This window comes from Hyperoodon ampullatus, assembly GCF_949752795.1.
Source record: "Hyperoodon ampullatus genome assembly, chromosome: 11".
Taxonomy (NCBI): Eukaryota; Metazoa; Chordata; class Mammalia; order Artiodactyla; family Ziphiidae; genus Hyperoodon; species Hyperoodon ampullatus.
In genome coordinates, this window is record NC_136924.1 from 49972442 (window position 1) to 50260799 (window position 288358).

The 288358-nt window shown below is 36.4% G+C and overlaps 1 protein-coding gene across 1 annotated transcript; it reads right to left on the reverse strand.

The window, feature by feature from the left end:
- Positions 1–19662: 19662 nt before the first annotated feature.
- ADAMTS20 (ADAM metallopeptidase with thrombospondin type 1 motif 20) lies at positions 19663–207602 on the reverse strand (the record flags this gene model as incomplete). The annotated part of the gene is made up of 39 exons (XM_079715292.1): positions 207506–207602; positions 206564–206925; positions 190083–190245; positions 156460–156719; positions 142344–142427; positions 141697–141821; positions 140327–140367; positions 129007–129112; positions 127016–127162; positions 124585–124726; positions 122890–122994; positions 115705–115850; positions 114325–114506; positions 114091–114227; positions 111909–112026; positions 109247–109342; positions 106339–106505; positions 106054–106183; positions 101222–101348; positions 99466–99676; positions 99166–99330; positions 98501–98665; positions 97400–97519; positions 96553–96660; positions 95335–95499; positions 94949–95239; positions 93948–94109; positions 92488–92664; positions 66995–67162; positions 59226–59399; positions 58978–59148; positions 51636–51836; positions 50798–50927; positions 50492–50586; positions 50310–50404; positions 49628–49761; positions 44067–44158; positions 22160–22264; positions 19663–19752 (listed from the first exon to the last, which is right to left on the reverse strand). Exons 1-39 carry the CDS (start codon positions 207594–207596, stop codon positions 19663–19665), a joined length of 5748 nt encoding a protein of 1915 aa, XP_079571418.1. The 5' UTR covers positions 207597–207602.
- Between the last annotated feature and the right edge of the window lie 80756 nt (positions 207603–288358).

Sequence of the window (288358 nt, forward strand, 5' to 3'; positions counted from 1 at the left end):
ATTTGCTGATAGACATGCAGATGTATCTCCCACATCTTCAAGGAAGGCCTGGTGCCCTGCTCCAGGGAGCGTTACAAGCAGACTGCCTCCATTGTCAGCTCCCTCAGGGTCTGCCTCAACTGCAGGGGAGCACTACACCCCAAGTCTCCCTGCTTTGTCTAGTGCTGCATGCATTTGGGGATTGAGCAAGTTGTAAAGGCCTGGCCATTTCAACACAACGTAAGACAACTCCTGTTCCTCTGACCCATTCTCCTCCCTTTGGGTCTTTGCTTTTTCCTAAGGAATGGCCTAGGATGGAAGCCTGACAGACCTCTGTCACCTCAACCCTGACTGAGATCTAGCTCTGCTCTTCAGAGTTTCCAAACATCCTTCTAAATCTGTCAAATGTCTTGAGGGGGAGGCCTGTGGAATTCTTGGAGGCTGGTCTCTGTTTCCTCAGCCCTACAACACTAGGATACATTCATTCTGCCTTTAAGGCCTTTAGGACTAGCTCCTGGCCTTCTAAACAGAGCAGAATTTAGCAAATATTCTTTGGGGAAAAAAAAGAAAAAAACAGTGAATTTGAGTCATCTCAATTTTCTAACTTGTCACACCAGACCTCTAAGCCAACAGCTTTGCTGATCTCTATTTTCCCCAGCGGGGGCTCTCTCTGCTTGGGAAACCCCAAAGTTCGCCTGTGGCCATGCTCAGAATCAGCAAAATCTCCAAGCAGAAACAAAGAAAACAGCTAGAGATCTTCCGCTCAGCTCAGGAAGCTTCCTCTTCTTTGGGATTTCAGTTGTTCTAATAATCCTTACTTAGCTGTTCTGATGCCTTTAAAAATAGGGTTTAAAAAAATTATCTAGCTTTTCTAGTTGTTACAGTAGGGACATTGGTTTGCCATAGCATCCCACTAAAGTGGAAGACTCAGTGATCTCTTAAACCTTCTTTTAGTCTTCTCCTTCTTTGTGCATTCAGCTGACACATCCCATTGATTCCATTTCTGCAGTTTGCTTGGATCTTCTGTCTTTTTCTTTCCATGGCCACCACTTTAGTTTGGTTACTCCAGGGTGATTCCAACGTCCCTAGTCTCTCCTGCACATCCCACTAGACTTCTCTGTAGACTAAACATTGTTAGGCACAACTCTAATGATACTAATTTCCAGCTAGAATTTTTCCATGGCTTTTTGCAACAATTGAATGTCAAATTTTTGTCCCAAGTTATTTCTTATTTTATGATTCCTATTGCTTATGCTTCATGCAAACCAGACTATTTAGTGCTCCATTAACATACCCCGAAAATCAGCACTACTTGCCCTTTGTCCAAGTTATACTTAGTCATTTTCCCTTTAAATATCTGCTTTAGAAATCCTACCCGTGATTCGAGTTACCATTTAAATGCTGCCTCTTTCATGAAAACTTCTTTTATGCTCCAACAAGATCTCATGAGTTGCCTCCTCTACATCTTCCTGTTATGTAGATTTAACTTGTCTTTTGGTGCTTCCTAAATTCTGTCCAACATTATATTGATTTGGGTATCACCACGGCTAAAATGTAAAATTTCAAAGTCAAGGACCTATTTGTACTATCTGGTAAAATATACACTTATTAAGCACATTTTGCTCAACAAAGAATAATAAAATAAACATTGGTAAATGAACAAAAGAGTGAGTCACAGAAATGATCAAAAATAAGCTGATGACAAATTGTATACAGATTTTCTAGTGTAGGGACCTCTTCTCTCCCTTTTTCACCTTGTTTTTCACCATATTTCTGCAATATTCATTGGGGGGGGCTGGATATTCAGATTACCTGTAAGGATTGCTTGGACCAAAGTCAACCTCCTCCTTGCCTTTTCTTTGTTAGCCTCAAAGTCATTGTACAGAGAGAGAGAATTTGGAGCAAGTACAAAATATTCCACATAGCAGCATAAAATGTTTATCTTAATTTACAGTCAATCTTAAAGTATAAAAATTCAGTATTTGTCCACAAAGTGCTTTCAGCACCTCAGAAGGGTAACATAACCCAAATCCAAAGTGCCATTGTGTTGTTATCTTCAGTTTCTCATGTTATGAGGTCATTCTTATTACTCATGTAGTTGGATACTTTACATTTCTTACAAATGCTTCCCAGAAACAGCCCCACCTTAAATAAAACTGTTCAAACTGAAGACCCTTAGTTTTAAAGTATAAATAAGTAAATGATGAAACTTGGTAAAATGATCTTTTAAACCTCATTTGAAACAAAAGAGCATCAATGAGAAACTTTATAAATGATGCAGAGAAACATTTATTTCTGTGTCAGCTAAACTCCTTTCTCTGTCGCCTGCAAAGGATCAACTGTCATGTTCTATAAAGCTCTGTGAGTCATATGAGTTTCCAACAAGCACTTATCATTGGCTGTCATCGACTGATGTGGACTTGAAGTTGGGGAAAACAAGCACAAAGGTCTCAAGCTTGAAATATTAATAATATATTTGAAAGAGATTATAGAAGGAGGTGTTTCTCCCATCATTGAATAATCTGATATAAGCTATTTTGGTTGTATCTACATAAGAAAAAATAAAACTATTTAAATCAGTAAATCTGATTTTTAAAATGGGCAAATTGATAGCTAATTGAAGCTGTGTAGTCTGTACTTAATACATGTAAATTATGTAAATAAAACAATATATATGTTGTGATATGCATACTTTTAAATCCAGCACTCTTTATCTCTATACTCCAGGATTAAATAGAAAATCAGCTGAGGATAAACAGCAAGGTCAAGGGTATGGACTCTGAAACCAGACTGCTTAGGTTCAAATCCCAGCTCAACAATTAATTATGTAGCCTTAAGCAAGTTAATTAAAATCAAGTTTCCCATAGATTGCTTACCTTGATAGGAGTGTTGGTTACTGGGGGTAAAAATTTGTCAAACCCCATTTAACTGAACACTTAAAAATCTATGGATTTTATTTTATATAAATTACATCTCAATTAAAAGGGAACAAAATTGTTTAAAAAGCATTTCTATAAGAAGGGAAAAAAATCACTCTGCTTATCACATATGTTTGTCATATGGATTAAATAAGACTGCATATAAAATGCTGTAGAAACCATAACTATTATCATTTGAATAAGTGATCAAAATTTTGCAAGGTAAATATTGCTGCATTTTTTTTGTTTTGAACTAGTCAGGGAACAGTCTAGAAATGTGTACTAACTTGCCAAAAATTTGAAGCAGAGCCTTAAATCTTGGTCTGCTGAAGGCCCGAGTTTTCTCCACTCTAAGAGAAAATTACAGTGTGGACTTTTTAAAGGAAGTTTAGCTGGATTGAATGAAGAGTTAAGTGTAGATTCTGTTTTTTTCTTGTAGTTTAACCATGGGAAAAGAGCTCAAAGTTTCAAATGTTTTAGTTTAAAATATTCTGTTCACAGATGTATATGTATAACTGATTCACTTTGTTATAAAGCAAAAACTAATACACCATTGTGAAGCAATTATACTACAATAAAGTTGTAAAAAAAAATTCTGTTCACAGAAAATTTTAGTTTGAAAGTTTACAATTGTGAATCTTATAATAGGGTATAATAGGGAGGGATAGTAACATTATGGAAGATGGGAACTTCATTCTTCCTTTCTGCTACCTGTTAAGGGAATATTTCGTTGTTTCAAATATGTTTAGAACTGGTACTTTTCAGACTGACAGCCTAATGGATGATACTACCAAACAGATAAAGAGACTCTATCTCTTCCTCAGGCATGTGGAGAAATATACATAAACATATGAAATTGGTTTCAAACTTGTTGGTTATATGGTTTGAATACAAAGAAAACCACCATGAACTATATGGTGGCTTTCCAAATGACACACTGTAGGTTTCATCTAAAATTATTTATAATTCCTATATAAAATATTTCTATAAAAAGTGTTTCCAAATTTCTGCTAAAGCACAGGTGAAGTTAGCTCCACTTTTTAACTCATCACCTCTTGCCATATGATGAATATAATCTTAAGAATTAAGTAACATTTTCAATAATAAACCATCAAATTTGATTCTATATAAGTATTGTGAATTCATTCATAACTTATGATTCGTTCTACTTTTTGAAATTCTAACATTTTATAGAAATTATGTAAAAGGTTTGACTGTTTTTGGGGAAACGTCATTTAAAATACTTTTTATAGAGCTGCATCTTAATATAAAAAATCATTATGCTTCCTTTATTCATTCATTAAAATACTACTAGCAATCACATTCAGAAAGAAAAAAACCTGCACTGTGATTGGTATACAAAAGCATCCGCAAAGAACTTTCAGTTTAGTGAGGGGAAACAGAATTTACACTGAAGTGACTATCATAAAAATCAATATTTAAGGACACCATTTAACCCAAGAGCAGTGGGAGCAAAGCAAGAAAGATATTTCTGAAAAGTCAACTTATTCTGAATAGAGAAAGTTCAGATTTGACAATCTTATCTTTGATACAATAAGGATATGGTAGATTTAACAGAGGGTGACCCGGAGAGAGGAACTAAAATAAGCAGAGACACAAGAATACAGGAGCAGAAACCCAAGGGTAGAAAAATAAACAAGAATATGAATAGCAATTGGTTTAACTACACAGTTCAGGTAGTAGAGAAATGGGAGATAAGTATCTGAAAGGATGGTTGGAGCCAGATTTTGAAGGTCTGAGAATGCTAAGATAAAGAGTTTGGACTTTTATTCTCTAGCCTCTGAAATCCTGGTTTTAGCATTGTTCTAAGCAGTGATTCTCAAAGTGTTGTCTAGGGAACCCTGGGGAGCCTCCATGAGGTTTTAGAGTCCATGAGGTCAAAACTATCTTCATAATAATACTAAGATGTTAATATCATTCTCATTGCCTCACAGGCTTACTGTGGAGTTTCCCATGATGTGTTACATCACAAAAGATTAAATGCAGAAGCAGATGTAAGAATCCAGGTGTCTTCTCTTAAGCCAGCTGTTAAAGAGGTTTATAAAACATAAACCCATGCCATTTTTCTCAATAACAGTGCTTTGTTTTGGAGAATATAGTTATTTTTTATAAGACTATATAACTTACATTAACATGTAATGGCTTATTAAACTTATTTTATAATAAATTAATAAATATTTTTAAAGTTCTCAGTTTTATTTCTGATCTATAAATATATAGTATCAGTAGATATAACTCATCTAAATAAAAACTCTTTGGAGTCTTCACCAATTTTTAAGAGTTTAAAGAGGTCCTGAAACAAAAGGTTTGAGAACCATTGCTGTAACTGTAACTTGGACTTGATACAGATTTTATCATGGCCTCTAGAGGACACATTCAACCATGTCGTAAATGTGGGGATATCTGATTCAGTCACCAAAATAGAAGGACATGATTTTTAAAAATTTTGAATAGCCCAGTAAATCCAAGAATATCATTTCAACATGTAATCAATGTAAAACTTGTTGAGATATCATGAATTCAAAAGAACATCATTTGAAATTCCACCATCAATTCTTCTTGAGACTTCACTGAAGCTCTTCTATCAGAGGTGCCATATCCAGATGCAGCTTCGTTGGCTCGGGCCAGGGTGTCCCGAGGTCTCCCTGCTTCAAATCACCTGGGCAACAGGCTTATAAGGAAGATTCCTGGCTCTTACCCAGAACTTCCAATCATCTTTTGTGGAAGATCCCATCTGCATTCAATCAAGAGTCCCATATTGTTCTTAGGAGCACTGCCATTTAAAATTCTTGTTTTAGGATATTTATGGTGTACTTAACAAGTTTACAAAGAAGCATCAAAATATGGTGGTTAAAACTCACATGGAGTCAGACATTTCACTCAGCTGGAATTTCAGTCGCCACTGACATAGGTTTTTTTCCACTAGAAGCTATCTTGTTTTAGGGAAAAAATTGAGAAACGCTGACATTTACAGAACTTGTCCAGAGAAAAAGAATTACTCATGGGTCCCTAGTGAAACTTAAATTCATCAGACACCACTCTGACCTCATGGAAGAGTAAAATGTGGATTAAACCTGAGCTTCTGAGACTTTAAGATACAAGAGAATCATCAAAGATTGCAAAGCTTAAAATATTTATTATCTGATCATTTACAGAAAAAATTTGCTGTCTCCTGCTCCAAATCAGTGCTTTTTAAACTTTAACAAATTAATCTTTCAGGGATCTTGTTAAAATGCAGATTTAGATTTGGTGGATCTGCAGACAAGATTCTTATTTCTAATCAGCTCCCAGGAGATGCTGCTGGCCCACTGGCCACCTCAGAGCAGGTCTGAAATGCAGGACCTCAGGCCCCAACCTGCAGTCCCACTGAATTGGAAACTGCATTTCACCAGGATCTATGGGTGACCCTCATGCCCATTAATAATTACACCAGAAGAACTGAAGTAGATTACAAAAAAAGTGTGATCTTTGACTTCAGACAAAGCAGAACTGGAATCCCTCTCTCTCATTAGGCATGGGGATGTCTGCATGCAACTCAAGCTCTCCAAATCTCCTTTTTTTCATCTCTAAAGTGAGGACAAGAATACTTTGTTCACCCACTTCATAACTGTTATGAAAACAAATATGATGATGGAAACAATTTATAAATAACACTAACACATATTGAAGGTTTACTATGTGCAAGCCATTATGGCAAATAATTTATAAATAAAAAGACTGAGGTTCAGAGAGGCAAAACAACTTGTTGGGAATCACATTGCCAACTAGAGAAGAGTCAAACTGGTACACAGTCCTGGCCAGTAGTTACCTGCTCCTGCAGTTTTTATGACCATATAATTGTGCCACCTTGAGGGTCTTTCAGTCCTATTCAAATGCCTGTGTTGGTGGCTTCTATTATTTTTTGCAATCATATTCCAAAATACATCTTCATGCATAAATGAAAGAAATCTACAGTCTGGGCCAATAGGGTAAATGCTGCGAACAATAGTGTACACACTTGACCTTGCCAAAAAGTCAAAAAGCAATGAAGTAAATCAAAATAGTCTTAACCCATGTCCTACATTAGAGCAACTTTGTTTAATTAAGGTCAAGCTTCCAAAAATCCAGGAATGGTCAACTCTCATGATGACTAAATCACATATTGAAGGAGATAGCAGTGTACACTGCTCAATTATATAGTTTCCTGGTCTTTGAAATCACCTCTGAGTATTGCTCTCAGGACAGCTTTGGCAGCAAAGCCTCCATCTGCTTATAATTTCCCTTGTATTTTCTTGGCTTTTTCAGTCCTTGCTGTTTTGCCCAGCAGGAAGTCAAATTGGGTGAATCGTTTTCACCAGGCAGTCCCCATCTCTGCAACTCACTTTCATTTTCTCTTCCTGCCCTAAGTAGAGGGTCACAGCTGTCTTTGAAAGAGCACTTTATAAAAGATGCAACAGCATCCTCTACTGACTGTGGCTTATTATGTCAAAGAAGAAACAACTCACTTTAGTGTGATTTGGATCATTCTTTAGTGCATTTATCAGTGCTTTTTATTTTCTTATTTTAGGCTGTTTTGGAATGAAAATAAAACCTTGATGTTTAAACTAATTTTTAAAACCACTTTATTGAGGTGTATGACTGACATAGAAAAAGCTGTACACATTTAATGTATGCAACTTGTTGAGTTTGGAAATAAGAATACGTCAGTGAAATCATCACCCCGATCTATGCCATAAACATACCCATCAGATCCAAAAGTTTCCTTCTGCTCTCTTTATTATTATTATTATTTGTGATAAGAATGTTTAACATACGATCTGCCCTCTTGAACCATCATACACTGTTGGTGGGAATGTAAATTTGTGTAGCCACTGTGGAAAACAGTATGGAGATTTCTCAAAAAACTGAAAATAGAACTACCACCTGACCCAGCAATTTCACTCCTGGGTATATGTCTGAAAACAACAAAAACACTAATTTAAAAAGATACATGCACCCCAATGTTCATAGCACCATTATTTACAATTGCCGAGATATGGAAGGAAACTAAGTGCCAATCTACTGGTGAATGGATAAAGAAGCTGTGGTATATATATACTATTTAGCCATAAAAAAGAATGAAATTTTGCCATTTGCAGCAATATAGATGGACTTGGAGGGCATTATGCTAAGTGAAATAAGTCAGAGAAAGACAAAAACTGTATGATATCACTTATATGCAGAATCTAAAAAAAATACATGTTAGTGAATATAACAACAAACAAGCAGACTCACAGATATAGAGAGCAAACTAGTGGTTACCAGTAAGCAGGGGAGAGGGGCAATATAGCAGTTAGGGGAGTGGGAAGTAAAACTATTGGGTGTAAGATAGGCTCATTGATGTATGCACAATACAGGAACTATAGCTAACATTTTGTAATAACTGTAAATGGAAAGTAACCTGTAAAAACTGAATAAAAAATTTTAAAGTAAAAAGCCTCTCCACTATCCCTGAGACCCTAGGTTTCCAAAGAAGTACCCACCCCCATCTCTCAACACATATAACATGTTTGTATACTTTAAAACTAGTTCACAAAAGTATTATACATGATCCCATGGGTCATGAGAAAAGTGGTAATTACAGCTAACATTTAAAAAACTTATTGGAGAGAGGATTCTGGGAAAATGGCAGAGTAGGAATGATCAAGAATCTGTTTCCCCACCTAGAAAAAAATTGTACTGGCAGAACCATTTTGGATCTCTGGCATCTACTGAAGCTTTGTAACTTCCAGGGGAAGGCTTGGACAGTAAATTGTGATGAATTTTAGTCAATTTCACCTTTTAGTTCCCCAGTCCCAAGGCAGAGAGTCACGGATATGTTTCTGCAACAGCTTGCACTCAGCTTGAGGAATCCAGGGTGGGAAATAAGGACCTGTCCTGAAAATTTGGGGATCTATGTTCTGTTCACTGAGAGCTGCCTCTGATCATGACAATACAGACATGGAAGCAGGCAGTCATTGTTAAACACATTCCCACATACACACCCACCATTGCAAGCCCCTCACCCTCAGACTGAAGCAACTTCCAGGATAGTTAAAGGGCCAGATCTTTTTCCCTCCTTTACTTTTCTCCTTTTAGAAGCCAGACATTAAAGACAAAGACATACAAGAGCAATTGCTTTCGAATTTATAAAGTCACTGGGCATGGTTAGGGAAAGGCACAGGCTCAAGAATGATCTGAGAAGACTTTAAACTTATACCCAGGTTTATCATTGACACAGAGACACCCTATAACAGTCAAAACCAAGAGAGAAACAACAAAAAGCAAACCCTGTGAAAAGGGAAGAATCTGATTACCAGAATTTCCACATAATTAAATTTAAATGTCTCATTTTCAACAAAAAGTCACAAAACACACCAAAAAACACAGGAAGGTATGAACGATTCATTGGGGAAAAATAAACCAACAAAACTGCCCCTGAAAAAGACTAGATGGCAGATCTACTAGATAAAGACTTTAGAACAACTGTCTGAAAGATGCTCAAAGAACTAAAGGAAGACAAAGTTAAGAAAATGATGTATGTATGACAAAATGGAAATATCAATAAAGACAGAGAAAACCTGAAAAGAAAATTTTAAAAAAGTTCTAAAGTTGAAAATACAACAATTGAAAAGTAAAATACATGAGGGAAATTCAAAGGCAGATTTGAGTAGGCAAAATAACCCATGAACTTGAAGACAGGACAATTGAAATTATCAAGTCTGAGAAACAGAAGGAAAAATGCTTGAAAAAATGTGAACGCTCTGTTCACATCTAAGGGACCTGTGGCACACCATCAAGCAGACAACCATATGAACTGTGAGAGTCCCAGAAGAAGAAGAGAGAAAGGGACAGTGAAGTTATCTGAAGAAACAATGGCCAGAAACTTCCCAAATCTGATGAGAGACATGAACAAAAGTATACAATAAGCTCAATGAACTCCAAGTAAGATGAACTAAAAGAGACCCACACTGATACACATTATAATCAAACTGTCCAACGCCAAAAACGAGGAAAGAATATTGAAAACAGCAAGAGAGAATCAATTCATCACATTCAAGTGATCCTTGATAAGATTTTCGACAGATTTGTCATCAGAAACTTTGAAGTTCAGAAGGCAGAGGGTTAATATATTCAAAGTGTTAAGAGGAAAAAAAAAAAAGCTGTTAGCCAAGAATCCTATACCTGGCAAACTGTCTCTCTAAAGTGAGACAGATTTAGACATTTCCAGATAAACAAAAGATAAGGGAGTTTGTTACCACTAGACCTGCCCTGCAAAAAAAATGCTATGAGTAGCCCTGAAGATTGAAATGAAAGAACACCAGCTAGTAACTTAGCTATAAGAAGAAATAAAGATGTCAATAAAGATAAATAAATGATTCATTATAAAAGCTTGTATTACTGTAGAATTAGTTTGTAACTAACTCCACTTTTTGTTTTCTACATGATTTAAGATTAATGCATTATGAAAATCAATTACTGGTTTATGTTTTAGGTCACACAAGGTATAAGTTGTACTTCTGTGACATCAATAACTGAAAGACATGGGAAGGAGCTGTAAAGGAACAGAGTGTTTGAACTTTATTGAAGTTAAGTTAGTATAAATTCAAATTAGAGTGTTGAAACTTTAGAATATTAAATGTAATCCCCATGGTAACCACAAAGAAAATAGTTATAGAATATCAAAAAAAGGAAATAAGAAGGGAATTAAAACATTTTATTTAAAAAATTGACTAAACACAAAAGAAGACAGGAATTCAGGAAATAAGGGACACAAAAAGCACCATAAGGCACATAGAAAACAAATAGCAAATAACAGAAGTAAGTACTTATCAGTAATTACTCTGTACATGAATTAAACTCTCCAATCAAAAGATAGAGATTGGAAGAATAGATAAAATACATGATATGCTGTCATGTCAACTATATGCTGTCTATAAGAGACTCACTTTAGTCTGAAGACACAAATAGGTTGAAAGTAAAGGATGGAAAATAATATTTCATGCAAATACTAAACAAAAGACAGCAGGAAAAGCTATACTAATAGACAAAATAGACTTTAAATAAAAAAAGTATAAGAGACAAAGAAAAACTTTATATATTAATGAGTTTCAATACATCAAAAATATAATAATTAGAAACATTGATGCATCTAATAACAATCAATATATATGAAGCATAAATGGGCAAAATTGAAGGGAGAAATAATTTCCACAATAATAGTTGGACACTGCAATGCTCTACTCTCAATAGCAGATAGAACAATCAGAGAGAAGTAAGGAAATAGAGGACTTATTATACAATAAACTGACTAAATCTAACAGACATATACAGAACACTCTATCTAACAACAGCAGAACACACAATCTTCTCAACTTCACATGGGACATCTTCCAGCAAGGACCATATGTTAGGCCACAAATTAAGTCTACATAGGTTTAATAAGATAGATGTCATACAGAATATCTTTTATGACCACAACAAGATGAAGTTAGAAATCAAATTAGAACTAAAACTGGAAAATGCATAAATTCGTGGAAATTAGACAACACACTCTTAAACAAAAAAATGTATCAAAGAAGAAATCACAAGGGAAATTAGAAAATACTTAGAGATGAATTAAAATGAAGACACAATATATCAAAACTTATGGGACATAGCAAAAGCAATTCTAAGGAGGAAATTTATAAACACATTAGAAAAGAAGAAATATTGCAAATCAACAACCTAACTTTGCAACTTAAAGAACTAGAAAAAGAAGAACCAACTAAAAATAAAACTAGCAGAAGGAAGAAAATAATAAGGACTAGAGCAGAGATAAATGAAATAAATAACAGAAAAACAATAGAGAAAAATCAATAAAATCAAAAGTTGATTCTTTGAAAATATGAATGAAATTGAAAACTTTTAGTTGGATTGACTAAGAAAAAGAGAGTAGAATCAAATAACTAAAATCAGAAATGAAAGTGGAGGCACTACAACCAATAATAAATGCAGACAATAAAAAGGATTATAAAAGAGTAATATGAACAACTGTGTGGATCAAACTTGGATAACTTAGATGAAACGGACAAATCTGAGAAACACAAAACTTAACAAGACTGAGTCACAAAGATGTGGAAAACCTGATTGACTGATAACCAGTTAGGAGATTGAATCAGTAATCAAAAACATTCCAACAAATAAAATCCCTGAACCTAATGCCTTCACTTGTGAATTCCAACAGACATTTAAAGAAGAACTAACAAACACCAATCTTTCTCAAACTTCAAAAAAATATTTGAAGAGGAGGGAACACTTCCTAACTTCTAACTCCTCATTCTCTAAGGCCAGCATTCTTCTGACACCAAAGCCAAAGACACTACAAGAAAAGAAAACTATAGACAAATACACTTATGAACATTGATGCAAACTATGCACCAGGAAAAAATATTTGCAAATAAAGGACTAATATCCAGAATAAAACTCAAAAACAACAAAAACAAATAACCTAATTAACAAACGGGTAAAGGACTTGAATAGATATTTCTCCAAAGAAGATATATGAATGGCTAATAAGCAAATGAAAAAACTGCCAAAATTACTAACCATTAGGAAAATGCAAATCAAAACCACAATGAGATAGCACCCCACACCCATTAGTATGGCTACTATCAAAAACATTAAAAATAACCACTGTTGAAGAAGATATGGAGAAATTGGAAATTTGTAAATATTGGAAATTTGTACTGTTCATGGAAAACAGTATGAAACAATATGAAACAATATGATGGGTCCTCAAAAAAATAAACACAGAACTACCATATTATCAGCAATTCCACTTCTGGGTACACACCAAAAGAATTGAAAACAGGGTCTCAAAGACCCATGTTGATAGCAGCATTATTCACAATAACTAAAACATGATAGTAACCCAATGTCCATTGACAGCTGAATGGATAAACAATATATGGTATATACAATGGAATATCATTAGCCTTAAAAAGGGAAGGAAATTCTGACGCATGCTGCAACATGGATGAACCTTAAATAGGGAGTTATTGTTTAATGGGTACAATGTTTCAGTTTTGCAAGATGAAAAGAGTTCTGGAGATGAATGGTGGCAATGGTTGCACAAAATATGAATGCACTGAGTATCACTAAACTGTGTATTTTTTTAATGGTTAAGGTGGTAAATATTGTGTTATGGATATTTTACCACGATAAAAAAATTTTAAGCAAAAAACATTTAACCCAATTTAAGAGCCTGACCTCAAACCAAAATTTTACAGATTAATATTTTCAGCTACAAAGTGAGAAAGATACTATAAACAGCTCAGATTTATAGTTGCAACCATGATGTTCAGGAAGATCTAGTGATTTTCCCAAGGTCACAGAGCTTACATAAGCAGCAGAACTGGAGTGTAGACCCTCAGAACCTGCCGTCTACTCACTATAGTGCTTTCGAGGCTATTTTCTGTATTTAAAATGAGGGAATGTAGCTAATTTGGCACCTTCTACCATTCAAAGAATATTCACAAACATAAACTCATTTACTCTCACAATTTTTATGTTAGGAGGGCAAGCAATGCAATTTTTCTTCTATCCATTTTACAATTTACAATACTGAGGTTGAGATTATGTGTTTTGTTATGACACCGGAAAGATACAAAATGGCACAGTACATTAAAAACTCAGGTCTTCTTAACTATGAAACACTGTGAACAGAATTTATCTTTGCTTTGTTTCATAAACTGAACATCTTCTGTGTAGTAAAAGTGAAAGAGTAGTGATCTACCCCCTTCTAGGACTGTGTTCTTTACTCATTAAATATCAAATAGTTTTATTTATATAACAAACGTGGTAAAATGTTAAAAATTAGTGAATCCAGCTAAAGGACATATGATAGCTATTTGTACCATTCTTGCAGGTTTTTGTAAGTTTTAATTCTGTAAATTTTTATAGATGAAGTTTAAAAATATGAAGGTATAGTCAGATAAACGCAAACTGAATAAACTGCCAGCTAAGGCACCAGACACAATTTACACACATAAACTTTTAGAGTTGAAAAGTACCTTGGAAATTATTTATTTTAAATCCCTTATTTTACAGCTGAGGAAACAAACCTAAAGTTTAATGTTAATGCTATTTGTTAATATTAGAGCCTGGTCTAGAAATCTGAGGTGTCCCCGAACCCTTGCTCTCATCCTGAGTTTCCTCTTTTTGTAGCATAAAGTTTCTCCAAAAAAATTATTGCATTAAATACAGCTTCTTTGCCTCCTGGAAGCCAAAGAAGATTCTATATTGTTAAGAATATTCTCAGATTGAAGTAGTGAAAAGAACACAGGTATGTTTGTATGACAGAGATACAGATATGGATCTGATAAGGATATAGGTAACAGTGTTCAACTGGGTTAAAGAGAACTCAAAGACAGTTCACCTACTCCATTGCAAGCAGTTGCTTCTCAAGCTTTTCAGAAAATTGCAGAGGAAAATTAATTTGATATTTTTTCTTTATCACACTGCGAAATAGTTAAGAGCGGCCAGCAGATGCCACTGTTGTCAGTTGTAAATAATTTTTCACATTTCAAATAAAGGAGATGAGTCATTACAGAAGGAAATAGGATAAGTGTACCAAAAATAATCATGTTATCTTAAAAAAATGTAACAAAAGTAATGCATAATTGGATCTTATCATTTACCTTTAAGCAAAACATTTAATTAGACACTTGGCAGCTAAAAGATATGAGCTAAACTGTTAGAAAAAAATTAACAAGGAAAACTGTAAGTCTTCTATGTCGAAAAGAATAATCATGTTTAAAAACTAGAAGTTGATGCAATCACCAATGTTGACTAATAGCTATATTTAATAGCCAAGATATAGCCTACCTGATGAGTGACATCAAGGAAGAGTAAAATAAAACATCAATTCTATTCTTTTTTGTTACTATTGAGACATTATAAAAATAGTTTTGTATTTCTCAAGCCTACACTCAATGGTGAATAAGCTATTACTACAAAATTGACTGTTAATTATGTTACTCTCTTATATTTCCATCAATGTTCGTAGTGTTAAGTATTTTTAAAATAATTTAAAAGATATAAATTAAAGCAGACCTACATGACCTATTCCATGAGAAAAAATATGATGGCTATTGTTTACTTCTAGGCTGGCTTCCCAAATTCCACAGTGGAACATGATTGATCACTCCTGGAATCCCTGTATCTTCCTGAGCATATTTTTGGGATGACTCTTCACTTTTTTAAAAACATCAATCCCACCAAAAATCTGTAAATTATAGTTCAAATAAATTTTTTCATATATTTTCATGTGGATTTGAATTGCTGCATATTTTAATTAATTGACAAGAAAATATTAAATCTATGCTGTAGTCAACACTGATAGTTGCTGTGAGGGATTTAGAAGAGAATAAACATAGTTTCTGTTCTTAAGCAAAGAATACAGTAGAATACAAAGAAAGGTTTTGTGTCTGGACAATGTGTAAAATGTGTAAAATAGTGAGGTTTCATGAGATCATTGTAAAGATTAAATTAGATAAGGATGTAAAGTATCCATATCTAATTTAATCTCTCAATATCAGGCACAAAATAGTGGCTAAGCCAGTGTCAGTTTTCACTAAAATAACTGTCTTGGAGAGCAGATAGAGTGAGTGTTCAAAACTCTAATCAAATACTAAGAATAAATAATAAGTGATGTAAGAAAGGAATGGAATACTTGAGAAATTAAAAATAAAGTGTTCCTGGCAGAATGGTCCACAAAAATCTTGATGGAGGAGGTCATATTGAGCTAATACTTGAGAGAAATGTAAGCATTTAAAGTGCAAAATAATGTGAAATAATCTTATGTAAGGTAGAGAAAGTGTGGGATAAGATAGGTTAATCCCTGGGGCAAACATTAAAAAAATAAAACAAAGAAGCCAACATAAAAAGAGAATATAAAATTGAATACAAAAATAAACAACTCAAAAGAAGGCAGAAAAGGAGGAACAATGGAAGAAAGAATGTATGAGACAAATAAAAGACAAATAACAAGAAGGTAGACTTAAATCCAACCATATCAATAATTGCATTAATTGTAAATGGTCTTAAATTCTTCAAGAAAAAACCAGATTGTCGAACTGGATTGAAAAATGAAAAAACACAGAACAATTCTATACTATTTATAAAAGAAAATTTAAAGATATATGTTGGTTAAAAATAAAGGATGGCAAAAGATATATCATGTAAACACTAATTAAAAGAAAGTTGAGATAGTTTTTTTTAATACCAATGTAAACTTTAAGGCAATAAGTATCACTAGATATATAGGAACATTTCATAAAGAGGGTCAATTCATTGAAAAGACATAACACTCATAAACATGAATGTATCTAATAACAGAGTTTCTAAATTCATGAAAAAATCCAGCAGAATTAAAAGGAGAAATAGACAAGTTCAGAATTGTAGTTGAAGAATTTAACATTTGTAAGACTAATAGATATTAATATTAACATCCTATTAATATAATACAGTAATTTAATCAATAAGTGATCATTTTCAGTAATATAGTTTTTAAAAATTAACTCTACAATTAGAAAAATATCTCAATATATAATATAATATATAATAATAACTGACACTACAGTTATTATTATATATTAATACTGTACAGTTATAACACTACTATAATAACTGACACTACAATTAGAAAAACTGTATCTCTCAATAATTGATACTGCAATTAGAAAAAAGATACAGAAAATATTTGAATAATATGAAAAACTAACTTGACATAATTTACTTACATAAAACCTATACAAAATTACTGCAGAATACACATTATTTTCAAGTGCACATAAATATGTACCATGATAGACAATAATTTCAGCTATTGTCATAATATTTCATGGAACTCTCCCTCTCCCTTGCCAAACGCTATTCAGACATCAAAAGGAAAAAACTCAAAATATATAATTGTGCTTGGCAATTAGGAATTCATTTGTGATTTTAGCAAAAGTAGTATCGATGAAATATTGAGGGCTGGAAACCACGTTATAATGGACCAACGCTTGAATGAAAGGTAAAGATGAAGAGATCATGAGGATAGTTGTTTCTCTTAGGAAGTTTGACAGTGAAAGGAAGAGAGAGTGAATAGGGGAGGCAGAGGAGGACATATTTTTGTTTTAAAACAAAAGAGAGGTGAACACTATTTTTGGATGAAAAAAAGGAGCCAGTAGAGAGAGAAAGGAAAAGGAGAGAGAATAATCTGTGGAGAAAGGTCCTGGGTAATTCAGAGTGGGAGGAAATCAAGAGCAGAGATGGGCAGATTGGCCTTTGATATGATCAGGGAAATCTTTTCCCCTTAAGGAGTAGGAAAAATAGATAAAATAGATGTAGAGAGTGCTTCACTTTAAATGATAAACAAGTATAGAAAATTACTATACACTGCATAGTAATATTTGTAACTAAGGTACAGTGCAAAAAGCATGCTTTGTGATAAGAGATTCTCAAATGTTTTAAATCACATTCACATAAAACTTCTTGACTCCCTTATATGTTTGTTTCTTTCCTTTTTTTTTAATTGGGGTTGGAGTTTAGAGGGTGGGGAAAGGTAGGAAAGGTGGAGGACAGGAGAGGTAAAGTGAACAAAAAATAAATAAGCAATTCTCAGAAAAAGGAACCTAATAGCAAAAAATATATGAAAGGATCTTCATCCAACCTAGTAATTAAATAAATATAAATTCAAACAATGAAATACTATGCTCTGCCCCATAAGATCAGAAAAAAATTTCACATGTCACTGAGGATGTGGATACTCTAAAATTTTTACACCCTTCCAGTGGTAATTTAAATTGATTTAACCCCTTTAGAAAGTAGTAATTTGGCAATTTCTAGGGAAGTTTAAGATGGATGGATGAAACATATTATTGTTCAAAAGGATCTACTCCCTCCCTTGGGAGAGGATTGTGAGCCCTCACTCATTTTCATATGTCTGGTCATCCTGCAGTGTAGAGGTAGTATGTTTCCCTGCCCCACTGACTAGGATTTGGTCATGTGATTTAATTTGACCAATTGAATATGAGTATACATGGGTACCCCTTCTATGAACAGAAGTTTTTGAAGTCTGCAAATTTTTGTCAGCCTCCTGCCCATTATTTCCATGAGAAGGGTATACACTGGACAGGAGCTGTTTCCATCCCAGCTGCAACAATTTGAATAAAATCTTTTTAGAATTTCTGAAGTGATTTTAGAGTTATAGACATTTTGGTGAAGAATTCTTTTTTTTTAACCTGTAAGGAAAATGAAAACAAAGTCCTAATGTATCACACAAATATGTTTATTACTTAAATGTTTATAAATTATAAGATTTTACTTATGAATAAAAACACTTCTAGAAAATGTTACACATTTTGCAATAATGTTTGTAACTGGTTTCAGGCACATAGTGCAAAATACTTCTTTTCTGATACAGAGATCCCTAAATGTTTATCTAACCACATTGGCACAAAATTGCTTTAGTACCTTATATGGTACAATATACCCCTAATAAATCTTTGAAAAAGAAAAACTTTGTGGGTAAAACTAGTACACTACTATTTACTGGCAAAAATCTATTAGTAGATTCAGTTTTCTTGGTTTATAAAGTAGGTTGCCATAGAAAAATATTATTTGTCTATGAGTCTTTTAAAATCACATTATTATATAATACACAAATTATTCACCTGAAAAAAAATCTCTTAATACCTGAGAATTTGTCCATGAATAATTTTTATACTATCTTTTATGTTCTGGCTTTGAGATACCTCAGATATGAAATAACTTGAGCATCTCTAATAAAAATTTTGCAAATGTAAACATAATTTTATGTTTACCAAAATAGGATCTTCAACATATCAATAATTCTTACTTTTCTACTTGATTAATAAAATACAGTACTTAACTGTGAGAAAATTAATTTTTTAAGAGTAGACATATACATATATAAGATCTATAAAGACATGATAGAATATACACATTATAAAAACAATGTATTGCTCTTATAAGTACAATCAAATTAGAGGTAGGTGTTTTAAGTCAAATTCTACTATATCATATCTTCTTCTGTATTATTCCCAGAAAATTTCATATTTAATATTTAACCAAAGCATATATTTTAAATACAAAATTATAACATAATTTAGGATGATTTTTTTCAAGCACCATAATGCACAATTAAAACTTAAAGGAAACATAAAAGAAGGTATCTAAGCTGTATCAGTAGAAAGTATAATGGCTATGTACTTTTTTGATGTGACTATTGATTTGCTATTCACCTGACAGATTCAATATGTCTATGGCAGTTTTAAATAAGTTCATTTTCCTAATTTTTACTTGCTCCATTTTAACAAGTAGAATAATCATTCATTGTACAGTAGGATACCAGAGCAGAGATTTACATGTGTGTTTATAGGCATAAGGTAATTGTGGTCCAGTCCAAGCTGTTAACAGCAATATTATCTTGTTATAATTCAAGCATCCCTGTATACCCTACCATAAATGACTATATCCTTTTAAGGATCCAGATTAGAATCACATATCGTTCAGTTTATTTTGAAGGCCTTGAAAAATTAAGCAGTGATGTGACTCCCTGATGAGCGCCCTGAAAAAAAGGCACAGACATTTTAGACGTGGAAATCTCAGGAAGGGAAGGGTAAAGAAACAAGCACCAGCTATTTGCAGGTTCCAGAGAATGTCTCCTCCTTGGGACACACTTCCCACTTCTGAATGTTCATATTACTTGAATTGGGAGACCAGTAGTCATGTGAGGAATACACTTTCCACAGAACCCTCCACATCTGCCGTAGACTTTGGTTCCATCCTGAAAATAGGAAGAGGCAGAGATACAGGAGAATCTGTTACAAGCTAGTATCTGCATGCACAGGGCAGAAAAAGCAAATGCTTTGAATCATGTGGTTGAAATAATTAGCCAAGGTTTCATACAACAATTACACTTGAGGTCAAAGGTCATGCCATTTCAGGATTAGTTGAAATTTGTGGTCATGGGAATTAGATAATGTGAGATTCATATTATCTACTTAATGATTATAAACCACACTCTAATTTAGACAATTCATCTCAACCCACTTATTTTTCAACAAGATATCTATTTGCTTCAGTGAGTTTATTAAAACCTCTCCCAATCTGTTATTCAGCATTGCCATGATTTTATATAAGATTCTCACAGACTAAAAAAAAGAAAGATATTATGCAAACTTGACCTTAACTGAATCCAAGCCATATTAACCTCAATTATCTCCTGGAGGCATTAGAAACACAGCCTGAAGAAAATATTTAGAAGGTGATAAAATGGGGGGGTGGGGAATAAAACTAGACTGAAAGCAGGAATTATAATTAGTCAAGGACTAAAAAGGGAGATTCTTCTTTTTTTTTAGGAAAGCAGAGCTGCTCACTGAGGAATGGGTAGGCAGAGGCTGGTGAAGAAGGTGGTCAGGACATGCTAGATTTTCTTTCCAAACTGTCTTCCATCTTTAGGTCCAAAAGTCAAAAGGCATTTTGATAGGATAAAGCAAAAATAGCTTGAACTCCTGTAGTTTCTAGAAAAGGTAAGTTTTGCTTTGTTTTTTTAATCTAAGGAGGGAGGGTAGAGAAGGAAACTTTGGGTTCCTGGAACTTTTGAAGATGAAGAATATTTTGAGACCGGGGGCCTTTGAAGTTGCCTCTCTTTTCAGAAGCTTTCTAAACTCTAGAGAGCCTGAGTAAACAGAGAAAGGAATGGCAGTAAAAATTCCAATTTATATACATTCCTGTTTGCAAACGGATCGTATAAGTAAACCCCTAATCTTGCTTAAATTTAATGGAAAATGAAAATATGTGTGCATTTCCATAAGTACATTTGGGTTTCACAATTCTCATTTTCACACCAGGCAACAGATCTCAGGAAATACCTTCATGTGCAAAATTTTTGATTGAGGGAGAAACTCTCAATTAAATAAACAAATAAATAATCTTTAGAATAGAACTTAAATAGAAGCAAAAGGAATGATTGTACTAAATATTCATTTTTACTGCTGCCCTCAGCCAGATCTCATTTAACCAAAAGATACCTAAAAGCTGGATAAAGTCAGAATATCTCATTGCACTCTCTAAATTTTCTACTTGCTCAGAATATACTTTAACTAGGTAATTAATTTATTTCCATTCTTCTACCAAAAGGGATTAGACCAAAATTTGCCAAATAAATATTTAGAAATAGTCATTTTTAAAAAGTCTACTGCTTGCCCATATGATAGAAATAATAAAAATTTAAATACTTTAATTATAAATTGAAACACAATTTCATAATATTCAGAAATATAATGTTTTAGTCTCTGATTATTAGAAAATTGAATTTCATTTATAAGTAGTATTCATATAAATAGGAGTGTAACAGAAGTCACTTTTATCAAAAGAAAGAAAAATGATAAAACCTTAGAGTGGGCAGGGGGTTGGTGATGGTGTTGATTTATGTGCAATATAGGTGAGGACATTTATAATGTAGATCCTGATTTACTATAGATAGAATCATGCTATCTAAGACGTGGGAACTCCAAGTACTAGGAGCCATCTCATAAAGAGTATGTGCTAGTACACCATACCAGCATCAAAGTTAAATGGATTCTACTTTAGATAATACATGTGCTATAGGTAAAAACCAAATACCAATGTTCTCTAGATAAAGGTAGACAGAGGAAAATATGCATACAACCATAAAAAATATTCCTAATTCCTGAAGAACCTATATAGGATATTTGTTAAATGACAAATGGCTCCAACCTCAGCTCCATTACTAAATCAAAGTAGTGAGGTAAATGAACCAAAAAGTTACCTCTCACTTTGAAATATTAAAACCTACAAACCTTTAATAATTAGAGTATAGCTAAAAGCACTACCTCTTTTTGAAGCACCTGCATTTCAAGCCATCAACCCCAAACTTGAGCTACTTCAATCTATATGCTCTGGCATTTGATTTCATGTTCAGATATCTATAGGCTAAACATGAATGTGTATGTATATAAAACCTACATAAGCACATGAATAAAAATGAACCCAATTTCATAATTTTGTACATTAATGTTATATTTCATTATATGTAATATAACCCATCATATGCAATAATGCATTAGTCATTAACTTCATATAGCTCTAAATTTAAAGTAGAGGACCTTTAATGCTAGTTCACAGCACAGAAGTATTTCAGACAGGTTTTTTGGTCCAGCAGGACTTACTTGTGATCTGTGAATGATGACAGAGGCATAACTGCCCTGAGCAAGCCACTTTGCTGTACTGGATATCTTCATCCCAGTTCCAGCCAAATTAATGCTGAATTGTCCCTGGATTGAAAACAAAACAAAATAAAAATAGATAGAATTCATAAAATATTTAAGCATCCACTTGGCTGGAAACACCTGAATTGGAATTATATAAGAAAGGACTCGAATTGGTTTTCAAGATTCTTTCTTTAGAAAATGAAAGAATATTGATACAACCTTACACTAAAGAAAATGAACAGGCTAAAGACTTTTTAAATTGATTACAAATAAGTCTTCTCAATTACAAGAGACAACTGAAATAATACCAGATAATGTTATTTGTTCAAAAGTAATTCTGTCCAACACTAGGTCTCTAGGGTTGACAGCTAGAGCTTATGCTCCTGGAGCAACAGCAAGTCCAGTCAGAATAGGTGTTCGCAGGGATTGATACCAACCAGACTTTAACATTTCTCCAGTTTCAATTTTTGACCCCTCGTCGCTAATTTCCCTAAGTTACATCTGTTTAATGTATTTCCTAGAATCTTCTGTTACTGTGCCCTTACCTTTTGTGTTAAGAATGTTACTTTTTAACCTACCACACAAAACTACTGAATGTGATATTATTTCCCCAGCTATCATGTGCTTTTAAGTATCCAGAAGTGTTACGTGGACGTCTGATGACACATGATTTACACACATGGTATGTGAGCCCCCTAGTGGCTTTATGATCTAATTATTTTCAAGACACAAGAACAAGTTTCATGTCAAAATATTCCAGACTATCTCTGCTAAAAATTAAACTTTAGGACTTCCCTGGTGGTGCAGTGGTTGAGAATCTGCCTGCCAATGCAGGGGACACGGGTTCAATCCCTGGTCCGGGAAGATCCCACATGCCGCAGAGCAACTAAGCCTGTGCGCCACAACTACTGAGCCCGCATGCCTAGAGCCCGTGCACTGCAGCAAGAGAAGCCACCACAATGAGAAGCCTGTATGCAGCAACGAAGACCCAACACAGCCAAAAATAAATAAATAAATTTATTTAAAAAAAAAAAACTTTAAATATCTGTTAATTAAGAAAGTGCCTGACTAAAATTGGTAAAATTTGTGGCACATGTATATGATCTTGCAGTACAGAATTATACACTGAAAAGCTGAAGTACTTAATGAATGCTAATTAAGCCTACTGCCAATGTTTAATATACATACAGATTTAGAGCGATATTAGGACAATCTTAGATCACATCACAATATCCTATGGCCTAAGACTCAGGAATCTTGAGCAGGACAGTGATAAAACATCAAAGATTATGTTATGTCAATGAAAATATTATCTTGTCATGAAAGCAAAGGCTAAATAGATTTCAAATATATTTATAATATGAATTATTACAACTGCTAAAAAATTATATATCAGTTTAGTTTATTAAGTTAGATTTCTTAGGAATCTTATATACTTCTTATTTAAAATCAAAATAGAGATTCAAATACATTTATAATACAATGATAATATATGGATAATTTTCCCCAAAACAGAAATAATTTGTTTTAGATAAATTTCAAAGAAAATTTATTGTTATATACATCATTTGGTTATGAAATTTAAAATATGACCTGTATGTTTGCTTCATTGCTGTATTCCTAGAGTCCAAAAGAAGGCCTAGGCACTCAGTAAGTGTTTTAAAATGGATGAATTAAGTGCAACATTATAAATATTAAATTTTAACATTGTAAAAGTTAATACACAAATACACAGCTAAATCCTTCATGCTCGTGATAATGAATGACACTAAAGCTAGACACATCAGAATTTTATATTAGTAAATATTTGAATGAGAAGAAGTAATTCTAAGGATATAGTCTACTGGTTAATACTTAGTCATCTGATACAGGTTTTGCACTGAATACCTTCATTCCACCTTAACTCATAAATAGGCTTCTCACCAAATAAAAGAAATGGAACTATATTCTGTGGTGTAGGTTTCCTGTGACTAGCCACTTACTGAGTGCCCCAGTTGGGGGAATGCAATGTTTTCACAACCTAATAGTCTACACTTCCATTTATTCTTTACCTCCCTGCTCAAGGTTGCTTGGAAGCATTTAGCTGGAAAGGAAAGACAAAAGTCCAACTGACTACAGTACTGAGAGACTTAGGTGGTCATTAACACAATGAGTTGGGTCTAGAAATATCTGCTGCTTCATTTCTCCAGACTAATTTTCATGAGTTTTGCTTACATCTTTAGTCCTTGTTCAAAGGGTACATAATACAATCTCAAAGAAATGGCAAAACAATTCAACTGAAATCTGGGATGATATTGACAGAGTTAAAAATACACTTCACTCATTTGTTTGAAATTAACTGAGTGGCAGACTTGGTATGAAGCACTACTGCAATACAGAGAGAGGTCTTGCTCCAGGTTTGAAAAGTGAAGCACAGATTGGTGGTTGCCAGAGGTAGGAGTTGGAGGGGGAAATAGGTGAGGGCGTTACAAGATAAATAAATCCTGGGGATTAATGTGCAATATGGTAACTATAGTTAAGTATACTGTATTGTATATTTGAAAGTTGCTAAGAGAGTATATCTTAAAAGTTCTCATCACAAGAAAGAAAAAATTGTAACTATGTGAGGTGATGGATGTTAACTAAAACCATTGTGGTTATAATTTTTCAATATATACATAGTCAAATAATTATGTTTTACACCTTAAACTAATACAATGATTAATGACAATTATATTTTAATAAAATGGAGGAAACTAAATCTGACATACACATAAATAAATGTGATGCAATGTAGAGAATTATAGGTGCCATAAGAAAGATACAGGTACATTCCTATGGAACTTTAGAAGTAATAAATGATTGAATAATTGTATTAATTACTTATTTCAATTCCATTACTTTATTTAAGATTAAAATTTAAACCTCCTTAAACCTAATATTTAACTTGAAAAATTAGTTCAACATAGTATCAACTAAAAAATATGGTTTTTTGAAGTAGTGTGAAGTTTATCTCCTCTTGTACTCTTGACATTTTTTAGGAGAGGCCATCATAAGAAGTAAAATTATAACAGCCAAATCACAAGTGGAAGGTAAGGTGATTCAAAAGACCTAAGAATTCAACAAATTGGAATGTCTGCCCTTGAGCATTTAGCTGCATCAAAAGAAAAAGTAGTTATGGATACAAGACAGAGGGAAAGCACAGAAATAGATGAAAGTTTTAATGTTCCACTTCTTTGATTGACTGGTTGGTTCATATGTGCCCATTATATCATTAGGTTTTACAATTTTAAAGTTTGTTCCACATATTTTATTATAATAGGATCTATAGATCTAATGCAATTCCAATAAGAGAACTGATTCTAAAATTTATATTGAAAGACAAAGAAATTAAAATAATTAAAACAAGTTTGAAAAAAATAAATTTGAAGGACCCACACTACCTTGTTTTAACACTTATTATAATAAAGCTATCATAACCAAGACAGTGCTGTGCTGGTGAAGAGAGAGACATGTAGATCAATGGAACAGAAGACAGAGTCAGAAATAGACCCACATAAATATGTGATATATATATATATATATATATATATATATATATATATATATATATATTTTGGCCTCACCACGTGGCATATGGGATCTTAGTTCCCCGACCAGGAATCGAAGCCATGCCCCTGAATTGGAAGTGTAGATTCTTAACCATTGGACCACCAGAAAAGTCCCCTCCAATTGATTTTTGACAAAGGCAGAAAAGCAATTTACGGAGAAAGCACTGTCTTTTCAACAAATGGTGTTAGGACAACTGGATGTCTATAGGCAAAACCCTTCTGACTTCATAAAAAATTAGTTCAAGATCAGTCATAAGTCTAGATGTAAAGCATAGAACTATAAAAAAAATTTTAAGAACACATAGAAGAAAATCTTTGTAAACTGGAGTAAGTCAAAGGCTCTTAAATATGACACTAAATGTACAACCCACAAAGGAAAAAAATGATAAATTTGACTTCATTAAAATTTAAAACTTCCACTCTGTGTAAGACAATTAAGAGAAAGAAAAGATAAGGTCCAGACCAGGAGAAAAAGACTTGGAAATGTTATATACAACAAAAGACTTGTATCCAGACTATGTAAAGAACCCTCAAAACTAAACAGTAAGGAACAATAAGGAAAAAACAACCTAATTTTAAAAATGAGCAAAAGACTTGGGCATACACTTCACCAAAGAGTATATACAGATGGCAAATAAGCATATGAAAGATACTTAACATTATTATCCATTAGTGGAATGTAAATTAAAACTACATTGAGCTACCACAGAAGATGGGTAAACAAACAAAAATTGACAATACTAAGTGCTGACAAGGAAGCTAATCAACTAGAAATTTAATCATTGCTGGTGGAAATAAAAAACGGTACAGCCACTATATCAAACAGTTTAGCAGTTTCCTATAAAGTTAAACATACACATATCATGTGACCCTACAATCTCACTCATAGGCATTTATCCCAGAGAAATGAAAATGTATGTTCACACAAAAACCTGTATGCAAATGTGCATCTCAGCTCTATTCATAATCTCCAAAAACTATAAACAACTCATTTTCTTCCAACAAATGACCAAACTGTAGGACAGCTGTATGACATCCATTTGATGGAATAATGCTCAATAATAAGGAAGAAAAAATTATTGACACATGCAAAAACACAGATGGACCTCAAAGGCATTATGTTGAGTGAAGGAAGTCAATCTCAAAAGGTTGCATATTGTGTGATTCCATTTATAACACATTTCTATGTCATCCCAGAAAATGCAAAACTAAAGCAACAGAAAAAAGATCAGTGTGTACCAGGAGTTAGGTGGGAGGGAGGAACTGACTCCATGGAGGAAGTGTGAGGGAGCTGTTCTCTATTCAGATTATGGTAAAAGTAACATGAATCTGTATGTATGTTAAAACTGTATACTAATAAAGGCAATTTTATTGTGGTTTTTTTTCAACTTAAGATGTGAATGAATATAACACCTATTTAAAGAAAAAAATTTCTAATTGACTTGCAAACAAAACCCAAGTACATGCTATATGTAAGAGACACACTTAAAGTGACTCATAAAGGCCAAAATTAAAAGCATGTGCAGGAGTATACCAGGAAAATGTACATAAAAAGAGAACAGGGGTAGCAAATCCTGATAATGTAGAGTAGAATTCAAGTATGAAATCAGGAAAACATGACAAAGAAGTGCTAAAACCCATAATCCACAATGAAGACATAATATGTGAGTATTATGAATCAAATAACACAGCAACTTTTTTTTTTTAACACAGCAACTTTTATGAAACAAAACTACAGGAGATGAAAGGAGACATATGTAGAAACATCCTAATAATAGGAAATTTTAATATACCACTTTTAATAACAAAATAGATCAAGCAGGCAAAAATAAGGAGAGAGATGATCTAAGCAATATAAATAAAAGGGTAGATCTTATGAATATATATCAAACTCTAAAGTCTGATAATAAAGAATACACATTCAAAATATTTTAAAACTGGCTCTGAATACTCAAAATGGATGCTGGCCATGATCTTCTGGCATTGGTTATTTCTCTTGCTCTCATGTAATCAATATTAATTACAAAACAGCTAAAGAGATACACATTGCATTTTTTTATGGCTCTGTGAAAAGTACCGAACATTTTACTTCACTTTTGAGGTATATATATATATACATATTCTAAAGTCACATCACACTCCTTAACTTCATCTTATATTACAATGTGGCAAAGTTTATTTTCCCTAGAGAGTGCCATATGTGTCCATTCTCTTTTTAGCATTCATGTCCTGGGGTGCCTGTCATATGCAAACACAAAAGATATGGTTTTGAGGAATCCCAAACAACAGAATAAGTTCTTTCTGTGACATCAAAAATCTGGAGAGTATTCATGCAAATCTTGTATAACTTAACACAGAATCTGGTTTATATATTTGACAGAATAGCTTCAAGAATACTGGACAGTTTGTATTTTTGGTAACAGTAACTTCAGGCACTTGAATACAGACTGAAAAAAATGGGCATACCTTTTTTTGACAGCACATACCTATGCCCAATAACATCTAATTTTGGAAATAGAGCTTTGCATTCCAGAAATGCCAACTAAGTGGGAGAGCCATCTCACCTTGACTAGCAGAGAGGAGCATTTTATTACTACACTGGGGCTACCTCTGACTTCCTCAAGGATCTTGTACAGGTTGTTGACACAGAGTGTCTCTTTCTCCAACTGTAAACTGGGGTTACCCAGTTTATAACTATGCAATTTTCTCGAGATATTGTAGGGAAAATTGGGGTTACATAAAAATTGGAGTAATGGAGTTAAAAATTACTGAAAATATCTGTTTTATCATTTAAAAACTTGATTGTGTTAAGATCTCTTATTCTGATTTCATGCTCATTGAGAAACATACTGTTTATAATAATTAGTTTTCTGTTAAGATATTTTCTATAAGGAAAGTTTACTAATGAGATAAAAGGAGGTTTGATCCCACTTGACAGTTAAATTACTTATTTGTATATCAGTCTCCTGTGAATTTTGTTGATGTCTCATTGACCAGATTTATTCAATTCAACATGTAATGAAAAGGACAAGATTCCCAGAATTTCATGACCTTTCTGAGGTAATAGTACCTTGTAGCACACTCTTCACATCTCTAGGTGGCATCCTCAATTCACTTTTTTCTAATCATATCAAGTATATGACCAGAAGGCATTGATTAGAAGGAATATGGATTGTTGGACAAAGTTGACCAGTCTTAACATGGGTTGGTCATTGGAGACTGAATAATCTCCATTTAAAAGGGTCAAATGGAAAAGTTATTTTAAATATCCATATGTGAAAGAAAAGATTGTTTAAAGTGCTAAAAGTTTTAGATTACACATCCTTGACCTTAGAACAAGTGTTCAAAGAGACACAGTGTAAGACTTCAGAAGGGGGAGTTCATCAGGAAAAGCACAGTCCTGGGAAGAGAACTAAATAAAAGATGTAGGTCAGAGAGTCACCATTTTGGAGGGAGACCAATCATCTGGTAGGCCAACATGAGTGAAGCAGGGAAGGAGAAGAATGGATATGAATAGAGCTAACCAGGCTCAAAGATTGAATGAGAACCTGAGATTCCTCTTCAAAGCTATGTACCTTAAAAAAATATAGCCAATAGAGGGAGAACATTTGGAATGGCTTTTGAGGAGACCTGTGGACTCTTTCTTCAGTGAAACAATAAAGAAAAATAGGAATAGAGGGGAACTTCCTTAACTTGATAAAGAACACTTACCAAAAATCTATAGCTAACATTACAGTTAATGGTGAAAGACTGAATGCTTTTGCCCTAAGATCAGAAGCAATTAAAGCATGTCCACTATCACCACTCTTCAAAATAATGCTAGAAGTTCTAGACATACGTACTAGTATGATTCCACCTATATAACATCTTTGAAAAGAAAAAAATTATGGAAATGAAGACTAGATTAGTGGTTGCTAGGGGATAAAGTGAGGCTGGTGGTGGGAGGGAAGTAGTTGTCATTATAAAAGCTTTTGTGGGGCTTCCCTGATGGCGCAGTGGTTAAGAATCCACCTGACAAGGCAGGGGATATGGGTTCTATCCCTGGTCTGGGAAGATCGCACATGCCATGGAGCAACTAAGCCCATGAGCCACAACTACTGAACCTGCACTCTAGAGCCTGAGAGCCACAACTACTAAGCCTGCATGCCACAATTACTGAAGCCTGCGTGCCTAGAGGCTGTGCTCCACAACAAGAGAAACCACCACAATAAGAAGCCCGTGCAATGCAATGAAGAGTAGCCCCCACTTGCTGCAACTAGAGAAACCCCACACACAGCAACAAAGACCCAATGCAACCAAAAATTAAATTAAATTAAATTTTAAAAAATAAAGTTCTTGTGGTGATAAAAATGTTTTGTATATTGATGTAGAGATGTCAACATCCTAGTTGTGATATTATACTATAATCATGCAAGATGTTACCATTTGGGGAAACTGGGTACATGGGATCTCTGTATTATTTCTTAGAACTACATGTCAGTCAACAGTTACCTCAAAATAAAATGTTTAATTTCAAATATAAAAAATATATAAAATACAAAATCATTTCAAGTCTCTTGAAATTGTCCTAAGGCTATACAAAAAAAAATGGAGAAACATTTATTCAGGAAAATCTATGAAATCTAGGTAAGAAGAGTAAGCATCTGTGACATCTGAACCATGACCTGTCCTCTCTTCCCCCACCTCAGCAAGATGATAGTTCTACTCTTTGTGGGTGCAACTACAAACGCAGGACTATATTTCCCCCAGCTCTCTGCTAGGGCTAAGCTTTCTCCTAGGGTGTGTGGGGGGCAGCGGGGGGTGGGGAACACCAGCACTCCTCATCTCACCCAGCTCTGTGTTGCTGAAGCTGTCTTAGAGGTAAGAATAGTGGAGAGTCTGAAGCTCCCTTCCACCACTCAGTCCCTATTCATAGATCAGAAGATCTGCCCCAGGCATGGCAGGTCAAGAACACAAGGTCTGAATCAGTCCCACTCAAAATCACTGGTAAGGCAGAAGTTCCATGTTGAGCAAGGCAAGCCAAGAAGACCAGAGGATGTTGCCATTACCCAGCATTCTGCTTATAGATGGGGGATGTTACTCTGCAAAGTGGGTTCTACCCACCTAATCCACAGAATTTGTGCAAAGGTTCTTCCTTGGGGGAAAATCAAGCTGTAAGAACAGAAAGTTCCATAGCTTTTCCTAAGGAGACTGAGTTTACTTGGGACCGAACATGGGGAAATTTAAGCCTAAAGTGCATATTGAAAATAAGATTTTAGTGGTGTGCAATTAAGAGGAGGATGGGGGTAACTGGATAAGAGCAACAAGCCAAATGGTAGGTCAAGGCTCAGTTTATCAGAGAAAACCAGGGAAAGAGACAGCCAAGAAGGGCTCCTCTTGAAGTCTGACCTGACCTCAAAGACTGACCTATAAGACTACCCTGGCCAAGGGGTCTGAGCTTAATTGGATCAGACCATGTAGTAATTTATACCTCCAGGATGTTATTGAAAGAACAGAATGATCATATACTAATTAGTGAAGGCTAAGAGCTGAGTGTGATATCAGTAGAGGCAGGCCATCTAGAAACTTCATCAAAGACAGGCCAACTAAAAACACTGTCATTCCAGGAGGATCGGGGTGACAGTGTACATGTCCAAGGCTGAGCCCTCTGAGGAGTGATATTAAAGGCTGCACACCACAGGAGAAATAGATGTCCCTGAAATAGCCCAGCCAAAGAGCTAAACAAATAAATAAGCAAGCAAACAACAAGTCCTAGAGGGAAGGGGAAACTTAGTATCCACATTTGTTAAAATATCTTATCTAAAATGCCCAGTTTTCAACAAAAAGTTGTGAAACATGCAAAGAAACTGGAAAGAATGACTCATATACAGGGGAAAAGGCAACAGAAACTGCCTTTGAGAGGTTTCAGGTGTCAGGCTAAGCAGATAAAGACTTCAAAGTACCTATTATAAATATGCCCAAAGAACTACAGAAAACTCTGTTTAAAACAGTAAAGGAAGGTATGATAATAATATCTCATCAAATAGAGACTGACAATAAAGAAATAAAAATTATATTTATAAAAAGAGCCAAAGGACAATTTCAGGAGTTGAAAAGTACAATAACCAAAATAATAAATTCACTAGAGCAGATCGATCAGTAAATTTGAGCTGGCAGAAGAATCAGCAAACTTGAAAAGATATCAATAGTGATGAAACAATCTGAAAAATAGAAAAAAGAATGAAGAAAAAATGAATAAAGCCTCAGAGAAATAAAGGGACGCCATTAAGTGCACCAACATATGCAGGATGGAAGTACCAAATAGAGGAGAGAATATATTTGAAGAAATAATGGCTGAAAACTGTCTAAATTTCATGAAATGCATTAATCTACACATCTAAGAAGCTCAATAGACTCCAAGTTGAGTAGACACAAAGAGATCTACATACAGATATGTCACAGTAAAGATGTTGAAAGTCAAAAAAAAAATAAAATCTGAAAGCATCAAGACAAAAATGACCACATACATGGGAATCCCAGTAAGATAAATAGCTGAGTTCTAGAAGCCAGAGGACAGTGGGATGGCATATTTAAAGTGCTGAAAAATAAAAACTGTAAAACAATAATTTTCTAGAAAATCAATCTTTCAAGAATGAATGCAGAATAAAGACATTCCCAGATAAAAAAAACTGAGAGGATTTTTTATTAGCAGACATACTAGCTATTATTAGACATACTAAAGGAAGTTTTTCAGGCTGAAGTCAAGTGACATCAGACAATACAAAACAACCAAAGTGTACTAGTAGAGGTAATTGTAGTAATTATAAAAGACACTATAATTACATATTTCTTTTTCTTTATTCTCTTGTTTAAAAAGCAATTGTATAAACCAATATGTATGTAATTATACTACTGACCAGTATAATATAGAAATGTAGTATATTTGATAATAATGCCACAAATAAAGCAGATGGAAGCAAAGCTGTTTTACAGTAATTAAATGACAGCAGCTGATAACTCAGAACCACAGGAAGAAATGAAGAGAACCAGAAATGCTAAATAAAAAGGATCACATAAAAAACTCAATGAAATATAAGTTTTCTCATTTCTTATCTCTAAAAGATATAAAATTATATAAAGTAACACTATAAAAATGTATTGTGGTTTGTTACACAGGTAGGTGTATGGATAACAAATATAACAACAAAAAAAGGAAGAGGAAAAAGTATATACAGGAGTAATGTTTCTATATGTCATAGAATTAGGTAGTATAATTCTGGAGAAAATTCTGGAGTAGAGTTAAGATGTACATTGTAAGCCCTAGAGCAACCATTAAGAAAGCAATTTAAAATATAGTGAGAAAATTATTAAGGAAATTAAAACGTTACACTAGAAAATGTTCACTGAATAAAAGAAGCAGTATAGAAGAGACAAAAACAGTATAAGACATATAAAAACAAAAAGTAAAATGGCAAAGATAAATCCAGGCATATCAGTTATAACATTAAGCAATCCAATCAAAAGGCAGAGATTCAACAAAGTACTCTCTGTAGGAGACACTTTTAGGATCCAAAAATATATATAGGTTAAAAGCAAATGGGATGAAAACATATATACCATGTCCTATAAGCAGCCTGAGTAGCCATTCTAATATCAGATAAATTAGACTTTAAAACAAAACAAAACAAAATGGTACTACAGATAAAGAAGAACATTTTATAATGATATAAGGGTCACTATATCAGGATATTATGACAATTACAAGCATACAGTCATGTACAACAAAATCACAAGGTAAATAAATCTAATACAAAGTAAATGAAACAAAAGGATTGAAGTGAGAAGCAGAAAATTCAACAATAATAGCTTCAAAGTTTCAGTAGATAGAATAACTAGGCAGAAGATCAACAAGGAAATGGAAGAGTTGAACAATACTTTCAACCAACAAGGCCTGACAGACATCTACAGAACACTTCACCCTACCACAACAGAACACACATTTTTTTCCAAGCACATATTGATCATTTTCCAGGATAGCCATATGCTATGTATAAAACAAGCCTCAATAAATTTTAAAAGATTGAATAATACAAAGTGTGTTTTCCAACCACAATGGAATGAAAGTAGAAATCAATAACAGAAGGAAATGTGGGAAATGCACAAATACATGGGACTTAAACACCACACTCCTAAATAACCAGTGAGTCAAATGAGACACCACAAGTGATAATAGAAAATACTTTAAGATGAATGAAAATGAAAGTACAACATACCAAAACTTCAGGAATGCTGCAAAAGAAGTGCTTAAAGGAAAATTTACAGCTGCAAATGCCTATATTAAAAGAGAAAAAAGATCTCATACCAGTGACTTAACCTTCCACCTAAAGCACTGAAGAAAAGGAGAACAAATTAAATCTAAAGCAAGCAGAAGGAAAGAAATGATAGTGAATAGAGTGGAAATTGATGAAAAAAAGAAGAGAAAAATAACAGAGAAAATCAATAAAATCAAAAGTTGGATTTTTTTTTTTTTTTTTTTTTTTTTTGTGGTATGCAGGCCTCTCACTGTTGTGGCCTCTCGCATTGTGGAGCACAGTCTCCAGACGTGCAGGCTCAGCAGCCATGGCTCACGGGCCCAGCCGCTCCATGGCACATAGGATCCTCCCAGACCAGGGCATGAACCCGTGTCCCCTGCATTGGCAGGCAGACTCTCAACCACTGCACCACCAGGGAAGCCCAAAAGTTGTATTTTTGAAAAGAACAAAATTGACAAACCAAGAAAAGAGAGAGGAGACTCAAAGTTCTGAAATCAAGAATCAAAGAGGGGACATGATTGTGAATCTCACAGGAATATAAAGGATTTTATGGAATATTACAAACAATTACATGCCAACCAATTAGATAACTTTGGTGAAATGGACAAATTCCTAAAAGCAAAAACAAAAAACATAAGCTTACCAAAACAGATTCAAGAAGAACTAGAAAATCTGAAAAGATCTACAGTAAGTAAAGAGACTGAATTAGTAAAAAAAAAACAACTTTCACAAAGAAAAGCCCAAGCTCAGGTGGCTTTGCTGGTGAATCTTACCAAATATTAATTTTTCACAAACTCTTCCAAAAAAGTAGAAGAGGAGGGACCACTTCCCAATTTATTCTATGGAGCCAGTACTTCACTGATACCAAAACCAGAAAAGGACATCACAAAAAAAGAAAATGATAGGCCAACATCTCTTCTGAATACAGATGAAAATCTAGCAACATATAAAAAGGATTAGACCTCATGACCAAGTGGGATTTCCCCAGGAATGCAAGATTGTTTCAACATACAAAAATCAATCAGTGGGCTTCCCTGGTGGCGCAGTGGTTGAGAGTCCGCCTGCTGATGCAGGGGACATGGGTTCGTGCCCCGGTCCAGGAAGATCCCACATGCCATGGAGCGGTTGGGTCCGTGAGCCATGGCTGCTGAGCCTGCACGTCCGGAGCCAGTGCTCTGCAATGGGAGAGGCCCGTGTACCACAAAAAAAAAAAAAAAAAAAAAAAAAAAAATCAAGCAGTGTGATACACCATATCACTACGGTAATGGACAAGAACCACAGGATCATTACAACAGATGCAGAAGGAGCATTTGACAAAATCCGACAGTCATGATAAAGCCACTTCAATTAGGAATAGAAGGGCACTTCCTCAATCTGATGAAAGGCATCTACAAAACTCATAGGTAACACACTCAATGATGAAGGACTGAATGCTTTCCCTCTGAAATCAAGAATAGGACAAGGATGTGGATTCTTGTCACTTCTATTCAACACTATCCTGGAAGTTTTAGCTAATGTAATGAGGCAAGGTAAAGAAATAAAAGGCATCCAGATTGCAAAGGAAGAAGTAAAATTATTTGTGTGTGACATTATTATGTATATAGGATATCCTGGGGAATCCAATAAAAAACTATTACAACTAATAAATGAATTCAGCAAGGTTGCAGAATACAAGATCAATTTACAAAAATATTGGCAAAAATTAGTGATTTATTGAGGTCTCGGATTTTTTTTGGGGGGGTTGTCTCTTTATTGGGCAACTCTCCTTGTCAAAAGTCTTCTTTATCTTGAGCTGGAATCTTCTGCCCTATTAATGTCTTCTTGAGTAACACATACTGATGTCTCCTCTTTCATGGAGCTCCTTACATATTTAATAGTAGTTATCATAACCTCCCACTATTTTCCTGGCTACCTTCTTCATTTTCCTAACATAATGAAATTTAAACCTTCCTTTTTTTCCTGATTGTCACCTTCTACTCCTAGATCGATTAAAAATTTATCTTTCCCAGGCAGAAATTTTTAAATAAGTATAATATTCCAGTGTCAAGTACAAATAAAACTTTTGTTCTCAATATTGTGTTTTGGTACCTTATGATTATACTGGGTCATTTAGAAATTACTACCTGGGGACTTGGGAACTAAGATGGTGGAGTAGAAGGATGTGCTCTCACTCCCTCTTACGAGAACACCAGGATCACAAAGAGCTGCTGGAAAATCATCAATAGGAGGACACTGAAACTCACCAAAAAAGATACCCCACATCCAAGGACAAAGGAGAAGCCACAGTGAGATGGTAGGAGGGGCGCAATCACAGTAAAATCAAGTCCCATAACTGATGGATGGATGACTCATAGACTGGAGAACACTTATACCACAGAAGTTCGCCCACTGGAGTGAAGGTTCTGAGCCCCATGTCAGGCTTCCCAACCTGGGGGTCCGGCAATGGGAAGAGGAATTCCTAGAGAATCAGACTTTGAAGGCTACTGGGATTTGATTGCAGGACTTTGACAGGACTGGGGAAAACAGAGACTCCACTCGTGGAGGGCACACACAAAGTGGTGTGTGCATCGGGACACAGGGGAAGGAGCAGTGACCCCAGGGAAGACTGAACCAGACCTACCTGCTAGTGTTGGAGGGACTCCTGAGGAGGTGAGGGATGGCTGTGGCTCACCGTGGGGACAAGGACACTGGCAGCGGAAGTTCTGGGAAGTACTCCTTGGTGTGAGCCCTCCCAGCATCTGCCATTAGCCACACCAAATAGCCCAGGTAGGCTCCATTGTTGGGTTGCCTCAGGCCAAACAACCAACAAGGAGGGAATGCAGCCCCACCCATCAGCAGTCAAGTGGATTAAACTTTTACTGAGCTCCACCCACCAGAGCAACAGTCAGCTCTACCCACCACCAGTCCCTCCCATCAGGAAACTTCCATAAGCCTCTTAGATAGCCTCATCCACCAGAGGGCAAAGAGCAGGAGCAAGAAGAACTACAATCCTGCAGCCTGTGGAACAAAAACCACATTCACAGAAAGATAGACAAGATGAAAAGGCAGAGGGCTATGTACCAGATGAAGGAACAAGATAAAACCCCAGAAAAACAACTAAATGAAGTGGAGATAGGCAACCTTCCAGAAGAATAATTCAAAATAATGACAGTGAAGATGATTCAGGACCTCGGAAAAGGAAAGGAGGCAAAGATCGAGACGATGAAAGAAATGTTTAACAAAGGCCTAGAAGAATTAAAGAACAAACAAACAGAGATGAGCAATACAATAACTGAAATGAAAACTACACTAGAAGGAATCAATAGCAGAATAACTGAGGCAGAAGAACGGATAAGTGACCTGGAAGACAGAATGGTGGACTTCACTGCTGTGGAACAGAATAAAGAAAAAAGAATGAAAAGAAATGAAGACGGCCTAAGAGACCTCTGGGACAACATTAAACGCAACAACATTCGCATTATAGGTGTCCCAGAAGGAGAAGAGAGAGAGAAAGGACCCGAGAAAATATTTGAAGACATTATAGTCAAAAAGTTCCTTAACATGGGAGAGGAAATATCCACCCAAGTCCAAGAAGTGCAGAGAGTCCCATACAGGATAAACCCAAGGAGAAACACACCGAGACACATAGTAATCAAATTGGCAAAAATTAAAGACAAAGAAAAATTATTAAAAGTAGCAAGGGAAAAATGAAAAATAACATACAAGGGAACTCCCATAAGGTTAACAGCTGATTTCTCAGCAGAAACTCTACAAGCCAGAAGGGAGTGGCATGATATACTTAAAGTGATGAAAGGGAAGAACCTAAAACTAAGATTACTCTACCCAGCAAGGATGTCATTCAGATTCGATGGAGAAATCAAAAGCTTTACAGACAAGCAAAAGACAAGAGAATTCAGCACCACCAAACCAGCTCTACAACAAATGCTAAAGGAACTTCTCTAAGTGGAAAACACAAGAGAAGAAAAGGACCTACGAAAACAAACCATAACAATTATGAAAATGGTAATAGGAACGTACATATTGATAATTACCCTAAATGTGAATGGATTAAATGCCCCAACCAAAAGACACAAGATTGCTGAATGGATACAAAAACAAGACCCATCTATATGCTGTCTACAAGAGACCCAGTTCAGACCTAGGGACACATTCAGACTGAAAGTGAGGGGATGGAAAAAGATATTCCATGCAAATGGAAATCAAAAGAAAGGTGGAGTAGCAATACTCATATCAGATAAAATAGACTTTAAAATACATAATGTTACAAGAGACAAGGAAGGACACTACACAATGATCAGAGGATCAATCCAAGAATAAGATATAACAATTATAAATATATATGCACCCAACATAGGAGCACCTCAATACATAAGGCAACTGCTAACAGCTATAAAAGAGGAAATAGACAGTAACAAAATAATAATGGGGGACTTTAAACCTCACTTACACCAATCGACAGATCATCCAAAATGAAAATAAATTAAGAAACAGAAGCTCTAAATGACACAATAGACCAGACAGATTTAATTGATATTTAAAGGACACTCCATCCAAAAAGAGCAGATTACACTTTCTTTTCAAGTGCACACAGAACATTCTCCAGGATAGATCACATCTTGGGTCACAAATCAAGCCTCAGCAAATTTAAGAAAATTGAAATCATATCAAGCATCTTTTCTGACCACTACGTTATGAGATTAGAAATGAATTACAGGGGAAAAGTGTAAAAAACACAAACATATGGAGGATAGACAATATGTTACTAAATAACTAAGAGATCACTGAAGAAACCAAAGAGGAAATCAAAAAATACGTACAGAGAAATGACAATGAAAACACGATGATCCAAAATCTATGGGATGCAGCAGAAGCTGTTTTAAGAGGGAAGTTTACAGCTATACAAGCCTACCTCAAGAAAAAAGAAAAATCTCAAATAAACAATCTACCCTTACACCTAAATGAACTAGAGAAAGAAGAACAAACAGAACCAAAACTAGTAGAAGGAAAGAAATCATAAAGATCAGAGAAGAAATAAATGAAATAGAAACAAACAATAGCAAAGATCAGTAAAACTAAAAGCTGGTTCTTTGAGAAGATAAACCAGCTTGATAAACCATTAACCAGACTCATCAAGAAAAAGAGGGAGAGGACTCAATAAAATTAGAAATGAAAAAGGAGAAGTTACAACAGACACTGCAGAAATACAAAGCATCCTAAGAGACTACTACACGCAACTCTATGCCAATAAAATGGACAACCTGGAAGAAATGGACAAATTCTTAGAAAGGTATAAGCTTCCAAGACTGAACCAGGAAGAAATAGAAAATATGAACAAACCAATCACAAGCAATGAAATTGACACTGTGATTAAAAATCTTCCAACAAACAAAAGTCCAGGACTAGATGGCTTCACAGGTGAATTCTATCAAAAATTTAGAGAACAGCTAAACACCCATTCTTCTCAAACTCTTCTAAAAAATTGTGGAGGAAGGAACACTCCCAAACACATTCTATGAGGCCACCATCACCCTGATACCAAAACCAGACAAAGATACTACAAAAAAAGAAAATTACAGACCAATATCACTGATGAATATAGATGCAAAAATCCTCAACAAAATACTAGCAAACAGAATCCAACAACACATTAAAAGGATCATACACCATGATCAAGTGGGATTTATCCCAGGGATGAAAGGATTCTTCAGTATATGCCAATCAATCAATGTGATACACCATATTAACAAATTGAAGAAGAAAAACCATATGATCTATCAATAGATGTAGAAAAAGGTTCTGAAAAAATTCAACACCCATTTATGATAAAAACTCTCCAGAAAGTGGGCATAGAGGGAACGTACCTCAACATAATAAAGGCCATATATGACAAGCTCACAGCAAATATCATTCTTAATGGTGAAAAACTGAAAGCATTTCCTCGAAGATCAGGAACAAGGCAAGGATGTCCACTTTCACCACTATTATTCAACATAGTTTTGGAAGTTCTAGCCACAGCAATCAGAGAAGAAAAATAAATAAAAGGAATACAAAGTGGAAAAGAAGAAGTAAAACTGTCACTGTTTGCAGATGACATGATACTATACATAGAGAATCCTAAAAATGTCACCAGAAAACTACTGAAGCTAATCAATGAATTTGGTAAAGTTGCAGGATACAAAATTAATGTACAGAAATCTCTTGCATTCCTATACACTAATGATGAAAAATTTGAAAGTGAAATTAAGGAAACAATCCCATTTACCATTGTGACAAAAAGAATAAAATACCTAGGAAGAAAACTACCTAGGGAGACTGAAGACCTGTATGCAGAAAACTATAAGGCACTGATGAAAGAAATTAAAGATGATACCAACAGATGGAGAGATATACCATGTTCTTGGATTGGAAGAATCAATATTGTGAAAATGACTGTACTACCCAAAGCAATCTACAGATTCAATGCAATCCCTATCAAATTACCAATGGCTTTTTTATGGAACTAGAAGAAAAAATCTTTAAATTTGTATGGAGATACAAAAGACTCCAAATAGCCATAGCAGTCTTGAGGGAAAAAAATGGAGCTGGAGGAAATAGACTCCCTGTCTCCAGACTATACTACAAAGCTACATCAATAAAGACAATATGGTACTGGCATAAAAACAAAAACATAGATCAATGGAACAAGATAGAAAGCCCAGAGGTAAACCCATGCACCTATGGTCAACTAATCTATGACAATGGAGGCAAGGATATACAACAGAAAAAAGACAGTCTCTTCAATAAGTGGAGCTGGGAAAACTGGACAGCTAGATGTAAAAGAATGAAATTAGAACACTCCCTAACACCATACACAAAAATAAACTCAAAATGGATTAGAGAGCTAAATGTAAGACTGGACACTCTAAAACTCTTAGAGCAAAACTTAGGAAGAACACTCTTTGACATAAATCACAGCAAGATCTTTTTTGGTCCACCTCCTAGAGTAATGGAAATAAAAAGAAAAATAAACAAATGGGACCTAGAGAAACTTCAAAGCTTTTGCACAACAAAGGAAACCATAAACAAGATGAAAAGACTACCCTCAGAATGGGAGAAAGTGTTTGTAAATGAATCCATGGACAAAGGATTAATCTCCAAAATATATAAACAGCTCATGAAGCTCAATATTAAAAAAACAAACAACCCAATACAAAAATGGGCAAAGACCTAAATAGACATTTCTCCAAAGAAGACATACAGATGGCCAAGAAGCACATGAAAAGCTGCTCAACATCACTAATTATTAGAGAAATGCAAATCAAAACTACAATGAGGTATCACCTCACACCAGTTAGATTGGGCATCATCAGAAAATCTACAAACAACAAATGCTGGAGACCGTGTGGAGAAAAGGGAACCCTCCTGCACTGTTGGTGGGAATGTAAATTGATAATTGATACAGCCACTATGGAGAACAGTATGGACGTTCCTTAAAAAAACTAAAAATAGAATTACCTTATGACCCAGCAATCCCACTACTGGGCATATACCCAGAGAAAACCATAATTCAAAAAGACACATGCACCCCAATGTTCATTGCAGTACTATTTACAATAGCCAGGTCATGGAAGCAACCTAAATGCCCATCCACAGACGAATGGATAAAGAAGATGTGGTACATATATACAATGGAATATTACTCAGCCATAAAAAGGAACGAAATTGGGTCATTTGTTGAAATGTGGATGGATCTAGAGACTGTCATACAGAGTGAAGTAAGTCAGAAGGAGAAAAATATCGTATATTAATGCATATATGTGGAACCTAGAAAAATGGTACAGATGAACCAGTTTACAGGGCAGAAATTGAGACACAGATGTAGAGAACAAACGTATGGACACCAAGGGGGGATAGCAGTGGGGTGGTGATGAATTGGGCGATTGGGATTGACATGTATACACTGATGTGTATAAAACTGATGACTAATAAGAACCTGCTGTATATAAAAAAATATATATATATATATATTATTCAAGTTATCCAATGACAGAATGACCCAGCTGATCGTATGACTGATTTGACCAATAACAGAGTGATGTGAGTAACAAAACAAACAAAGAAACAAACAAACAAAAAAAAAACAGTTGATTTGCTTGGTTTGCTTATGGCTTATGAATAAAGAACTAAAGTGCTACCTAAGTAACTAGATAGGTAGGTGGAGAAATAGATGGTTGGTAGATAGATCATTTCCCCCCAAAACATTAATGAGTGTATTATTTAGGATCTCTATCTTCAAAATTCCAATAAATCTCTTCTGCCTCCCCCCACACCCAACCCAACATATTCTTTTTTTAAATTTACATGTCTTATCTTCTCTCCTAGAGTAAAAGCTCATTGAGAGTTCAAACACTGAATAAATATTTACTGTTTAGTCAGTAAATACATCAGGCATTGAAGATGTACCTAGGAACCAGTTTCACCAGATGCTTACAGACTAGTGGAGTGAAATGACAAGTAAGCAGATGATTATAATAAGCTTATTATAGATATGATAGATATTGGATGGATAAATAGATGAGAAAGAATGAATGGACACATTTCCCCAATTTGGTAGTTTTAATTTTTAAATAAAGTCCAACCATGGGCTGAACAATCCGGAGGCATCTCCAATGCAGTGGCAGCTGGCAGAGAAGAAAGCAAAATATCAGGCAGGAACTAAAACCCCTTAATAGGATTTGCCCTGAAAACCTGGCATTTCATAAAGTAACAATGTAAAGGCATTCTACCCTCTGCTCAAGTGGAGCACAGACAATATGTTTCCAATGCATCATATGAACCATAATGTGTTTGTTGGTCTTTAGCCTTAATTTAATTGTAAAGAAATGTGGTATCACATTTTGTTCCATGAAGAGGAAAATAATCCATGTATTATGCCAGCCAATAAAAATAACTCAATATGAAAAAAAAAAAGAAAAAGAAAAACAAAATTACTACTTGGTCTACACTAGTTATATTGAACTCATGGTGGTCGAATAAAACATCTAGGTCTTTTTATATGACATTGCCAGGTCCTACTTGCATTTCTGGACCTAAGATTTATATACTTATTCTAGTTAACTTTTTTCATATTCATTTCAGCCTGTAGTTCTAGTGTCTTTTGAACTCCTTTAAATGTCCTTCTCTAATACAGAAAATGCCCTCTCTTTTTAGCATAAGCATACTTTCTATGTCATAGGATGAAAACTGTAAATGAGAAATTCTTAGAAGAGAGGGCTATGGCAAACCCTTTACCTAGTTCTCTTCAAAATGAAATCATTATTATAATTACTATATCCTGGGTAGGATTTTTCATTAATCTATAAATCTACCTAATAATGGTATATTCACCTAGCTTATGTCTCTGTATCTTATCATAAAAAATGTTATTCACACAGACTTTATAAAATCCTTTGTTAAAAAAATGAGATAGCAAATTTCTTCTAGGAAGCACACTTTGTACTGGAAAGCTCAAATATGACATAAAAGGGTGTGCAAAGAGAACTCTGTGAAAGAAAGGATAAAAACAAGAATAAAGACATGGAAATGTATTATTTCACAAGTCATAGAAAGTTATTCTGAGAATGTTACAGGCCCAGACAGCTAATATAACTTATGTTAGCAGGAGTGTATGAAAGTCACATGTTTGTGATCCATTCCTTTACCTTGTAACTTATGTCCATTCATTTCTATGGACTAAGTCGAAAGATTGAAAGATAAAGCATCATGGAAGGAGAAACAGGATCTAAACAATTTAAAATTCTTATTATTACACCCTTCAAACAAACCCGGTACTGGCAAAGTTACTTTTCCTCCAAAGTTTATCTATAACCTTTGAAATAAATTTCATGTCAGAAGTTTGCATTTTCTATTTACTTATGTTTCTTGCAGTATTTTGGTCAAGAAAGTGAATGAAGAGAAACAGTATCAACTTTACTCAGTGAGAAAAAATAATCAGTTATGAAATACCTGTGGGCATCTGGCAGCACTATAGCAATCTCCAGCTGTGGCAAATGGAACTGCGTTTCCAAATACTGTCTGGGCAAAAAGAAGGTCTGTAGCTAGAAAATAATAAATGAAACTCTTTAGCACTGAGACATTATATGTTTTCACATCTTCGTTGCAAAACATGCAGTCTTCATATTACATTCTTAAATACATTCATATAACTAATGCAAAATTTTAAGCAGAAATGTTGCACATTTGTAGAACATAATATAGATCAGGCTCTCAAATTTTTATTTAATATAAAAATGTTCACCTCATAAATTGCCCTAAAATATGACAGGGACATCTGTAACTAATCTATATGTTTTAAAAGCTAAATAAATTATCTATCATATTTTACATCATAGTGAATATCTAAAATAGATAAAGTGGCATCAAGGAGCAAAATTACAGAGGAAAAAAACATTATTTAAAGATAAATTGTGATAAAGCAACATAGACGTGCTTATAGAGAGTATGCATATCAATTCATTTAGAGAATTCAAAAACACGAAGGTAAAAAGTGTGCCATTTTCTTTGATTCTTTCTAATCTTACTTTTGCTTACGTTATTAGCAAAATTTCTTGACTGGCAACAATGCTGGGGATTCCATATAAACTATCAGAAAGAAAGAGTCATTGGTTCAAAAATAGGTTGGGAAGAACCCTAAAAGTTAGTTGTTCCAATCACTTATTTATACTTGAATCACTTAAATATCCCAACTAATGCTCATGCAGTCTGTGGCTCTCACCTCTGCTAATGTTGTTTCAAATATCTTTCAGGAGGACTGCAAGATCACTGTATGCCCTCATGATGACGCCAGTCCCCTAGAGGCAATCCCCAAAGGTAGCATTTCTGGAAATATTTATCATATCTCCAAGGGCAGCTTCCAAAGCCAGCAGGTCTTCCATGGTGTGCCAGAGTCAGCTTTTACCAAATCATGAGAACCAATTGCGTGTGTCTCTTCCCAACTCAATGCATAATGAGCTCATGTTGGTAGCTTAAAATTGGCCATGGTGGGAATATATGCCCCATGGAAACTGGCAAAACCTACAAATCAAACTTTTTTTTTCCTGATTGTTAAGAGCTGGTTGTTAAACATTTATCCACACACCACTGCGTATGCATGGTACTTAGGGTTAGGCTGGTCAAACTGACACAATTTTCAAACTAGCCTTTGCTACTGTATCCTCCATCATTCCCTGGATAACCCACAGATAGCTCTCGCTTAACATGTCAAAAATATCTTCATGGATACAATTTGTTCTCTCTCCAACTGAGCCTGTTCCCTCCCCTGCTTATACTTTTACCCCAAAGGTCCCCATAACTTAAAAGATAAATTCAGTTGTATAGTTTAGTACACGTTGTTCTTCATGATCTGCTTTCTGGGAACTTCTCTAATAAGCTGCTATCCCCCAACCTCCATTCAGTATATGCTTAGACAAAACTAGACTACTCCTTGTTCTCTAGTGGAACCAAAATGCTTCACCATTTCATGCTGTGTTCACGATGTCTCTTCCTGAAACTCCTTCTGCTCACTTTGGTTAATTCAAATTTGTCTTCAAGGTTTCCTTAAGATAGCTTCTTGAGGAAAGTTGACTTTTATTCAGCAAATATTTCTTTAGAACCTATTGTGTATTGGGCATTATTATAAGTACTGTAAGAGCACAGTAGTGGATGACATAGGGGCCAATGGAACCTGAGTGCTACCAGAGAGAAAAAGTAATAGAGTAGATACTATCATATGTTGTAGGTGATCATTGCTATAGAAAAAAATAAAAAAATAGAGCAGGAAAAGAATGAGAAGAAGGGGAGTTTAGGAGTGGAGAGGGTCCAGGATGAACTTATTGGGAAGGTGTATTTAAGAACAGACCAGGAAGAAACTGAGGGGTAAACCCAACAGACAATCATTCTAGGCAGATAGAACAGAAAGTGCAAAGGCCTTAAGGGGGGCTGGAGGGTCTGCTTGATGTATTCAAGAAACAGCAAAGGGACAAATGTGTCTGAACCAGATCGTGCAAGGGAGGAGTGTGGAGGGAAGGAGCAGAAAGGTAATGGAGGTGGGAAGGTCTTATTGAGTGTTATTGACCATCGGCAGGATTTTTAATTCTGTTATGAGTTAGATGGGAGATGTTTGGAGAGTTGTGAGCAGAGGTTGGGGTTATTAAAAAGATGAAATGAGATAATGTATAAGACAAGACATGGCTTATGCTTTAAGGGATCACTCTGGATCCTCTATTGAGAAGAGAATCTAGGTCAGGAGTTGGGGAAAAGGTGAAAAGGAACCTGAGTGCTACCAGAGTAAACAGGAATACCAGTCAGTAAGCATAAGAATCCAAGTGAAAAAAATGATAAGGACTTGGCCCACAGTGACAGCAAATGAGATAATGGCAAAGTGGGATTTTGCATGTGTCTTAGCTTAAGCTGCCCTAACAAACTATCACAGACTGTGGGGCCTAAACAAAAGAAGCACAGGTGCAAGCACGGTCAAGTTCTGGTGAGAGCCCCCCTTGCTGGCTTGGAGATTGTCTTCTTGCTGTGTCCTCACGTGGCAGAGAAAGAGAGTCCTGGTGTCTTTTCCTCTTTTTTTTATAAGGGCATTCATCTTAAAATTATGGCCACACCCTCATGAACTAATCTAGACCTAATTATCTCCCCAGGACCAAACACTGTCACACTGGGGATTAGCGTTTCATCATATGAATTATGCAGGACACAATACAGTGCATAGCAGCATGTATGTTAAAGATTCACCTGACAGAATTTGTTGATGTATGGCATGTAGGTGTGAGATAAAGGGAGGAGTTAAAGACATTGCTATGTTTTAGCAAGAGTAACTAGAAGTTGATAGTTGCCATTTACCGAAATGGTAAAAATTCGGGTAGAAGGACTGGTTCCTCTGTAGAGATGTGAATGGACCTAGAGTCTGTCATACAGAGTGAAGTAAGTCAGAAAGAGAAAAACAAATATCATATATTAACGCATATATGTAGAATCTAGAGAAAGGGTACAGATGAACCTATTTCCAGGGAGGAATAGAGATGCAGAATGAACATGTGGATGCAGTGGGGGAAGGGGAGGGTGGGACAAATTGTGGGATTAGGAATGACATATATGCACTACCATGTGTAAAATAGATAGCTAGTGGGAGCCTGCTCTAAAGCACAGGAAGCTCAGCTCAGTGCTCTGTGATGACTTAGATGGGTGGGATGGGGGGGTGGGAGGGAGGTCCAAGAGGGAGGGGATATATGTATACATATCGCTGATTCACTTCATTGTACAGCAGAAACTAACACAACATGGCAAAGCAATTATACTCCAATTAAAAAAAAAAGAAAGTTCAGTCTTGGATACATTGTCAGACGCATATTAGACATTCATGTGGATATGCGGAGTAGAGAGTTGAATCTTGGAATTCAGGGCAGCAGTCTGAATTAGAGATATACATTTGGGACTGTCATTTAATAGATGGTATTTGAAATCTATAAGTTGAAAGAGATCCTTAAGGGAATGACTGAGTCCTGAAGTTCTTCAATACTCAGTGTTGTATAAAATGAAGAGTAACTAGCCAAGTTGAGAAACAGTGAGAAAGACGGGAGAGTGACCAAGACAGGAGCCAAATGATGAGAGTGAGAAGTCCTGGAAACCAAAGACTCATGATGGATCAAGTGAAATGAAAATCAAGAATTTGTCACTGGAGTTAAAGAAATGGAAGAAGAATTGGTGATGTAAGAGAAAAAGGAAAGTTTGCTGAAATAATGGTCCTGAGTTGGTACAAAGCAAGGAGCTCAGAGCAAAATTAGAAGGGGTTGCCTCAGATGGCAGCAGAAATAGTTCATCCACAGTGACCAGGAGAGAAGGCAAAGTCTATAGGTCAAGGTTTAGGTCATCAGCAATGAGTGACTGGAGTGGAGGTATTAGAAAATTTAGAAGTTTGAAGCCAGAGGAGAAGCTGTGAGTCAGACATTGAGAAGAGTTGGGGAGGAATGGACCAGGGTCCGTGCAAGCTCAGGAGTCATGCATTTAAAGTAAGGTCAGTCAGGAGGGCTGTGTATTACTTGCCACATGCAAGATTCATGGTGCAAGTGCAGAGTAGGTGAAAGGTTTAATTTAATCAAGACTGGGGTTTTGGCACACAAGTATGAGGAAGGAAAAGAGAGAGCAAGTGGAAAATATATACATTTAACATTGTATCTTCAGAGCCCAGTCCAATGCCTGGCAAAATGGCAGGTTTCATAAATTAATGAAAGATAAAAGCTTACTAAATAGCAAATAAGTTCCCAAATGCCCATTATGTACTCAGCAATGCTGACACAACATATATTATTAAATAATAACCATTGTTTATAGAACACCTACTACTCGCAAGGCATTTACTAGATATGTTACAAGTATTATCTCTTAATCCTAACCAAAGAAAAAAAAAAAGAAAGAAAGCAGAAAAAAAGAAAGAAAAAAACCTGAGAGGCATCTTATTTTAGAGATGAGGGAATTAAGGCTTGAAGAGAGAGATGCCCAAGGTCACATGACTGGTAATTGGATGCAGAGAACTTACACCTAGCAATCTAACTCCAGAGTCTATGATCATAACCAAAGCATTATAACACTTCCCCACTGCAGTAATTGTGGGTGTTCAGTAAATTGTAGCCACTGACAATAATAGTTCACCATCATATGACTGATTTAGAGATTATGTATTCATGCATTCACTGTCTCAACAAACATTGTTTTGTTTCTTTTTGTGGTTTAGGTACTGTGCTAGGCACTGGTAATTCAATCGTGATTTAGAGTTTCTGGTTCTGAAATGAACTTTTTGCATTTTCATGTCACTATGTAATTTTCAGGAGGGCAGACTGCCTGATGCTCAGTGTATGTTAGGTTTCATAAAATATATTTACTTTAACTTGACTGTACTATAAATTACTTCCTAGAAAGGCAGCAGGTCCGTAATCTGGGATCTGTGAGTGGGACTTTATCCCCCTACAATGCCAGTTACTAACTGTATGAATTGGGCCAATCACTTAGTTCTATAAGTGCATCTTAATTTCATCACTTGCAACAATGTGATGAAATTTTGCCTTATCTAGTACAAGGTTGTTAAAAAGATCAAATGAGATAAAGTATAAGAAAATACTAGACAAACTGTCACCTGAAACTAATGTTAATTATTACTTTAAACCCTTGCAAAAAAGCTTATATAACTGCATTGAGGATATTAACTTCCTTATTTTTAATGTAATTGAGGATTTTAAGGTAGATGGTTATATCTTGGAAGGACAGGATCTTTACTATGACAGTATCCTTACTATCTTTACTAATGGCAGTGTCATTACCACTACATTTTTATTAAGGGTTCCCATGGTCCATATCATTGCACTGGAACTATGTAGCTAATAACTTTTTAAAAAGAATTCTAAGTAATTATTGTACAATGCTAGGCCCTTCTCTATACCCTAGCTACCACATATACCATATAGTATATTGTTAGACTTGCATTAGCAAACAGGTACTTTTCATTTTACAAATAGAGATTCAGCACTTACTTTTAATTTGCATGGAATTAAGATCAATTCTTATTTTGCTGAAAACAGTGTGTCCAGCAGCCAAGTAGTCATTTTTACACTCACAGTCTTGCCTCCTGCTTCCATTAAAAGGACATTCATATGGATTTTGCAGTCTGTAACAACATTAAAATATTTTAGTATTAGATACCATTATTAGACCATAATGCAGATAAATGGTAAGCTTTGGAAGTGGGAAGGTAAAAGACACACTCTTCAATATTTTAGGGTCAACAAGTTAAATGTGGAAGAAGTGAAAATCACTCAACAAGTTAAATGTCAAAGAAATACAAAATGATCAATGGGAAATTCAAGACCAGTTTGTGGAAAAATAATTCAGCTGTAGTTCTCCTAGCTGTTGTTACTGGAATTAAATTTATTTCTATGAAAATACACACAGGTCTTAAATCCTTCCCTCCTCTGTTGTCTCACTGCTCACCCATAGTATCCTTCTTAGTCAGTCCCTCTGTGAGTATATGTTAATGCCCGAATCTTTATTATTGAACAAGCATGGACAACATCTGGCTTAGGTCCTAATATGTCCACCTGTTTCTAAATTACTTGTCCCACTGGGAGCTATTCAAGTACCACTCTGAACTCTGGAACTTCTAATTCTCTTGAAGGACTATAAAAATGCACAGATAAGGCAAAACACAGCATATACCTAAAGCCATACACTTCAGAAAAGTTGTCTTCTTCACCTTTGACCAATGATATATATTCCTTGGGGTTCTGCAAGTGCATGCCAGCACAATAGATCTAAAGAGAAAATGCAAAGATCTAGAAAAGCTTTTTTCAAAGTCAACAGTCAATGTTAAAATCAAATAGGAACTGTCTTCATAATACCTTTATTATTCTTCCTTTAATGTTAAGGTAATAGTCACCATCATTGGTAATGTTGTTTTTCACTTGGATTTCTTTACAGCTGGTAAATGTTTTACCTTCAAGTACAAGTGAGTAAAACTTATCAATAATGAACAAATTACAGACACAACATGAATTTAACTCAATTACACCAGTATTGTTATACTCTGAAAAAAACAGACCTTTCATTTTGTGGAGTGTATGACTACTCTAAATATTTATTTTCAGATTTTAATTAAAACTTCTTAGGAACACTTAGGTTCTAGATTTTTGAAGTCTAGTACTTACAGTCATGGACATAACATTTCTTTTGAGCATCTGGTTTTAAACTCTTTAAACATAAGTCACTAGACCAACCATTGTCAGCTATGCATTCCACTCTTCTCTCCATTATCCCAACTCCACAAGTCACAGAGCACTGTGAACAGAGTAAAATTTGAAGGTAAATTATACAATGGATAATAAGGCCAGTAAATACATATCTCCTCCTTTCAAACTAGGTCCTTTTGGAACAAACTGATGATCAATAATGGCTAGAATTTCTGCAGACACAAAAATATGCTGGAGGCTAGAGAGTCACAGGTGGGGCTAATCCTTAAGAAACTGAACCTATTCTTTCTCAGTTACTGGTTGTTTCCATTTATTTTGTATAGTTAGCTCAGCAGTATATTGTAAATACTTGATAAATATTAATTAATGATGGTTATTCAGACTACTGAGTTTTTACTCATTGCTGTATTCTAAGTTTGCAAAGCAATATTTACTTGCTTTCTATCAATTAAATTGGAAATGGAATATGGTGCAAATAACCTGTATTACTCATACATTAGATTTATTTACTTTTTCACTTAACCAATAAATATTGCTTAAGCATCTATTCAAAATGCAAGCCACTGTGCCAGGTTCTCTGAGGAAAAGAAACAAGTATTAATTATGTTCCCTGCTTAAGGCAAGTTATAGAAAACATAGAAAAAGAGATGCTAACTGATAAATAACTGATAAAGTGATTGTTAGACAATAGGGGTATGAGACAACTCTGACATCTAGTTAGAAGTGCAGAATACTAGGCATTCCACAACTAGAAAGTCTCATTCAGAGGATTTTAAATTCATAATTATATACTGACCTTGCTCCATTTTCCAACTTTCCAAGTGGCCATATGCAAACAGGTTCTAAAATTACATTTGTAAACCTGAGGGGAAGGCAGCACAGGGCATTCTTGATAGTCTATAGGCCACAGCTCATGAAGCTTATATTTCTCAGTAGATCGGATCTCAATGCAATATGTAATCCTTTGTCGGTAACTAAATCCACAGTTACCTGCACACTGAAAAATACAATGTTACGAAGGGAGAAGAAGATGCCCTTAAACTTAACCAGGGTTAAGCACCACTATTTTCCAGGTGCTTAATATATACTATGTTATGGTATCCCCACAACAATCCTATTTATTAGCCTCATTTACAGATGGGTAAACAAAGGTTCAGAGGTATTAGGCAACTTTCGCAGAGTTGTACCAGGATGGAAAGGATCCAGATTCAGGATAGATTGTCTACTTGCAGTGCCTATGTTTTTTCTGTTTGTTCGTTTGTTTGTTTTCTGTTTTCTTGGTCACACTACAAAGAATAGCTTAACTGAATGAAAATTTATCTCCTTATAAGCAGAGCTTTGGAGAAACGAAACATATCATACCTGAAATAAAGGACATTTATTAGTCTTAATGTACTTGTAACTCTATATAAGTTTAGCATATATTTATCTCTATACATAAAATGTGATGTGTACTAGCATTTGACTAGAATAGGTAAGTGATTTAGATATAAGTTAACGATTCAGAGAAAAAAATGGGCAAATAGATTCCTGACTCCAACAAAAAGGAGTAACAAGGAATAGAGTTACCATCTGACCTAAAACAACAAAAACACCTGAAGAAAATATGTATTGATAAAACAGTGGCTCTTAAGATACTGGACATTAGGCAATAAAGGACAGTGATCCCTGGGAGACGGAAACAAACAAAGTGACCCTATAATTGCTCCAGCTTAATGTCTTGAGAGAGTTTACAGGTTTTGGAACAAGGAAAGGGATCCCAAGGGGACAGCAGAGTTCTGACCAGTGAAAACATGTGAGGACACCAACTGAGGCCAAGGGATGAACCGATTAAAAGACATATGGGGACATCCCTGGTGGTCCAGTGGGCAAGACTCCATGCTCCCATGCAGGGGGCCCAGGTTCGATCCCTGGTCGGGGAACTAGATCCCGCATGCATGCTACAACTAAAAGTCTGCATGCTGAAACTAAGAAGTCCGCATGCCACAACTAAGAAGTCTGCATGCCACAACTGAAAGGTCCCATATGCCGCAACTAAAGATCCGCATGCCACAACAAAGATATTGTGTGCCTCAAATAAGACCTGGTGCAACATAAATAAATAAATATTTTTAAATAAATAAATGACATATGAATCACTGTATCTGGCACTCACACAGGACCAAATATAGTGTCTGTTCCCTTCATTCAGACTGGAAAACCTTATATACATGCAGCAATAGGTAAAGTACTCAAAAGGGTCTTGCCACAGTAGAGTGGAATAGCTAACCCTAGAATAAACAATGCACTGGTCCCCCATAAAAAATCTTAAGAGCAAGACAAGAAAAGATCACACTTCTTACAGACAAAATAACTGCATTCTGGAACAAAGCTCAAAATATACGTATAGAAATAAAAACTATCCAGTAGCCAACAAAGTAAAATTCATAATGCCTGGCATGCAATAAAAAATTAACTGGCATGCAAAGAGGCAGGAAAATATAACCTATGATGAGGAGAAATATCCATCTATCAAAGCAGACCCCAAGGGGTGAGTGACATCGGTGAAAACAGCAGAGCAAGGACATCTGAAAATGTTCTCTTCTATAAAGGCAATTAGAAAACTGACAAAACTTGTGAAAATCAACTTTTTCAGAGCTCTGTAAATTAACCAAAGGCTTGCAGCAATCCAGGAAGAATTTATTAAAGAAATAAGGCTAATTCTCAGTAAGAACAGTGAGCTTTGTGTGTTTTAGTTTGCCCTGTTCCCATTCTCCCTCTTCAGCTCTATAGGAGGATTGAAAATCAATAGCCCTGCAAACATAGTGAAAAACAAAATCATGGAAGCCACCAGAGGGATTGGACATCTTTCTAAGCCTCATTTCCAGAGAACTGTCATTATTTGAAATGTTTGGTGGTTTTCTGAAAGACCTCACTTGCAAGTCTCTATTTGACTTTACCCAGTACTTGCCCAGTGCTAAAGGCCTTCTCCTTGGAGGCATTTTTGAACACAATTAAAGGCTATCGTTGAACTTGCAGCTTCCAGAGGAAGTGGATAACAGTCAGACAAGCAATGGGCTACCAAGAAAAGCTTAAAAGGAAAAGTTGGGAAAGGAGATGTCCACAGGGGCTTTAAAAACTCCAATAGAGTCATAGATAACTAGAAGGCCATGGACATACATAAGGTTGTGCACATGTCTAGAGCTGTGTGCAAGCTTAGGAAATATCTGAGAAGTACTTACACTCTCATTTCTGGCTGATGTCAAGGCTTTGCTCAAGCAGGAAGTTAAGGTTAAGGAAGAGTTGTCAACTGCCTCATCTAGTGTTGAAGATGCCCACACATGCACACAGAGGCTCTTGGCAAAGAGTGGAGATTACTGGTTCCAAGTATCTCAGGAAATCACTATCCAGTCATTAGTTGAAAACTAATCAGATAGAGACTTTAGTGACCACATGAGACAAAGAATACAGACTTTACAGTTAGTTCAGAAAAGTCACTGAACAAACAAACAAACAACAACAAACAGCAGTAACAACAAACTCTGGGAAGATGGGAGAACCTGTGAAGAAATCTGTGTATAGAAATCTATGTAGACCTATAACAAGTAAAGAGATTGAATTAATAAACAAAGAACTTCACACAAATAAAAACCCAGGACCAGAGCCTTCATTGGTGTATTCCCCCAAAAGTATAAAGAAGAATTAGCACCCTCCCCCTCCAAAACACTTCCAAAAGATAGAATGGAAAAGAACACTTCCTAATTTGTCACATGAGGCCAGTATTTCCCTCATACCAAAACTAGGCAGACATAACAAGGAACGAAAACTACAGACCAATATCTCTTGTGAATATAGATGTAAAAATCCTCAACAGAACACTAGCAAAACAATCCCAGAAACAAATAAAAAGGATCATACACTATGACAAAGTAAGATTTATCCCAGGAATGTAACACTGTTTCAACATGTGAAATCAATCAACGGAATACATCATACAAATAGACTCATAAAGACCACACGAGCATCTCAATAGATAGAAAAAAAGCATTTGACAAACTGACACATTTTCATTATACAAACACCAAGAAAACTAAGAATAGGAGGGTATGATAAAGAGAATCTACCAAAAAATCCATAGCTAACCTATTCAATTATGAAAATTGAAAGATTTCCTCTAAAGAGAAGGATATCTGTTTTTACCACTTCTACTCAAGATTGTTTTGGAGTTTCTAGCCAGGGAAACTAAGCAAGAAAACGAAGTAAAAGGCACTCAGATTTAAAGGAAGTAATAAAACTACCTGGATTTGCAAATGATATACTTCTGTATATAGAAAATGCTAAGTAATCCACACAAAACAAGAACTGTGCTCAATAAACGTGTTTAACATACAAAAATCAATTCTATAGCTACACATTATGAACGGAGAAGCAGAAAATGAAATTAAGAGTATAATTTCATTTTCAGGAGCATAAAAAATTAATAAAATTTTTAGGAACAAAATTCACCAAAAAAGTGTAAGATTTGTACAATGAAAACTATAAAGCATCCTTGAAAGAAATTAATAAGACCTAAATAAATGGAAAGACATGTCAATTCACGGATTGGAAGACACTTTTAAGATGGTAACATTCCCCAAACTGATCAAGATTCAATGTAATCTCTAACAAAATCCTAGCTGGAGTTTACACAGAATACGAAAAGTTGATCCTAAAATTTATATAGGAATGTAAGGGACACAGCATAAGCAAATAATCTTGAAAAGGAAAAGCAAAATTGGTTCTCTCACACTTCCTGATTTCAACACTTACTATAAAACTACCTTACTATAAAACCAAGACTATGTGGTAACGATATAAGGATAGGCACATAGATCAGGGAACTGAATTCAGAGTTCAAAATTAACTCTTCAGTAATAGATAATTCAATGAGGAAAGAACAGTTTTTTCCAAAAATTGTGTTGGAACATCTGGATAGCCACATGCAAAAGCATAAAGTTGGACCCCACTTCACATCATATACAAAAATTAATACAAAGTGGATTATAGACCTAAATGTATCAGCTAAAATTATAAAATTCTTAGAACAAGATATAAGTGTGAATCTTTGTAACCTTGGATAGGCAATAGTTTCTTAGAAATGATACCTAAAGTACAAGTGAACAGAAAAAATAAATTTGACCTCATCAAAATTAAATACATTGGTGCACAAAAGACACTATCAAGAAAGTGAAAATGCAAGAGAAAAAGTTACAACTGACACCACAGAAATACAAGGATCATAAAAGATTACTGCTGACAATTATATGCCAGCTAATTAGATAACCTAGAAGACATGGATAAATTTCTAGAAATGCACAAATTAGACAACCTAGAAGACATGGGTAAATTTCTAGAAATGTTCAATCTCCCAAGACTGAACCAGGAAGAAATAGAAAATATGAACAGACCAATCACATGCACTGAAATTGAAACGGTGATTTAAAAACCCCCAGCGAACAAAAGTCCAGGACCTGATGGCTTCACAGGCAAGTTCTATCAAAACTTTAGAGAAAAGTCAACACCTATCCTTCTCAAAATATTACAAAAAATTGCCAATGAAGGAACACTTCCAAATTCATTCTACAAGGCCAGCATTACCCTGATACCAAAACTAGACAAAGATATCACACACACACACACACACACACACACACACACTCAAATACAGGTCAATATCACTGATGAACATAGATGCAAAATCCTCAACAAAATTTTAGCAAACCAAATTCAAGCAGGATTTAGTCCAGGGATGCAAGGATGGTTCAATATCCACAAATCAATCAACATGATATACCACATTAAGAAAATGAAGGATAAAAATCATATGATTATTTCAATAGTACAGGGAACATACTTCAATATAATAAAGGTTATATATGACAAACCCACAGCTAACATCACACTCAGTGATGGCAAGTTGAAAGCTTTTCCTCTAAGCCTTCCTCTAAGATCAAGAACAATTCAAAGATCCCACTCTCACCATTTTTATTCAACATAGTTTTGGAAGTTCTAGCTACAGCAGTCAGACAAGAAAAAGAGATAAAAGACATTCAAATTGGAAAGGAAGAAGCAAAACTGTAACCAATTGCAGATTACATGATATTATATACAGAAAACCCTAAAGACTCCACCAAAAAACTATTGGAACTAATGAATGAATTCACTAAAGTTGTAGGATACAAAATCAATACACAGAAATCTGTTGCATTTCTATACACTAACAATAAACTATCAGAAAGAAAAATTTTAAAAACCATTCCATTTACAATTGCATCAAAAGGAATAAAATACCTAGGAATAAATTTAACCAAGGAGGTGAAAGACCTGTACTCTGCAAACTATAAGACATTGATGAAAGACTTGAAGATGACACAAGTAAATGGAAAGATACACCATGCTCATGGATTGGAAGAACTAATATTGTTAAAATGTCCACACTACCCAAAGCAGTCTATAGATATAATGCAATTCCTATCAAAATACCAGTGGCATTTTTCACAGAACTAGAACAAAGAATCCAAAAATTTGAATGGAACCACAAAAGGCCTGGAATAGCCAAAGCAATCTTAAGAAAAAAAAAAACAAACAAAAAACTCCCCAAAAAACCCCAAAGCTGGAGTTACCATGCTCTTGGATTTCAAACTGTATTATAAATCTATAGTAAACAAAACTGTATGATACTGGCACAAAAACAGACACATAGCTGAATGGTACAGAACAGAGATCCCAGAAATAAGCCCATGCTTATATTGTCAATTAATCTACAACACAAAGCTAGGAATATACAATGGGGAAAGACAGTCTCATTGGTAAATGGCACTCGGAAAACTTGACAGCTACATGCTAAAGAATAAAACTGGATGATTTCTTTACACCATATACAAAAATAAACTCAAAATGACTAAAGATTTAAGTGTAAGATCTGAAACCCTAAAACTCCTGGAAGAAAACATAGGTAATACGTTCTTTCACACCAATCTTAGCAGTATTTTCTTGTATACATCTCCTCAGGCAAGGGCAATAAAAGCGAAAACAAACAAATGGGACCACATCACAATAAAAACCTTCGTCACAGCAAAGGAAACTATCAAAAAAGTGAAAAGACAGCTTACTGAATGGGACAATATATTTGCAATGATATATTGGATAACGGGTTAATATCCAAAATATATAAAGAACTCACACAACTGAATATCAAAAAAAAAAAAAAACCAAACAATTTAGTTTAAAAATGGGCAGAAGATCTGAATAGATATTTTTCCAAGGAAGACATACAGATGGCCAACAGACACATGTAAAAATGCTCAACAGTACTAATCATCAAGGAATTTCAAATAAAAACTGTGATATCACCTCATACCTGTCAGAATGGCTATAATCAAAAAGACAACAAACAAACAAGTGCTGGCAAGGATATGGAGAAAACGGAACACTCCTACACTTCTAGTGGGCATATAAATTGGTACAGCCACTATGGAAAATATTATGGCATTTCCTCAAAAAATTGTGAATGGGAATTACCATATGATCCAGCAAAATTCCACTTCTGGATATTTTCCTGAAGAAAACAAAAACACTAACTCAAAAAGATATATACACCCCAATATTTATTGCAGCATTGATTACAACATTCAAGATATGGAAGCAACCTAAGTTTCCATAAATAGATGAATAAAGAAGCGATAGATAGATGATTGATAGATAGATAGATAGATGATAGATATAGGTATATAGATAGATAGATACATGGATGGTAGACAGAGACAGATATATGCTGTACCCCTTACACTTATACAGGGCTGTGCGTCAATTATATCTCAATAAAACCGGAAGAGAAAAAAATTTTAAAGCAACCAACTATGCAGGGACAGATGCCAAACTGTCCCTGGTAGTCGGTTTCAAAGTTATCACCACTTCAGAACTGCGCCAGAGTTTAACATACATGTCGCTATTACTCTATTTGCACCATCCAACTGCCAGAGATTTTATCCCTTAGATTGATATGCACACCATCATCTGCTCCCATGTTCAAATTTAGACCCAGTTTCAACTGGGTCAAATTTGAAACTCAGCTGTGTTTTCCAGGAGCGAAAATTTTCAACTTCCTTTCTTTGCCTTACCTGTGATGAGTCTCCCGTTACCACAATATACTTGCAGGAAGGGTTTCTGCACTTTCTGATTGCAAGAGGTCTGGTTGAAGGATCGCAGAAACTTTCATTCACTTGCGTGTTTTGTGCACCCACGCACTTCACTTGCCGATGTGTCTCTCTTTTCTTACATGACGTTGAACACTAGAAATACAATGACGAAATGAAGAACACATTCCTTCACTGAAGGGTTGTCTGGAAGTATACTTGACAATACTCACATCCAGCCACTCTCCCGCCACCCAATGGTACTGTATGCAGTCCTGACGCCAACATTGTCTCTGAAAATAAGGCCGCGTGGACTGATCACACTTTTCTTCCGCCACCCGACCAACGCCTCGCAGTCTGCAGTACACATCCCTTTGCTGAACTCCAGAGCCACAGGTCACAGAGCACTACGAAGAAGCCCAAACGATTGGAATAATTAACTAACAAATATCAAATTATGTAAAAATCGCAAAGTAGAGCAAAATTATACCATGCATTAGATAGAAAATACATGCAAGAAGTATTTTTAACATTGTCTGGTCTGGAGCACCTATACAAGTATACAAATAAATGTTCTTTATTTTGCAACACCTATTCAAGTCTTGTAGAAACTATGACCAGATACTCCATCTGAATTGATAGCTCTCTCTTCTGACTTAAACATACTTAATATCTATAAAATTTACCACAAAAACTATTCTACTACGACATTTCTTTTGAACATTATTTAAATATTGAAATTATGCTGTATTCATAATCTTCCTCAAAGCAACAATAATTTCCAAGTTTGGGTTCTATCCATCCTTATACCTGCCGTCCCTATTACAGCTTGGGGATCCAAACATTTGCTGATTTGTTGACTCGTGATTGTATTTCAGTGGAGAGGTGTTTTGGGAAACTGATCGTGTAAGCTTACAGTTTACTTAGACAACCTTGTCTTAGCCTCTCCTCTCACTTGTCTTATCTGTACAAAGAAGATTTTGTGTTATTTGTAAAATTTCACAGAACATGTCCCACACATTCATTCCTCGCAACAGCTCTACAAAGGAGGCACCAGGGCTGAGGGCCTGGGACTTAGCTAAGAGATGTTAAGTCATTTGCCTGAGCTGCTACGTGAAGTCAGTGGCGAAGCAGGTTTAAGCCCGCTTCTTTCTGACTGCAGCCTTTGAGCTCTCCCCGTGCTGCCTCCACGGGATGGAGAAGGACTTGGCAACTTCTCAGGGCTTTCTCAACTCCGCAAGGCCAAGCCATAAAACAGCAGAGCCTGACCACAACCAAGAGCTGGGATGCCAACATTAATAAAGTGGGGAAATGTCTAAGGGTATTTATTTAATTTGTGAGCTTGGTTTTTATACTCTTTGTTATTCCAGAAGGGATTGGAGGTCATATTGAGTGTTACATGGGGCCTCATGGCTGTTCGCAACTGTGACGGTGTAAGGGTAAAACTTCAGGTTTTTCATTAAGGTCTCTATTTCTGCAGGATTCACAGAGCCAGTAGTTGCTTTTTTCTCTAACAGTAAATATGTCCCTGCAGAATATGGTTTCACCATGAATTTTAAAACACTTAAAGCCCACAAAAGCTAAGAACTTAGTTCACCTGTTAGACTCAAGCTCCTCTTATAAACTCTTGCAACAATTTTACTCTAGTGGCACCTTTAAATTTAGTTTTCTGTCTTGTGTGTATAAGCGGCAACCACTGACTTAAAAGAGGATTTTTATATTTTTTTAACTTACAAAGAATATTATGCGTACCTACATCGCTTACTTATATTGACCCTCATTTCATGCTTTAGCAGTTGAATTTTGACAACTCATTGAATGTCTTCACAAAAAAGACATGGCTCCTTTGTATGGAGATAATAATAACTTAATGTGTATTTTGTGCAGGGCACAATATTAAGCAGACTAAGATGTCAGGATGTAGTTTAACTTATGTGAACCTCTGGTGAAAATGTTTAGTCTATAAAATAAGGCTCCTGCAAACATTTTCCAGTAATAATTTCACAAATATAAACCATATTCAGAAAACTTCCTATTTCTAAACCTGAAAAAAATTCCTGAAAACAAATTTCACAAAACACAATTTAGCAAGAAGTTCTTTCAGATAAATAGCGTTTTCTACAGTTCAATAATCCACAGTGGCTGACTGATTCTTTGACCACAGCATGCATTTAGAAGAGTCCACTGACACCATAGGGGGCTACTATAATGGACCTCACCCTCAAAGAAAAAAAAAAAAACTGGACTACTGCTTGGAAGAACACAAGTAACTTTTGTTTTTCAGCATATTTTAGAGATAAGAGTACAAAAGACTAAACTGATGTGATTTCAGATTTGAACAGAGGAGAGAATTCATTGCTTAAATGAAGTATTTCTTAGCCTCATGTCATCGATAACCCTAACTGCCAAGTCCAAGAGACACTTTTCAAGTCTTTTCTTAGTTAATCTCACTGACACCTTAAGCACCAGTGACCACATTCTGTTGAGCCTTTCTGGCCTCTGTGATTGAAATCCCCTCGGGTTCCAGGTACTCTCCTCTTGTAGTCCTTAACTGACTCTATTTTCTCTGCTTAGCCTTTAAATGTTAGCCTCTCCCAGGGTTCTCTTTATAACTTGTTTCTCTTTATACCCTCTGAGCTCTTTCTGAGCAACTTCTATGTCCCAATAATTTCTAAATCTGTTCTCTCCAACCTTGATCATAATTCTGAGCTCTCCATTTACATTTTCATGTATTTACAAGGAATTTTTCATGTATTGACAAGAATTTTCATGTATTTTCTACATAGATATGTCAAAGGCACATCAAATCCAACATTTCCAAAGCCTAACTTATCGCCTTTGCCCATCAGCTCCTCTTCCAGGCTGCAGATGCTGTGAAGATATGATAACTCACTCTTACGTCCAGCGAATTATTAGAATGACCTCCCAAGGTACAGCTGTAACTCCAGAGTAGTCACCCTTATTCAACAGCTTTATTGAACCACATTTTTATAAGCATGTTAAATTTTATCTTTCTTTAAAAATCCAAGTAACTCATATGAAGGCAATGAGAGTCTATCATTATGAGTATAACACAAATAATTGATTGGAAGGCACTAACTGACCGCCACTGCAAAATTTAACTCAGAGAGGAAAAATCAGCCAAATTTCCTATTCATGCGTACATGTACTACAACACTGCATAGACTGGTGCTTTAAAAACTTGACAGTGGAAGTGGAGAAGGTAAGTTTTAGCCAATCCACAGGTACTGTTTTAGCTACTGTAGAGCAGAGATGAAGAAATGTTAGAACATGCATTGCCAAAATGGGTTCATTAAGGCTAACTCACTCTGCTATTTAATAAACAATTATTTAAAATGGAATAGTGAAGTCCTTTTTTGATGCATTATTTATAATTTCTTGTTAATGGATTAAGGTTTTGATTTTATTATAGTCAGTTATTTGTAACTATAGTTTATTTCAAATGCATCAATACTGTAGCAGTAGTATTAGCAGTAGTACAGGATTTTGAGTTAGAAAAGACTCTAGGAATATCTAATTCCAATTCCTCTTCCATTCTGAAATCCATTTTACAGCAGTAGTGAATGAATGAATATCAAACGTACCCATACTTCCACAGCCTCAGTATGAGTAAGTTCACTGTATCCTGAAAGCAATCATTTCATTTTTGGGTGACTCTGCAGTTTTAGCAAATACTCTCCTATATTGAACTGAAATATTCTTCCGTAAACTTTACCCACTGTCTAGAACCTGTCCACCTTATGAACATAGAACAAATACATACTTACTTTCATGTGAGAAAGTATAAAGGTGTGAGGCCTGGAAAGGGAGCAGCTATTTTATGACCATTAGGGTTGATCAACAGAATCACAGAAATGGCCATCCAGCACCCTGCCATTGTGGAGCTACTGAATCAGACTTAAATCTAGTGACCTTCTGGTCTTGTTATGTAAAGAATAAATGACTGAGTTCGAGCCACTAATAATCAGTGCTTTTCCTACTTGCAACAGAACACAGTGGAACTGATACAGAATAGTTATAACAATTCGATTGTGCTTCTCCGGGGATTTGGTAATTTGTCAAGATTTTTCTTACAGTGTGGGTCTCAGAATAGGTACTGCTCCAAAAATCTGACCAGAATTTATTAGTGCAAAGTTTTGAACACTCTTCATGTATTAATGAGCCTAATATGTTTCTAGTGATTTAAGCAAATACACCATATTCAATACATGATCAATTAAACCCTCAGTTATTTTCCTAAGATATGTAAAATCCATATATATCTTAAATTTATGCAACAGACTTTTTATATATAAATAAGCCTGTAATGAACTCAACACAACATAGAAATTACGTTTCTGTTGAATGCATTGTTATATGTCATCCAGCGACATTCTGCAATTGTTGACTTCAGCTGCCTTGTAAGAGGGGAGATACATTGCTAAGGAAGTAAAAGACATTGCTAAGGAAGTATAAAGATGAGCTCATGTAAAATGATAACTATAAAATAATTATGACAGCAACTACAATAGGGAAGACTCAGACAAGTGTTCAAATGCTCACCCCCCGCCCCCATCACTTCCTGGTCTGTGACCTGCACAAGCTATTCAGTACTTAACCCCTATAAGCTGTTGTTTCCTCATCTGCATAATGAATAATACCTACAGTTGGGAAGAATACAGAAGTCTCTCAGCAGTGTCAGGAAGTGACTGTCCCTTGCTGCTTACTTCCTATTCCCATTTTTTTCACTTTTCTTCCAGAGATACAAATATTTTTGCCTTGAAAAGTTCCTCGACACATGCCTCAAACCAAAGAGTATTAGTCGTCTCAGCCCACTCAAAGATAGACCATCTTAAGTATCAAGAAAGATGATAAAGGAAGAGAGTTAACAGGCAGCATAGAAATTCAAAAACAGAATTGCTGGCACTAGCTAGAAAAGATTGAGAAGCATAGTTCACCCAGCCCCAGAACAAAAAGACATCCTCTCTGAGCTTGGCCTCAGCCTGTCTTCCTGGAAGAAAACTCACTTAACCTGGGTGTAAAGATGAAGAGGCTCTGCATTCTTGGTCAGGGGCTGTGGGGACTTAAGATTTACTATCTTTGTAGATTATAAAAGATATATATGTATACATCACAATTTTTTCAAATATGACTATATTTGAAATCAAATATTTAAATCAAATCTGATTTATATATGTATTTTGGAAATATAGAAAATATGGAATTACAGAAAAACAAAATCACTTAACCATGTCAGCATTTAGCAAATAGTTTCCAAAAATTTTTTTTTTCAGATTAGGTGTTTTGGGAAAGGGGGATACTAGCCGGTAGACTTGTGAGAATTTGGAATTCATATCACATTTGGTTCCAGCTCTGCTCTTAAAATACTACAAAGAAAATAATGGGTCCCTGAAAAGAGGGACCAAGTAAGTAGCTGCTATCACGAGGATCTAGACTCAATAGGGTTGCCTGAGATTCTTCAAGTATCTTTCTAAGCTGTCCGGCAGGTTTGCCATGATCAAGGGGAGGTGAGAATTCTGGATGATTTTTTTTTTCTGAATATAAAAACTACATTTGGATGGCACTGAACAAAGCATGAGACCATGAGGATGCTAACGCCCCATGCTAGCCTTAAAAACTTGAATTTACAAGTGAAGCTGGTATTCCCAAATAGGTAAAATTAGGTGAAAACAAAAACAAAAAGCCTGGTTCCAGAAATAAGAGGATGAGGCTTTTTTTCTTTTTAAATGATTCCAGTATTTATTTTGCCTCTAAACGTATACATCTGGACCCTAGGGACAAAGGACTCTATATAGCAATGTTTGTTCCTGTTTGGCTGCAGTCATTAAAATGCATTACTAAATCCTTTCATTAAAAAAAATGATATCAAATACCAAATGAAGAGTGTTAACTTCAAAACTCATTTGAGCACCTCTGTGGTCACAGTTTGCCAAATAAGTCTTTCCATTAGAGGTACAATGTAAAATAGTAATAAAATGAAATTATAGTGAGGGATTCTAGTAAAGCAATGTTACAATTTATGCAGTTGGAACAAAAGTAGCAACCAGTGATTATCTTGTAACTACCTCTGAAATTACACTTCTGTTGAATATATTATTATATGCAGCTCGCTGACAGCCTGCAATTGTTAACTTCATGTGGGTACTTTTAATAGAATAAATCAAAGCTAGGGACTTCACTAGTGGTCATTTGTTTCTGGCAGAGTTTTGGGGACTGTGTGGGTGTATGAAGCTAATTTCTATGACAAGGAAAACCAATTCAAAGAAAAAAAGCCGACTCTGTACAAAAGCATCTGTGTTTTTTATAGTCTTTACATATTCATATCTGTATCTTAGAAACCCCTGAAATACATTCCTTTAGTGAATCTTATATAATTTCAGAGTTGGTGGCAAGCCAAGGACAAGTTGTTAGCACCCATGATTGATTCACTGGTGTGGAGCTGGAGGTCAAGGGTCAGGAAGTGTCCCTCATGAATAGCAACCACAGCAGCTGCAGCAGCTGCAAGGCAGCAAAAGAATCCTGGGGATCAAAAGGGATGCTGGTGGCCAAAAAGCAGAGTGTCTCCCATTTCCACTCCCATCCGCCAGCGGCTCCTGTCTGCTGTCATTGAGAGAAGCTAGGGGATAACTAACTGAGGGGTCAAGGGAGACAGGATGGACCCAGTGTTTCTTTTTTGAACAACTTAGTAGGTAGTAGTGGCATTCACTAAATTAAACAGGTTAATGGGATATCTTTTAAATAATGGCCTCTGCTAAACCACAAAATTAATTTTATTTACTGTACCAAGATTCAGGGTAGAAGTGCTCAGATATATATTTTTTGTTTTGAGAAGAAAAACAGAGATATGTTTGCCCCTAGTTTTCAGTCAAAGATGAACCACAATTCTCAACACCCAAATACCTGACAGAGGCTAACTCTTCTACACAGAAACCTGAGATGCTCACTCAATTTGGGAGCTTTTTATTCAAAAATAATGATGTGCTCTGCTGAAAGCCTAGCCCCACTGAAATCAGGCCTCAGGAAATTATTCTAGTTAACATTTCTGGCTTCATTTATGGCTTTTTCCTCCTTAATATTTCCCAGGCTGATCTTTGCTGGACAACCACATTCAAATATATGGCTTTCCCAGTTTAGATCTGGAGCATACTTCCCTGAGTGTGCCAGAGCAAGTATCCATCACCCTTCTTTTATAAACTGAGTTTTCAGCCTTGGTCTCATCTCCGCATCACCTTCTTTTTTTTTTTTTTTTTTTTTTGTGCGGTACACGGGCCTCTCACTGCTGTGGCCTCTCCCGTTGCGGAGCCCAGGCTCCGGACGCGCAGGCTCAGTGGTCATGGCTCACGGGCCCAGCCACTCCGTGGCATATGGGACCTTCCCAGACCGGGGCACGAACCCATGTCCCCTGCATCGGCAGGCGGACTCCCAACCACTGCGCCACCAGGGAAGCCCCATCAGCTTCATTTTTGCTGAGTCTTTCAAAGTGTGTCCACTCTGGCCTTAGACCAGCTGGGCTCCCCAGTTCTGTCATGTCCCTGACTCTTAAACCATCTCCAATTATGATCCACCTGGAACTTACCAGTCCCTTTTCCAAGTTGCAAACTCAGCTCAAATCCAAGACTTTAGTGTGGAAACAAGGAAGTTACTAAACACCTCATCATGTATATTTTACTGTTAGGTCACCTGGAATAATATTATAATCATCAGTAGCCTCCCTAGTATTCAGTAACAGAATTTCTTGTAAAGTTTACAACCACAAAAAAAAAATAAAATAAAAAGACTAATTTGTTATTAAGCTACGAACTGAGCAAACATGTTAACACTGTACAATATTAATTCAGAGCATAGTGCAAAAAAATTGTGTAATAGAATAAAACACATTTAGTAGAGTAAAACTTTCAAGGTTATTGAAAGCATACAGAATGAATAAGATTTTCTTTGTAAATGCAAAAATACATATATAATCATAAAACATCTTACATACCTCCTTCCATCTTTTGGCTTTCCATGAAGGGCATCTGACAGATCTACAAGCTTTATGAGTTCGAGGTTTCTGTAGATGACTGCAATATTTTTCTTCTAATTTCCCACGGAATTGGTCAACGCAAATCACCTCACGGTACTTTAAACCTTTACCACAAGGAGCTGAGCACTGGAAAATACATATGAATGCACTTGATTCATTTTATCTTTACCAATTTAAGTCTATCTGCAAGAAGTGTAAAATGAAGCAATCAAAACATCATCACTTTGATATTTCATCAAGATATACTTTGATATTTCTAATGAGGGAATTTAAAATTTGCCAATCTGCTCTCGACCGTCACTGATACTGACATGGTAAGGTATCCATTTATTCTTCAAAAAAGTATTGATTGTCTACCATATACCAAGCACTCTTCTGGCACATAAATATTTTAGATCTTTTGAGGTTAAAGACTATCTGCAGCTAACTCCTGTTATCACACATATTTCAAAAAAACTTGCTTTCAATTTTGTATGGTCACCACCTATTCAATTTTTAACCCCATATGTCTTGCCACAGTGCAAACTGTGCTTTGGATGTCAAAAAGAAAACAAAACAAAAATCTCTCAATGTAGGAAACTATGAGAAAACAGAAAATTAATTTTTTTAAGTGCAGTTCAGTTCAGGTTTGTTTTTCACTTCCATCTGGCAACTGTATGTCCCCATCATCAACCCTCCAACATATTTAGTGAAAAACAAGCTACCTAAAATCTCTATAAGGATATATGTAAAACAATGATCGGACTTCATTTTTCAGTCAGTTGCCATTTCATGAGCAAGGCCAGTGCAGAGGACAGGAAGGACTTGGGCTCTGGCATTGAATACCAGCTCTGCCACTTACTATTTGGGTGACTTTAAGCATATTTCATCCCCTGGCCAAGCCTCGGTTTCTTCATTATAAAGTGGTGATGATAATGACACCAATATTAGTGGTTTATTATGAAGATTAACATGAGATAAAGAATATGAGAGATCTAATCCATTCCTTTTACACAGGGTACATCTTCGGTGAATATTAGCTTCCTCTTCTACCATTTTCCTTCATAGACTCTGAGGATGTTGACAATTTTCAGCATGATATATGTACCAGCGAAAAGTTAAGCAAAGAAGACACGGATTCCAGATAACTCCTCTCATTCCTCTGAGACAGCTGGTTACATATGGTTTCATTTAGAAACATATACTGAGTTCTGAGAACATTAGATAATATATTATGCATTTTATGTATATTATGAGTTCAAAGAGTGACTAATATAGAGTATTAGATGCTTAAAATCTTTTAAATTAAAAAAATGAATAGTTTGGGGATAATTTACCTTTATATGTTACCTGCAATAATATATCCCATTTGTGTAGGCAATTAATTTAATTTGGTGCCTTGATTATTAAGACATTACCATATCTGAGATGTTCTCTTCCTGTTAACACCTACAACTTTACATGCCACTTAGAGCACACTTTAATTCAGAGTGACTGGCTAACGGGTCTTGATAAATTGTATTACATGTACATTCTTTCCTGCTATTTTTTTTTATTTTTTATTTTTGTACTGAAATGTAGTTGACTTACAATACTGTGTTAGTTTCAGGTGTATAGCACAGTAATTCAGATATATATATAGATAGATATAGATACATATATACACACACATATATGTATGTATATATATTTTCTTTTTCATATTCTTTTCCCTTATAGGATATTACCAAATATTGAGTATAATTCCCTGTGCTATACAGTAGGTCCTGTTGGTTATCTATGTTATATAGAGTAGCATGTAAACGTTAATCGCAGCCTCCTAATTTATCCATCCCCCCACTTCCCCCTTTGGTAACCATAAATTTGTTTTCTATGTCTGTGAGTCTATTTCTTTTTGGAAATAAGTTCATTTGTATCTTTTTTTCAGATTCCACATATAAGCAATATCATATGATATTTGTCTTTGTCTGGCTTACTTCACTTAATAGGAAAATCTCTAGGTCCATTCATGTTGCTGCAGATGGCATTGTTTCATTCTGAATGTGCCCGATCTCATCTTTCCCACTACTGACCTTCCCTTTCAGATCTACCTTTATGCTCTACTCCTCTTGGCCTCTTCTCTTGGGCACTTCCCTGCCTGTTTCTTGACTACATTGTTTATTTTTCAAAAAGTATAACATAGTTTATACTAAAAACATCACATACTATTGAGTGCCAGGCATATATTATCTGGGAGTACACATACATGTTCACACATACAAGAATGTTTTTCTCCTTGGTTGTGTATTTTTTTCTAACTTTTAAACTGTGACTTTTTGAACAAAGGAGGATTTATTACTCTCCTTGATAGTCCCTTGTAAAAAGTAATCATTATTGTGCATACTCATGGTATGAGCCCAGTAGTACTTATGGAAGATGGAAAAATGTTTACTATTTTATTCACTCTATGAATATTATTGAGTTTCTGCCATATACAAACAGTAGCCTATAAATATAGATTCATTAACCATCTTTTGCCTTGACTTATCCTCAAAGTGCTTATAATCTAAATGACACCATCTATTAAATGAATAATGCCAAAGTACATCTTAAATAATATTAAATTCAATAAAGATCAGAATAAAAATACTACAAGACAGTAAAAACCATTAAGATAATACAATAAAAATATTATTGAATTAAGAAAATAGTGAAAAATAGTCATTTCTTTATGGGATATTTGGTAAGCACTCAGGGAGAGGTGATATTTAAACGCAGTCTTGAAGATGTAGGTTTGTTGATGGACAAAGACAGATGGTCTTGTATATTTGTTTGATGTGCCTTAGCCAATGCCCATGTGTCTCTGTTTTGCAAAATTCTCATAGTTCTTTTATCAGTGCCAAGAATCCAAGAATCATGCAGTAAACATGCAGCAAATTGAACAATGCATTTCCTCTATAAGCAGCATTTGTGAGTGGAATGTAAACTGGGACATTACAGTTCACTACCAAAGTGAGGACTGTTTCTCACAAAATGGAATAGCCTCTCCTCATCTAACTGGAAGTCACCTTTTATTCTTTCTCTTCTTTGTTATTCTAATCTGTAACCAAGACTAATGTTAAACATAATTTTAAACATATTGCTTCTTTATTTTTTTCAAGAACTGACAATGAATCTCTGTTGTCCTTAATACAATACGAAAACAAACCTCTTCCCTGCTTTCTTGATCCACCAAATTTCAGTCAACAACCCTTTCCAGCACAATATTCTGTTTCTTTTCAACACGCAACCTTTGCTCTACTTACGTATAACATAATTACTTTCTCTTTAGGGTGACATTTTCACTCACCACAGTGCCTGATTAATATTATTTCCTTTTACTTCGACTAATCACTTGCCCTGGTGCTTTCTAAATAGTACTTATCCTTAAAGCTCTAAGCCCACCCCATGTCTAAGGTGAATACATATCAATCTTTCATTTCTCTGAACTCTTCTGTCTCTGTTTTTGGCACTTCATCATTTTCTATTTTTGTCACATACTTTATCCAAACTTCTAGAGGTCAAGGACCTTTTAGATCACCCATGTCGCCCACAAAGTGGAAGGTACGATAAATATCAGCTGATTAATTGATGTTGATTCTTGGTGCAAGCGGTTATTTGTTTTTATTAAACTCTAAAATAATTTATTAAAACAGTTTACTTTTCCATGAAATATATTTATTGGATATTAAGCTCAAAGTCTTCTAGGAAAGATAGACAAAATGTATAAAATCAAAGAATTGCAAAGTAAATTATGCTTTCATTACACTTTTAAAGTAGCACTCTCTTTCCCCAAGATCTAAAAAGGAATAAGTACATTATTTTATCATGTCTGATGAATTCCATGTGGGCATTTAAGTAAAAGAGAACACATTATGCAAAGAATTATGTTTTGGTTGGAACGAAGCAGTCATAGAGTAAATAACTAGTGAAATGTTACCTTCCTTCTCTCAAACCACAATACATTCTGAGTTGTAACGTTTCCACAAAATAGCTTATTTGGTAGAAAAACCCAAACATGGTCATTCTTTGCTCTGGGACCCCAGTAATTCTTTTCATTTTTGTTTTTCTCTATTTTATATCCCTGATACCATCCTATTCCCTTGAGGTTTTATTAACTGTATAATTTTTTTTGAACTTTATTTTATTTTTTACACAGAAGGTTCTTATTAATCTGTTTTATACATATCAGTGTATACATGTCAATCCCAATCTCCCAATTCATCCCACCACCACCACCACCACCCCACCCCTCTTTCCCGCCTTGGTGTCCATATGTTTATTCTCTATATCTGTGTCTCTATTTCTGTCTTGCAAACTGGTTCATCTGTACCATTTTTTGATTAACTGTATAATTTATTTCCAGCATTCTCATCAAAATTTTTTTTCTTTAAAATCACCTCTGTCATCCTTAGTTGACAGTCTTACTAACTAACTCTTTCTGAGATTTTTCCATGAATACTAAGGAGCAATAGCTATAGGAAGTGGTGACATTAAATGTAAGTAATCTGAATTGACCATTCTTATAAATTAGGTGAAGACACGTGCCTATTTAAGGAAAACAGGGCATTCAAAGCAAATGTAGAATTTGCAAGCCCTAAAAATAAAATAGAATATCCAGAATTGTGCAGTTGACTGGCACATTCAGTCTCAAGATGGACAGTTGGAATTAATGAGTCCATTTTCACATGACTAACTTTGGAACAAGTCTATTCTTGTTTTTCAAATGAAGTTGTACATAATTACAGAATGATTACTTCTGATATTGGAAGTGTGGATAATTGCTTTGTTTGCATATAAATATACTATAGAAGAATGAATGAATTGACAATTTGTGAGAAACTTGTTGTTAATTTAATTCTAGAAACTTAAATTGCAAGACAAAATAAAATAAGGAAATGAAGTTTACCTAGCTCCAGTTCTAGGAAATGGAAAACCGTGGGGTTTGTGTGTGTGTATTAGACTTTCATAAACTGTAATGGTGATTGGGTCTCTATCCTCTCTGAAAGCAGTGGGAAATATACTGATATTGGGAGAATTAGTATGTACCCTAATTAACAATAAAATACACCTGAAAAGTAACTGTTACACTATACGTTTGTCATGTATAAAATGCCTTTTACTGACAACAAACTGGGTAACTGTATGTAAGTTCTTTAATCTCACTCAACTTCTATTTTTCATATGTAATATTAGCAAAAGAATGACTATTTCATATAAATGTCTGGGTAAAGGTAAGGAGAAAGGAATTTTTTAAACAAGAGAAGGGGTCAAACTTAAAAAACTCTAAAGAATTTATAATGCTATAGCAAAATATATTAAAATTAATAAAGAATAAAAAGAATCCTGCAAAACTTAATGTTAATTATATGAAGGACAACCTTGAAAATGTCTCCCATAATGTAAAAGCGAATGGGAAGATGACATAGAGAGAGAATATTGTTTCCTGGAAAACACTCTGCTAATTCCCAGCTCACGATATTTGCACATGCCATGTCCTCCAGTCCCAGCACCCTTCTTCCATTTCAATCCCTATATATTTTTCAGTGCTGAGTTTTAAATCTCATTCCCTCTGCAAAGCCTCCTTTGGCTGCTGGAGGATATCAGTCCAGGCTAGATTAGATGTGACTCTTACAGAGCTTTTATACCTCAATACCTGGTTACCTTTTCCCCTGTTTCTTTTCCCTGCTAGACTATAAATTCTTCTGGGAACAGACTTATTGCAGGAAATCATGAAAAGTAGAAAGAACCCCAGAATCACTTGTTCCTAATTTAATGTGTTATGAACCATTCTTCTTCTCAAAAGAAAAAATAATTCCATTGTACCATGAACCATAGTTCTCCTAAAATAATAATTATTTCACTGGTGCTACCTTAGCTGACTTTAGATGGTATGTTTTAAATTTAATGCTTAAATTACATAGTAATGGTCAGGCTCAATTTTAGCTATAAAGATCCCTTAGCTAGCTCTTTGAAAACCAGAGAAAAAAAGAAAAAACCCTAAAGTTTGGTCCACTGAAAAACAAGTGAAGTCAAAGTTAAGAGTAAGAATTAATTATTCATGGGATCTATTTGAATTAAGTTTGACTAGAAAAGTAGCTAGGCAAAAAAAAAGTAGCTAGACTAGAAATTTGGTTAGAAATGTCTATTTCACTTGCCACTGCATAGTGTCATCTATGGATGAAGGAGTATATTTTTGTTTCTATGTTCCTCACGTAAATTTTAGCTAAATAACTCTAAGAATAAGTACTAAAATTAACATTTGACATTTTATATTAGGAAATTATTATTAGAAACACTTAATATTAGAAAAGAGCTATAACATCAACTATAAGTTTTACATTAAATATTTTTAATGATTATCAAGATGAGCAACCAATCAGTGAAAGCACAGTTTTTTACAGAAAAACTTAGCAATTCACATAGATTCTCGATTTTTTATTTAAAATTTCCTAATTAATTCAATATTTTAGCCTAAATAATTTCCAATTCTCTAAATGGACTTCAATCAGTAAATTTGGCAATGACCCCATTGTTTAAAGTCAGCAGGGTCAGTTAGTCATTCAAGGTCAATTAGTCAGAACTAGAAGTGTCTTGTAACAATTAAACTACAGCTTCCTTAACATTCCTCTTCATTTGCTGATAAGGAAAATATTTAACATTAAACAAGTATTATCAAAATTTGATAATACTATTGTAAACATTTTATTCTATATTATGGTTTATCATGAACCATTTCAGGGATAGTTAAAAATAATGACATTTAGTTTTTCAGCTATCAGAAATAGCATAATTTGACTTAATTTTAGTTTTCCAATGTTGCTATTATGCAAAAAATGACTAACAAGAAAATACAAAACTGAATAAAAATAAGTGAGTTACTATTAATCAATTTCACCTTGCTTTTCAGAATCTTTGGAATTTTCTGGTTGTTTTTCGAAACATAATCGTTAAGTCATCAAACAATCTAATGAAGAAATGAATTTTTACTTTATTTCTAGATGTCACATTTTCTCTGTTTCCTGACAGCAAGGTCCACAGTCATCTGTTGAAAATGTGAAAGCTCATAACTGGATGGCTGGAAGTCATGTCTATCCTATTGCTTACTGTATAACAGGTATTAGCTAAGACAACCAAGGAAAATCTGCTACCAAGTGACAAAGGGGTTCACACAGTCTTTTTGTTTTAGGAGAGCTAAATGTGTACAATCATTACACATTACAAATCTAAGTCCAAATATACCTTCTCACTACAAACCAGAAATGCTTTCCATCAAGACAGGTGCAACTGAATAAGAAGCATCAATTTACAATGAATAAAATGGAGAGGTTTTGATTTAAACACAAACGTATCATAGTAGCTAAAACATAATCAGGTATTTGAAGTGTCTCTGTGGAAATAATTTAAGAGGATTAGTTGTGGTTTTCTTTGTCTTTATGGCAATTCCAAAAGTATCAATGAATTTCTCACTATAGGAACATGTATTATTTATCTTTGTTTTGAACTTTTCAAAACTAAACGATTGTATGCTTCTATAGTAAAGTTAAATTTTAAATTTTTCATGGAAAATTTTTGATCATAACTATTTTGCCAGAGAATTTTTTAAAACGATGTTTTGGTGATTATGTTAAATGTCTTTACAACACTCTTATGAAACAAAAAAATTGTCTATGAAATGACATATTACAAAGGGAAATGATAGAGTTTCAGGCCAAAACAGTCCAGAAATTAGATATTCTATGGAATAAAACACTATTGTGTGTATGCATCCATGGATATATATGTTTCATTTTTTCTTTCTGATTTTTAAGAAGCCTATTATAACATTCTCTAAATAAAATAAAGAGGCTAATCAAACAAACAGGCCACATCTAAACCCCAGGAACAGCATGCTTTTTTAAATTTCAGGAAGACAACGATAACTATTTATCTAAGAGAAAAGCCCCAGTATAGAAAAATATTAGCTATGAGTTTTATACAACTATTAATACTTTGTAATTAAGGGCATTCCTTACAATGGTGGAATACTATTTTAAATTGAGCTCCAAAATTATTAGAGAAGTAAAACATTGAAGTAGTTAGAGCAAAACAGCCAGAGTATAGTAGAGTAGGGTATCTCTCTGTTTAAAGAGAAGCAAAAAAATGACAAAAATATGCATATTAAGAGTAGAGTGTCAACTCTGTAAATACAGTACTGCCACTGTTCCTTTAATTCAATGCATATGTGCAGTAAGGAGTAAGATACTAAATCTTATCAACAGGGACCCCATTCATAGTATTTCCTGAAAGATTATACTTAGAGTTTTAAAGTTTAATGGAGTTTGAATATTTCCTTTTTAACCTGTTACAGACACCCTTTGACTATGAAGCTTTAATAATCCAAGACAGCATTTGGTTTTTAGAATATGTACTACTGAAATATTTCATTCAGTTGAATTGTATCTGATTATATTTAAAATCTGCAAATTTAGACATTTAAAAATTTTCAAGTCAGATTCATTTGCAAAGATGTTTGAGTCTCAACTTAAAGGACAAAGAAATATATGCTTAATAACAAACATATCCAGTAAACTTTCACTACATTTATATTATTGTAAATATTATAATATATTAATTTCTAATGTTCTAAAATTTTGGGGGGCAGTATATATGTATATATTTACATACACACACAAAATGGATTTCCAGTTCTAAGCTAATCAATGCAACACAATTATCTCATGTATAATTTATCTGGCTAATTCAATTGCAAGTAATATTTAAAGATGATTTACTATAATATAATTATGGCTATGGAAAAATTTTGTGATTGTTTTCACTTTCAAATATAAAACATGAAGCAAAATTACAATAACTCATGCAAGTACTTTATACAGAAAATTTCACTTATCGTATACTGTTTTCCACACATAAATATTAGAAAATTAGGATAAAAATCACCCCAGTATATGATAACTAAAATACTCAATTATTGGATTCATTTTCTTCAATAATAAGATTTGATAAACAATCCTTATAAACCTGCAAACATGAGTTACTGAACTGAGGTTTATTTTGCTAGAAGCAACAGTAAATGTAACTCTAATTCAAAATGTAAGCACTATTTGTAACAAATAAAATGACTCAGGAAAAACTGGCATTAGTTTAAAGCTTGTAGATTATTCTTTTAGCTTCCTGTCTGATAGTATAGTGTGTGTGCATTACAAAGTAGTAATGAACATTTCAGACTCCTCCGTAAAATCTCATCTAAAGAGTTCTTGTTCAGAGATTTTATTGACTCACTAACACAAATCTTAACAATTACATGGTATCAGGGAAAAAATTGTTACTGTCAATATGAGAATAATATAACTCTTGTCTAATTTTAACAATTCTTTAGGGGCCATTATTGTGCATTTACTTTTTCTTGATGTCTTTATACAAATCACAACAACTGGGACATTACTTTTGTTAGATGGTATGGCACGTTCCGTGATAAAAACCCACATTTTAACCCCTGGGAGCTGCATTCAGAACCATGAGCATCTGCTTTCCTGGATGGAACAAAGCAGAAAACTATTCAGTGTGGGTAGACCATAAAAAGGTAAAGAGATCAGAAAAATAACTAAAGCATACCTTTAAAAAAAATAGATTGGCTTTCAAGGCATTACTTACTATGGTAACATTTACAAAATTCTTAAAATCAAGTGCCAACAGAATAGCAGGATTTACCATTTCAAGTTTCTACGAATGTTTTCATGCTAGCTGTGGGAGTTAACAGAAGTAAAGCCAAGAAGTTTGCTTTCAAGTAGGGTTATAAAGATCTGAAAAGGAATATGCACAGAGAACTCTCAGATGAGAAATAAAAAATGAGCTCTATGAAGGCTTTGATAAGGGAAAAGTCAGAGTTGAAATTAAAGGAGTGATACCCACTGCACCTATTTATGTCTATTTATCATATGCAATAAAAGTTGTGAGGCAAAAATGTTTTCGGGATTAATTTTTCAGTGAACTTAAGCTAATTTTAAAATTATATTAATCAGATAAAGATTATTTATGTTAAAATTTAAGGCGGGGTTTTATAGTTTTTACTACTGGGGAGTGGAAGATAGAATAATAAAAAGGGCATGGGATTTGGAATCAGAGACCTACACTTGAACCTCAATTGTCAGCAGTTGAACAGCCTTGGGCTGGGTGCTTAACCTTACTAGTCCTCAGTTTTCTCATCATAAAGTGGCAATAATAACACCTACACCTCAGGGTAGTTGTGAGATTAAAGGGGATAATGGATGAAGGAACCTAAAACAGTGCTTGACACAATACTCTAAAGTCATATTAAACCTCTGTTCCCCTGTCTTTTTCTTCCTTTCCCAAATCCTCAGTAAATAAATTTAAAAAAAGGTAGTGAAAATACAATCCATAGTGTGGGTTTCTCTATTAAACACTTGAATGGAATAGGGGCATCGTTCAACACTCATACATTTGTAGCTCATTCAGTAGTGAGAGAAGGAGCGTAACCACCTCAAGGGAATTCAGGTAAGACCCTATCTTGTTCCCCCTGTAAAAAAATTCTGTTTACTAAGATGCCGAAAAACTCATCAGACATACTTCAAGTTATTTCAGAGTGGAGAGAAGGAAGAGAAAGTAGAATATGAGGTGAATAGACATATGGTCAAAAAAAAAAAAAAAAAACCAACAAAAACCTAACCAGTTTCAGTTAAAAATGATGGAGTGATCATATGTGTTCATTTCCCCCTCCCTCCTTGACTTTTTTTTCAACCCACAAAGTCAAAGCAAATAAAACAGACTGGAAGATGAAAAGAAGAGAAAAGATCAATGTGAAGCAAGACAACCTTGTACATGCAAGACCTCTGAGCCACTTAGCACCTGGATGCAACAAGAAGGGCTACATCTCCTCAACTCCTCTTTAGGCAGATGAGGGGTTTATTCTTTGGAGAAATTAATTTGTGGGAGTTCCAGAGCTGGGGATGCTTGAGGAAGAATAAGGGAATTCTACACATTGAACTCTTGACCCTTAGTCTCTCTGCCCAGAGTACTCTTGCTCACTGGCAGGGCGTTCAAGTGTTCTTCTCTGAGAAACTGGGTCTCCAAGAAAAAAGACCTTAAACTATTGACTTACAGGGAATAACATTAGTCACTAGATGCTATCCAAACGTAGTTTCATATCAATTCTCTAGTGCCTTACTCTTAAATATGAATGAGCTGCAGAAAATTATCAACTTTTGAAAAAAAATACTTCCATAGGAAAACCAGAAAACCACTCCCACCCTTACCGAAAGAAAGGGTCCAAAGGATAAGGAGACCATCAAGAGAGAATCTCCCCTCAAAATCACAGTAATTAATATGAGAGAATATGAGAGAGAGAGAGACTAGATGTTGTATGGGCAAAAGAATAGAATACTATGACTCCAAAGCAATTAGAATGCAAGAAAAGGCTTTGGATAATTAAATATGTAATAACATAAATAATTCAAGAGATGGTTTATACACTGACAAAGTTTCCCATCAAGTAAAACCAAATGACAGAGACAGAAAATAAGAGAATAAAAACAAGAGAATTAGAGGATCAATTCAAGAATTCTAATATTCAACTAGAAAGAGTTCAAGAAAGAAAAATGAAAATAGTTGCACTCTTAATCCAAGAAATAACAAAATTGATTTTCTCAGCACGCCTCCTTAATGAAAGGGCCTATAGAATGCCTAACAAACTGAATTTTAAACACACACAAACACTAAGTCACTTTATCATGCAATATCAGAACAACAGGGACAAGGATACCAAAAGCTTCAGTGGCATAGACATGAAGACAAAGGCACCTACAACAAATCAGGAGTCAGGATCACCAGACATCTCAGAATGCTAGAGGATAAGGTAATCCCTTAAAAATTCTGAAGGAAATTATTTTCAAGCCAGAATTCTAAAACCAGCCAAATTATCAATGAAATATGAGGATTGACCAAAGACATTTTCAGATTTGCACAAAAGGAAAAATGTATCTCCCATTTTTCATCTTTCCAGAAGATACAGGGAAAAGTGTTTTCATATACAAGAGTAAATTAAAAAAAAAAATGTGATGCAAGAAAAAGTCATCAACATCGAAACTGAGTGAAAAGACTTCACAGGATTAGAGAATGGTCAGCAAGGTTGTTTGTCCTGGCCAGATCAAAAGAGGATGAATGGGGGTCAGGGGGCTCTGGGAGGAGTCTAGGAAAGAGAAATATCTGAGCATTTAGAAAAAAACATTCATAGAGATTTTATACACCTGTTCAAGCACTTGAGAGAAAAAATAATAATTGGAACATTCAAAGAAAAACTAAGCAAATTTTTAAAGGAAGCAATTATTAACTCTAGGAAAATCAAAGAGTTGTGCAAGAAAGGAGCAATGCTTTAGGGACCTCCCTGGTGGCGCAGTGGTTAAGAATCCGCCTGCCAATGCAGGGGACACAGGTTCGAGCCCTGGTCCAGAAAGATCCCACATGCTGCAAAGCAAAGATCCCACATGCTGCAAAGCCCGTGCGCAACAACTACTGAGCCTGCGCGACTAGAGCCTGTGCTCCGCAGCAAGAGAAGCCACCGCAAGAAGCCCATGCACCACAATGAAGAGTAGCCCCCATTCACTGCAACTAGAGAAAGCCCGCGTGCAGCAACGAAGACCCAACGCAGCCAAAAAATAAATTAATTAATTAATTTTTCAAAAAGGAGCACAGTGCTTCAAAGTACACTACTTGGCTTCACACTGACGTAAGGAACACTAACTGTTGACTGAATCAAGATTTATTTTGAAGATAGGATTAGAAAATTAGCGGTCCATTTAGGAATTAAATAGTCAACCTCTATAAAAGGAAGTCAATAAGTAATTTGTTTTTTTTTTTTTTTTTTTGATGCATCAAGAAATAGCAGAGTAAGCCTGTTTGGAAATAAGGAAATACATATCAGAAGACATAGATAAAAGGATTTAAAGATTAATTCTGGGTTAGGAAAGACTGCAACAGGAGATAGCTTTTTTTCTTTATCAGCATTTTAGCACCACTTATTTTTTTAACTATGTACATGTGTTACATTAATAAGACTATATTCAAAACTGTAATCGATGATATTTAGTTCATTAATGGAGATCAATGTCAAACTGGGTGAGCTCTCTCTAGAGGTATGTGCTTGAGCTCTGGATCCACCTGGGTATGGAGGAGACTATTAATTACTTTATGAAGACATGAAATGCATGCTTCCCAATTTACTTGTGACATAAAGTTGGAAGGATTTATTTAAAAGTCAAATATGAGAATTTAAATAAAAACTATATGAATGCAAACTACTAGATAAAAAAATAGAAGTTCTATACTTTTACTTAAAAATATCTACTGTTAAGGAAAAATAAAATGATTAATAACAGTATCATATACTATACATATTAAGCTTATACTGATGTAAGATCAGTATAAAAAAAACTAGGTGACCACTAGGAAGTGAAATTTGATGCAATATTGATTATATTGGGCTCAGTGTTCATATTAAGGGTGGCAATATTCTTTTTACAGTTAGACCATTTTTGCTAATGAATGAAATTCTAGATGTGAGATTTTGAGAGAGAAGTAAAAAAAGGTGATTGCGATGATTAAAGAGTTGAACAAAATAAATATATTTAACCAGGAAAACAGAAAAATAGCTGCCTTCAAGTATTTGCCCTGTAGAGGAGGAATGTGATGTATTCTTACTTCAGGGTGCAGAATGAGAGTTACAGAGGAATATTCCATGTATATCAATTTTACCCCAAAATACAGAAGAACAATCATATAATTTTCCGAAAAAGAAGTGGATTATGCTGTGTTATGTATGGTCTCCAACTTTAGAAATGTTCATCAACCTAGAAACTGTGTATAATTCAGATGAAAAACAGTAAATAATGTATGCTTTGGGTAGAAGGATAAGAAAGAGGAAATTGAAAGTCTCTCCCAATTTTAAAGGTATAATACCCAAAAATGTAAGAAAACAGTATTTTTAAAACATTTCAAGAATCAAAATAATTTAACTTTTTAGATATATATTTATGGGTTTATTTTTAAAGTTGTATTATTTACTCAAATGAGAAAATGCAAATTTCTGCACACCTGAATTACGGGACATCCATTGGTAGGAGAATATGCCATCCTTTACTTCTTAAGAAATTTCAAATAAATCTTATAGTTTTATATTGCCTCATTTACTATGACATAGTTATCTGAATGAAATCATGAAGTTATTCCCAGACTTTTAAATTTTAGTTTCTGATAAAATAGCTTTCAAAAAAGAATCTGCTTTTTGGGGCTTCCCTGGTGGCGCAGTGTTTGGGAGTCCGCCTGCCGATGCAGGGGACGCGGGTTTGTGCCCCGGTCCCGGAGGATCCCACATGCCGCAGAGCAGCTGGGCCCGTGAGCCATGGCCGCTGAGCCTGCGCGTCCGGAGCCTGTGCGGGGGGCCGCGGCAGTGAGAGGCCCGCGTACCGCAAAAAAAAAAAAAAAAAAAAAAAAAAAAGAATCTGCTTTTTATTATCATAGCCACAGCTAAAATCTTTCCAACTAATTTCTCTTTTAAAAACTTCTCTAGAGTTTTCCTAAGCATTAAAATATATATACATGGAAACATTTTCCCAGTCGATAAGGAAGTGAGTTTTATGTACAAGTTTTCTCCATATTTTGACTTAAAAATAATTGTAAAAAATCCTCATAGTTTGAGAGTGACACAGGCACAAAAACTTGAAGACAATGTTTAATTTCATGAAATACAAAAAACGTCTCCAAAGCTCTCCTCAATATAAACTGTAATCTTAAATGGCCTATTTAATTATATCTAAATAAATACCATATCCTTGTTAACATAATAGAAATTTGGATATTAGGATGATTTTCATGTATAAATCATACATCAACAAAAATAACTAGACTTTCTACCAAAATATGCCCACACATTAAAGATGCTGAAATAAAAAATAAATGAGAATTCTAAACTTAATAAGGTCAGAAACCACATCTATAAATGTTTACTGAATAAATGAATGAATAAATGCTATGTAGAAAAAAATGAGCAAATACATACAAAAAAACATCACTTAAATATGCAGTTTATGTTATCTGAATGAGGTAGAGTTGAATGGCCCTTAATTCTACAAAAATTACACAGAAAAGAAAGCTTCATGTAATTTAGATCTCTTTCTCCAATATTTTTGTTGTTCTTTTACTGATTCTATGGGGTGCCTTGTGGATCAGCATAGATGAGAAGTGTCTCCTGGTTTCATCTAAAATTAAGATCTTGCCAACTTTAGCAATGAAATGCTGACTTGGAGACTGGAGCCCATATGAGCTCCTACTGTTCTTTTGAGCCTGGATGCTGAAGAAATGTCCACTGATGTGAGAGGAGCCAGGCCTGATTATCTTCCCTATTCCTAGATCTGAAAATGTTCCTAAGGCCCATGAATAAACAGTAAAAAAGCTTCCCTCAGATGGAAGGATGCAAACTCTGGTGGTAGAATATGGAGTCATTTTTTATTAGTGTGGCAGTAAAAAGTTCCTTTTATTCTTTCACTCTCCTATAAAGAATATATTCTCACAGAACACACATCACCATTTACATGGTACATTTTAATTCTCACACTATATTTAATGATATCCCAGAGTGATTCATCTTTAATCACACAAAGTGCTTTCTGGTTCTACCAATTGAATATTATTATATTTGCATTTGTTTATGATGGGTAAAGTCTACAATAAGAAAAAAAAACTTTTGTGAATATGTTTATATCCTAAAAAAATTACAGGCTAGAAATAAAAATGGTTCTACTTTGGGCAAGGCTTTTTCTGACAATTTTAATAATTTCACCAAAGTTCTCTTCCCCAGAAGTCTGACTGCTTGCCACAGTATTTTCAATTCTGTTTTTATTTATATTTTGGAACTAGGTTAGAGTCATATTTCCTGCTATTAATAAATATCACATTAAAAGAAACGTTTGTCTCAAAAATGATGATAGTCATCTCTTTAAATGTATTAATTTGTTGTTGCTTTAGTCTTTTTTTATCCAGCTGTAATATGTAATATCTTCTATCTCCTGATACATTCGTGTTTTTATCCTCCACACCTAGTACTATGCAACCATCGTTAACACACACTAACTGTTATGTAAATATCTACTGAATGAATAACTTGAGAAATCCATGAAAATTATAAATTTCAAAGTCTGATAATATCAAGTGTTGAGAAGGATGTGGAGCAACTGTAATTCCCATACAACACTTCAGAAAACTGTCTGTCAGTATTTACTAAACCAGAACCTAAGCATTAACCAAGATTCAACTCCTGTCTACCTACCCAACAGATGTGCATATACATGTTCACCAAAGACATGTGTGAGAGATGTTCATAACAGCATTATTTGTAAATCCCAAATTAAAAACAACTCCAATTGCTTGTCAACTGGAGAATATTCATATAAATTCATTAATTTAGTCACACAACAAATTTATTCATACAGTACTAGAATGTAATAAGAAACTACAATTACCTGCAACATGAATGAATCACACAAATGTCATATTGTGCCTCTCACAAACAAATTCTCTAAGTTCCATTTGTATAAAGTCCAAAGACAGGCAGACTTATCAGTGATATTTGATGTCAGAATACAGGTAGCTTTGGGGTGTATAGTGATTGCAAGGGGTATGTGAGGAAATTTCTGGGGTGCTGTTTTTGGTCTGGGTGCTGGCTACTCAGGTGTGTTCACTAAAATTCACTGAATTGTACCTTTATGATTGCAAGTATTGCTGAATGTCACATTTCTTAAAAGTTTGAAGAAGAAGCCAAACTCTAGTCCGAATTGATTTCTTTCTTACACTAGAGTATTTTTGCTTCAGTAGATCTTGTTTCAGATTGTTCAATGTGTTATACTTATCTACTGCATTTGGATTTCTAGCTTTTTGAGGAAAGAGGGTTAGTACTTATTATTGGATAAGTGATAATAAAAAGCAAAATACATTGAATTTTAAGTTTAAACAGGCCCTATGCTAATTACTTTACCCATTGTCCATTTAATACTAAAAAGTGTCCTCTTTCGGTAGGCACTATTATTATATTCTATGAAACAAAATCTTCAAAATGTTCAGTAACTTTCCAAAAGTCACTCAGTTAAATAATAGCAGTTTTAACTCAAGCGTAGGCATTCTAACACCACAACTCTTAATCACAAGATCTAGAATTTTCTTACTATTAAAAGTTTCAGTAGGCTTAGGAATAATGATATTGCTTCAAACTCTTTTGGTAAATGAAAATTTACATTTCTCTTGGTGAAGTCAAGATTATATTCTCTTACGTGAAACTAATACAAAGCCAAGTTATACACCATCAAATGGGCTGCTCAATCTGCAGTTTGTAATCATAGTAAATTCTTGACTCATTGCCCAAATTTTTTACTCTTCAAGCCCAAAATTAATTTATCTCAAAATTATCCAACATGACTTTTCTCAACTTTATTATCTTGACAATACAGTACTTGACAAGATGTTCTCTTATACATCTTTTCCTCCCATTTGCAAAAAATAGTCCCATGAATCTCTCCTCTACCAGCTTCTTCTACTCCACTACAACCTGAGTGTTGTGAGTAATCCATAAACACGTGATGAGTAACTGAACGGGCCCTAAATCATCATTCTAAACTTTTAGAAGAGTCCTCTCTTGGACTTCTCATCTCCAGTCTCTGATATTTTCAATGTGTTTATACTTTATGATGAGAATTGCCTATGAATCTTCCTAAAACACTGCTGTGTTCCCACTCCAAAAAATTCAATGTTTTTTAACAAACTTAAAGAATTTTTCCATTTTTAAATTCTCTTAAGCATGATACTTATTGGTCCTCCTTGCTATGGCCCAATTCATATTTCATATTTCTAACTTTATTCTTGCCCCTTGTCTCTCACAAACCAACCTACACTAGTCAAATAACTACTTTTTCTGGCCTCTGATTTTGCTCAGGGTGATCTCCAACCTGGTTCCTCCTTTCCCACTCAAATCCTATCTACACATCAAGGCTTATGCCTTCTTCATAAAGCCTTACGTTTCTCCAACTGGATGCACATTTTCTGACTTTCCATGACATCCATTTCTGCCTTGTGATTTGTGTATATATTTATTTTTTCCCTGGACTGTGAGTCCCTTGAGTACAGTATGTCATTCTTATTCATCTTTAGCTTTCTTAGCCCAGTGCCTGTTATAGATGGGCTCTTAATAATCTTGAATGGATTGATGGGGATTAATTTTGGGGAGCTCAGTGGCCACCATTCCCTTCATAGTTACCTCCAAAGTCTCTGAGTTTCCCTGGGTCACAACTGCAAAATGTCAAAAGTGCAGGGAGATTGAAAATAGCTCAGAGCGGTCTTAGAGGATCACCTTAGAGCTCAGTTACAACCGATAGAGAAGAATTTGTTAGGTGATCTACCAAAAACTTTGTAATACATCATTTAACTTTCACAAATATATGAATGTCATATAATGCATATTATATGATACCAGGGTTTTAGTGCAAAGGTCATATCACAATAGGACATGAGAGAGTACCTTCCTAGATATAGCCTACTAGATTTAGGTACATTGGTGAGTTTAAGTTTACCCAATCATGTGGGTAGGGGAGTACAACCAAGAAGCAGATGATGGTGTCTATGAAAACAAATTACATAATTCCAATCTTTACTGTGTAACATATAAGGTTTTAGAGATGTACTGAACTGTTAAGTCTCAAGTATATCTCAGAGGCAAGGTGATTCAATGGAGTACCAAAAACATTTTTTAATAGTCTCTGTTCACGTTTGTTTTCATCTAAAGTAAGAAAATAAGCTTTACTACATGGGGTTATATGTCAGCCTGATATGTAATGCATATTAGGTATCCTGGCAGGGAGATCATCACTTGTCACTCACTTTCAGTGTACCCACCACACTTCACACACACCCACTTAGGAAGATGAACAGATTACAGTACATGTATCAACTCATAACACTCTAATCAGATGAGTGCCATGACACACTGCTCCTGCTGGTTTTTCAGTTTTAAGCCACAGAGTTTTGCCAATTGTGTTCAAGTTACCAAATGGGATCATGAAGATGAATTACTAATTTTTCTATTATGAAAAGAGGCTTGTTCCAAATTTGCTGATTTTTTCTATGATAAGGATTAAAATGTTATACCTGTCACTTAAACAAATAGACTTATAATCTCTCCTTTAAGATAAAGGAGACATTTAAGATTGAATGAGAAGGCAACTGCTTTTGGAAAATCCTTCTAAGGAGAGAACATTTTGAAATGTTTGGAAGTGTTTCTAGTGTTATGGGACTTTGTTACCATAAGTATGCCAATGATAAAAATTCTCCAGTGTATTTTTAAAACTTTGGAGCAAGATTTTCTAATAAGTTTAAATTGCTTCCAAATCTTTCAGTTTCACTGTTTTAACAGTATTTGTTAAAATATAAAGATATAACCCCTTCCAGTACTTTTCAAGAAGCAAATGACAGAATGAAAAATGGAAATTTGTCAATTTTCAATAAAATTCTTTAAAATAACTGGTATGATCCAATGATTTAAAATCAATGACTAGTTTATAACAGGAACATCCAGTGATAAACTTTGCTATATGGAGGTATGCATTTAGCAAAGTAATTTTTTTCAGCTATGGAAGCTACTGAAATCGTATATTGGAATAAACCAGACTTTTGAATTGCTCTAACAGTACTGAAACAAGATTTTCAAACTAATGAAACATTCTACCACTTTTTAAACATGAGATGAGTACAATAATAGTTCACTGAGAGAAAAACTTTATTATCCATAAAATTAAAAATATATTTAATATTAAATATTCATCTTATCCTTTTAAATGTATATGTTCTATAAATCACATTTATATATTAGTTTATGCTTGCAATGTATAGATATATAAAAATATATAAGGGTATGTGATCAAAATATTTTACTGAGAAATGTACATATAATTAAAAATTAGAAATTAATTGTCTAGAAAATGTCAAATAGACCCTTTAAAGTGTTAATGTTTGACTCTGTTGTAATTATATAGGAACTAAAATCTGATTCTCAGTCTACCGAAAGTCGACACAAAATTATAACAAAAAATTAGGGATCTAATAAATGCACTAATATTAACATGCCTATATATCTCATACAGCACATAGATATTGTAGAATACTGTAACTGTTCTTCTAGAACATCTAAAAATCTATTTCCAGAAATTCTTAAACATTCTGAAGCATTATGCCTGGGAAAATAGAATTACAATGGAAACATGACCATCCATTTTCTTCATATAAAGAAAAATATAGCAGTATCACCATTTCACGTTGACATGTTTTTTAGAGTTATTTTAAACTCTACATTCTAACTTCACTCAACCAAACACACTTACAAGTATCCTTTTTTACATTCTCATCATTAGATTATCTCCTTAAATTTTTCCTAAGTCACACATTTCAAAACTGCGAGGTCTATTTGTATCTCCAAAATTATTTTCAAAGCATCATATCTAGGGCAAACTATCAATCAGTCTACATTCTCCCTTTCGGTGATTCATGAAATCTATGCACACACACAGACAAAGAAAAAGATGCTGCGATCAGGCAAAAGCTAACCTATTCGTCTAGCACAGAGACTTGGACGCCACTCATCTCTAGCCAGGTTATAATGGAATACCTCCTGCTAGTTAAGGCTTTCTAGAAGGATCTCTTGGAATAATTACTATGCTTTCAAATACAATCCTTATTACCAATTCTTGGATAATTATAATCTTTTGAGCCCCCAATATTATGAGTCTTCAATATTATAAATCACAAATTTGTTACTGAAATAAGATAGGAATCCCATTCTGCTTCTGATCATCTGTTTATCTGGTACATTCACTACTAAACTGCAAACTCCTTGTACACAGGGATTGTGCCTGATTTACCTCTAGTGACTAACACAACGCCGAACACGTAGGGGATGCTCATAATTTGGGGGAGAGTTGATGAATGTACCATAGAATGATATGGCAATATAATAAATGGAAACATTATTTCAACAGATTTCTATGATAAATTGGAAATCAAATAGATTTCCAGTCTGTTGTTATACTGGCGTGTGTCTTTTCCAAATTTACGAAAATAACCGATTACTATAAATTGTTTTACTGAACACTCCACTTTACAAAGAATTGACAGTTTCTTGAAACCATTTCCCCACACATTACCTTGTTCCCCTGGCTGATTCTGGTCTTAGGAGCAGTGGAGCCAGTAACAAGTTCCTTCCCGAGTTCATTCCACCTTGAGTGGGAGCTACAGTTTAAGAGGCTGCCCGACCCCTCTGCTCAGTCCCTCAGTGTTCTTTTGTTATACAAAACTGTTAAATTGACAAACTGCAGATTTACTAGGTGTGTACGGCTACCCCATGCTCATTTCTGAAAGCGCCTCTATTTGTCACATTCCATTGTATCATATTAGAAATTTAGTGCTCTCTCTCTATATATATACACATATATATATTTTTTAACATAATGCTACAGGAGGGTATTATTTTAAAAAGAGACCCTTGGGGAAAAGGACTAGCATCAAGAGGGTTCAAGTATCAAGCTTTCCTTTTTTAAAAATAATTTTCTCATTTTAGAGGAAAAAACAATCTTGAATGGGAAAAATACTCTCTTTACCTCTGTGTGATCATTATTAACCCCAGAACACAATGGAATACACATCATTTTCTTACCAAACATGCATTCATTTTATGTAGGGAATAAAAAAATATTCATTTTATGTAGGAATATTCTAGGAAAATAAGTCACTTAAATGAGGTTTAGGGGGAAATAAAGATAAGTTAATATAAATTTATTTAAAGAGCATTTGCTAGAATAGTTTATGTTACATGTAGTGTCCCTTACAATATAAAGGAAAAATAAAACTTTTACTCATCTTTTACAGACTACCCTGGGCATGAGCATATCTATTATTAATTTACTAAATAAATTTGCTTACATCACAAATTTTTATTCATTATTTATAATATATGAAAAGAATATTAAAATCTCTAGCATTTAAAAATTGATAGCCAATAATAAATCTTATTTTTAAATACCAATGTTAGTTTCTAATAGGATTATCTGAAAAATAGCAGTAGCTTATACGTATACTCAGTAAAATTATGAAAACATATACTATTCAACAATTAAATGTTTAATAAGAAAAATTAACAATTTGTTATTTAAGAAAAATACATCAAAAGAAAAGAGGCATTCATTACAATACAGGATCTGTTCAGTGACTTAAAACATGTTAGGTATTGATCCAAGGAATAAAAATATAACATACATGTGAATTATGCAAAGCACAAAGCCACAACACATCATTAATAAGCAAGGGTTAAAATACAATCATTTCACATTGACTAATCACAAAAATGCAGTCATTAAATTAACAGACATACATTAAGATTTATTTATTCCTTTCTTTAATCATGCTTATAAATTATTACAGCACAAGGTTTCCAACATGGAGAAAATTTAAATGTATACTTACAACATTTTTCCTAGTTACATTTTAATGATTTAGCACTTGGTATTTTAATTTTGCTTTAAAATGAAAAGTGTTTAAGATTTCATGTCATATATATATATATATATACACACACACGTATATATATACATACACATACATTTCTTAATTTTCTAACCTAGTAAATAGGATTTGAAATTAAAGTTATACATGAAAGAATATCAACCTGATATGTTAAGTAGAGATATTCTGAAATTTGGCTAATATGTAACAACACTGAAAGAGGTAAAGGGTTATATCTGGTTTTAACAACAAAACTTCAGATCACTTAAACCCTTTTAATATAAAAGGCTAATTTAAGGAATAAAATTCTTCATATAATAAGAAATCCAGGTGCTCTAATGATATATATTTACTTTATACCTATAAAAAGTTAATAAATAAAGTTTATAAAAATTCTGATATATACATCTACTGTGATTTTTAAATTTTTATCTTCAATTTATAAAAAAAATTATAGTTCTTTCCTAGTGCAAAGACTGAATTAGTCAATGAACTCCTTTGTGGAACAAACATGTATTAAACAATTGAAGACTTTTATATTTCTGTCTTACTATTTTTTAATTTGTGGTTATTGTTTTCTTGGTCATTTGTTTTTTGTGAGGTTGAAAAAAGTTACCTCTACACAGGGTCTTTAATGATCATTCAGGTTTTTCACTTATGACATCATTTACATACAAAGAAATAACATGACACAAATATATTGGAATGTAGTATTAGATATTATTCCAATACAAGAAACATTGTGTGATGTTGTACACCTTAAACTTATACAATATGACCATATATATCTCAATAAAGCTGGGGAAAAATTATGTGAATACTACAGTGAATATGTAGAGAAGATTGATAAACATTAAGATATTTAAAAATGTTAAACAAAGGATCAAAAACATCTAAAACTGACCCCAAATGAATATTTGCAATTCTAATATGCTATAACTTTAAGTACATTTTACATTAAATTTAAAAAGTTTTATAAGGTTATTAAATAGAACAGGAGTCAACAAGCTTTCCCCAGAAAGGACCAAATAGTAAATATTTCAGGCTTTGAGGGCCAGTCTCTATTGCAACTAATGAACTCTGCTTTGTAGTGCAAAAGCAGCCATAGATAATACATAAAAAATTGTGCATGACTGTGTTCCAATAAAACTTATTTACAAAAATAGGCAATGGGCCAGATTTCATAGTTTGCTGACCCCTGAAATAGAAAATCTGATTCAAAAGCACTTAATTTTAGGAACTTCAATATCTAGCACAAAGCAGGAGACATAAGTAAATGTCTAATGCTTCGTGAATTAATGAATTCATGAACGAGTGGGGAAAATAAAACCTTTGTGTCTGCTTTCCTAATTGAGGCAAAATTCCAAGAAGGCAATCTATGGATTAAGTCTTAGTAAGAACTAGGCTTGCAAATTAAACCAATAAAATGAAAGAAAATGTAACAGAGATATAGTAAGGAGAAAGTGAATTTCCAATCTAAAATGACTAACAAAAAATATCTTTAAAATGAGTTCCTACAGTATTTCACATCTCTCCAACTAAAGTGTAAACTCCATAGGGGTAAGAAATATGTCTTTATTATTACTGTAGCACAGTACCTAGGATATAGCAGATGGTCAGTGAACATTTTATTAAGTAAATATGTGAATGCTTTCCATAGCAAAATATGTTTTTTGTTAGTTCCTGAAAAGTAATGGCTCTCTACTTCTAATGCAGCAACTTAACTTTAAGATTCTCCTATAAAGTTAAAATGTTCTGTTGTTTTGTATCAGTCACACTGACTCTAAAGATGAATTTCAGCCTGAACTGGAACTTGACCTGTTCTTCAAATAGCATGAATTGAAACAGGTTTACATTTCATCATAAAGCTTTGACTTGGGTGAAGTAAAACAAGTGTACACATCAGGGTTGGATATAAAACCAGAGTTATAATTATTTTCCAAATAAAGAACTGTTTAACTTTATAAATTTAATTATAAATAGATTATAGACTCCAATCAGTTTTTCACCTGAGAAAAGTATACTTAGTTGTTCATGATTTAAAATATCAAAAGTGACCAAAATGCTAATTTCAATATATTTATATATTAATTATTCTTCAAAGCCTGGTATTTGAAAAATACTAGAGGAAATTAATCATTCATAAATATTTATGGATTTTGTCTATGGCTCAAAAAAAATAAAAAATTAAAACAGCTCAAAACACAGTAACTCCACACAGTGGAAGAAATGTACATTCTTATAAACTACTATATAAATCATACTTTTCCATGATGTATGTGACAAACTGTAAACAATTAATTTACTTTGTGTAAGTAAATTTCTCTATATTTTTTAATACAATATTTTCACATTTCCAAACAAAATACTAAGTTTAACAATGATAAAAACAAGAATGTTACTTGCTTTTAGATCAGTTATTGGACATTGACAGACAAAAGCCACAAACAGTTATATACTCAAACAAGACAGCCTTAACTCGCCATTGTTATAAGCACAATGTTAACATTATGTACAAATGTAAATAGTAAAACATTTCCAATTAATTTGTGGGCAAGCCAACGGTGTACTGGAGAAAGATACTTCCATTAGAATAGTGCTATGGTTCAAAATTCACTTATAAAAAAATAAATACATATAAAACTATTTTATATATATGTATATATTACAGTACTTGAAATTGAATGATTCTTCTTTCAAACTATCAAGCCAAGAGGGCCAATGGTCTGCTTTAAAAAAAAATCAGAAGATAAAATGTGTGCATCACAATTTATGAAGAGAGGAAATTAAAGTAAAAGGAACATAGAAAAACAAAACAAAACAGAAGGATAAAAATAAGAATACTATCGTACCGATTTCCATGGTCCCCGATGCCATGATACATCATCAGGGCAAGCATGCACATGACATTGTACCACACTAGGTGGCTTGTTTAAGATTTCACAGTTTTGCTCTCGTGACATTTGGCCATTGGGAAATAGACATATTACGAATCGTGATTTTATTCCTCCTCCACATGTTTGTGTACACTAAAAATAAGAAGAAAAATCAAAACTATGTGGCTTCAAAAAGAATATTATATTGCTTTATTCAATGTTGAGTACATAATCAGTATTGCTAGAGTTTAAAGTTATCCTTTCTTATAATCTTATAATTATAAGAAATATATAAGAATATATTTATATTTTTATATAAGAAATATAAGAATCCTTATAATTCTCAACATTCTTCCTGGGTAAAAAATAAATCAAAGTTTTAGTTCTATAATTTTTTTAAAAAAGACAAAATTTTGAGAATTGGTACTGTAATAGGTATTAACTACATAATGTATGGTATCCTATCAAAAGATGACTGTGTAGCCATGAAAGCTAATAAGGGAGATCAAAATTTATAAGCATAGAAAGATGTTCAGTATATATATATTACATGAAAACAGCAGATGGCAAAGTGGCATGTATAGTATGAACCTATTTCTGGAACCCACACAGAACAAAAGTCTGGTAGGAAATGTATCAAATGTTAAAAGTTCTTATCTTTTCACAATTTTTCATTTTATTTGAATTTTCACTATGAGATTTAACTCAGAAATGAAAAAGTTACTTTCATTTTGGAAAATAGTAAAAGTACATTTTAAAGAGGTACTTGCTATTTATTAGCACCTGGTCAGAGTGTATCTTTAAACAATGATTTCAAAACTCCTTATGGAGAGAAAATATGTACTAAAATCATTCAGCAAAAATATTTGACTAATTAAATTAGGCGGTTTGTTTTATTCATCCAAAGCCAATGTAAGTCTTTCTTCTTTCTCATGTATAATATAGGTGGAATTAGTATTCATTATAACCATTTTTTAAACTATCTTCATAATCCCAGTGCCTAAAAGAATGCCAGGACATGAAGAAAGTGCTCAATAATTGACAGCTCTCCATTTAAAAGATTCAGCAAATGAATGGTTCAGCCTTCATTTGATATGGATATAAGGATATAAACATGCCTATATATCACTCTAATTGTCTATCTTTATATCAGTCTAATTTTCTAAGAAATTAAAACAATAATATACTACTTTTAGAGAGGTTTTAGTAGGTCACAGACCTATTGGCTAGCACAAAGGATTCTGTTAAAAATCTGGAGTATATATTTCCTATCATGAATGAGTGATTTATATATTTTTACTGACTCAATTTAAAAAAAAAATTTTCTCTGTAGTACAGTGAAGTAAGATTATCCAACGGTAACAATATGAAGTGCTTAACTTTCAGTCTTGGGAGATGTCACAATCTCCACAAGTTTAGGAGGTAGTATGACTTACTTCTCCCCAGCTTCCGTAGCTCCACCGTGGACAAGGCCCCGAATCACACTGCTTTGACTCTGGGGGTTTGGAGGCTGCATTGCAGTAACTGGCACTTTGTCCATTTTCATCCTGGCAAACCACAGCTCTACGCTGAATACCTCCAGCACAACTGCTAGAGCACTGAAAAGGATGGAACACAGGAACACACAAACTGCAGATTCCATGGCACAAAATTACATCAAAAAAACCCCACATAAAAACAGTACTTTGACTCAAATTCAAGCTCTCCACGTTAAAACCCCCCTCATTGGAATCATAATTTGAATCGAGAATATCTGTCAAAAAACACTTGGGTTTTTTTTTTTAATACATAATGTGTTTTATTTAACACAACATAACCAACACTTGGGTTTTAACTAGGGGTTTCATTAGAATTTGTTGATGGAAAGGTGAAGTTTTAAAGCTTACAAAAGGAAATTCACCCTTGTCCTAAGTGTTAAGTAAAAAGGAATTAAAGTTTTCAGGTCTCATTAGGAAGGAAAAAAACCAAAAGATAATATTAAGTTACTAAATTTCACACTGTTTTCCTTTATTTGGTATCTTTACTCTCATATAAAATATGAACCACAGTTGTACCTTTTCTAGTAATCATGATTTTATTCCAGCTTACTGCACTGCTATCAGAGTAATTTCTGGGGTTTGGGGTTTTTTTTCTTCATAAACACTGGTAGTCTTAACACTTAAAAGATTTTCTTTTATTTTTACTATAATAAACTCTGGGATTGTTTTCAAGTGCATTCCTCTGTAATCACAATATCACATTACTGTATAATTCAATAAGAACTCTGGGGATTTGTAATCTGCATCAAAATTTGCTTAATCCTTTTAAGATTTAAACTACTGATCTTCAGAAAAATTTAGCATTAAAAGCATTTGATGTCATTACATACATATCTGTTAAAAGGCCATATAACATAACAAAATTACAGAATTAGTATAACTCAATAAAGAGGGCTTACTGATCCCCATGGTCCTGTTCTCCACTGGTTTCCTCTGATTGATGGATGGACCCCCTGATTTTGATTATCTTCTGGTTTGTGAGTTAATGGAAAATTCCTGCCTGGAAAATGGCTTGGCTGCTCAGAGGAACTCGGAAAGTGGCTGTATGTGGGAGGGCAGGCTGCCAGGTTACATTCTTGTTCTATCACAGGGCGGACTTCAGGGTCACAGTAATTCTCATTAATTGGCTGATGATAGTTGATGCATAAAACTTGTCGAGTTGTTTTTCCATGGCCACAGGAAGCTGAACACTGATCACAAATTCAGCCAATAAACTACATTATCTTAAATAGCAAGTATTATATTTAAATTTTTCATTTCATTTTTTTCACATAAAAATACTTACAGGTGACCAATTCCCTGTTTGCCACTCTCCACAAGGGCTAAAACAGACAGCTATTTCAGCTGGTCGGGGTAAGTGGGCACAATATGATTCATCTGCTATTCCATCGTGAGCATCACGACAGCTTACATAACGGGCTTGATTCCCTCTTCCACAAGACACAGAGCACTAAAAAAATTGAATAATACCAAGGAGTTATACAGGACATTTCCACATCCCTTACACTTGGCTGTTGCTCAAATTTCTAAGCCTCAAGTTTATTGAAAAAAGTTAAATTATAAATACTATCACCTGGCATCATTTCTGAGTCAAAGACAGGGCAGTGAATATCCCAATGAGTTTAGAAAATAAATTTCACAAATCAGATATTTGTGATAATGAAACAAAATACTCAGCTTCTAGGAATATTGATTAGTTGATTGCTAAAATTAAGAAAAAAAACAGAAAATATTTTATATAAGAGAATCTTAAGATATCATTTAAGATAACTTTTAAAGACCTAGGTAATAGAGTAGATAGGCTCTCATAATTAAAATATTCAGAGAATATGTGAAACTTAAAAATATATCTTTCATATATTTTCATATATCTTTCATATATTTAGTATATATTTTCATATATACTAAAGCAAGTATATACTCTGAAAAGATTAAAGCCTTCAGTTTAGAAAAACAACATGAATATGTGGTAGTTTAAATAAAGGCTGATAAAAAGCCTGTCACATCTGCTTCTCATAACAACCTGGGACATAAATATTATCATCCCCTGAACTGGTTTGCAAGGCAGAAATAGAGACACAGATGTAGAGAACAAACGTATGGACACCAAGGGGGTAAAGTGGGGGGGTGGTGGTGGGATGAATTGGGAGATTGGGATTGACATGTATACACTAATATGTATAAAATAGATAACTAATAAGAACCTGCTGTAAAAAATAATAAATAAAATAAAAGTTAAAAAAATAATCAATAAATATTATCATCCCCATTTGGTAGATCAGAAAATAGAGCTAGAAAACTTAAATTTCTTCCCAGAGACACAGAGCTCTTGAAAGGCAGAACAGGATTTAGTCATTAAATTATCTAATGCTAAAACTTATATTCATCAAAATACCTGAGAATGAATGCATACATTAATTTGGCAAATCTGTAGCAACTATTTTGTGGATGTCTGAAAGGCTCCATAGTAGAAACACTGTACCTCTTAAAGGAATTCACTTACTGGGGTCCAAGAACCATATCGCCATTGTGCTATCTTTCGCATGGGAAGGGCTGGTAATGAAGTGGCCCCAATTTTAGGGATAATTGGGCAAGGTGTAACAATACAGTCCTGTTCAAAAGAAAAATGGGTCTCACAAAACATCAATGAATTAATTAACATTCTGCTTTATACTAAATCCTATACTTCATTTCATCATCCACATATATAAGTAAAGAACATTTGCATACTAAACTACAAAGAAGCGATGTAAAGGTTTATATTTTTCAAAAGTACAAAATACTATCAAGGGCTAGAAGTGGATAGTATGACTCTGAAGGTTAAAGTTTGGATCATTCTGCCTGATGGTTGAAAAGAAAAGAGTAATAGTCCTTCAAAAATACCACTAAGCTGAAACCTCCTGAATGAGCACAGGATGCTCCCTTAGGCAGTACGACACGCTTTAGAGGTTCAGCCTTCTGCAGTTCAAAGGATAGAAATATAAGTTAAATGAGTGATCCAATGGCAGATAAAGAGTAAAAAAAAAAAGCATCAATAAAGCTGGCAAAACCAAGAACAATATACTTTCTGATGCCCACATACCTTTTGTAAAAAATATTTATTTATTTGGCTGCGACAGGTCTTAGTTGCAGCATGTGGGATCTAGTTTCCTAACCAGGGATCGAACCCAGGCCCCCTGCATTGGGAGCGTGGAGTCTTTGCCACTGGACCACCAGGGAAGCCCCCCACATACATTTTTAAGGCATAGAAGTTTAAGTGGAAAAAATACGTATGGAAATAATTTTAACATATCAATAATCCTCCTGTATCAAACATTTTTGTTTATAATCCATGAAGAGGTGTCCTTTACCTGCCTGTCACTTGGGCGACTAGCTCCATGGCACACTCTATCATCTAGCACTGCACTAAGTAGCTCATTGACACATTTCACAGCACGCATCTGGTACCCCTGTCCACACGTGGCTGTGCACTGAAAGAATATAAGCAGATACCAAACACCATTGTTCAAAAATTACATAAACTTAATTTTCTTCGTGAATAGACAGTTAAGAATATACTTTCAGTAGATATTTTTATTAGTCCTTTATACCAGATTCTAGACTTAAAATGAGCAAATTAAATCAACACACATCTTTATTCAAATTTATGGAGATACTAATAAAATAGTGAAGTTAAAATGGACAATTATTATATCTTTAAAAAGTTATCATGTAAAAATATCAATAGAAGCCTGATATTTTGGAGGCAGAGTCAATACAGTTTAGAGAAACTAAATACTTTTCAAAATCGACCTGGTGTATGCATGTCATTTAATACGCTAAGTAAATTTCAAAGAGATAAAGAAGGAAGAGCATAGGACAGAGTTAAAGGGCAGATGAGAGAAGGTTTCCCAGCAACTGTGGCAACCTGTGTAGGATAATAAACTGCCCACCCTCATCCAGCAGATTCCTAGCTGCCTGTTTGGCAAAACTTCCCAACAATGCCTACTCTAAATACAGTAAAGATAATAATTTAGACACTGAACATGAAAATGTCTATAGTTTAAATAAAACTGATGAAAGCATAAAATTTTTTATTGAAGTATAGTTGATTTACATTATGTTAGTTTCTGGTGTAAAGCAAAGTGATTCAGTTATTTATATATATATTCTTTTTCATATTATTTTCCATTACGGTTTATTACAGGATATTGAATATGGTTCCTCATGAAAGCATAAAATTTGTAGCATTTTGCTTAACAAAACTGAATTAAAAAGCAAAGTTAGAATATTTACCACAGCAACATTAGCAGTACTGACAAAATTGTGCAGGTAGGGATTTACATTTCAGGAATCTTTTTCCAAAAAAACACCCAAATTTAGATGCAGCCACTAAAGAGTGAATACACCACAATTTCTGTGTTATTCTGTAATGACGGATTAGAGCAGAAAAACCCTTATCATATACTCACAGAACCCCATGGTCCTACTTGCCAGGAAGCACATGCATGAAGCTCACATGGCCTCAGAGACTCAGGTTTGGTGCTTGGATCACAGAAGCCATCACTCAAGTGATCTTCATTCAGTTGACACCACACCTGCCTCTGCCTTGTTCCTTTTCCACATGTTACAAGACACTGTAAGAATTCAACTGACCATTATTTTCAGTATTAGTCAGCACATATACCTACAAAATATATAATGAATGATCAATCTGCATATTCAAATACAGTTGAAAGACCATTCCTAAGGACATTTTCCCTTCACTCCTCAGAAAAATCAGAGATATACATGGGGTAAAATCAGCCATCCCAAACTTCTGCTGCCCAAATCCCAGTGCAATGTCCATTTGTTCCAGAAACAAAGGTACAAAACTAACCTTAGAACAAGTGTATATCTCAGCCTACTGTGGACACTATGAAAGTGGTTATAGATTAAACACCAGTATGTCATTGTTGGCCAGATATTGTAAACAGTTAAAGAATGAACCACTTTTAAATGTTTCACTACCTTGATAAAGTTATTTACCACATGATAAAATAAGTTGAAACATTTTTTTTGAATTATATAGCCTTCGATTGCAAAGCTCTCCTACACAACGTTATAACAGTTCTAAGCCTCATGGGTTTAATGTTACCTCACTCCACTCACTAGTGGCCCAACTGGGACAGGAAAAATCATTGCAGTTCTCAGTTGTCACTCGGGGAAGTTCCTGGCATTCTCTGTCAGCAAGACGGTGGCCAAAGTTATTTATACAGTAAGATTCTCGAGACCTCTCCCCTCCTCCACAACTCCTGGAACACTGATTAAAAAAAGAAAAGTGGTGACAAATGGACACAAAATAAAAATGTTAACAAAACTCTAGAGTGAAAATATTTAATTAGAGGTGAAAAAAAAAAAAGAAGCAACTTTTCTTAAGCAATCTTTTTCTTTGTACCTGGGACCATTCTGAATAATGCCACCTTGTTAAGACACAGTCACCATGGCAGGGTTCTCGAGTCGGAGGTTTAAGCTGGTCACCACAGTAGTGGTCATCTACTGGAACAGTATGTCCTTTATGAATGGAATACTTCATACAGTGGACGTCCAGTGACTTATATCCTTGACCACAAAGGGATGAACATTCACTTTTGCCAATGATGTGCCACCTTCAAAAAATGATGTTATTACACTTAGGAGGTGTGCCAATGAACACAATTTAAAAAATGGATTCAGAGAAACTCACGCGTATCATTCATCTTTAAAATTTTGTTGCAATTAATGGACAAGCCACCTAAAAATATTTGATGTATCATTGATTTAGGGATGAAAATTTCTTAGACATCACAGAGCCCAAACTTTCATTTTATAGATGAGAAAATGAAGACCAGAGGTGCTGTATATTCAAATGGTATGAACAGCTGACTTGTCAGAAATCTTACTTTTTTCTAAATAAAATCTAACTTGCATTCCAAATACATAAACATAGAGTGTCTGGTTAAAGACGGAGGTAGGGAACTAGCTATACAGGCACTTGGAGGCAGCTTTGGAAGTCCTAGGAACCCCAAGCCTCCCGCTAGACCTTTGAAAACAACTAGTTGAGATCAAGATTGCTCAATTACGTAGTGGAAGATTTAAGACTAAAACTGAATATATTTGACTCATCATCAGGGAGTGCCTCCCTATGCAACCTTTATTTGACTGAGGATCAGGGAATATCTGGGAATATGACTACATCAATAACGATAAAGCCTTTACAGGTTGGTAAACTTGGTTTTTGTAAGGCATATCACATTTTCTCATTAACTCAAGTAATCTATTTTTAGACATGTTTCCAGGGAAAACATTTTTTTTCCACAAGTAAAATCTGCCAGTTTGAGCCACATTATCTCAATTACAGTCTAGCAATCTCTCAGACAATATGAGTGCACTAGTACAGCAGATAAGAGAACTCATGGAGTTCCTTTCCATCCCACCTGCATCTCAAGGGTTTCACTGTGCTTCACTCTACTGCAATGTAGAGGATGCACCTTGTACAGGCTGTTCTGTCATTAGCCTTTCGCTATAAGCCTTCAAAAATAACACCATAAATATATAAAAATGCTCATCCTTGCTGAGTGAAAGAGGTTCTGGCCATCCCTGAAAGTTGACTGTCACCTGCTACATGGGGGTTATTGCTCTTAGCTTTACTCTAAGACCCATCACAGATAACCAAATAACAAGAATTTTAGAAGAACAAACTTTCTGCCATGATCTAGGACCATGTTCCTAATGTTTAATGGACAAAATACTGATAAGATATAGAAATCAATTTATTGATTCCCTAATCCTCAAACTTTAAAAGTTTATTGGTTCATGAGTTCAATGGGAATTATAGGATTGTGCTACAAAATGTATTGTTTCAGATCTTTAAACCATAGGCTTTCAGATTAGACTTTTCCTGTATTTATGTTACAGACAAATTTGATTCGATTTCTTACACAAAATATTGAGGCCTCTATACTGGAATTCAGCAAATACTATGAATAAAAACTCAAACCAATTGCCGAGTTTCACAATAAGTTAGTGAGTCTAAAGTTTTTTAACCAAAGGGGCAAAGGATAGACATTAATTACATGTCCACCCTGTGAGAGGCACTGCACTAGATGTTTACATCTTACCTCACTTACTGATTTTAATCTGGTTACATTAAACATTATTTCTCTTTTACTTACCTTAGTTCACAGTCTGTATTGCACCTTTCAGTCACCAACAATGGAAGTGGTAAGCGGTCACATCTTTGATCAGACACTACCATATGATCACTCTTATGTACACAGGTAATTTTTCTTCTATGAAGACCTTGGCCAAAGCCAAATGAAAATTTAAAATTAAAGGAAAATTCACATAAGGAGATGTTGCATAATCATTTACTTCTGCTAATAGCCTGAAGGATTAAGCTAAGAAAGGAAAAAAAAAAAATTCCAACATAGCATACAAATAGGCTAGCATATTGATCTAGTCAGGAATGACTTTCTGCAATAAGCAAGTTGAATCCTGAAACCCTGAGGAGTTTGCTTGGTAGAGAGACATAAGGGAAGGTGGGACAGGTGTGGAGTAGAAAGAAATTTATTATAGCTGCATTGAAGGGTTGCTAGTAGAGAACTGAGTGGCCAGGGTCAGTGCTGATGGTACAGGATACAGGATACATAATACATGATACACTACACCCCTGTTCCCCATTATTTGCTTCCCTTTTCCCTGTAACAAAATTACACATCTCCACTTGCTACAGTGTTACTATAACTTCCTATAGGAGGAGCAGACTTCGCTGCCCATTGACATCAGGCTTATGCCAACCACCTGTAAGGGGATGTGACCTATTCCAGTTCCAAGCAGAAGCTCTAAAAGCCACTGTATACTTCTGCCAACTCTCTTTCCCTCCGTCTCTAAAACAGCCTTTCCCAGATGGGGCTGATCTTTCAGCCTAGAATCATGAATGAAAAAGGCAGCACGGACAGACTTTAGTTAATAATAATGGATCAATTGTAATAAATGTGCCACACAAATGCAAGATGATAATAATAGGGGAACTGGGGAGGGAGGGTATGGAAGAAGGGGGAATATGAAAATTTTCTGTACTTTCTGTTAACTTTTCTATAAACCTAAAACTGCTTTAAAGAAATAAAGTCTATTAATTTTTTTGAAAAATGACATGGATGCAGATACCAAGCTGGAGAAGAGTCAGAGCCAATTAGCAGCCAACACATAGTATGAGCGAGAAATAAACCTTTGCCGTTCTAAGTCATTGAGATTTGGCGGTTGTTTGTATGGGGCATAACCACAGCAAGAGCAAACCAAGAGAAGCCACAGGGGCCAGAGTAGACTGAACTTTGCACTTTCTGCAATGAGGAGACAGGAATAAGTTTAAGCCATCAGTGCCATGATCAAATTTCTGTTTTATCCAAGTTCAACTGTATACTTTCAGTTAGTTAAACCTGAACATGGGTGTTTATCTCTGCTCCTTCTTAAATACCATCTGAGATAACTATAAAGAATTTTGAAAAGGCAAAAACCTGAAGGAACAAAAAGAATAAAGAAGGAAACACAGTAGGCAAGAAAAGGAAATTCTGAATATGAAAAGAAGATGGAAATAACTATTTTAATAGAGCCAAGGAAGCTGAAATCTAAGGCTGTGGAGGAAGAAAGTAAGCAGCAAACCATTCATGCCACAGAACCCAAGCAAAGTCCAGGAATCAAAAACACCAGGTTCCTCTAAAGAGGTGAATGTGTGAGGGGTAGGCCTGAAAAAATGGAGAAGTGACCGAATACTATTTATGAAGATAGGTCAGACTCCTACCTTCTCGTCGAGAGCAGCACTGTCCAATAAAAACATAACGTGAACCACATGTAATTTTACATTGTCTTGTAGTGACATTAAGAAGTAAAAAGATAGAGGTATCCAAAATATCCAAATATCCAAATAGGATCATTTCCACCTGATAGCAATATAAACATTATTGATGATGTATTTTACATTCTTTTTTCTTACTAAGTCTATAGAATTCATTGTGCATTTCACACATACCACATTTCAATGGGCTAGCCACATGTGGCTAGTGGCTATCATATTGGACAGCAAAGCTCTAGAGAAGGTGAACTTGAGGGCACAGACACAGCAGCTGAGGGAAGTTAGGGAGTTGTACTAAAAAAGGAAGTTGTACTAAAAATAGGGGTATTCAGTAAAAGTCCCATACTGAATGATGAGACCCAGGCCCACTGGGCTCTCCCGCTATTTCCCTCTGGCTCCAAGCCAATTTTTATGGTTTCCCCTGTCCCCTAACTGACCATCAGAAGATGGGAGAATTCCTCACTTGGAAAACTCTTCAGCCCAAGAAAAAAAGGTCAAATGACAATGACATTTGGGGCTTCTCCCCAAGTGACACAAGAAAGGGCTCCTTAGAGATCCGATTACTCTATAATGAGGGTTGACTTATCTAACCCACACAGGACTTTCAGTTAGCATTTTAGTCTTAAATATGAACAAACAGCAAAGGATCCACAGACACTTTAGGAAAGTCACTCACACAAAAGAGACCAAAAGAAGCAGAAGCAAAATAGAACTAAGAGGAAATAGATATGTCAGGGAGCAGAAGAAACTTACAAGACTAAGATTAATACTCTCAAGGACATGGGTATTGCATCCATGAAATAAAAGCAAGCTGTTGAGAAGAAACATTAAGAAAACAATGTATGTTTGGGGAGGAAATTAGGAGATAAGAGATCAGTCCAGGAGGTTGGATATCCAGACAATACAAATTTTACAATGATAGAAGAGAAAATTTAACGTGAAGAAATTATCAAAGAAATCATGCACAAAACTTCTCAAGTCAAAGAATCTATGTTTCCTGATTGGAATGGATCCTAATTACCTAGGAAAATTGACTAGTAAAAAAGCCGCACCGACACACATTGTCCTGATATTCCACACCACCAGAATTAAGGTGGGGAGAAACAAAACTTCCACACCAGGAAGTGTCATATCCAAGCACAGGAAATCAGAAAATGAGCCAGAAAACAAGATTTTCAACATTCTAAAGGAAAATAGTCTAGTTTAGAATTTTATATGAGCCAAGCTATCAATCCAATGTGCGAATAGAATAATGCTATTTTCAGAGAGAAAAAAATTTCAAAAACCTGCCTCTCTTTCTCAGGAAAGTACTGACAGATATGTTCCCCACAATGGAGGAAATAAAAAGAGCAATTCATAGGATTTAGAACACAGGGAATCAAATACATAAAAAAGGGAAAGTGCATGATGACAGCCGTGTAACAGGCCTGAAAAGCAACACGGCCAAGTTAGAGCAGGAGAGAAGAGGGCCACAGGAGCAACAGATGAGGAAAAATAAAGGAAAATTGAAACTGATACATTGAATAATGTGCTTCAAATATTAAGACAAAATTTATAGCACTCACAAAAAGTTGGGGGACTGATCATTTTCAGTACACAGGGAAACAAAACTGAAGAAACTTCACTTTAAAGAAACCCAAAAGTTAAACACACACATCAAAGGAACTATAATCATAGTATACATTGTGGTAATTGATTTAATAGCTCCTTTCCTCCTGCACACAAGAGAGCTCTCCTGGTTCAGACTTCCAAACTATCTCAGAATGCCTCGACCAACCTTTCATTTGGATCTTGTTATTTTTTATTTGGTGTGTTCCCCACATTTTAGAATGTTCTTTCACTCAACTGTACTTAGATTTCTTCTAGCTCCCCATATCCACTGCCACAGACCAGCTTACCCAGTTATGCTGGAATGCTTGTCCCAGCTCCCAAAACCGAAATTCTCTTCTATAAAGCATAACCAGGGTCTTTCGTCAAAATGAATTCCTCCATCTTCTGTGTTACCAAAGCTTTGTTCCTACTTATAGTGTTGTCCCAGGCAGCCTGGCATCATCTACTTCAGTCTCCCTCCCCGGAGACACTGCTCAAACAGGAATGCCTGTTTCCACGCTATCATCCGGGCACCGCTGTCCTGACACCACAGGACCAAGTCTGTGCCTTTCTCTGAACGGGATAGCACAATTTCTTTGGCACCTTGAGGGCAGTTTGTTAAAATGTCCCGCATGTTTCCATCATCTGTGATCACTGCCTCTGGCCACCTACCTTCTCTCAGCTCTTTTCCATACTCTTCTGATCTGCCTCTCTTCTGACTCACTGCTCCCCTAATTGCAAAAACTTGTCTCTAGTCCCCATCGGAACTACCTTTCTATTCTACACAAACTTCCCTATATCTTCCCGTTTCACCTCCTCAAACTGCCCCCTCCATCTTTCCTGGGGTCTTCTCTGTGCATACCTGTAGCATTGCATTTACCATTTAAAACTAAGATGACCTACGCATGCCTCTGTTTCATCCATATGACTTTAAAGTGTTAATGCAAAATCAGGGTCCTAAACAAAGTAGCCTCTCAATAAACATTTACTGATGTGCACAAATGTAGCATCACACAGCTAGGTATTCGTAATTACAGATTGCCCAAAGACACCAGTCTCTTCATTTGCTTTACTACAAATTTCGCTGTTTTTCCATCTCCCTCTGTATTCCTTTCAGTTACCCATCCATCAGTACAAACACATTTACTTGTGGTCAGGGAAGGGAAATAAAAGAATGAGAGAACGTTGACACCCCAACACTAAAAGAGGGAGATGGGTGGCTGGGAAAGTGTGTTGAGGGGAAAGGACAAGAGGGAGGGTATTTCACTGGGAAACAGAATCCCAGTTAGAGAACCCTTCTGTGACGGCAAGAAAGAGAACGAGGACGTGATACGGAAGAAGCAGTGATGAAGAACGTTGAAAAGGGTAGAGATAAGGGAGGCTGTTAAGTATAAGAACCAAAGAATAAGTGGGGAGAAAAGCAGGAAGAGAAAAAAGACAGAAAACCTCTGTATGTCTGTGTGGTGTACATGCGTGGATTCCACAGGCAGCCAGACTCAAGAGCACCCCAAATTATACCAGCATGCAGAGCTGAACTTTTGTCTCTTTCATTTAATACCAGTGTACCTTGACACATTTTTGTACAGTCTTGCCATGGTCCATATGGGTCCCACGTGAACAGATCGCTCTTCTCTTCCATGGGGATATTGAAGGAATAACGTACATCAGGGTTGTACAGATTACCCACACATAAAACCTCAATAAAAATATAAAGGAGCACACCATTAATTCATAAAAGATATATTCTTAAAATAAATAATTTTTATGTTTAATAATAAATGCAAAGCACTTAAGCATCATACTTTACTAACATGATTAAAACTGTCTTATTAACAACTACTGAGAATTTACCTGCAAAAGAAGTTCTTCTTCCAGCCGATCAGTACTATTAATTCTTTCAATTGAGTTGTTTGAACCACTGTATTCAAAAATAGCTCCTTGTACGTTGATTTCCTTTTTGGACATACTTACAACAAAATTCCCATTCAAAAGAAAATTCCCTTGAGTGTCCGATAATGCTGTAAAAGGATAGTGCTCATGAAATAGCAAAACCAGTCAATAGTACAGAAACATTTTTAACTCTTACAATTCACATCCTTTTTTTGAAATTAGAGAATATAAACATAAATTAATATGGAGGAAATAAACTTAATTTTACTGTAAAGTGTTATCTACGCTGTAAGCAGGGAAACTTCAGCACATCAGCCAAAAACATGAAAATAAATTCACCCTATAATTTTTCTTTCTAAGAAGGTCATCTTCCACAAGGCGTGCAACTCTGGGAGAGACACACAAGAAGTGGGAAAACAGAAAGAAGTCACGCACGGGCCTGCAGACAGATCAGCTAAATCAATCCTGGTCATCCATGGTGAGGAAAGAAAGGGCAGCCAGACTGCTGCAGCATTCCGTTAATGCTTATCTTGGAAAAAATGTACAAAGCTTCAACACTCTAGGGTCAATGTTCTAAAAGGCCATGCCTCTCCACTCCTCTCTCTGTAAACATCTGGATCTTCTTCATGGTGAGGCACTCATCGCTGCTCACGCATACGTGAGTGACTGCTTTTCAGAATCCTCCTACTTCCATCTCTGTTCTTACCCCTTCTTATTCTCTCTTTTTCCCCAATGACAGGTATTAATATCAGCCTATCAAATATGTATCCGTATGTCTATCTATATACTAATATTTACATATGTATATAATAGAGTATGTAACAATATGTATTCACGATTTGTTACTTTTTAAATGCAAAACATACATGGTGCCCACAGTGATGTGGTAGTAAAAAGACCACAGAATTTGGTATTAGAACAACTGGTTTAAATTCAAGTTGTTCCAATTAATTACTATGTGATCTTGGATAAACTACTTGCTTCCTAAATGCATAACAGGAATAATAAAAATTCCTACCTCACAGGCTTTTAATTGGAATCAAATTTGGAAAGTGTTTGTAGAAGTGTATAAACTGTAAAAAAGCACTGTGCTTTTTTTTTTTAACTTTCAAGAGGATATATGATATTTTAAATTTTGCACTAATAAAAACTCCATATTAATAAAATACATTTTTGCTGCTTTACTTCTCAGTGGAATAACTGTTTTGGAAAACATTTGTTTGGTCTTCCAGGGAACCCCACCCAAAGCATACAAATTACCTATGATTAAACTTACTAAATACTACACACCTCAAAGCAACCATGAAGGGATTACTGCCAAAGACATTTGGTGTTTCTGTGTCTGTATGGACTATTGTGATTGTCTTTATACATTACACTGAATTCAATGAAGAACAAATAAAGTTCCACATTTATCCTATAAAATGAAAATCTGGACATTATCAGAAGTGGATAGGCCTATTTAAGGGACTACCAGTTACATTAAAACTAAGGGAAATAAACAAAACTTTACTGAGAAAAATTGTATACATTTCATTATTTTTAGTTATCAGAGCAAATTTCATAAATATAAATATTTTACAAGCCCTTTCTAATGACTTCACATGTTTATTTTGCTCACTCCAATTTAGATTTTGATATTTCCATTAGTAGTTCTTTTACAAAGTATAGTGATACTTTATTGGTGAACATTTCCAATTTTTAAACTTGGGCAGAACCAAATATCTATATTTGGATCCTAAGAGTGACATATTAAATTATCTACAATACGGTAGCATATATCTATGTATATGCAAAAGAAAAAGAATTGCAACTAAATGTAAAAAGTTAAAACATTTACCTTTGATTTTCTTTGGGAAATTTTTTGCATTTTTTATAGAGGTGAAATTGACATAACATAGAATTAACCATTTTAAACTGAAGAATTTGATAGTACTCAGTACATTCACAATGTTGTATAACCACCGCCTCTACTTAGTTCTAAAACTTTTTCATCATCCCAAAAGGAAAACCTGCATCCATTCAGCAGTTGTTCTCTTTACAATTGACTCTATAATGCCAAATATAATTCTTGAGATAAGTTGTTCATTATATATTCAGGTTCCAAGTTAGAAGAGTTGATTACTTGGGCCAATATTTCACATTTCATTAATGTGAAGCAGGTACTTTCTCATTATCAGCTTTGCATCACCAGTTTGGTGAATTACGAATTAGTCAATATTAAGGTACTTATCAGACACAAAGAAAAGGTTTGTAAAGCATCCTTTTCATCTCTGGGCCTAAGTGAAATTCTTTAAGCCTAAAAGCTAATTTCCAAAAATAAACAACAACTGAAATTTATACTCTAGAATTAGCTTAAGGACAATATACTATAACTATACTCATTAACATCTAAAAATATGAAACCATAGTTCTCTTTCTGCCTTTCTGTAACACAAGAGCTTTGTAAAAGTTGTATTTAAAGACTTTTGCTACATGGTAAAGACATTTAAGAGAATTCTTTAAAACATTTAACACCAAAGAGGTCTATAATTAACTTTAGATAAAGATAGAAGGATAGAGGATTTTATTCTAAATACACACACAACTTTAACTGAATATAACCTCTGGTTTTCTAAAACACCCTCGTGGGAAAAAAAGTTTAATTTACTTTCCAGAATTCAGTTAAGGATTTTTAAGATAGGATATGGTGTGTAGCTCAAAAAGAAATCACACATAGGGAGTCAGATGACTTAAGCTCAGTGTGAACTGAAATTGCATGTTTGTTCAAGGGGCTCTTCTTGCCTTCCAAGAATTTACAGCACCCACAGACCTCCGTGAAATTGCACAGGAACCACATACTGGCTGCTGTTTAACTAAAAATGTTTACCCAGGTAATTGTCATCTTCTGGTTTTCCAGAATAGCTGTGCTGAAGAATATCAATATTTGTTGCTCCTGGGGGAATCTTTACAACGACATTATAACCTGCAATAGAAGTTTACACATGTTAACTTTCACAAAAAGCAGAACGGCCAGGAGGAGGCTAGTACTGCTGAAAGAAAAATCTGAATAGCATAGCAGACTTAATTTCATTTTATCTTTGAAAGATGATATAGTGCTTATTCTTTTTGAATCAGTGCCTTATATAAACTACTAAGGATTAAGAAAAAGTGGTTGTCTAGAAATACACAGTCTGGGATTCTTAAAGTGCATTTCTTAATTTCTCTTACTTCTAAAATTCTGAATACAGAATAAGAATGAAACTAGTATTTTAGCTCCTGAACTATTTAGTACAGATATTCATTTTAAAATTTGACCAATACTTTTTTTTTCCCCCCCCTCCGGTACGCGGGCCTCTCACTGCTGTGGCCTCTCCCGTTGCGGAGCACAGGCTCCGGACGCACAGGTCCAGCGGCCATGGCTCACGGGCCCAGACGCTCCGCAGCATGTGGGATCCTCCCAGACCAGGGCACGAACCAATGTCCCCTGCATCGGCAGGCGGACTCCCAACCACTGCGCCACCAGGGAAGCCTTGACCAATACTTTTACATCTTATACTTCCTAATGGGGAAAAAAATTCTAAATGCTATTCACAAGTCCAGGAGATATAAAAATAGTCAGTCATTACTATATGTGTACACAGACTCAGTGAACAGCAAAATAATGAAAGTTAAAGGGAAACATTTTTCTTAAGCTTTTAGGTTCTAGTGTAAGCAAGAATCCCTATAGTTACCCCCCAAATTTTACATTATTTTGTAAAGTCTACTAACAAATTGTCAAGAGAAAAGTAAAAACTTTACTCAAGAGAAATGAAAATATTTCTGTTTTATGAGACCAAATTCAACAACACTGGAACTTCTCAAAAGATGAGGAAACCCTATATCAAATATACATTAAACAAGAAGCAATGTTTTTCCTGCACTAAAACCACTCATGTCACAGTTTTCCAAAGTCTCAGGTTTTAAGTCAACAATTAATTTTGCTCTAGTGATATTATTCTAAGTTTTTCCTTTCCCTTTTTAGGATTTTCCTCTTTTATTTAATACATAAACAAAAGGGGTTAAAATTTTTCATATGTACTGACTTGATAAATATAGAATGAACTTAAGAAAAGGAAGTTTTTAAAGAGCTTATGTTTGACACCTTGATATGAGATTACCTTGCATGTTTTTAGAGCAGCCTTATTTATTTATATCTCTTTAAGATAACACATTTAAACATAAAGTGATAAATGATCTGATGATTCTGTATACACTATATACATATTGGATGTAGGTTATAAGCCTACAAAAATAATTTTGACTCATGATTTTTTCACTATAAAATATCCCTACCAGCTCCACTACTTATGTCTTTGCTATTTTTTCAAGAAAACATTCCTAGGCATTGCAAATGTGACAAAATGAAGGCTACCACCAGGGGGCAGTAATGTGACAAACGCTATTCAGACCCTGCACATGAGTTTAAGATCTTTTTCCATTTGCAAACTGATTAAGTCATAGTACAATTTTGTCAAGGTTAAATATATGATCCTAATTTGGTGCATGTGGTTTTACACAGAAAAAAAAAAAAGCTTTTCAGTGAATACAGACCAGACTTTGATAAATGTGTGCCATTGATTACAAAAGGGGATCAAATATTTACAGCTCCCGTGAAATAATGAATCATAATAACTAGAAAAATAATGTCAAATTATCTAGTAACTCAGATTCATAAGCACGACCAGAGTATGAAATGTACTATGCTTTTCATATAGATAAAAATATAAATTGTGCTTTAAATTATACTGTTTTAATTGAAGCAATTCTTACTAACTTAAACAACTATGTTCAAAAATATGTGAATACAATTTAAAGCTGAACAATAAATCTGTAATAAAAAATACATTTTTATTTTGCAAGGAAAGTTTAAAAAGGCTGCTTTTTATTACCATAAAAAGAAAAAATGTTTTCTCAGAAAATTTAATGGAAAATGTCTGACATATTGTATTCTCATAATAATTTTGAAGAAAAATGAAACCGTGGCCAAATATCAATTATATCTGTAATCCAGATACTTCCTGAAAAATCAAACGTAACACTAATTCCAGATTAGCATTGAAGTTAATGGTTTCATCCTTTACCTTCAATCAGTTTCAATATATAATCAATATGAAACACAATATATAGGCCAGGTCACGCCTGAAAAAATGTGGTTCAAATGACTAAAAATAATTGAAAGCGAATTTCCTGGGAAAACTGTAAATAAATACAATACAAATTACAGGAAGAACAGTAAAAACATTTCTTAAACTGGGGGACTATTCACACACCATTTTCAAGATGCACTGCATTTACTCTAATAAATGCACCTAAAATTTTTTAAGGATCAGATTTGTCTTAAAGCAGGTAAATTCATTAATTCAATGATACGTCTGGTATAAGATTTAATTAATCATTATGAACTGAGGTACAGAATAGACAAAACAATAACAAGCCATTACTATTATTCCTTCATTATATACTCCATTATTATACCCAAAGAGAAAATTAGAAAGAACTGCACAGCTCACCATAATGGGCACTGTTGAAGGCGCCTGCCATTGTCCTGCATGAGGAGTTATCCCCACCACACACTCCACATCTGTCTCTCCTGGCCTTGGAGTTTAATACGTGATCACAGCCAGCTTGCTTCAAAATACAATAATTACAATGAACGTCATAAAAAGGACTAATGAAAAGCATGGTGCTTTATAAACAAAGTTCTTTTCAAAAATATGCTTTCAATTAATAGGAGATTCAATACAACAGGGTTTTTTCAGAATACTGATCTTGTTTGTACACCAGTATTTTCACACATCTGTTCACATGGTTGAAAACGCAGTGTTTTTTAAAGGGTCATCCACATACTTCCTGCATCAAAATCACATGGCGTGGGATTTAAAAAGACAGATTCCCAGATTTTCTGAATTAAAATCCTTGGAGGTAAAAACCTAGGAATCCAGATTGTAACAAACACTGACAGTGATTCCCACATCCGTCATTTGAAAATCACTCTTTAAAGACATGTAATTCAAAAGGGACAAAAAGTAACACATTACAATAACTCCAAAAAGATGTCTTTCATGATTCACTTTTTTCACTCATGACCTTAGAACTCTGGGAATTAAATGAGCATGTTTGAAAGAAACAATTTACTTCTTTAAATACCTAGCATAATAAACAGTGATTATGAAAAAGAATGAATAAATAAATAAAGGTGAAAGTATACATGGTTTGTTCTAGGGCTTTGAAAGAACAAGTGCAGCTCTTCTCCACACAGATGGTGTCCTCTGCATACATTGCAGTAACGTTTAGTTCTTTGGAATATTCCTTTAAATTTAGTGATCAGGAAAGTAAGAAAAATTCATAAGCCTCATGACTTTTTATTCACAAGGCAAATATTTCCAAAATGAAAATTTCATCTAGATATTTTCTGAAAGTAACATGCATCTTTATGCTCAGATACTTGTCATATTTTTTCATGGTATCTTACTTTCTGCTGTTAATTTAAATAAAACAAGTTTTTAAGGCCACCAAGTACCCTTTTTCTAGTATTTAATCTATTCCCAAAGTGTAATTTAAGTTTCTCTGAACATCTCATTAGCCCTTTGGGTGTAAGGCCTTTCTCACCTAGGTAACTGGTAATAGATGTTTGGTTATAGGGAGAAGAAATTGGTCCTACTAGGTTCCACTTAATGAAAGGAATGAGTTCACAAGATGACATTTGTATTCTTTAGACAGCATTCACTATCCTAGTTCTCAAACTCACCATCCATTTTTAAGAACATCATCTGCAATTTGCATGCTTTGATTCAGGGGTTCATCTGTTCTCACCTAGAATACTGCTAAATGGCCTATCCAACTCCAATTTCCTAAAAACCCAGTACATCCTGAAGATTCTGACATACAAATCGAATCACATCTCTTGCTTAACTCTAAATCCTTGTATTTCCAAGGACTTCAGGAAAAAATTTCATATAACAACCATCAGCTGGTAGCTACCTCCAACCGTGGCCCCTTACTTCTTCACCTTTCTAAACCTACTTACTCTGATAATTAGCTCCAGACTCACACCTTCCAAGAGCATTCCCCAAATCCTTTACCCACTTCCCCACAGAACAAGACACTCCTCCTACATCGTCCCCATGCCACCTTGCAGATGAGCCCATAGCACTGCATTCTAATTGTATGTGTGCCTATCTCCCCCACAAATCTGTGTCCACATTGGAGGTAGGTGCTCTGTTCCATTCTTTCATCTTGGTGACTAGAACGGAATGTGACATCTAGCAGGTATTCAGTAAAAGTTTGCTGAATGTATGTAAGAAGTAAGAGAATGGAGAGAGGGAGGGAGGATATCACTGCTTCTACCACTGAGGGGAAAAATGTCACCACAGAAGGGTCACGTTCGAAGTAGCAAAAGGACTCTACAACCCTTGGGTCCTAATACGTTCTATCTTTTTAGGAAGCTGACCTCATCTTTCATCTTGATTTTAAGTGCCATAGGCAAAACAAAATCAGCAAACTCATCTTACTGCTTCATGAGTCACTCCTAATGATGGAGAATGGCCTAGTAATAGGCAGCCCAGTAGCAACCAAGGATGCTGCACTGAATTCGCAAGAACGTATCTGAAGTCATAGAAGCAATATTTGGTTAGAGTTATAGAAGGAAAATAGTACTCTGAAAGTCATTTTAAATGTAGTAAGTTTACTTACCCGACACAGACCTTGAACACAGATGTCATTTGTTTCAGTTCCACAAGGAGTACCATCAGTAACCCTGTCCTTCAACTGGTAGAAGTTAGTGGTTCCAGCTACCCGACAATACAGTTTACAACGATCTTTCATGGCAACTGTAAGAAAAAGTCAAATTCTGGGTGTACGATAACACAGCTATGTGTTCCTATGTCTCAAAAATTTTTACATTAAAAAAAAATTCTAATTACTTACTCCCACTATACTTTGGAAGCCACCTCACATTAGGGGACAGACCATGGATGTTGAAATGTTTACCATCAAAATCAGAGCACTGCTTCTCACGAAAGTCCTGCTTGCCTTTTGGACATGAATCAGTGTTACATGATCGAAATTTCATCCTGCGGCCCACACAGTACTTTCCTCCGTTTCTTGGCCTAGTCAAATTCATTACATTGTAAAACACATCAGTACAAGATTATTTCTGCCATTTACTTCTAAAACTCTTCCATTCCTTTCCAGAATCTGGAAAACCACTGATGTCCCACTCACACTTTTCGTTTTTAACAGAAGTATGTAATATGGTTGTGAAGCAATTCTGTGGTTAATGAACTGTAGAAAATACATTTTAACATGGACACTGTGGTCTGGAGGGCAGAAATGATGTCTTATTCATGACTAGATTAACTAACAAGGAGCTAACTAATGATGGGGTTTTGTTTTAAAACCTCAAAAAAGGGTTTCTTCATTTTGGAGGTGGGGGGACACATAGAGTGAGCCAAAGGTGATCAGAAAGGAAGACGATAACATGTTAAATTTTAAAAGAAGTATGTATGCCTCTTTGTCGTGTATATCCTACTTATCACTCAGTTCAAAGAGTTTCATGGTATCAATCTATAGCCATCTATCTCTATATCAACTTATGCTGGAACCTAAAAACTCTTTTGTCAGTGTTTTTCTTTTAATATGAAGACTTTCAGCATAATTTAGCTTTTCAAAAATTCAAATAAACTAAGTCAGATTTTATTCAAAGTATGTCACATTTCTGCATTAAAAAGTCTTCATATATATAACATATAACAACAGAAACATTATTTTTAAATTTTTATGGAATCCCTAAGTTCTTTTAAATAGTTTGGTGAGCAGGACCTATGCCTCAGTTCTTATTCAAACTAAAGACACTGAAGCATCTATAACATGAAAAGAAGAGAGAAAATATGACATGACATATTATACCAAACAGTAAAAATATGGTAACAAAACTACATATTTTATCCAGGAAAGCCAAAACATAGTCGAAAGGGGCCAGGATCTTTCAATAGAAGCACAGTAAAAGTAAAACTGCCATTATATTACCATCATTATTGACAACTATTTCTCAAATTTACACCAAATCAAAAAAGAAAGAAAATGGCTTGGTCTTGATTCAAATTCTCAAGACTATTTTAATTTACTTTTTTGTTTAAGGTCTGAATCTACCAAGATATAAAGTAACATGGCTTAAAGTACTCCAGAAGTTTTCTGAATCTCAGAAACTTACAGACTGACCTCCAGTTTTAGAAGTGAATGAAATTGATGTTTACTTTCTGGTGCCTTGAGATAATCTTAATTTACAGTGACATAAAAAAGACATACTCGGGCCGATTACAGAGCCTGGTTGTGCTTTTGATTCCACCTCCACATGTTCTTGAACAAGAACTGTAAGGTCCCCACGGTCCCCAATCGCCATCTACAGGACGTGTGTCCATTTCTTTGTTTACACATAGCCCATGGTGGCAATGCTATAAAAATAAAACAAAAAGAAATGATTCACGCATTATCTAATTAGGACATTGTAGTAATAATAACTATAGCACAAAGATCAGTAGGAAAAAAGGCATACAATTTTAAGCAAAATGTTATCAATTCAGAAATGAGATTACACGTGACACCACTTTGTGAATATTTCCTGAGTATCTACTGAGTGACTGTAAAAAGATCGACAGAATGCAAAAATGAATAGGAAATTTACCTTGCCTGTGAGATCTAGAGTCTCATTGGAGAGGGAAGAACTACACATATAGGGAAAACTTAAACAGTATAATGAAAAAGATTTTTGAAAAATAAGCAAACAAATATTTGTTAATATGGTATTTGTCCATTCTTCTATTTTTTATGCAAAGATATCTATCACTCTCCCATGCCTTAAGCTAACTTTCTGCTCTATCTCATTCAAAGTCTCAAAGATCACTTCGTTCCTTGCTTTCATTAAGAAAGTAGAAATGTACAAAAGAATCTGCTCAAAATCTCCCACCAGCCCTTCTACCCACCCAAAAGCATCTGTACCCAGTACTCAACCTTCCTGCCAATTAGTATACATGAAAAATCCAAAGTCAATCCCTCCACTGTGCACCTTATCTCATCTCTTCTTGGTACTCCAAACACCACTCCAGCAATTCTCCCATCTCTCTTACATCATCACTGCTCCAGTCACTACTACATGAAAGCTAATCAAAACATGGTCCATGCACGGATGCCAGTCTTTGAACTAGTCACTGGCAGTAGGGAGAAGAGGTATACAGAAGTTGAGAGTAAAGTTAATAATTTTAAAATTAGCTTATATTTGTTCTATTTTTAACTGTGATAAAATATATATAAAAAAATTTACTCTCAACCATTTTCAAGTGTACAGTTCAGTGGGATAAAGAACATGCACATTGTTGCACAACCATCGCCATCTATAAACAGAACTCTTCTCCAAACTGAAACTCTGGACCCATTAAAAAGTAACTCCCCATCCTCCCCTCTTCCCAGTCCCTGGCAACCACCATTCTACTCTGTTTCTATGAATGGGACTGCTCTGTATATCTCACATAATTGAAATCACACAGTATTTGTCTTTCTAGGATGGGCTTATTTCACTTAGCATAATGTCCTCAAGGTTAATCCATGTTGTAGCATGTGTCAGAACTTCCTTCCTTTGAAGACTGAATAATACTGCATTGTAGGTATATATCACATTTTCGTTATCCATTCATCTGCTGATGGACACTTGTGTTGCTCCCATCTCTTGGCTATTGTGAATAATGCAACTCTGAATACAGGTGTGTGAATATCTCTCAGAGACCGTGTTTTCAATTCTTTTGGATATATACCCAGAAGTGTTTGTGTTGGGTCATCTATTTCTATTTTTAATCTTTTTGAAGAACCACAATTTTGTTCTCCACAGAGAAAAACTGGCTTACACTTTGAATGTCTTTTTTCATTCATTTTTATCATTTTGTGCAAGAGTATGTTTATAAATGACCAGAACTGTTTAAAAGAGAAGACTGGTCCTTTATGAGAGATAGTTTGAGAAGCACTCCACTCATGATCGTTAACTTCCAAACATACTCTTGTTTCTCCCACTTTAACAATAACGAACTTTTCTTAGATCTCGTTTTCTTCACCAGTTATTGACCTGTTTTTCCTTGAAAGAGTTGTCTACGTTTGTTGTCTAACTCTCTCTGTCTTTTCTCTCTCATCATTCCACCATCCATGAACGTGCTCATGTGAACATCACCAATGGCCTTCAGGACACCATGACGAACGACCAGTTCTCAGTCTCTGCCTTCATTGATTTATGTGACACAGTATGTGACAGAGGTGATCATTCTTCTTCTTTGAAACATTTTTTCTTCTCTTGGTTTCCAGGGCTTGGCACACTCTTGGTTTTCTTTTCTCTTTAATGATTTCTCTTTTGCAGTTTCTTTTGCTATTTCTTCTTCTTTTTGACCTCTTAATATCCCCAGACTCAGATTGTAGTCCTTTATTCTTCTTTATCGACAGTCATTCTCAGTCCAGATCTCTCTCCGGAACTCCAGACTCTATAGACAGCTGCTTCCTCATCTTGATTTGAATGTCTAATAGCCACTTCAACTATAGCGCACCAACACTGAACTCTTGCCTTGGCCCCTCAAAATCTGCTGAATTAGCTCAGTTGATCAGCTAAAAACCTAGTCATCGTACCTCTTCTTCCTCTAACATTCCATATCTAACACATTAGCAAATGCTCTAGTTCCTTCAAAACCATACACAAAGTTGACTTTTAATCATCACCTGGTTTGAGCCACCAGCATCTCTCATCTCCATTATTTCAACAGCTCCCTGAGTACATCTCCTCCGTTTCTACTCTTGGCCCTTACAGTTTAGCCTCAACAGTTGTCAGAATGGTCATAATCCTTTTTTAACTTAGTTTAAAAATTAAGTCAAATTAGGTGACTCCTCTGCTCAAATTCTTCAATTATCTCACTTTGAGTAATACAACATTCTCACAATGGCCTGCAAGTTCTTCCAGTAACTTCCCATACATCTCTCTCTCTCTCTCTCTTCACTCCACTCCAGCCAAAATGTCTTCCTTTCTCTTCCTTGAATACTCCAGCAGTACTCCAGAGTTTGGCCATTCCCTTTTCCTGGAGCTCACTCCCCTGGGATGTCCTCAAAGCTAACTCCCACATTTCCTTTAAAACAGCTCATTAGGCAACTTCCCATAAGATCGACCTTGACCACCATAGTTTAAAATGCAATCTGCCCTCTCCTACCATACAACTTCAATCTTTTTTCTGCTCTATTTCTCTCATTCATGGTACTATTATATTGTTCATAATACTCCAGTCTTCATTAGAATACAAGCTCCAGGGGGGACAAGGATCTTTTCTCTTTTGTTCACTGATGTATCCTGACTGCCTAGAATAGTATCTGGCATGTTTTTAGGTCCTTGATACATTTTTGTTGAATGAATTAATCCTATAACCAAGATTATTAGCAGAAGAAAATGCTTTGTGTCCTCCATTGGAACAAATCATTCAATATGAGAAAGCCATTATAAAAGTGAACAAAAACAAACTCTCAGAATAGAATATACTATGTGCATTTAAATTTTGTGGGCATCTTCCAGAAACATTTAAAGATTCCTTGCTTGTTCCTTATTTATTTATGTATTTCTAAGAGATCAAAGCATGAAAAAGAATGTTATACTATTCACCATGTAGTAAAATTAACTCATCATCAGATGGGTTCAGCATGTCTTCATGCAAATAGATTCACTACCAAAAGCATTTAACAGACATCTCACACATAAGATAGTCACAAGATAAAGGAACTAGAGAAGAGTGTTAAGGCCAAATTATAGGATATTTGTTTAAATTTTCCTTTAATAACAGGTCCATTTAATACTGAAAATGGCTAATGCATAGGGGCTCACTGTTTTTAATAGATTTTTTTAAAAAGGGAATTTATAACTATCATGATCCACATTTTATCCCAAATGCCACCTCTACCTTTAATCTACATGGGCTTTATAGTAGGTTTCAGTATCTCATCATATTTACCTGAATTCCAGCAAACCCATGCCCTCCATACCATATCACCGGGGGAATATTTAAGTGGCTAATAAGCAAATGAAAAGATGCTCAAAATTGATAATAATCAGGATAAGGCAAGTTAAAATCACAATGAAATTCTATTTTGCACCCATCTAGCATGGCTAAAATTTTGTTAAGGCTAACACTACCAAAAATTGGCAAGGAATGCAAAGCGACTCAAACTTTCATATTTACATTGCTTGGTAAGTCTAAAATGGTTCACATATTTTGGAAAATTGTTTGGTGCTTTCTTATGAAGTTAAACACACACCTACCCTATGACCCGGAAATTCTACTCTAGGTATTTACTCAAGAGAAATGCAAACATATGTCCACAAGAAGACTTATACAAGGATGCTCACAGCAGCTTTATTCATAAAAGCCAAAAACTGGTAATGACCCAAATATCCATCAACAGGAAAATGGTAAACAAATTATGGTGCAGCTGAATTACACTGCAACATAAAGGAATGAAGTACTGATGCACACAACAATTTGAATGAAACTCCAAAACATTATGTCGAGAAAAAGCAGTTTGACCCACTCGCTCCTTGCCAAGACAGAGTATACTGTATAGTTTCATTTACTTAAAATCAATAACACACAGGAGATGGGGAAAAGATGGTAGACCCTGAGCTCACCTCCTCCCATGGGCACACAAAAATTGCAACTATTTACAGAGCAACTATCAATGAGAATGACATGAAGACGAGCAGAAAAGATCTATAACTACAGATATAAAGAAGGAACCACAACGAGATGGGTAGGAGAGAACATAGTATAGTTAAGACCCACACCCCTGGGTAGGCAACCCACAATCGAGAGGATAATTACAATTGCAGAGGTTCTCCCCAAGCACTCAGAGGTTCAAAACCCACATCAGGCTCCTCGGACTGGGAGTCCTACACTGGGCAGACGAGCCCCACAATGTCTGGCTTTGAAGGCCAGCAAGGCTTACTTGCAGGAGAGCCAGAGGGCTGTAGGAAACAGAGACTCCACTCTTAAAAAGGCACACAAAAAAATCTCGTATGCTCCAAGACCCAGAGAAGAAGCAGGAATTTGAAAGAAGCCTGGGTCAGACCCACTTGCTGGTCTTGGAGAGCCTCCCAGAGAGGGAGAAAGCAACTGGGACTCACCCTGGAAACACAGACTCTGACAGAAGACATTTCAGGTAGCTCATCCTACCACAAGGACACTGGTACTGGCAAGCACCATTTTTAATCCTCCTGCTAGCTTATTAGCATCAGGACCTGGCCCCACTCACCAGCCTGCTGGCACCAGTCCTGGAATGCCCAGCCCCTAGATCCCCAGAGACTTGCAGCCAGCCATCAGACACCGCTCCACCCACCAGGGGGCAGGAATCAGCCCTGGTACCCCCTGGGCCCTGGCCCCTCCACCTGCTGGCCTACATGGACTCTGGGACGAATAGGGACCTGCAGCCGTGGTCCTGGACCAGATTCAGCACACCAGTGGACCAGCACTAGCCCTGGGACTTCCTGAGCCTTAGCCCACCTACCAGCAAACTCACCAGCTCTAGGACCCCCAGGCCCCACAGTTAGAGACCCCAGAACCCCGCTCCACCCACCATGGGCCACCACTAGCCCTGGGACCAGATTCACCCACTAATGGGCAGGTACCAGTGCCTGGACTCCCTGGACCCCACGGACACCATCCCTGGGAAGCACCATGGTTTCACAGCCAGCTGTCCTGGGATCCAGCCCCACCCACTAGTGAGCTAGCACCAGGACCCAGCCATACCCACAAGTGGCCAGCAGCCTCCGCACAAGGCAGAACCTGGCAACCAACAAGACCAAGATGACTGAAATCATATCAAGCATCTTTTCTGACCACAATCCTATGAGACCTGAAATCAACTAGAAGAAAAATATTGTAAAAGACACAAACATTTGGAGGCTAAACAACATGCTACAAAACAACCAATGGGTCACTGAAGAAATAAAAAATACCTAGAGACAAATGAAAATAAAAACACAACAATCCAAAATCTATGGAACGTAGCAAATGCAGTTCTAAGGGGAATGTTTGTAGTGACAAAAGCCTACCTCAGGAAACAAGAAAAATCTCAAGTAAACAACTTAACCTTATACCTAAAGGAACTAGGGTAAAAAGAACAAACAAAACTCAATGTTAGTAGAAGGAAAGAAATCATAAAGGCCAGAGAAGAAATTAATAAAATAGTTACAAAAAAATAATAGAAAAGATCAATGAAACTAAGAGCTGGTTCTTTGAAAAGATAAACAAAATTGATTTATTCAAACCCATCAAGAAAAAAAAGGGAAAGGGCTAAAATCAATAAAATCAGAAATGAAATAGGAGAAGTTACAACTGACACCACAGAAACACAAGGGATCCTAAGAAATTACTATAAATGATTATATGCCAATAAAATGGACAACCTAGAAGAAATGGACAAATTCCTAGAAATATACAATCTCTCAAGACTAAATCCCAGGAAGAAAAAGAAAATATAAAAACACCAGTTCATGAAGTTCACTAGTAATGAAATTGAATCAGTAATTTAAAAACTCCCAACTAATGAAAGTCGAGGGCCAGAGGGCTTCACAAGTGAATTCTACCAAACATTTAGAGAAGAGTTAACACTTATTCTTCTCACACTATTCCAAAAAATTACAGAGGAAGGAATGCTTCTGAATTCATTCTACAAGGCCAGCATCACACTGATACCAAAACCAGACAAAGATATCACAAAAAAAGAAAATTACAGACCAGTATCACTGATGAACATAGGTGCAAAAATCTTCAACAAAATATTAGCAAACCAAATTCAACAATACATTAAGAGGATCATACACCTTGATCAAGTGGGATTTATCCCAAGGATTCAATCGTTCAATATCTTCAAATCAATCAATGTAATATACCATATTTCATTATTTTGGTGAAACCTATCACTTGACATCATGTTGGCAGATTTAGATAAGTTAATGACTGATGCTAGAATGGCAGATGTAGTATGGTAGGCAGTTTATCTTGCAGTACAATGTATTTTAAACATTAACACCAATAAAGATCTGAAGAAGCCACTTAAAACTTTCAATTATACTTATCTGAATTTTTAGGATAAAATGTATACAATGGTAACATCCTTGAATTTGGGGGATTTGCTGTAATATCTATGGTTAGACTCATTTTTAATAGTAAGACTATAATATGCTTAGATAACTAAATATCCATGTTATTATGTAACTATAATATCCACCTGCTAGATCTTGAAAAAAAAGATAAAATTAAAATTCTAATTCACTTGACAACATACTACATCAAACAAATATGGCAAAAACATTAATTCAACTAGCAGAACAAAAGTTGACAGCGAAAAGGAAGAATGCTGAAACGCAGAGCAATCGCATCCTTGGATAATCTCTTGATACAAGACTCACCCTTCGAGAAAACCTACCATCCCAGGACCACAGTTTGTTCCATCTGCCAGTGGCATGTGTTGAGTGCGACAGCCCTTGTGAACTCCTTCTGCACTCGTGCACCAGAGACGCCTGCATTGTTTCTGCAGAGTAAGAAAAGGCAGGCAAGCAAGAGTGAAAATAACACTGTAAGCATGGAATCAATTCAGTATCATTCATTGGTTTATAAGTTGATCCTAGGTACTTCCTGGTTTCATGGTCAGAGCGGGAAATAATCAGTAAAAAAAATCTTTGCTATATCAGTCCTAGTCATCGATTTTCCTCTAAACACATAAAATGGCAATATTTCATTTTTAAAAACTTCTGGATTATCATCAAACACTGAACAATGGAAGAAATGTCTTGGAGTAGAAGTATTCAAAATTATGTGAGACATTTTTCACTCTTTGCAAGACATTTTTCTAAAGGACTTTTTCTTGTTAAATGTTATTCACAAGGAGTTTCCAAGAGTCCCTTTTGATCCAACAGTGGAATGTATGAATAATGTGCATAGAAATATTGTATAATGTTTACTGGTTTCCTATTTTGTGAATATAATGCATACTTTCAACTTTTGAACAAAGAGTTCTGAAGTTTTCACAAGATATGAAAATTCACAGAGGCTCACAGGAGTTATACCCAAGATAATCCCTTTCTGTTTCTGAATTTAAATTCAAAGTTCATTCAGTACCTAAGTCAGGTAGGAAAGAAATTTATCTTTTATAACAAAAAATTAAGGTAAATCTTTCCCCCTCCAAAGTAGATGTTTAAAAGCTTATAAAATTTGTGATTATAAATTTAAGATTTTAGGAATAATATTCACTGTACGGAACATGCTTTGTATGTCCCTGTGCTCACTGTTAAGTAACTTTCATTCATTCATTTATTCGTACATTCCTTCATTCATTCACACATTCATTTATTCATTCATTCAACATGCAGTAAGCATTTATTTTCTGGTGCCTATTATGTGGCAGACCCTGAACTGTACTCTGGGGATATTTAAATGAATAAATAAGGCTGGATTCCTGGTCCAATGATCCTCACAATCTAGTAGTATAGTAAGCAATTTGGCAAAGTTTTATACAGGAATGAAGAAAATGGAATGAGTATTCTGCTTGGAAAAGTAAGGCATGGATTCACCAAAGTAGCGACGTTTATTCAAACTAAATCCTAAATTTAATTTACCCTCAAAATAAGGTAAAATCTTGGTTATAGATTCAGTAAAAATGTTAACTCAGCTATTTCGGTGGAAATTTAAAGCATCTAACCTGTGAAAAATCCTCAAAATAAATTATAGAGTAATGGTTTAATGAAAACTAAACAAGACCCAAATTTCATTCCTTTGGATTCAAATCTGTTTAAATTAAAATGTAGTCTCTGAGATTCCTGGAGCCTTTAATACAATTCATTATCAAAACACTTATATTTTCTTCTCCCACCCACAAAACATCATTTGAAAGTAACTATTTGAATGCTTTTAATTTTCAGTAACCTCTCTGTGACTCTTGTTTTCTGACTGGGGATAGTTTTTTAAACCTTTTCCTGACAAACACTAAATTTTTCTAATACTTAAAATTTTTTAAGATATATTCAGCACACTGTCTGTCCAAGAGAATAAATGTACATTTCAAAATGTAGTCAAACTACAACTTTATGGTAGTTTTCAAACAAAAGGACATAATTTTTCTTACCAAATAGGGACACACTTGTGATCCAGGACCAAACATAAGTTCACATTGCTTGTTTACGTCATACACTGATCCAGGAAGTTGTGAAGACAGATCGTACATTCTTCCATTTGGTTTGTCAAGGAGGCATTCTCCATGACCAGTACTGTAACAATGACAGAAAACAAAGTACTGTGAATACATATGGATGCATTTCAGTATAATATTCTTTATCACATTTTCTATAGCTCTGCACTTTCAAAGAGACTATCAGTATTTTTTCATAATTTAAAAACCAACTCACATGAAAGTCAGTATGAACACCTCAGTTTATAAAGGACATTTTATGTGTTTGTTCTCATTTGATCCCCACAACTGCCTTAAAGGTAAACATTTTTTAAAAAGAATAACAAATAAACAAAAATTCATCACAATATCATGTTTGAAACATACATTCCTATTTTTATCACACTACACTTTTTGTCTGCTTTGCTATCCAATAGCAATGCCCTATATCTAATGTCCAAATTGTCAAAATGTAAAAAGTAAAGTTTTCAGATCATCTGAGAAAGTACATTGATAGCTCTAAGTGACAACAAAACAAAGGAATTTCCAAAAGTGTTATGTGGTCTCCATCTCAAAGGGGTTTTTTAGGAAAAGAATGTAAATCAGAGTCAATAATGTCAGCTTTGGGAGTTTGCATTTGGGTCTCATCACTTCCCAGAATGCATGGTATGAACAAGTTATTTAGTCTCCCTGAGCCTAAGTCTCCTCATCTGTAAATTGAGAGTGGTAGTGTCTACCTTGCAAATTGCTATTAAAGTATATGATATAACATCTTTAAGGAGTTAGAAAAGTGGTAGATAGTGGTGAAAATGTGTATTTGCTATTCCTAGTTTGTCACACGATAGATAGTCTGCAGAAAACTTTGTGAAAATGTTCAGCCATTCTAACTGGGTTAAAAGCAGCAATTTATTCAATTGAAATAATTAGAAGAAATATATTGGGGGGGATTTTTTATGGCTAGAGGGCATATTAAATTTTGTCCCCAAAATGAACATGTAATTTTTAAAATACCCATTGGCTAGAATCATATTACCCCCTTCCAAAAATAATCACACCCACTGGTTTTTTTTGTTTGTTTGCTTTTTTAAGTGGTACGCAGGCCTCTCACGTTGCGGAGCACAGGCTCCAGACGCGCAAGCTCAGCGGCCATGGCTCATGGGCCCAGCTGCTCTGCGGCATGTGGGATCTTCCCGGACCGGGGCACAAACCCGCTTCCCCTGCATCGGCAGGCAGACTCTCAACCACTGCGCCACCAGGGAAGCCCCCCACTTGTATTTTTAATCAATACCTCAGTCAGCAATTGAACAAAGCTATATGCAATCACGTATAGATCAGCAACTGTGTATTGTTCTTTCAAATCAGGTTCCCATACAAGGATAAATAATCACTGCTGATTATAATTAAGGGATATATTTATACACATATATTCCAAAACATGGTTTCATTTATTCCTGTAGTTCTCATAAAGGTAGGTAACTAAAACTGCACAAATTGGTGATTAGAATATGTAGTAGAAAAAAATCAAACAGTATTGTGTTTATAAGAGCTTGGCCTTGCCTTTTGAACAAGTTTCAGTAAGTAGGATAGAAACACCATTTGGATAAGAAGTTGGGAAGCAGAGAAACCTGGTAGGAGTTGAAGAGGCAAGGCAAGAACAATCTGGATCTGCCTCCTGTCTTCAGAGCTGGGAAGAGCCTCCAAAGAACAGGTAAACCTAGAGATTTCATATCCCTTCAGAGAACTATTTGTAATATTCATAGTTTGACTTTAGCTATTCTCTGCCCTTCAAGGGCACCTCAAACTTGAGCTAAACTCCTCTTAAACTATTACCTAGTAGCTTCTGAAAAAATTCAAACACACACAAGGAAGCTTTGATTCCCATTAAGTCTCCCCCTAAAAGAAGTTTTTCCCATAACAGAGAGCCCAAATTAAAAAAAAAAACATGGGGGGCTTCCCTGGTGGCGCAGTGGTTGAGAGTCCGCCTGCTGATGCAGGGGACACGGGTTCGTGCCCCGGTCCGGGAAGATCCCACATGCTGCAGAGCGGCTGGGCCCATGAGCCATGGCCGCTGAGCCTGCGCATCCGGAGCCTGTGCTCCACAACGGGAGAGGCCACAACAGTGAGAGGCCCATGTACCAAAAAAAAAGAAAAAAAAAAAAAAACATGACAGCTAGATCTGAACTGACCCCCCGCACACCAAAAATATTAGTTAAGAATGAAATATAAAATTCTTCTCTTGTTTTTAAACATCCATTTGTACAGTGAAAGTAAGCTTAAACAATAAAAAACTCAACAGAGATTGAACCACTCTAAAAGAACATACAAGTTTCAAATTTCATAATCTAATAAAAGTTCAATTATTTAACTAAAGTAACACAAAATCACTTACTCTAGGAATTCAGTGATATATTTCTGACTACATTTTGACCAGGTCCAAGGACTTGTGTGGTAATTTAAAGTTGGAGCCATTACATGATACTGATGTTTAATTCCAGTTTCCTTACATTTAAAACTATCATCGTGTGGAACATTAAATCTAAAAATAAAAATAAACACTTAAAAAAGAACATTAAAATATGTATACAACATTAGAAACAGATCTCTTATATTTAAAGTATAATCTAAAATGCAGATAAATCTGATTACATCAGGATTTGTACTCTTGATTTCTCCATAAAGTATTGTAATGCTAGGGTTACCTTCATGTTTAGAAGCACATGATGTCTAAGAAACAGTAGATTATAACTTTGATCAGTAGCACAGTCTGTTGATTTGGTATTTGAATTTAAACAATCAAAATATTTGGATTCTGGCTCACTTCATCACAATATAGACTTAGCATTAACATAAAAATAACTGTAGTTTCCAACACACATACCCAAGGAGATGTGTGTGGAAAGATCAGGTGAAGGCTCTACCACACTAAATTCCAGACCATTGACTATCGCTAGAGTATCAAAACAAAAGAACAAAAAAAAACACACTTCTTTAATTTTGTATCACTCTATATTTTCCGTCTATTTCATATGAAACAGCCTAAGTGCTCTTTCTGGTTTATAATCAATAAGTGATGATTTGATTGAACTGGAATAATAAAAATATTCCTAAAGGGCAACCAAATCTTCACAACAAGAGCAATGATATTAAATGATTAGCTGGTCAGCAACAAATCCTACACATTCTTTTGAGGACCCCAGTAAAAACTGACATTTAGAAGAAACCACTTGATTCAGATCCTTGCCTGTCGAAATTTGTACATAAATCAGTATTTTAATTAAACTACTTACCTATATTCTAAAGACACCTAAAGAGTTTCTCAGGAAGAAAATAAATGTCTAAAATGGTACCCTCTGCAAGAACACTCTTCTCCTAGTTAGCACTAGTAGTAACCAGAAATCAGTGCTTTCCAGATGTTGCAATGCATGATGTACCTCAGGCAGGTTCCTGATCTGCCCCCACTTCAACAAACAATATAAAAATCTGAGTGTGCATCTTGTGGATGGTCATGAGATATAACCATGCTAAAGGGAACTGAAGAGGCACTAGTTTAATAAAAATGATCTCCACTTGAAATTATTCCAGCTGAATACTCTAATGACGTTAAGCCATGACCAGGAAAAGAAAATGTAGTCAAGAGAGGCAACTCTAGCCTCAATTCCTTATTAGCAGATAACCAAGAAATCAAAGGAGTACTGGGGGTACATTTGGGATCATTTTTCAGGGGATGAGTTTCAGAGGGGTTTCTGATTTTCTCTGGGAGCCCCAAGAGTATCATGGGAAATCACGGCCTCCACATTCTTGGAGCATAAAACCCCAGTAGAATTTTTAATAATGCAGGAACAGATAGGAGAATCTCAAATTAAAAAAAAACAAAAAACAAAAAACAAAAAACTATGGAACTGGGAGGAAATTTTTAAAAAAAATCTTTTAGTAATTAAGAAATCCCCACAGGCCACATCTTCTGCTGGGGCTCTGAGCTATAAAAGCAAGAAAAGAATTGGTACTACAAATCTTTTGGGGAGTTCCCCAGAACCAGGGGCCCCTGCAGGCCCTCCCATAAGATGGTAGAGCACAGTACCTGGTCATGTATAGGATAACAAGGGATAGAGGCCAGAAGTGCTTGTCATGTAATCCAATACAGTAAATGAAATAAAAGAATTCCCAAGCTCTAGTTCTTTGCTTAGTCTGTTGATCTGTGCAGCCTGTCTGACCTAACATAGATCACAAAAGAGCCAGAGTTAGAATTTCAGGGGTGAAAATTACACTACTAATACTTTATAAAGATATAAAGGTGCTAATTACTCAATTGAAGATGGAATTTTAGACATTTTTGCAATGGTATATAGAAGGCACGTTACTGAGGTGACAGAAGGTACTTACACATGCCCAAGCTCGTGGGCTATGGTAAAGGCAGCACTGAGTCCATTTTCTTCACTAATAGAGCAGCTCCGTAAAGGATCACACAGGGTACCTAATTCTGCTAAACCTGAAAAATTTCACGTTTGTGTTTCAACAAAATGGGAAATACCAGAATCGTAAAGAAAGCATTAAAGCATTTATCATTGGCATTACTACTTAGAAATGAATGCAGTTGACTGTTAATATTGCATGAACGTTTTGTAAGGTGAAGAAAAAAGAACAGAATGATTTGTCTGTAGTTGAAATCTTTTTAGCAAATTCTTGGATTATTTTACTGAAGAAAATAATCCAAAATAAGGGATAGGCAAACAATTTTTTAAAAAACAGAAAAATGAAGAGAACATTTACTACAGGAAGAATGAAGTTTTAGGCCACGTTAGTGTGCATAATAGGAAAGGTAATAAATGTTTAAATTGGTAATAGCACTAATAAAGAAAATAGCACAGAACAATATAAATTATAAATTTTCTTTTATTTTTTAAAGTTTTGAAGCAGCATACAATTATTAAATTACCATATGATAATTAAATGAGTAAAAATATGTTAAATGCTTAGAATAGTGCCTGAATTTAATATGTGTTAAATAAAACATGATAATGATATAACCACTGGAAGCACTTGATTTTGTAACCACTTTAGCGATGGGAAATGTATCACATATCAAGATCTAGTCACTCATTTAAATAACAACGTGCAACTCTGCAACTCGAATTGTTGCTGAAAGAAGAAGACAGCATGAACTGGTTGGACACCAAAGACAGCAATAGTTACAATTGATATAGTCTTTTATTCTAGAAAAAGAAATTCAAAATAAATGTTCCTTATAATAGTCCTACTCCATCATCAACCAAGTTAGCATTTCATTTTACTGTTCAACATAATACAATGGTTTTTGCTATTGCTAGCCTTCAATATTTGCCTGCAAATTTATCTGCTCTCCTACAATGATTCCTTTCATTAAAAAAAGATGATCATATATAAAATAACCAGTTTCTTACTGTAAAGTTCTGCATTTAGAATTTTTTTTAATATAAAACAAATACTTATATTAGCTACTGTGTTTTAGCTCCCTCTTCCTATGTATTCTTTTAGTCATAAATGTCAGAATAAACTGAACACATTTCTTTCATGAATATGTTGGTGTTCCCTTGCCTTCATTAGTATTTTCAATTTGCCTAGTGGCTCAATTCCAGTGTATTCATTTTCAGGGCTGTGTATTTGGAACACAATATTGACTCCATTACCACCTAAACTTTATGTTACATGCTTAAAGATAGATATATTATAAACTGAACATTTTAGTCACATGACATATCTGTAAAAATATGCATTGCATATGACTAGAGACCATGATCAAATATCTCCATAGGCAAGACCAACAAAAATCAAAGTGAATGTATAACCTTATGGTACCAAGCAGCCGGCTGAGGGTTTGTGCCTAGATTCACTCATGTTGATTAAAGGTTCTCTAAAACTGGGCAGAGATAGAATAAAGTAGCACAGGCCCAAATCTGACACAGATTCCCCATGTTTGGAAGTGCAAGAAGCTACACAGAGTCACCAATCCATCATGTTAAAGAATAAAAACCATTTTTAACATACTTGATAAAACATGCTCAGAGACTAAGGCAACAGTATTTGCAAAAGGATAAATAAGCAGGAAACCTAGTAATTACTACCAACATCTTGTATTTGTCATTAAGAACTATCCTTAGGGTGTGTTCAGTTGAGGAGTTAAGAATAAAGGAGCAGCAGCTACTCAGGGGAGGATTTTTTGGGGTAATGGGAGAAGTATAAGAAAGCAAATCCAACTACAAGAAAATATTGAATCCTCTCCTATGTCATGTTCTGCAAGCTCCCAAAGAGAGGCACTTTTAGGACTCAGAACCCATTGCCTAAAATCCTGGCTGAGTCCCTGGGTGGAGAAAGACCCTGTAAAACATCCGTGTGGCTGACAGGAACTTGGTGCTCCAGCCTGGGGTCAGGGCTGAGCCTCTGATGCGGGAGAGCTGAGTTCAGGACATTGGACCACCAGAGATCTGCTGGGCCCATGTAATATCAATCAGTGAGAGCTCTCCCAGAGATCTCCGTCTCAACGCTAAGACCCAGCTCCACCCAACATCCAGCAAGCTCCAGTGATGGAGGCCCCATGCCAATCAACTAGCAAGACAGGAACACAACCCCACCCATTAGTAAAGAGGCTGCCTAAAATCATAATGAGTTCACAGACACCACAAAACACATCACCAGACATGGGCCTGCCCACCAGAAGGAAAACACCCAGCCCCACCCACCAGAACACAGGCACCAGTCCTCTCCACCAAGCCTACACAAGCCACTGAACCAACCTCACCCACTGGGGGCAGATACCAAAAAAACCAGGAACTACGAACTTGTAACCTGTGAAAAGGAGGCCCCAAACACAGTAAGTTAAACAAAATGAGAAGATAGAGAAATATGCAGCAGATGAAGGAGCAAGATAAAAACCCTCTAGACCAAACAAATGAAGAGGAAATAAGCAGTCTACCTGAAAAAGAATTCAGAGTAATGATAGTAAAGATGATCCAAATACTTGGAAATAGAATGGACAAAATAAAAGAAACATTTAACAAGGACCTAGAAGAACAAAAGAGCAAACAATGATGAACAACACAATAAATGAAATTAAAAATCCTCTAGAAGGAATCAATAGCAGAATAACTGAGGCAGAAGAACAGATAAGTGACCCGGAAGATAAAATAGTGGAAATAACTACCACAGAGCAGAATAAAGAAAAAAGAATGAAAAGAATTGAGGACAGTCTCAGAGACCTCTGGGACAATATTAAATGCACCAACATTCGAATTATAGGGGTCCCAGAAGAAGAAGAGAAAAAGAAAGGGTCTGAGAATATATTTGAAGAGATTATAGTTGAAAACTTCCCTAACGTGGGAAAGGAAATAGTCAATCAAGTCCTGCAAGCATAGAGAGTCCCATACAGGATAAATCCAAGGAGAAACATGCCAAGACACATATTAATCAAAATATCAAAAATTAAATACAAAGAAAAAATATTAAAAGCAGTAAGGGAAAAGCAACTAATAACATACAAGGGAATCCCCATAAGGTTAAGAGCTGATCTTTCAGCAGAAACTCTGCAAACCATAAGGGAGTGGCAGGACATATTTAAAGTGATGAAAGGGAAAAACCTACAACCAAGATTACTCTACCCAGCAAGGATCTTATTCAGATTCGATGGAGAAATTAAAACCTTTAGAGACAAGCAGAAGTGAAGAGAATTCAGCAACACCAAACCAGCTTTACAACAAATGCTAAAGGAATTTCTCTAGGCAGGAGACACAAGAGGAGGAAAATACCTACAAAAACAAACCCAAAACAATTAAGAAAATGGTAATAGGAATGTACATATTAATAATTACCTTAAATGTAAATGGACTAAATGCTCCAACCAAAGACACAGACTGGCTGAATGGATACAAAAACAAGACCCATATATATGCTGACTACAAGAGACCCACTTCTGACCTAGGGACACATATAGACTGAAAGTGAGGGGATGTAAAAATATATTCCATGCAAACTGAAATCAAAAGAAAGCTGGAGTAGCAATTCTCATATCAGACAAAGTAGACTTAAAAGTAAAGACTATAACAAAAGACAAAGAAGAACACTACACAATGATAAAGGGATCAATCCAAGAAGAAGATATAACAATTGTAAATATTTATACACCCAACATAGGAGCACCTCAATACGTAAGGCAAATGCTAACAGCCATAAAAGAGGAAATTGACAGTAACACAATAATAGTAGGGGACTTTAACACCTCACTTTCACCAATGGACAGATCATCCAAAAGGAAAATAAATAAGGAAACACAAGCTTTAAATGACACATTAAACAAGATGGGCATAATTGATATTTATAGAACATTCCATCGAAAACAGAATACACTTTCTACTCAAGTGCTCATGGAACATTCTCCAGGATAGATCACATCTTGAGTCTAATCAAGCCTTGATAAATTTAAGAAAACTGAAATCGTACCAACTACCTTTTCCAACCACAACACTATGAGACTAGATATCGATTAAAGGAAAAAAAAGCTGTAAAAAATACAAACACATGGAGGCTAAATAATATGCTACTAAATAACCAACAGATCACTGAAGAAATCAAAGAGGAAATCAAAACATACCTAGAAACAAACAACAATGAAAACATGATAACCCAAAACCTATAGGATGCAGCAAAAGCAGTTCTAAAAGGGAGGTTTATAGGAATACAATCCTACTTCAAGAAACAAGAAAAATCTCAAATAAACAACCTAACCTTACACCTAAAGCAATTGGAGAAAGAAGAAAAAAAAAAACGCCCAAAGTTAGCACAAAGAAAGAAATCATAAAAATCAGATCAGAAATAAATGAAATAGAAACAAAGAACAAATGGCAAAGATCAATAAAACTAAAAGTTTCTTCTCTGAGAAGATAAACAAACTTGATAAACCATTAGCCAGACACATCAAGAATAAAAGGGAGAAGACTTAAATCAACAGAATCAGAAATGAAAAAGAAGTAGCAACTGACACTGCACAAATACAAAGGATCATGAGAGATTGCCACAATCAACTATATGCCAACAAAATGGACAACCTGGAAGAAATGGACAAATTCTTAGAAAAGCACAACCTTCTGAGACTGAACCAGGAAGAAATAGAAAATATAACAAGACCAATCACAAGCACTGAAATTGAAACTGTGATAAAAAATCTTCCAAAAACAAAAGCCCAGGAACAGATGGCTTCACAGGTGAATTCCATCAAACATTTAGAGAAGAGGTAACACCAACATTCTCAAACTCTTCCAAAATATAGTAGAGAGAGGAACATTCCCAAACTCATTCTACAAGGCCAACATCATCCTGATATCAAAACCAGACAACGATGTCACCAAAAAAGAAAACTACAGGCCAATATCACTGATGAACATAGACGCAAAAATCCTCAGCAAAATACTAGCAAACAGAATCCAACAGCACATTAAAAGGATCCTACACCATGATCAAGGGTGGTTTATACCAGGAATGCAGGATTCTTCAATATAAGCAAATCAATCAATGTGATACACCATATTAACAAATTGAAGGATAAAAACCATATGAGAAAATAACACACCATGGTAAAGCAATTACACTCCAATAAAAATGTTAAAAAAAAAACAACATATGATAATCTCAATAGATGCAGAAAGTGATTTTGACAAAATTCAACATCCATTTATGATAAAAACTCTCCAGAAAGTAGGCATAGAGGGAACCCACCTCAACATAATAAAGGCCATATATGACAAACCCTCAGCCAACATCGTCCTCAGTGGTGAAAAACTGAAATCATTTCCACTAAGATCAGGAACAAGACAAGGTTGCCCACTCTCACCACTCTTATTCAACATAGTTTTGGAAGTTTTAGCCACAGCAATCAGAGAAGAAAAGGAAATAAAAGGAATCCAAATCGGAAAAGAAGAAGTAAAGCTGTCACTGTTTGCAGATGCCATGATACTATACATACAGAATCCTAAAGATGCTACCAGAAAACGACTAGAGCTATTCAATGAATTTGGTAAAGTAGCAGGATACAAAATTAATGCACAGAAATCTCTGGCATTCCTATACACTAATGATGAAAAATCTGAAAGTGAAATCAAGAAAACACTCCCATTTACCATTGCAACAAAAAGAATAAGTATCTAGGAATAAACCTACCTAAGGAGACAAAAGACCTGTATGCAGAAAATTATAAGACACTGATGAAAGAAATTAAAGATGATACCAACAGATGGAGAGATATACCATGCTCCTGGATTGGAAGAATCAATATTGTGAAAATGACTCTACTACCCAAAGCAATCTACAGATTCAATGCAATCCCTATCAAACTACCACTGGCATTTTTCACAGAACTAGAACAAAAACTTTCACAATTTGTATGGAAACACTAAAGACCCCGAGTAGCCAAAACAATCTTGAGAACGAAAAACGGAGCTGGAGGAATCAGGCTCCCTGACTTCAGACTATACTACAAAGCTACAGTAATCAAGACAGTATGGTACTGGCACAAAAACAGAAAGATAGATCAATGGAACAGGATAGAAAGCCCAGAGATAAACCCACGTACATATGGCCACCTTATCTTTGATAAAGGAGGCAGGAATGTACAGTGGAGAAAGGACAGCCTCTTCAATAAGTGGTGCTGGGAAAACTGGACAGGGACATGTAAAAGTATGAGATTAGATCACTCCCTAACACCATACACAAAAATAAGCTCAAAATGGATTAAAGACCTAAATGTAAGGCCAGACACTATAAAACTCTTAGAGGAAAACATAAGTAGAACACTCTATGACATTAATCACAGCAAGATCCTTTTTCATCCACCTCCTAGAGAAATGGAAATAAAAACAAAAATAAACAAATGGGACCTAATGAAACTTAAAAACTTTTGCACAGCAAAGGAACCATAAACAAGACCAAAAGACAGCCCTCAGAATGGGAGAAAATATTTGCAAATGAAGCAACTGACAAAGGATTAATCTCCAAAATTTATAAGCAGCTCATGCAGCTCAATAACAAATAAACAAACAACCCAATCCAAAAATGGGCAGAAGACCTAAACAGACATTTCTCCAACGAAGATATACAGACTGCCAACAAACACAGGAAAGAATGCTCAACATCATTATTCATTAAAGAAATGCAAACCAAAACTACAATGAGATATCATCTCACACCAGTCAGAATGGCCATCATCAAAAAATCTAGAAACAATAAATGCTGGAGAGGGTGTGGAGAAAAGGGAACACTCTTGCACTGCTGGTGGGAATGTGAATTGGAACAGCCACTATGGAAAACAGTATGGAGGTTCCTTAAAAAACTACAAATAGAACTACCATATGACCCAGCAATCCCACTACTGGGCATATACCCTGAGAAAACCAGAATTCAAAAAGAATCACGTACCAAAATATTCATTGCAGCTCTATTTACAATAGCCAGGATATGGAAGCAACCTAAGTGTCCATCATTGGATGAATGGATAAAGAAGTTAAGGCACATATATACAATGGAATATTACTCAACCATAAAAAGAAACGAAATTGAGTTATTTGTACTGAGGTGGATGGACCTAGAGTCTGTCATACAGAGTGAAGTAAGTCAGAAAGAGAAAGACAAATACCATATGCTAACACATATATATGGAATCTAAGAAAAAAAAATGTCATGAAGAACCTAAGGGTAAGACGGGAATAAAGACACACACCTACTAGAGAATGGACTTGAGGATATGGGAGGGGGAAGGGTAAGCTGTGACAAAGTGAGAGAGTGGCATGGACATATATACACTACCAAACGTAAAATAGATAGCTAGTGGGAAGCAGCAGCATAGCACAGGAAGATCAGCTCGGTGCTATGTGACCACCCAGAGTGGTGGGATAGGGAGGGTGTGAGGGAGGGAGACACAAGAGGGAAGAGATATGGGAACATATGTATATGTATAACTGATTCACTTTGTTATAAAGCAGAAACACACACCATTGTAAAGCAATAATACTGCAATAAAGATGCAAAAAAAAAAAAAAAGTTCAGAGACCTAAAAAAATGAAAAAGTTGGCTAGCTATAGTATTGCCAGACACAGTACTTTAAAATAAAGCTATACTGACTTGATTTTCTTTAAAAAGCATTATTAGAGATAAAAAGAAGTCACTGCACAATTGTAAAAGGTTCAATTCAAACTTATACATGCCTAATGAGTTAGCCTGAAAGTAGATGAAACAAAAAATTTGAATACTGTAATTGTAAAAATTATAATGTAAAATTGAAAATGGAGAGAGTGACAGAGATATATTCATGTTTCAAGTAAGTGACCTAGTAAGCAAAAAATTAGTAAATATATAGTTGATTTGAACAACATAATTGGCAAGTTTGATTTAACAGGCATATAGAAACCTGTATACCATAGTTAAAGAATGTACATTCTGTTTAAACATACATGAAACATTTTTTTTAACTGACCACGTAATAGACCATACAGGTAATACCAAAAGATTTCAAAGAATGGGTATCGTATAGATCATGTTCTCCAACTACAGTGAAATTAAATTAGAATTTAATAAACAAAAAACAGTAAGTCTCAATATATTCATAAAATTTTTAAATGTATTTCTAAATTAATAAGTCAAAAAAGAAATCATGATGAATTTATACATACTTAGAATTTAGAATTTTAAATGACATGAAAAATACCTATCAAAATTTGTGGGACACAATAAAATGATACCTTGAAGTAAATAGATAGTCTTAAACAATAAAATTAGAAAAGAAAAAATCCTGGATGTTATTGAGCTAACAGTCAGTTTACATTATAAATAGAACAGCAGGAGTAAATTGGAAAGAAAAGGAAAGAGAGAGCAGAAATTAATGAAATAAAAATGAGATTGAAAGCAAAGATTTGATCCTTTAAACAGACAAATGCAATAGACAATATTCCAGTGAAATTGGGCCATTATAAAGAAGTGCAAATAGATAATATCAGAAATAAAACAAGGCAGAAGTATAGCTACTGACAGAACTTAAAAGAAAATGCTATGACAATAATTTAAACTAATTTTACTACTACTAAAAGAAATGGTCAGATATCTAGAAAAGCACACTTTTAAAATACCTTCAAGAATATTTTTCTAAAAGTTTGATTACCGTTGGAAAAATTAAATAGTTAAATATCTTCCACAAAGGAAAGATGAAACCCAGATGGTTTTCTAGGTGGGATCTCCCATGCTTTCAAGATATAGATCATTCCAACATTATATAAAATCTTCCAGAGAATGGGAAAAGAAATAATACACTTCCAACAAATTCTGTATGGTGAATAAAACCTTGGTATCAAAATTAGACAAATATAATAGAAGGAATATCATTTCACTCCTGAAAATATATGCATGGAATGGAATCTAGCAGTGTGTTTAAAAAAAAAAAAAAAAGGACAAACCTTGATCACATTTGGTTTAGTGCTACCAAACTCATAAAAGGAATTCACAGGATTAAATTAATCATATGATCATTTCAATATCTGAAAAATTTTTAATAAAAAAGCATACATTTTTTAAGTCTCAGAAAACTATGATGATAAGTTTATCTGCCAAGAACCTATGTCAAATATTATTCCTAATGGTGAAACTGCACAAGTATTCCTTTTAAAATCCAGGAAAAAAGGCTACCATCATCATTTCTATTCAACATTCAACAAGGTTTTTGTCTTGCTTTAAGACAAAAGAAAGAAAAAGAGAAAAACAAAAGAAAGTTATAAGGATTGAAGAAGAGGAAGAATAATAGCCATAATTCACAAGTGATATAAATATCCACAGGTAAATTATAAGGATTAATTAGAGTAATGAATCAGGTGGCTAGATTTAAAATCAATAATCCAAATAATCTAATGCATTTCTACCAATCAACATCATAGACCATACACTAATAAAAGAGGTAAATGAAAGTTGTGCATGACCAGCTTTGAAAGAAAATATTATACACTACTGAAAGAAATTTTAAAAAGACCTTCATAAATAGACAGATAATTGTTTTATAATGACTTGACATGCTGGTCTAAAATTTTTATGGAAGAGCAAAGGTCCAAGAATAGCCAAAATACTCTTGAAGAAAATTAGATGGAGTTATATACCCTATGAATTATGATGATTTATTATATAGCTATAAAATTTGAACTAATATGAAATTGGCACATGGACTAAATAAAAAGTATTGATTAATGAAACAACAGGATGATTTGCACGTGCCAGTGCAAACAGAAACTTTATATATGGCATTGCACATTCTAATGAAAGGAGGTGAACTAGTCAATGTGTGATCTGAGGAAACTGGACATCCACAGAGAAAAGGAACTTACAAAACTAGATCCCTATTTGATACCACATCAAAAAAATTATGCCAAACGGTTTATAGATTTAAATGTGAAAAGACAAATTTTTAAATATTTACAAGAAAACAGGATAATACACTCAGACTTTTGAGCTACAGAAGGCTCAGAAGGCTATAATTTCTTTAGTAAGATACAAAATTGCTAAACCTAAAATTATAAATTCAGCTACAGCATATATTTTCACACACACAAAACAATTAACACTAAGGAACAAATCATTAACAGATATTTGCAATACATATAAACCAAAAAGGGTTTGGGTATCAAGGAGTTACAAAGAACACTAAAAGGCAGTAAGAAAATGAAAAATACCACAGCAGAAAAATAGGCAATGTTTTTTTCATTTCTTTCATTCTTCTCTAAAAAGGAAATATAAATGACCAGTAAATACATAAAAAGATGTCCAAACTCATTAGTGACCAGGGAACTGAAAATTATTGCTATAATGAAATATATTAAATTTGGATTGGCAAAAATGAGAAATTTGAAGATCCTGGTATTAATAGTGATATAATCAAAATGAATGCTTATACACTATTGATTAAAGGTATAAATTGGTACCACTTTAGAAAATAATTTGGTATATCTTATAAAGTTAAACATGAGCACATTTAATGGCATGCAATTCTAACCGTAGGAATATACCTTAGCTCTTATAATAAAGTTCATAATAGGAAACAGCTGGAATCAGCCCAAATATTCACTGACAATATAGATATGTGAACTGTGGATGAAATATTGTACAGCAGTGAAAATGCATGAACTAAAGCTCAAAAATAAGCAAAATCAAGCAATTTATTTTAGGAATATATACATATACAATAAAACTATTTTTCAAAAGATGGAAGGAACTGCCACATACAAAATTTATGCTATTGGTTACCTCTTGGGGAAGTGTGAGGGAGAGAATAAGGACTTAGCACAGGCCATAGAACAGTACCAATAAATTTCTAATTCTTAAATCTGGTGGTGGATTCATTACTATTTTTTTTTTTGCTTTAAATTTGCATATAAGTTTTTATGCACTATTTTGTACGGATCAACTATTACACCATAAAACACTTTAAAATGTCCAGCTCTGCATAGCACTTGATATTTAGAAATTAATTGGTACATAAATATTAGCTCTTATTCTTTAAAACTTAGAGCAGAATCAAATAATAGTGACACTAACCATTAATTAATAATCAAAATGATTAATGTGTAAATTAAAAGGAAGATAATCGAAACATCATTTTAAATAATTCAGTAAACAATTATATAAGCTATATTTTATTTACCAAATAACTTACCTAATGTGTCACATTTCTCTCTAGCTCCACAAATGTCTTCCCTTAAAACAAAAGATTTTGAAGCATTTTCAGAAATATTTTTGCAACATGCCAAAACAAAGATAAAGAAGCTTTAACTATGACATGACTATTACCCTAAACCTAGAGTAATGCACTATTTTTGCATATCAATAAGCAATAGGTGCTATATAAAAGTGATTGCTGTGAACAGCTGAAGCTTAACGAAGTTCAATGAAAAGCTTTCTAAGTGTATTTTTCTCCTCTCTGCCTTTATTTATGCAGTAGTATATGTAACATACTCTTGATGTTTCAATGCGTTTATGAACTTCAGCTATTATTCTCAGCTGCAAAATAATGATGTTCTCAGATGTTACCAAGTTGCTTAAATTTTTTCCTTCTTAAATTACTTAGTCCCTAAACATTCATTATGACAGTTCTCTAGTCTCCTCCCTCATGGTCTCCTCTTACAGCCCTTTTCCTCCCTCCCATCATTAATCTATTATCTTCCGTCTTTGCTGCTTGGCCTCTAACTATAACCCAGGGCAGAACCATGGATTGGTAATAGAATACTCTGCATAAATTTGAGTCAATTCTGTTTTAGTTTAGAAAAGAAATAAAGCACATGGACAATATGTCAGCTGTTTTACATGAACTAAAGGTTTTCATTTCAGGGTTCTAGAAAGCCAAAATTTCTCTGAGTCTGACCCTCAAGCAGAATTTTCCCCCTTGGCCAAGCAACCAACCAAAACAAACAACAAACTCAGGATCTAAATATCCTAGTAGCATGACTGTAGCTGAAACAAAGATGTGAATTAACAATGTATAGTGGTACATGTAAAATGGATACTCATTTTATAATAGCAGCAGCTGCATATAAATAAATAGGTTTGAGAAAAACCCTAGCAAAAGCAGCCCAGTAATTAAGTCATGCATTGAGCATCAAAACAAGGAACAGATAGATATTTTTAAGTATAGGGAGTCCAAAATAAATTCAAAGGCTTTCTTTTACAAGCGATTTAAAGGTCAAGTTAGGGAAGAAACAAAACGTGTTCTCAGTTCCGTAACTATATTAATTTCCAAGTAATTTTCCTAATTCTTACTCTGTCACTAATATAATAAGGAAATTATCTTGTTTATGTCAAACCATTACTTAGCAACCTAACGTTGCTAATTTCCTAAGGAATCAGGCCAGTGTTCTGGTCTGAAAAAAACAGAAGAATGCTTTCATTCAATGGTATCTTTTGTAATACAAGTTCTCATAGAACGTTTCTAGGTATTATCGATAAACAATTAACGTAAGAAGTATTGGTGATCACGCAGGAGATAAAGGGTAAACAATTTCATTGTAAGGGTTATTTCTAGAACTGTACCTAGTGATAAGAACAGCAGTATCATGGTGGGATGGGTGGGCATCATCAAGAACATTCTGAGTTTGCTGCCATAAACAGAAGTTGCGTAACGTGGTAGCTGCATTAAAACTGATGACTGGTCCTTCCTACACACAAAAAATCAGCAATTTAATATTACGTCAAAACATTCATGGCCTTTTTCCTTCCAAGCCTGTCAGTGTTTATGCAATTCATTAAATAGCATTTTCACAGGCAAATGAAGAAGTGGTATCATCTCTCCCTCATATCTAAAACATATTTCAGCAATACTTAAAACACTGTGATCAAAACAGAATCAAATTAGACCTTCCAATATTTGGGATTGAAAAACTAACTTCTGAAAATTACTATATTTTAAATCTTTCAACAGTAGGATTATAAAAGTGAATACCTAAATGTTTTCAACCTTAAATTTTTAATTGCTTATTAATTTTTGTAACTTCCTCTGTTGTCATTCCATTTTGTTTCCATCACGACAGAAAAAGTTAACTCCACTCCTTTTCAAATCAAGTTTTGCAATATACATTTTTAAAATATCTCATTTCTAATAAGAGTTTCATGATCTCTCTCTATATTCCCGCTAAGAGCCTACTGCAGCTAGGATTACTACTTTTAGAACTGTTTCTTACCTGTTCATCATGAATTATAACTAATTTTACAATTACTATGTTTATAAGATTTCCAATACTTGAGTCCTTGTAGATCGCTGCAACCTGCAAGGAAAAAAATATAAGATTAGATGCCTAAAATGAATACCTTTTCTCAAAAGTAAATTGAAGCCAGTCTGAGCCACAGCATCAATTCTCCAATTTAGCTGCACACTGGAATCTCCTAGGTAGCTTTTCACAAATCCCTAAGCTCAGGCCACATCCCTTATCAATTAAATCAGAATCTTAAGGGCCGAGACCCAGGCATCAGCATCTTTTAAAATTCCCTGGCTTTTTATTGATTCCAATGTGAAGCCAAGTTTGAGAAACAGTATCCTAAATCTTGCTACTGAGATTCACTCATTGATCAGCTGCATCCGTATCACCTAGAGCTGATTAGAAATAAGGAATCTCAGGCCCCACCCTGGACAGGTGAGTCAGAATCTATATTTTAACAAGATCCTCGAGTGATCTGAACATGCATTAGAGCTTGGAAAATACTGTTCTAGATGATTCACCAAAAACTTCACTACATTCTGTGTCACAATCCACAATTTATGTGTCCACAATACACCATAAAAATAAATATATAAGGTTTACCTGTTCTTTTCTGGCAGTTTTACCTAATCTTTCTGCCATTATTGCATATTTTCAACTCTGAATATGCTTATGGTTTTTAATTGTTTAGCACACTAGAATCCATGGAGACAAATTCATCCAGAATCACACAAACAGCCATAGGAGAGGTCATGCTTCACAATCTGGTCTTTCATTCTCCAAAAATGGAGAATGCAATTCTAGGAGGCACTCTGCATGGGCTTATAGTGAAGGTGCCATCCAATTCACTAATTCATATCCTCATCTTGTAGCCACCATAGAGGCTTCCAGACAGCAGGAGTGTATTCCATGGCCAACACCTCTGCCTTGCACTCCTTATATCCTTTAGAAATAACCTTCTGGATCTGGGCCACCTGTGCCACGAAAATTGCTTCTGAAATGTGGATCACCATCTCCTGAACCACTGCCCAAACCAAGACAGCAGAATTGGAGGTGCTACTTCTCTTGTTTATTTAAATAATGTTCAGCAACTATTCCTTCTTTCGCTGGCTATAGACCCAAAGATAGAGAAGAGGACATGGTCCCTGACCTTGTGGAGCTTAACAGTTTCCTAGAAGTACCAGTAGTGGAGCCCTCACCCTATCAGCCAAAGTTGCTTCAAAACAATGAATAATATGACTGCTACTGTTGCTCCTAATGCCACACGGAGAAGCACCAGAGCCAGAGCCAAAAGCACCTCTGACCCTATAGGGTCAGCGTGAACTTAAATACACATTCGAGCACCTTTCCTATTGTTTTAGCTGTGCAGCCACAAATACAGGTTTGCTATCTTTATCTTCAGTGATACCTTTGGTTCTAGCATTTTTTGGCAAGTGATGGTCACCACAGTGGAGTTGAGAGTAAGTACAGTTAAGACAGGGACAGGCAGATGACTGGCTGTTTCAAGCTGGTCTGCTAGCACTGCAGTATTGCTCACTTTAAAATCGGAGCTGTGGAAATCTATGGCTGAATTGATTAATATATATTTTAAAAGTTGCATGGAAAATGAATATATATTGTAGAAAACAAATTATACCCATATTTGTGACTTCAGAGTTATCTCCTGATCATGTGAAGTTAACAGTAGTTGCTTTAACCAAGTCAAATTACAAGGTAGACAAAGTACCTCAAAGGTATGTACAAAGGCTCTTTTCCTCTAAAAATGAAAACCAGTTGTGAAGACTTGTCACAGGCCATCATGCATTGCCAGTAGCTCAGAGAAAAGAGCTTAGGTGCTGTAAAGTATCTAAATGGCTAATTACTCTACTCGTTGCCTGAAATATGTTGACTACAAATGATAATCTGGATATTGTAATATTAACTATAAAATATATAACCACAAAAATGTTTTCAGTTTCAGAAGGAAACAGACGTGGCACCTTTATTGAAAAGTGACCAACCTACCGGCTGGAATTTGGAAACATATTCCTCCCAGTGTTCTGACAGTATGTTTTAAAATATATTACTACAACAAAATTTCTTTAAAATGTAACATTAGGAAAAAGATCATTCAAATTATTATGTAAGATGGGCAATGTTATGAAGCAGAGTCCTACAAATTAAACAGGCCCAGGTTCAAATTCTAACTTCCACTTGTTGATAACACCTACTTATCAAGCTGCTATAAAGATTAAATGAGATGGTGTACAAAAAGCATTTAGATTAGGGCCTGGGTCATAGTGATCTATGATAGCTATTATTACTGCTTTCAAAAGAAAAGGCATATGTTATATATAATGCTAATTCTAGTTCATTTGTTTCAAATTTCAATAGTTACCATAGAATGGCAAACTGAAAGCAAAGGATCCAAGGGCAGTTTCATTCTTTCTTTCAATATTTATTGAATTATCTGTTGCCTGTCAAATACTGTGTTGCTTGCCTAATATACAAATGAATAAAGCATCATCTCTACCCTTAAAAAATTCAGTCTTCCAGGGGTAAAAGGTATAAAAACAGATGGTTCAGTTTAAATAATTATTCATATACGCCCAAAAAACCCCCTCAGGTTGGTATTTTGCTTTTACACTAAAATGGCATGTGTCTTCAAGAAGGTCATCTTGCTCATTTAATTGTATGCACCTCCTATTGTTTTATGTATTGACCTTTATAATCTATGTGCTCACACTCTATACATACATACCTTTTACAATATTTGGATATTTAGAGGTGCTTTTATTGAATAACTATTCAATTAAGCTGAATTGTGAATCAGGCAGATGAATGACCAGAAGGCCCACTTGTTACTTCAGAGGCTTTCCCAATTAGCATGCACAACATGCTTCTCTTATCCCTAAAACTACCACCCCATATTAGGTCACCATAATGGTAGGGTATCCATGTTTGCTACTTCCTCATAAATGCATAACTAGAAATAATATTTATCAAATGCTTACTATGTGTGTGATGTGATCTAAGTTTAAATGTATTAATTCATTTAGTAATTCTCACAACAAATCCTATGAGCCAGAAACTACTGTATCCATTTTACGGGTGAGAAAACTAAGGTACAGAGAAGTTAAGTAATGCACTCAAGGTTAGGTGTCTGGTAAGCAACGGAATAATTTCCATCCAAGGCAGTTTAGCTTCAGCTCTGACTACTATATCTGATCTTATGGAACTTCAACATTCTACCCTAAGTATTTCCCAATTAGCCCTTGGTACAAAAGTTATTTCAGAACCCTGATGTGGTGCATGCCCTAGCCCCTGACACTGTCCTGCTATAGTCACTTGAGCATGGCCTCAGAAGTCCTACACAGTCAGGAGACCTGGGTTTTAGTTCTAGCTCTTACCAGTTACAAGCCAGTTGTCTAACTCTAGAAATGGATGTATCTACTTTTTGTCTCAATACCACAACTACAGTGAGGCACTGAGCACCCTTGGTCACAGTGCCCTGGTGTGCTGGATTAGTATTTACCAGATGCTGTTGGGGAAGGGGTGTGAGAACATTGGTTTTAAAGAACAAAATCATTCCACAGTTTGAGAAAAGTTGAGTAAAAAAATTAAACAGATGCCTTCATAGAGTCTTGAATAGGCTAACATATACGCATAAATATTAAATCTACAAGAGAGGTATTACATGCAGCATCTCACACAACTACTTGGCCAAGTCCTCTGTTCCCCTTCATGGAACATGCTGAAGGACGAGTATCCCATCCCAGACTACACTGTAGGAACTGCTAGATTAGATTTCTAAGGTACCTTTTCTGTTTTATAAAACCATGGAATATTGTTAAATATTACTGTAATCACTCCACTTTAGAGTGCTATATATTAGAACATTCATGGATCCAGTTAAAGTGTATTCAATCTTTTATTCTTTTTTTATCTTTTTTAAAAATTTTATTTCATTTATTTTTTTATACAGCAGGTTCTTATTAGTTATCCATTTTATACATATTAGTGTATATATGTCAATCCCAACCTCCCAATTCATCCCACCACCAGCCCCACCACCACTTTTCCCCCTTGGTGTCCATACATTTGTCCTCTACATCTGTGTTTCTATTTCTGTCCTGCAAACTGGTTCATCTGTACCATTTTTCTAGGTTCCACGTATATGCGTTAATATACGATATTTGTTTTTCTCTTTCTGACTTACTTCACTCTGTATGATAGTCTCTAGATCCATCCACATCTCTACAAATGACCCAGTTTCGTTCCTTTTTATGGCTGAGTAATATTCCACTGTATATATGTACCACATCTTCTTTATCCATTCATCTGTTGATGGACACTTAGGTTCCTTCCATGACCTGGTTATTGTCAATAGTGCTGCAATGAACATTGGGGTGCATGTGTCTTTTTGAATTATGTTTTTTTCTGAGTATATGCCCAGTAGTGGGATTGCTGGGTCATATGGTAATTCTATTTTTAGTTTTTTAAGGAACCTCCATACTGTTCTCCATAGTGGCTGTATCAATTTACATTATCACCAACAGTGCAAGAGGGTTCCCTTTTCTCCACATCCTCTCCAGCATTTGTTGTTTGTAGATTTTCTGATGATGCCCATTCTAACTGGTGTGAGGTGATACCTCCCTGTAGTTTTGATTTGCATTTCTCTAACAATTAGTGATGTTGAGAGGTTTTCATTTGCTTCTTGGTCATCTGGAAGTCTTCTTTGGAGAAATGTCTATTTAAGTCTTCTGCCCATTTTTTGATTGGGTTGATTGTTTTTTTAATATTGAACTGCATGAGCTGTTTATATATTTTGTCTGTTGATTCATCTGCAAATATTTTCTCCCATTCTGAGGGTTGTCTTTTCATTGTTTATGGTTTCCTTTGCTCTGTAAAAGCTTTTAAGTATCATTAGATCCCATTTGTTTATTTTTGCTTTTATTTCCATTACTCTAGCTGATGGATCAAAAAAAGATCTTGCTGTGATTTATGTCAAAGAGTGTTCTTCCTATGTTTTCCTCTAAGAGTTTTATAGTGTCCAGTCTTACATTTAGGTCTCTAATCCATTTTGAGTTTATTTTTCTGTATGGTGTTAGGGAGTGTTCTAATTTCATTCTTTTACATGTAGCTATCCAGTTTTCCCAGCACCACTTATTGAAGAGACTGTCATTTCTCCATCCTTGCCTGCTTTGTCATAGATTAGTTGACCACAGGTGCGTGGGTTTATCTCTGGCCTTTCTATCCTGTTCCATTGATCTATATTTCTATTTTTGTGCCAGTACCATATTGTCTTGATTACTGTAGCTCTGTAGTATAATCTGAAGTCAGGTAGTCTGATTCCGCCAGCTCCGTTTTTTTCCCTCAAGGCTGCTTTGGCTATCCGGGGTCTTTTGTGTCTCCACACAAATTTTAAGATTTTTTGTTCTAGTTCAGTAAAAAATTGTCATTGGTAGTTTGATAGGGATTGCATTGAATCTGTAGATTGCTTTTTGTAGTATAGTCATTTTCACAATACTGATTCTTCCAATCCATGGTATTTCTCTCCATCTATTTGTATCATCTTTAATTTCTTTCAGCAGTGTCTTATAGTTTCCTGCATACAGGTCTTTTGTCTCTGTAGGTAGGTTTATTCCTAGGTATTTTATTCTTTTTGTTGCAGTGGTAAATGGGAGTGGTTCCTTAATTTCTCTTTCAGATTTTTCACCATTTGTGTATAGAAATGCAAGAGATTTCTGTGCATTAATTTTGTATCCTGCAACTTTACCAAATTCATTGATTAGCTCTAGGAGTTTTCTGGTGGCATCTTTAGGATTCTTTATGTATAGTCATGTCATCTGCAAACAGTGACAGTTTTACTTCTTCTTTTCCAATTTGTATTCCTTTTATTTCTTTTTCTTCTTTAATTGCCGTGGTAAAACTTCCAAAACTATGTTGAATAAGAGTGGTGAGAATGGGCACCTTTGTCTTGTTACTGATCTTTGAGGAAATGCTTTCAGCTGTTCACCATTCAGAATGATATTTGCTGTGTGTTTGTCATATATGGCCTTTATTATGTTGAGGTAGGTTCCCTCTATGACCACTTTCTGGAGAGTTTTTATCATAAATGGGTGTTGATTTTTGTCAAAAGCTTTTTTTGCATCTATTGAGATGATCATATGGTTTTATTCTTCAATTTGTTAATATGGTGTATCACAGTGATTGATTTGGGTATATTGAAGAATCCTTGCACCCCTCAGATAAATCCCACTTGATCATGGTGTATGATCCTTTTAATGTGTTGTTGGATTCTGTTTCCTAGTATTTTCTTGAGGATTTTTGCATCTATATTCATCAGTGATATTGGTCTGTAATTTTCTTTTTTTGTAGTATCCTTCTCTGGATTTGGTATCAGGGTGATGGTGGCCTCATGGAATGAGTTAGGAGTGTTCCTTCCTCTGCAATTTTGTGGAAAAGTTTGAGAAGGATGGGTGTTTGCTCTTCTCTAAATGTCTGATAGAAGTCACCTCTGAAGTCCACTGGTCCTGGACTTTTGTTTGTTGGAAGATGTTTAATCACAGTTTCAATTTCATTACTGGTGATTGGTCTGTTCATATTTTCTATTTCTTCCTGGTTCAGTCTTGGAAGGTTATATCCCTGTAAGAATTTGTCCATTTCTTCCAGTTTGTCCATTTTATTGGCATAGAGTTGCTTGTAGTAGTCTCAGGATGGTTTGTATTTCTGTGGTTTCTGTTATAACTTCTCCTTTTTCATTTCTAATTTTATTGATTTGAGTCCTCTCCCTCTTTTTCTTGATGAGTCTGGCTAATGGTTTATCAATTTTGTTTATCTTCTCCAAGAAGAAGCTTCTAGTTTTATTGATCTATTGTTTTCTTTGTTTCTATTTCATTTATTTCTGCTCTGATCTTTATGATTTCTTTCCTTCATCTAACTTTGGGTTTTGTTTGTTCTTCTTTCTCTAGTTCCTTTAGGTGTAAGGTTAGATTGTTTTGAGATTTTTCTTGTTTCTTGAGGTAGGCTCGTATTGCTATAAACTTCCCTCTTAGAACTGTTTTTGCTGCATCCCATAGGTTTTGGATCATCGTGTTTTCGTTGTAATTTGTCTCCAGGTATTTTTTGATTTATTCTTTGATTTCTTCAGTGAGCTTGGGTATTTAGTAATGTATTGTTTAGCCTCCATGTCTTTATGTTTTTTACGTTTTTTTCCCTGTAATTCATTTCTAATCTCATAATGTTGTGGTCAGAAAAGATGCTTGATATGATTTCAATTTTCTTAATTTACTGAGGTTTGATTTGTGATCCAAGATGTGATATATCCTGGAGAATGTTCCATGTGCACTTGAAAAGAAAGTGTAATCTGCTTTTTTTGGATGGAATGTCCTATAAATATCAATTACATCTAGCTGATCTATTGTGTCATTTAAAGCTTGTGTTTCCTTATTAATTTTCTATTTGGATGATCTGTCCATTGGTGTAAGTGAGGTGTTAAAGTCCCCCACTATTATTGTGTTACTGTCAATTTCCTCTTTTATAGCTGTTAGCAGTTGCCTTATGTATTGAGGTGTTCCTATGTTGGGTGCATATATATTTATAATTGTTATATCTTCTTCTTGGATTGATCCCTTGATCATTATGTAGTGTCCTTCCTTGTCTCTTGTAACGTTCTTTATTTTAAACTCGATTTTGTCTGATATGAGTATTGCTACTCCAGCTTTCTTTTGATTTCCATTTGCATGGAATGTGTTTTTCCATCCCGTCACTTTCAGTCTGTATGTGTCCCTAGGTCTAAAGTGGGTCTCTTGTAGACAGCATATATATGGGTCTTGTTTTTGTATCCATTCAGCGAGCCTGTGTCTTTTGGTTGGAGCATTTAATCCATTCACGTTTAAGGTAATTATCGACATGTATGTTCCTATGACCATTTTCTTAATTGTTATGGGTTTGTTTTTGTAGGTCCTTTTCTTCTCTTGTGTTTCCCACTTAGAGAAGTTCCTTTAGCATTTGTTGTAGGGCTGGATTGGTGGTGCTGAATTCTCTTAGGTTTTGCTTGTCTGTAAAGCTTTTTATTTCTCTGTCGAATCTGAATGAGGTCCTTGCCGGGTACAGTAACCTTCGTTGTAGGTTCTTCCCTTTCATCATTTTAAATATATCATGCCACTCCCTTCTGGCTTGTAGAGTTTCTGCTGAGAAATCAGCTGTTAATTTTATAGGAGTTCCCTCATATGTTATTTGTCATTTTTCCCTTGTTGCTTTGAATAATTTTTCTTTGTCTTTAATTTTTTCAATTTGATTACTATGTGTCCCCATGTGTTTCTCCTTGGGTTTATCCTGCCTGGGACTCTCTGCACTTCCTGGAATTGGGTGGCTATTTCCTTTCCCATGTTAGGGAAGTTTTCAAATATAATCTCTTCAAATATTTTCTCTGGTCTTTTCTCTCTCTCTCTTCCTTCTGGGACCCCTATAATGTGAATGTTGTTGCATTTAATGTTGTCTCAAAGGTCTCTTAGTCTGTCTTCATTTCTTTTCATTCTTTTTTCCTTATTCTGTTCTGCAGCAGTGAATTCCACCATTTTGCCTTTCAGGACACTTCTCCATTCTTTTGCCTCAGTTATTCTGCTACTGATTCCTTCTAGTGTAGTTTTCATTTCAGTTATTGTATTGTTCATCTCTGTTTGTTTGTTCTTTAATTCTTCTAGGTGTTTGTTCTTTAATTCTTCTAGGCCTTTGTTAAACATTTCTTGCATCTTCTCGATCTTTGCCTCCATTCTTTTTCTGAGGTCCTGGTTCGTCTTCACTATCATTACTCTGAATTCTTTTTCTGGAAGGTTGCCTATCTCCACTTCATTTAGTTGTTTTTCTGGGGTTTTATCTTGTTCCTTTGTCTGGTACATAGCCCTCTGCCTTTTCAACTTGTCTATCTTTTTGTGAATGTGGTTTTTGTTCCATAGGCTGCAGGATTGTAGTTCTTCTTGCTTCTGCTGTCTGCCCTCTGGTGGATGAGGCTATCTAAGAGGCTTGTGCAAGTTTTCTGATGAGAGGGATTGGTGGTGGGTGTAGCTGGCTGTTGCTCTGGTGGGCAGAGCTCAGTAAAAGTTTAATCCACTTGTCTGCTGATGGGTGTGTCTGGGTTCCCTCCCTGTTGGTTGTTTGGCCTGAGGAAACCCAACACTGGAGTCTACCTGGCTCTTCAGTGGGGCTAATGGTGGACTCTGGGAGGGCTCATACCAAGGAGTAGTTCCCAGAACTTCTGCTGCCAGTGTCCTTGTTCTCACAGTGAGCCACAGCCACCCCCCGCCTCTGCAGAAGACCCTCCAACACTAGCAGGTAGGTCTTGTTCAGTCTCCTATGGGGTCACTGCTCCTTCCCCTGGGTCCCGATGCTCACACTACTTTGTGTGTGCCCTCCAAGAGTGGAGCCTCTGTTTCGCCCAGTCCTGTCGAAGTCCTGCAGTCAAATCCTGCTAGCCTTCAAAGTCTGATTCTCTAGGAATTCTTCTCCCATTTCAGGACCCCCAGGTTGGGAAGCCTGACATGGGGCTCAGAGCCTTCACTCCAGTTGGTGGACCTCTGTGGTATAAGTGTTCTCCAGTTTGTAAGTCACCCACCCAGCAGTTTTATTTTGATTGCGCTCCTCTTACCGTCTCATTGTGGCTTCTCCTTTGTCTTTGGATGCAGGGTATCTCTTTTGGTGAGTTCCAGTGTCTTCCTGTCGATGATTGTTCAGCAGTTAGTTGTGATTCTGGTGCTCCCGCAAGAGGGAGTGAGCGCATATCCTTCTACTCTGCTATCTTGAACCAGTCCCCCAATCTTTTATTCTTTAAGTATTTGTTTCCCTGGCATATAGAATTCATATTGATTTACAGTAGGTCTCATAAAATAGTAAACATTACTTCATAGATAATTACCAAAAGGAAAAGAAATGGTATGAATTGTTTAAATAGTTTAAGAAAATCCTAGGCAAAATAAAGTTCATGCAAAGCATGAAACAAATTATGTCACTAGTAACTGACCAACTATTTTGAAATAATTTCCAAATAGTGCTTCAGCAACTGTTCATAAATGGCATGTTTAGAGACCACCTTCTTTATTATTTTAGCCATTTTTAAAAATTAAGATAATTGACATATATCATTGTATTAGTTTTAGGAGTACAATGATTTGATATATGTACATATTGCAAAATAACAACTACAATAAGTTTGGTTAACATCTACCACCATACATAGTTGCAATTTTTTTTGTTATGATAAGAACTTTTCAGATCTACTCTCTTAGCAACTTTCAAATATACAGTGCAGCATTGTTAACTGTCGTCACCATGCTGTACATTACATCCCCAGGATTAACTTATCTTATAACTGTATATTTGTACCCTCTGACCACCTTCACCTTCAAAGTCATCTGTAGAGAACTGATTTTAACAAAGTGAACACATTTTGCTTACAGAGACCATTACTCTTATCAGAAAGATGTTTTCGTTTTTAAGTTAGAAAATGACATTCTGCATATGCACAAAGTAAATATGTGCAAAGAATTAAGAACAGAGAGAGCACTGAGTTGAAGGGAAAGGTAACATAAATGGTTGAACATAAAGTAAGAAAGTAAATCATTAGTTTTTATTTTAGTGTGGTCGAAAATTTTCCCCATCCTAAATAACATCAGTAAAAGCAACTCAAAGAATTGAAAGCAATGATATTAAGTCAGTGTAATGTAGGTTAGGCTTTCTAGTTGATAAGTGTCTCTAATAGCAACTGTGTTTTAATAAATAGGGCTAATTCCTGAGAATCAAATAATGCTCTTGAAATTTACATTATTAAATCTGTAGCAAGGTGAATAGCATCAAGTCAAACCTTTGTAAACCCAAAGGAATGCGGAGTTTTCTGACACAGTACTTCCAAGATTAATTAAACAGTAAGTCATTGCATATCAAAATAAATCTGTTGAAAAAATAATAATGCATGTAAAATTATATTTTAACCTGATCATGTCACCCCAATTCTCTAAGGATAAAAGTTTTGGAATAGCAAATAATTGAACATCTCTGCTCATTTAACACACACTTTTTTCATTAGATATACTATACACCACATATGTGCTCTTCCCAGCTAATTTTAATGTTATTTCCAGAAACTCTTTGAATAGAGATCACTAAGCTATTTTTGCAACATGAGTAAAGCACTCTAAAAGGTGAATTAAATCACACATTATTTCTATATCACTGCACTCAGATATTTTTAAACTGTTGAAAGCAAAGGAAAAGTTTGAGAAGAGAGCATAATTGTTTACTTTGTACAGGATGAGAAAGTGTAGATAATCCTCTTTCTAAATTTTGTTTATAATCGATCTGCTCAATACTGAAAACATTCAGCAGTTTCCCCCACTATATCTGGAGCTCAACACAGAAACTCTTTCATCACTTTGAACTTTTCTTTAAACGGCTCCCAATCATATCCCAAGTCCAAATCACATATTCATGTCTTTTTCCTAAATTACTATGATCAAAAAACATTACCAATATCTCAAGTGTGTGCTTGAAGTGCAGTTAATGCCTTTCTAAAAATTAGGACAAAATATGCAAAACTTGAATGCCTTCTTCTTCAACTGGAAACATCTGGGGACATTTATGTGGAGATAGTATTCCTCTTACTTCTTTAAAGCAATTTTGGAAATGGGCTTCACAAATGGAGATAAAACAAGTTGGATTAGATTTGACAATCTCTATGTAGTGTGACCAACTGTCCCAGTTTGCTCAGGACTAAGGGATTTCCAGAGTCATGAGACTTTTAATACTAAAATAAGAAAGCCCCAGGCAAAACAAGAGTCTGTCGACACTTTCTCCAAGTTTCCATTAACCTTTAACATGGTTTACATCTACAAATATATCTATGACCACTTTTTTTCATTAATAAAATAAAAATAACTGTCCAGAACCATAAAGTCGGCTGACTTTCTTGCGTCCTTATCTAAACATTCAACAAAAGAGAAAAAGAATAAAGAGAGCAAAAACCCCAGGTAATTTGAAGTCATCTGAAATTCAGCTTCTGAGGAGGAAAGAAAGTATGTATAAAACCAAGACTACCTCAAAAGACAGATTTACCCTCCTGAATTTTTCCTCCTGACCCATCTGTATTTGGAATGTTCCCCTATTCCTCAACCTGTGGCAGTATCTCCCTGTGAACGAAAGCCTAACACAAACCAACTGACTACATCTACAAACATCTTGTCTAAACTGAAATTGGCTCTCCTAGTGGGACTAAAATCTAGGAAATGGTATGTGCATGCAGTGGTCTTCTGTTTCAAGCAATCTCAGAAGCAGATTTACTTTCCATGAAGTCAGAAGATCGGCTTTGTCCTTGATGAACTCTTGCTTTAAAACTCCCATGGACACAAGGTACATCACAATATCTTCTAAACAGTGATTACATTGATTTTTATGTAAAATACAGAATGACAAAACTTTTCAGAGGATGGCATCATCACCAAAATTGTGTTGCTGAGAGTTATTTGAAAATTACTCTTGTGTTCCTTGACTTCTTCTAGTCATTACTTCCAAAGCACTGATATGGGAGTTGTCACTTAACATGCTACAAAACCTGTTGCATTTATAAAATCTAATATTTTCCTTCAGTATCTCTATCCCCTTCCCAGTTTTCTTAATGAGTATCTCCTTTAACCATTTAAAATTGCCAAGCTTATCCCACACTGTTCCATATAATTGATATAATTTCCTACATATCAGTCAGCATCCTCCATGTCAATGTTCTCATCAGAATCCCTTCATAATGAGCATGCCACATCCATATCTAGATAATTACTTCAGATTCGGAAGTTAAAAAGTCATCAGAATAAATCTGTATGTATAGCTCTGTTGTCATTTTAAAAATTCAATTCAAGTAAACAAAAGACATCTATACTGTACAAATTTAGGAAAATCATATTGGATCATCTCTGGTTTTTATCTGTTACAATGTCATTTATTCCGAAAAAAGTATTACTTTAATCACTTATTTACTCATTCTTTAACTAATGAGTGCCCATGTCATACCAGATACTGTGTTTAGGCAGCAGAGATCATGTATACTTAGCACTTATAAGAATTTAAGATAAAATATTATACGTAAGGAAAATAGCAAAGCCTTAGGATCTTTAAGTCACAATGAACTTAACTGGCAAGTTCTTGTTAAAGGAAATTTATAATAGCCTATATATGTGTCCTGGTCAAGTTTTTTCCACCAAGTAGGCCTGAATTCCCTACCTGTGAAAAGAGATACTTCTAGACATGAGATATATTCCAATATCCTGGATGTGTATAAATAGGGGACCATATAATTCATCAACTAAACAAAGATACTCCTGAGAATGAAAGAGGTACTTTTAGTAATTACTTCAAAACAGCAGGACTTAATCCAGCAATGTCCCAGACAGTAGGTATATGTGTGTATATATGTATATGGTTGCCTATATATGTGCATGTATATAGGACATAGAGTGCTACCACTAACACAGAACCGGTGTTCTTTACTGGCACTAGAATTCTGTTCTAACAATACTTGTACCACCATTGCTCAAAGAGATATTAACATCAGCTCAAAAGCTCTTATGGCGACTGTGATCTTACACTCCAAATTTGCTAAAGCAGCTCTATTAGTAATAGGTCATCCTTTTATTGCCATAATAGTTTTATAACTTAAAATATCATGTGTCCCAATTTGATTTGGCGAATGCAGTAGTAGTAAAATTAATATCCCCTCCTTCTGTGCAGAAATAAGATAAGGTTTAAAAATTCAGATTCAAAGGGCAAAAGATCAATTCTACTAAGATCTTCCCTGTCACTAGGGGGCAGAAGCCATTCATGTGATGAAGTAAAGATTCAAGAAATTTCTGTAAGTGGTTTGTTTCAAAGATTTTAGACTTTTTAGAAAACTGTCCAAGTAACAGAATGGGATACTTGCTATATACAGCTATTTAAACTAAATGTCAATGAAATATTTTTGGCTTAAATATAGACAATTTGCTTACATCTAAAGTTTGGGAAAACATTTTAATTAAATGTGAAAAAATATTATGTTAAACATTTTAGGAAATACAAAGGACCCATTAAGTTTACTTACAATTGACATTAGAGTTAGTACGTAGTGCTGCAAATTCTGTCCATGATGATGAACCATTTTAGCATCAGCTGTAACCATAACTTCCACGTATCTTGGATACGATAAAAAACGTTTTTTCCTGGAATGTAATTGACTTCTTTCATCTTTCAATGATATATTTTTTGAAGAGTCTCCTAAAACTATTTCCTCCTTTATATTAAGATCTTCATTCATGTCGCTGTAGTTATGAAAGGGTAAAGTGGTTTTCTTTATTTGAATTTCTGGTGGGGGAAGAATACAATAATGTGGATTCATTAAGTTGGAGGTGACTCAAAATACTGAACAGAATAGAATAACCAAAAATATTGAATACTTACACACCTGCTTCCAATATGAAATAAAAGGACAAAAAGAAATTATTTTAAAGTGTTATACCATATTATCATAAGCATTACTACTCATAGTAATATAATGTTCACATTTTCATAGACTGCACTAACAAAACTATATGTAAGTCTTATTTTAACAGCTATGACTATTCAAAACATATATTAACCACTGGGCAGAAAATAAAAACAAATCAAGGAGAACTTATGTTTTTTTCAGTAGGTAAATTGGGTCCTCAAGCCACTGATTGCATCTAATCTCATTACAGAGAAATATTTTGTAGGATGAAACTTCATAAAATACAGAAAAGAAACATATTTTTTATACAACATGTGAAGAGCACCAACGGAAAATGAACCCATATAACAAGAGACGGCTTTTCAAACCCAGAAAGTCAAAGGTTGATATAAATTGTATAATACTTGATTATATAAAATACCTGATCACTTTTATTACATTTGTTTATATATAAAAACAGTGTTAAAACTGCTGAAACCTTAGGGATATTATGGCAACTACTTGAAGTCCTATGCATTTATAAAAGTCACTTCTAAATTCTTATTTGTGCTAATGGAAAAAAATTCATAGGCAGCATGAGTGTTTGTCCTATTTCCTTCTCTTTAAATTTATTCCTCTACTCTCTTTCTTATTTTTCTCTTATAATTGTTTAGGGAAACTATTTAGAACAGAAAAATGGACCAAAGACATCAGGTAAGAAGAAATAAAAGGTCCTGAATAGCTCATAAAGCAAATCATCAATACCAAGATCAAGATTTAGTTGTACTATAAGGATTAGACAAAATATAAAACTATATTACAGAAATAATTCATTTCACTTAAAATTAGCAGCAATCCTATGGTTGTAAAAAAAAAGAAACAAAAGTCCTTGAACAATGTTTCCAAAGATGAACTACTTTTTCTCATTCTTAAAACCATCCTGCCTTTTAATGTTACTATGCTCTTAAGTTTTAAAAGTTATCTCAATGGGAGATTGAGGGAATCTGGCAAACTGAATATACATTCCTAAAACTTTGTCCTGCCATATTTTTCCTAGGGTGATTCAACCACCGAAATATCCATGAATAATTATTAGACCCTGGAGAAGATCCCAGATATATCTGATGAATACAAATCTCAGATTTATCAGAAAGAAGCTAAATATTCATGTTTTGATTTATTTTTTCATCCACTTCATTCAAAATAAACTTTCATTGAGTACCTACTCTATGTCAGCAAACATTTAGAAACTGAGGAGCAAACAGCATCTAATAAGGATTTCACTCTCGTGGGAAGAGAAAAAAATAAGTGAACACATATTGAAGCACTTAAAGTTACCTCAAATTTGTTCTTAAATAACAATTCAACCAAAAGACAAAAAAAGTGACTCAACCTTACCAAAATGGCTAAAACTTAAAAGACTGATAATACCAAGTGTTGGTACAGCCACTTTGGAAAACTATCTGGCAATTTCTAAGTTAAGTTACACATGTACCCCATGGCCCTGCAATTACAATCCTAGATACATACCTAAGAAAAGGAAAATATATGTCCACAAAACACTTGTATAATAATGTCCATAGCATGACCAGCATAGAGACCAATGGAACAGAATAAAGAACCAAGAAATAAACCCTCACATATATGGTCAAATGATCTTTGACAAGGGTGCTAAGGACACTCCATGGGGAAAGGACAGGCTCCTCAACAAATGGTGTTGGGGAAACTAGATATCTCCATGTAGAGGAATGAAATTGGACCTTATCTTACAACATATATAAAAATTAACTCAAGGGCTTCCCTGGTGGTGCAGTAGTTGAGAGTCCACCTGCTGATGCAGGGGACATGGGTTCGTGCCCTGGTCCGGGAAGATCCCACATGCCGCGGAGCAGCTGGGCCCGTGAGCCATGGCCGCCGAGCCTGCGCGTCCGGAGCCTGTGCTCCGCAACGGGAGAGGCCACAACAGTGAGAGGCCCGTGTATCCCCCCCCAAAAAATAATAATAATTATAACTCAAAATGGATTAAGATCTAAAAGAAAGACCTAAAACTTTGAAACTCCTAAAAGAAAACAGAGGAAAAGCTTCATGACAGTGGGTTTGGCAATGATGATTTGGATGTGACACCAAAGCACAGGCAATAAATGTAAAAAATAGACAAATATGACTACAAACTTAAAAATGTATGTGCATTAAAGAACACAGTCCACAGAGTGAAAATGCAACCTATTGAATGGGAGAAGATATTTGCAAATCATATCTGATAAGGAGTTAAGCAGGTAATATACAGAATATATATATTTACATATATATATATATATATATATATATATATATATATATATATATATAAACTCTTACAACTCAATAAAAATAATCTGATTTCTTAAATGGTAAAAGGACTTGAATAGACATTTTACCAAAGAGAATATAAAAATGGACAACAAGCATATAAAAAAAGATGTTCAACATCACTTATCATTAGAGAAATGCAAATCAAAACTACAAACAGATATCATTTCACACCCATTAGGATGGCAACTATTAAAAAAAAAACAGAAAATAAGTGTCAGTGAGGATATGGAGAAATTGGAACCTTTGTGAACTGTTGGTAAGATTATAAAATGGTGCAACCACTATGGGTAACAGTATAAAAGTACCTAAAAATTTTACATATAGAACTACCATATGATCCAGCAATTCTACATCTCAGTATATATCCAAACAAATTAAAAACAGGGTCTTGAAGTAATAGTTGCACATCCATGTTCATTGCAGCATTATTCACAATAGCCAAAGGGTGGAAGCAACCCAAATATCTATTGATAGATAAATGCATAAATGAAATGTGGTATGTGTATAAAATGGATTATTCAGCCTTAAAAAAGGAAATTATTTCATGCTCTGACATGGATGAACCTTGAGGATAGTATGCTAACTAAAAATAAGCCAGCCACAAAAATATAAATCCTGTATGATTCCACTTACAAGGTTTCTAAAATAGTCAAAATCATAGGAACAAAGTTGAATGGTTAGTTACCAGGGCCTGTCAATATCTCACTACCTGAGATAGCTCCCAAATTCTGTCCAGTCTGGGTGCTAAGAAATCAAACATCTCACTGGCTAATAGTAAGTTAAACAACACATTTGATGAAGCACTATGTCTTGAAGTAGTCAAACTGATAGTAAGTTAGAATAGGTGGTTCTTTGCAGGCTGAAACAATGAAAGAGACAAATAGAGTTCCACACTGGAATGAAAACACTGGATATAGTAATATAGCACAGAAAAAAAAAAGTCTCTAGAACAAAAGAATATATAAATTTTAAATTTAAATTCAATTCTGGAGTAATTAATCAATTGAAAAAGGAAAAAATAGCAAATATCAGGATCCTATAAACACTAAGAAGACATTATAAACAACTTGATGTAAAAAAATTCAGAAATGTTTTCTAGAACATTTCTGAAAAAAATACAACATCAAAACTGACCCATAAAGAATTAGAAAGCCTAATAGCCACATAACTTTAAAAAAATTGAACTCGAATAAAATCCAGTCTCAAAGGGCTTCACCAGTAAATATGATTAAACATTTAAAGAAGAAATAGCTCTACTTTCTCAAATACTTTTCTAAGAATTAAAAAAAAAAAAAGGGGAGAAAGATCCCAAACATGTTTTATGAGGATTTTAAATGACGATATATCAGAATATCTTCAAGATCTGGTTTTTATTTTTAAAACAGGACTCTTTAGGACACAAAAAATACTAACCATAAAGACTATTCATTTGAGTAAGTTAAGACTTTGAATTTGTGTTTACCACTATGGGAGTAGGAGAAGGTATCTGCAATAAATATAAGTAAAGGGCTTGAGGAGTCAAGATGGCAGTGTGGAAAGATGCAGAGTTCGCATCTCCCCACAATTAGGGTGCCTGCTGGATTCTGGTAGGGGACCCCGATGCCCAAGGAGACAGGAAGAACCCCGAAACAAACCGGTAGGACGTGGGGGCACTGAGCAGGGAGGAGAAGTGGAGGCCAGGCAGAACTGGTGCCCCTGAGGGATGACTGAGAGGGGGGAGGGGTTCCCACACCTGGAGGGACCCTCAGGGGCTCAGACTGGGGGGAACAGACCCAGTATCTCCCCTGCCCAATCGGCTGGGGGAGTCTGCCCAGCTCTCGGGCCCAGTCCTATGCCCTCAGAGGTACCCTCCGGCCTGGGTTGGTCCTGGGGGCATAGAAGGGAGGACAGGAGAGAACAGGAGAGGCAGGTGGGAGGGAGGGAGGGGCCCTCCAGGACCAGAGGAGCAGGAAAGGAGCGGAGGGCATTTGCCCCACCCAATTGGCCATGGGGAGCCTGTTGAGTTCCCAGGACAGTCCCCCACCCTCCGAAGCCCCCTCCAGGCCATTTGTGTCCTGGGAGCATAGGAGGGAAGCCAGGGAGATCAGGAGAGGCAGGTGGGAGGGATCCTCCAGGACAGGAGGAGCAGGAGAGGAGCTGAGGGCATTTTCCCCACCCACTCAAGCACAGGAAGTCTACTGGGCTCCCTGGTGGGGTCCCCCACCCTCTGAGACCAGAGGTGGGGGGCACACCTGGGCCACTTCTGTTCCATTGAGCCTAAGCCCCACACCCCACACCCCAACCCACCCCCACCATTTCCAGCCCTGTGGGTACTAAGCATATGCCCTGCCCACTGCCCAAACCTCACCCCTGCTTAGGCCCTGCCCTCCACAGCCAAGGCCTTTTTGACTTTTTCATTTTCCTCCTCTTCCTTTTTACTATTGCAGTTCTGTTTTACATTCTGGTTGTTGTTTCATCTATATGTTTATTTTTATTTTTATTCTAACATAGCTGGATATTTTTTTGCACGCCCGCATGGCTTGCGGGATCTTGATTCACGAGCTGCGTGTTGGGCAGAAGCTCCTGTGGTGGGAGCTCCAAGTCCAAACCACTGGACTACCAGAGAACGTGAAACCCCAGGGAGTATTCATCGGAGTGAGGTCTCCCGGAAGTCCTCATCTCAGCACCAAGACCCAGCTCTATCCAACAGCCTACACACTCCAGGGTTCGAAGCCTCAGGCCAAACAACCATTAAGACAGGAACACAATCCCACTCATAAAAAAAAAGGAAAAAAATAAAATTAGACTGCAAAAAAAAAGTCACAGATGAAGGAGCAAGGTAAAAACCTGCAAGACAAAATAAATGAAGAAGAAATAGGCAATCTGCTGAAAAAGAATTCAGAGTAATGATAGTAAAGATGATCCAGAATCTTGGAAAAAGAACGGAGGCACAGATTGAGAAAATACAAGAAATGCTTAACAAAGATCTAGAAGAACTAAAGAACAAGCAAACAGAGATGAACAACACAATAACTGAAATGAAAAATACACTAGAAGGAATCAATAACAGAATAACTGAGGCAGAAGAACGAATAAGTGAGCTGGAAGACAAAATGGTGGAAATATCTGGCAAGGAGCAGAACAAAGAAAAAAAAAGAGAAAGAATTGAAGACAATCTAAGAGACCTCTGGGACAACACTAAATGCACCAACATTCGAATTATGGGGTCCCAGAAGAAGAAGAGAAAAAGAAAGGGTCTGAGAAAATATTTGAAGAGATTATAGTAGAAAAATTCCCTAACATGGGAAAGGAAATAGTTACCCAAGTGCAGTAAACACAGAGAGTCCCATACAGGATAAACCCTAGGAGAAACACACCAAAGCACATATTAATCAAAATAACAAAAATTAACTTGAAAGAAAAAATATTAAAAGCAGCAAGGGAAAAACAAAAAATAACATACAAAAGAATCCCCATAAGGTATCAGCTGATTTTTCAGCAGAAACTCTGCAGGCCAGAAGGGAATGGCAGGATATACTTAAAGTGATGAAAGGGAAAATACCTACAACCAATATTACTCTACCCGTCAAGGATCTCACTCAGATTCGACAGAGAAATCAAAAGATTTTCAGACAAGCAAGAGTTAAGAGAATTCAGCACCATCAAACCAACTTTACAACAAATGCTAAAGAAACTTCTCTAGGCGGGAAACACAAGAGAAGAAAAAGACTCACAAAAACAAACCCAAAACAATCAAGAAAATGGAAATAGGAACATACATATTGATAATAACCTTGAATGTAAATGGATTAAATGCCCCAACCAAAAGAGACAGACTGGCTGAATGGATACAAAAACAAGACCCACATATATGCTGTCTACAAGAGACCCACTTCAAAAAAAAAAAAAAAAAGAGACCCACTTCAAAGTGAAAGGATGGAAAAAGATATTCCATGCAAATGGAAATCAAAAGAAAGCTGCAGTAGCAATACTCATATCAGATAAAATAGACTTTAAAATAAGGACTGTTAAAACAGATAAGAAAGGAAACTACATAATGATCAAGGGATCAATCCAAGAAGAAGATATAACAGTTATAAGTGTTTATGCACCCAACATAGGAGCACCTCGATACATAAGGCAAATGCTATGAAAGAGGAAATCGACAGTAACACAATAATAGTAGGGGACTTTAACACCCCACTTTCACCAACGGGCAGATAATCCAAACAGACAATAAATAAGGAAACACAAGCTTTAAGTGACACGTTAGACCAGATGGACTTAATTGATATTTACAGGACATTCCATCCAAAAACAACAGAATACACTTTCTTCTCAAGTGCTCATGGAACATTCTCCAGGATAGATCATATCTTAGGCCACAAATCAAGCCCTGGAAAAGTTAAGAAAATTAAAATTATATCAAGCATCTTTTCTGACCACACGTTATGAGATTGGAAATTAATTAGAGGAAACACACTGTAAAAACCACAAATACATAGAGGCTAAACAGTGCACTACTAAATAACCAAGAGATCACTGAAGAAATCAAAGAAGAAATAAAAAAATATGTAGAAACAAATGAAACAAAAACAAAACAACACAAAACCTATGGGACACAGCAAAAGCAGTTCTAAGAGGGAAGTTTATAGCAATTCAATCTCATAACATGAAACAGGAAGAATCTCAAATAAACAATCTAACCTTACACTTAAAGCAACTAGAGAAAGAAGAACAAACAAAACACAAAGTCAGTAGAAGGAAATAAATCATAAAGATCAGAGCAGAAATAAATGAAATAGAAATGAAGAAAACAATAGCAAAGATCAATAAAACTAAAAGCTGGTCCTTTGAGAAGATAAAAAAAAAAATTGATACACCCTTAGCCAGACTCATCAAGAAAAAAAGGGAGAGCAAATCAATAAAATTAGAAATGAAAAAGGAGAAATCACAACTGACACCGCAGAAATACAAATGATTATAAGAGACTACTATAAACAACTATATGCCAATAAAATGGACAACCACGAAGAAATGGACAAATTCTTGGAAAGGTACAATTTTCCAAGACTGAACCAGGAAGAATTAGAAAATATAAACAGACCTAACAAAAGTAATGAAATTGAAACTGTAATTTAAAATATTCCAACAAACAAAAGCCCAGGACCAGAAGGCTTCACAGGTGAATTTTATCAAACATTTAGAGAAGAGCTAACACTGATCCCTCTCAAACTCTTCCAAAAATTGCAGAAGGAGGAACAATCCCAAATTAATTCTATGAAGCCACCATCACGCTGATACCAAAACCAGAAAAAGATATCACAAAAAAAGAAAATTGTAGACCAATATCACTGATGAACATAGATGTAAAAATCTGTAAAAAAAACAAAAAAACCCAAAATACTAGCAAACAGAATCCAACAACATATTAAAAGGATCATACACCGTGGTCAAGTGGGATTTATCCCAGGAATGCAAGGATTCTTCAATATATGCAAATCAATCAATGTGATACACCATATCAACAAATCAAGGGAAAAAATATGATTATCTCAATAGATGCAGAAAAAGCTTTTGACAAAATTCAACACCAATTTACGATAAAAACTCTCTAGAAAATGGGCACAGAGGGAACCTACCTCAACATAATAAAGGCAATATATGACAAACCCACAGCAAACATCCTACTCAATGGTGAAAAACTGAAACCATTTCCACTAAGATCAGGAACAAGACAAGGAGGTCCACTCTCCCCACTCTTATTCAACATAGTTTTGGAAGTCCTAGCCATGGCAATCAGAGGAGAAAAAGAAATAAAAGGAATACAAATTGGAAACAAAGAAGTAAAACTGTCACTGTTTGCAGATGACATGATACCATACACGGATAATCTTAAAGATGCCACCAGAAAACTACTAGAACTAATCAATGAATTTGATAAGGTTTCAGGATACAAAATTAATGCACAGAAATATCTGGCATTCCTATACACTAATGATGAAAAATCAGAAAAAGAAATTAAGGAAACAATCTCATTTAACACTGCAACAAAAAGAATAAAATACTTAGGAATAAACCTACATAAGGAGGCGAAAGACTTGTATTCAGAAAACTCTAAAACACTGATGAAAGAAATCACCAGATGACATAAACAGATGGAAAAATATACCATTTTCTTGTATTGGAAGAATCAACATTGTGAAAATGCCGATACTACCCAAAGCAATCTATAGATTCAATGCAATCCCTATCAAACTACCAATGGCATTTTTCACAGGACTAGAACCAAAAGTTTTACAATTCGTATGGAAACAAAAAAGACCCCGAATAGCCAAAGTAATTTTGATAAAGAAAAATGGAGCTGGAGGAATCAAGCTCCCCAACCTCAAACTACACTACAAAGCTACAGTAATCAAGACAATATGGTACTGTCACAAAAACAGAAATATAGATCAATCATACAGGATAGAAAGCCCACACATATATGGTCACCTAATATATGACAAAGGAGGCAAGAACATACAAAGGATAAGAGACAGACTCTTCAATAATTGGTGCTGGGAAAACTGGACAGCTACATGTAAAAGAATTAAATTAGAACACTACCTAACAGCATACACAAAAATAAACTCCAAATGGATTACAGACCTAAGTAAGACCAGTCACCATAAACCTCAGAGAAAAACATAGGAAAAACACTCTTTGACATAAATCACAGCAAGATCTTTTTTGACCCACCTTCTAGAGTAATGGAAATAAAAACAAAAATAAACAAATGGGACCTAATTAAACTTAAAAGCTTTTGCACAGCAAAGGAAACCATAAACAAGATGAAAAGACAACCCTCAGAATGGGAGAAAATATTTGCAAATGAAACAACGGACAGAGGATTAATCTCCAAAATATACAAACAGTTCATTGAAACAATGGACAAAGGATTAATCTCCAAAATATACAAACAGCTCATGGAGCTCAATATCAAAAGAACAAACAATTCAATTAAAAAATGGGTGGAAGACCTAAATAGACATTTCACCAAAGAAGACATACAGATGGCCAAGAGGCACATGAAAAGATTCTCAACATCACTAATTATCAGAGAAATGCAAATCAAAACTACAATGAGGCATCACCTCACACTGGTCAGAATGGCCATTATCAAAAAATCTAGAAAAAATAAATGCTGGAAAAGGTGTGGTGAAAAAAGGAACCCTCCTGCACTGTTGGTGGGAATGTAAATTGATACAACCACTATGGAGAACAGTATGGAGGTTCCTTAAAAAGCTAAATATAGAACTACCATATGACCCAGCAATCCCACTACTGGGCATATATCCTGATTAAACCATAATTCAAAAAGAGACATGTACCACAATGTTCACTGCAGCACTATTTACAACAGCCAGGACATGGAAGCAACCTAAATGTCCATCTACAGATGAATGGATAAAGAAGATGTGGCACATACATACAATGGAATATTACTCAGCCATAAAAAGAAACAAAATTGAGTTATTTGTAGTGAGGTGGATGTACTTAGATTCTGTCATACAGAGTGAAGTAAGTCAGAAAGAGAAAAATGAATACCATAGGCTAACACATATATATGGAATCTAAAAAAAAAAAAGTGGTTCTGAAGAACCTAGGGGCAGGACAGGAATAAAGACATAGACACAGAGAATGGACTGAGGACACAGGGGAAGAGGGGGAAGCTGGGGCAAAATGAGAGTAGCATTGACATATATACACTACTGAATGTAAAATAGTTAGCTAGTGGGAAGCAGCAGCATAGCACAGGGAAATCAGCTTGGTGCTTTGCGATGACCTAGAGGGGTGGGACAAGGAGGGTGGGAGGGACGCTCAAGATGGAGGGGATATGGGGATATATGTATACATATAGCTCATTCACTTTGTTGTACAACAGAAACTAACACACTATTGCAAAGCAATTATACTCTAATAAAGATCTATTAAAAATAAATAAAGGGCTTGTATGCAGATTATATAATTAGCCACTGCAAATAAGAAATAAGACAAAAATAAGGGAGACTTGAATATCTCACAAAAGACAAAAATCAAAGGCAATAAATATATGAAAACAGTGCGAAAAAACTATCAATAATCAGGGAAATGCACATTAAAACACAATGAGGGCTTCCCTGGTGGCGCAGTGGTTGAGAGTCCGCCTGCCGATGCAGGTGACGCGGGTTCGTGCCCCGGTCCGGGAAGATCCCACATGCTGCGGAGCAGCTGGGCCCGTGAGCCGTGGCCGCTGAGCCTGCACGTCCAGAGCCTGTGCTGTGCAATGGGAGAGGCCACAACAGTGAGAGGCCCGCGTACCGCAAAAAAAAAAAACAACAAAAAAAAAACACAATGAAACTTGACTATTTACCTTCCCAAATGGATAAAATGAAAAATATTGAAAATAACAGGGCGTGGTAATATAATGTTATTACCACGAACCTCTTGTATACTGCTGGAGACGGTGAAAAGTGGCATATTCACTTTGGAAAATTTCAGTGGGGCAAGAAGGAACTGGGATAGGTCACATAGCTTTGTGCAAAAAAGGATATAATTATCATTTACTTTTAATATCAGCAAGTATCAGGTGTGTGTATAGACAACTGTTAAAATAACCACATTACCAAAGGAAAAAGATACTCAGTAGAACTTCTAGTTTCAAAAGGGTGGGGGATGACTTAAGAAAAGAAAACTCAGCAAAAGTAAGGAAATGGAGAAAAAAGAAATAGAATATCATTAATATGAAATACAAATAACACAATATATTGGTTATTATAAGCCGAGTACAGATGACCCTTGAACAACATGGGTATGAGCTGTGTGGGTCTACTTATACGTGGATGTTTTTCAATAAATAGGTACTATAGCACTATGACCTGCAGTTGGTTGAATCCACGGGTGCAGAACCACAGATATGGAGAGCCAACTATAAAGATATATGCGGATTTTCCACTGAGCGGGGGTCCGCACCCCAAACCCCCGTCTTGTTCAAGGATCAGCTGTACATTTCTGACAAATTTATTTGTATTAACTAATTTAATAGTGGCATGCAAAATAAGTACTATTGTTAATTCCATTTTACAAATGAGGAATCTACAATATAAACAGATTACAGAACTCACATAAACAGTTAATCATTGATAAAGCTGAAAATGAAAACAAGTAAAACTAACTAAATAGTTCATATCATAATAAAGGTAGTTTAAATTTGCCTATCAAAAAGCAAAAGCTTTATAGAATTGGGTTAGTAAAATCCAGCCCAATGTAACTAATAAGTAGCACATCTAAGATTTAAACCCTGGGGATCTGGCTCCAGAGTCAGCAGTTTTAACCACTAAAACACACTGCTTGACAATGAAGGTTAAAGGAAAAAAGAAAGAAAACCATAATTTAACAACAAATACAGTGTTATCATACAGATCTCAAGAGTTTAATCTCTATAGCAAATGAAATAATGATAAGAATATTCTAGAGGGCTCTGTCAAAATCATTGAATAATTTAGAAGAAATCTAATTTTATAGTTCAACACACAACAGTATGAATCTATTTTGTCACTATAAGTGACAAAAGTGGAAAAAATTAAATACAACATATTTTTATATAGCTTAAAAGCTAAAAGATATATACTTTAAGAAATATCTATGGATGTAATAATACTATATTAAAAGCAAAGCAATGACAAACATGACATTCAGAATGATGCCTCAAGTGAGGGGAGGTAGGTGGGTGAATGAGAGGGTGGGTGACAGCGGAACTGTGTGGCCATGTATAAGTTGTTGTCCAAGTCCTATATTTTGTATTGGTTCATATCTTCATGACTTGCATTATATTATTAACAAGTTCTTAACAAACAGTAATTCACAAAACTAACTGCCATTAAAATAATAGGACAGCTCTCATCACTATCATACAGTATTGTTTTGGTAATGCTAAAGCAGTAAGACAATAAAATGAAATATACAGAATGAATATTAGGGAGAAAGTTTTCTTCACTATTGTTTTGATTTTGCAAATATAATTTTGCAAAGACAAATGGCTTTGGTAACTAAAAAACCAAGAGACGCAATTTAAAACTTTTAAAACCAAGAATCCTCAGCACAGGAATAATTCAACAACAGAATGTTACGCAGCTGTGAAAAGAAAAGAATGAGGTCTATGTGTTTTTACAAGGAAGGATGTTCATGATGCATTTTTAAGTAAAAAGAGTAAGTGGCAGAACAATATGAATAGTATGTTCTCATTTTTGTGAAAACAAACTTTCACAAAATATTGATATATACCCATAAAATTTTATAAAATAAGACAAAAAGATATGGAAGTATATACCTCAAACTTTTAGCACTGGTCATATGGATAGGTGTGATTGAACAACTATTAAATCCTTTCATTAAATCTCAGTGCCCTTTAAATCATTACAATGAATTTGTTTTCTGTTTATTTTAATTATAATATTATTTTTTAAAACAGTATCTATAACTATTTTATAGGCTAAATGTTTTATCTCATTACCTTTTTTCTGATATTTATACTTAAGCAGTATAACAAATAATGATAATGTAACCCTTCCAAATACCCTAAATAAATGGGCATTATTCAAAGCTCATTTCCCAATTCAATTACATCATTTCTATGCAATGTTCATCTTTCTATGTTCCATTGACTCAAATGATTAAACAACGTTTTGTGTTTTATTAATAACAAGTGTATTGTGACCGAAAACTAATTTAGACCAAACCACCACATCTCAAACATCATGCAACATGATAATCTACTTACTAGAACATAAAATACTTAAAATTACATCAGTGAATATAACCCTTAAAACAGCATAGTGTATTCTAGAATGCAAGGAGATTAAGTTATAATCTATAAGAATATAAACTACTAAAAAAATTGTCAAACAATAATGAAATTAGAAGCCCATAATTTGACTTGAATGTCTTACTGGCACCTCATACTCAAAATATACAAAAATGAGGTAATTTTCTTTTCCCATTCTCGGTTTCCCCATTTGTATTAATGTGAGCAATAACTTCCAAATACTATACTGACACTAAACTGTACACCACCATTACGCTCTTCCTATCCCTCCTTTACCCTTTGCATCTGGTCACCAAGTTTTGCCACTTCTCCTTCAAAATGCTCCCTGTATTGCTCCTGTTGGCAACAATACTGTTGCCTCTAACTTCATTCAGGTCCTTCTCACTTTAGAGCAACACTGCTGGAATCGTAAATGCAAAATAAGAATCAAAGAGTCTCCAAATGGTCCCACCATCTTCAATCTCTTCTCCCTCCCATTCATCCTTCACTGGTATTCAAAAAGATTAATTTTTAGAAACATCTCTTTTATCTCACCCTTATTCAAGAAATTACAATGGATCTTCATTGCCCATAAGATGAAGTCCAAGCCCCTCCCCATCTGCCCACCACTAAACACAGTCATCCCCACTACCATCAAGCTATACCCTCCCTAAAGCCTGGGAACACTGCTGGGTAATGTGTTCTCCCCTTTGTATGTGCTCAACAAATGTTCATGGAAAGAAGGGAAAAGGATTAGGAGAAAGAAAATGAGGATGATAGAAAGTTGGGGGTGAGATGGAGAAAAGGAAGACTGAAGGAGAGAGACAGAAGAAAGGAATACACTGAGGAACAAGACAAAAGAGTTATCAGACCAGAACATCAGAGAAGGGGGAATACTAATCATGATGTGCAGCAGCAATTCAACGACAAGAGAGATTGCCTTTGACTTTCCTAATATCAAGTACAACATTCACTCCAGTCTCTGTTCTGAGGCTGGAATTGATACTCATGCTCTGTATTTGACCAGATGAGTAAACAAATTTTATACTTCTCCAATAGCAACTAACCATCCATTTAAAAAATGATGGCATGAAATCAAATGAAGTTTATTCTAGACCACCAACATTTCAAACTACCTGTTAAATACCCAGTAGCACTCCCAGCTCAAAGAACTGGATGTGCCTTGAAATAAAGGATGATCATAGCAGGTATACTGTGAAATCTAAATTATATTTTCTCATGGTTTAAACTGTTTTCTGGATCTATTAAATGTCCTATGTTGCAACTCTATTGAGTTTTCTTATTAATACTACTGGCAGCAATAATGGCAAACATAATACTCAGTGACTGTTTACAATGTACCAGGTACTTGTACATTTCACATAAATTATCTCTTATTATTAACAATAACTTTATAAGGTAGGTATTGTGATTATCTTCACTTTATATATGAAGAAAGTGAGGAACAGGAGGGTCAAGTAAACTGCCCATGCTAATATAGCTTATAAATATAATTCCAGAACATATTTTTAATAGTAATATTCCATAACATAAAAACTTATACGAATCTATAGCTCTCTGATTTGTCAATATTAAAAATCTCAACCACTATTATAGAATTATGGCACTTAGATTATGAATTTTTTTTTTTTTTCTGTATGCGGGCCTCTCACTGTTGTGGCCTCTCCCGTTGCGGAGCACAGGCTCCAGACGCGCAGGCTCAGCGGCCATGGCTCACGGGCCCAGCCGCTCTGCGACATGTGGGATCTTCCCGGACCGGGGCATGAACCCGTGTCCCCTGCATCGGCAGGCGGACTCTCAACCACTGCGCCACCAGGGAAGCCCAGATTATGAAATATTTTATAGTGCTTTATTTAAAAGCAGTTCACAAGTTAATAATTAGAACTCCACCTACTAGTAATAAATATGCAGAAGATTATGGACTTGCCTGTGGCCAGCTGAAACCTGAAATATAAAAGAATCATTATGTCATTAGTCCTCATTGCATCCCTGAATCAGTTACTATTACAGTACACTTTTTAAAACAGAGATGTGACACAAGTTACATAAAATTTCAACAGCCACCAACTAAATAAGTGGCATAACAAAGAGATGAATTCATATTTCCTCAATATCAATTATTACATCTGAATTCCACATCACATGACTCTTCTAAAAGTCATATGTGGGTAATATATGCAGAATGTTAAGAATTTAGTAACCAAGGTCATAATGGAAAATCCTGCCTCCTACAAAATTAAAAGAGGAACTAGCTAGTCATAATGAAAATACGGGGTCTAGACTTCTTTGCATTACAGAATCATAGAGTTGAGCCAAGATTTGGATATAAAGGGATTTAGCTCGACCTTGCATAGACTTGAGACAAATCTGGTACTGTCATTTTACTCTACTGGCCCTCAGAAAGAAGAAAAGAGGGCACTGGAAACCCCCAAATTACTCACGTTAATCCTATATCCAGCAAGAAATTCTAGTTCCTTCTGTTATGTGTGCTGACAGGGTAAAGGGCACACTGGTCAAATATTACAGAGTAAATACCCTTTCTTCTTCTATATTCTCAAGAAGTCAACCCTAGGGGCTTACTCTAAAGGTGTAGAAGACAATTTCCCTAACAAGCTAATCAAGGATTCTTGCATAGATCAAGAGCTGAGGGACGTCCCTGGTAGTCTAGTGGCTAAGACTCGGTGCTCCCAATGCAGGGGGCTCAGGTTCAATCCCTGGTCAGGGAATTAGATCCCACATGCTGCAACTAAGAGTTCGCATGACACAGCTAAAGATCCTGTGCATGCTGCAACTAAAGATCCCATATGCTGCAACTAAAGATCCCGCATGCTGCAACTAAGACCTGGTGCAGTCAAATAAATAATTTTTTTAAAGAGTTGAAAACAGGCACAGATTCATTCATAAATTCAAAACCTTTAAGTTTTTTTTAATGGAAAGGAATACGCACCAGATGTCTATTTTCAGCTTTTGGCATCCCAACCTCTACACTTGATGGTTATAAAAGAGGAACACTTGTATTGCCCTTTGCATTTTGTGCCTTTTCGCATCTTCAAATCCTATCCCTTATCAGAAATTCTAAGCAAAGTGAGACTAAGACAAACTAACCAACCAACACAAATATCAGAAGAATTTAGATGGACAATTACATATATAACAATGTGATATTCCAAACTCCTACTCCATTACTGCTTGAAAAGGTGTTTGAAAATCTTATCAATGAGTTAAATTTATACCCTAGGAATTGAACATGTAAATGAAATGTATCATTTCATTCTTTAAAGAAAAATTAGTTATTCAGAATTCATGCTGAACACTACATATCACATTGATATGTAGTGAGTTTATTTTGCAAGGGTGCATGGCTGCTAAAATTAGAATATAGCATAACACTATTAAAATGGACCAGTACGGAATTCTACCTTATCAATCTTATCTTCTTGTTTTCAGATGAGTCTTCAGGGCAAGCCACTCCTAAACCATATCCACTTACTATTATTTAACAGTAGATAACATAACTCCCTCTGTTTTTCAAACTTCGCATGCATTGCTCCTAGAGCTCAGTTTTCCCACATTATCTGACAATCTGGTTCATGTGGAATCACTGCAGAACTTCCTTGAGGTAATTTTAAGTACTAACTAAGCATTCTAAAACACCTCCCAAAGTGCAAAGTTAGTTCAAAGTAGGCACTTATATAAGCATTATGCCCTATTTGCTCTATCAATTCAAGTATTGATATAATACTATTTTCTACACTATTACTAAGTAACTCGTTAAAATCCTAGATGAGCACTTCCTTTTGTGTTATTAACTATAATTTATGTCTTGGATACTTTTGGAAAATAAAGTTATAACTCATAAAAATATAAAATGTAATCTAAGGTTATACTTAAACTCATTCTTTATTCCAATGCTACTCTGGTCATTACAATTTATTTCTTAAACTATATATCTACTTCTCCTGACTCTAAAATTCCTGAAACAGCTTTGACTGAAAATAGAATTCTTATACAAAATATTCTTTGAACCTTTAATATTTGCTTGAAAGATTTTTTAAAATAAGGAATATTAAAGGTGTTTTCCAAAGTAAATATAACACTGAAAAACTCAGAGACATAATTAAAAGATAGTCATTAAATGAATATAAAATGTTAAAAGTTAAAATTTTATTTGATATCTTAATAGATATTATGGAATCAGTTTTTATTCACATTGCTTTTGTAAAAGCTTCTATTAAGTCCAGTATTTTTAGTTTTTGACAAAAGTGGGGAAAAATCCAACTTTGAAATTAGATAGATTGAACTCATATTTTCAAGCAGGTATTTTATTTTATGCTACTCCTCAGAATTTAACAAATCACCACTTTCTGAAAGAATGTTCCCATCAATCTTACACAAGGAAGTGACTGTAACATCCAGGTACATTTGTATTTATGCAAAAGAAGTTGCAAACTGCAGCCTGACAGATCAGAGTGGGAAGGTAGTTTTTCTCTTCAGTTTTCTGACTCTCTTCCAAGGAAGAAAAGCCCAAGGAAGAAGCCTTCTTGGGGTAGATCCAGAGATCTGGATGTTCTCCATATGAAACAGTGTATCTGTCATTGACCTGGCCATTGGCCCAACTTTCACTCTGGCCGTAATGATCTTCACAAATAGTGGAACACAGGCTTAGATCAGCCAAGAACATGGCCCATCCTTGTGCAGTTTTCCCCTACATTTGTACTCATTGTGAGAGCAGCCCAGTCTCATGTCTCAATGTCTTTAAGCAGGGTTGCTTTTGAATGCTGCAATTCTGAGTTGGATTTTAATTGCAAATAATTAGAATCTTGCACCCTCTTCATGAGGAAAGCATAATGGGACTCAACAGTAGCAAGCCAAAGATAAAAATTTACTTCACTAAGCATTTGCAGTTAAGTCATGTGTTTGGTAGACCAAAAGAAAACTGTAAAATGAGCTATCTGGCTGATTAGTAATCTAATACTTTAGATAGAAAATTTTACATTTATTGCTCTCCACAAACCTATTGACTTATTGACTTCTCTCCTTTACCTGCTGAGTAAATCTAAAAGAATATCAAGTGCATAAAACAAAAATGATTATACAGCTCATATTCCATGGTCTATCATTTTAATCATTCTTTTCAATAGGCCCTCATATTCCTTGCTCTTTTCTATGCAAAAATGGAAAAATTACAAACCATATTCATTCATGAACATAGATGTAGAAAGTCTAAAGAAAATACTAGCAAACCTAGTCTGATAAGAACCCAAGCCAGACTTGCCATTTGAGAATCAAATAACTGAACAAAGGGGGAAAATATGATCACCTTGGTACATGCAGCATAAAATGTTTTGATAAAATTCAATATCCATTCATAATAAAAGTTCTGAATAAAGCAGGTGTTCAGGGGAACTTTCTTAATCAAATAAAAATTGATTTTTCTTCCTAAGAAAAACATACATTTTGTTGTAAACATTTGTACACATCAGAACAGGTCAAAAGCTTTCATTCCAAAACTGGTGATGAGGCAAGGATTTTCATCATTGCCATTTCCATTCAACATTGTTCTAGAAATCCTAGCCAGTGCATTAAGACAAGAAAAGAAATAAAATGTTGAAATAATCTTTCAAAGGAAGAAATAAAACTGTCTTATATGACTGTTCATGTACAAAACCCAAAAGTATGAACAGATAAACTATTAGAATATATGAGCACAGTTGTTAAATATAAGATCAATATAGGGACTTCCCCAGTGGTACAGTGGTTAAGAATCCACCTGCCAATGCAGGGGCAAGGGTCCGAGCCCTGGTCCAGGAAGATCCCTCATGCCGTGGAGCAACTAAGCCTGTGTACCACAACTACTGAGCCTGTGCTCCAGAGCCTATGAGCCACAATTACTGAACCCATGTGCCACAACTACTGAAGCCCATGTGCCTACAGCCCATGCTCTGCAACAAGAGAAGCCACTGCAATGAGAAGCCCACGCACCACAATGAACAGCAGCCCCTGCTTGCTGCAACTAGAGAAACCCCACACGCAGCAACAAAGATCCAATGCAGCCAAAAATAAAATAAATTTTAAAAATAAAAAAATAAAGATCAATATAAAGTTTGCCTGCATTTTTATGTACAGTAATTAGAAGATGAAATTTTAAAAATTATACCATTTACAATAGTGTCAAAACTGACCAAATACCCAGGAAGAAAACAAAGATACAAGACCTCTACAAAGAAATCTATAAAATATTAAATGGGAAATTAAACAAGAATATATGGATATGCCATACTGATGGATTAGAAGACGATATTAGAAAGATGTCACTGCTCCAAATTGATCTATTGATGCAATTAAATCCAATCAAAATCCCTTTTTTTCCTTTTGTGGAAACCAACAAGTTGATTCTAAAATACATATATGGAAATGTAAAGGGTCATTTACATATATCAAGGACTTGTCCTACCACATTTCAAGACTTATAATAGAGCTATAATATTTTAGGACTATTTTTAGCAACATTGTTTTTGTTGTTGGCACAACAACAGATATATAGACCAATGGAAGAAAAAATACTATGCAAAACAGATGGACATATAAGGACACTTTTCAGAATAAATGTTATGCTAAATGTTTTCAATTTCTATGAAACACCTCAATTAACTTTTACACAAAATAAACTTATTTTCACTGCTTTTGGTAGTTTTATTAAGTCCACTATTTCTGGATTTTGACAAAAGGAATAAATCAAAGTTTGAAATTGATAGATTGACCTCCTAATTTCAAAGATTTATTTTATTTTATTTTATTTTATGCTACATTCCAAAGTTTAATATATCATCTTTTCTATGAAGGTTTTCACCATTGACAGGATTAGTCCTCAACAAGGAAAGCCTAAAGATAGTTCATCTAAGTCTCCTTAATAATACCTTAATTTTATGAGTTTTATTCCTGAAAATATTCTGGAACCCATTTCAGTCAGCACAACAGTTAGGGTCACCAATCATCTCTACTTTGCAAAATCCAATAATCAGTTCTAAATCTTCATGTTCTTTGAATTGTCAGCATCATTTAGCTAATTTATCAGTCCTACCTTTTGAAAATTTTTTTCACTTGGCTTTGGGGCACACATTCCTCAGCGTTCTCTTTAATTATCACCCTGACCTCTACTTTTCAGTCTTCCTAGTTTTCTCCTCATCTCCCCAACTGCTAAAAATCGACATGCCCCATAGCACAGTCCTCAGATGTTTTCTCTTCTCTATCTAATCCATTCCTTATGCAATTTCACACGAACTTATCTTTAAATATCATTTATGGTATGACTCCCAAATTATTATCCCAAGCTCAGACTCCCCTACTGAGCTCCCAACTCACCTTTTCTATTGCCTACCAGACTATTCTCCCTTTGGCTACCTAATTGGCACCTTAAATTCAAAATATCTAAAACCTAATTCCTGTTATTCCCTCCTAACCTGTGGTTCCCTCAGACTTACCCATCTTAGTAAGTGACAACTCCATCCTTCCATTTGTTCAGGCAAAACAAACAAACAAACATAAAACTTAGAATTATCTGTGACAATTTTTAGTGTCAACCCTCACCCTCAACCCACCTATCAGCTTGACAATTAAAACGTACAGAGCGAGACCTTCAGCATGGCGGACGAGTGAGACGTGGAGATCACCCTCCTCCCCACAAATACATCAGAAATACAGCTACATGAGGAACAACTCCTACAGAACACCTACTGAACGCTGGCAGAAGACCTCAGACATCCCAAAAGGCAAGAAACTCCCCACATACCTGGGTAGGGCAAAAGAAAAAAGAAAAAACAGAGACAAAAGGATAGGGACGGGACCTGCACCAGTGGGAGGGAGCCGTGAAGGAGGAAAAGTTTCCACACACTGGGAAGCCCCTTCAGTGGTGGAGACAGGGGGTTGTGGGCGGGGGGAAGCTTCAGAGCCACGGAGGAGAGCGCAGCAACAGGGGTGCAGAGGGCAAAGCGGAGAGATTCCCGCACAGAGAATTGCTGCCGACCAGCACTCACCAGCCCCAGAGGCTTGTCTGCTCACCCGCCAGGATGGCCGGGGGCTGGGAGCTGAGGCTCGGGCTTCAGTCGGATCGCAGGGAGAGGACTGGCGGCGTGAACACAGCCTGAAGGGGTCAGTGCGCCACGGCTAGCCGGGAGGGAGTCCGGGAAAAAGTCTTGAGCTGCGGAAGAGGCAAGAGACTTTTTCTTCCCTCTTTGTTTCCTGGTGTGCGAGGAGAGGGGATGAAGAGCGCTGCCAAAAGAGCTCCAGAGACGGGCGCGAGCCGCGGCTATCAGCGCGGACCCCAGAGATGGGCGTGGGACGCTAAGGCTGCCACTGCAGCCACCAAGAAGCCTGTGAGCAAGTACAGGTCACTCTCCACACCTCCCCTCCTGGGAGCCTGTGCAGCCCGCCACTGCCAGGGTCCCGTGATCCAGGAGAACACACAGTGCGCGTCAGGCTCTTGCAACGTCATGCCGGCCTCTGCCGCTGCAGGCCCGCCCCACATTCCATACCCCTCCCGCACCCTGGCCTGAGTGAGCCAGAGCCCCCTAATCAGCTGCTACTTTAACCCCATCCTGTCTGAGAGGGGGAACAGATGCCCTCAGGCGACCTACATGCAGAGGAGGGACCAAATCCAAAGCAGAACCCCAGGAGTTGTGTGAACTAAGAAGGGAAAGGGAAATCTCTCCCAGCAGCCTCAGGAGCAGCGGATTAAATCTCCACAACCAACTTGATGTACGCTGCATCTGTGGAATACCTGAATAGACACTGAATCATCCCAAATTAAGGCGGTGGAATTTGGGAGCAACAATATATATATATATATTTTTTTTTCCTTTTTCTTTTTGTGAGTGTGTATGTGTATGCTTCCTTCTGTGATTTTGTCTGTATAGCTTTGCTTTTACCATGTGTCCTAGGGTTCTCTCTGTCCATTTTATTTATTTATTTTTTTAGTATAGTTTTTAGTGCTTGTTATCATTGCTGGATTTATTTTTTGGTATGGTTGGTCTCTTCTTACTTTCTTTTTCTTTTTTTTTTTACTTTTTACTTTTTTTATTTTTAATAATTAATTTTTATTTTAATAACTTTTTTTTTTCTTTTTTCTCCCTTTTATTCTGAGCCGTGTGGATGACAGGGTCTTGGTGCTATGGCCAGATGTCAAGCCTGTGCCTCTGAGGTGGGAAAGCCGAGTTCAGGACATTGGTCCACCAGAGACTTCCTGGCTCCACATAATATCAAACAGTGAAAATCACCCAGATATCTCCATCTCAACACCAAGACCCAGCTCCAGTCAACGACCATCAAGCTACAATGCTGAACACTAGCAAGCACTGACACACAACTAGCAAGAAAGGAACACAACCCAACCCATTAGCACAAAGGCTGCCTAAAATAATAATAAGGTCACAGACCCAACAAAACACACCACTGGATGCAGAACTGCCTGCCACAAAGACAAGATCCAGCCCCATCCACCAGAATACATGCACTAGTCCCCTCCACCAAGAAACCTACACAACCCAATGAACCAACCTTAGCCACTGGGGGCAGACACCAAAAACAACAGGAACTACAAACCAGCAGCCTGTGAAAAGGAGACCCCAAACACAGTATGTTAAGCAAAATGAGAAGACAGAGAAACACACAGCAGATGAAGGAGCAAGGTAAAAACCCACCAGACCAAACAAATGAAGAGGAAATAGGCAGTCTACCTGAAAAAGAATTCAGAGTAATGATAGTAAAGATGTTCCAAAATTTTGGAAACAGAATGGAGAAAATACAAGAAACGTTTAACAAGGACCTAGAAGGACTAAAGAGCAAACAAACAATGATGAACAACACAGTAAATGAAATTAAAAACTCTCTAGAAGGAATCAAGAGCAGAATAACTGAGGTAAAAAACAGATGAGTGACCTGGAAGAAAAAATAGTGGAAATAACTGCTGCAGAGCAAAATAAAGATAAAAGAAAGAAAAGAATTGAGGACAGTCTCAGAGAGTTCTGGGACAATATTAAACACACCAACATTCGAAACATAGGGGTCCCAGAAGAGAAAAAGAAAGAGACTAAGAAAATATTTGATGAAATTAGAGTTGAAAACTTCCCTAATATGGGAAAGGAAATACTTAATCAAGTCCGGGAAGTGCAGAGAGCCCCATACAGGATAAATCCAAGGAGAAAAATGCCAAGACACATATTAATCGAACTATCAAAAATTAAATAGAAATAAAAAATATTAAAAGCAGCAAGGGACAAACAACAAATAACATTCAAGGGAATCCCCATAAGGTTAACACCTGATCTTCCAGCAGAAACACTGCAAGCCAGAAGGGCATGGCAGGACATATTTAAAGGGATGAAAGGGAAAAGCCTACACCCAAGATTACTCTACCCAGCAAGGACCTCATTCAGATTCGATGGAGAAATTAAAACCTTTACAGACAAGCAAAAGCTAAGAGAATTCAGCACCACCAAACCAGCTCTACAACAACTGCTAAAGGAACTTCTCTAGGCAAGAAACACAAGAGAAGGAAAACACCTACATTAACAAACCCAAAACAATTAAGAAAATGGTAATAAGAACATACATATCAATAATTACCTTAAATGTAAATGGATTAAATGTTCCAACCAAAAGACATAGACTGGCTGAATGGATACAAACACAATACCCGTATATATGCTGTCTACAAGAGACCCACTTCAGATATAGGGACACATACAGACTGAAAGTGAGGGGATGAAAAAAGATATTCCATGCAAAAGGAAATCAAAAGCAACCTGGAGTAGCAATTCTCATATCTGACAAAAATAGACTTTAAAACAAAGAAAGTTACAAGAGAAAAAGAAGGACACTACATAATGATAAAGGGATCAATCCAAGAAGAAGATATAACAATTGTAAATATTTATGCACCCAACATAGGAGCACCTCAATACATAAGGCAAATGCTAACAGCCATAAAAGGGGAAATTGACAGTAACACAATCATAGTAGGGGACTTTTAACACCCCACTTTCACCAATGGACAGATCATCCAAAATGAAAATAAATAAGGAAACACAAGCTTTAAATGATACAGTAAACAAGATGGACTTAATTGATATTTATAGGACACTCCATCCCAAAACAACAGAAGACACTTTCTTCTCAAGTGCTCATGGAACATTTCCAGGATAGATCATATCTTGGGTCACAAATCAAGCCTTCATAAATTTAAGAAAATTGAAATTGTATCAAGTAACTTTTCTGACCACAATGCTATGAGACTGAATATCAATTACAGGAAAAAAATCTTTAAAAAATACAAACACATGGAGGCTAAACAATACACTATTTCATAACCAAGAGATCACTGAAGAAATCAAAGAGCAAATCAAAAAATACCTAGAAACAAGTGACAATCAAAACACGATGACTCAAAACCTATGGGATGCAGCAAAAGCAGTTCTAAGACGGAAGTTTATAGCAACACAATCCTACCTTAGGAAACAAGAAACATCTCAAATAAACAACCTAAACTTACACCTAAAGCAATTAGAGAAAGAAGAACAAAAAACCCAAAAGTTAGCAGAAGGAAAGAAGTTATAAAGATCAGATCAAAAATAAATGAAAAAGAAATGAAGGAAACAATAGCAAAGATCAATAAAACTAAAAGCTGGTTCTTTGAGAGGATAAACAAAGTTGATAAACCATTAGCTAGACTCATCAAGAAAGAAAGGAGAAGACTCAAATCAATAGAATTAGAAAAGAAAAAGGAGAAGTAACAACTGACACGGCAGAAACAAAAAGGATCATGAGAGGTTGCTACAAGCAACTCTATGCCAATAAAATGGACAACCTGGAAGAAATGGACAAATTCTTAGAAAAGCACAACCTTCTGAGACTGAACCAGGAAGAAATAGAAAATATAAACAGACCAATCACATGCACTGAAATTGAAACTGTGATTAAAAATCTTCCAACAAACAAAAGCCCAGGACCAGATGGTTTCACAGGCAAATTCTATGAAACATTTACAAAAGGGCTAACACCTATCTTTCTCAAACTCTTCCAAAATATAGCAGAGGGAGGCACAATCCCAACCTCATTCTACAAGGCCACCCTGATACCAAAACCAGACAAAGATGTCACAAAGAAAGAAAACTACAGGCCGATATCACTGATGAACATAGATGCAAAAATCCTCAACAAAATACTAGCAAACAGAATCCAACAGCACATTAAAAGGATCACATACCATGATCAAGTGGAGTTTATTCCAGGAATGCAAGGATTCTTCCACATACACAAATCAATCATTGTGATACACCATAATAACAAACTGAAGAATAAAAACCATATGATCATCTCAATAGATGGAGAAAAAGTTTTCGACAAAATTCAACACCATTTATGATAAAAACCCTCCAGAAAGTAGACATAGAGGGAAGTTACCTCAACATAATAAAGGCCATATATGACAAAGCCACAGCCAACATTGTCCTCAATGGTGAAAAACTGAAACCATTTCCACTAAGATCAGGAACAGGACAAGGCTGCCCACTCTCACAACTATTATTCAACATAGTTTCGAAGTTTTAGCTACAGCAGTCAGAGAAGAAAAAGAAATAAAAGGAATCCAAATTGAAAAAGAAGAAGTAAAGCTGTCACTGTTTGCAGATGACATGATACTATACATAGAGAATCCTAAAGATGCTACCAGAAAACTACTAGAGTTAATCAATGAATATGGTAAAGTAGCAGGATACAAAATTAATGCACAGAAATCTCTTGCATTCCTATACACTAATGATGCAAAATCTGAAAGAGAAATTAAGGAAACACTCCCATTTACCACTGCAACAAAAAGAATAAAATACCTAGGAATAAACCTACCTAAGGAGACAAAAGACCTGTATGCAGAAAACTATAAGACACTGATGAAAGAAATTAAAGATGATACAAATGGAGAGATATACCATGTTCTTGGATTGGAAGAATCAACATTGTGAAAATGGCTATACTACCCCAAAGCAATCTACAGATTCAATGCAATCCCTATCAAACTACCACTGGCATTTTTCACAGAACTAGAACAAAAAATTCCACAATTTGTATGGAAACACAAGAGACCCCAAATAGCCAAAGCAATCTTGAGAAAGAAAAACGGAGCTGGAGGAATCAGGCTCCCTGACTTCAGAGTATACTACAAAACTACAGTAATCTAGACAGTATGGTATTGGCACAAAAACAGAAATATAGATCAATCATACAGGATAGAAAGCCCAGAGATAAACCAGTGCACATATGGTCAACTCATCTATGACAAAGGAGGCAGGAATATACAATGGAGAAAAGACAGCCTCTTCAATAAGTGGTGCTGTGAAAACTGGACAGCTTCATGTAGAAGAATGAAATTAGAACACTCCCTAGCACCATACATAAAAATAAACTCAAAATGGATTAAAAACCTAAATGTATGGCCAGACACTATCAAACTCTTAGAGGAAAACATAGGCAGAACACTCTATGACATAAATCACAGAAAGATCCTTTTTACACACCTCCTAGAGAAATGGAAATAAAAACAAAAATAAACAAATGGGACCTAATGAAACTTAAAAGCTTTTGCATGGCAAAGGAAACCATAAACAAGATGAAAAGACAACCCTCAGAATGGGAGAAAATATTTGCAAATATGTAATCCCAATACAGAGAAAGAAAGATTTTTAAAAACTGTTTAATTCTAAAGAGTATGTAGTTTTCGGGTAGTCCTTCCTGGAAGAACAATTGTTACCACAGTTAAAATATAGAGGATTTCAGTTACCTATCATGATATATACATTTCAAAATACACCTGACAGACTGGATAAACATACCTTCTGTTTCTTAGCATATTGGTTCCCTTCCTCATTTGCCCATTTCACACAATTCACCCAATGTGGGAATCATTAACTTCACTATAAGTAAAACTAGATAATACAAGACTTCACAAATAAAATAGGACTTCAAAGCTCTGGGAATTGCCACAGGCCTAATAATGCAACACAAAATAAGCATCAAGTATAGCAGACTAATTCTTCTCTTTGGAATGCATTCTTAAACACACGCACATTTCACAATTATGGCAAAGCAGAGCACACAACTGGTAAAACAGGTCAGCTAATAAAATAACCCTGTACGTGTGGAACAAACAATTGTCAGAGCACCACAAGGTCTTCCCCTCACAGAAAACATGCATAAGTTGAGGATGATTATAGCTCAGAATTACTCTAAGGATAAGTGACATATGACTATGATGAGTGCTTTGAAAAGCATAGAACCATATATATGTATCCTCTATTCCATAGCATTTACAGTCTCAAAATCTTAATAGGTCAAATTCACAGTTTAGGATATTTCCTTGGTTTGGGATGAAATTTAACTTAAGAACATTACTAGTACAATAAGACTGAAGAATAGCCACTTAGGAAAATAATACACTATTTTCATGCACTTTAGAATACTGATGAACAAATAAAGCAAAACAGGAAAACCTGAGTGGGTGAGGCAAATAATTTGTTATTCAAATATAAATCAGTCTTTTCTAGTTAATTGAATAAGGCTTTAAAAAGCAATACTTGTTAAGTTTCCACTATAGCATTTGCTTGATTTAGACATAAATTTGGACACCAAAAGAATAAAGGCTTCTTTTGGGGGTTCAGGCGAAGAGCGAGATAGAAGAGAGAATGGCTTCGGATTTAGATGTATTGAGTCTAAGATGTCGCTGGGACATCCAAGAAAACATCAGCATCATGCAGTTGTAAACCTGAGATTTCATCTCAAAACAAGCTGAATATAAACATTTTTAAGTTCTCTAACATTTAAGTTAGTAGTTAAAATTAGAGAAGTACAAAAAAATCACAGACTATATAAGAAATGGTGTAAACTGGTGGCCAAGAAGAGCACTTTTAAAAAATGCTTACCTTAGAAGATGGTAAAGTAGCAACAACCAGGAACTGAAATGGGAAGAAAGGTAAGAAAGAAAAGCAGCAAAGATGGACACAAAGTGTGTCAGAGAAGCCAAAGTTGATCAAGAGTGAGAAATAATCTCCCCAAATGACGTAACAGTAAGCCTGAGAGAGATGACTGCTTTTGGCAAGTAGAAGCTCATAAGAGATCTTTGAGAGAGTAGTTTTTTTTGTTTGTTTTTTGTTTTTTGCAGTATGCGGGCCTCTCACTGTTGTGGCCTCTCCCGTTGCAGAGCACAGGCTCCGGACACGCAGGCTCAGCAGCCATGGCTTGCGGGCCCAGCCGCTCCGCGGCACGTGGGATCTTCCTGGACTGGGGCACGAACCCGTGTCCCCTGCATCGGCAGGCAGACTCTCAACCACTGCGCCACCAGGGAAGCCCTGAGAGCGTAGTTTTAATAAAGGGTGGGCAAATGAGTGAGATCTCTATAGTCATTTCTATAAATATTTAGAAGCTTGAGCTGACTCTTAAAAATACCATTAACAAGTTATTAGTTCAAAATATTGGCCATTGTCATAGCCATATTTATAATCCTCTCTTCCTAGATTAATGGTACCTCCTTCTCTACCCACAAATTTATAAAATGTTATAAATGTCAGGAACCTTAGAAATCATTAAAAGATTGCAAACTGGCAGCCAACGGGCCAAATTCAGCTCTCATGTTTCTATCTTTTTCCCCCACTTAAAAAAAATCTTAGATCTTCAGCTTCTCTGTAAGATACAAAGGATCTGGTCATAATGGTCCCACACTTCCAATGCACCTTTTGCAAGAAGCATGTCTATTCCACTGCCCTAAGGACACCTCAACGTCCTAATGACACCTCACTTCACTCATTTCTGGTAACTGCGTTCCTGTATCTGTGAGGTATCTAAGATAGAAACTCCTAAACTTGACTTAAATAGGAACCATTAAATTCATCAGCCATTCACTACCTACTCTAGGTTAAGACCCAGAGAGGTTAAGGTCTCAAAGTCAGTTAGAGAGCCAGAAGTAGAACTCTGTTCCCTGACTCCCAGCTTACTAAGTGAACCGTGGCTTCTGCTGACACTAAAGATACCTCTGGGTTTCCCCAAACACATGCTGATTAATTATCTTTAAAGGAAAGGAAAATAATCTATAAATATAATTTTATTAAGAAGACAATTCTCAGACATTCACAGAAATATCCAAATTGATCACTCACAAAAAAAAAATCTTTATCATATCATCAAAATTGAAGGAAATGCTTTAAGGAAATCATCTTTAATTTATTCTTTATGTGCACTTTACTTGTTTGACACGTCCTTTGTTAACAAGATAGCTGCTTTCTTGGATTCAGTCTTTCTACCTTCAGTCTTTTCTTATTCAAATCCAAAGTTATCTTTAAAAATAATCTGCCAGGCTTCCCTGGTGGCGCAGTGGTTGAGAGTCCGCCTGCCGATGCAAGGGAAACGGGTTCGTGCCCCGGTCTGGGAAGATCCCACATGCCGCGGAGTGGCTGGGCCCGTGAGCCATGGCCGCTGGGCCTGTGCGTCTGGAGTCTGTCCTCCGCAACGGGAGAGGCCACAACAGTGAGAGGCCCACATACAGCAAAAAAAATTAAAATAAATAAATAAATAATAATCTGCCAGCTGAGTAATACGTTATAAGATAGGATGTCTCTGTTTTGGAAGTTCTTCATTTCCCCAGGGCTTGGAATAGCCTACAAGACCCTTGGAGCCCTTTCAGTCGGCCTGTGTGCCTTCACGGCCTCATCTTCCCTTACCTCCTACACTCTTCTTCACACACATCAGGACGCTGAAGACACAAATATTATTCCCCCTTATCTAGAGGTCTGTCCTAACCAACTGCTGTAGTTTTTGTAACTGATGAGTTGGTATTAATCACAGGACCAAACTAACAGCCAAAGATGTTTATATGTCCGCCACAGTCCAGCTTTCAACAAGCACACTGAAACCGTATTACGAACCTTCCGACCACAAACCACAAATTGTGATCAGTGTTTCACTTCCTGCCCAACAGGAGACACCCTGTGTAAAAACTTCCCGTCACTGCAGAAACAAAGCCTTTGCCCATGCTTTTCCCTCCCTCCTTCACCTCCTGACCAAGCTGGGTGCTTCTCCATGAGAGCCAGGGGGGCATGTCTCTTGGGGACTGTAAGTAATAAACTCTTCTTTCAAAGGCAGTTATCTCTATGTCTATCTTCTTAGCATACTTAAACAAATCCCGCAGATGTTTTAATATAAGTCCATCTTCCTTTTTTTTTTTCTTAGAAAATACCGATAAAGCCTTCACAATGAAAATTAAATGGTTTAAATGTCACCTCCTTGGTGAAACCCAGGGCAATTTTTGTTGCTCAGCCGCTTGATCTGCTCCTAACACAGGTAGGGCAGCCTCCGCTCAGTTTTGCAATTTTTCTGTTTTTGTGTTCTTTTGTACCCATTGGGCTTGAAGAACCTAAATGAAGAGAAACACTCAAGTCTTACCCAGTTTCCTCCTTTATATATATTAAGGACTCAATGAATAAATTTGCAATGGGAGAAAGGGAGCAAGGCTCACCGGGTCCCCTGAAGAACACAGACCAGCTCTGACCCGCCTTGGAGGATAAACAACAGCAGAACCACACTTAACAGAATCCAGAGGTTTATTTTCATTCCTGTCAGGCTTTTCAGGGCTTCCCTCTCCCTTGGGTTTTAATTTTGTTACTATGTGGTTGTTTGTTCATTTCATGGGTTTTATGGGCTTGTTTTGCTATTTCCACTGGATTTTACTTAGACTAAGTCTGATGTCTACCTGGGAACCTGGCATCCACAAGTCTTAGGTTTGGCTACCAAATATAATTCGTATGGCCTCAAGGCACATGGTGAAATCTGATGTTAAAAACAACTTAATCTAATGCATCAAGGCGAAGTCACTATGAATTACAACATTTTAGGGTTGTAATGAATTAAAATCAATAGAAATATGGGAGGAAAATGACCTTTCCTTTTCCAATTAATCCTTTTGGTTCAAGCGCTAAATCTTTAGGCCTACCTATTTGAAGAATTCTCCTGAATGAAGGTTTACCTTTAGAATATGTAAGATTCTGCAAGTATTTCTGAACAACAATATGTGAACTGGGGAAGAAGAAAAAAGCCTTTGATAACATTTTACTAATTACATTTATAACTCTCCATTTTTACTAACAAGATGATGATTAACAGGTAAGTATTTAGGTCACTAATTGATTGCCTTTTTTAGTGATTAAAAATATGCATGTTAATTATACCTAAAAATGTAGGTAATTTAAGAACTGAAAAGAATGATACTACTTTTAACATTTTAGTAGATAAATTTTGTGGGAAATAATATCATGATTAAAAGTAAATCCCATAGCTTTCTACTTGCTTGTTATTTGTAGCTTTATAATAAATCTAACTTAGTATAAGTTTTTTGGTTTTTTAAACAAAAGGGCCTGGCTTTTCTTGAACCATTCTCTTTCTGATAATGAACACTGATTGTGAATGCAAAACCTTGCATATCATTATGTGAAACATTTATGCATTCAGAGTGTCTACTTGGTGGCTTTCTTCTTAAGAAGCTAAACAATTCATTAAACAAGCTGCTCCTGAATGGTAGATCAGAACAAGCATAAGCTGCCTTCTGTAGAATTCTATTCTGGAGCTGTACCCATTTGTGTTTTCTTTGAAGCCACAAAAATGAAACCCTTATGCTCATATTAAAAGCATAAGAAAGGCATCTATTGTGTCAATAGACTTAAAACACGGCCTTAGACACAGTGAGAACCACTCCAAAATGGCACTCTTATAATAGCAAAGGTTAAGAAGTGCATTCCCAGGGAAAACCTTCAAAGGCCTACATATCATTATATCCCAAAACAGATGGCATCACAGTGTTTGGAACTATAGTTTATGGACACCTACAATCTCAAATAAATCCTTTCTAATCCCACTCTTTTGTCTAGATTTTGTACTTTGATGATAACTGCAGGTGCTTTTCTCCATTCTTCATAGAGTGACAGGGTGACAAAATGATACAGTGAAGATTTATGTACATATATGGACACAACTCTTAATACAACTTCTATGCAATGTACAAGTATTCTACTAGCAACAGACTTACACTTTATAGAAACTGGCAATTCCTAGATTCTAATCTATGATAAATCATTAGTCTGAATTTTATAGGAAATAATGAAAAAAAACACATCTCTCATATATTGCTGAAAATATAAACTGATAAAAACCACTTTGCAAAACAATGTGGAATTCTCTAGTATCTATGTGTATACTTTGGAAAAACTCAAACACAGGAGATAAGGACAAAAAATTTCACAGCAGCATTGTTTATAATAGCAAAAAACTGCAAATAACCCAAAAGCTCATCCACAGGAAAATGGATATGTGAACTGTGATATACTCAGCAATGAAAATGAACAGCTGCTACATGTACCCACGTGGATGAACCTCAGAAACAATGCTAAGCAAAAAAGTCCCAGAAAACGATCTGCAATGCTTCCTTCATGCAAATTTAAAAGCATGCAAAATCGAGCAACATGTTATTGTTACTTAGGTTCAGTTTTTTTTTAATCATGTAAAATTTTGCTGAGAAAAATCATACTACTGTGACTAACAGACTGAAATAAAAGTTTTCTGATTCTTTGCTACAAATCTCGTATACAGTGGACCCTTGAACAACATGGGTTAGAATTGCACGGGTCCACTTATGTGAGTTTTTTTCACTAAATTTTTACTACAGTACTACATGATCATGGTTGTTTGAATCCATGGATGGAGAACTGAATATAAGGAGGGCTGACTGTAAAGTTATACATGTATTTTCAATTGTGAGGGCGTCAGTGCCCCTATGTAACATGCTGTTCAAGGGTCAACTCTACTGAACACATTTTTGGATTCAAATTTAGTCTACAACAAAATTGCCTACAGATAATTTCTAATGGATCCTTACAGGTCAAGAAAATTTATTTAAAATATCATATATATCAATATTTAAGGAAAATATGTAAATTCTAACCTGAAAAAGATTTAAATAGTATACTTTTACTGTAAAGAGTTTTACTTCATAGTTTACCTGAAACTTCACAAGGCTTGTGAGACTGCAGAAAATAGTTCCTCTTTAATTCCTGTCTGTATATAAGATGTGGCTTGTTATGATCATCTTCATGTTCACTCCCATCTGCCTTCATTATAGGTTCTAAGAAATATTCACCATCATGTGCTTTAAATGTTCCCATCTGGAAATAAAGAAAATAAAAATTAATTTTCTTCTGTCACTAAGCAGAGAAAGCACGCTGTGCCACAAGTTAAAATGAGAGCACAGAAACAAGACATCCAGGAGTTCATTCACTAAATGCCATCAACTAAACATAATGTTTCTTTCCTGGCTCACTTCTCCCTCTTATGTATAAAGTCATGGAGACTGGATAATATTCCAATAAACCAAGGAGAAATGACAGGTATTCCAGGTATAAAGAATAGCATAGGCAAAGGCATTAAAATGGCCAAAAGCTTAGCACATTCTAGAAGTAAGAAAGCCTCTTTGGCTTTGGTCTATGTAAGGTAATAGAGTGAGACAAGACTTAAAAGGAAGGCTGGGGTCAGATAAAAGATCTTGAATGTGACACTAGCAATTTAGAATTTGTAAGCAATGGGGAGCCATTGAAGAGTTTTCTCAAAGACCTGTCTCCTGAATTCCAGAATCCAATATCCAACTTGCTTTTTGACACTTCCTAGTAGCATTCTCAACCTCAACATGTCCAAAGACAAACTCTTTCTTTTCAGTCCAAACCTGCTATTTATTCAACGCTCCCTCTTTCAGTAAATGGCAACACTATTATTCAGATAGCTTAGGACAAAAATCCTTAGAGAGAAACCAAGGATGGGTCTCTCTCAAATCCCACATTCAATTCATCTTCAAATGTAAATGGCTCAACCTTCAAGGTATAACTGAAATCGAACCACTTCTCCCAAATTTTATCACTACACCCATGATCTAACCTAACTTTCTCTCCTTTCTGAACTAAATCAATAGCCCTCTATTGTCTCTACAGAGGAGTCACAGTAATTTTTAAGTCTAGATCATGTTGCTCTCAAATCAAAAAAACAAAACCAAAAAAGTAACGTGACTTCTCATGTCATTCGGTAAGATTCAAATTCCTTACCATGGTCCAAAATGTCCTGCGTGATCTGCCCACCCCTTTGCACCACCCAGTCCCTCCGCACACAGATGACCAACAGCTCTGACCTCACCTCCTTCCATTCTACCTTGGCTCATTCTACAGCTCCATTCCTGATGTCTTTGCTATTCCTCAAACATGACAAATATTCTCTCACCTCAGGACCTTTGCACTTTCTAAACCTGCCTCAAGCACTTTTCCCTGCTCACTCCCACTATCACTTGTTTCAGGTCCCTAGTCAACATTCATGACCCTATTTAAAAATGTTACCCAGCCTCCTACGTCTATCCCCACTATCCAGTTTCATTTTTCTCCATAATGCTTATCACTATCTGATAGATTATTATTTATATTTGTTTCTTGTCTGATACCATCCACTAAAATATAAGTCCATGAGAGTAGAGCTTTGCCTGTATTCTTCTCTGCATGCCTGTCATGTCTACCACATAGCGGATATTGGATAACATATATTAAAGGGATGAATAAGACTGTAAGACATGGAATTTAATCTAGTGACACCATATGGTAGAATACTAGCAGTTATAAGATAGAGGCTATAGCCCAGAAGAGAGGTAACAAAACCTGAATTATGGTGACAGTGATGGTATAGCAGTTGGAAGAGGAAGGTTACAAGATGCAAATGCCTGAGGAAAGCAGAAAAACAGACAGTGAGAGGGAGAACTTATGATAGAGATAATTTTCTGGGAAAATATTATTTACCAAAATGACTCCAGAAATGTTAAAAATCCAAACAGACCCCTTTTCTACCAAACAATAGAAAAAGATGTCAGAGTCACATCACACAAACTCCTGGCCTTGATGATTTCATAGAGGAATTCCACCAAACCTTGAAAGAGCAGATAATTCCACTGTTATTTGAACTGTTCCCAAAAATGAAAAAAACCCAAGTTATTTTTATGAAGCTAGTGCAAACATATAGCAAAGCCTGGTAAAGACAGCACAAAACAAAACAACAACCCAGAAAAACAAAACAAATACAGGACAAGCTCACATATGAATATCAAGCTAAAAGTCCAGAACTGTATTAACAAACAAAAGTCAGTAATGTGTGAAAAATACATGACGGGATGGAGTTTATCATAAGAATGTAACTATGGCTCAATATTGGAAATCTTAATTCATCATAACCACTTATACAAATGGAAAAAAAAATCACATGCCTTTTGAAAAAAATCACCATTCTTGATGTTAAAAACATCAATAAAATATAAATAGGTAGATGCTCCCTTAACAAGATAAACTCTATCACAGCCCAAAGACAGTATCATGTATAACAAAGATATATGCAAGGCATTCCCACTTAGATCAGGAATATAAGGATGCCCAGTATCACCTGTCCTAGACAACAGAATTAGATAAAAGATTAGAAACATAAAATTGGAAAGGAAGAGTTAAAACTTTCATCTTCATAGGTAAAACAAATAAGAACTAACTGAAAAACTACTATAAAAACTAAGTGAGGGCTTCCCTGGTGGCGCAGTGGTTGAGAGTCCGCCTGCCGATGCAGGGGACACGGGTTCATGCCCCGGTCCGGGAAGATCCCACGTGCCGCAGAGCGGCTGGGCCCGTGAGCCATGGCCGCTAAGCCTGCACGTCCGGAGGCTGTGCTCTGCAACGGGAGAGGCCACAACAGTGAGAGGCTCACGTACCGCAGGAAAAAAAAAAAAAAAAAACTTAGTGAATTCAGTGAGAAAATACACAGGCTTCAATAATATTCATGTGTATAAAAAACAGGGAGAAGATACTATGGATGGAGCAATCCAATTTACAAAAAAAATGGTTAAATGCCCAGGAATAAAACAAATTTGTCAGATTCCTGTAAAATGTCAAAGGCCTACTAGAGAACAAAGGAAGAGAACTTAGAAACCACCTGCCATGTTCGTCAATATAACAAGATCTCAAAAAAATACCAACAGATTTTTTTAACATGTAAACTGCTTCCAAAGTAGATACAGAAAAAAGAAATAACCAAGATAATTATAAGGAAACAGTGAGGTGGGACTAGGACTACAAGATATTAAAATATTATAAAGCCACATTAGTTAAATACTCCAATGCTGGCATATGAGGAGACCAACGGACCAATTAACTGAAAAGAAAGGCAAGCAATAAATCCTAAACCATAGGACTTAGTATTATTAGTATATAGACTGCATCTCAAATCAATGAGGAAAGAGTATATTTAATAAATAGATTGTGACATGTGGGCAAACATCTGGACAAAATAATTTGGATACATCCCACACAGAATAAATTCCAAAGGGTCAGTGATGTAAACTTTTGAAATAAAACTGTAACAGCACTAGAAGGTAACATGAGAGAATGCCCCTTTAACTTTGGAATAGGGAAGGTCATTCTAACCATGACTCAAAACCAATCAAAAAAATGTTAAACTTCACTCAGGAAGAACAGAAATTAACACTAAACTGAGAAACCATTTTCACCTATGAGACTGGCAAAATTCTAAAAGTTTTATAACATACTTCAAATGTGTCTGTGGAAAAACGGGCACTCTGATACACAGCTGTTGAAAATGTAAATTAGTGCAATCACAATGCAAAGCATTTAGCAATATCTATTGCAATTACAAATGTGTTTGTTCTTTAACACAGCAATTCCCCTTTTGAAAATTTATCCTACAGATACTGTACATTTCTACGCATGTTGAGCTAACATCATTAAGGTTACTAACTACAGCACTGTTTTTAACAGCAAAATATTGGAACCAATTCAAAAGTCCACTGTTAAAGTATATTTACATAAACTATGGTATAACCATATAATGGAATATCTTATTGTTATAGACAAAAAAGAATAAACATTTTATGTAGTGATATGGAAAGACCTCCAATATAATTATTATACCAAAATATAAAACTGTAAAACAGGATGTAGAGTATACTACCATTGTGTAATAAAGGAAGGGAAAAAAAACTAAATATTTCTATTTGCCTGGTTGCTATTAAAGAAATGCTAGGATTCATGAGAAACAGTACAGGTAGAGGTGGGAGAAAGCAGATGGATTCCTAGGAAGGACTAGGTATAGCATCCTTTTCACTTCAGGTACTTCATATATACTGTTCCCAATTCCCACCCTTCACCTCATATTCCTGCCACAGCCCCCTGCCTGGTGGACTCCATCTCATGTTCAAGTCTCAGCTTCAAATAGCAGCTACCCAGAAAGTCTTTCCTTTGCCAGCTAACTAGGTAACCACATCCCTACCCCTAATCCTGAAAATATATTACTTTTTTATTCATTCATTTATTTTTTTGCAGTACGCGGGCCTCTCATTGTTGTGGCCTCTCCCGTTGCGGAGCACAAGCTCTGGATGCGCAGGCCCAGCAGCCATGGCTCACGGGCCCAGCCGCTCCGCGGCATGTGGGCTCTTGCCGGACCGGGGCACGAACCCGTGTCCCCTGCATCGGCAGGCTGACTCTCAACCACTGCGCCACCAGGGAAGCCCATGAAAATATATTACTTTTTTAGAGTTTACTACTGTTTGATTTCTTCAGAGCACTTACGATGTTGTATTTATATATTCGTTTGCTATTTATAACTGTTCTCCCTCATTAGACAGGCTTCATACAGGAAGAGACCTAACCCTGAATTTACATTGCCTTATACAGTACCTGACACACAGCCAGCGTGGTACACAATAAATATCTGTTAAACCAAGAAAGAGATTATTTCCTACTTTTTGTAAACTCAGCTTATATTGAGCAAAAGTAGGACAAATCTGGACATGCAAGGTGGAGCTAGAATATGAACTCTTGAATGTAGGGCTGTTATAATAAAAAGAGTCCATAAGCAGGTGAGAAAAAAATTGCATTTTTATTACCATGAACCTATAACTGAAAGTTAGAATTTTCTTCAACTGTGAACGTGGGCAACAAACCCCAGTGATGTTGCCAGTGGAGTGCAGATATTTTCATCATATGAAGATGTTTGAGATCTCAAAATACTGTTTATGCTCAACGATTGTGTTATTACATCTGCCATTAGATCTTATTTAATGTGGTAATAGGTAAAATTTTACATATTTTTAATATCCTGATAACTGTATTTCAATAAAATTGGTTTATTTTGTAATTTATCTTAGTCACTTGAAAACATTCTGAGAAGGGCTCCGTTGGTGAATTATCAACAGGTTTGAAGAGAAATGGGAGGAGGAAGGAGAGTCAAAGCGATAACTTCAGAAGATTAAATAATATCTTTGTGCAGCTGCTAAGACAGCAAGGGATGAAACAGAAAGAACTTGCACCCACTGGTAGTCAAGAGAGTGGAAAGAATCCCTCAAATGGTCAGCTCTGACCGATAAATCTCTTTCTCTAGTTTGGTGAAGCTAAATCATCGAGGGTAGGCATTTATCATAATTTCAATAGCTAACTCGGATCTATACAGCAGACATCATTCATATACACTTATAATTTATTTCCACCTAATAATAACTGAGGTAAATTATTATTATCCCCACTTTACAGGTGAGATGAATGAGGAACAGTGAGGTTAAGTACCTTGTCCAAGTCTTACACCTAGTAAGTGACAGGACCAAGATGTGAACCCAGTTAGGTTGGCTCCACAGTTCGTGCCTTAACCCAATGCACTGTGGTGCTGATCATACACCAATTCTGATAAACCCTACAAGACAGCTGACAAATATTTAATGAGCAGGCAGAGTTCTAGGAATCTAGAAATCCCTGCCTTCCAAGAAGTCATACTTATATGGGAAAAGGCAGATAATAAAAATGTAATATGCCTGGTGGTAACAAGTACAATAAAGAAAATAAGGCAAGGAGACAGAGAATCCCAGAGGGTGGGGGGAGGCACTCTAGGCTGAGGCTACAATAACGAGGGGGTAGACACGGAAAACTCTGGGAGAATACTGCAAACAGAAGAGCGGTGACTGAAAGGCCCAGTGATGGGGAAAAGCTTGGCAGGTTCAAGTGACAGAGAACAGTGAGGCTGAAACTTTGCCATCAAGGGGATACGCAGCAGAAGCTCAACAGGTAGGGGCAGGCTGCACTCATTATGTTTGACACTGGAAAGCACTCATCACGCCTCTGAATACACAAATGTACATTTACCTACATGCAAAACTTGGCAAGTTTCCACTTAGAAAAGCATATTTCTGTGAAAAACCAATTCAGAAATGAATAACTAAGTTATGGATGCTATGATAAGCAGTTTTAGTGAATGAGGCTTCATTTTCATTTCTTAATTATCTTTAAATTATTTAGGGATAATAACTTTGAAATTGTTGCTTTAAATTCCATTGTAAAGAGCATATGTAAATCACTATTTTAACTGAATAGTCACTGCAAGCTGTTTAAATGATTAGGGCAATTAGAGTCATAAATTCTTCTTTATATTCATAATTATTACCACATCGACCTTTCCTTAAAGGTACCAAAGTCTTTACTATTTTTACAGTTCCCAAACCTAAAACATTGCCTGAGACATAGCAGGCACTCAACACATATCTGTAGAAATAAATATTTTTCTACATAAATTTATCTATTTATTTTATTTTTGGCTGCGTTGGGTCTTTGTTGCTTCACGCGGGCTTTCTCTAGTTGCAGCGAGCAGGGGCTACTCTTCGTTGCGGTGCGTGGGCTTCTCATTGTGGTGGTTTCTCTTGTTGCGGAGCCCGGGCTCTAGGCACACAGGCTTCAATAGTTGTGGCTCACGGGCTTCAGTAGTTGTGGCTCACGGGCTTAGTTGCTCCATGGAATGTGGGATCTTCCCGGACCAGGGCTCAAGCCCACGTCCTCTGCATTGGCAGGCAGATTCTTAACCACTGCGCCACCAGGGAAGCCCAAAATAAACATTTTTGTAACATGGTAAAGTACCTGATTTTCCCCCCATATACCTGTTAGTAATCCTTTTTTTTTTCCCCTCTAATATTCTTAAGTTACAATAGTTTAGGGACGTGTCTGAGATATAGTTACATGATTTTGTTTTCTTTTAATGCTGAAAAGTAAAATGTGTAGGTGCTCTTGGTTACATAATGTGCTAGTATATTAGGATTATACATTTTTAAAAGGCCTAAAAATTAAGGAAATTCCATCAGATATACTGAAATTCTAGTCTGTAAAATAGAAAAATTTATAAAGAATTCATCTATTTCTTAGATACTTTTCTAGTATACTATACTCTAGCATATTTCATTCATTCTACAAGTGCTTATTTTCCAAATATAACTACAAATCACTTATTTTCAATACATACCAAAGTTCCAGCTTTCTTTGCTTTCCCAGAAAAAATAATTAACTATACTTAGAGGTAACAAAGACTACTTTTGAAACATGAGTAAATGGACCCATGGGAAAAAATCACTTTCTACCTTTTTTAAAAAGCATGCTGAGCAGAAGAAATGTGATAGCATCCTGGTAAAAGATACAAATAGGAATGAGGCAGCTTGTTACTCATCCCAAAGCTATTTTGAATAATGTCACACTGTTCCCAAACAATACTGTAAATATCTATACCTTGAAAACTTTTTTTATATACTTTTTGGATCAAAATCTGACTATGGGGTACTTCTATGATAATGTTCCAATAAACCCACACATGGGTCCAACCTGCACTCTCATGTGAAAGATGAATATAGTTGTATCGAGTCCATCAGCACTTCCTTTAATCATGCTAGAACACTCTAGCCTGCTAATAATACTGCCTTTATAACCCAGAGGTCTTTTCTTCAACAAAACCTCATGCTTAAAAGAGTAATTTCAAGAAAAAATAATTTGTCCTCAAAGGGGTTTGCCTGTATTTATCAATGAAGGACTTAAGAGCATTTTGCTTCCAGCAATTTATCTATAAGCCACCCCACTGCAGAGGACTTTCTCTTCAAAAAATAAAAATATTAGAGCTTTGCCTAAAGCCTCCTAAGGAAGCACTTAATTTTTTTTTTCAACTCGGAAAGGAACCTCGTAAGGCATTGGAGGACTTAATAAAACAGGTGGTTCATAGAATTATATTTAGATCATGCCATATTTTTAGCAACCTGCCTATCTGTGGAGGGACACTGCAATTTGATTCATGAGAAATGCTGAGCAAATTCCAAAGTCTTTCTTTTGATGACTATTAAAAGTAGCATAACTAGTTTTCACTTGGGCAAGGGGTTCCCAATTACTTGAAGCAATGATCTTCTATTTGCCAAGGCAGCAAGTAATTATGCAACTGGTTCCAATTTACTCTTATAGGTCAAAATTCTTATGTTTAGAGAATTTTTATACAATAGTTTTTCCAAAATGTTCTTATTTCAGTATTTTGACATTCATTCATATATTTTTCTCTAAATACATGGCAAACACATGTATTATAGCCACAAACAATAATGTACTCTCAGATTTTATTAAAGGGTAAGAACAACAAGCACAAAATGTAAACCATTTGGACTCTTTTCCCAAATCATTTACAGTTATCACATAAGCACTGGCAGCTATAGAACTAGTTCAAAATAAAGGTACTATTAAACAAGGCAATTAATTAGAGCCAATACTGAGAATTTATTTTAGTAACAGATTGCTCTCAATTATTAATAAAATTGGATTTTCATTTAAGGACTGAATCACTGGTAATTACTACCATGAAGACTAAAATGTTTAGTTTCTCAATCTTTAATCATATGTCATGTTAGAATCAGTTTGATGCTATTTGTAATAAGAAAGCCTGAGTATGAGTCCTGGGTCTGCACTCATGGAATCTTGGGCAAGCCACTTCATATCTCAAACCACAGTTCCATGACTTATAAAACAAAACAAATAATTCTACCTACCTAACTTCCTTAGAAAGACAATGTGTGTTAAAATGATGTCAGTAACTGTTTTGAAAGTGAGTATAGTTTGATATAGGATGGAAAAGTCTCCACTAAAAACACAAATGTTACAGCTACCCTTTTTTACCCTAAGCAGAGTGTAAGTATTATGTAATAAAGGGTCATGAAGATTAACTCTGAGATTCATCTTTATTTTAGGGTACTCTGTTCAATGCAAAAGATATTTTCCCCTGACAGTTCCTCGTTATAACACCACTGATCATACCTAGGAAATAGCATGTTATACATAAGCACACATTGAATGAATGAATCGATGATATGAAGAATATGTAATTGGCTGCAGAAGCCTAAAGCAGAAGATTCATTGCAAAGTTTTTGAAAAGAGAGTCTTCTCTCCTCTAGTAGCATTCTTTATTCCCCATTCCACAGGGCAATTCCAGAACTCCAGTATAAAAGTGAGAGGAAACATTGCTGATACTCACCTAAAAAGACACTGCTCTCTCACCACGCCCCTACCCATGAGGATCAAGAAAATAAGACAGACTCTGGACCCATCTACCCAAGATGCATGCAGCCAAATGACTCAGCTACATAAATAGTGTCCCAGCAACATCACCAAGGAGTAAATTCTGTAACATTTCTCTTTTTTGTAGGCACTGAGGTATGTTTGAAGTCACATTAACTCACTAAAAGTGGAGAGAACTGTCAAAGAAATGGCCACGTTTCTTTGACCTGTGGGGTCCAGGTAGTGGTTCTCAGGACAGCCTCTGCCATCCTCTTACTAAACTATCTGCAAAGACATGAAGCCCAAAGTCATTATAACAATTAGAAATTTAAAACAGTAAGAAATGATAAAGAACTACTCTGTAGGTGTATAATGGAAAGATGTTCATGATATATTGTCAAAATGTTATAAAGCAATATTACTTAACAAAGATATATGTACACAACCTGGTCAGCTCTTTCTAGAGAAGACGGAGAAAGGAAGGAAGGCTCAGGATGGATCTGGAAAGATGAGTGGGAGTTTAAGGCAAAGGACATTCTAGACAAAAAGAAGAGTTAATATAAATTCAAACTATTATGAAGATTAAAGTAAACCTATGATAGAATCAAACAAATGTTTCTAGAATAAGTATCTCTTTCTTGCCACCTCTCCTGTTATTAACTTTCCTGGTTAATGGCTACAGGATCACTCAGTCATTTAAGTCAGAGTCATTAGAACCATTTTGGTTGTCTGCTCTTCTGGTCCAAAATCCTAATGGGTCTCCTACAAGGTGGCTTAACTTCAGCACTACTGACATTTTGATAATTCTTCATTGTAGGAGGCTATTCTGGGCATTGTTGGATGTTTAACAACATCCCTGGCCTCTACCCACCCGATGCCAGTAGCTTCCCTTGCCCCCTGCACAGCTCTCACAACCGAGTGTCCCCAGACTCTGCCAAATGTTCCCCGGGGGGACAAAACTGCCCCATTTGAGAACCACTGGTCTCACAGTGCACCTTCCACAGGGACCCAACTCTTCTCGCCACTGCAACCACATTACTTCCTGCGGCTCCCATTCCCCACCTTTACAGGGGTCTTCCTTACTGCAGTGGTGGTCTTCTCAGTGCCTCGCTGTCTCCCCTGCTCCTTGCACAATGGTGCATAAGGGCAGACCCCTCTCAACACACCAAACTAACCCACCATCTACAGTCTAAGCCTTCATGCCTTCACAGTACATTCCAGGACTTAATCTGACTTCAACCTTACCTTTCACCCTCACCTCCTAATCCACCCTACTCTTCAGCTGCAGAGACCCACAAGAAGCCCTTGAATTTTCACATCCCCAAATGTTTATTCATCCCTCAAAGTCCAGCTGAGAAGCCTCCTCCAGCCCAGGTCTCGAAACACTCTTACTCCCTCCTTCCTCAAAGCTCACCCAGCACTCCATGTATGCCTCTGTTAACAGTATTTAACAGACTACTTTCATTGAGTGTGTGTACGTGTGCCCGGTGTCACTATGTGGTGGCCCTGAGAATGCTGAGCATAATTGACCAAGGACCCCCACTCCAGGTTTTGAGATCCATCCGTGCTTGTGCCCCAACCATATCTCCCATGCACCACTCCAGCCAGTAACTGAGTGTGGCAAGGATATGAAGAGGAAACTCATTCTTAGGAGGCAAGGCACCATTGTCCCAGGCAAATCTGGCTTGAGGGGGGCTTTGCTGAACCTTGCTTAGACTGCCCGGCAGCCTGGGATGCTTCTACCCAACATTTTCATCCTCTCTTCACCTGTTTCAGACTCCACTGCTCGCTCCTTTTTTCTAACACAGACACTTCCCATATTAAACTCTTTGCACATTTAATCCCACCTTGACATCTGCTTCGTGGAGGACCTAGGCTAACACTCGAATGTTAAAGGTAGAGGAATAAGAAATTCTCCCTAGTGTTGCTTGAGTATTTGACTAAGTATAGGAATAACTAAAAGGGATCCTTATGAATTTTCCAACAAAAAAATATGAATACAGAATGGCATGTGTAATGACCTGAGGCTATGTGACTTCTGAGCAAATAGGAAGTTTAAAAAATAAAGTTTTCCAAGAAGACAAAAACTGGTAAAGACACAACGGATAGTTACCATACATTTATCTTCTGTCTGAACATGGAGGTACTACAGCACCTAAATAATCAGTCATCAGAGGGCATTAGTGCCTGACATGCCTCAGAATGGTTCACATGAGAAACTTCAAAAAAGTACACACAGCCACTGCAAGCTACTCCGTGAGAATACTGTATAAGCCAGATGCAATGTCTGGTTTTATGACATCTGGAAACTGTTTCTTTCAACCAAAAAGACTGCATTGATTCAAATCCCACCAAGAAACAGCGAAGCTAATTGTCTAGGCGGTCTGGTTAGTCCCTGAGGGCCTTTGGAAGAAGGGAACCCACCAGGTAATGTAAGAGAGCTGGTAGACGGACAGGGGTTGTTGGGAATAGCCTCTGTACAATTTACACATGCCATTCTGACAAGGATATGCCCCAAATATTACAACTTATGGAATACTGACCTCTAGTTTGGCAAGAGTGTATCAACATCGTGAGAAAATAGATAATATGGCCATGAAAACAAAGTTTAGGGTTGAATCTAGAGATATTAATGCCTGTTAACTATATATTCTGTGACTTTATCAATGAACTAAAAACAGATTTTGATTAGCCATTATATTACATATAGGTAATTTTATGATTTGGCTCTATTTTCATATCTACTATAGATTTTAGAAATGTCAAAATAAATAATCAGAAATGTTTGAATTATGTGATAAATACTTACACTTAGAAGAAAGAAAACTTACAGAGAAGGAAAGATTAGAAAAGCAAAAGTTATACCCACATGAAACAAAGAAAATTTCTGGCAGACTCATAGCCCCTCTGGTTCTTGGGCCCAAAACACTTAAGAAAACTAAACAATACAAGTCATGGTTCAGTGGTTCTGTGAAAGAGAAAAACACATAAATACTAAGACTTTTAGAAGTGGGGGGAAAAAGTAGCTGTGTAGAAATTAAAAGAAAATGTTAGTTTATATATTTGAGGTTAATGCAACACTAGCAACTGAATGAAATCAATAAGTATGTTGTGATGTCCATTTTTTTAAATGGTTGTATGTACAGAGATATTTGGAAAGTAGTAACTTGGTTTGTATTCCCTTCCTTTAAAAGTCACATTCCTCAGTAGCCACCAGAGAAAGGAAAGGTAGATGCTACCTCAAATGGGAAGATGGAAGGGGAACAGCTCAAATGAATGAGGTGTGAAAGGGGAACTCCGTGGATTCCAGGAAGAAAAGAACGATGGAGGCAACGGATACGGCTGGGAAGATGTATGTGCGCTGACTTCTCCACTGGGGGTTTAAGCCCCTGGAGACTGCCAAGACTGCCAAGTCCCCATGCGATGTGGGACTCAAGGGAGGGGCCTCTACAAGCCCCTCCCCTCACCCCCCCACACACACATGCACTCACTGAAATAAGAGGTGTGGCAGAGTTTGGCGAAGGGAGGAATCAAGTCCCCCTAGACTTCCATATGCCATGAAGGGTCTCAGAGCCTTAGAGGGGTCTGGAAGATTACCAATGGCATCACCAAACCACCTTATACGGAGAGAGCACTGCAGCAGGAGCTAAGTGACCCTGTGTTGAAGGCTGCACATGCAGCAGCCAGACAAGAAGCCAAATAGGTGCTGCATCCAGAACTCAGAGGGACACGCAGCAACAGAGAGAGTCCAGGTAGGAAAGAGTCAGTGAGCCCCAACTGAGCAAAGAAAAGCCACAAGTTCTCAGGCCCAGAATTCAGCGGCTGGGGCCAAAAAAATGTAAGGAGACTGATGCATAAAGGACATCTAAGGCTAGAGGAACTGGAGGACAGTATGATTTACCCACCTTCCTCCCAAGCAATACAGAGGCCTCAGAACACTGTATTGCCCTGTATGAGGTCAGTTTTCATCAATGGTCAACGTTTGCTTGAATCCAGCCATGACAATGAACATTAGCAGAAAAAAAATGAGGAAGTCACACACTCATTCAATATATTCAGGAAAAGCATTTGATTGAGTACAACATCCATTCATGATTAAAAGCAAAACTAAAAGCAAAGAGCAACTAGCAAAAGAGAACTTCAATAGGACTGGCTCTAAAAGTCCTTCAGTAAATCTCAACTTTAGTGTTTAATGGACTGACAAAAATCAAAGCTGAATCATCACAGGCGCACACATGCAAAGTCACAAAGATGAACTGGGAAGCAGCAGGAGCAGGGCTGGAAGTGAGCATTAACTGACATCTTGGGCATTGTATCAAGGAGGATCTGCAAAAACTCAGCTGGTCCAGGTTGTGGGTAACACAACTTTATCTGGATCTAAAGATTAATCTGAGACTAAAAAACAGGAATCTGATATAATAATAAATGGACTCTAAAACCTACCAGAAGTTCCACCATTTGATGAAACTATTATTCTAAAGAGTGCTAAGGATAGAGTCGAGGTAGAAATAAAACAATCATAAATATACAGCTAATATCCGTTATAGTGCTAATATCACAAGGGAGATTAGTGACAAAGAAATGTCACTAATCTCATCAGTGATTTAGACTTATAATGGGTCCTGATCATACTTCTTAAAGATTTTTAGATCCTGGTACCTCTAGTTATGTGCTGTATTACTGGAAACTTTCTATCTCTGCTGTGACTGATGTCCTCAACACAGCCCTACACATACAGAGAAACGGAGATAAAGCTGAGTTACATAGGTATGAAAATATGTTTTAGATGTTAAATCAAACTCTGATAATATCAGTAAGTCTACCAAAAGCAAAGTACATACATAAATCAAATTAATAATGCATGATAACTAGACAATTATATCCAAATTGACACAGTGACAGGAAAGGATGAACTCCTGTTATGACTTAAAAACGTTTCCAACTGTTTTCTGATTTCAAAAAGGAGATATTGAATAATAATTTGAACTACACAAAAATTATGAATCAACATGAGCAGAAACATCACTCCTAATAATGCTTCCCATCTGGAATTTTTTTCCATGTCTTAAATACTAAATCAAGAAAACATGGGCTTCCCTGGTGGCACAGTGGTTGAGAGTCCGCCTGCCGATGCAGGGGACACGGGTTCGTGCCCCGGTCCGGAAAGATCCCACATGCCGCAGAGCGGCTGGGCCCGTGAGCCATGGCTGCTGAGCCTGCGCGTCCGGAGCCTGTGCTCTGCAGTGGGAGAGGCCACAACAGTGAGAGGCCCGCGTACCGCAAAACATACTGACCATGACAAATTTGTGGTAGTAAATCTAGAATTTTCTAGACAAACTAAACATTTTGAAAGGTTCTAGAAAAGAGAATATTTTTCTTTCCTTTGATGTGTAGATGGCTGTGTAAATATTAGTGTATTTCTGCCATTCTGATGTTGCATTTTACACTTATCTACAGCCGAAAAGAAAACTGTCCAAGGCATATATATATGTATACGTACATATATATATATATATATATATATATATATATATATATATATCAAGATAATAGCAGAAAAAAGAACAAAGAGATGTTCCAAATCTACTTAGTAATGACCAATACTCACACCCAGGAAGACATTTTACATCAATTACCCTGAAAGGAAGTATTACATTTAGCCTAGAGAGAACTGTTATCAATTTTCTACTTCATCAAAGAGTAAACAATGTTGATGTTCTGAAACTCATCTAAAATTTGCCCAAAAAAAGCTAGAATACTTGGAAAGAATCCTGTAGCCAAATTCTCAGTTGTTTCTTCTTGAACACGTATTTATCAGAGGAGTTAATGATAAAGTGAGTTCATATATGTTTTAGTGTAAGTGTTCTCAACCAGAGGTTCCATGAACTTGGATGAGAAAGACATCTTTTATTTTCCCTAACCTCTGATACATAACATTTCCTTCAATTATGATTGTAGGTAAAACCACAGACATTGTGACTTTGTTGGCAATAATATAATAGCTACTTCAACTCTAATGTAATGTAATACAAAACTATCTGGATTGTTTATTCTCATTACCACTACAAAAGTATAGAAGTAAGTAGTCCCCTCCCCAATAGATATTATTTAACGCATTAATAATGGAGGGTGTATTATGACACCACAAATTCTAATACTTGTAACATTTTGATTACTGTTAGTAGTTAAAAGGAAGCCAATTAAATAACATGTATGTTATTTTACACATTTAAATTATGCTGAGAAGAGGCCCTGGGTTTCCCCTAGAATGCTGAAAAGTTGATGGCAAAAAAAAAAAAAAAAAAAAAAGTCTAGAACCTCTGTTTTAGAGGGAGAGAAACAAATAAAACACATAGAACCCAATGTTTTATTTCATTTCCTCTCTCCACAATGAGGTTTTTACAAAATCCACATCTTTTACTCTTGTCACTCTAATGATCATTTCTCATTTGCTGGCACCAGATCTTTGTAGATGCTCTACATTTTTAAGTGCAGTGGATTTTAAACTGGCATATTCAACCTTTTCCCCATCTTGTACTTCACAGATTAATGGCCATCCCCACAGTAGCAAAAAAAACAAAACAAAACAAACAAACAAAAACTCTTTCTTTTCAAACCTTTCATTTGTTCATTCTCTTTTCATTCTATCATTCTTCATTCAAGGAACAAATTTAAGTAAATTCAGGGAGTCTGCCTTAATAGATGGTCCAGAATGGGTGTGTCTGAATGAAGGAGGCTGTCGTCGTGCTGGAAATCACGCTTCCTGTGTAGCAGAAAGCCACTCCCCACCTTCCTGACTAGCTCAGCATCTGACACTCTTTCTCGCAGCTTTGCACAGAAGGGTCAATTTTGCCCAGCAGGGAGAGACTTGCTGATCCTCCAAACCCTTCTCCCCACTGCCAGGAAGGAGTGGCCTCTGGCTTGGGTTCATCTAGGTGTTAATCCCTCTGGTGGCCCACTCTGATCTCTTGGGTCAACCAACCGCCCATTCGGGAAAAGCCAATGCCCAGCTCCCTGAACGAGCAAGGATGGATCCCAAGAAAATGCCAAGGGACCCGAGGGCGCTTACCAAGCCTCCACAAAGGCTGAAGACGGCTGTGTGATCCTCCTGAGCATTGACCTGGCCGCGGTAGAAGCAGTGGCGCAGGTCTGGGGGCGCCGTGCGGCGCTCCTCCGCCCGGAGCGCAGGGGCTCCCAAGTGCACTTCGGTGTAGCCGGCAGCCAGGAAGGCCGCGTCGGCGCTCAGGTTCAGCTGGAAGACCTGCCCGTAGGCGCGGATTCGGTAGTGGGTCCTGAACGGCGTGGGCTCCAGCGCCTCGGCGCTGCGCTTCCTCCGGCTGAAGTGGTGGCTCTTTGGGAACACTTCGCCGAACTCATTGACCCGCGCGGGGGTCACCACTTCGTAGGAGGCCAGTGTCTTCACCAAGGCTTCTGCAACCACAGCGATACGGCCGTTGAGTCCCTACCCGTTTCCACCTCCCCAGCGCCGAACTTCTTCAACCAAACGTCCCAGCCAGAGGGCCGAGGCCCCAGGTCCCCATACCCCCGGCGGGGCGCGACGAAAGAACACACGCTGGCGAGCGCGCGCGCACACACACACACGTGCGCTCTGTGAGTGTGCCTGCCTGCTTTCCCACACCCCCGATTCGCTCCACCCTCCCCAAGCAGGGACCCTGACACTCAGAGCCCTCAGCAGCACCTCCTTCCCGCGCCCCTCTTCGCCTCCCTGCCGCCGCCAACTCGTGCCCCGCGGGCGCCCGCGCCACCCTGCCCCACGCGTCCCCGCCGCGTGGTCCCCGGAGGGAGACGTGTGCCACGCGCGCGATTCCTCGAAACACCGCGCAGCCGCAACCTCCGGGGATGCTTGGGGCTGACTGATCCCGGAGTCCCGAGAGCCCCGGCAGGGCCAGGGTCCTCCAGCGGGCAGAGCCGCTCCCCCCGCCTCCGTCCGCCCGTCCCACTCGGGCACGCGCCCCACCTCGCTGCTGAAGGTGCCCCGCGGTGACCTTACCCTGCCTGGGGTGGAAGTGAACTTCCCAAGACCTGGTGATGAAGAGCGAGAGCTGGTAGAGCAGCCCCGTCAGCCACTTGGCCACCCGCATGGTTCCACCGGGGGGATCCCGACCGGGGAGGCCAACCAGAGACGCCCGCCGCCCCGCCGGCTTCCCCGCGCTCCGCTGCCTCTCCTCCCTCTCGCCCGCCGCTCTCCGCGCCGGCAGCCGCGGCGCCTCAGCAGCCTCCGGAGCAGCAGCCCCGGCCCCGGGCCGGCCCGTCGCGCCACACCGCCAGCCTCCGCTCGCTGAGCCACTGCTTCATCGCACTGCAGCCCCGCAGCCTCCGGCTCGCAGTCGGCAGCCTCGCTCTGTTTCCTGCGCCCGCACAGCCCTCAGAAGCCCTCTCCTTGCGTCCAGCCCAGAGCGAGGAAGCGACCCGACCTAGCAGGAACGGTGCCAATATAGCCACCCCGGGCCTGGCGAGTTGGGGGGGAGAGCCCGCCCCCAGGGGCCGGGCCCGGCCAATCAGCTGGAGGCGCGGCCCGGGCTCGCCCTCTGGCGCGCTGCCCGCCCCCAGCCCCTAGCCGCAAGCGGAGTGCGGTCGCCGCAGGCTCCCGCTGTGGGCGTGCAGCATGGTGAGTAGCCCGAGGCCCAGTTGGACACCATCCCGGTACCCGTAAAACCTAGGACTGATACAAGTTGCGCGGCCGAGGTCCAGATAGGGGATAGGTGTGTGAGGTTTTAGTTCTTACAATGAAATGGCAAGCATCAGAAGGAAAGTTTCTGTTATTTATGTTTCACGGTAATTTTAGGCTTCTCAAACAAGATAAGGTAAGCTACAGCGGAAAATTCTTGTAGGCAGAGGTTGCTACCAGTGAAGCTTAATGGCCAGGCCTCATTTGCAAGGACCCCTGTGCACCCGAGGGGTTGTTGTGGGTTTCAGTGTTGGAGGGGAAAGCAAAGGTGAGGTTGCAATCAGCAAACACTTCTGGGTGAGAATTTCTGGCAGTTGCCAGAGAAAAAAGGATCTCAGTCTCCAAAGTTCCAGTAACTTATTGTGACTTTTTTCACTTTAGTATTCATTTTTGTACTTAATTTTGTATAAAGGGCCCCCCAAAATTATATAAATGTCAAGCCCCACGAAACTTGGATCTGCCCCTGACTGTGGGTCATTGTTTTTATGAGACTTTCTGCTGGTAGTTTCACAGTATTCATATGTCCTTTGTTTATAATATCCAAATGACCCCATGTATCCACAGTTATCTTCCTCAGCAATTATTGTAGCTCTGAATCCAGTTGAGTCATCTTGTGTCTGTTAAATTGGATAAACCTCAATGGCAGCAGAAAGCAGTCATCATTTCAGAACTCCTTTCTCATTTCCCAAATCCACCTGTTTGATTTTCAGGTTCCATAATTGTTTCTCCCTATAACCAGTATGAAAAAAAAAAATGAAATGGAAGTGGTCAGATATTGTTGAAATCCAACCAAGGGAGAGAAAGAATATGAATATAAAAACTAAAGGAATTATATGGGTAACTCTTCACGAACACAAAGGAATACACTCTCAATTTAGTCCCTGGCTGCCCTCTCTCCTCTGAGCTCACACCAATGAAAATTCTGTTTGCTTTGAGTTGACCACTCATGACAGACCTCCTTACTTTTGTATCAAATGTGGAACAATCTTGTCCAAGGAAGGAGAGTTTCTTACTTTTGCCAAGGAAATTACCCAGCTCTGTAATGGTAATTCTTCCACAATCTATCCCCTTCTTTTGTACCCCTTGCTCACAAGTGTCATTTTATTCATCACAGAATTACAGACTTCTCATGTTGTTTTTCTAAATTAATCCTACTGTTACTCTAAACAAAACAAAAATGGACTTGACCCACACTTGTCTGTTTAGTGGTTACCTTCAGTACACTGTAATTTAGAGTCATTCCAATTACACTGTAGCTCTGAATGCATCTTTACCTTAGGAGCTATGCCTATCTTCATACAAATAACAGAAAATAGATCTGCACCTGTTTAACTGGCTATCTGCCGACTGCAGGCAAAGTAGATCCTTCATTTCCATCACAGAATATTTGTCACTCAAAGTAGTATTTGCAATGTGATATTTGATTTTCAACCTGCTCTAACTTTTTGGAAACAATATTCTAAGAATAGGGCTGTTTTTTCCTGTTTTAAAGAAGCAGGAAAATGTACGGGATATGTATTTTATGTCATTATAATCTTTACAGTGTTCAGTAAAGAACATTATTTCCTTCATTTTATAGAAGGTAAATGTTACACAGTATCTAAGTAACTAACTGGATATCTACAAACCCTTTCTGACACCAAAGTTTTTTCATTATACTAGACTAGACCCATTACGATATTCACATTATTTGTCTCTCTTCCTTTCTCCTTCCCTACCAAGTGAAAATGCCATGAATAAGCTAATCTGTGCCATTTAAATCAAGCATTTCTCCACATGGGCAATTATAGCTACCTCTTATGGGATTCCTTTGACATACCAGGCACTGTACAAGGGACTTTAGAAAGGTTAACTCGTTTAATTTATGCATTCCCCCCCAAGAGAAATTAAGTAAATCACCCCAGGTCACACATCAAGTTAGACTCATATCTCTTTGGTCTCAAATTCCATACTTTTTAAGAGTAGATTGTATTCTTCATACTAGCTCAAATCTCATTACAGTCATAATCGTCAATCAACAGTAAAATAGATCAATAGATTGTGATATATGCACACAGTGCAATGCTAGACAGACTGAGAACATATAATCTACAGCCGCATGCAACAACATAAATGAATCTCACAAAAAATATTATTTAGAGAAAGACTTAGAGCCCCCCCCAAAAATATAGTGCATATAAAATGACTCAATCTATATGCAATATACAAAAGCAGGCAAAACTGCTCGATTTTATTAGAAGTGGCTAATTCTTAGGGTGGGGAGAATGGAGATTGGAATAAAGATGAGTGAGCTTCTAAGATGCTGATACCATTTTGTTTCTTGATCTACGTTCTAGTTGAAGAGGTGGTGTGTGAAATTTCTTACATCTGCACTCTTGTGTATTTTTATATCATAATGATATGTATCATTTTTCTGTGTATATGTGCATGTAATAATATAATAAACATTTTTAAAGTAAAATACTTGCTATAAAAAAACACCACTATTTCTTTACTATATGGAAAAAGTTTAAGAGAACTTCAGGTATTAAATATTAAAATAATATTTTGAGGTAAATATTTATTTCCAGACACAACTTAATCCAATAACCAGAACCTGTAACTAGAATCTCACGAGCCAAAAATGTCAAGAAAATTCTAACAAAATATCTTCCATGGCTATTGTCAGTCACTTAACTACTTATTCAATTTTAAAAAAAAAAATAAGAAAGGAAAGAAAGAGGGGTATACTTCCCTCCAAAGAACATATTTTTATTTTATTAAAATACATTGCTAACTGCATGGTATTTAACTCATGACTTAGAAAAGGAAGAAAGGAGGGAAAGAAAGAAGGGAGAGAGAGAAAGAAAGAAAGAAAGAGAGAGAGAGAGAGGGAGGGAGGGAGGAAGGAAGGAAGAAAGAAAGAAAGAAAGTGAGAGAGAGAAAGAGAAAGAGAAAGAAAGAAAGAGAGAGAGAGGTCGGGAGGAAGGAAGGAAGGAAGAAAGAAAGAAAGGGAGAGACAGAGAGAGAAAGAAAGAAAGGGAGAAGTGAGAGAGAGAGGGGCAGGGAGGGGAAAAAAAGGAAATCTAATAACTTTCCTCTGATTTTGAGGGATTTGTAAATAATTCACAGGTTTTCTTTTAAACCATGATGTACTAAGTTTACCCAAGAGAATCTAGAATTCTGATGGGTCTAATCATTATTTTACATCTAAAATGTTACTTTTTTACCTTTTATACTATACTGCATATTAAGGTTCATAACCTGTTGGTTGTACAAATATTATAGGATTATTTGATAGAAGTATTTTTGACACAATGGATTCACATTGAATACATCAATTGAGTTTCTATAGGGAGTAATGATAATAGTCCTTGAAAAATGAAATATAATTGGAAGTATCAACTGCTTTAAAAGGATGTAAGTTTTTCCAAACATTTACACAATTGTTTCTGTTTAAATGGCCTTTATATTTGGAATTCTGCAATATATAATGAACTGATATGTCTTGCTCCTGAAAGTTGGTTTTCTGATCAACTATTCTTGAAAAGACGTTCTTGATCATTTATGGTCTAAGATCCATGTAGACAAATGCTTCCTTCTAGACAAAGTATTAAATAAGTAATATATTGTTCATTTCATTTTGCTAATGAGACAAAATTCTAGCAATCTATTAGGGATAGAAAAGGTCAGGAAAAATTATTATCACTAAGATTTATTTAAAATTCTACACTAAGGCAAAGATATAATACATTTAGAAAAAGCAAGAATAACTTTCCTCTAAGGAGGTGTTAAATTGGAATTGGATACTGTGGCATATAACCAGTAGAGTTTTTCGCCAGGAAAAAAAAAATGGCAGAAGATCAGAAAACACAGGAGACAGTCTTGAAGTTTACCCCAGTGACATGACTGAATGCCAAATAAGGTGGAATGCCACCAGGATGGGGTGAAAATAAGGCAAGGAGCCTCAGCAAACAAAGGAAGGAAAGGATGGCATCATCCCAAGGACAGAACAAGAAAGGAGTGCTCTTTCCCAGTCCAGCTTGAATTACAAAACTCTGGAAGCAATGGGAGGAGCTAATAATACAACTCTGTTCTAGCTGGGGAGGTGCCTGGCTAACATGATGATGACTGAGCGGTTTAAATATAAGACTCTACTGGTGTGTTTGCAAAGAGCCAAGTAAATGCCTTCACTCAGGAGAATATGACACCAAACAAAAATTCACCTGTGCCATTTTGTTTCAACATACATTACATTTTTCAAATATTATAACGATTTATTTTATAAAAATATGGACTAGTTAGACTGATACTCAAGGACATTGTCACACCAAAAAACAAATACGTCAAATCTCTTACTTACTCTTACTTTTGAGGTCTCAATGTGTTTTCTTACTGATAAATTATGAAGACTGGACTGGATAATTTCTGTGACCATTTACCATTTTATGTCTCTGTAATTTCATGATTTGAAATAAAGTATAAAAAACACACAATCACCAGGGAGTGGAAGAGTTTGTGGACTGAAAAAGGTCAATATGGATATTGGATCTTCATTTTAAAGGGAGGGTAGCAAAAATGGACCATGCACTTTGGGATATAATACAGGAATTTGAAGAAATTTTTTATTCCTTTATGAAACAAAATAGGGTGGGAACCAAAAGCTGAAATCAATATTTTGGCATCCAATGGAGGTCTATGCAGCTCAAATGAATTGCTTGTAGTCAACCAAGTTTCACAAACAGGTTAGAAAGAAAAGTAGTCATTGCACGGCCATTTTTGAGATATTCTATAGAGGTAAGATTTATGGACACTGATTTTTTTAGTTCCATCCTTTTACATTGCACACAAATATAGAAAGAATTCCTTAACTATTAGGGTGATAAAAACTGAAATGGACTCAACAGAAATGCAGAGTCTCCATTATTTCATATACTCACCCGTGTAAACTGAGACCAAAAATATATTTCATGTAAAGGCATGTAGTTTTTACAGAAAATTAAAGTAAGAAAGACAGTTTGAAGCAAGCATAATTTTAGATTGTTTTTCGATTGTTTGCTTTTTCCTAATTTTATTTGCAAGTGCAGGAAAAATGGTTGGAAAAGTGTGTTTCAGAGCCCAATTATAATCCATATGAGAAAATCACTTTACCTATTTTATTGCTGCATACTTTTTGTTAACCCATTGCCCAAGCTGCATATTTATTTACCAGACTTACTCTCAGTTGCATAGTGAATGTATTCAAAACTCAAATACATTTCAAGGCCTCCACTGAGGACCTTAATTTTTTTTTTTTTTTAGTGACTCTAAGAAAAATTCTTCAAAAGAATTTCAATCTGTTTTAAGAAAAAGTAATGGTCCCTGTCACATAGTACAGTAAAACAAATATACTGTTTTGTTTAATTAATATTATAAATGAAAATATTCTTATTTTTGGAACTGTGAGCATAACCTCTCTATCTAACCATCTATCTACCACATGATTTTCTTGGCCAAAATTATTCAATGTATATAATTAAAAGTTAAAACCATCTTCAGTCTGGCATAGCTAAATTAAGTGAACTCTTAGAAATCACTTTGAACGTATACTACATCTGCCTAAGGAATGCCTTACATAGCCTTTTTTCACTTATGTGGTCTTAGATAAATATAATAGGTGCTATTCTAGCTTTCCTTTACTTTTCAGGTGATGCTGAGAACACACAAAATTTGTAGTATCCAAAATAGAAAAGTTGCTGAAATGCGGACCAGATATCATCTCTTACTGTCATGTTTTCTCCATTCTTCCAGAGGGAAACAAAAATTCAAACATGCCCACTGAACATGAAGCATATGAAGTTGGAAATCTGGAAAATACCTAGATCCCCATTTCCTTGAGTGAATACAAAATAAGGAATGGTAAGCTAAGTTATCTATTTTTGACAGTAGCTTTCCAGGAGCTGGATCAGACCTTAAAGCATTGAAATATTTATTAATTATTCTTGTTAGTGGTTTGTCTCACCTAATGTAAGCTCCAGTGAAGGTAGGAGGAGCAGGGTGGGGAGCTCAGCCTATGTGTGAAATCACCATGGAAACCACATCTATGACTAATCAGTGAGAACTGGCAGGCACGGTTCTGCACTTATTATTACAAAGCCCCACATGTGAACTTATTTAAATCCCCTCTCACTTTGTCTCTATTTTGAGTTAAAACAATACTCAGGGTTTTATTTTTTCCAGAGTAGTCCCTGAGTGCTGTGTAACCACAGATCCCCACCAGCCTCTCCTCTCAAAACTTGGCCCAGCATTTCTCAAAGCATATTGGAAACATATATCATCTCTCTCTCGTTCTCTCTCTCTCTCTCTCTCTCTCTCTCTCTCTCTCTCTCTCTCTCCCCTCTCTCTCTTTCAGTCTCTCTCTTTCAATCTCTCTCCTCTGCCCTATATCTCTTTTTAATATAGGAACAAGGATAGAGATATGCCCACTTCTGTGGGATTGGTTAATCACAGCTGGAATTGGAAAAAGAGCTATTAGGATGGTTCATTTCAAGATGCTGTCTTAAAGAATTAGGACAGAATGTTGAAATATGAATCAAAATTAGATTACTTAAGAACCAAAGTATTTCCAGAAGGACAGGTGTAGTCAAGTAAGAAGGGGAGAAGGTCAAATAAAATGAGTGATAAATACCTATGTGATTTCACAAAAACGAAATCATCGACAGCCTTCGTGGAGCTGTTGATATGAAACGGGGGTAGGATGAATGTGAACCGGGGCGAAGGGGCCGCAGACAGTGAGCTCAAAATGAAGTTCAAACAGCTTCATTATGAAGATAGAGTGGCATCTGAGAGAAGCATATTTGAAAAGGGCTTGTGTTTTCTAAACTTTTTAAAGACAAGTGTCTTGAGCACATTTAAAACCTGATAGGATGGAGCCGGGAGACAGTGAACAGTTGAAGATTGAGAGAAGAAAGAGGCAAGGATGGGATCCTGTGAAGCAGTAGATGGCCTGGTCTTGGGCAGAAAGAGACACCCGGCTGCTAAAGGGTGGGTTACAACCCAGGTGAATATGTCAGTGTAGTGGCAGGAAGTTGAGGAATTCCGCTTTCAGATTTCAACTTTCTCTGTGAGGTAAGTAAGTCACTTCCTGAAAAGGAAGGACAGGGCAGTGGATGAGAGGTGTCAGGTAAGTTGAGAAGGTCTGAAAGGAAGGTTTTGGTCCTGATGAAGCCACAAAGGGAGATGCTGGGGGAAATATTGAAGGATGGCCAAGAAGCATTGAGAAGAAGCCACCTAAGGTTGGAGAGTTTGTAGTGGCATCAGACCCATGTTTAGGCCATTTTCTTCAGCAGGACCTAGTCACCTAGTAGAAGAAATATTGAGGGAAAATAAAATAGCCTTCTAAAGTATTCCTAAGACTATACCACCTAGTAGAAATTACTTTTGCCAGCCTTAAAGACCAATTTAAATACATGCTTACTCAAACTTCCACAGGACACCCAAGATCTGTCATATTTCTATGTATTAATCACTGTAAACCTATTTGAGGCCAGAGATCATGCCTTTCTGACATTGTGTCCCAAGGACCTAACAGGGCCAAGCACATAGCAGACAATATGTTGATAAATATTTACTGAAATCAATGCTAAATGGATGGATTTCTTCAGTCTACTGTGAAAATAAAACACTGGCCACTTGTCTTCCAGACCAAAAGTAATAAGTATAAAGTAAAAGAAAGGTAGATTGCTTACTGGCAAATTGCATGTGAAAAGACATAAATGTACTTTCAGTTTATTACTAAAAACTATGTATTTAAAAGAGACCCAAGTACACTTACTAAAAGGAGATCATTGTATTTAATTCATGTGTCAGGAGAACAGTAGAAGGAGACAGTAGCCAAATGACAGAAGGCTGACCTCAGGAAACATGGTCAGTACAGATACAAATTTCATAGCCTCAGTTGATGATCCATGGACTTAATCATGAAACCAGAAATAATAGTAGGTAGTCATTATTAAAATAATATTCTTGGATGCTTATTATATGCCATGTTCTGGGCTCAGCACTTAGATGAATTCTCTAATCTTCATGACAACCCTGGGAGACAGGCACTATTAATATCCTCTTTTTGCACATAGAGGAACAACACTTAGGTGAAATAATTTGCTCATGAGTACAGATCTGGTAAGCAGCAGAGCTCATATGGGTTTAGTTCTCTCTGTCACCACAGTCCACTCTCTTCACCGTGCTATCTTCCCGTCCAGTGCAACCCTTCATTTGTCAAATCTGAAAACCAAGGCCCAGGGAATTAAGTGAGTTGTCTGTATTCACACACTATTAATTGTTGATCCATGAGTAGAACTCAGGTCTCTTCATCTCCAGCCCAGTAATCTGTTACCCATTCTTCAAAGCCATAAGCCCTGATACATTAATTCCTAGTATTTGAAAATTTACCTGACTCCAGTTCATTGACTCAATGAACAAAATTTGCCCTTTGCTGAGTGACTGGATCCATTTTTGATCTTAACACTTTTGACCCAACTAAAGTGGATCTATCGTAATTCATCACTTAAATAGAGAACATATTTTTAACTCAGATATTTGAGAGAAATCCTGTCATAAGAATCTTCACTATTACCCCACTATTGTGATATGAGAGCAACAAGAAGCAAAGACCGTATAAGACTATGGTCAAGCAATAACCTAAGCTCTTTAGATTTATTATTCATTTAATTTTCACAGTATTGTATCACAGCAGATAGGTACAATTAGCACCCCATTTTTCCAGTTCAGGGAAGTGAAGTACTGAGTGTTCCTGTCATATATCTAGGAAATGGCAGACTCCAAATTTGGATCTTGGCAATTCCTACTGAGAATCTTTCATTCGTATTCACATTTATGAATATAAAAGAATGTTAAATAGGACCTCTATAAAGGACCTATCATAACAGGACTTACCAACTGTTCCAGAAGCCATCATTTCTAATAGTCTATGGAAGATAAGGATAGAGATTCATTAGAGAGAAGTTCCCTCTAAGGGGGTTATTAGGATGAATTCCTAGTGATAGGGGCAAAGAGGAATCTTTGGATAGATTGGTGGGGGTGGCATACTCGTAGGGAAAGTCAACAGGCATCTCCTTCTCCAACTGGATACTTTTTTATAAGTGGGTAAACTGGATAAACCCCTTGGCTCATCCAGGGATAATACAGGAGTGAAGTAGAAGAGTCCTTGAGAGAACCTAATGAGCCCCTGGTGTTTGGAGGGCAGAGAGTCTAGGTATGAGATGCACCTGGAGCAGTTTGGAGGTGGCGTCTGGCTGCAGTTGCCTTTGGTGGCTAGGTGAGTAGAGAGAAGAGGGGGGGTAGTGGGAAAGGCAGCTTGCATTTCCCGAGTTTGGCAGAACCTGGAGGCAGAGCCCGGTTCTGCTGGGCCAAACAAATGTCACTGAAGTAAGCCAGATCCTAGCCTAAGAGAGTTGTCTGGTGGGGGAAGAGGATCCAGCAGAAAAGACTATGGTGGGAGGGTCTACCTCCAGGACAGAAGCTTGAAAAGCTGAAGGTTGTCCTGAAGGGTAAGCTGGAAAAAGTATCACTCATGACAGGGGATGGTACAATATGGAGGTCCTGAGACCTTTGGGGGTGGGTCTCAGAGGAGACACAGAAGAGCAGCATTCGGGCATCTGCCCTACAGGAAGCACCAGCTGCCAAGGTAACAACAGCAGCATCAGTCAAAGAAGAGCAGCCCTTTCCCTCTACCTGACCTCCAAAATTATTTCCTGATTTATTCCCTCTGAATTCAGGCTACTGGTCACTCTCAATCCACAGTAGTTTCTTAACTGGTCATGTTATCTTCAGTCTAGCAGTTCTTTATCCAACATTTACTTTGCTTTCAAAAATATTTTTCAAAAAAATATTACTTCCTTGCTCTGGCCCTTTCATAATATTCACTCCCTCCCAGTTAAGACTGAATTCTTCAGTATTCATGGAAGGGATTCAATAAACTTTTTTCTGTATTCATTTTCCAACATATGAGTGGTTTGACTTATATTTGGACCCACTATGAAGGGAAAAAATTTAATTGATTTCTGAGAATACATTTTAGTCCCCCAAAGTTCTGTGGATGTGTACTTTCATTTCCCCAAACTCACTATGGATGTCACAACTCTGTCTCTCAAGCTGAAATGCTTCCATAGCCCCAATCAAAATCCAACCCACCCTTCAAAGCTCAGCTCAAATATCACGTCTTCTTAAATTGTTACCTGATTCCCCCAGTTGGAATCAGTTAGTCCTTGATCTGTATTCTCCTGACCTTTTCTGTATTCTTTTGGTTTTGATCTTATTTCATGCTGTTTCATATTATAGTTAGCCATGTAGCAAGGGTGCATGACAAAAGCCCAAAATGTACATCTACTCTCAATTTCAATATATCAAGAAATAAAACAAGAAGGACTTGGAAGATTCTAGCTGCATGCAAGTTCAAGGAGTCTGCTTGAAAGAGAAGTGACTGAGACCCTTGAACAAGTCCACAGTCAAGCAAACCTCCTGACCTATGAGGAGTATGGTCTTTAGTTGAACCTGAGTGAGCAGGGTAGAGGTGGTAGGATTCAGTCCTGAGGCACCAGCAGAAGTGTGCCCAGGACAGAACTTGAGGGATTCATAGTAAGCAGTATCAGTTCCCAACAACTGAGTTTAGAAGCCTCAGGTGAAGAATTTTAAGAACTTGAGCCTAAGAAAGTTTTTTTTATCTCTAGGGCAGTACAAAGGACGCTATTTGGGAGCCAGTTAAGAGTTATTTCATTGGAGGGAAGAAGACTATTTCTTACCTCAGCTGAAGATGAAAGTGATGGGGGAAAAAAGAAAGTATTGACAAGTATGAGGATATGGGCATAGTATCAGAGGGAAGATGACAAACCCCGAGTCATGATTCGGTCTGTCCATATGGGTGCGGTGAGAGGCCAAGTAACAAAGTGTGTGGGCTCAGTGTGTGCACAGGCACAGAGGAAAGGAGATCAGCAGGGCAGCCCTGACTGTGATATTGTGTAGTGTCAGTAGCAGTGGCCTCTGACGAATTAAAGAATTAATTTGGAATTAGAGAAACAACTTCTTGTGGCTGCAGGGGGACACTCTAAAGTCACAAGAAGTATGTGTAAACCACTCCACCAGGGAAAGGGGTTTGGATTTGAGTATCACCTACTTCTCACTCCTATGTCCCAGGATGGGAGAAAATGCATGTCAAGGGTTACAGTTGGAGACAATAAATGTCTATTGCATCAATAAGGGCGTTACCGTCTTCTGTGGAAGATCTCCTCATCAGTTCTTGCAAAACAGTGTGTCTGGCAATTCTCACTGCATCCTTAACTTTCCATAGAGTAGACACCTGTATCTCTGTCTGTTGAACATGCCCCTTTCCTCTTCCTCTAGTAAATGCAACCTCTTCTTTGGCAGACCTGGTCCTCCCCTGCTCTAACTTTTGACATTAGTGAGGTTGCCAGTCATGGTCACATGAACCAGGCTTGCCATTCAAATGGTCCCATCGTTTTAGCAACAGGGACTGGTGCAAAGGATTGGCCTAAGACTCAAACTCTGGTTAATCAGCATTTTTCCATAGACATGTTATATACAGAAGCAGGGACCCTGTCTTTCCTCAGAGTGACAAAACTACCATGTTTACAACATTGGAGCTGCTGCTTCCAGCCATGTTCATGGTCGTGTGGAGAAAGCCAGTGGGGAGGAGGAGAGGATGAAGGCCAGCAAAGACAAGCTCGGGGGTGTGTGTGTGTGTGTGTGTGTGTGTGTGTGTGTGAGAGAGAGAGAGAGAGAGAGAGGCAGACAGAGAGTAGAGAAAGAAAATACAAGCTTTATTAGGAAGGTAGTAATTATATTTTTCAGTGTACATTTTCTTTATTAACATTTTCCTGCTGTTTAAACAAAAACTATTTTTTAAATCAGAAGAAAACACAAACACATACTGGGAGGACACATGTGAATGTTTATCATCCTTTAGCTGATCCAGCCTCACCAGACTTGCCTGTTTTAGACTGTTTATTTCCACTCTATCACCATGTGTGACACTAATGAAGATTCTGGCTTCATAGTCCATATGCTGGAAGCTGCATTGTTTTCTGTAACACTCTGGGGTCCCACTATAAATATTTAAAGCATGTCAAGCTTGTTATCTACAAAGCAGATTCCGGGTAAGAAGTGAGCTCTAAAGCTCTCTTAGAACATTAGAGTGGGGTAAGAGAGTCATTATAAAATCATAAAGCTTTGTAAAATTCAGGCTGACTTCTTATTTTAGAAGTTGTTTTTGATTTTTCTCATATATCTTTCTTTGTATATCCTGTTTGTGACTAGATAGCCTTGCTTAATATTTCTAAAGGAGGTCATCATACTGATTCTTAAAATCAAAGAACTTAAGACAGAGGAATTTTTAAAAAAAGAAAAAAGAAAAACTGGGGATGAAAACTAAGCAAAGAATAAAATGTTAAGGAAAAGTAAATCAAAATTGTCATGAACACCAAGAGATTTGAAAGTTGAATTATTCAAGGCGGCACATTTTCTGGATTCCAGCTCTATGCTGCAAGAATTGGAAACAGATAACGGAGGCATTGTTACATATTTTTCACTGCCAGCCTTCTGCTGCCACCAGAAAGCACCGCAGTCCCTGTCCTTACTGCCAGGATAAGAACCTTGCATGGAAAATAACATGCAGAGTCCCTAGTTTTGTTTTTAAGTGATAAAGACTCACTTTTAGATGCCTACAGAGAAGCTACTCTATCCAAAGTTTTACCTAATCAATTTGTCTAATAATCTATCAGGGAAGACTTGCTTTGTTTTTTTTTTTAAGTTGGGCACAATTGCAAGTTAAAGACTGGATATAATAAAGCAGATAGTTTTAAAAACTGGATACAATTCCTATCATTTCTCTCCAACTTGTAATCTTTAAATTGACATTGCCCACATTTATCCTAAGATCATGTAAATAATAGACTGTCTCCAAATTTAACTTTATTACAAATTTTGGTGCCTCCTAACTCCATATATTTTATAATTGAGACTTCAACAAAACACTGCAGTCACTCCTTTTCTTCTTTCCCTTCTTTTCAAATAAACGCCTTTTTGTTTTCTTTTTGAAATTTTTTTTACCCCTCACTTCCACAGGACTATCCATGGGATTTATTTCTTACATGAAAAAGCAGAACTAGTCTCTGTGTGATTTGAAGAACCTTGCCCACAATACTCTTTTTTTTTCTCTCCTCAGACTACTTCTGTTAAGTCCTGCATCTCCAGAAAGGCACAGTTAAGCTGCTGGAAAATGCCTGAAAGGAGAGAGAGGAAGAGAGAAAGCCAGAGTAGGCCAGTCACTGTCTAGGAAGGGTAGACCCAAAAACGGAGTATCATGGCAATGCCCAGCAAAGGAATACCTGAAAAGTTGTAGTGGAGAGGTGAGTGTTTCCTCAGACTTAAGTGACGTAGAATAGGAGAAAGCACTACTACAGAGCCTGGCAGAAGGAGCTTTTGTACAGTGTTTCCTTCCTTTCTGCCCTCATTCCTGGTTGTCCATATAACAGAGAACAAGCCTGATGGGGGACACCGCTAAGACCCCCCTAAAGATGCAGAAATGTCCACATTTCCAACAAATCAGACTTAAGCTCAGTATTATACTTGCAGCAGACTTGTCCTAGACAATGCATGTCTGATGAAATAAGTTTGGAAGGACTAAAAGTTCCCACCCTATCTCTTAGCTAAAATTACATACAGATGCTGCTCCGTGCCTGTATTAACTTGTAACTGTGAACAAATTATAAGGTTTTAAGATCACAGAAAAGTTTTTGAAGTTGAAAATAACCACCATTACAGACAAAATAACCTGTCACTTCTTTTAGAGTTCAGGGAAATAAAATGTTGGTAAGAAAATAAAACATTCTGGGTCCATACCAGAACATAACATTATACTCTCATACACTTCTAAAGTGCTTAAGTGTCAGCAAGTGGCTGTTTGTTGAAATCCATCTCCCTTAAAAATATTTAAGATCTTTTTGATTGACAGTACTGAGTGTCTGTTATACATTAGATTATATGTTAACTTTGCTCTAAAGAAATAGCATCCAAACATTTATTTCTTCAGAATCAAACGTATATTTATTGCAAAACTCATCCATAAATCAAGGAAAGAAAAATATTTGATATATTTAATGAAAGAAGTGATAACTATCTGTATTTTAATTCTGCAAAGTCATTATCAGTTTCCTGGTTTTCGTTATTTGAAAGAAATAACACACAGAGTTTAGAATCTGGGTATGATAACTTTACATTTCTGTCACAGATACTATATCTTATAATAATAAGGTTTTTAAGACATGTGTAAGTTCAGAAAAATGAGGCCTAATTATAATTTTATGCTGTGGTTTTGATAGTAATGGTTTAATCATAAAGCATAAATAACAGATATGAAATTTAAAGGGAAGCGGTTTTCACCAACACTCTGGTTAATCAGAAAATATGCAATATTAGGTCTCAAAAGGGAGAAAACCAGTTTTCTTGAGATTTCTCTTCTGCAGCTGCATTCTACAGAGGCCTAAAAATCATTGAAATGAATTATCCCAAGGTTCAACCCAAGCCTTTTCTTTAAAGGGCACACTGAGGGTAAATTTTTGAGCCTAATTATTATGCCACTTCAAATACACTCCTCCAGCGGAATCAGTGGGACACAGCTATCCACACACACGTTGAGCATCTCAAACGTCTACCCTTCTGACCCTTTTTAGCTCCTCTTCCTGCAAGCTGAGCCATTCTGGCTTTTACTTTCTTTATTCCCTCTTTCCTATTCTCAAAGGGGAAAAATGAATGTGAAAGAAACTGAACCACAGTACCAAGTGCTTGGGCATATATAGATAAGCAGATAGACTCTCTCATACCTAGATTTTTAAACTCCGTGTATAGTTTGTTTCAAATAATGAAAATCAGGAAAATAATTTTTAACTTTCAAGAGCAATATAGGGCCCAATATACTATGTCATATATGCCAGGAAATTCAGAGTCTGGGAGCACCTTCTGAAGATTAGGATTGATACATCAGGCCATTTAGCATACACATTATAACTGAATCTTGCCTTTGTGTTAATAAGTCTAATGCTTTTGGCTATTTTGGACTCATATTAATTGGTCTAAAGGTCAGGAGTTATAGGTTCTACCCCGACCTTAGAACCCTTTGTAACCTTAAGCAATTCATGTAAATGACCTGTTCTAAATCATTTGTCCCCTCATCTGTGAAGTAAGGAAGTTGGACCAAATCAGTTTCTAACCTGTGGGTCAAAAACCTATTCAGGGTAATGGAGTTACTAAAAAGATTCAGATAAATCATACGTACAACTGAATAAATACTATTAACACATGTGATAATAATGTTTCAAATGTGTGCAGATACTATTGCTCTTAATAATATATAAATTCATTTAAAAGGCTTACTGAATTCAGAAAAGCATTTTGTTACTTTGCATTTGTAATATTAATCATCCAATAGTAAAATTACAACTGAAATTATGTGAGAGGTCCTACTTAAATGGTGAAATATGAAATTATGCCAGTTCTAAAACACTAAAAATCTGTGGAAAACAAATTCCATGCAGAATTCTTAGGCTGCTCTTTGGAAGGGCTATAGTAATGTAAAAACAGAGCTTATGGGCACCTCTCTGTCCTGTGGCCTGTTTTCTGCCTCACTAGTCAAAGGTGACCCTTACTGTGTATAGGACCGCGGATTCTAACCACAATGCTTTCAGACTCCAACTTAAGCTAGGAACACTAAAGACGTGAAACATGTCTATTTCTCCTTTGCAGAATTACCCAGGAAAATAACCTAGCCTGTAACAACTGCAACATTCTTCTTTGAACACAAAGCTTAGGCTATGAAATTCCATATTAAAAAATAGTTTTGAGACTTGATGAGAAATATGAAATAATTCCTTTAGAATAAAAGAAACAGTATTGGAGAGATAATATATGTCTATGAAGTTAGTCTCATAGACACAGGAAAAACTATTTTCTGTATCCATTGTAATGCTTTGGGCATGATATTTTTTTTTCTCACTTTTTTTTCTTTCATTAGTCTTATATGTGTCAAAATTGAAAGTGAGCTAAAGTTCTTATTGGGGATACCAACTGATCAATAATAAGATAATCAGAGTTAATCTGTCTTTCTCTGGTTGATTCTTCCATTGTCTTTATCTCTATTGTCTATATATCCTCAGAATCCTTTCAATGGAATTTTCTCAGCTTTCCATACCTTGCAAATCTCAGCGCTCTGGATTCCTCTCAGCATCACTCAGAATGCTGATGCTTACCTTCTACCTACACTCTGATTTCTTCCAGGTAGAGTTCATTTTGTCCCAATGAAACCACCCATTTTCCACCCCTGATTGATTCCAGGTCACTCCCTACTCAAATCCACTCTACTCCACCATCAGAATTGTTTTCTAAAATAGATTTGCTTACATTAAAAACTGCAGGGACTTCCCTGGTGGTGCAGTGGTTAAGAATCCGCCTGCCAATGCAGGGGACACGGGTTCAAGCCCTGGTCCGGGAAGATCCCACATGCCGCGGAGCAACTAAGCCCGTGTGCCACAAATACTCAGCCTGCACTCTAGGGTCTGTGAGCCGCAACTACTGAGCCCGTGTGCCACAACTACTGAGCCTCTGTGCCACAACTACTGAGCCTGCGTTCTAGAGCCCGCGAGCCACAACTACTGAGCCCGCGTGCCACAACTACTGAAGCCTGCGTGCCTAGAGCCCGTGCTCCTCAACGAGAGAAGCCACCGCAATGAGAAGCCCGTGCACTGCAAGGAAGAGCAGTCCCTGCTCGCCACAACTAGAGAAAAGCCCACGCAGCAATGAAGACCCAACCCAGCCAATAATAAGTTAATTAATTAATTTTAAAAAGTTTTTAATAAAATAAAAACTGCACCCAAGTTTTAAAACATCTTAAATTACTCCCCGTTATTTTAGAGAGAAGTTCCACGCTACTTAATCTAGCCTAAAAAGTTTCACAACCTGGATGTGAGCCTCCTTTTTAGCCACGTCTCCAACCAGCTCAATCTTACTACTACACCATGACTTTTTTGTAACTCATTGTCTTTGCTACTGCTACTTAGTGTGTCTAGATTATTCTCTGTCTAAAGCCTCCTCAACCCTGTGTCCCTTCCTGTCAAGCTTTTATTCTTCAAGATCCAGATTAAAATATTCACTCCATTTTCAGCTTTTTCTTACTCCTTTCTCCTTAGTAGAATTGACTGAACTCTTCATGCAGCACTAACTGAACATCTGTGTGTGATATCATACTAGATACTGAGGGCACAAATGTTTATAACAAGACAAATTCTTGTTTTCAGTGAGCTTTCAGACTAGTATAGGATACAGTTCTGAAAAGAAATAAATGCCACTTGGTGTGTCAGTTCTATGACAAATCAATAGGTATAAAACAGGGGATAAATAATGATCAAGAGGGGAGGGAGAGACCATCTAGTCAGTCATTCAGTTATTCATTCAGCCAACATTTATTGAGTGACCATGAAATGTCAGGCACTGCACTAAGGGCTGAGAGCATAAAAACAAATTAAAATACATTCTTTATCTTGTAAAAGGCAAACAAGTAAATAAGCAATTATATGACAGTGGATATGGTAGACTGCCTCTAAAATAGCCCCTTGTAATAAGGAGTCTGACTCGAATTTCATTTTGCTGGTTGACCCCTGACAGCACTCATGCCCTATTCTCCCCCTTTCCATTTTCCCCATATCAGAGCAAGACAGTGAGAAAGCCTTGGGACTCCATCCATTGGTGCTGGTGGAAAAGTTTAGACCATCCAAACCCCATTCCCGTGGGAATCCTCACCAAGGCCCCACCTCCTCACCACAATAAAAGCCGCTGGCTTCTCTCTTCTCTCAAGACATTCCAGACTGACTTTTATGCCTGCCTTACTTTCTTCAGAAAGACCCATTATATGAGTAGTAAATACTGTTGTGCCATCTTGGTGCATGTGTGGTGTCATCAGTCTGGATGTGCGAACCAGTTATGGGTGGAGTTATTGCCTCCACTGGCCAACCACAGAGCATTCTCAGTGACCCCAGCCCGGGCATTCCAGGCCTTGGATAATCCCCTCCATCTGAATGTGGGCTGAGCCTAGTGACTTGCTTCTCACAAACTGAATACAGCAAAAGCGATATATCCTATCACTTTAAAGGAGTTAAAGTAGAGTAATCCTCTGTGATTAGATTATGAAAGATTCTGTTTTCCCTCTGCTCATCCTCTCTTGCTGTCTTACTCGCTCCGATGGAAGCCAGTTACCATGTTGTGAGGTAACCTATGAGGTCCACATAACAAAGAACTGAAAGAGGCCAGTGGTCAATAGCCAGTGAAGAACTGAGGCCCTCATCCCATCAGACTATGTAGACCTGAACTGGTCAACACCAAGGTCAGGGAGCTTCAAAGCGGACCTTCCCCCATTTGAACCTTCATATGAGACCACTGCTCTGACCAACACCTTGATTGTAACCTTATAAAAAAACCCTGGGCTAAAGAACCCAGCTGAGCCATGCCCAGATTCCTGACCCTCATAAACTGTGATATAATAAGTGTTCATTTTTTTAAGCCACTAGGTTTGGGGATAATTTGTTAAACATCAATAGATAACTAATACAAAGGAGTATTACAGTGGTGAAAATACATAATGATAGTATGCTACTTCTGGACATCATGGGTAAAGCATGCAGACATGAGAAGCCTGGCAAATTTATGAAATGTATTGCTTAAGATAATTCAATGTTGCTGGGCTAGAGGGTTGGGGGTAGGGTTAGTCTCCAGCTGAGCCTGGAGAGATGTACTAAACCAGGATAGGAGGGTGCCATATAAGGCCACGGGAAGTGGCAGAAAGGAGGCACTGAAGAATTCTAAACAGCACAACAACATGATCATATTTATGTAACTTGAGCCTGTGCTGTTTTCTTCTTCAGATTCAGACATGGCTGGACAGGTTTTGAGGGCTAAGTGGCCCAGGCCCTCAGCAGTCTGTTTGCATGAGTGATCAAGAAACATCCTGGAAGATAAGTCAATCGGTAAGAAGAGTTCCTAGGTCTCTTAAAGTCAGTGATGCAAGAGCCGTGGCTCTAAGCTTAGCAACACAGTGTCGGCAGATCTGATTATCCTTAATTCCAGTCCCTATAGATTGATGCCTGAGCCCCAAGAAGAAAGAACTGTAGTAACAAGCAAGGAATCTAAAAGGACTGTTTCACAAGATTCCCATGAGAATCTCAGATCCCAAGACAATATCATCAAATCAACAGCAGTGGAGTCAGCAGATTTGGCAGGAAGAAATGTACTGGCTGCTTTGCAAGGACCTTGGCGCCTTAAACATTGGACACCAGCATTGGCATCAGTGCCCTGGCGAAGACTCCAGATCTTTCAACAGAAAACATTATTCTCTTTTTTCTTTAGGAGCCAGAACAAGAGAGAAGAAAAATAGCAGATGACAAAAAGATTTCTTGAGAGCACACATGGATCAGCACCAACCTCCCAGGCTCCCATGTTTGGGGAAGAATCTGAGGGGTCTAGAAGGTCTCAATGGGGAGGGGGTCAGTGAAATAAAAAGGCAAACACTATTTTTTTTCACTGCCCCTTTAAACTTTATTATAATATATTTTAAAATCTAGCAAAATAGATGCTTAAAATATATAAACTTTGCTCATTTATAACTATATATCTATATATACTTAAATATCTAACATATACTTAAACATACAAATATAAATGAGTAATGTTTATAGCAAAAAAAAGGCTGTAAAACTGAAAATCCAATACTACAGAGGGAACAAAAAGTATATTTAAAGATACATTCTGACCCAGAGGAACTAATATGTCCTATGTTATGTAAACTCTTCTAAAGTAGTCATTGTAGATAGAAAACTGATCAATCATTATAAGATACTAGATACCAAAACCACCAACATGCGTGTGCATACACGCACAAACACTCTAAACAAAGTCCTATTTTTATACTTACATTCAAAATCTCCTAAATAATGTATTTTTAAAAATCTGACAAGGGCTTCCCTGGTGCCGCAGTGGTTAAGAGTCCGCCTGCCGATGCAGGGGACACGGGTTCGTGCCCTGGTCTGGGAAGATCCCACATGTCGCGGAGCGGCTGGGCCTGTGAGCCATGGCCGCTGAGCCTGCTCATCCAGAGCCTGTGCTCCGCAATGGGAGAGGCCACAACAGTGAGAGGCCCGCGTAACGCAAAAAAAAAAAAAAAAAAATCTGACAAGTAGTGAGCTAAATGTGTAATATATTTTGTAAAAATAAAAAGTTTCCCAAGAGTACATCTTCTTCCCCTCATTTGATGTTTCTGTATTTTGTTAGAATTTGTTAAATGTAGATTAGAATTTGCCTGACATATGTTATATTTCAACTTCATTTTCAACTTTTTAAAAAGTTTTAAGTGTCTCTTCAGAATAGTGTTTGATTATTTTTGTTAGTTTTTTATTAACTCGTTAGCTTGACTTTACCCAATTCAAAAGTGTCTGTCTTTGGAAGGGGATAATTAACCCTTTTATATTTATTGTAATCCTTATCTGTTGATCCTATTTCTCTCATCTGTTTTTTCTGTAACAAACACTATTTTTCAATAATAAATTTTATTCTTCAGAACAGGTTAGATTTACAGAAAAATTGAGTGGGTAGTGCAGAGTTCCCACCACAGTTTCCCCTATTATTAACACCTTACATCAATATGGTACATTTATTACAATTAATTAACCAGCATTGATATATGATTATTAACAAAAGTCCATAGTTTGTTCAGATTTCCTTAGTATTTACCCAACGTCCTTTTTCTATTCTACAATACCATCCAGGATACCATCCAGAATTACATTTAGTTGTCTGTCTCTTTAGGCTCCTCTTAGCTGTGACATTTTCTCAGACTTTCCTTATAGTCAATGACCTTAACAGTTTTGAGGAGGACTAGCCAGGTATATTGCAGGACTCCCCTCTATTGGAATTTTTCTCATGTTTTTCTCACGATTAGACTGGCTTATGAGATTGGGGGAGGAGAAATATTATTTTGATATTGATGTTGTGCACATTTTTTTGTCTCCACACTGCTTTGGCCTGGGAAATGTAAAATGTATTACACTTGTATTTTAGAAAAATCACTACTGTAGAAGAAATATGGAGTAGGGTCAAGAAACTAAGCTGCATGACCAACTTGAAGACTATTGCAATGATACAGATAAGATATAATAAAGATCTGGACCAAGGCAACTATGGTGTGAAAAGAGTAGAAGGGAAAGATACAAGATGTGTTCAGAACGTAGAAATGGCAGAATTCTCTAATCAATTGTCTGTGAATGGGAGGAGTCTGCAAAAGTGGCTGAGAAGAAATGGTTCAAAATGTGGAAGAAGACCAGAAAGAGCACAGTGCCAAAGCCAAAGAAAGAAAAATTTCAGGAAGGGTGTAGTAAGTCAAATTAAAGAGGACCAATATGATCTTTGCGTTTGGAAATTAATAGGGTTTTTTTTCAAGTCAAGGGCAGTAGCATGATTGAAGGGGCTGGAAAGTGAATTGAATGTAAGGAAATTTAAAAAAATAGTGTCAATATCCCAAGCATTCTGATTCCAAAGGAAAAGAGAATGATCAGAGAATGATCTAAAAGCTAGAGAGATATATAGAATTGAGGACATTTACTGATATATGAGACAGGAGCATGTATTTGTAACTATATGGGGTAGAAGGAACAGATAAAAGAAGACTGAAAATATGGCAAAATGAAAAACTCATCTTATAGCAGATGAAAAGATGGGATCATTCATGATAATAACAGTTACATACACTGAGTATTTACTAACCATTCTGGACACTAGGGTAAGGCTTCAGTGCATTATTTGCATTAACCTTAACAATACTTCTAGGCGGTAAGTGTTATGATTGTCCTCATTTTATGCATGAAGAAACTAAGGCAGACAACAGCATGAGTCAAGACTTGAACCCAGGCAGATTAACTCTACTTGCTTAATCACTGTTATATATTGCATCTCCAAAGCCTGGGTGGTAACCTGAAACAGCAGAAGAGGCATCTGTACGATGGCGGAAAGCAACGTATGTGGGTGGCATATGGTGGTTGCATAATAAATATTTGTAGAATGAATGGAAGAATAACAGAGTGCAAATATAGATACATAGCTATAGGAGCAGGAAGTTGATGGGGGTCACACTTTACGATGCTGATTACATCAGCATTGATGAATTTGTAACACTTCATACATGAATAGTATAGCACTTGTTTCCTTATATTACAAATCTGTATTTCACCTCTGTGTCCTCACTTACCTGAAATCCCACTCCCTCAGCAAGGAGAGAGTTTGGGGCCAACCTATCCTTTGGATTCCCTAGGGCAGAACCGGAAAAGACTTCAGAAGATGTCAGAGACAAGGAAGAAGCAAAGCATGATGAGAAATTGAAATCCAGTGAGCTGAGCAATCAACGGTCCCCAAACAGATGGGAGAAGCAGAAGCATTTGGAGAAGGTTTGGAATCCAAGAGTGTGGAGCCAGTGATTTGAAATCCTGGGAGTCAAGAGCCAGAGCAGAGGCCTGGAAAAATGATCTCAACAGATGTCGCTTTCTGAGTCTTACTTTTCACTGCCAGTCATGGTGATGAATGGTCAAACTGGCTAGTTTAAAGGGTTGCGAGAGGTCAATATCTCCAGGAAGTGAACATCTTGGAGGCAGGGGCTATGTCTTTTTTACCCATAATTATGTCCCTAGCATCTGATACAGTGCCTGGCATAGAGAATGTGTTTTTAAGCTGATAGGATGTGTGGAGGGACTGATCAAGACCTAGGAGACCTAGAACTTAATTGATAAATATTACTGATGCGTGCCAGTATTTCTAGATCTCTTCCTACTCTTGGACATACAGAATGATTATCTGTTGAACTTAATCAAAGCTGTCTAATTTGCTTCAGTCAATAAAATAGGAGTGGTGGCACTTTAAGAAAAAACACTGAATGGGACAGAACACTAATCATCTGTAAGTTTGGACTAAAATCTTTAGCTGGAGTAATTAGTGACTATTTAAATTATAGCATATTTGAGTTTGAACTTGATAATTATGCTGAAATGTCAAGTGGATTTGCAGTATGTCCCTGGCTTATCATTGGACGTTATTGACACATATATAGTCCTATTTAAGGCGATAAATGATTACCCTTCAAAGGAAACAAGAGTAGAATCATGATTCATAAGTGTATTAATCATTCTTTCTAACTGCAGACATTCACAGTATTCCCAAACATTTTTACTGAGTACATATGCAACCCAGTTGCCTCTCTCTAGTCTTCAGGTTTCCCCAAGTGTACCAGTTAGCATTTGATCAGGAGGTACAAATGCTATAACTGATATAGAATAAAGGATTTTTAAAAATATTTATTTATTTAGGCTGCACCAGATCTTAGTTGAGACATGCAGAATCTTCATTGTGGCATGCAGGATCTTTTTTTTTTTTTTTCTGGTTGCAGTATGCAGACTTCTTAGCTGCAGTATGTGGACTTCTTAGCTGCGGGATGCGGACTCTTAGCTGTGGCATGCATGCGGGATCTGTTTCCCTGATCAGGCACGCAACCCGGCCCCCGGCATTGGGAGCACAGCATTACTCACTGGACCACCAGGGAAGTCCCTAGAATAAGGAATTTTTGTATAGGGATTAGTCCTTATGAAATTGTGGGAGCTGATGAAGAAGTTAATGGAAGACCTTTGTGCCTCTGGTAATAGGCCTGGAGTCACTATAGGTCAACAGTGCCGCCAGTCTGGGTGTGAAATGGGACTGCGTGAGAGCAAAATGGTACCCAAAAGGACAAACTGGAAACCACAGATACACACTAGACTTCACATCTGTCTCCCACTGTCTCCAAACTTAAGATGCAGGTGACCCAAAGAAGGGGCTCATCCCCTTCTCCTCAGAGCTGCACACCCGCCTGGCCCAGGACTCTAAGAAGCTGAAGGAAGACATGCGGGGACCCAGAGGTGCTGCAGACCAGCCGTGACCCCACACCAACACTTTGGGCCAGCAGATCAGCAACAATGCACACCAGCTTCACCAGTGCCTGGCACTCTCCACTGACCCTTCAGAGCAGTCACTGCTGCTTCGTGTGTGCCTTTCAAATCACACAAGAATTTCTCCTTGGTCAATTCTAACCTCAAAACATGCAGAAAAAGGAATTCTAGGAAATGTTATTTTAGATCAGCTGAGTTGACACAATGTAAAGTCACCGCACTAAGCAATGCTAACATGTCCTGCAAATTTGTGTTTGCCCCTCACACAGGACCTCCCATGCTCCAGAGTTTTGCAGGTCACCTCCTTTTGCCTCCCAAGTACTCTGCCAGGTTGTACTCAGATCATCCTGTTCCCACTCCATGGTAGGCACAGCTAAGTCTCTGCTGAAATTATTGATACCCTGGAGTAATCGAAGTATGGATCCAGCACTAGAGGTGGCCAAGGCCAACACACCTCCTTTTACTTCCACCCACCAACTGGAAACTCTAGATGTCAATGTCACCTTCAGTACCTAGATTAACCACCCACAGTACTAGACAAAGGAGGAAGAGTTCAAATTCCTAGCCCCATATAGCTCCACACCCAGCTTCTGTTTCTGCCTCTGCCTCTGCCTTCCCCTCCTCAAAGCCCCGATGGAAACATGACAGTGGGAACACACAGTTCTTCAGGCAGAAAACCCCCTCCTGCACTCGCCAAGTGCGCTTGGGCCCCATGGCCCAGAGAAGGAAATAACAGTGGGCAATCCAGCAGGGTTCCCAAAGGCAGCTAAATTAGTCTTAAATAACACCCTGCGTAGGATACCAAAGTGAAGTCACGTTAGTGTCATGCGATGTGTAGCCTGGTTATTTTGTTAGCTTTTCCTACAGTAAGATGAAGAAATCAGGTCTGCACTTTTCTGCTGCAGTCTAGTCTCATGACCTTGTAACGGCAGTGTCTAAGCGAAAAGAGAATTCTCTCTCTCTCTCTCAATCTCTTTTTTCTCTCTCTGACACACACACACACGCAAACACACACACCCCTCTCAAGAATAATCAATATTTTTAGACATTTGGCATCTTAAAAGCAGACTTGGTGGGATGGAGGAGAGATTCTGTCTTCAGTGTGGAATGGTCTTGCTAAAAATTACCAAGTATTTAGTACTAAATAGAAGCTCTAACATCTCAGCAGAAGCATTTGCTTTCAAGTTCATGGTTGCTTCACTGTTTCCTCCAGGAACATTAGGTGGTATTTGTCTTACAGTTGTGCAACTTAAGCTTTGCTTCTGGTGCCCATAACCTCTACCACCAAATCAAAGTCTCTTCCACTGGTGACTTGCAGCTCCACCTCTAGATGGAGAAAACCGTGAGCAACTTTTAAAGGATTCTTCCCTAGTTAAAAAAATTGAAAAGTTCAGTCAGACATTCCATTGCCTATTCAATGCACCTCCTGAGGGAGGTTATCTCTGAGCCTCGGTTTGTGAAATGGGGCTAATACCCTTCTTGAAGGGGAGTTATAGGAAAGAAATGATGCGAATTCCCTGGCCGTCCAGTGGTTCAGAGTTTGTGCTTCCACTGCCGCGGCCCGGGTTCCATCCCTGGTCGGGGAACTAATATCCCACAAGCTGCTTGGCATGGCCAAAAAAAAAAAAAAGAGAAAGAAAGAAAGAAATGAGATTTAGTATAATATTCTCTTGACACAAACTTTGTATATACTAAGTACTCAATAAAGAAAGCTATTCAATTCACAGGCATGTATGTGTACAAACATATGTATGTATATGAATACATATCCTTATATATCATGTTATATATATATCAGAAAAAAAATAATTACTGTTTCCATATTGAGCACATATGTGAAAAGGAAAGAAATTCATCTATACAGGGAGTGGGAAATGGAGTGGAAAAGACAGAGAGGTATTGAGTGAGGAAAAGTTCAATGAAATAAGACAAACAGACATTCTATAAATTAACTGTAACAAAATCCCATTTGTATTCCAATTTTGGATCTACCAACAGATATCCTTGAATAGTCTGTATTATTTCAAATAAACTGAGATCAACTGCCCTTGAACTTTATTCCTACTGTAAAAAAAAATACTAAAATTTTGAGGCTAGTGAGTTCTAACAATTTTCCAAGGTTTCTCATAAGAACATATGGTTGTGTGCTGTCTAATTTTCCACCTTATTTTAAGCTGCTAAATCATAGCATGTGTTTATTATGCTTAAATGTACAAAGTTGAAACAATGTTAATTTTTTTCCTGGCCTTTCATATGGCTCAAATGTTTTTATTGTTTTCCTAAATACTACTATTTAAGTCATATGGGGGGAATCTCTGTATTCACCACGTTTTTCACATTTAGCAAATTAACACAAATTATAAACCATTTGTATCATGTTGCTAATGAATTCCTTTATGTGCCATGACTCACTGAATAATTATTGAGATCCTACAGGGTGCCAGGTATTGTTCTAGACCCTGGAGAAACAGAAGCAAATCTCAGTTTCTGATTCAAACAGATTTATTGAATCTGTTACTGGGGTAGACAAACATTTTTCAATCACTGCACAATGGGATCAGAGGTAAATACAAAATACTATGTGGTAAGGAAGGAAGTTACAAATATTCTCTGGGGAACAGAGAGAGGCCCGCGTACCACAAAAAAAAAAAAAAAAAAAAAAAAAAAAAGATGCAAATTGATTCTGGATCCAAGGGGGAAAAGATCATAGTCACGTCACAAAATGTCTGTGACTGGACGGCTCTTTCCAATCTTTGGTCGTAGCATAGCCAGTTTGATGTTATCCAGACCATTTCCCCTGTCCACAAGTTTGTCTATGCTGTGACAGCTGTGCCTGTGTACCTCGAGCAAAGAGCAAAGGACTGAAAGATAAGAAAGAGAAACACTTGCTCACGAATGTCCTGTTTTAAAGCTTGGGGGTCAGGACACAATTGTACTGCGCCTGTCATGGGGCCATGTGGACAATGGCACCCAGAAAAATGCTCTGTGTTTCTAATGACATATCCAGTGTGACACTTCTGAGCATCATATATAATTTTTTTAAGTTGGAATAAGTTTTCCTGTTATATCTCAGGATACCTAGTATCACTAGAAGCTTTTATCTTAAAAGAAATTTTCTTTTATTTCCAGAGCATTTATAATTACCAAATAATTGTTTTAAAGATTGTTTAGTAGTTTCCTCAGTGTACAGTAGGTCATTATTTACTATTTTTTAAACAGATTGAAAAATGTATATTATCTTGAGATAAAAACTTTCTGTATAAGTAAATAAATCTTATCTAAAATGGTTTAATTGTGTATACTTTATTTCTATATTGTGGAAGAGAAATTTTAGCTCTAAATAAGTAGTGGTAGTATCTTGAACTCTGACTTTAAGGTACTTTCTCAGAGTATTTTGTCACTTTTGGAAATTGAGAGGATTTTGTTCTTTTTTTTTTTTTTTTGCAGTTACATTGTTACAGTTTCTTTGGCAAAGGCCAACTTATTCCACTCATCTTTGCCCAGAGCATCTTGATGTGGCAGCAGCTGTTCTGCGTAGAAGCTGGTGTGATTAGTGTTCTGGGTCCAACCCATCTTTGTTTTAGGGGAGGTACAATTTGGCCTATTATAAAAAAGTTTTTTATATTTGATATGTTGTCCGTGTAAAGGGAAGATCCTCATCCACTCCTCTGTGGAATTCTGGGAGAATGAGGCATATTTAACATTATTTTCCAAATCTCCTACGTGAACAAGTATATCAATGAAATAGACATCTTTCATCACCACAGTTTATTTGTCCATTATTTTGCATTTCTGTTCCATTTTGCACAGTACTATTTGAAGTCGTTTATAAGTGAGATGTTTGTAAGATACAGAACTTGTTCACCAAATCAGCTAAGAGGAAAACCACTTCAGGGATTTCTGTATGATCTAAAACATAGACTTGATTTTTATTTTAAAAATGGCAATCACTGTATAGTGACAATGCATACTTTCAAAACCCAACCTAACAAAGCTGTACTTGACTGTTACTGCACATACAGATTGCTTTAGTGATGAATATGCCTTTTGTAAACTCAGTATGCACATGGTAGCAAATAATATCTCAAATTTAGGGAAATTATAAATTTACCTTTATGTCTTCAATGGAAAATAGAGAGGGACAAATATTTTCATCATTTAATAAAAGAAAAAAATTGAAACATAAGTGTGCATAATCCATGCAAAATCATATCAGTAAGCCTGGTCTTCTTTTTTTTTTTTTTTTTTTTTTTTTTTGCGGTACGTGAGCCTCTCACTGTTGTGGCCTCTCCCGTTGCGGAGCACAGGCTCCAGATATTCAGGCTCAGCGGCCGTGGCTCACAGGCCCAGCCGCTCCGCGGTATGTGGGATGTTCGCGGACCGGGGCACAAACCCGCGTCCCCTGCATCGGCAGGCGGACTCTCAACCACTGCGCCACCAGGGAAGCCCTGCATGTTTTTTAGACTAAATACGGAACATGAATTTACTCAGTGGAATTCTTTACTTCTGCTTCCAATTTGAGAGAATGCACTTTACTCTAATGGCCCTGGGATCCTCCAAACTGATGTGAATGGCTACAATTCTGTGCATGGCAGTGATCCTCAGTATGTGGCAGTAAGGGGCTACAAGTGTATTCTTCCCTGATTGTGGATGTAAAATAAATAAAGGAAATGTCTTTTTTTTTTTTTAAGATGTTGGGGGTAGGAGTTTATTCATTTTATTTATTTACTTTTGCTGTGTTGGATCTTCGTTTCTGTGCGAGGGCTTTCTCTAGTTGTGGCAAGCGGGGGCCACTCTTCATCGCGGTGCGCGGACCTCTCACTATCGCGGCCTCTCTTTTTGCGGAGCACAGGCTCCAGACGCGCAGGCTCAGTAGTTGTGGCTCACGGGCCTAGTTGCTCCGCGGCATGTGGGATTCTCCCAGACCAGGGCTCGAACCCGTGTCCCCTGCATTAGCAGGCAGATTCTCAACCACTGTGCCACAAGGGAAGCCCGGGAATGTCTTTTTAATCTTAAGATAATATCCTATTTCACTGACACACCTCCATGGCAATAGCAGAGACCAGCCTTCTAACACTGCATTAAATCTACAGAGCAAACATAACACATAAAAATTTTTTAAATATGAGAAAAATAAAATGTGTTTTAACTCTCAAGGTATAACCAAATAATACTTGATGGTTGACACAGTGCGCCTTTACTTACTCCTATTTCTTTTAATTTACTTTCACTGTCTTTTCCCCCTTCTCCATTATCTTCTTTTAAAGTATTCAAACTGCCCACATGGATTTAATAGTAGCTCAGTTTATATCAGTCATTAATGCTTCCTTGAAAACAGCATAACTCATAGGAATCCTCATTACTTTTAACTTTATTGCTGTTGGTCAACCAACATCTTATAAATGCTATATGTCCTTGAAATATTTTTGTTAAGTTTTTGAAGATACAGAAGCACCAATGAAGAATGAAAGAAAGAAGAATAAACCCATGTGCTTGGGCGAAGAATGTCAGGTATGTCGAGGTCCATAATCAGCTTACCTGATTGCTGTTTTGACACCTACTGCAGAGACATTGTGAAAGCTGACAAGATAATAGCCCACACGTGTATGTCACCAATCTGGAGTGGGAGGCAAATCAGATGAACTCTGTCTAGCCCTTAAAGCTTTGATTTTGTTGTTTGTGATGACGTTGCTGCATATACTTACAGGAATGGAGTCATTTGGTGCTTATTGAAATATGTATTAGTTTTAAAAAGCATGGGGGAGCAAACAGTGTGAATATACAATATAGTTACTATTTTGTGATTCAACAGGTAAAAATTTGTCACCATAGAAATCAAATGTGCATTATTCTCTGAGGATTCCTTTAATGTAGGTATTCTCAAGATTTCAGCCTTCAATCCTCAGTAATTCTCGACCTCACACTCTCCATAGGGAGTAGCTTCTGTTCTCGTGGCTTCAGTTGCGTCACTAAACTGAATCTTCTCTTCAACCCAGTCCTCTCACTTGGGCTCCAGACCCATATATGCAACTACTTGCCAAATCTCCCACATCTGTCCTACTTTTCATCTCTAAATCTGAATGAGTCCTTCTCTGTGTGCTTCTTTATTCAGTGTACTCTGTCCAGTGAATGTCATCACCATTCATCCAGTTATCAAGAGCAAAACTGAAGATCCTGACCCCCTCCTCCTCCTTTACCACACCCCTGATACCATCAATCCTAGTATATTTCCTATTTCTTTAATATTGTATCTATACGAGATGATGGATGTTCACTAAACCTATTGTGGTAATCCTTTCATAATGTATGTAAGTCAAATCACTATGTTATACACCTTAAACTTATACAGTGCTGTATAAGTCAATTATATCTCAATAAAATATACATATATATAAAAAATATAGAAAAAACAAAATCAGCATAACCTATTATTCTATTCTTATACAGTGATTCCAGAATCTATCACTCTATTCACCATGGGTAACAACATTGTATCTATACACACATAAGGGTAAAGTTTTAAAGACACTAAATTGGAAAAATTTGATTTGTTACAATTACAAATAAATAACTAAAAGGAATCTATGCCTGCCATTCCACCTATGCTAAAGTGGTGGAGGAATGAGGAATCCTAAGCCCATTTACGACCAGAAGACACTGATGGACCAGATAAGGGCAACTTCTAGCAGTGGTTAAAACTCATGACTTCTCTATTCACTCTATATGGCTATTATTATCTTAGAAAAACCTTTATTCCAATCCCTTTATTTTTATGGACTCAAGAGAGTCTCCTTTAATAATCTAATGAAAATGTGTTTCATTTCTGAGCTCCTTTATTAGTTTGGACAAATCTTATCTGGCTCTATCTGCCCATAGAACTTGTCATCTTGGCCATACCCACGTTAGGAAAAACTCAAGCCTGTAACAATTAATGGTATTTAGACTTTCTTCCTTTTTTCCCACCAGTTTTTTCATTCTTCTTATCTTTCTTTCCTTCCTTCTTTCCTTCCTTCCTTCCTCCCAATTACTTCTGAACCATTAATACAGTATCTCTTTGTTTAGAACAATTGTGCAATCTAAACACTTAGGAAGTATAATATCAGAAATTCCCTTGTACATTCTTCAAGATTGGTGACCAGTGTCCTAAGAAAGGGTGACTGTAATTTTCCTTGTATCTGATGAGATGAGTTGGGATTAATGAATGTCAAAGGGTAAGGATCAAGGGATAGAATATTCATTTTGCCAAAATCACTGTAGGAGTTTTCAATAGAGCAAATCTTTGTGTTGGAACCAACGTCCATTCATAAGAAACAGTAGACATTCTTTTTCTGATGATCTAATGGTGGAAATTCCCTGCATACTGGCCAGCAGTGGAGAAATGTTGCTTCAAGCAGAATTATTGATGCCTTTCCATCATACCACGTTAAGACTGCCAATGTAAAAATTTAGCTCAAATACCCCACCCCCCAAAAAGGAGAGATCATGTGTCTTGAGAGCAAGTAAGGAAAGACAGAAAGAGCATTAACTACAAGTTGGGGAATCAGAGAGATAGTCCTGGGCTCTGCAACCCTCTAGCAATACTAGACGAGTAGCTTCACGTCCTGAGCCCTCATTTCTTCAACTGTGAAATGAGAACATTGGATTAGATGATCTTTAAAGCCCCATCCACCTCTCACACCCTTTGTTCCATAGTTCATCATGAAAATGATTTCAAAGAAAAAAACAGTGGGGTTTAAATAAAATAAATACATAGAAAAATGAGGAATATGAAGGAGGGTAGAGTGTAGAGTAGGATGAAATGGTTCCAAACTGCTTGATGGAATAAATACAGCTGTTTAAAAAATGAATAAATGAGATCAATTTAACTGACAAATTCCTGCCATGCTTGTGGTCTATGAGTGTTCTAAGACAAACAGTATTTTCCCACTGGCAGATCAGAACCTCCTCTGGTAATTCAGCTGAATTTCAGCCCCGAACTTGGGACTCCACAGAACATAAGGGTGTGTTTTGGGGAGATAATGCAGATTCTTAGGAGGACTCACTGGAGAGGCAAATGTTCTCTGTTCTGTTTCACAGAAGTGCTTGGTGGCAAATCCACAAGCACTGACCGTACTATTTACTTTTTCTCATACTTTCTACCTAACTGAGGGGAGCCAAAAAAATAAAAAGTATCAGTGAGAGAGTTCTGTTACTAACTCCAAACTAGATGCTTACAGTTTGATACAAAAATGTAGTTTTTAATTTTATAATCTCATTCTTGAGTCTCAGAAGAATGAGAATTGAATGGAAAGGGTGTTCCTCCTCCCTTTTTTTCTTTCAGTGTAATCATTTTAGGAAAATTATTTTGCAATGCCGATTTTAAAACTTTCCCACTTAACTGCTCTTTCATTTCTGAGGCGCCTAAGCAACTACCAAAGTTCAAAGATCACAGTTCTTTACAAGGCAGCTCAGTATAACGATTGTGTTCTCACAGAGTGAACTGCAGTATTTCAATCTATTTCAGAGTGGTAACTGTTGGCAAGGCAAAACTATTGGTAATCCTTTCCACAGATGCAAAATCGCCTCTGTGTATCACATCACTAGATCTAACAGCAATCAAAATGCACGCTACCTTAACAAATCTATGTTTAAATGAATTGAGACTCAGAACATCAAGATGACTGAAGTTTCACATGCTAACGTCAAATGATCTTATTTATAGAAGGTGGGTATTAAACTTGTTTGCAACCTTGCATGAAATATGCATTAATATTAACTAATTTCATCTGACAGTGATTTATTTGGCTAGGATGCACAGTACTATGTATGTGCCAGGAAGATTGTTGTTTAATAAGCAGAAGAAAAATGAAGCTCATAAATGTTTGTGTAGGACTGGAATGTTCTACATTAAGACAAATTTCAGTGATGTATTATTTAACAATTATAACAACACTTTGGAATTTGAAGTGTCTGATGTACTGTATAACATAAAACTGTATACAAATACCCTCTGTTCTGAGACAAATTCAGTAGCTTCACCCTCTCCACTGCCACCCAGAGGAGCTAAAAATCAAAAAACAAGGAACATTTCTCCCGAGTCAGCATTAGGAGGAAATTATTCTGCTATAGGGTTTCTTCAGGAGTTTGTATTTGGAGACCATCAGCCAAAGGATAGCAAAAAAAAATTTTAGGGGAAAATTTCAAGTGATTGAGAGATCTTCAACTGGAATTCAAACTTAACGAACGTGCTGGGGGTAGGGTTTAAAGTCGCAGCCTAACACAGCTTTTCTTGGTGAAGGGTAGGAAATAGAGCTTCTCTAAGCATGACCCATTACTTAAATGCATGAAAGCACTGACTGGAACAGCTGAGTTTTTTCAAAGCTTTTACCCTCAGTTAGTCTGGATAAAGTAACTTGTTTTAAAGTTAATTGTAGGTTGCTTTTAAATACAGTGTGAGGGGTCTCCAATTTATGATTCTCCTTTTCATTTATTGCAAAGATAAAAGTGGTGTGTGCGTGTGTGTGTGTGTATGTGTGTGTGTGTGTGTGTGTGTGTGTGTGTGGTGTTTCAGTTGAAAGGCTTTTATACATTTATGTCCTGAGAGTACACTGGTGGTCTTCTTAGCAGAGATATATTTTTGTTTTATTGATATGCTCCTAGATAATTCTCCATTCTTTCTTCATCTTAATGTGTGCTTTATGCATTTTTGGTCTTTTCAACACTCTTCAGTAGAGCTTAAACAGAAAAGGTGGGATAATCTGTCCCAACTTTTTTTAGTCTAATAAAGGATGTTTTCATAAAAAGGCATTAAAAGCCCATAACTGTCACTGCACAAGGCCAATGGAAGACAGAGATACAAATGTTATGGTTCTTATCTCCCATGAAGCTTACTATTTAATGTACATAATAAACATTAAATATGTATATTTATATTAGGGAGGAATACACACACATGTATTTTTTTAGGGGAGTAAAGTCAAATTAGTGTTTTAGAGTCAAGTTCTATTTTGTTTTTTTAAGGGAGAAACAAGGTTTGCTTTTGCTTGGTATAGAACTATAGGGAATGTCCATCCGTATTGTTTTATTTTTTAACTACATTAAGGTATAAGTGAGGTAAATCTTCATATATTTAAAGTTTATAATTTAATCAGTTTTGACATAAGTATACACCTGTGAACCCTCACTACAATCAAGAAAAACATTTCCATCACCTCCAAAAGTTTTCATGTGCCCCTTGGTAATCCATCCCTCCCTTCATATGGTCCCTAGGCAATCACTGATCTTTCTATCCCTATAAATTAGTTTGCATTTTCTAGGATATTATATAAATGGAATCATAGACCATGTACTTTATTTTACCCAGGTGTTTTCACACAGCATAATGATCTTGTGACTCACCAGTGTGGTTATGTGTATTGATAATATCTTCCTTTTTATTACTGAGTAGTATCTATTGTCTGACTATACAGAAAATTGTGGATCCATTCTTTTGATAGGCATTTGGGTTGGTTCCAGTTTGGGTCAGTTTTTTAAATCTTAGACATTTTTATGTGTGGGTTCTCATTGTGGTTTTAATCTGCATTTCCCTGATGACTAATAACTTTGAGCATATCATATTCCATTAGGATGTTTGTCCTATTATTTACTTGAAACAGTTCTTTATACATTCTGGATACAAGTTCATTTTCTGATACATGTTGTAAGAAATAATTTCTACCAGTTTATGGTTTGCCTTTTCATTTTCTTAATTGTGTGTGTGTGTTTTAAACAAATGTTATTTATTTATTTATTTAGGCCACGCTGCTCAGCTTGTGGGATCTCAGTTCCCCAGACCAGGGATTCAATCCGTGCCCTCTGCAGTGGAAGCACGGAGCCCTAACCACTGGACCAGCAAGGAATTCCCTTAATTGTGTATTTTGAAGAACAAAGTTTTAAATTTTGATGAAATCCAATTTATCAATTTTTTCTTTTATGACTCAAGTTTTTATGTTCTAGTTAAGAAATCTCTGCCTAACTCAAGATGTTTTCTCCTATATTTCCTTATAGAAATTTTATCATTTTAGATTTCATATTTAAATTGTTTTTAAACTAATGTTTATGTATGATGTACAGTAAGTTTAATTATTTTTTCCCATTCAGACTCTCTTTTGTTCTACTTATGTGTGTGTCTATTTTATCACCAATAGCAAACTATAACTTTATAGTAAGCCTTGAAATTTACTGGGGTAAATCCTCCAACTTTCTTCTTTTTTATTGCTTTGTTTATTCTAGTTCCTTTGCATTTCCATGGAAGTTTTATGAAAACATTATAAATTTCTACCAAAAAAAACCCTGGAATTTTGATTGGGATTTCATTGATTTTATTAATCAGTTTGGGGATCTTAAGAATATTGGCCATCTGAAGAATAATGAGTCTTTATTATATCTCTCCATTTATGTAGCATTTCTTTAATTTTTCTCAGAAATATCTGTCATTTTCAGTGTAAATGTTGAACGTTTTCTATTAGATTTATTCCTAGATATCTTATGTTTTGATTTGGAGTTTTTCTGGGTACTACTCAGAATGGATTGTTAAAATTTTGTTTTTCAATTGTTTGCTTCAATATGTAAGAATACAATTGACTTTTGCATATGAACTTTGTATCCTATGACATTGCTAAATTCATTTGTAAATTCTAGGGAATATTTTGTTCATCTCCTTGAATTTTCTGCATAAATAATGATAGCATTTGCAAATAGGGACAGAATTACTTTTTTATTTACAGCTTCTTCAGTCTTTTATTTCTTTATTCTGTCTTTTTTCAATGGCTAGGACTCTACTCTAAAGATGAATAGAAGTGGTAAAAGCAGGCTATGTCGGTTTGCTGTCAATCCCAGGGGGAAACAGTTCAGTTTTTCACCATTAAATACGAAGTTAAGCTGTAGGCTTTTTTGTTGACACTCTTTATTCATTTGATAAAGCTCCTTACCATTCCTAGTTCTGAGACTATCATGAATGTATTTTGAATATTGTCAAAGGCTCCTTCGGCACTAATTAAAAGGGTCATATGGATTTTCTCTTTATTCTGTTAATATGGTGAATTTTGTTTATTGATGTTTTTTAAATATTAACTAGCCTTTCATTCATGGGACAAGTTCTATTTGATCATAATATCTTATCCTTTTTGTCAATTGTTAGACTTAATTTACTAATATTTGTTAAGAATTTTTGTGTGTCTCTCATGAAAGACTTACTATCACCATAATTTTACCTTTTCTAGAGTGTCATATAGTTGGAATCGTGTAGTATGTAACATTTTCAGATTGGCTTCTTTCACTTACTAATATGAATTTGTTTCCTCCATGTTTTTTCATGGTTTGAAAGGTTATTTCTTTTTAGTATTAAATAATATTCCATAGTCTGGATGTACCACAGTTTATCCATTCACCTACTAAAGGACATCTCAATAGCTTCCAAGTTTTAGCAATTATGAATAAAGTTCCTATAAACATCTGTGTGCAGAATTGTGTAGATGTAAGGTTCAACTCCTAGGGTAAATACCAAAGAGCACAGTTGCTGGATTATATGGTAAAAGTATATTTACTTTTGTATGAAACTGCCAAACTGTCTTCTAAAGTGGCTGTACCATTTTGCATTCCCACCACCAATGGATGAGAATTTCTGCTGCTCCACATCCTTGTCAGCATTTGGTGGTGTCAGTGTTTTGGATTTTGGCCATTCTAATAGGTATGTAATTGTATCTCATTCTTGTTTTAATTTGCAATTCCCAAATAACATACGATGTTGAAGATCCTTTCATATGCTTATTTGCCATCTGTATACCTTCACTGGTAATTGTCTATTCAGGTCTTTTGCCCATTTTTAATAGGGTTGTTTGTTTTCTTACTGTTGAGTTTTAAGAATTCTTTGTATATTTTCTTTTTTATTGAAGTATAGTTGATTTACAATATTATATTAATTTCAGATGTTCAGCAGAGTGATTCAGTATTTTTCCAGATTATACTCCATTAAAAGTTATTACAATATAATGGCTATAATTCCCTGTGCTATACAATATATCCCTTTTGCTTATCTATTTTATACATAGTGGTTTATATTTTCTAATCCCATACACCTAATGTGCCCCACCCATCTTCCCTCTCCCCACTGGTAACCACTAGTTTGTTTTCTATATCTGTGAGTCTGTTTCTGTTTTGCATATACATTCATTTGTGTTATTTTTCAGATTCCACAAATAAATGATGTCATAAGTATTTGTCTTTCTCTGTCTAACTTATTTCACTAAACATAATATTCTCTAGCTCCATCTACACTGCTGCAAGTGATGGAATTCCATTCTTTTTTTAGCTGAATAATATTCCATTATGTATATATATACCACATCTTCTTTATCCATTCATTTGTTGGTGGGCACTTGGGTCGCTTCCACATCTTGGCTATTGTAAACAGTGCTGCTATGAACATTGGGGTGCATGATCTTTCTGAATTAGTGTTTTCATTTTTTTCAGATATGTACCCAGGAATAGAATTGCTGAATCATATAGTAGTTCAAATTTTAGTTTTATGAGGAACCTCCATACTGTTTACCATAGCAGCTGCACCAATTTCATTCTCTCCAACAGTGTACAATGGATCCCTTTTCTCCACATCCTCTCCAACAGTTGTTATTTGTAGACTTTCTGATGTTAGCCATTCTGACAGGTGTGAGGTGATATCTCATTGTTTTGATTTGCATTTCTCTAACAATTAGTGATGTTTAGCACCTTTTCATGTGCCTGTTAGCCATCTGTGTGTCTTCTTTAGAAAAATGTCTATTCAAGTCTTCTGCCCATTTTTTGATTGAGTTGTTTGTTTCTTTGTTGTTGAGTTGTGTGAGCTTTTTATACATTTTAGGCATTAACCTCTTGTCTGTAATATCATTTGCAAATATTTTCTCCTATCCATAGGTTGTCTTTTCATTTTGTCAATGGTTTCCTTTGCTGTGCAAAAGCTTTTAAGTTTAATTGGGTCCCATTCATTTATTTTTGCTTTTATTTCTTTTGCCTTTGGAGACATATCAAAAAATACAATTTATGTCAAAGAGTGTTCTTCCTATGTTCTCTTCTAGGATTTTTATGGTTTTAGGTCTTACACTTAGGACTTTAGTTCATTTTGAGTTCATTTTTGTGAATGGTGTGAGGAAATGTTCTAATCTTATTGTTTTACATGTAGCTGTCCAGTTTTCCCAGCACCACTTGTTGAAGAGACTGTCTTTTCTCCATTGTATATTCTTGCCTCATTTGTCATATATTAATTGACCACAGATGCATGGGTTTATTTCTGAGCTCTCTGTTCTGTTTCATTGATCAATGTATCTGTTTTTGTGCCAGTACCAGGCTGTTTTGATTACTGTGGCTTTGTAGTATGGCCTGAAGTCAGGGAGCATGATACATCCAGCTTTGGGTTTTTTTCTCAAGATTGCTTTGGCAATTCTAGGTCTTTTGTAGTTCCATATAAATTTTAAGATTATTTGTTATAGTTCTGTGAAAAAATGTCATGAGTATTTTGATAGAGATTGCATTAAATCTGTAGATTGCCTTGGGCAGTATGGCCATTTTAACAATAGTAATTCTTCGAATCCAAGAGCAAGGGATATCTTTCCATTTCTTTGTATCATCTTCAATTTCTTTCATCACTGTTTGATAGTTTTCAGAGCCTAAGTCTTTCACCTCATTGGTTAAGTTTATTCCTAGGTATTTTACTCTTTTTGATGCAATTTTAAATGGAATTTTTTTGTTTACTTTCTCTTTCTGGTAGTTTATTATTAGTGTATGGAAAAGCAACATATTTCTGTATACTAATGCTGTATCCTGCAACTTTTCTGAGTTCATTTATTAGCTCTAATAGTTTTTGGGTGGAGACTTCAGGGTTTTCTATATAAAGTATCATGTCACCTCAGATGGTGACAGTTTTACTCCTTCAATTACAATTTGGATGCATTTTATTCCTTTGTCTTATCTGATTGCTGTGGCTAAGACTTCCAATAACATTTTAAATAGAATTGGCGAGAGTGGGCATCCTTGTCCTGTTCCTGAATTTAGAGGATAGGCTTTCAGCTTTTCGTTGTTAAGTATGATGCTAGTAGTGGGTTTGTCATAAATGGCCTTTATTATGTTGAAATATGTTCCCTCTATACCCACTTTGATGAGAGTTTTTAATCATGAATCAATGTTGTATTTTGTAAATGATTCTTCTGCATCTATTGAGATGATCATGTAATTTTTTTTTTTTTTTTTTTTGCATTACGCGGGCCTCTCACTGCTGTGGCCTCTCCCATTGCGGAGCACAGGCTCCGGACGCGCAGGCCCAGCGGCCATGGCCCACGGGCCCAGCCGCTCCGCGGCATGTGGGATCTTCCCGGACCGGGGCACGAACCCGTGTCCCCTGCATCGGCAGGCGGACTCTCAACCACTGCGCCACCAGGGAAGCCCCGATCATGTAATTTTTATCTTTCCTTTTGTTAATGTGGTATATTACATTGATTCATTTGTGAATGTTGAACCATCCTTGTGTCCCTGGAATAAATCCAACTTGATCATGGTGTGTGATCCTTTTTATACATTATCGGATTCAGTTTGTTAATATTTTGTTGAGGATTTTTGCATCTACATTCATCAATTATGTTGGTCTGTAATTTTGGTTTTTTGTAGTGTCTTTGTCTGGTTTCGGTGTCAGGGTAATAGTGACCTTGTAGAATGAATTTGGGAGTGTTCCGTCCTCTTCAATTTTTGGAATAGTTTGCGAAGCATAGGTATTAGTTCTTCCTTATATGTTTGGTAGAATTTCCCTGTGGAGCTGCTGTTAACATTCTCTGCTTCTATGACTGTAGATGAAACAGTTACCTATCACAGTCTTGAAGGGGTGTTCTTATATGCGAGTGTCCCAATACAGACGTTTGGTGGGAAGGCTTGATTTGACATGGACACCAGTTATGTTTCCCTCAGTTTGTGCTGGCAGCTATCACCTTGGTAAGGGGTGTGGCTGGGGTTGGAAGGGCTAGTGCTGATGGTGGGTGTGAGGCAGGACTTCCTCTCTGCTTAGTGGCCATTACCGACCATCAGGCGTGGAGTCCGATCCCAAGTTGCTGGAGCAGAAGCCTTGGGTGTCAGGCTCAAGCTAGTTTTGTTCCCTTGCATTGTGTATTTCCCCTATCCCCATACCAGGACATTTGTCCCAGAGGAGAGGAGTGTTGAAGCAAGTGGGGTCCCTGAACAGACAGAGGTCCAATGCACTGCTTGTGTAGGCATCTGTAGCTCCATTCAGACACAGCCTTGGGTGCAAGCCCCCTTCGTATCTCACAGCCAGTCACTGCCCCCTGCCTCCGCCACCCCCACCCTGTTGTGGAACTGCTTCACAGGGGTGGCAGGGACCCTCATGTACTCTCAGCATGTGTCAGGAGGTTAGCTGTGGTACAGTGGTCACTGTCAGAGATCTTGGCAGCTTCTATGGTGCTGCTTAAGTGCCAAAAATGGCTGCTGCCCCACCCCCAGCTCCACCCCAGGACCAGGTCACTTCTGCACCCCACAGTCAAGGCTTTTTCCTGGTTCTAGCTGACCCAGATCTAGTACCACATTGTGACATGGAGAGAGCAGGACTGGAGCATTTGCTCAGCTTGGGCTAAGGTATGCAGTGTGGCAGTTACAGGAAACCCAGCAGCTGCTATGGCAGACCTCTCTCCTTATGAGCAGAGTCCAGGATTTTCCCAGCCTTTCTATCTGACCCAGCAGTCCTTCAAACAGCCAAGGGGACTTGTCCCTCTACATTGGATCCCAGGATTGGTATGTCCAATCTGTGGCTCAACCTGCTCACTGCTCAGAATGGGTGTCTGCTCATGTAATCTCCCTGTTCCTACCAGGGGCACAGGTCCCTACCTGATCGCTTTTCTTCCCTTCCTACCCAATTCCATGTATATCTTTCTTACAGCCTTGGTTGTATAAGGGTTCTTCTGCCAGTTTCTGGTTGGTTTTCAGTAAGGATTATTCCACACGTTGATGCATTTGTGATATGTTCGTTTGAGGAGGTGAGCCCCACATCTTTTTACTCTACCATCTTGATCTCCACCTTTACATGTTTTGAATAATAGTACTTTCTTTACCAGATGTGTCTTTTGCAAATATTTTCTCCCAGTGTCTGGCTTGTCTTCTAATTATCTTGATATTGTCTTTTGCAGAGCAGAATATTTTATTTTCAATGAGTCCAATTTATCAATTATTTCTTTCATGAATCATGTCTCGTGTTGTATCTTATAAAGCATCATCATATCCAAGATCATCTAGATTTTCTCCTATGTTACTTTCTAGAAGTTTTATAGTTTTGCATTTTACATTCAAGTCTATGATCCCTTTTGAGTTAATTTTTATGAAGGGTGTAAGGTTTGTATCTAGATTGACTTTTTGCATGTGGATGCTCAGTTGTTCCAGCATAATTTGTTAAAAGACTATTTTTGTTCAATTTTTTTTTGCTTTTGCTCCTTTGTCAGGTATCAGTTGCCTATGTTTAAGGGAGTCTATTTCTATGCTCTCTCTTCTGTTCCACTGATCTATTTGTTTGTCCTTTTGCCAATACAACACTGTCTCGATTATTGAAGCTTTATTGTTAAGTTTTGAAGTTTCCTAGTGGCAGACCTCCAACTTTGTTCTTCTCCTTCAATATTGAGTTGGCTATTCTGGGTCTTTTGCTTCCCCATACAAACTTTAGAATCAGTCTGTTTATATCCACAAAATAACTTATTTGGATTTTGATTGGGATTCTGTTGAATCTCTAGATCAAGTTGGTAAGAACTGACATCTTGACAATATTATGTCTTACTATCCATGACCATGAAATATCTCTCCATTTATTTAGTTCTTCTTTGATATATTTCATGAGAGTTTTGTAGTTTTCCTCATATAGACCTTGTACATATTTTGTTAGATTTATACCTAAATATATCGTTTTGGGGAAAGGCAATGTAAATGGTAATGTGTTTTTAATCCCAAATTCCACTTGTTCATTGCCAGTATGTAGAAAACTGAATGACTTTTGTACATTAACCTTTTATCCTACAATTTCTGCTATAATCACTTATTAGTTCCATCAATTGTTTTGCTTTGTTGTTTTTATCACTTCTTTTGGATTTTCTACATAAACAATCATGTCATCTACAAAGACTTTTATTTCTTCCTTCCCATTCTGTATGGTTTTTATTTCAGTATGACATAGAAATGCAGTGATGATAGGGAACATCCTTGCTTTCTTCCTGAATTTAGCAGGATAGCTTCACATTTCTCCCTATTAAGTATGATGTTAGCTGCAGGTTTTCTTGTAGATATTCTTTTTAAGGTAGAAGTTTCCCTCTCTTCCTATTTTGCTGAAAGTTTTTATCATGAATGGTTGTCGGATTTTACCAAATGCTTTTTCTGCATCTATTCCATATAATCATGTGATTTTTCTTTTTCAGTCTGTTACATGATGGATTACATTAATTTATTTTCAAATGTTAAACTAGACTTGCATACCTGAGATAAATCCTCCTTGGCTGTCGTGCGTAATCATTTTTATATGTTGTTAGATTCAATTTGCTAATGTTCTTGAGGGTTTTGAACTACTATTGTGTTACTGTCAATTTCTCTCTTTATGTCTGTTAATATTTGCTTTATGTATTTAGGTGTCCTTATGTTGGCTGCATATATATTTACAATTGCTAATCTTTTTATTAGATTGATCCCTTGATTAGTATGTAATGTTCTTCTTTGTCTCTTATTATAGTCTTTGTTTTCAAGTCTATTTTATCTGATATAAATACCCTTGCTTTCTTTTTATTTTCATTTGCATGGAATACCTTTTTCTATCCGCTCCCTTTCATCCTGTATCCATTCAGCTATCTTTTGATCGGAGCACTTAGTCCATTAACATTTAACATAACTATTGATAGGTACTTACGTATTTCCATTTTGTTAATTGTTTGTGGGTTGTTTTTATAGTTCTTTTCTGTTGCTTTCTTCTTCTTTTGCTTCCTTTCCTTGTGATCTGATGACCCTCTTTAGTGTTATGTTTTCTCTTTATTGTGTATATACCTGTTATAGATATTTGGTTTGTGGTTACCATGATGTATATATGTATGTGTGTGTGTGTATGCATGTTTGCCTTAAGTTCGAATGCATTTTAACAACCCTGCATTTTCCTCCCCCTCCATTTACTGTTTTTTACATATTTTACATATTTTTATTTTGTGTATCCCTTAACTACTTATTATGGACAGAGATGATTTTACTCCTTTTGTCTTTTAACCTTCCTAGTAACTTTATTATTGGTTTATCTACTACTTTTACTGTATGTTTACCTTTACCAATGAGATTTTTGTTTTGTAATTTTCATATTCCTAAAGCTGTGATCTTTTCTTTTCTGCTTAGACAAGCCCTTTTAACACTTTTGTAAAGCAGGTTTTGTGGTATTGAACTCTGTTAGCATTTGCTTGTCTGTAAAAGTTTTGATCTCTTCTTCAAATCTGAATAATAGCCATACTGGGTAGAGTATTCTTGGTTGTAGGTTTTTCCCTTTCATTACTTTAAATATATCATGTCACTCCCTTCTGGCCTGCAGAGTTTCTGTGAAATGTCAGCTGATAGCCTTATGGGGTGGGGGTTCCCTTGTATGTAATTTGTTGTTTCTCCCTCTCTTTATCTTTAGTTTTGCCATTTTAATTACAATGTCTTGATGTGGTCCTCTTTGCGTTGATCCTGTTTGGGACTCTCTGTGCTTCCTGGACCTGAATGTCTGTTTTCTTTCCCAGGTTAGGGAAGTTTTCAGCTATTATGTCTTAAAATATGTTCTCTTCCCCCCTTTCTCTTCTCCTTCTGGGACCCATATAATGTAAATGTTAATAATGTTGATGTTGTCTCAGAGGTCTGTGGAACTATCTTCATTTTTTAAAAATCTTTTTCTTTCTTCTATTCAGGTTCAGTGATTTCCACTACCCTGTCTTCCAGTTTGCTGATCTGTTCCTCTGTATCATCTAAATCTACTGTTGATTCCATCTAGTGTATTTTTATTTCAGTTATTATATTCTTCAGCTCTGTTTGGTTCTTCTTTATATTTTCTTTTTGTTAAACTTCTTAGTGTGTTCATCCTTTCTTCTTCTGGGGTTTTTGAGTATATTTCTGATCATTATCTTGAACTCTTTATTGGGTAAATTGCCTAGCATCACTCCACTTACTCCTGCTTCTTCATTTGGAACATATTTCTCTGTTGCCTCATTTTGCCTAATTCACTGGTTTTATTTCTATGTATTTCATAGGTTGACTATGTTTCCTGATCTTGGAGATGTGGCCTTTTGTAGGAGACATCCTATTTGTCCCAGCAGCACTCTCCCCCTTGGTCACCAGAGCTACATTCTCTTGAGGTGCCTCCTATGTGGGCTGCATGGACACTTCTGTTGTGGTAGGCTGACTGTGGTGATTTGACAGAAGTTGCTGGCCCCTGTCTGGTTACTTGCCAGGGCTTGACTTGTGTGGAGCTGCTGGTGGGTGGGGCTGGGTCATGAGGTCACTGGCTGCAGAGAGTCAGGGGGCCCTGTGACTAGTGCTGGCTCCTGGTGGTGTGACTGGCTTCCAGGCTGTGTGTCCCAAATCTGGTGTCAGCCCGCTGGTAGATAGGACCAGTTCCTGACACAGGACCAGTTCCTGTGGCCCAAGGTGTCCAAGATGTTGGCCTGCTCGTGGGTATACTGGGTCCTGACATGGCAGGCTGTGGGGCTTCAGTGGTTCTAAAGCTGGTGTCCATCTGCTGTTGTGTGTGTCTGGTGCCCAGAGGACTCTGGGGCTAGTGCCAGCCCACTGGTTGGTGAGACAGGTCCTGGGGCTAGTCCTGGCCCACTGGTGGGTGGAACTGGATACTGGGGTATCTGACTACAGGTCCCTGAGTGTCCTGGATTTGCTGTCTGCCCATTGTTGGGTGGGGTCAGTGTTCAGGTGGTCCTGAGGCTAGTGCTGGCTTATTGGTGGGTGGAGCCAGGTCCCAGAATCTCTGGCTGCAAGGCCCTGGGGTCCTGGAGCTGGTAACCCACTGGTGGGTGGGGCGGGGTACCAGGCTTGCTGGAGATTCAGGGGGTCCAAGGGCAGTTGGCCTGCTGATCAGTGGGGGCTATGTCCCCCTCGGCTAGCTTCTGGGCCTGAGACATCCCAGTTCTAGGTCAACAGGATGGTGGGTGGGGCCAGGTCCCAGTGCTAATAAGCTAGAGGAGGATTCCAAAATAGCACTTTCCAGTATCAGTGTCCTAGTAGTAGAACGAGCTCCCCAAGAGGGCTGCTGCCAGGGTCTCTGGTATTCTCCAAGATCATCAGGTGGGTGTGACCCAGGCTCCTTTCAAATTACTGCTTCTGCCCTGTACACCTTTTAAGAGTGGAGTCTCTATTTCCTACAGCCCTCTGGCTCTCCCAAAAGTAAGCCCTACTGGCTTCAAAGTCACACATTCTGAGAGCTCATTTTCCCAGTGCAGGACCCCCAGGCTGAGGGGCCCAAAGTGGGGCTCAGACCCCTCACTCCTTGGGGAGAACTCTGCAATTGAAATTATTCTCCCGTTTCTGGGTCACCCACCCAGGAGTATAAGTCCTGACTAGACTGTGTCTCTGCCCCTCCTGCCCATCTCACTATAGTTTCTTCTTTATATCTTTACTTGTAGAAGATCTTTTTCCCTAGTCTTCTGGTTTCTTTCATCAATAGTTTCTCTGCTGTAATTTTGGTTTGACCTTGAGAGAAGGTGAGCTCAGGGTCTTCCTACTCTACCATCTTGGCCACTCCTCACCTCTGACCTCATGTTTTTTATGAGAAAACTTCCATCACTCAAATCATTGTTCCTCATATGAACTGTGTCATTTTTTTACCTATTTATAAGATTTAAATTTTTTTTTTACTTTCCTGCAGTTGAGTATGATGTGTTTAAGTTTTATTTTCTTTGAGTTTATCTTGTTTAGGGGTTTACTGAGCTTATTAAATATGTACATTTTTATATTTTCCAAAATTTGTAAAATTTCCAGCCATTATTTCTTCAAAAACGTTTACATACTGCTCCATTCTAATTTTTCTCTCCTTCTGGAACTCCAATCACATGTATGTTTGACCTTTTGATATTGTCACAGATGTTTTGCTTTATTTTTTTCCTCTCTGTTCTTCAAATTGCATAATATTTACTTCCCTATTTTAAAACTCCTCTGTCTTCTACATTCTGCCGTTGAGCTCACGAAGAGAATTTTTTTTTTAATTTAGAGATTCTAATTTTTAATTTCTAAACTTTCCATTTAATTCTTTTTTATAGTTTCTATTTCTCTGCTGGCAAATTCTATCTTTTATTCATTTCAATTATGTTTTCCTTTTTTCATAAAACATAGCTATAATAGCTGCTTTAAAATCTTTGTCTAATAATTTTAATACTTAGCATCTGTTGATCTTTTCCCTTGATAATTGTCCACGTTTTCCTGGTTGTATGCTGAATAATTTTGTATTGTATGATGGATATTGTGAATGTCCATTATACAATGGACTCTAGTTCCTGTTATAATCCTCTGGAGCACGATGATTTTTATTTAGCAGGCAATCAGGATGGTTAGATTCAGACGACAAATTCTGCCTCATTTTTTGCATGTGGTGGTTCAAATCTTGGTTCACTTCTAAAAAACACTTTTGCTGTTTGCTTGAGCCAGTCCACAATAAAAAAAAAAAAATGAGCCTAAGATATCTGCAGATTTATACACAGAGGTAAGGGGTCCTCTTCTCTGGCTCTCTCTGCTCTGAGAATCTCTCTTCACTCTCTAGTCCCCAGAGCCTCCTTTGCTGGTTTTTCTGATTATAAAGATGGGCTTTCTATTTAAGTTTTAGCCCCTCATGCATCCACTCCATGAATTGCTGTTCTGTGACCAGGGTCCACCCTTGGGGCAAAGCATAAAAGGGAAAAATAAGTGGGAAACATACCTGTGCCTTCGCTTTGACTCCATTCCTCTTACTTTTGTTTATTTTTAAGAGTCCTCTATTAGTCTTTTTTCCTAGTATTTTAGTTGTAATTAGTAGAAAATATGGGCTACAGTTGGCTTACATAACCATGCTGGACCCAGAAATCCTATCCTTATTGTTTAAATCAATGTTTCTCAAACAGTGGATCATGACCACTTGTGGGTCATATACTCAATTTAGTGGATTGTTGATTCACATTTTAAAAATTAAATGTGTGATTAGTCTAGATTATATCCAATTGGGTCACATGTAATAAAAGTAACTTATTTATAAAATTTTTACTTGCTTTTTATTCAACAAATATTTATTGAACACCTACTATGTTTCAAAAACTGTTTTCAATCATGGGGAGCATAGTAGTGAACATAAGGTACAAACATTCATACTTATTTTTAATTGGGTTGGAGGAAAAAATATTTCTTAGAAGTTAGTACAGTCTATAGTAGGTACACAAATAAAAGAGGAAAAAGTCTGCCATACCTGTTTAGTCTTGTGTAAAGGGATTCTGTGGGGAATATTGGGAAAATGTGACAATTGCACCATAAGGCAAGAAACAGAAATCTAAGTTTTCCAAGGAGGTGATCTGCAGCAATGTGAATGGTGGACCAAATTAGGACTAAGAGCAATTTTTAAAATAGCTACAGTGTTGGGTTTTTTACAGGACTTACATAAACAAGCCTCTCTCCACCCCCAAAATGTACTGGTGGTTTTACACTGATTGTTTGTGAAGATAAAGATAAAGAGAGTTTACATCACATCAAAGAATGGAAAGCTAGAACCACCATTGCTAAAAATTCTTCTACCACCCCACAATCAGGAAGTCTCTACTGACTACATTTAAGAGTTGCAGGCCCTTGACATGGTGCCTGGTCTCTCTCTTTTCTCTCTCCCGTATTCTCTTTTCTGTTACCCCCACCCCCAACATCACATTCCTGCTTATTTCTTATAGATGACAATGTAAGTTTCCTTTCTTCAACTTCTTGTCTCAGATCTGATAGTACATGAACTTCAGGACCCATTCTACAGCTTCTTATCACTCTACCCTCCCTTATCTAAAAAGGCTATTTTTCCTTTGCATTTGGGGTCTTGTTATGTTATTAGGAGTCCCATTTTGGCTCTGTACTTGGGAAAGGAGCAACACAAGGCCCTATTGTTCTCATGTCCAAATAGTCCCCAGGAGTGGAAATCGGAGAAATGGCAGTATGCTTTTCCCACGTCAAATGCCTCTGGTAACTTATTGGATAGCCTATATCTAAGTGGATCAGAGAATCATATGTAGTCGTACATGAGAGTATATACATGCAGTCATACATGCTTTTTTCCTGTTCCAAATTTTGTTTGTTACAAACATGCTTGTTTTTAGTAGAAATGCTCCTCACCTATTTCTTTTTTTATTTCTTTCTTTTTTTTTTTTTTTTTTTTTTGCGGTACGTGGGCCTCTCACTGTTGTGGCCTCTCCCATTGCGGAGCACAGGCTCTGGACGCACAGGCTCAGCGGCCATGGCTCAGCGGCCCAGCCGCTCCACGGCATGTGGGATCTTCCCGGACCGGGGCACGAACCCGTGTCCCCTGCATCGGCAGGCGGGCTCTCAACCACTGCGCCACCAGGGAAGCCCCTCACCTATTTCTGATATGGCATTAATATTGGGATGGGAAGCACAACACCCATTCCATACATATAGCATAGCAGAGAGTTCCCTATAACCCACTTCCTCCATTCTCAAATTTTTTTCTCAACACAGCCCTAAGTCAGCCACTGCCAATCAATCAGTATTGAAACAGGAGATAAACTATATTTTCCTTTTCTTCTTTTGGTCATAACAAAAAACTTTCCCAGAAAGTTATGTTTTTGCCAGTTTTCACAAATGAATTTGCATTCCTATAAGGTAATTGCAGAAAGCAATGTGCATTCTAATTCTTTCAAGTTTCTCTAGGCACCATTTTCAACCATAAAGGAAACTAACTGAGTATATGTAGCTAAAGTAAACGTACATTTAGACAAACACAAATATTCTTTTTGAAGAACAAATATCTCTTTCTAGTCTGCTTCTTTAAAAAAAATGTGCAAATCTGGAAGCAATTTGGTAAATTTACTGCATGTAAATTATAATTAACTTTAGACAGAAATCATTTGTTTTCTTGAAAAGATGTAGATAAACTCAAGGACGAGGGGATCAGGTTCAAATCTTAATTCTAGAGTTAAGTGAGGCAGAAAGAGATCCAGTGTGCCCTGCCAACTATAAATATATGCTAGGCTGTTTGAATTTCCATGTTACTGTCTACAATGCTACATTATTATTTTGCAGTAACAAAATCTTACACATTTATGGCTTTGACTACACAGAGATTTTCTGAATATGATCATTTTAATTCAAGCTGCTCGGCATATAAAATTGAGGTGAATTAGAAAGTATGTACCATAAGCACCAAGCCTGAAAATGCACTATCAAATTCAACCAAAGTTTGTTAATATGAGCATTAGTAAATTTAAAAAGAACACTGTTCAGGGAGTAAAATGGATGAATTGAAGCAGAAATTTAAATTCTGCTTTTAAAAAATGGTGCTGTGGAATGCCTGTTCTATTCAGACTTCCCCCCTAGGATTCTGTTGCTCACAGTTTTTGCTGAGTGAACAATGGACCCTATACTTCTACCTCTCCACCCCACAGAAAGCTAGATAGGTGTCAACAATTAATGCTAAGGAAACACAACATTAAGTCCACCAGATGTCTATATCATAACTTGGTATAAAGATTACAGAGAAAAAGTACAGCTAAGTCAATCAGATTTACCTTGGAAAGCTGAAAATAATAGATACAGAAGAAAATGCCAGGTGGTGATGAGCTGTGAAGTTGGAAGGTCAAGTGGACCCAAGGGTTAGAATATCCATTTGGATCATGAGTAAGAAAAATAACCAAAGATAATTCTGAGAGAAGCAGAGAGAGAGAGAGAGAGAGAACAGAAGCATAGAGAAAAGCAGATAATTGAGCAGCATCTAAAATAGAAAAAGTATTTGCATCTCTCTGCCCATCAAGGAGTCTGAGATCATTGACTTTTTCCTGGGGACATCCCTCAAGGATTAGGTTTTGAAAATTGTGTCAGTGCAAAAGCAGACCTGAGCTGAGCAGTGGATAAGGTTCACAGCACTTGTCACCACTGGGGACCCCAGTGGCCATATCGGTCTGGGTGCTAAGTGTTCCAAGGAGGTAACCACAGCCATCCATGGGACCATCATACTCTCCAAGATTTCCATTGCCCCTTTTCTAATATATTTTCATGTATCCATCTCATAAATATAGCACCTTGCCCGGAGGAGGTCAAAAGTACCTCCTTCCTCCTATTCTGGGCCCCACTCCCTCATGTCCCCTTAGATATTGCCTTATCATATATGCATCCCCTGACTCTTTTCACTCAGCCTAAATATATCACCAAATCTCTTCCATCTTAACTCTGCATCAGCACTGCATCTTCATGAGGCTAAGACTTGTTTTTTCCCTTCCTTTCTCAGTTAAGCATTTTGAAAGCCTACGGATGTATCTACACTTCACACTTCTAATTAACCCCCCAGCCTACTGTGAGCTGGCTTCTACCTTCATTCCACGAAGCTCCTCTCACAATACCCTTGATCACCAACTTGCCAAATATAATGATCTCTTTTAAAACCTGAGCAGGATATTCTCCATTTACCTCACCGGTTTTACTCTCCATTCTTTTCCATTTTGCTTGTTGCTCAGAGAAGCTGACTTAGATAAACTACCTCAACTGCTCTTTTATCTTCTGGCAACCAGTTGAGTTTTGTCAATGGGAAGCACTGTAGGAGGCCAGAATATATGTATATGTATGGGAGGTATACATCAGGAGGTCCTCTTCTACAGCTGAATCTCTCAATCTCTCTCTCATTCTCTTTCTCTCTCTCTCTCAGACACACAGACACAGACACACACACACACACACTTCTTAATTACCCCATTTGAAGGAGCCAGCTGTTTCCTGGCAAAACTCTGACCCATTCAAGTCCTTAAAGTCCTTATCAAAGTTGTCTTACGATGGAATTTGATACTGTTAAACAATCTCTTCCTTCTTGATATCTTCCAATTTTTGAACTCTTAACTTTTTTACTGCTCATTCCAAACCCACTTTATCCATTCCTCTTCCTCTGTTACTCTTTTTATGTTGGTGTTTCCCAGAGCCTGTTATATTTATTTCATGTTTTTACTAGGATATCTCAATCCAATATCCTAGCTTTAATACTCACCAAGGCACAGTGTTTGGTATCTAGTAGGTAATAAATACATGTTTGCTGTATGAGTGAATGAACATGTATGCTGATGACTGCCAGAGTTTATCTCTACTCTTGATCTCTCCCCAATCTACTTAGTAAGTATTATTACTCTCTACTGCACATCTCCATTTGGATGCCACACAAACATCTCAAACTCAATGTGTTCAAAACTGGATTAATTATCTTTATCTCCAAATCTTGTTCTTGTGTCTCCTATCTCATTTAACACCAACCTATCCACCTAATTGCTCAATTCAGAGATATAGGCATCATCTAAACAACCACCTGATTCCAACTTTGCTCCCTAAGTCTTGTCAACTCCACCATATTAGGTCCTCTCTTCTCCATACTTTATTCTCCATCTGCTACAGTCTTCATCAATGACCTCATGTTCTCTCATCTGACTAGTGCAATGTTTTCTTACCCATGTCTCCTTGATTCCTGCTTTATTCCTTTCCAAGCTATCCTTGAAACAGCCTTCACGGTGATCCTTATATGTCACTTCTCTACTTAAAATGATTCAGTGGTTCTCATTTGCATGAACTTCTTGTTAGGCTCCTTACCTAACTTTCAAGCTTTCCATCTTTTACTTCCAACATGCACTTCACACTGAACAAATTGACATTACTCAAAATAACCCTTATTGTTTCCTTGGCTAGAGTTTTCTTCCCAATTTTATCTTCCAAGCTCCCTCGTATCATCTAAAACTCTACCTTAAAGTGATCTCCTCACTGATGCCTTTCTTCATTCTTCTTGTCTTAGCTAATACTTTGTAAATTATTATTATGACTCTGAATACATTGTGCTGTCATTAATTACTTATTTATCTCTCTCACCCAAGAGACCATAAGACCCTTGAAGATATAACTTTACTTAGTTTGATGTCTGGTATATAAATGGAATTCAATAAGTAAGTGTTAAATGAATTCATCTTCCAATTCCTCCCATTCTTATCCAAGGTTATCATTGAAATTGTGTTATGGGTTGAATTGTGTCCTCCCAAAATTCATATACTGAGGGCCTAATCCCCAGAACTTCAGAATGTGATCTTATTTGGAGACTGGGCCTTCACAAAGGTAAACAAGTTAAAATGAGATCATTAGGGTGGGCCCTAGTCTAATAAGACTGGTGTTGTCATAGAAAGGGAAAATCTTGGGACTTCCCTGGTTGTGCAGTGGTTAAGAATCTGCTTGCCAGTGCAGGGGACACGGGTTCGATCCCTGGTCTGGGAAGATCCACATGTCATGGAGCAACTAAGCCCGTGTGCCACAACTGCTGAACCTGTGCTCTGGAGCCCGTGGGCCACAGTTGCTGAGCCCGTGTGCCACAACTACTGAAGCCCACATGCCTAGAGCACCTGCTCTGCAACAAGAAATGCCACCACAATGAGAACCCCATGCACCGCAGTGAAGAGTAGCCCCCATTCACCACAACTAGAGAAAGCCTGTGTGCAACAACAAAGACCCAGCATAGCCAAAAAAAAAAGGGGGGGGGGGAATCTTGATACAGAGACACAGATAGCAGAAAGATGATGTGAAGAAATGTAGGGAGAAGATGGCCAACTACAAGCTAAGGAGAGAGGCCTGGACAGATCCTTCCCTCACAGCCCTTGGAAGGAACCAACCCTGCCAACACCTAGATTTTGGACTTCTCATCTCCAGAACTGTGACATAATAAGTCTCCAGAACTGTGACACAGTAAATTTCTGTTGTATAAGCCACCTAGTCTGTGGTACTTTTTTATGACAGCACTAGAAAACTAATACGTATTGAAGTCCAGCAATTATTTTTATACAAGTTTGTCTGTTTTTAATTTCCTATTTCTATTAAATCTTTAATCCCTTACCTGGACCCTTAGCAATTTTCACTGGGCCTGGAGTTGGCAGTGTTTTCATCATAAAGCATTTCTCTGAATATCTTTTCAATTTAGTAAGTCAAAATACAACTACCAATGTAGTTGTTATACTTCTCCTATAAAATTTCTGGTGGATTTTGAAAATATTTCATTGAATTCAAATTCATAACAATGTTGCCTGAAGCTTATTTTGCATTGCTCTGGCTCTACTAATTTTTTTCACTATATATTACTTTCCTCTTAGATATTTCCTCTCAAGTTAACCCATCAATGTACCCTATATAACCTCTTCTCTCTGAAACCTTATCATTGACTCATTTCTCAGACATTGATTGAGAACCTATAGGGTTCAAAAAATTATGCCAAGTACTCAGGGTTGTAAAAGAATAGGGCCATCACAAGAGGGAGAGGGGGTGGGAGAGGGATGGATTGGGAGTTTGGAACTAGCAGATGCAAACTATTATATATAGAGTGGATAAAAAACAAGGTCCTACTCTTTAGCACAGGGAACTAAATTTGATATCCTGTGATAAACCATAATGGAAAAAAAATATGAAAAAGAATGTGCATATATATATATGTATGTATAACTGAATCACTTTGCTGTGCAGCAGAAATTGACACAACATTGTAAATCAACTATACTTTAATAAAATAAATTTTAAAAAATTAAATAAAATTTAGATAGTAAAGCAAAAAAAAGGATGGAGCCGTCAAATGCAGCCTTGACTACGAAAAGCATGCAAGCTAGCATAAGGGACAAAACAAATATGGTAGATATTGAAATTAAGACACATATGCCCAAAGATGTTTACAATCCCCAAATACCAGAATATAATTTCATCAGTGACCTCCTAGCTAAAATGGATATAATAATACAAGCGTTGTGGTGTTGTTTTGACAATTAAATAAAATACGGTATCATGGGGAGCAGCACTGTTGCATTGAGGTGTGTAGATTCTGCGTGTCTGTCTAGACTTTCTTACCTGCCCAGTGATTCATGCTCACACATCAGCCTTAAAGCACTCACAATTCAAAATGATACCTCAGCAAATATTATATGCCACGAACTTTTAAGTCTCCTTCAAAATGCTCAGATGCCAAGAGTTTGCCCTACTCAAATGGATACCATTAAAGTAACAAGGAGGGATTCAGAGGAAGGAGAAATCATATCTGCTTGTATTAGAAGACCCTGGGTTAAACAAAATTAAACAGCTTATTCATACAGGAATTTCAGAACTTTTACTATGTGAATGTGAATTAAGGGTTACAGTATTATAGAATTTTCCCAATGTATATAATCACAAAGACCTTTTTTCACAGAAGAAAACATGGGAAACTATTGCTCATAGAACTCAGCCTGGGAATTCTGCCTTGTAAAATAAATTTTAAACTCCTGTGCACAAATACCTTCTCAATGTTGCTCAATTCAGTCTTTTTATTATTCTCTCTTATTATCTTCTTTTGATCATCTTCACCCTAGGTTTGTAACCTGCTCTGCATTTCCACATTTTACATTCTTTTTTTTTTTTTTTGACTGCGCCATGCCACTTGTGGGATCTTAGTTCCCCAAACAGGGGTTGAACCCCGGGCCCATGGCAGTGACAGCACCAAGTCCTAACCATTGGACCACAGGGCATTCCCTCCACACTTTATATTCTTGTCACAAGGTTCAACCTGATTGGCATGGCCATTCCTCCTCTCCCCACCACTTCAACCTTTCTGAGCACACAAGAAAATATACCTTATCACTCAAGGCACTGAAAAAATTATACTTTTTTTTTCTCTGAAGACTTCCTGTAAACTCAGGCAGAATTATTTCTTGTTCTTTCCTCTATACTTTAATTGAATATTGAACCTATCTACAGTCTAACATACTTCATGGGTAGAAATTATTTCTTTGTGGCTATTTTCCTTACTGGGTTGTTACCTCCTTAGAGGCAAGAATTGAATTGAATTCTTCTTTCCATAGCTAGGACTCAGCACAGTTGCTGGCTCATGTAGTATCTTCTCAATCTATATTAATTAAATGAAAGGATTAGATAATTGAAGTTAAACTACACAAATAGATGGAATTTGTCAGTCAGGTTTTGACTATCAATGATTGCCATCTGGCAAGTGCAAACTGAAAAAAGGAAAAGTTAGGAGCTGACCGGGAATTTTAGAGAAGTTGTAAATGTCTGACTAATATAGCTGGCCATAGGAAACAGGCTGTAGAAAGAAAGAAGGAATTAAAGAGATGATAAAATGAGAGAATTAAGGGAAGTCGAAGGATTCAAGAATCAACGAGTACTCAGCACAGGTTCAGTAGATCCCAAGATTAGAAAGATAATGCACATGGGGTCAGAAATGTTACTTTTAGAATTTAAGATTTAAAAATGAAGGTAGAAATGCAACAGACCTGTGTAAAGATTTGGAGAAGCTGCAGAATTTAGGACTAATCAGTGAGAATTAGAGAAGAGGCAAATTCCACGTTAATCCAAACAAGAATTATTCAAGCTCTGTGCAGCTGGATGGGAAAAATGGGATGGACATGTAAATCATTGGAGATGGCGAGATTCCAATGTACTATATATAAAGTGGAGACGATAAAGTACATTGTGATCTAACTACTTAAATCACTGTGAAAGGAAAGAGATGGTCCTAAGTTAATAGATGGTGTTGCTGACAATGGGAAGAAAATAATAAAAGGAAATGGTGTAAACTCAAAAAAAGAGAAGTTGTGTATTGATGGTGGCAAAGGGAATGCTGTTTTCTTCTTCAGGCCTGATGAATTAACATGGAAGAGGAAAATAATTCAATTCAAGGACTTTCTCAGTCAAGGGGAAAAGAAGCTTATTAGTGAAACCTGTCTGAAGAGGTGAGAATTGTCAGTGAAAACAACACATGCAAATATATGCAGCAAAATATTAGCAGGTTTGTCTGAGACAACATTGGCAGATTTACTTAGGTGAAGTTAAAAATACTTCATTATTCTGAATCAGCATGAAGAATCTGGAGGTGAATTTATTGCCTATAAAAGTTTGGTGTGGAATATCAAAAAGTATTCTAATACTTAATAATTAACTTTAATAATTTATGTTTATAAGTTACTTTTTGGTATTTTGTTTTAAAGCCAAAGTACTTGGGTTCCTTGAAATATCTGAGCTTATCCAAAAAATCAGTTATAAAAGCATTTATCATAAATTTAGGAGGGACACTGACAAATTGGGGAGTGTTCCTAGTAAATGTGACTAGGGTTGAAAGGATCTAGGAATCAATGTTACATGAAAAATGGTTTTGAAGTATGTTTGCATAATATATAAAAGTCTTAAGCAGAAGCATAATATGTATCTTCACATATTTAAAGGACTTTTCTGTGAGTGACATTAGATGTCCGAAGAATCTCAGAAGACAGAACAAACATTGACCTGTGGTAGTATCATTCCTATAGGCAGATCATGACTTGATAAAAATAAAAACTTACAAAAAAATTAAAAATAAAATTTTTAAAGGAAAAACTTTTGAAAAGTAGCACTGGATAACATATTGGCCATCTTGTGAGGTAGCTGACTTCCCAAAGGGAGAGTTGCCTAACAAAAATGCCAAAATATAAGGATTACATTGTTATGGTTTTTCTTTTTAGCCATGGCACGAGGCTTGCAGGATCTTAGTTCCCTGGCCAGGAACCCATGCCCCTTGCAGTGGAAGTGCAGAGCCCTAACCACTGGTCTGCCAGGGAATTCCCTATTATGTATTATTATATGATTCTCACAATGGAAGATGGTTAGATTAGATGACAGTTAAAGCCCTTTTACACTCAAGTTCTAGGTTCAATAGTACTATATGTTTAGAAATCTGTTTTACATTTTAAACAAAATTAAATTAAGAACTTTAAGGAGCCAAGTACATATTTTATAAGCTCCCTTTTACTTTAGTGAAATGTTTAAGCAGGTTGAAATATAAATAAGTTTTTTTTAAACATACTTGGTTTTAAAAAGAGTGTTTTTTTTCAACCAAGCCTGGTTCTTAAAAGAATGAAAAATATTAGTGACTGATGTTTGTTAAATGGATTTGGAGGAAATCAACTCATGATTCATTTAAATGAATTTGAAGAGGTTGACTAATGTTTTTATACTTTCTGTCTAGACTATAAGTTTCAAAAGCACACCTGTGACTCCCCAAGCCTCTGCTAAATTATGTCTGGTAAGACAGTTTTGTAAGAAGAAGAAAAAAGTCATCATCCACAATACCCACAAGAATGAATCTGGAGACTGGGGAGACCGAGAGTCATCATTGTGTGTGACTCCAGCAGAGCTTCCAAAGAGCTTTTGGCCTTTGTGCCAGTACAGAATGTATATTCCAGAAGGAGCTCAGGGAGGGGTGATTGTGGGAAGGAAAAAAGAAGTATGTACCATCTGTTAGTTTCCACTCCATAAAATCTCACCACCCTTCTTCATAAATCAATTCCAGGGGCCCTGAGTCTTTCTCTTCCCCTGCCACTCCCAACATTTGAGGGTCTGTCTTTCTCCCAGTTTAACATTTGAGAAAGACTGGTGTTCAAGCAGTAATACCGAGTGTATTTGTTGTGTTTTAAGCTAAAATGCAATAGAGTTCTTTTAACTTATCTGAGTGAATAACTACTGATTTATTCATTTACTGGAAACCTGTTCATTCCAAGGTTGCCATATTATAGAAATTAGTAGAATAATCCTTTCAGTAATTAAAAATGTTGGTATGGATCTTTAAACTTTGGTCTTCAGCAGTTGAACAGTTATATCAAAGAAACTGTATTGGTTCTTCACGATATATGACATAAAACCTAAAGGGTCTTAAGTCCACCTACACCACCTGCCAGAACGCTGCCTTTAAATCACCCATTAGTTCCTGAGGCAGCTCTGTAACTTAATAGATGAGACAGACATGCAAATAACTAAAACAATACAAGGCAATACAATAAAATCTATTAGGAGCATTTGAACAAATATCACAAAGAATTGGCATTTGCATTGTACATTGAAAAATAAACAGGGTTTTGATGGAAAATATGAAAGGAAAAGGGGGGAAGAAGGTAAGTGAAGGAAAAGTTGAAAGAAAATTCACAGAAGCTTAGAAGTAGAAGCGTGTTTTAAAACAAGTCCCAAAAGGTAGACTCTTTGTTCTTGGTTTCCTACAAGATCTTTGTTTCTCCCTCACTCTGGAATCATCATTTGGTTGGGCTGGATGCAGCACTGCATAGACTAGGTCCACAGGTTCTAGGAAAGGCTTTTCCTCTGCTGTAAATAAGCTTGTCATCCAAAGGATACCACGAGACAAGAGCATTAAATATAGGCAATGTTAATATAGATATATGAGCACTTATCACTGAATTGCAACGGTCATTCAGAGGTAATAAGTCTCCTCAATTTGCTTTGCTCATTCTTCTTATACCATTTCTACTCTCCTAGTCCCTGAATGTTCTCAAATTGATAAATTCAGAGAGGACGAAAGATATAACCAGATCATAAATCACTGGAGTTTCTTTTTTGCCTCTAGCATAAAATAAAGGGGTTGGATTAAAGGGTCATGAATACCCTTTCAGGTTGTAACATTGTTGGATTCTACATGTACAAATGTAGTCGGCACATAATCTCTCTCTCTCATCTTTCCTCTCTGCTTTCCCCCTTCCCTCTTGTTCTCTCTTTCTCTCTGTCATACATATTTATTTTGTACAATAAAAATGACACATCCATTTTTGACAACAGCAACAATTTTAAAAAACTACTTAATCTTTAGGCTAGTCTGAAATTTTTATCTAGAGGCATCTTTTTCCCTAAGTGAATATTCTTGTAGTATATTTACATATATAGTCTACTAATTAATATAAAAATATGTCATGTATATATATGTGTGTGTATCATGGTACACATATAATGTGGTTGTGAAGAGAGTATACTATACAAAGGCTAATGTCAAATGTGTGTCAACATCCCTATTCACTCCAGAAGGAACATCAGAGTCTGCCCAGAGAAAGGAAAGTCTAATAGCTTAATCATTTCAGTAGCCTTCCTGAGGCTCATCACAACTCTCTTTGTCTCCAGGATTGAGATTCAGAGCACTGGTTAGGTCAATCTAGGGATTTTATTCTAATGGACACTGACCACCCATAACACTTCCTCTGTCCTCATAGAAAAATGAGATAAATTTTCAGCTCCCTTGTAAAAGTGGCAATCCTGAATTAAGAGTCCACAAGTGCCCCATGAAACTTTTAGGACTGGTTTCAGGGGGTTTGGGAACATTTAAGAGTAGTATTAACCCAGGCCCAGCCACTCCACTTCCACTTAGAATTATACCAGTCCAAGCACTCGCTCTCCTGGAAGGTTGGACCCCACGTGCTCACAAAAATTTGTGCTGCTTCTTAATGCTGAATGTTTGGAAGGAAGGTGCGAATTGAAGTATGCAGAAGCATGTGAACATGCTAATCTAGCCTATTAATTAGAAAAGTCCTGGAAGGTTGGCAAAGCACAGGGATTAATCAATTAAATGATTCAAACAAAATGAATCTCAAATAATTTTGTATTTCCTACACGTAAGGACAGTTATCTTCTCTCAAACATGTTAAATGTTATTAACTCATTAAAACTATTTGGATAATATAATGGAATATAAATAAATACCTTGGACTAAATTAATAGCAGTTGATGGCAATAAAATGGACCCTTACAAAAAGGCACAGGATAATCTGTTTATAGGAAATTTCATCAACCTCAAGAAAGCCTTATTTAGTAATGACTATACCACTGTAGGAAAGAAGAGATCATATAGAAAGCTTCATTCAGCAAATCTCAGTAGCCCAAATACTTGTAGATATCTTAAATTTTCTGACTCTGAGGGTTTTAACAAATTTTGCCTTACATTCTAACGTTTTGTACGTTGGTAACAATATATATTCCTGAGAGAGATATTTAAATTTCACTAGAGCAAAACAAAGAAAGCTTTTCTAATCAAACAAACCATACTATAAGCATGCTTTTGAAATTAAACTAAGCAAATTTTATAGAATTGTTGGATTAGACTAGCCTTTAATTATAACAGAACTATTACTTCTGTAATGATTAAATTATGGGTTGTTAGCATTTCCTTACATTTAGTAATTAATAACTTGATCAGGAAATTTTACTTTCAGCTAAGGCTTGATAAGAAATAGCCGTAACTTAATTATGAAAGCAGTAACAACAACCTCAGGGAAGATGCAGCCAAAATTCCTAGAATTTTCTAGGAATTCAGCTTTTATACCTTTTTCATTGGTGTCCATTTCAGCTTCATATTGGTTAATTTTAGGTTGTTAGTACTTAATACAAGCTGTGCTAATATGTCATTCCTATTATAATCAAGTTCAAAATAACTTCAAAAATAATATTTTTATGTTTCCTTTAACATTTTGTACATAGAAATGGTTAGCAGTGACAGAGTGAAACTATATTACACATACAGTGATTATAGAAAAAAATAGATTATCAATTTATTTCAAAGTCACAACCAATGTACTGTTTCCATTTGTTGCACTATTTGCTGAAACAATTGGCTTTGAAGCTTTTGTTTTAAACAAAGCACAGTCATATGAAGAAGTCAACATGATATTTGGAACATATTACTATAATATTTAAAGCAGAACTAATTTTAAACTTTAAACTACAAAATTCTTTCAAACTATTTTGGCTTTCTAGGAAATATATTTTTTTAATTGCTTGTGAATAAATTACATATTCTCCCAGGGAGCAATTAAAGTATTAACTAGATGTTTTAAACTGATAATACACTACCAAATGTAAAATAGATAGCTAGTGGGAAGCAGCCGCATAACACAGGGAGATCAGCTCGGTGCTTTGTGACCACCTAAGAGGGGTGGGATAGGGAGGGTGGGAGGGAGGAGATGCAAGAGGGAAGAGATATGGGAACATATGTATATGTATAACTGATTCATTTTGTTATAAAGCAGAAACTAACACACCATTGTAAAGCAATTATACTCCAATAAAGATGTAAAAAAAATTGTTAGATTAAATATTGAATAACAGAAGAATGGTACTATGTCCAAAGGCAAGGGAAATTATTTTTCAACTTCTCTCCTTTAATGACACCATGAGAGAGAATGTCTTAAATACTATTAAGTACTGCCTTACAGAAATATCAACTGTGTTATAGTCATCCTTATACTATCCTACAGTAACATGAAGATAGTGACTTAAATATCTAAATCTTGTAGAGTTTGTGGTTAAATTTTAAATATGGCTGCCCTAAGTTCTGAAACTATACAGTTAATTCAGACAATTGAGTGAACTGTCCCAAATTAGTCACTGAATGTCCCCTGTATATGGAAATGAGATATAGAGTTTGTGCTGTCTTCTCAAAGTTTGCCAATGTTTCCTGATCACATAGTTCACTTACTTAGCAATTTGGAGGAGTAAGATGGTAAAGAGAAAGTCCCAGGAAGATATTGTAAAATATCCCATGCTAAAAAGATTATGTGCTTTAGGCTTGACAAATGTGAAGTGACATCTGCCAGCCCTTTTGTAGAAACAGATAAAGGAACTGGTTCATCAAGAAAAAAGAATTCTTACCAGGAACCACTGAGAGGAACAACACATCATCTAAAAAGAAGCAGGGTTAAGCAAGTGAGTCACACATACTGCTTCAGGAGATGAAAGGCAATGGTTTTTAATTCATTTTATGTAGACCACAGATAAGGAATCTTCTAGATCAAAGCCTAGTAACATAATGGAAACTAGTTGAATACAACTGGATCTAAAAACGTCTGTCAAGGGTTTAATGTGCAAAAATGAAATACTTTGATTCTACTAGATGATCTTTAAAGACTCTTTCAGCTCTATTATCATGTAATAATACTGTATTATGAAACAAGAACCAAAAAGACGTGTATCCCTTCATGCTGGTACTTTCTAATGTCAAAAAAAAAGAAAGCGTGTCTTGCCTAGCCATGAAAAACTGGGCTCTGGCAAATGGCTGGAGTATAAGGACTTTAAATTACATTAGATTTTCGAATGCTATATCATTTTCAGGCAAGTTTGCATAAGTTTTAATGTTCAAATGTGCCAATCATCAGAGAAAATGTTCACTATTTTAATATTAATTAGATCATTGAGTCTATTAAAATTTGTTAAATAAACTTTAATTACCAGGCTTATACCTTTGTAATATTTTTTTCATTGTGTTGCAATTATTTTACACGTGAAGCAAAGAATCCTATTGGTGGTGTTACCCACCACAGAATAAATAGGTAACTTTGTTTTGTGAGCACTCGTTAAGTGGTCTCCATAGTGATGAAAGAATAGGGGCCATGGGCCCCATTATTCTAGCCAAAGGATAAATTATTTGAAAGAGATAGATCTTCCTTATTCTGTGGAGAATCACTTACATCATTTCCCTTAGGTATGTAAATGTTTGCCTAGCAGTGCCATGGTCCTGTCAGAAACATACTATAAAAGTGTTTTTGGTTTTGAGGGATTTTCTGAAAAGTTGCCACACTCAGGTGTGGAACAAGTTAGTTACCTGGGAAGATCTGGCCTGCAAGGAGGCCCCAGGATACTTTGAAAACTAGAAGACCCCAGAACTATGCTAAGGAGGAACTGGAGACTTGGAGAGGGGAAGATTGGGCCTTTGTGCTTGCTGCTTAAAAGCGCTAAAATGCTGCAGCCTGCCGACAGATAGCCCATGAAGAACAGAGTAGGTGTTACAAACTCAGAACCCTAAACACTTATATTACCTGAGTGATGAGCGCTGCAGGGCCTGCCTCATCTAAAAGGGGCAGCTGCTTGTTTTCGCCAGAGGAAGTGTTTTCACTTAGAAATGCCAGCCTTTCTGATTTTTTTCAGAAAACCCAGAAATGTTCATGTGAAAACTCTGTTTTTAAATGAAGCCAATGAATTTATGATTTTATTAAAACACTATGAGGTGCCATACAAAGCAAGTCTATGGAGGGGGGGTGGATTCAGCTGAGAGTGGCTTATATGCAGTATCTAGTGTAAAGGGCACTTTGGTTGCACATGGATTGTCTCACAACTGGACTGTGAACTCCTGGAAGAAGGACCTTGTCTTCAGTATCCAAAAATGTCCAGGACCATAGCCTGTGCTTAACACAGTTTGAGTTCACACAAAAGTATTTTCATATATAATATGTTGACACCACTAAACCGTTCATTTGTAGGGGAATTGTAGAGGAGTGTTTGGCAGAAGGAACCCCCTGGTTTCCTGATTTTCAGAGCCCACCCACAGGAATCTATATTTTGCTTGCTTATTTGGGGTCTTGGACCCAAGTTCAAATCCCTTCCCCCAGCCAGAGTTTCCTTCTCATCCCATCTCTGGCCTTACCTTATCGTCTTCATTCCCACTCTTCCTGCAGTTGTGGAAAGTGATGGGTTGTTGGGGATGACAGATGACACATTAGGGAGGTCAGTGGGGTGAGGGAAAAAGATGGGAGGGAGTCACATGCACTGGGTGAGCCCTTCCTTCATTTCCATTGGATTAGAAACTGAAATCAAAAATCTTTCCCAGGGCTTCCCTGGTGGCATGGTGGCGCAGTGGTTGGGAGTCCGCCTGCCGATGCAGGGGACGCGGGTTCGTGCCCTGGTCTGGGAAGATCCCACATGCCGTGGAGCAGCTGGGCCCATGAGCCATGGCCGCTGAGCCTGCGCATCTGGAGCCTGTGCTCCACAACGGGAGAGGCCACAACAGTGAGAGGCCCGCGTACCGCAAAAAAAAAAAATCTTTCCCCAAAGCTATTCCAGACATCCACATAGTCATGTTTAGAAGTCTCAAAGTCAACTGTTTGTGATTACCTGGCCTAGGGTCAGGCAGAGAAAATTAGGAGGGAAAATGCCTGGAGGACTCTTGCCTGGGGCCTGTGAACATTCTCACTCATAAACGAATCCACCTGCCTCCAAAGGAAGCAAAGCCTGCGCAAGCCATTGTTAGAAAGCTTTTGCTTTCTGGCTCCCTGGAAATGGACTCCACTTTTTTTTTTTTTTTTTTTTTCGCGGTATGCGGGCCTCTCACTGCCGTGGCCTCTTCCGTTGCGGAGCACAGGCTCCGGACGCGCAGGCCCAGCGGCCATGGCTCACGGGCCCAGCCGCTCCGCAGCATGCGGGATCCACCCAGACCAGGGCACGAACCCCTGTCCCCCGCATCGGCAGGCGGACTCTCAACCACTGCGCCACCAGGGAAGCCCTGGACTCCACTTTTTAATATGTAAATCTGTTGATCCGATTTTCAAACACATTGTCATACTAAATAAGTAAGAATGTCTGTAAAGATGGCTACTCATGAAAAAATTTGGCTACACTGAGAGTTGTCTGTTAGAATAAGATATATTAAAAGAAGAAATCCATTAACTTGAGGGGTGATGATATTTCTTATCTCAGAAGTCTGTCCTTGGCTTTTTTTTTTTTTTTCACCTATCATACCATGCACTCTCCCTAAGTAATATTCTTCACTTCTGTGGCTTCAATAACTATCTACAGGCTCATGACAGCCAGATATTTGAGTCTCTGTCCCACAGACCAAACCACATACTAAATCACTTTCGACCCTTGATATTCACACATCTCACTTTTGTTCATTCCTCACATTGCAGTTTGCTAGCACTTTCTCTGATGGATTGTCTCTGACCTTCTAAGACTGGTTCTGGTCTCTTTCTTATGTACTTCTGTTTTATCCTTCATTTACTCCTATCACAGAATTTATCCCATTCATATGTTCATTCAATCAATCAATAACTATTGAACTTTATGTGCTAGGAATATAAAGGTAAGTAAATACAGACAAGTTCTGTGCTGAGAAGCAGTCAAGTATAAAAGAAAGAAAATTGAATAAGCACCACAAAAGGAAAAATTACAACAATAATAACCATTACAGAAAAAAAGCCACATGGTATTGCGAGAGAATAAAATATGGGTATTTGAACTAATTAAGACGATCAGGGAAGGGAATTTGATAAGTATAAGTTAACAGGACAAAAGGGGAAGAAATAGACTTTTTGCAGGTAGAACAGTATGTTGTGTTCTTTTATAAGTGCTGATTGAGTTAGTCTCTCCTATTCCACTGGGAACTACTTGGGAGTAGGGACGTTATCTTATTTATGACTGTATTTTGAATGCTTGTAAAAGTGCCTGGCATATAGTAGATGCTCAATAAATATTTGTTGATTCTAGGCCAATACCAATATGTAAGTGGGTGCTGGATGATGAGTCATCCCACCAATAGAATTCTACAATACTACTCTAGGCCAGCATTTATGGAACTGTGATCTACAGATGACCTTCTGAGCTCCACCCCAGATCTACTGAATCAGAATTTCTATGAATGAAGTTATAAAGATGTGTATTTTTAGAAGTGACCCCCAAATGGTGTTTAAGTACCCTGATTTTTGAGACTCATTAGTCTAAGCCAAGAAAATGGCAATACCAGGAATTTAATTTGAATCAGAAACTTCACCAATGGCTGGGAATGCAGACAAAAGCTTCAATTACCTTTAGAAGGTAGGATGTCAACAGAGTTCCAACCACTTGAGCTACAGATTCATGGCAGAGTTCAATATCAAACAATGAAATGACAAGACATAACCCTACTCATTAACAGTAAACATTTATTGAAGACATACAACATCCCAAGCCCTATGCTGAATGATCTGCATGAACTGTGAGCTCTTCAACCTCACAACAACCGTATATAATATAGCATTTTTATTATTCCCAAATAACAGATAAGGAAACTGGGGCACAGAAATATTCACTAAATTGCCCAAGATCACACAATTAGTAAGGCAGAATATTATATAAAGTCAGGCAATCAACTGCAATTCTCCAATTGCAGTCATGAAGAACCTTCTATTTATAGATTCAGCTCTGCTTGGCAAGGTAAGAACCAACAAAATAGAAGATCACCCTGGATCAGTAGAATTTCCTGGTAATACTTGCTTTCCCAGAGGGGGACCCACACTAGCTCAACTTTCAGAATCGAGGAAGGCAATGCAACATCTAAAGTGCCTGGTTTACTGAACCCTTACATGACAGCCCATAGCAGTCCTTTCTTTGGAGACATCACCCTTAACTGCTAAACACTGACTGTCAGTGACCTCAATGTGGCAGGTATCCAAACCCCGGCTCTTCCAGGGTCCTTACTATTGAATAGTTCCCTGAAGCAGGAGGTCAGCTCCATTTTGTCCTCTTATTCACTCCTCAGCCCCCACCAAGGGAAGCCTGTCTGCAGCCTCCCACTGCTGAGCTCTTGATCCAGGGGAAATAGCAGCAACCCAGGCCAAGACCAGCCCTCTTCTGTGAGAAATTCGTCTATGCTTGCCAGACCAACAAGTAAGAGAGAGGGTCTCATGTCCCCAGAAGCCCCAGATCTCTCTCTAATTTTCCCTTTCCCTGCTCAGGTAGTCCAGAAGCAAATCAGCAAAATTATTTACAACCTACTAACAACGAGGAGAAAAAAGATTTCAGTTCCTCCTCCTTGCTACATCATTAATCTTTTATAGGTGATTATCTCAGAACACTTCCTCTTGATACTGAGGATTGGGAACAGCCCCTTCCTCTCAGCCTCTCTTCATGGACACCACTCTCACCAAAAGACTGATGACTCTTGTTCTCTCTTTGGCCTATTTTCACTTTAACTGCTGGGAGAGGAGGTGAAGGTGGTTATAGGGAATCTAGTTAATTAAGTAAGACCTGCAGGAAGGTGGCTAATCTTGACTTCCAGAAGCTCCTTGAATGTAGGATACAGGGATTTAGGAACTCTTCTTCTTAGCTTTTGGCCTTAGCAGAAATTCAAGGAAAATGGGAAAAATCTGACTTGACATCCTGTTATGAGTTTATCTTGTTAAAAAAAAAAGAGCTTCTCCATCTTATACTCCATTCTTTCTCAATGTATGGGAGTCTAGAATTTTATGGTGATAGAATAAACTGCATATACTGATATTTTACATTCCCATCTTGATTTTTCCTTTATTTCTTAAGTGTCAACCCAACCATGATTATAGACATGTGTTTTTGGAGGAAAGTTACACCAAACCTGTTAATGTCATCAAAGAACTCCAATTCAAAACTGCCATGAGTTTAAGTAATAGACCACTTGCTTGGATTATCTTCACTCTCACTGAACATCAGTGAGGGCGGGGTGGGGGGAAATTGGTCTCTAACAAAATCAAGTCAAAATAAATAAGAACAGAGCTACTGAGAGTGTAGCCTGAAAACAGCCCTCTTTAGGTGGCATGCCTTGGCTTAAAAAATTGCCTCCCCCCAAGGTCATTTCTCATTCCAAGATCAGTCCACATCCAGTGACTAATCTATACGGAGTGTAAAGTCTAGCCTCCTTGCCCCAACTCAGGATAATCTGAAGGACCACCTCAGTTCCAGAGCCTCCCCCCTGCAAGTGTTGGCTGAGACCCTCATTAGGACCATATCACAGCTCAACTTGTTTCTCTGCCCACTTCTGCTCCTGTCACATCCCTTCTTCCTAGAAGAATACTCCCTAATAAATACCCCACATACTAATCTCTTCTGAGTTCCTGGGAACCCAAACTGAGATATGGGTAGAGGTCAGAATGATAAAATTTTATGGGTTTCATAGGTTCTTGTGTTTAAATTCCTGAGAAAATACTATTTAGGGAAATATTTTAGAATACAAGTTAAGATGACAGTTTCAGAAATTGGGTTTGGGGTCTGAAGAATATTCAGTTTAGATTTAAATAATCTCAAAAGGAATTATGGGAGATTAAAGCAATTAGATTATTTTTAATGATAGCATTCTGTATGATTTCTATAATCTGTTGTTTAATGACATTATTTGTGTGATTTTTTAAAGGAAGATATTATATCAATGGATTCTGTCAAATAAAATAGAGGATTGTTTACTGATGGAAAATCTAGAAGAACACATATGAAAGAAAACCCAGCAGAGTATCTTCTGGCCCAGAAGAGAGAGCTGACTTGGTAAAGAGAGTTGCAGCTTTATGTAGACACCAAGATCATTGGAAGATCACCATCTGTTTCTCTAATTTGATCAAACACACAGGAAACCATGCAAGTATATTGGAATGATTTCTTTTTCTAGCAATGTTTTGCAAGGAGATATCTAGGAAGTAAAACATGCTATATTAACACTTCTATATATCCATCAGAAGTTTTTATTATCTCTGGCCAAATAGATCTAATAAAACTATTTCAAGGGCAAAATTAAAACATATTTCTAAGTAAAGGCATTGGTATAACAGTATATAGGTTGAATTTTCAAAGGACACATTACAAATTTGGTATTACATCATAGAGCAATTTTGTCCAATGTCCCAAGGAAAGGAAGAAATTTGCCTAGCTTATTTATTTCCAATAATTTGTAATTTTACAAAGAGACTTAATTGTATAACCTTATAATTGGACACACTTCTTGAATTTATGTTAAATTGGAGTTATAGGAAAAACTGATAATTAAGCAACTTAAATATAATTTCCTGAAATAGTTTAGGTTTGTCCTTGCATCCCAGCAGTTTGAATGGCCTTTGGTCAGATGGTATTTTCCTCAGGAACTTCCCAGAAATACTTTCTTTGAAAGAAATTGAATCTATCTACTAATTGTGTCATTTAAATTTATTTCTTGATTTGTGGAAAGAGTTTTCCAAATTTTCTTAAATGATGGTCACTTTCATAGCTCCTAGAAATACATAAATATTTTTGATAAAATGTAAAATTCTGTCTGCAATATACATTTAAAAATGCAAAATAATCATACCCTAAAATCATGACTGCATTATCAAATGAATGTTAGTTTAAATTATAAAGCCTAATTGTTCATTCATCCTTCTAATTAAAATAATATGATTAAAATGTTCTGAAAAATATAATCTTATACTTTGATCTAGAGCAGTAAAGGTATGACTATTAAAATATGGTGATTGAACTCTATTTGTACTTTTTACATACTTGTAATAATTGTGAATGATTAACTCAAATGAGATTTAATAACAAAATGAAATCCACAGTGGAGTTAACTTTGGCAAATACTTTTACTTTTATTATAACATCGGAGATACCCCCTTTAAAAAGAGTAAGAGAACTAGTGTGTCACGGAGAGCACACGGATTTCACTACTTAATAGCTTTCTGAATGTGGGCAATTTACCTCAGTTCTAAACCTCAACTTCTTTATATAGAGATTGTAGCTCACAATGTGATGGTGAGATTAATGGGGGTAATATAAATAGAGCACTTAGCACATATAAAATCTCTGGCCTGTAGTCAGGATTTTAAAAAGTTATAACTGTCATTAAATATATTTGCAGTCAAAACACCTGGAGGATTCCTGTTTCCATCATTTGCTATGAGTCCTAAGTCCTCTAACTTGTATTTTCCTCATGAGGAATATGGGGCATTAATAATACCTGAATGGTCTTCTGTATAGGATTGTCTTGAGGATTAAATGAGATAGTATATATGGAAGTGAAATGTTAATCATAATGATCCTACTTTTTCAGATGAGGAAACTAAAGGCTAATAGCTGGAAGCAAACTGTCCAAGGCCACATTGCTAGCAAGTAGTAAAGTCAGGATTTGAAACCAAACCTTCAGTTCCTGAACCCAGGACTTGGTCGAGTTCATTTTATCACACAGCTGCTTCTCATAAAGTTTTTAAGAACTTCCTTTGCATAGGCCAAGATTAGTCCCAGAGCCTGGGATAGGATTAAGCCAAAAAAAGAAGTGAAAGAGCCTCAGCTGCTGAGGTGAAAGGGCACAGGAGTGGAGAGTTGGGACAGCTAATATGCCAAACATTCTGTTTCTAATAATAGTTCTCCCAGTCTCCTGAATTCAATGCTCTGAAGTCAATCTTTGACTTTCCCTTTATCACCCACAGTTGTTTCCAAATCCAGCCATTTCCTCCTTTAGAAATGATTCCATTATCCACCTTTTTCTCCCCATTTCCACTGCTGCCACTTCTGCATATTGCTTTGTGCCTGGATACAGCAAACAGCCAGTTGGCTGGGCTGCTGTGCCCTTCCTCTGACAAGTTACCCTCAGCAATATTGCTAGATGACTCTCACAAAGACATCACTTTTAAGAGTCATGAGAGCTGGGATTATCCAGGGGTGGGCTGGAGCTGGTTCGCACCAGCTGGTGAGACCAGATTGTGCTCATCTCTTCTCAACTCTGAATTCTGTGTGAATAGCTTGAAACTGGCCGTGGCAGGGGCACTGATACCACAGTAGTCAGTGAATACTATGAATCGGGGATCATTTTCCCCAGGGAGCCAGTTGTTAAAACATTTAGCAGCACTGACTATATCTGACATATCCTCTCCTTAAAGGGACTCTGCATGGTGTCTGACACACTGTAGTACTCAATAAATGTATATGCTAAAGAAATTATGTAAAATCACTCTGCTCCTCCAATATCTATCCATGTCATTCATCACAATTCACAGTCTAACTCTGCAGCCTAACTTTCTAGACACATTTAATTTTGTCCTTTCTTATGAAATCAACATTTTTTCACTCTTCTGTAAGACCCATTCCACTTAAGCTGGTAAAGCCCTCACTGGCACTGGCGTGATCTATGATAAGCCCATTCCTTTGTGCCTCTGCTCACGCTCTTCCTCCCACCTAGAAAGACTTCTCGTTCCCCTTTTACTTTTTCAAATCCAACTAGCTCTTTTTTTTTTTTTTTTTTTTTTTGCGGTACGCGGGCCTCTCATTGTCGTGGCCTCTCCCGTTGCGGAGCACAGGCTCCGGACGCACAGGCTCAGCGGCCGTGGCTCATGAGCCCAACTGCTCCGCAGCATGTGGGATCTTCCCGGACCGGGGCATGAACCCGTGTCCCCTGCAACGGCAGGAGGACTCTCAACCACTGCACCACCAGGGAAGCCCCCTACTAGTTCTTTATGGCCCAGATCAAATTTCACATCTTCCCTGAGGCTTTCTATCATTCTCAAACCTTCTGATCTCTATACAGTTAATTCATTCATTTGGCATGTAATTCTTTGTATTCTTTCGGTCCTGTTTTATTTCCGTAGCTATATCACAAATGCTTTGCAAGCAGTGTCTGTGTGGTTGGGTTTTTTGTTTTGTTTGTATTTCCAAAATCAGGTAATTTACAGTCAAATTCAAGAAGCTCATCTAGCCCAGTGGTTTCCAAACACTCTTTCATGGTCTGGTATTACTGTTCTGGTTCAAAATATTCTTCTCAGATAAATTCTGGGCTGTTCCTTTTGAAGCAGTTGGTGGCCGCACCACGTTCACAGTCCTCAGTGAGCGAGAACTCACTGAAAGAGAAACAGTGAGCCCCCTTCCTGCAGACCTCACTGGCCAGTCACCCCAACTGTAGACAAAGGCATGGCTTGGACTTTCTGTTTTCCCAGAATATGCCCAATAAAATAAAATAGATTTTTCTTTTTATTTATGGTCAGCATTCCCATGTGAAACAGTATTTTCTAAGTTTGTGAAAAAACCACATAGTATAGGAAAAAATTTGGATGAATAAGTTCTACTTTTTGATACATAATAAAACATAGATTCCCAAATTGACAGCTGTTCAAAAAGTAATTACATATAGGAATGCCTTAAAATAAGCTATTATGTTATATATTTATACATTTTTAGTAATATTTGCACTCTGTGCCACATATACAATGTGAGTGACACCTCCTGGAGATGTTCAATGCAGTGACCTTACACTGAATCTAACTGCTGGACAATTAGGCAATCTGAGAAGTTAAAGGCCTAATTCAGGGCAATATGAGGTTTATAATGAGGGACTATTCATTCACCTGCAAATAAGACTCCATTTAGAGTACAGATGGTTGAATGCTTATAGTGTGGTTCGCTAAAAATAACTCAGAGAATACAAAGATAAATCAGATAATGTTTCTTTCCTCACATTTCTTACCACCTAATGAGGGAGACAGGCCGGGAGGCTACACATTAATTGTAAAGCACTCACTATAAATACAGATTCACCAGGTCATCATTTATTACTTAAAATAATCAATAAATTCATCATCATTTACTGAGATGCAGCACAATTAGGCAGTTAGAAACACACATGGGAGAGTTGGAATCCCAGCTCCATTGCTAGAGGTTTTGTGACCTTCACCGTGTTTCTCAACCTCTCAATACCTACATTTCCTCATGCGGAAACTGTGAGGAATAATAACAGTATCTACCTCTTAGGGGTGTTAGGATACTCAAAATGAGTTAACATTTGAAAATGTTTAGCTCAAGGTCTGGCACATGGTAAGTGCTAGATAAATGTCTCTTAGGTACCTATAGTGGTGCTTAGAGATTTTTTTTATCCTGCTTGGTTTATCATTCTTAACATATTTCATCTATTTAGAAGAGTTTAGTCAGTTTATGTTGTTTGGATTCATTTGGGGATGGGATAAAGGAACACAGATGAGGGAAAATCATCTATATTTATATCATTGTTTTTCTTCACCATCAGTAGAATGAAAATTTCCCCAGGATGCAGAGTTTCTGGTTCTGGGGAAACTGTAAAACACACTGGAGGCTCTTCACTTCCCAGAAATAGCCACATGCAAACATTTTATGAACTCTTAACCAACAGCTGAGGAAATTAAGGCCAAATTTAAAGTTAGGTGGTAAACCGCTTGAATTACAATCCAAATTCAATTTGCTTCAACTGCATTAGATGATTTATGAAAAAAACTGGAAATTTCAGAGGCTCACAAACAACATAAAATCAAGGTTTCAGTTTATCTCATAATTATCTTCTGCAGTTCAAGCACATTGACAGACTGAATCAAAATTTTAATATGCAGTGATATTTAGTAACCCTGCTAAAATAGGTACAAATATTTTTAGAAATTTGCGCAGAGTCTCATAGGAAAAAGTACTGAAACAACAACAGCAACAAAAAGCCTTCTGTATTTGTTGCATTGTCCTTATACTATTTAATAGAGAAAACAAGAACTAAGATACCCAATAATTATATATCCACCTCTGAAGTATTTAATGGAGCAACTGATCCTTTATATGTTGAGGTAGTTATATGAACATTATTCCATAATTATTTACTTCAGAACTAACACAGTAGTTATTTTAACTTCTTCTTCTTTTTTTGTTTTTTTTTACCCTATTGATTTGAGGCAGACTTTTCCTATAAGAGGAATGCTGATCTTAATGATTCATTGACAACAATCAAACAATCATAATCTCCTCTCACTTTCAAGATAAATCAAAGGTAAAATCTGCATACTTTACTTCTGCCACAACTCCCTACCTGTTTGACATGACCCTTTTGAAATGTGATCCAAAAAATAACCTTCCCCAATTTCACATAAAGGTACTAGAAAATGCTACAATAAACTGTCCAAAATAACTTCTCAGAAACTCTGAGCAAAATAGACAGCTTTATTTTTTAAAAATCTATTTTAAAATATAGGAACAAGAAAAAGTGATTCCATGAAATCACACAAAGTATAAGTGAGTATAATTTCTCATCCTTTTGCTCCCTACAGCCTGAGATTTTAAAAAATGGAACAATAACAATTACCTGATTAACCCTAAAGAAAGAAGGAAAGGAGAGAAAAGGGAAAATAAAATACAAGAAAATAAATACAAAAGAGATTTAAGCTAAATATACCAATAATTATCTTAATGTAAAAGAACTAAATACTGCAATTATAAATCAAAGATCACTAGAATGAATTAAATAACAACTATATGCTTACAAGAGACATAAAGATCCCAAAATGTTTCTTTATAAGTACATAAAGATATATCACACAAACTGTAAGAAGCAATAGACTTACATAGCTATACTTATATAGCTATATCACACAATAAACTTTAAGGCAGAACTGTTACTAGAAATAGAGGCATTTCATTATGGTGGAAGTGTCAATCCACCAAAAAAAATGTAAAACTCAAATTTGTATGCACATAGTAACACAGCCTCAAAATATATAAAGCAAAATTTGATAAAAACTAAAAAGAGAAACAGACAAATATGTAAGCATAAAGGTAGATTTTAATACATGTACCTCAGCAATTGACAGAACAAGGACACACTCACACACACACATACACACACACACAGACACACACAGTGAAGACAGACAATTTGAATAACACGATTATCAAAATTGACTTAATTAGCATATGTATAACACCTCACCCCAAACTTCAGAATATACATTACTTTTAAGTGTACATAAAACATTTACCAAAATTAGCATATGCTAAATAACAGAGCAAATCTCAACAAATTTAAAATGACTGAATTAACAGGGAGAAGTTTGATTACTACAGTAGGCCTGAGCTCAAAATCAATACCAAAAATACCATTTTTAAAACCTCAAATGTTTTGAAACTTAGGAATACACTTCTAAATAGCCCATGAGTTGAATAAGAAGGATCTGAATTAAAAAATATTTTGAGCTGAATCATAATGAATATATGATATTTCAAACTTGTGCTATGCAAGTAGAGCTGTGCTTAAAGGAAAATTTGTCTTTAAATGCTTATATTAGAAAAGAATAAAGGTTGAAATAGATTATCTAAGTATCCATCTTAGGAAGTTAGGAAAAGAAAAGCAAATTAAACCCAAAGAAAGTAGAAGAAAGGAAATAATAAAGATAAGAGCAGAAATCAGTGAAATATAGTCAGCAAAACCAAAAGTTTAATTCTTTGAAGAGACTAATAAAATTAGTAAATCTCTGAGAAGACTGACCAAGGAAAAAGAGAAAAAGGTACAAATTGCCTATATCAGGAATGATTTATATTTCCTACCAATATTTGAAGGCAATAAAAAGTATCAAAAATGCCAATTAATTTTAAATTTTAAATGAGATAGACAAATTTCTAGAAAAACACAACTTATCAACACTGACAAAGAAGAAATAGAAACTTTTAAGAGTCCTATGTTTGTAAATATACATATATTTCTGTATCATTACATGAAATGAATAATAATAAAAATTCTCCCACAGAGAAAAATCTAGTCACAGGTGGCTATTGGTGAATTTTACTAAGCATTTAAGAAATATTAATCTTACACAAAATCTTCTCCAAATAGGAAATAAGAAACACTTTCCAACTGGATGAAATTTGATAAGGAAAAAGAATGATGGAAATAGATTTTTAAAAATACCTTGGGGAAGTATGCATCATCAATAAACTTTAGACACAAATACACTTTTATAATTTTTAGAAATTATTTTTACCTTGTCCTGATTTTGAACTTTAAATAGAGTTAAAAAAGAAGCTGCTTCTTGGTGTATCTCCATTTGTACTAATAGAATAAAGGAATTCAGGGCTTCAGTAAGAATTTATTGATCTCTTCTCCTTTCTTTTTTTTTTTTTTTTTTTTTTTTTTGGCGGTACATGGGCCTCTCACTGCCATGGCCTCTCCCGCCGTGGAGTACAGGCTCTGGATGCGCAGGCTCAGTGGCCATGGCCCACGGGCCCAGCCGCTCCATGGCATGTGGGATCCTCCCGGACCGGGGCACGAACCCGTGTCCCCTGCAGCGGCAGGCAGACTCCCAACAACTGCGCCACCAGAGAAGCCCTCTTCTCCTTTCTTTTTACCTTCTCTCCTGACCGTGGGCTTTTCTCTCCTGTGTACAGAACATTTGATTGCCTTTCTCCCTCAAAACTCCTCCTCAACCCTGTCATTTCCTAGTGCCTTCCTTTAACCACCCAGACTTGAAAAATGAACCTAATCTTCCACAGCTAATTTCTCACGTCCCATTTTGTCTTGCAGCCTCAGCAACCTGATCTCCAACTGTACCATTCCACTCAAACTGCTTTCAGAAAGTTCACCAATAAACCCCAAATTGCCAGATACAATGTAACCTTCTCGGTCTTCACTTTACTGGAACTTTCTGCTGCATTAAAACGGTCCACTTGCACTGTTTCTCCAAACTTTACTCCCTTGACCACCTTGACAATGATCTCTCCTGGCTTTCTAATCACTGTGTTTCTTTGGAGCCTTCCTCCTCTGATGATATATTTCCAAGTAGATACTCTGTTCAACTTTTTAACATATGCAATATTTTTATTTATCAAAATAATTTCCATATCCACAACTTCTGTGCTAAAGCTTTAAAGAAACATTGTATTTTTTAGGTTGGTTGAATATCGCTTACTATTTTACTGCAAATGCGCTTATTACCAAAAATTTAAATAGTCCAAAAAGTTAATGTATGCTATCAGAAATTCTAATTCAGTGAATTTGCCTGAAAATGAATTAATTAGAATTGCTTCCAACTCCAGCTACCATTGAATTGAAACATTCTAAATGATTTTAAATGCATCCTAATGAGTTGTATTACTATTCTTAAAATAAATAGCAATATTCAAAATCAGAAATAGCTACAAATTTAACCCTTGTCTTGCTCATCTTTTGAGCAAGGCTAGTAAGCTATCTTACTAGAGAGAGTAAGTTACTCTCTCTCTCAAACCCTTGAAGGAAAACCAGCTAACCACTATGGCTTCAACCTCATACACAGCACAGAGGCTGGGACAGATTCTTCCCAGAAAAAACTCACAATTGGCCCTTTCTACACCTGAAGTAAGAACACAATTGTAATCTCCACCTAATAGCCCAAAGCCTTTCCTTTGTAGTCACTTTGGCCTGAATTAAACAACACATGAATATACAAGTCAATAATTAAAGGGAAAGTGCAGAATATGGACCATGAGAGACCTGACAATTGTGGTAGAAAATTAGGACTTTTCTAAGTATCAGGAAAGTATTTAAATTAACTTGCCCTTTGGGGGGAAAAGTTGAGGAGCAGTTTTTGCATTTGTCAAACACTTGTCTTGGATTACAGTGAGCTACTCACCTCACTATAAACTGTTAGTACATTTTAAAGTCCAAATGTGTCCTCAGATTAAGAAGCAAATGTTATATGCAAATAATCATCTGTTACCAAAACAAACCTGGGTCTGCTCACCTGAACTGCAGCAAAGCCAATCTACTGATACTAGGTTGTGGTGAAGGAAAGTATAGCATTTATTGCAAGTCCAAGCAAGGATAACAGGCAGCTAATGCTCAAAAGACTTGAACTTTCAGATGGCTTTCAGGGAAAGGTTTATAAAGGCAAAGTGAGGGAGGGGATCGCATGGTACCTGATCAGCCTGTGGCCATTCTAACTGACTGGTAGTGAGGTAACAGGGTGGTATTTTGGGAGTCAACATTATCAGTCCTCAGACTCCAGCCAGTCTGGTGGCTATGTGCATATGGTCATCATGCAGTTAGCTTCTACCTGGTGGGGATTTTTTAGTATCTTCAAAACAACTCAGGTATGTGGCTCAGGATATTATCTATAGTTCTTGAGGAGGAACTAAAGGTCCTTGACTTTGTTTTATGGGTAAACTATTATTATTTTGTCTTCCTTGACTGCTTTCCTTTGTTTCTGCATTTTCTCGCTTCTCTGATTAAATTTGCTCTTTGGAACTCAGGGAAGGTCTAGGAGGCTAAAGTTTTCTACAAACAAGAGGCAGGGGAAACAGGGGTCTGTCCCCATAAAGGTCCCGCAGAGTCCTGCTTGGTTTCACATCTGTAAACTTAAGATAAAGGATTCTGGTAAATTCCCTGAAATCATTATTTAAATCAAACTGTAGAAATTTACAAAATAGTGAAATATATGTTGCATTCATTCAAATAAATCATTTCAGTTACTATTTTTCTACAGATTATAATCCCACATGCGCAGTCATTGACTCATCTCATAATTTACAGCCTACTGATTAATGATCTAGTCCACCACAAAATTGGGGAACACTAAACACCAAAATTTAGAATATTTATTTTAAATTACTTCATCTTTCTAAAAATATTTTAAAGACATCTAACAAAAAATTACATTCTTTATTCTTTAGCTGACTTTATCTCTAGTTCTTACATAACCCTATCATTGTGTGAATATAAATCATTAAGGAACAAAAACTTTCTAAGTAGGAAAGAACTCATGAATGAAAAGGAACTTGTGTAGAAAGGTTATTCTACTTGGAAAGGAATAGCTAGGCTTTTAAATAAATCTTCGTGTTTTAAAAGATATGTTATTAAATTGAAATAGAATCTGTAACTCCTTCACTGTATTTCAGTTTAGGTAAAATTGCTTCACCAAATATGAGGACATTCTTATAAAGAATTCTCTCTTTATATATAAAATACCCAGCTGCCCTTTAAGCCCTTTAAGTCACTGTAAAAGAACGGGTCTATGAAGGGCAAAAGTGTGCATTGGCAAGTAACTGGATCCTAAGAAGGAACTCAGTAATTTCAATTCAGATAAGTCTTAGTAGAGTGAAGCATGTTGTAAAAATACTGATGCCTTTTTTAAAAAGGTCCACATACTCATAAGATAAAGACAGAATAAAGGATGCCATAATAGTGCTTACAGTGTCTGATTGAGGTAGATTTGAGCATTTACAAGAGGTGTTTGGATTGTCTGTTTCCCATTAATGATAGAACAAAACACAAGAGGCAGCTACTACCTCTGCCTCCCCACCCACTTCAGTTCACCCCTGTCAATCTTAACCACAACAGATTGCTCTCTTAACTGACATGAACAGAAGGGCTCCACCATGAAACCCTATCTTTTGACAATGGCTTTCTGAAAACAGGATAAGATGAATGAGGCAGGAAAGAAAATTGAATCAGAGTATCATTTTGCTAACCCTAGCCTTGCCTTACTTCCATCCCAGCTTTCTTGTCTGGCCCTTAGCACAGAAAAGAATGGGCTAAATTTATCTAGGGTTCCTTTTCATACCCTTTCAACTCCCACACTCTTCTCTCTCCCATTCTTTCCAGTCACCACACCACAACCCCCTCCAAGGCAAATCCCTGTTTCCTATTAAAATTGACTTTCTCAGTTCTCAACTGCCAACAAACTCTTAAGTTCTTCCAAAATGGCTAAATTGAAGTAACAACTGTAATAAATTAATCTATTCTAATAGAGATGGCTAGAAAAGCCTGAAACCACCCTCCATCCTCCTCAAATAAATACATTTTAGCAATAATTTGGAATAGTAAAAGATACTTTCTGGCCAAATAGAAAAGGAAAAAACTGGGGAATTACATGAAACATGAATATCTTCTCCTCCTCTTTTCTCCTGTTGTTGTAGAGAAGTTAAGTACTAGAGTTTGAGACCCTCTCTGTAACTCACCAGGTGTATTTCCTAGAACAACACATTTACCTTAAAACTTAGGCTCATCAACTGTAAATGGAGTTTATAAAAATAGCTAATCATAGAATTGTGTGTATCAGATTGGTTTTTATATAAACTTAACAAATAATTTAATAGTCCTATCAGAAACCCCACCAGTTCCATTATCTTATTCTGACTTATGGGTCATGACGATATTTTTTTTTTCTAGTTTTAGTCAGTAAGCAATCAGATTCTTCACTGCCACATTTTAAAATTTATTATAGCTTTCAGTCTTTACAACTGATAATATTTTCCTAATGACTACGTGTGATACATGCTTTATAATAAATAACCAGGCAAGAATAACTAAAAGCAAGACCTCGGCATGTGGCCAAGCTGTCACCGATGAAACTGGGTTTGGCTTGTGTGAAGAAAAGATGGTTGAATTTCCAGATAGTCCAGGCAGCAAAGAAATTAAAGCTTAATAATATCTGCAACCTTTGCCATAGCTGGGGGAAACAAGGAAGAAATAGAGCAGATCCACCAACTTCCAGGAAAACTATTAGAAAAGAGGAGGTTAATATTAAAGAAAGCGTTGGAAAGTTATAAAGTGGAAAGGTAAAATCACGAATAGTGACCAAATCTCTAAGGAGTCATAATAATGGCCCATGGTTAACCTTGACATGTAGCTGTTATGAAAGACAGATAGTCATAAGCTGACCTATACAGCAACGTTTACTGACAAAGTATAATTATCTATTTTATCTTAAAGCCTCCAAGAATCTTCTTCTCACTGATTATTAATCTAAATAATAGTTTTGGAAATAAAGAAAGTACAATGGCTGGCTAGCTC